This window comes from Saccopteryx leptura, chromosome 2, assembly GCF_036850995.1.
Source record: "Saccopteryx leptura isolate mSacLep1 chromosome 2, mSacLep1_pri_phased_curated, whole genome shotgun sequence".
In the NCBI taxonomy this organism is placed as follows: Eukaryota; Metazoa; Chordata; class Mammalia; order Chiroptera; family Emballonuridae; genus Saccopteryx; species Saccopteryx leptura.
The window spans coordinates 164,509,435-164,797,792 of record NC_089504.1 but is presented as its reverse complement, the minus strand read 5'-3'; the positions used below and the strand labels follow the sequence as shown (position 1 = coordinate 164,797,792).

General features: G+C 43.6%; 3 protein-coding genes and 2 pseudogenes across 6 annotated transcripts; 2 read left to right on the top strand and 3 right to left on the bottom strand.

The window, feature by feature from the left end:
* Positions 1 to 8,778: 8,778 nt before the first annotated feature.
* Positions 8,779 to 15,749, bottom strand: GJB2 (gap junction protein beta 2). 2 transcript variants are annotated; one of them, XM_066369227.1, is made up of 2 exons: positions 15,585 to 15,749; positions 8,779 to 12,304 (listed from the first exon to the last, which is right to left on the bottom strand). In XM_066369227.1, the coding sequence occupies exon 2, from the start codon at positions 12,283 to 12,285 to the stop codon at positions 11,605 to 11,607; it is 681 nt and encodes a 226-aa protein (XP_066225324.1). In that variant the 5' UTR covers positions 12,286 to 12,304; positions 15,585 to 15,749; the 3' UTR covers positions 8,779 to 11,604. The 2 variants fall into 2 exon arrangements, with proteins under 2 accessions (XP_066225324.1, XP_066225325.1); XM_066369228.1 differs by lacking the exon at positions 15,585 to 15,749 and adding an exon at positions 14,866 to 15,027.
* Positions 15,750 to 17,607: 1,858 nt separating this feature from the next.
* On the top strand, positions 17,608 to 22,943 carry LOC136393196 (large ribosomal subunit protein uL23 pseudogene; annotated as a pseudogene).
* A 5,380-nt stretch (positions 22,944 to 28,323) lies between these two features.
* Positions 28,324 to 28,753, top strand: LOC136393195 (ATP synthase F(0) complex subunit C2, mitochondrial pseudogene; annotated as a pseudogene).
* A 7,461-nt stretch (positions 28,754 to 36,214) lies between these two features.
* Positions 36,215 to 44,918, bottom strand: GJB6 (gap junction protein beta 6). 2 transcript variants are annotated; one of them, XM_066369225.1, is made up of 2 exons: positions 44,753 to 44,918; positions 36,215 to 37,707 (listed from the first exon to the last, which is right to left on the bottom strand). In XM_066369225.1, exon 2 carries the CDS (start codon positions 37,690 to 37,692, stop codon positions 36,910 to 36,912), a length of 783 nt encoding a protein of 260 aa, XP_066225322.1. In that variant the 5' UTR covers positions 37,693 to 37,707; positions 44,753 to 44,918; the 3' UTR covers positions 36,215 to 36,909. The 2 variants fall into 2 exon arrangements, with proteins under 2 accessions (XP_066225322.1, XP_066225323.1); XM_066369226.1 differs by lacking the exon at positions 44,753 to 44,918 and adding an exon at positions 44,075 to 44,216.
* Positions 44,919 to 147,431: 102,513 nt separating this feature from the next.
* On the bottom strand, positions 147,432 to 288,063 carry CRYL1 (crystallin lambda 1). 2 transcript variants are annotated; one of them, XM_066369222.1, is made up of 8 exons: positions 287,941 to 288,063; positions 281,529 to 281,636; positions 248,455 to 248,581; positions 185,481 to 185,642; positions 175,359 to 175,553; positions 156,950 to 157,055; positions 149,759 to 149,865; positions 147,432 to 147,999 (listed from the first exon to the last, which is right to left on the bottom strand). In XM_066369222.1, the coding sequence occupies exons 1-8, from the start codon at positions 288,057 to 288,059 to the stop codon at positions 147,886 to 147,888; spliced, it is 1,038 nt and encodes a 345-aa protein (XP_066225319.1). In that variant the 5' UTR covers positions 288,060 to 288,063; the 3' UTR covers positions 147,432 to 147,885. The 2 variants fall into 2 exon arrangements, with proteins under 2 accessions (XP_066225319.1, XP_066225321.1); XM_066369224.1 differs by lacking the exon at positions 175,359 to 175,553.
* Positions 288,064 to 288,358: the final 295 nt, after the last annotated feature.

Sequence of the window (288,358 nt, the reverse complement as noted above, 5' to 3'; positions counted from 1 at the left end):
AAAAACTTTTATGCCTCAAAGGACACCATTTATAGAATAAAAAGCTAACCCACACAAAGGGAGAAAAATATTTGAAAATCATATATCTGATAAAAGATTCATATCCAGAATATAGAGAACTCCTAAAACTCATCAACAACAAAATCCAATTAAAAAACAAAAATTTAAATAGCTATTTCTCCAAAAAAGAAATATACATGGCCAGTAAGCACATGAAAAAAGATGCTCAACATCACTAATCATTAGTTAAATGCAAATCAAAACTTCAATGAGATACTACCTCACACCCTTTATTTTTTTAAAAAAAAATTATTATTTTTAAAATTTTTTTTAGAGAGAGAGAAGAGAGAGAAAGGGGGAGGAACAGGAAGCATCAACTCTCATATGTGCCTTGACCAGGCAAGGCTGGAATTTCTAACTGGTGACTCCAGTGTTCCAGGTCAATGCTTTATCCACTTCGCCACCATAGATCAGGCTGCCTCACACCCTTTAGGTGTGTGAGGCACACACAACAACAACAACAACAACAACACCCCCAAAACAAACAAAAAATAAGTATTGTAGAGGGTGTGGAAAAATTGTGCACAATTTGGTTAGAATGCAAAATGGTGCAGCCACTGTGGAAAAGAGCATGGAACTTCTTTAAAAACTTGCAAATAGAATGACTTTATGATCCATCAATTCCAGTTCTGGGTACATACCCAAAAGAATTGAAAATGGAGTTTTCAAGAGATACTTGCATGCCTGTGTCCACAGCAGTATTATTCACAGTAGCTAAAATGTGGAAGCAACCCAAGTGTCCATCGACAGGTGAATGGTTAAGCAAAATGTGGTCTATACACACAATGGACTATTATTTAGCCTTAAAAAAAAGGACATTCTGACATATACTGCAAAGGTGGACTTTGCGGACATTATGCTTAGTAAAATAAGCCAGTCACAAAAGGACAAATATTGTATGATTCCATCTATATGAGGTAGTGAGGGTAGTCAAACCCATAGAGACATTTCTTTTCATGTATAATGGTGGGTGCCAGAGGCTGGGGGAGGGGTAGAGAGGAAGTTAGTGTTTAATGGAGAGGATTTTAGTTTTGCAGGGTGAGGAGAGCTCTGGGGGTAGCGCAATAAGAATGCACATAATACCGCAGAAGCAGGCACTTGATAATGGCAAATGCCACGTTCGGTGTAGTTTACCACATTTTTAAGGAAGATAATGGGACTTGTGCACAGGTCCAGGAAGAGACCATCTGGGCTTGCATGAAGGACTTCACCACGGAAGAAATAAAAGGCGAGTTTGGCGGTGTGAACTGGGACCAGATGTGCAAAACCCTGGATGACAGAACAGACTGGCAGTCCCAGGTTGGACTGTAGGTGACAAGCACAGTTAGGTGCTTTTCCCTGGCAGGAGCAGGTGACATGAGAACACAGGTTGAGTTAACCAGCACCAGGATTGCATGTGAGGCATGTCCAAAGGCCAGTGAGGTCAGGGGCTGCAGTGCAGCCATGAGGTCAGGGTGGGAGAGGCGGAAGATGGGAAGGGTGCAGGCAGGGAGGCTGGGAGGTCCCGAGGGGGTGAGGAGATCTAAGTGAGTGGCAATGGTGAAGTCGAGTGGACCTAGAGCTCTTGGCCTTTGGGGGACATCTGCATTTGAGGACAGTGCCCGTGGTGCAGTGCTGTCAGGAGAGGCTGAGGTGGCCCAGAGAAGGTGGTCACAGGGACGCAGCAGGTACATGCTTTCTCTCAGGTGCTGACAAGAGCTGCGAACCTCACAGGTGGAATGTCTCCAGCAGAGACTGAAGGATGCTCACTTCTCCCAACCCCAAAGAGATGGAAATGGTGACAGCATGTCAGCACTGTCAAGGATGAGCTAGAGAAAGGGACACACATTGCCCGGACAGTGTCCCTTACACTTAGCCAGGACTGGCTGTTTCTGTCCACTCCCCAGAGTGGGTTGTGGAGGTGGCTCTGGGGCCCTCTGAGATGCTGACCATTAAAAGCCTGAGAAACCAGGAGGGTCACCTCCCCACTCCCACTCCCCCAGCCCCTAGCGGCCACCATGCCACCTTCTGTCTCTGTGGACTTGACTCGTCCAGATGCCACCTGTCTGGGTTAGGGAATTAAACGAGCTCCTGAAAACCTCTGGTCTCAGTTCTGTCCCTTAGAAGCTCAGCTCTTGCAATGACTTGGGCAACTGATCTATTTGTTGCTTTGAGGGTTGAAGGGAAGCAGCATCTGTCTCCACAGCACTTTGGCCAGGAATACCCTGTACAACACATTCTGGGTAGAGTGGAGCCTCTGGGCTGCAGTGGAGGGAGCATGCTGTCTGTGACATCGTGTGACCCTGACCCAGGAGGGCGGGCAGAGGATGTGAGACATCTACTCTCCATGAGATCACCCGACCACACTGGATGCTCCTGAGGTGATGGTTGGGGTCAGACAGACAGAAAGATTCAGCATCTTCCAGAAATGATGGGACATGAGGTTGGATGAATAAGGCAACGAGGAAAAACCAGAGGGTGCTTCATGGCCATAGTGGGTGACAGAAAAGGGTGGCTGTGGACTGCAGCTAGAGAGCACTGGCCCTGGATCTGGGCAGGAGAGTGTGGGAAGTAAGAGTATCTTCGGCAGAAGTCTTGTGGGGGGCGGTGTGGTCCCATGAAGGGAGGAACCATGGGGAGGGCCTGGCTGGCACCGAGTTCCGAGTTCCGAGTTCCGGAAGGCCTGCTCCAGGGCGCATCACTCTCAGCTCACACTGTCACTAGCATGTCTCGCTGTTCCACTTCAGCCTAGTGAGGTTTATTCTTCCTCAGCCAGCCTCCATCCAGGCTGCGCCGGGCTGTCTTCACCTCAGCCTCCGGGGGCAGAGTGGACCACTCCTTTCTCTGTTCTGTGTGTACAGATCCAACAGACACTTGGCACTGAGAAGAAGGGAGGCCAGAGACCACTTCACTGTAGGTCTCTGCTAGGGCTCCGTGAGGGGCCCCCGCTGAGTTCCCCCTCTTAGGTTCAGAACTGAATGAGAAATAAGACGCAGGGCAGGCCGGTGGAAATCAATTGTCATCTTTATTGAGGCAGGATAAAGTAGCTTTGGATGCCTCTTTCCAAAATTGATGGGTTTGCTGCCCGCTCACTGATAGTTGGCCTCTTCTGCAGGGGTACAGCCTGCCCAGTCAAGCCCACCGCGCAGAGCAGGCCAGACCTCTCCAGAGGGGCCGGGAGGCGCTGAGCCTTATGGGCCGGCTCATCTCCCAGCCTCATGGATGAGTGAGGTCTGTCCTCCCATGGAAAGGAGTGAATGAAGGAGAGGAGAGGAGGGGAGCAACAGGGATGGAGGGATGAAGGGATGCAGGAAGGGAAGGAGGAGCACCCTGAGACCCTACTCAGTCAGGAGCACCCTCGCTGGAATTGGAGGGCAGGGCTGAGGCCCACTCGGAGTGTCTTCCGCTGCATGACAGTTGCTGTCTCACCCCTTATCTGAATGTAAGCTTTTCCCAGCAAGCACCGTTGTCTTCCTCACCTTGGTCTCAGGCAGCTCATGGAGAATTGGTACTTGTTTATGCTCAGTAGGGATGTGAGCAAGTAAAACAGAAAGGGGGAGGGAACACAGTTCCAGAACTTAGGGTTGGAGACGCCTGCATCTCACATTCTCTGACTGCTTGGGCATAGGCCCCGGGGTCCTCTGTCGCCTTCTGAGGCCACAGCAAAAACGTGGTTGACAAGAGGTTCTGGATCTCCAGAGAGTTCCTCATGGCGTCTGGCCAGGTCTGCTTTTGACCAGGTTCCATGTGGCCTGGACCCTGGTCATCTTGTCCACCCCTGCAGGTCAGGGCCTAGTGGCTGATCCACATCCATAGGGACTGGAGCATTACGCCTGCCATCTGCACGGGGCCTGGGCACATCACCTTTGCTACCCAGTCACAGCCACGCAGAGTTCAAGGCACCAAGAAATTATTCTTTCTTTAATGAGGACTCATCGCCTTCTTCATTGGTGACTGAGAACAAGGCCCCACGCCCTTTTACAAGTCCATCTTAACCAGTCTTGGCTCCAATTTGGGTTGGGAGTGACTCAGGTGAACGAAAAATGCTTGCTTAGTCATTGCCACTTCCTACAACACCCAGCATCCCCATTAATTAAGGCCTCCCGTATACTTGGTGAATCACCAGCCGGAGGTCAGAAATGAGGGCACACCCCAGGTGCCAGGGGGATTTATGGAGCAAGCTCAGTCCATCTTTGCAGAGCTGAGAACACAGGGCCCTCCCCGTCCTGCTCTGTCCCCGCGTCTGCCTCCTCCACACAGTAAGGGGGAGCGTGTGTGCCGTGGTAGAAGATCATCTTCCTTCTATTTGTCTTGGCATGAGTATTTCATATTCAAACACGTGTAGTCTTGACCTTGCAACAGGGAGTCTTTTGGAAAATACTTCCTTCTCAAACGAGCTCTAGTTAAAGTCACCAGTTCTATATAGCATTTTAAATACCGAGAATGTACTTATTTTGAATGCCAGTTGTTGAAATACTCTGGGACTTTAAAATAATTAACCAGTTACAGCTCTCCTGGGTATACAGTATATTCAAATTGAATTAAGCACTACGAGGTCTTTCAAGCCTGATATGGCCACTTGTTAGCTCTGTTACTTTGGAACATTACTCCTGTTTTAAAAGCCTTGTAGAGTGACTGGATGTACCCAAAGAAGGGACAATGGAATCTACTGAGGCCAACTCTGTGCCAACTACTCTGCTGAGTGCTGTCTCATATTGATATCTTTTAAGATTAGCCCAAATACTTACAAAGTTATGCAACGTTAGTTATTATAAGTTGTATAACCATGTGTGTGTTATGTGTGTGGGGGTGTCTGTTAATCTCTCTGAACTTAATTTCTTTATCTGTGAACCTGAAGTAATTTCAGAAAGCTCAAAGGGTTGTGTAAGACACATGAATTCTCAGAGGTGCAGATGCAGGGCAGAAATTGTGAAGACGCTTACAAAGAGTAGCTGTTAGTATTGATGTCTTCCTGAAGGGCTGTACCAGTCTGGACGGTGCTATTGTTAATGACAGAGTTAATGACAGAAGATACATGCAGCTTTTATCCAACCCACACTTTAAATACACCCTCTGGTTAGATCATACTATCAATTTTAAAAGGGCTCAGAGCCAGAACCAATGCTGTCGGAGAGCCCCCAGGGCTGCCATCCCACACTTCTGGAAGTGCAGCTCTCCTCCCATTGAAAATAGGCCTCGGTGGTTTTTCACAGGTTTTGTTGTTGTTGTTTTGGGGTTTTTTCCTTTTGTTTTTAAGACACAACATGTTTTGGGATCTTTTATCTTGAGAACCCTAATCCTTGTGAAGGAACTGAAGTACCACTGTTTTACTATTCCTTCCACCGTGAATGCTTCATGCCACCTGAAGTCCTGCTGGGGACATTCTGCACGTTCTCAGCAAACCAGAGCTCACAGCGGGGGGCGGGGGTGTCCCGCCCAGGCGAGGAGGGCTGGCATGAGGAAGAGAGGGAGAGGACACAGCAGGTTAGAGGGAACCACAGTACTCCTGAAAGGGAGCCCCCCACCCCCCCAGAGCAGTCCTGTGGGAAACTTCTTCCTGTCTCTGCTACTGGGACGAAAACCAGCCTCCTCCTGAACCTCAGGCCTCACTCAGCTGAGAAGTGCTTCCATAGACAGTACATATCGACCACCATCTTCTTGTCTTCAAATGGGCCTTGTGTGCCAGGAGGACCTGGCCTTCATCCTGGTCCCAGTGTTCCTGTCCACAGCTGGGGCCTGTCAGTTGGATGTTCTGAAATTGTACTAAGTGGGTTGAGTGTAATATACAGGGAATATCATGGTTTGGAGCTACAAACAGAACTGTGTGCCCTTTTATTTTCTTTTTCCTACCTGATATGGGTTACAGAGAGCACTTTAAATTTTTGAGATTAAATATTAAAATTTTTAATATTTTTGAGATTAGAAAAGGTCACTTCTAGCATGACACCAGATTTGAGGCTGATTGATTTTCTGGTACTTCTTCCCTAAATGACTTGACCAGATTTGAACATGACTCTTTCCATGGGGCAGAGAAAGACAGCTTTGTGCTGAGACCTGCCTGATTAGTTTAATGTTTATGGTCAACATATATAGGCTTCTGAAAGTATTCTGGCGCATCATAGGTCTAATAAAAAAGGATGGGGACACTAACAGTGTTTGATGTGTGCTTAAGTTCAGAACACTTCTTAACGTATTTGTCATCAGTCAGCATCTTTCAATATTGAAGAAAAGAGAGCTCTTTTTTTTCCACTTCAAAAAATTATGGTAAAATATATATAACATAAAATGTATCACATTAACTTATTCTAAGTGTACATTTTTATGTACATTCATGTTATTGTGCAATCACCACCATCCTTCTCCAGAACTTTTTATCTTCCCAGACTGAAACTGTAGCCATTAAACAGTAACTCTCCACCTCCTCCCTCCCCAGCCCGGCACCCACCATCTACTTTCTGTCTCTGTGAATCTGACTGCTCTGAGTGCCTCATATAAATGGAATTATACAGTATCGGTCCTTTCGTGCCTGGCTTATTTCATGAGCACAATGTCCTCAAGGTTCAACATGTTGTAGTGTGGGTCAGAATTCCCTCCCTTTTAAAGGCTGAATAATATCCCATTGTACGTATAGACCGCATTTTGTTTATCCACTCATCCATCAGTGGATACTTACGTTGTTTCCATCTTTAGCCATTGTGACTAATAATGCTGTGAATATGGGCGTGCAAATATCTGTTCACATTTGAAAAAGCAGGGGAAATAGGAAAATGTATGCTTTCCTCAGTTATTTTGATTCAAAATTGGCCTAAACCTATCATTTTGGTTTGGAAAAGTAGATATCACCATTAACAAGGAGACTGAAACATTTGAATGGGATACATTAGATGATTTCCCCTAAAAATATAAGAGAACTAAAGCCAAATAACACTGAATCTTTAAAGAGTTGCTGTGTTAATATGAGATGATGATTTAAAATACTTTTTAGAATAAGTGATCATCCCGACCCCACAGATGCATCATGACTAAGAAATCATCGGGCTGTGGCCTTTGCAGGTCTAGATGGTGAGATGCCAAAATCCAGGGGCAGAGTACTTACAGAAACCTGAAGAAAAACCGACCTGAGAACCTTGTGACAAGCCACTCACTGTCACCTTGAGCTCACAGCAGTTTGCTAATGCTGCTCATTGTACCACTTAGGAGAGGAAGTAGTGTACGTTTACGTGTGTTTTTGTTTTTCATTTTCATGGTCACCCTAACAAAGCAACAATGGCTAGAGAGCTACAGATTGGAAATACAACCTCCAGAGCAATGGAGCCAGGAGATGTGATGGAGCAGGATGTGCCTGTGCAGGTACAGGAGGGTCTTAAGGAGGCTGGTGCTGGCTGGGCCCTGCCATCCTGAGGGGGCCCCAGGTGCCTGGAAGGAGGCAGTGCCCTGCAGGGAGCCTTGCTGACAGCAGGGGGCAGCAGCGAGCAGCTCCCCTGCATTGTGGGTTTTAGTCTGGACTAGAATGAAAACTTATGAAGTAGATGCAGCAAAGAGCATTTATCCTCAAAACTTCAACTCACATCCTGTTGGTAAATGCACAGATATTAATGCAAGGAGTGCTCAAAGGCACACGTTGGTGGCATTCCATCGTCAACCTTTTTATTGGTTTTATTGACTACAGCGAAAGCAGGCTATTTCAACTGACAGATGACATAAAGTTGGAAGGAATTGCTCATGGACTGATCTGGGGCATAGAAAAGTCTAGGTGAGCCAGAGAGATGAGCCCAAATCAGCAATGAATGGGAACCAAAAAGCCCTGAATTAGGTTGGAAAATGTCACGTGATATGCATGACAAAGGGAAAAATCTGTTTTGGTAAGAAGAGAAGGGGAGGAGGAAAACTGAAAATTGGAGAAAATGTAACTGTTCACTCAAGGAGAGGATTACATCATTTATGGCTCAGTCATTCTATAGAGTTTTGTACATCTGCTACAAAGAACAAGTTGGAGCTATGTATACTGACCAGGAAAGAGAAGCTACCAGTATGAGAAGTTACCATACAAAAAAATTATATAAGAATGCAAACCAAAATGGTTCCGTGTGAGTGTGCATATGTGTGTAAGTGCCCTTGATGTCACAGAGGAGACCGGATAGACAGACACAGGGGTGTTCATGCTGATACTTGGAAACAGGGCCCTGAAATGGGACTTCCATTTTGACTTTACAAAGTTCTTTATTCACTCTTCAGTGCAAATGTGTTTATATATCAATTCTATTTTTACATAATTGCATAGGTGGTCTTTCAATGGAAAATGAGAAGAGGAGATAAGGCTGTTAGAACACTAACTCAAGCTCAGACTACATTTATTAGGACAAATGCTCTGTTGGAATTTGGATCTTTTCCCCAGCTACGTGAGGTTCTAAGTAGAAAATAGGTGTACTCGGGTCCACCATTGATTTTTTTGTGTAATTGCAGAGTGAAAGAACTGCCATCCCCTGAGCTTTTGTGCTGCTACATGGGCACTCGGCCACTGCTCTCATCCATGCGGCCAGCCTTCCCTCCCCTGTAGTATGCTTATTCCAGGCTCCATGTAAGTGTATGTTTCCAAGCTCTGGTTCATCAAGCTTGGCTTGAGTCATTTCTATCTAAAATGCCACCCATCATCTCTCTGACTTAGGATCTATAGAATGGGAAACAGATGACAATCATTTTTTACTTAGCAATGTGCTCTGTAGAGGACTTTTGCATAAATTATCTTGTCTGATTGCCATTAACCCTGGGACGTACTCAGGAAGGAAACTGAGGTCTGGGGAAGTGAGGGAGCTGCTATCTACCCGGTGCCAACCCTCTCGCACACGGCTGCTGCTCTGCTGTTGACTGTGAGGTCAGTGGCAGCAGTGACTTGGCAATGCAGGTCCAAGTCACCCTGGAGAATATGCTTGTCCTCCTGAATCACCCCTGATCCACTCACAACAATTGTGACCCACCTTTGGATAGGTGCACATGTACAGAAGATTTGTGCGAGACCACGGTTCCCAGCTTACTCTTGCCCCTTGTACAAGGCAGGATCAGCAGTCCTCAACTCGCCAGGCCCCACCCATACTGGAGGCTTCCGGAGGGCTGCCCTGCACCAGGCCTGGGCTGGACACGGCTAACCTGACATGGAGTCCTTTGGTGGGATCTTAAAAAGCAAACAACACAGCTTTTTCTTTTCAAATTTTAAAATGATTTGAAATATATCTTCAGAATGACCATTTTCAGAATTCAAGCTCTAATTTTTAGGCCCGTGGCCAGATCTCTCTTTAAGTCCTTAAAAGTGGTTTAGGAGTTGTAATTATTTGACTCACTCTTGGAAGACCTTGAGAATAATAATCCTTATGGCTTGTAAGAGTGTACAAGCCTATTTTGAAACCATGTTCTGTCAACAGGCTGTGTGCAGAGCACATTGGAAAGCAGGGACTAGTTCTTACCACTTTTCTATAACCTGGATGAAAGTTGGCTGGTTTTAATCCTTTTAAATTCACTTAAAAAGTGTGTGGTTTTTCATAAAAATACTCATAATTATTGATGTATAAAACACCTTGAAGGCCTTGGGCTGAGGACAGGGCTGGCACCGCTGTCTCAGGGAGAGCACCTGAGGGACACCCACACAGGCCATCTGACCGTCGGGTTCATTTCCCACGGAGGTGAGCACCAAGGAGCAAACAGCAGTTTCTAAGGCCAGCTTTGATTGCATACAGATACACAGAAAGAATCTTACAGCGAAGATACCTTACAGGATTTTTCTCATGCTCAGCCAACCTTCACCATGAATATCATTTTAAAGCGTCAACTTCCATGATTCTAGGAGCCACAGTGGTCACATGAACCCAGCCTGGCATCCTGCAAGCTGCAAACCCAATCTGCACCCCACACCGTGAGTGTGTTTCTCAAAAACCTGTTGGGTCAGCATGGGGCTGGGCACAAGTCATCTTTCTTTCTCCCTTCCCCGTCCAGCCTCCTGGAGACAGAAGCTCTTCTGTAACTGGGTAGAGGAATCCAAGGATGGTGAACAGATACGCTGGAAAATGACCATTTTGGTGTCATGACACTTAAAATATAAACCTCCTTATACAAAATTGGCTATAAATAACATTAAAATCTGCTAGTCTATCAAGAACTATAATTGGTTTTAAATAACTATTATATGAATTCATATTTTAATATTTTTAAATGACATTTGAGACATTACAAAATTATTTTAGTTACAAGCATGTAATTAAAGCTATTATTATTACAAAAATGTTTTTACAAAGCTATTCCTGGCAAAAGAAAAAATGTTTACCCTCATTAAGAATGTTGAGTACCACTTTTTGGAAACCATGTCAAGCATCATAATAATATTAAGGTTCAATGTGTCCTATAGAACTGCTAAATATTTATCTAAACCATAGTATCTATTTTTTTTATCTATTAATTTTACTTTCACTGAAAAAAATTGGGAGCTGAAAGCAAACAAACTTTGAAGTAGAAGAATATCATTTTTTAATCACCAGAATTTAGAGTCCAGTCTTTCCATTTGTTCTTTAAAAATAGTAGCTACCCTTCCCTCATTTTGTTTTGTACTGTGGCAACAAAATACTCTCAAGCAACGTCTTTAACTCAGTGTGCCCACCTTTTACTAGTTTTGGAAAAGGCCAAATTTGAAATGGGGAACAGGGTATTGAGCCAGCCTATAGTTGGTGGCAGTTGGTGATATATTGTCTATATTTCTCTTGTAAAACTACACCTAAAGTTGTGAAATGAGGCCATTGGCTGTCAAGCCATCACTAAGAACTAGTTTGCATCACAGGAGAGAGGTCGTAACACTTTTGTGGACCACATGGCACAATTAATACAGTGGCCCTACAAGTTATTCATAACAGAGAGCCCACATTTTAAACTCAGTTATAGTATCTGGTTACACACCATTTACATGTCACTATCTGAGCCTTTGAAACAGAAGGAATGTATTATGGTGGCCAGAATGTCTTGTAGACCAAAAGAACATATTTTCAAGTGTTCAGTTAAAAAAAAAAGTGTGGCAGAGTTTGAAGCATTGGGTAACTTTGTCCATGGTTAGAGACTAGAACTTCCAAAGCAAATAAAAAAACCAAAGTTCTCTACATTTACCTCTAACTTGGGGGTAAATGGCAAAAGGAACCCTAAGAGGAGCAACTGACCCTTCTCAGTATTCTCATTAGGACCTGGCACTTGTCTCCTGTCCTCAAAGAAATAGAAACAAATGTAGACATCCTTTCTTCAAAATGTGAAATTACCTTGCACCAAAAATCCCTACCAGCACAGGGTTTCACTGGAACTAATTTAAGTGAAAATCAATCTAGGCATAGAATGAGCCTTCGCTTTTTAGCATTAGGAGAGCGCGCGTCATTGGAGGCATTCGGAGTTTCACATGGGAGCTACAGGAGTTTCAGATGTCGCATCTGAGATAAGAATCTTGACCTCGGAAAATGCTGGTGACTCGGCCATGACAACTAAAGCACAGGTTGCCTCATACTTCTCATGCGGTCTATCATTATCTAATAGCTAGGCAATGTGTTAAACTGGTTTTTTCGACTTTCCAGAGCAATATCTGATTAGCAAATAACACAATTCAGTGACATTTAGCAGTATGCAAATCCCAGACACAGCAATCATGAACACCGTGAAGACAGTCTTTTCCGTGGGCCTGGACACAAAGCAGTCCACTGTATTGGGGCAAGGCCAGGCATTACACTTCACCAAGCGCTGCATAGAGAACCCGTCATACATGATGTAAAAGACATACATGAAGACAGCTTCGAAGACAACCCGGAAGAAGATGCTACTGGTATAGGTCCACCACAGTGACCCTTCAATGCGGACCTTCTGGCTTTTGATCTCTTCGATGTCCTTAAATTCGCTCTTTATCTCTCCCTTAATGAACTTTCTTTTCGTCTCATGCCGGTGATAGGCCACATGCATGGCCACTAGGAGAGCTGGCGTGGACACGAAGATCAGCTGAAGGGCCCAGAGCCGGATATGAGAGATGGGGAAGTAGTGGTCATAGCACACATTTTTGCACCCAGGCTGCAGGGTGTTGCAGACAAAGTCAGCCTGCTCGTCTCCCCACACTTCTTTGGCAGCTACAACCAGGATCATGATGCGGAAAATGAAGAGGACGGTGAGCCAGATTTTCCCAATGCTGGTAGAGTGTTTATTTACACCCCCCAGAATAGTATGCAAAGTGCTCCAATCCATCGTCTCTGAGCAGTTAGCACTGGAAAAGACAAAACAAACACAATAGAGGAGTGACTCATCCGGACAGAATCTGGGAGAGTTCTCTGGGTCTCAGGCAAGTAAGCACCCTTAAATCTCTGCCTGAGCAAACACCAACTCTTACCCAACCTCACCCAAAAGGTGAAAGCCAAACCAACTTAGTTTGCACAGGACTAAAAGGATAGTTCCCAAACCACCTTGAACCTGGGTGTACTATGTTCTCCAGAAAAGAGCAGATTATTCACCTGAGTAATTCACCCAATCTTTGGCATACCTGTATAATAAAAATTGGGGAGGAGGGCCACCACAAGCAAAAGTGTTCCTAACTTAAAAACATAATTAGTGCTGATTGATCCCTCTGCAGACACTCCCTGGGCATTCCTGATGCAGCATAAGGCACTCAGCACTTGATGGCAGCGGCATTCACCGGTCAAGCTGCACTTACTTGCTTGTTAGCCTCATGGTATCACTGGGACAGAGACTGCCCAGCCAACCCTGCTATAAAGGCTGACAAGCCATGTCTCTCTGCAGAGCCATTTTTCTTAAACTATTTCAATGAATTGTCATGGATATAGGATGTAGCAGTGAAATGTTTGCTTCCAATGGTAAAGTTGATGTTTGAGGCAACACAGATTAAAATTTCGCGAAGGGTCTCACTTCCATTTTCTGTATGGAAGGGAGCAGGTTGGAAACTTTCTGTCCATGGAGAAAAGTCACTGCATAAGTAGGTTTTGTGAATGTTTTGTGTAGGGACTGGTCCTCACCCTCATGTTGAACCGATGGCTGCTTTGATAAGTGTTAGAACTGGCATTTTTGATGGGGGCTATGGTTTTAATTTATAAGGGTTTCTAAAGAGCCACATTATTTAAAAAAAAAGTGACAGAAAATTTAACAGTGATTTCCCCAGTGATGCTCTACAAGGTGACAGACAATCTGGAGGTCTGTGTTGAATACTGAAGTTCAGAATTGCAGCTTGTTGGGGCAATGTATATCTTAGTGAAAAGGAACTTGAAGCCCATGGATCAAGCTGCCATGAGCCAGTGGCCTTCTCATCATCCCAGAATATGAACTGTCTTCATTCATTCATAGTTACACCTCATCCGGCTTAATCAGCTGCTCTCCTCAAAAAGATCCCACTTCCCCACAATCTTGATGAGCAATCTGTTTTCTACCTCTTGTACTCGGGCAGCAAGCCCTCTTTCTTCTCCTGCTTAATAGCATAATGCTTTCCTCCCTTTGAGCAAGTTGGGTCCTGTTTCCCCATGGACTTCCTAAGCAGGCTCATCACCAAGCCTCATCTCAGGTGGGGTACCAGGGTCTGGCAGGAGCCATTCAATGCTTCTTGGTCAGGGAAGGTCAAGGAGATGAAAAGTTGCGTAAGATTGAAATGTGCTCCAGAAACATTTAGTTTTACTTAGCTTGAAAAAGACAAACATCACTGGGAAAAACAGTGGCTCAGTCGGGTTTCAACACTGACTCTTTACACAGACTATCTGGAGGTCCTCTGAGGGGCAACCTGCTGAAGGTTCTACAGTCTGGTCCCACTGAACAGCAGAACCAAAATTCATAGTCTAACCGAACTATTTTATGGAATTAGTCCAGTTCTTCACAGGCACTTGCTAAGTGGAAACAGAGCACTTACTGAAATAAGCTCTCCATGATACAGCTGGCTAACAATGGGGGGGGGGGCTGTGAGGGCATTTATGCCTTTGTCCTGTGCCAAAGTACCCAACATGGACCCCACACTCTCCTATAAACTAGTCCAACCACCATCCGTGGAGAAAACTACACTTGGTCCTATATTGCTGTAACTGCAACCACCTGCTTGTAGATTCTTTCAGGAAAAGGAGCAAATTAAAATTTAACTGCAAGTGGGGTCGGGGTAAGAGGTCAAGATGGACTAACCCAGCAGGAAGAAAGGAGTGGGAGCTGCTGTCCTAAACGCCCCCCCCCCCCCGCCATTGTTTGGAGCTCTGGCACAGGCGGGCTCTGTTCTTTAGGGAAGGCACAGGCTCCAGAAAAGGCAAAAGCAATTCTTCATCCTTAACTTCCCAATCACTCTTTTTTTTTTTTTTCCAGGCTGACCTTGACCAGCTGCCTCCACGGAGCGCCCCACCCCTATCTCAGTCTAACTGTGCCTGACTTAGCACCTGAGTTTTGAAACAGACTCAAAGGGCAAGTAGGAAATGGCCGTCGCCAGACACCTGATAGAGTCCCAACTGTCAGAAGGCTGGGGGGGAGGCACACACTGACTAGGCTTATGTCCCCCTCTCTGCAGGAGCAGAGAAGGGTTTCTGTAACCGCACTAAGTCAAGTTTCTCAGCCACCTGTTGAGTTCCTAGCTGGAAACGCAGGCTCTCTGACTGTTCAGGAAAAAGCCCGTGTCTCAGGTTTAGACTGGGGTGTCCTGCTCCCGCTCCTCCAGGCAGGACTCCTGTTAACAAACGGAACCAGGCTTTCCTTCTAAGCAGAGCCTTCGGCCAGTCAAACACCCCTGGTGGCGGCAGGGTAGACCTTCTCCTGGGACCACTATTGACGATCATCAATCGCGCGGCGGGCTACCTGTCCCGGGCCTCCTCCTCCCGGCGCGCGGGTCCCGACCGGTCACCACTCGGGTGTCACCACGTCCGCTCCCCGCAATGGCCCGTTTCCAATTTCAGAACTCGGCGGAAGAAACTCCCTCTCCACAAGTTCTCTCCCGACCCCAGTCTGGCTCCCCAGGGTCACTGCCGCAACAGCCCAGGACACGGACGGTGCAGGGTCCTCAGGCTGTACGGGGTCCACGGGGAGGCGACCCGGCTCCCCACGGCTCGCGCCGTCCCGGGTCCTTCTCCGCGCTGGCGCCCCCGCCGCAGATCCCTCCGCTCCGCGTGCCCTCCCCGGGCCGGCTCCCCGTCTCCGCGGGGTCCCCCAGCTCCCGCCGCCCCGAGTCCCTCCCCGGGCCGGCTCCCCGCCCCCGCCGGGTCCCCCAGCTCCCGCCGCCCCGAGTCCCTCCCCGGGCCGGCTCCCCGTCTCCGCGGGGTCCCCCAGCTCCCGCCGCCCCGAGTCCCTCTCCAGGCCGGCTCCCCGTCTCCGCGGGGTCCCCCAGGTCCCGCCGCCCCGAGTCCCTCCCCGGGCCGGCTCCCCGTCTCCGCGGGGTCCCCCAGCTCCCGCCGCCCCGAGTCCCTCTCCGGGCCGGCTCCCCGCCCCCGCCGGGTCCTCCAGGTCCCGCTGTTCCGAGACACCGAGAGTCGGGCGCCGGCCTCAAGGCTGTGACCCAGGCGCGCCGCGGGCGGGCTCACCTGCGGCGGAGGGAGCGCTAGAGGCTCAGGGGGCGGCGGGGGCGCTCCGGGGCTCCCGGGCGGGGCCGGGGTGGTCGCGGGTGGTCCTGGCCGCGCCGCCGCCGCGCTCGCTGCGCTCAGGCCGCCGCCTGGCTGAGTCGGGGAAGCGGAGCGCGGGCGCTTAGATCTGCGGCACCTGTGGCTCCAGCCGCGCCTTTTAACCGCGCAGCACACCCCGCCTCCTCCCCGAGCTCCCGGGAGTCCAGGAGGGGGCGGCTCCGCGGGCGGGGCACACCGACCTCCGGGTCCCAGAGGCCCCCCGGGTCTCCGAACCCCCGCCCCCCGAGCCTCCTGAGGCCTGGAGATCCCAGGACCCCCAGTGTCCCCAGCTCCTCAGGGTCCCCGTGCCGCCCTTCCCACCGCAGCCCCTCCTCAGAGCCTACGGGGTGGGGGTGGGGGTGCAGAACGCCAGACCTCGGCTTCCCGCGTCTAAGGTGTGGGGTCAGAAGGTAGTTGTTGCTGTTACTATTATTTCTACTGGGCTGCCTTCGGTATCGCTATTGTATTTGAAGCTCGGCGAGGAGGTGGCATCACCAGCACTGGCCAAGTCTCCCCCAAAACCTCACAGCGAGCTCAACAACCACCTCCTCGAGTTCCCCATTTGATTCTGTCACTTTCAACAATATGCGGAGCGCAGGGGTCTGAGACGGGCGAGTGAAGGGAGAGCCTGGCGTCGCCAAGGACCCTGGACGAGCACGATTTGCACTCTGCGCCCCAGCAGAGCTGCTCTACCTGCGCCCTGCCCGCTTCCTTCTTCTATAGTTGAGAAATAGCAAGGAGGAGACTCGATTTTGGGGTGGGAGAAGCCCCAGATTATTTGTAAAGGAAAGAAAGAGAACGAATGAAGCCTCCGACTCTCCAGCCCCTGCATACGCCCTGCTGAAAGGGTCCGGTGCCGGGGCTTCCGGAGAAGGTGCTCGGGCAGCTGGATTCTTTTCTGAAAGCCTGACCTCGGAGTATGGGGTCCCCTGGTTCACATATGGTTGAGCATTCTGACGTCTTGAGACGCAGGTGAAAGGAAGTGGATATTCACAAAGCAAGTGGCAGGAGAACTGAAGTTGCAAGAGCAGGCCACGTTTGGGACATCGCGCCCGCCTCGGTGGTACCTGCCCCTGCACGTAGTAGCCAGAGCAGAGGCGCGGCCTGCTTGCTCTTACGTCAACCTTCACTTGGGTCCCGTTCTATGTTAAGCAAAGATGGTGATGATTCATCCTGACAGGGCCGATCTGGCCTCAGAAATGAAATTCCATTATTGCCACCATGGGTGTGAGGGTTTTGACTTTTCCTTGTAGAACTGGCCCTCATCGCCTGTGGGCCAGTTTGAGCTGGTCTTGAACTGGTGCACAGGCGCCTTGTCCCGCTGTCACCACCTTACCTTCCAGCTCTAAGTCTTAGTCTTCAAAGGCTTGTCTGTTCAGGAAGAGACAAAACCCTATAGCTGCCCAGCCCTGTTCTGCCCATCTGAGATATGCTGATTCAACTGGTTAGAGATGACAAGACTAAACTGGGTGAAGACACCCTGGTCTGGGTGCACCTGGTGATGCAATGAGACATGGCTCTGTAGGCGGTTTGGGGGCTGGCTGTGGGTCTTCCCTTTAGTTTTTGGGAACAAGGCTGCTCAGGAGTCTATTTGAGTGCTGGTGGGTTGGAGTGAAGGGAGGGGCCAGGAACCATTGTAGGAAGTTGGCTTTAGTGAAGATGGTTGCAGGTTGAAAGCTGACTCCCTTTCCCCACTGACAAATCTCACCTTATGTTTTAGTACCTTTGCCATGATGACGGTCCTGTTTGACTGCCTTTTTCTTGTTTCCCCTGACTTACTCACCTGATTTGTATAATTAGTATGTGTTGTTGGCTAATTGAATATCCTAGTCACTCTGTGTTTAGGATATACAGCTCTACAGTTCAGCACTTGGTTTTACTCTTTTGTGTTTCTGTTGTTTTTCTATGCTGGTATTTTCTTCCTAACCAAATTTGGATTCTTCTAGGGCAGAAAATCTCCTATATGCGTATGTATGTGTGTATGTGTCCTCAAGAGCAGAGGTAACAGGAGAGGTAAGATAGAAAAAGGGGCTCAAACTTGAAAATTTGAAATTATCTCCATCTAAGCTTAATGTGAAAACAACTACACAGGTCACAGCATAAGTTAATATTTTATAAATCTTGTAATTACTTTGTGAAGAGCACAATCGTATCACTGCACCGTTTTGGTTGTGAATTAGTCTTAATTTTGTCACCATTTCCACGCATCTTCATCTTTGAATGCTGGCCCCTAGAGGGGGCTCTGTCCAGCCCTGCGCTGTGCTCCTCCAGCAGTCTCAGTGCCACAACATGGGGTGCTCAGGGCTGCCTGCTGCCTGACTGGCACACCTCTGCCTCATTACCTTGTAGGCACTGAACAACTTAGAGTTTTTACTTGACTTTAGGGGGGGGGGGGGGCTCTGGTGTCTCCTGGGTAGGCAGTGAATAAAGCTGATAGAAGACTATAAATTCCCAGGGAAGGTTGAACATTTATCAAGTGACTATTGATGGTTAACTAGTGATGATCTATTATAGCCACACCTTGTCACTTAAGAGTGTCAGAAGTGCCTATGACTGATATTTTCATGTACACACATAGTAGCAAGCAGGTGTACTTGCACTGCTCTCAAAAATTAGGGGGTGTTTCAAAATGAATATGAAGTGATCAAAAGAAGTATTTTTTTTTTATTAAACAAGAACATCAGAAAAAATAACAAGACAAAGAAAGTTGTTTGATTATGCAAATGAGATGCAAAACCAACTTTTATTTCATTGGTGAAAATGCACTATACAAAAGGCTAAATGAAAAGTACCAGAGTATTTGCCTGATCCCCTAATAGTTGTGAGTAGTATAAATCCCAGGAGTCTATAGTAAGCTGAATTTTCATGCAGATATTTTAAGTGATGCAGTTGTCAGGTTATAAGGTGAAATGCTGATAGTTAAAGCTATATGGAATTTTAATTTGACAGTTGTTTTATAAATAAACCTAAAAGAAAAAAACTTGCTCTAGTGCAATAAGTCAGTGGGAGACAAATGCTATTTTTTAACATATTTTAATGGATGATTACTTTTCCAGCTGCTTAGTAAAGCAGCCCCTTGCATTCCCCCAGAAAAAGTACTCTACATGTACATAAAAAAATGTCTCAGTTACATTTCTGACTCACAAATCATATGTAAGTGAGAGCAGAAGATGTCTCTGGACAAGAAGAGACTTGTGAGAGAACAGAGGCCCTGTTCTAACACTCAGCAATTTTAGAGCAAATTAGGTCTTTTGAATCTCTCTTAGCTGTTAGTTATTAACTCTACAAGCTATTGGTCTACAACCATCTTCCCTTTTTTTTAAAAAAGATTTTATTTGTTGATTTTAGAGAGAGGAGAGAGAGAGGGGGAGAGAGAGAGAGAGAAAGGGGAGGAGCAGGAAGCATCAACTTCCACATGTGCCTTGACCCAGCAAACCCAGGGTTCCAAACTGGCGACCCCAGCATTCCAGGTCAACGCATTATCCACTGCACCATCACAGGCCAGGCTACAACCACCTTCTTGACTTTGTTGTTGAAATATTGATCATATTAATAATTGATCAAAGAAAGAAAATTAGCTCTTCTCAAAACAGTAGTGGGAAACTGAAGATAGAATGAACCTCAGGCGTCTCTGGGTAATTAATAACAACTTACACATGATTAATAACACAGGAGTGGCCCAAGTGTGATCCTTTTTAATTTTTGTGATAGTTATTACAGGAAAACAGCATTTCACTATGATTTCTCTTTGCATAATGACCAATATCCTCACTTATGGATCCTGAAAATTGTTAATGTCAAAACATTTAGGGAAAAAAAAGTTGTTACATTCACAGAGTAAAAAAAACTCTTAGATTACAGCAATGTAGTTGTTCTCTTCACTTTCAAATTAAAGACATCTCATAAAAATTCCACTTTTTGAGTTGCAACTAAAACAGTACAAGCCTTTTCGTTTTTTCGCATTCTAATTGTATATTCACACATAAGGTATTTGGGGGAAATTCAAGTTGCAGGATATGTCTCAGTTGCAAACCAAGGGTAAAAGAAGTCTATTTCCTTGGCTCTACGGCATGAGCATATGCTCTTTTATGATCATTAAATATTTCAAAAAGTATTTGTATCAAAAGCAAGTTTTAGCCAGAAACAAATGCAAAGCTGTAATTCCTTAGGCAAACTGGTAGAGAAAATTAATTTTATTGAATATAAAAATTAAATTCTGTAAGATTTGGTGGCTTGTCAAAATGAAAACTCTATATCCTTCACAAATAACAAAAGAGATTTCTACACTTTAGTTTATGTTACAACCATATTGTGTTATATGGTCATCTTGCAGAGCTTTCGGAATAGTAAATACCCATATTATGAGCTGCTTTAGTTAAAAAAAGAATTATAGGTTCGGCAAGGTTCCCTGGTGTTAGTATTTGATAGACTACAACAGTTTTCCGTGAAAGACTAGTCTAGAATATCCTGGATTTAAATTTGTCACTCTCTGGAAACCACTGATTATAAGGTCAGTTTTCCTTCTGAGGTTCCAATCAGATGGCTGTTCACTGATTTAGTAAATGTAAAGTCTTTGTTCTTAGAATTCAGAAAGGGGGTTTGTGTGTTAGCTATTCATCCAAACTTCTCCTTAAACTGTTTCAGAGCCCTTTCTACTTCGGGGGAAGGAACACATATGGGTGTGGAGAATTCTCTGATTTAATCTTACCCTTTAAAAAAATTGCTGCGGGGGAAGGGGGAGGCACTTCAGTACCCAGAGGGTACAGTAGATGGCACTGGGCAGACTTGTTTTTGTAAAATGCACATCCTCTGAAGATAGTAGGATAAAAACAAATAATCTTTTCTTCTGTTCTAGTATTGCTTATTAGTAAGCTGGGACATAAATTTCTATTCTTCTCTCCTCCCCCCCAAATTAAATGAAATTAATTAAATGTAGAATAAAATAGCAAATGTCAGAAAACATTGCTCTTAGTAAGCAATGTTTTATGAAATATTTGTTTCATGTGTGTTTTTATACTCACTTGTGCACTGAACCCAATGTTAAATGTACTTCTTTCTATAGATCTCTGTCACAGGGTAATAGACATATCATAGTGGCCTCAGGTGAAATGGTGCTGTCACTGAAGGGACAGACATCATGGCTCTAAGAGCAGCCCCTCACTCTGCTGTGCCTTTTTTGAGGCCACAGTGATCCCAGAAATTTCAAGCTCATCGGATTTATTGGTGGTTGGGCTGCTTAAGAACCCTAGTTCATGCCAGAGAGGGACCTCCTTCCATTGGTCTTCCTTTCCCCAATGCTCCTCTCTGATCTGAGAACGTTGGGTCAATGGAATGTGTGAAAAGCAATAGCAACATTTGGTTAGGTTTTTTTGCTACTTTAAAATTATTTCTTTAGCCTGACCAGGCGGTGGCGCAGTGGATAGAGCATTGGACTGGGATGCGGAGGACCCAGGTTCGAGACCCTGAGGTCGCCAGCTTGAGTGCGGGCTCATCTGTTCTGAGCAAAGCTCCCAGCTTGGACCCAAGGTCACTGGCTTGAGCAAAGGGTTACTTGGTCTGCTGTAGCCCCACGGTCAAGGCACATATGAGAAAGCAATCAATGAACAACTAAGGTGTTGCAACGAAAAACTAATGATTGATGCTTCTCATCTCTCTCCGTTCCTTTCTGTCTGTCCCTGTCTATCCCTCTCTGACTCTCTCTCTGTCTCTGTAAAAAAATATATATATATATTTCTTTAAAAAAATATGTAAATGATTTGATGTCTAGTATGCTCAAAAGTCATGAATCAGCCATTTAAATGGATTATGTATTTTAAAAAACCAGATGGGGACTTTTAAAGTCAAAAGTATGGATTGGACTATTGTGCTTTGGGAAAAAGGAGGCAGTAAACATAATGCCCTTCATTGTTTCTTTACTGCCTTTGAAATAAGTAAGTGATGGTTTTGGACTATTCTCTTTTGTGATATGGGAGCTCCTGAACATCTTGTGCAACATTAGGGGAGATGGTATTTGTCAGTCTGGGGGATGGTGGTATATTGTCTCAATCACCATCTGGTAGGAAACATTCATTTTTTCTTATATATATGACATTATATACTAGATTATTAGGTTGATAGGCTTTAGAAAGGCACAGTTCTTACAATTTACCAAAGGGCAAAACAGACAGTTGCACAAGTAACATATTTGAATGACTAATTTAGATTGTGTAACTGACCCACAAAAACACACAAACATAAATGAAGGCCTTTCTAGGTATAACCCAATGCAAAGGTCACTAGGTTAATTACTCATCCACACTATCATTATCTTGAAATATTCTAAATACTTTGTGTTTATTTTAATACATAACTGTATGAGAAAAGCATTTTTCATCCCATTCTATAGATGTGGTAACTGAGTCTTAAGAATCAAGAAATTAAAAAAATAATGAAGTGACCATTTTTACTAATTTCCTTTGTGTCTCTTCAGAATTTCTTTATATATATGAATGTGATCTGGATCTATATGTGACTCGAATCTGTAGAAACATAGTTGACTTTTCTTTCCTCTTTTGCACCAAAGGTATAACCCTGCACACATTATCCTATGCTTTGCTTTTCTCACAGAAATATCATGGGAACCTTCTTATACAAGTAAATAAGTAGCTTCCTCGTTCTTTCACACAGTTTATAGGATTCCTTTATATAATTATGTAATTTAATTTAAAATTCTTAATTGCTAGCCATTTGGGTTGTTTGTGATCTTTTGCTGTTACAATCAACACTGTGATTTCTGTGTCTACTTAAGATATACATGGGATGCAGCATGAAGATGGAGCTGAAAGCGAAGAAAGAAGTCCCAGCCCTTCCCAAAGCTGAATCCAAAGCAAAGACTTTGAAGGCAAAGAAAGCAGAGCTGAAAGGCATCCAAATCCACACAAAAAAGGAAGATACACGTATCACTCACCTTCCAACAGCCAAAGACACTGCAGCTCTGAAGGCAGCCTAAATACTCTCAGAAGAGTGCCCCCAGGAGAAACAAGCTTGACCACTATGCCATCATCAAGTTCCCCAGACTACTGTGTCAGCCATGAAGAAGATAGAAGACAACAATACACTGTGTTCATTGTGGGTGTCAAGGCCAGCAAACACCAGATCGAACAGGCTGTGAAGAAGCTCTATGACATTGACGTGGCCAAGGTCAACACCCTGATCAGGCCTGATGGAGAGAAGAAGGCATATTTTCAACTGGCTCCTGACTATAGCACTTTCAATATTGCCAACAAAATTGGGATTATCTAAACTGAGTTCAGCTAATTCTAAATATAAAATTTTGCACTAAAAAAAAGATATAGGATGCAAAACACCATTATTTACAAGGTAACAATAACAAAAAAAAACCTGCTAAAAAGAAAAATAATACTTTTCTATAGAAAGTATCAAAGAACAGTGGACAGAATAAACTTCAGTGAACTGAATTACAAAGAGCTATGGTGCTCAGAGAGCCACGGCTGCTTTCATACCTGGGGGAAGTGCCTGGGAAGGTAGAGAACCATGCCTCCTAAATGAAGAGACTTTATAGAGAGTTGAGAATGAATCAGCCAAGAGTTTAATAACGGTGTGGGTTGCCAGATGGATTGCAATTTAAAATGCCTCAAATACAAAAATAGTTTGGTTCAACAATTACTACCACCCTGCCCTCAATTTTATTGCAAAAGTGTCAGTGTAAGCAAGGTTGAAAACAGAGAATTGCATAATTTCATAGTGCTTGAATTTTGGAGTGGTGCTGAAGTTGAAGGCAAGCTAAGCCAAAACTACATGATGGCTGTGTCTCAACCTCCTCCTAGCTCAAACACTGACAAGATCAAAGAGACCAGCCAATTCACAGTGAGGATGTAGGACACTGAGGTTGAACTGACAAAGTGGAATTTCCTTATTTCTATTTAATAGCAGAGGTACACTCAAGTTTATTAACACTTGAGTCTTGCTAAAATCTGAATGATCAAATAAATCTTCATTCTAGCCACCTCTCAGAGAAAAAGATTTGCATCTACTGGGGAAAAAACAAAAACAAAAACAAGCAAAACAGCCCTGGTGAGTCTCTCAAATACAATGTACAGCATTGAGTAAAAAATTACAAGACACATGAAGATACAGGTAAACGAGACCCAGACTGAGGTTGGTTGAATAGTTAAGTGATGGAAAAAATGTATATTGTGCAAGCCCAAATCATAGGAAAGCTAAAGTGACTAGACTATAACACACAAAGTATTTTTCCAAACAAGAAGATGACCAGAATTAAAGAGACATTTCAAGTGGCAAAAGGGTCATTTCATGAAGACATCAATTCAGTATTTGTAAATTAAACAATAAATAACCTGTGGATAAAAGAAAAAAATTGTAAGAAACATTTACAATAAAGGGAGATGGAAACAGAAATATCAAAATTTGCAGGATGTACCTGAGCAGTGCTAAAAAATAAACTTTTACTCTAAGTGTATATACTATAAAATGAAGAAAGTTTTAAAATGCATTATCTATACTTCTACCTTATGAAGCTTTAAAGAAAAAAAGGACAAATGAAACTATGTGTATAAGAAGGAAATAATAAAGATAAGAAATCAATGAGCTGTAAAACAAAGAATAGAGAAAATCAAATAAGGACAAAACTTAGTTCTTTGAAAATATTAATTAAATCTATATACTCCTTATCTTCATCAGTTTGGACAGCTATAACAAAATACCATAAATGGAGTGGTTTAAACAACAGACATTTATTTTTTTCATGGTTCTGGAGGCTGCAGGTTAAGATCAGAGTCCAGGATCATGGCTGGGTTCTGGTGAGGACTCTCTTCCTGGATTACAGATCACCACCTTCTTGCTGTGTCCTCACATGTCAGAAAGAGACAGCAAGCTCCCTGGTGTCTCCTCTTTTAAGGGCACTAGCCCCATCATGAGGGTCCCACCTCCATGACCTCATCTAAACCTAATTACATCCTAGAGGCCCCATCTCCAAGTATCACATTGGAGGTTAGGGCTTCAATATATGAATTAGGAGTAGGGGCACAATCCAGTCCATAAAATTCCTAGCAAGACTAATCAAGAAAAAAGGAGCTAAAAACAAATCATAATTTTCAGGAATGAAAGAAGGGATGATAAAATGAGGGAGAGAAGTATGTAGAGGAAAGTTTTCTGAACCCTGGGTCAGAGGTCAGTATTAACCGATTACTCCAGATGTTTTATAAAACCTTCTAACAAGTAGGTAAAAAAAATTGTAGTTTTGAGTTTCTAATCACACATAAATATTAACAACTAGTAATATAGAAAACAAAAAGCAAGCGAGAAAGACGTACTTGATAACCATCTTTTTAGTACTTAGGAAAGACTTTTTGAGAATGTGTATATATATATTTTTTTTAATTTAAAGAGACTTAGAAACTGAATTGAAAAATGTGTCTAAGTAACTTAGACATCCAGCAACATATCAGTAGAACCTATTCTAGAAGTTTTCTTTTCCCATTTTCAATATAATAATTATCAACAAGATATCACTGTACTTTCAACTTTTGTACATGTTTGTACTTTCAACTTGTAATGCTATGACTTTTGAGCATCATCTTCACCCAGTGGTTATGTTACCAACAATAATAAGCCACTGCTTTTGTTCATGTCAAATCATGCTGGTTGCTTTTAGTCTTGCATTTGTTTCCCTTCTTCCCACCTTTCTTCCACCAGGTCTAGGCCCTGGGGTGTAGTGTCTGAGGGCAGAAAATGAGGAGTATCTTAGAAAATGCTGTCAAGAAGACCTGAGGCTTGGTGCCTATGCCCTCTCATTTCCCCATGACTCTAAGGCAGTGTGACAGTGCAGAGGGTCAGTGACCCCCAAATTTGAGCCTTTATTCTCTTCCTTAGAGTCTGTTTTCTATAAGATGAAGATTAGTGCACCCACCACATATAATGCCCAGCTTCTCACAAGGCTTGCAGTAGACACTTGAGAAATTAGGATCTCCAATGTAAAGAGATTCACTTTGCCAAAAAAGGAAGAAGTAAGAGTTGGAAGAAGAAACAGCTGGAGCTAGAAATCTACCTACCTTCATCCTCAGAGAGAAGATGGGACCCGGACAAGTCCTTCATTGAAATCATTGCACTCTACCCAAGGCTTGCTGTCAGTCCGGAGGTACAGACACTCTGACAGAGAGCAAATGGGGACACTGGGCCCTCACCTTGTGATGGGCTTGGCTCCTGACCTTTTGTCTGTATCAGCGAAGATAAGGGAGAACATTTTGAAAGCAAAGAGAAAGAAGATAGCCACAGAAAAACAAAGCAAAGAAGCTGGCAGAAAAAGGAGTGAGGCCTGTGGCACCAAAAGAAGCAGAAATGGATAAGCTAAGTAGGATAGACAGAAAAGAATTTATCAGAAGCGTTTAATGTGGTTTTATTTGTGAGAGGAGTGATGGTGTTAGAGAGAACTGCTTCCCCGAAGCCTGGCTGACCGACCACAGAAGTCGCCCTTTGTGGATGGCAGAGGTTAAGGGCGGGACAGAACAGGGCCACCACAGAGAGGGGAGGGTGTGACTGCCAGCCCAGCCCCTTCTCCATGTGGGACACGTTGCTGAAAGGACACACTCATGTTTTGAGTCCACAGGGGCTGAGGAGAGGTGAATCGACATACAGTGTTTATACAACTGTTTTGTCCTCCTATGGCTGGACATGATACACTTCTACAGGGGCATTTCCTGAGTGGGACTATGTCACAAAGACACCGCTCTTTTCAAGGAGGCTGCTTGAAATGCCAGGTGTCTGTTTCTGAAGACTGGCACAAGGCTAGCTGGAGGAAATGTCTGAGTGTGGGTTCCCCCAACCCCAGGCTGACTGAATTAGCCCCTTAGAATGGACCCTGGGATGAACACTCTAAATGACCTCACCAGGTGATGCTTGGGCATGCCAAGATTTGACAAGTTTGCCTGCTCCATGGGAACCTGGAATGAGGTTGGCTGTATAAAAATCAACTCAGAAGTCTGTTAGAAATACATATTCCTGGGCGCTGGGACTGGAGAGTCTGACTCAGTGAGTTTGGGAAACCATGGTCTGTAATCTATATTAACTTGGTCCTTATGATTTTGTAACTGGGTTTAGGAATATTTAGACAGATGTTTCAAGTGACACTTAAGATGGCAACCCTATTGATGTTAACTTCAGCTGAGAAGTATCCTTCTTTTGCTGAGATTACAACTGTGATGGATAGGGAGGAGGCACACTATGACAGAATTTCAAGTTCCAAGCATCTAGTAAGTAGGATAGAGCACCTCTTTGGCCTTAGTGCTGAACGCAGTGTTGGGCATCCCCTTCTATGAAGAGAATTGAGGCCATTCATCAGTCCTTTTTAGGCCTGAAGTTCAAACAGAAATACTCAATCTTTCAAGTATGCCTTTCATTTTCTGAACATTGATAGTCAGGAGAGACTGTCTCAGGTTGTATTAACACATTTTGAATAGGATACTAGTCTCTTAGTGAATAAGATATTAGTAAGGGTAACAGCATACAAAAAAATTATTACTTATAGCTTAGTACTAACTATAATTTAAAATATCACATTAATACTAAACTTCTATGTTATCAGAAAAGCTAAAAACAAATTATTTTAGTACCTGTCTAGTAAATTATACCTAGAAATAACTTAGGTGAACAAGCACCTTCGTGTTTCTAAGGTTGATTAATGATGGAATCTCTGAGGTCTGCGGTATTATCTTTAAAAAGATTTTTAACCATAGTTCCACAATTTAATTTCTCATCTTGGTGAGTTTTCCCCACAGCACTCTGACCTCTGCATGGTTTCAAGGTATTCTGTCACTTCCACATTTTTCCCTTTTAAAATGACCTCAAAAGGCCTTGGCTGGCACGCTCGGTTATTCCATCAGCATTCAGCTACGTACTGCAGTGGGTGAGAAAAACCATGGCAACAGCAGTGCTGGCAATCCAAGAAGTTGTTCACAAGGCTTCAGAAAGTGACTGTTAGGTCCCCCTCCAGATGGCAAGCCAAGGAGACTTCTTCCCGTCCTAATGGCCATGACACAAGGTGGAAGGAAAGGAAGGATTAGTATTCAAGACTAAAATCAATTGAACATGTGTTTACTAGTGCTCACTATGTGAAGGGACATGTTTCTGGAGTAAATTGAAGGAGCCTGGCTCTACTCTGGGCAGGAGCCCCTACCCTAACGGAGAAGTAAGGAGATCACTCAAGCACAAATGCTCACAGAATGACCCTAGGAAGGAGGTGAGGGGGGTGAGGTTCTGCCTGGGGTGAAGCAGGGAGAGTCTTGGGAATGAAGATTTTAAACTAGTCTAGAAGGACAGGTTGGAGGAGGTGCAGGTAAAGGGACATTCTAGACAGGAGAGAGGCTAGAAGTGGGGATGAGTGAGCAGCCCTCGGTAACCAGTGAGAAAGTTGGGAATACGTGCTAATGTCAGAGGACTTGATGTCATATTATCAGTTTATAGAAAATACAAAGGATGGAAAAACATATTAAATAACACCAGAAATATGCACTCAGCAATGTCTAGGCTGTGAGAAACTCTGTGAGACAACTGACCCAGATTCTGAGGAAAGAGAGTTGCAAAAAAATAAAAAGACACTTTTCTGCCCTGGGAGCAGCTCTCGTGCCATTGCCCCTCATCCCTGAGAATGTACACCTGTGCCAAGTTTGTCTCTACCTACCTCCTTGATCAGGGGCACCTCTCAGCTGCTGAGCTGGTCACTGTCTGCCATGGTGCTGGAACAATCGACCAGAGACACCGACGGCCGGGAGCCTCAGCAGCTTGGCAGCCCCAGGCCCCCTGACTTCCTTTATTTCAGGCCACAGCTTTCAGACCAGTGCCATTTCAAGGGAATTCGACTCAGCAGCCAATTTCACTGGGGCTGGGGCTGCCACTGTAGGGTGCCAGGCTCTGAGGCTGGAATTAGGACTGTCTTTTGGGAGCCTCATCATAGGTTATGCCAGGAACTCTTCTCTGAAGCAACAGCTCTTCTCCTACGTTATTCTGGGCTTTACCCCCTTAGAGGACATGGGCCCTTTTCCCTGATGGTGGCTTTTTTCATCCTCTTTGCCATGTGAAGGAGCTGTCTCCACCTCCCATAGTTCTTTCCCCCATGACTTGTCTGCCCTGAAGGTTCTTTTTCCTGTGCCTCCCTGGGAAGCCTGGGGAAAATGGTTGGCTCAGGCTTGACAGAGGCAAGACAAATAATACTATATATATTAATAAGAAAAACAAAATAAAGTGGAGGGAAACCAACAGATTAAAGAAATTTAAGAGACACATTGACCAATTACATTCTATGGATTTCACTGATTTATAGTCAAACTACTATTTAAAAAGAAAGAAAATTTTTTCTCCTGGGAAGATTCTTGATGTATTTTTCCCTATACTTCTGGCTAAGTACAACAAAAATCCTGGAAATTATATAAAAACAAACATAAGAAGAATGAAAGGTGGGGAGAAGAAGGCAGACCATGTAGGGAATCTCAGGTAGTGGGTTGCTTGTTCTTTTTGCCTCATAAATCCCCAATGAAGAAGGCAGTAATCCAGAACACCAATGAGTGCAGACAAAAACAAAAAAGTCCCAAACAACCCAAGAAAAGCCTTCTGTCTCTAGCCAAATGACCAGAAAAAGGGAAGCCTAGCAACTCAGAAAAGTTAGACAATAACTGCTCCATACCAGCTAAACATCATAGAAAAAATGGTGTCTCCACTCAACAACAAAGGCCAAAAAGGAAACCTAGACTTCTACCTGTGAACTCTGAGGAAGCAAAAAGAAAAGACATCTACTAAGAAAGTCTCCTGGTGGCTAATGGGGCCAAATAAGAAAAAGTTGAAGCCTAGCAGCCACTTCTGTACAGGGACCACTCACACTAAACTGCCTGCCTCTGCACTGTGTTCCTGTCACCAGAGCCTGGAATACTATTTTAACCAATAGGATTGAGCTGTGCAGCTCTGGCCAATCCGAGAGGCTCTATTCTGACCAATCAAGATTGTGTCTTATGGACCAGTCAAACTGAGACGATTTAGGGTCCTCATTTGCATGAGGCTAGACCAATCAGGAGCCGTATAAGCCAGCTCCCCACTGCTTGAGGAGTACACTCTCCTTTTTCACCAAAGAAGTCACAACAGACCATGGAGGAGCAGAGCAGAGCTGTCTGGTTTGAGAGGGGCCTGGCCTCAGGGCTGCCTGCCCTGGAGTTGTCCTATAGGCATGCTGTTTTCACAGCCATGCTGTATCACAACTGAGCTGTTTTGCACTGAATAATTCTTCACCACAACCCAAATTGGGAATTCTCGTTGGTGTTGAATTGGTGCCAATGACCGCCAATGACCATCGATTAATACTGGAGTGAGGTTATCATGAAGTGGTGTCAGAGAAGGCCAAGAGAAACCTGGGGCTTTAGTCCCACTGGGTGGTCACAAGGCCCCACACCCTTTGGTATACTGGAGACCATGTTGGCAGCCAGCACCCCACCTTCCACCTGGCACCTTTCCCTCTCCCCTGGAAGAGTGTCAGTGGGAGCATGGTAGAGAGTCACGAGTTTCACCATTGCCCATTAGTAATGAGAAAACCCCCACACAATAAGCTGTCAGTGGAGACCCCACTTGGGACACAAATTCTCACCTCTGCCAGCAATCACAAGAAGCTGTCCTCCTCTCAGGAAGCAACAGAGGCCAAGTGAAACACCTGGACTCTTACCTTCCCCTGACAGTAATGAGGTGGTGCCCACCCTTTTTCTCTCTAGAATGGTGTCAGAAAAGCCAGCTAAAACACAGGGTTTACATGAGATTCAGTGTCTCATAACATACTACCCAAAACATCTAGGTTCCAATTAGAAATCCCACATCATACAAAGGAGATTTCAAACTGCATGAAGAAAATAAAACCGGTAGATACCAAAGCCAAGATGACAAAATGTTAGAATGATCTGACATATTTTAAAGAAGTCATGAGAAAAATACTTCAATGAGCAATTACAAACATGTTTGAAACAAATGAAAAAAATAGAGAGTCTGAGCAAGAAATAAAATATATAAAGAAGGGCTCTGGCCGGTTGGCTCAGCGGTAGAACATCGGCCTGGTGTGCAGGAGTCCCGGGTTTGATTCCCGGCCAGGGCACACAGGAGAAGTGCCCATCTGCTTCTCCACCCCTCCCCCTCTCCTTCCTCTCTGTCTCCCCTCCCACAGCCAAGGCTCCATTGGAGCAAAGTTGGCCCAGGCGCTGAGGATGGCTCTATGGCCTCTGCCTCAGGCGCTAGAATGGCTCTGGTTGCAACAGAGCAACACCCCAGATGGGCAAAGCATCGCCCCCTGGTGGGCATGCCGGGTGGATCCCGGTCGGGCGCATGCGGAAGTCTGTCTGACTGCCTCCCCGTTTCCAACTTCAGAAAAATACAAAATATATATATATATGTATAAATATATAAAAATATATATATAAAGAAGAACCAAATGAGTATCTTGGAACTAAAAAATACAATAACCAAAATAAAAAGTTCAGCAGGTGGGCAAAAGATGGGTGAAAGAGAGGAAGAGAGGAGCAAATCAGTAGGCTGAAACAATAAAGACCTCTTGATAAGAACAAGAGAGAGACCATAGACTGGAAAAAAAAAAGAATAGAGCCCCAGGGACCTCTATTTCTACAACAAAAGCCCAAATATTTGTGTCATTGGAGTCCCAGACAGAGAGGATTACAAGGGCAGTTCTTTCTTAAAAAGTACTCAAAGAAATAATGGTTGAAAACTTTCCAAATTTAGCTACAGACATAAACCCACAGGTTGAAGAAGTTAAGTCCAAACAGGATAAACCTAAAGAAATCATGCCAAGACATACCATAATTAAACTTGCAAAAACAAAAGTTAAAAAGAAATCTTGAAAGCAGCCAGAGGAAAAGAGAAAAAACTTACCCTATAGGGGAAAATAATTCAAAATTATAGAGACTTTCTTATCAGAAACCATGGATGCCAGAAAAGTGGCACAATATATTTTAAAGTTAAGCTATAATTCTATTCCCAGCAAAAGCATCCTTCACAAATGAAGGGGAAATCAAAGCATTCACAGATGAAAGATTGCTGAGAAAATTGTTTGCCAAGAGACCTATCATTTAAAAATGGCTAAATGGTGTTAGAGCATCGGCCTGGCGTGCGGGGGACCCGGGTTCAATTCCTGGCCAGGGCACACAGGAGAAGCGCCCATTTGCTTCTCCACCCCCACCCCCTCCTTCCTCTCTGTCTCTCTCTTCCCCTCCCGCAGCCAAGGCTCCATTGGAGCAAAGATGGCCCGGGCACTGGGGATGGCTCCTTGGCCTCTGCCCCAGGCGCTAGAGTGGCTCTGGTCACAGCAGAGCGATGCCCCGGAGGGGCAGAGCATCGCCCCCTGGTGGGCAGAGCGTCGCCCCTGGTGGGCGTGCCAGGTGGATCCCAGTAGGGCGCATGAGGGAGTCTGTCTGACTGTCTCTCCCCGTTTCCAGCTTCAGAAAAATACAAAAAAAAATAAAAAATAAAAAAAATAAAAATAAAAATGGCTAAATGAAGTTTTCTATACAGAAAATCAGTGATTAAAAAAAGAACTTTAGAAGGAAGGAAAAACACAATAAGCAAACATATGAGTAAAGGTAGGCTTTTCTTCTTGAATTTTCAAAATTATGTTTGACAGTTGAAACAAAAATAACAGTTTGATATGGTTCTAAATTTATGCAGAAGAAATATTTAAGACAATTCTAAATAGAGAAGGGCAAAGAGATAGAAAAGAAGGTAGTTTCTATATTTCACTCAAACTGGTAAAATAACAATATTAAAAGACTATGATAAGTTTTGTATATATAATGTAATATCTAAAGAAAACACTAAAAAGTTTACAATGATACAAAAACACCAGATAAATAAAAATGGTATTCTAAAAAGAAACATTTAAGCAAACCACAGGAGGGAAGGAAAAAGAGAACAGAGATAAAAAAAAAAAAAAAAAAAAAAAAAAAAAAACAGACATAAACAGAAAACAAAAAATAAAATGGCAGGCCTAAACCTTGAACTATCAACAATTACATTAGATGTAATTACTAAAAAGCTGATTGGCAGAATGGATTATAAAACATGACCCAATTATATACTGTCTACAAGAAATTCACTTTAAATATAATGACATAGGTTATAAGTAAAAAGATGGAAATGATGTATTATGTAAACATTAATCAAAGGAAAGCAGTAATGCATATATTGATATCAGATAATGTAGACTTTGGAGTAAAGAAAATCACCAGACAGAGAAGGACATCATATAATTATTAAAAAAAAGACATAGCAATCCCAAATGTGTATGCATTAAATAACAGAACTGAAAAATATGTGCTGCAAAGCCTAATACACTGAAAGAAGAAAAAGACATATGCACAATTGTAATTGGACTCTTTAACACCTCACTCAACAATGGTTTGAACAACTAGACAGAAAATCAACAATGATATAAACAAATTTAGCCACCCTATCAACCAACAGGACCTAATTAACATTTATAGAACACTTGAGGTCCCGGCCAGTTGGTTCAGTGGTAGAGTGTCAGCCCAGTGTGTGGATGCCCCAGGTTTGATTCCCAGTTACAACAGAAGAAGCAACCATCTGCTTCTCCACCTCTTCTCCTCTCCCTTCTCTCTCTCTATCTCTCTCTTACTCTCCTGCAGCTATGGCTTGGTTGAAGCAGGTTGGCCCGGGGCACTGAGGATGGCTTCATGGCTTTGCCTCAGACACTAAAATAGCTCAGTTGCCGAGCAATGGCCCTAGATGGGCACTGCATTGCCCCATAGGGGGCTTGCTAGGTGGATCCTGGTTGGATGCATGTGAGAGTCTGTCTCTCTGCCTCCTTGCCTTTAACTTAATAAAAGAGAGAGAGAGAAAGAAAGAAAGAAAGAAAGAAAGAAAGAAAGAAAGAAAGAAAGAAAGAAAGAAAGAAAGAAAGAAAAAAGAAAGAAAGAAAGAAAGAAAGAAAGAAAGAAAGAAAGAAAGAAAGAAAGAAAGAAAGAAAGAAAGAAAGAAAGAAAGAAGAAAGAAAGGAGGGAGGGGAGGGAAAGGAAAGGAGGAGGAGGGAGGGAGGGAGGGAGGGAGAAAGAAAGAATAAACACATTTAGCAGAATAACTAAAATAAAAAATAAAGATGTCACCCAGTGCTGGCAAGGATAAGGAAAATTGCGTCCCTCAGACATGCTGGTGGGAATATATGATGGTGCTATAACTCTGGAAAACAACTTGGCAGTTTCTTAAAAAGTGAAATGTGCCCAGCAATTGGATTCCTGAATATTTATCACAGAGAAATGAACACTTGTGTCCACAGAGAAACTTGTACACTAATGCTCACTTTTTTATGTGTATAAGTATAAGCTCCAAACTGGAAACAACTTCATGTCCTTCAATGGGTGAATGGCCAAACGAACTGTGGCACATCCATACAATGGACTATTCCCTAGCACTAAAAAGAAACAAATATCGGTGCACACAATGACCTGCATTAATCTCCAGAGATTTATGCTGAGGGGGGTAAATATCCAATCCATAAGATGATAAAAGTGTTGACAGATCAGTGGTTGCCAGGAGTAGAGGAGGCATGTGCTGGGCGGAAAAAGGCAACATGAAGCTTTCTTATGATGATTGAATGTTCTGTATCTTTACTGTATCAATGTCAATATCCTGGTTGAGATCTTGTACTACAGTTTTACAAGATGTGTCCAGCCTGACCAGGCGGTGGCGCAGTGGATAGAGCATTGGACCGGGATGCAGAGGACCCAATTTGAAACCCTAAGGTCGATGGCTTGAGCAAGAGGTCACTTGCTCTGCTGTGCCTCAGTCAAGGTGCTGCAACAAAGAATTGATGACTCTCATTTCTCTCCCTGTCTGTCTGTCCCTCTCTGTTCCTCTCTCTGACTCTGTCTCTGTCACACACAAAAAAAGATGTGTCCATTGTCAGAAACTGCAAAGAGCACATGGGACCTCTGTATTGTTTCTTATATTTACATGCAAATCTATAATTATCTCAAGATAACAAATTTAATTTTTAAAAAAAGAAAAGGAACATTTATAGGACAATTGGGAAATTATGAACACTGACTGGGCTTTTTACTGGGATGGTAGCATTGTGTTTTTGCTTTTTAAAGGTTAGTCCATACTCTTAGAAAACCCATATTGAAATATTTACAGATGATTATCTGGACTTGACTTTAGATAGTCCAGACTGGAGGATGGGCAAGTGAGGTGGAAAAGTGAGCAGGTATAAACAGTTGCTTGTGGGACTGGATAACAAGTGTGTGGGGTTTCTTAACACTCACACATGTACTGTGTTGTCAAGTACAGAGATGTAGGAATTGGTGCAATACCGCCATTAAGCTGCTGACTTTAAGACAGTTGGACCTGTTTTAAATCTTGGCTCTGCTACTTAATAGCTATGCAACTTTGGGCAAATTACCTAAGCTCCCTGAGCCTCAGTGGTCTCATCTGTGAGGTGGGGATGATATCTCCCAAGGAAGAATGTCGAGGGAGGAAAGGAAAAGTCTTTGCCCAAGGGACTGGGAGAGGGAGGGAAGCCAGTGCAGGAGCCCGAACACCCTGTGCCTGCAGTGGCTCAGTTTCCATGGGGAGGGCGCTGAGAAGCAGACAGGGAGAGAGTGCTGGCAGCCAGCCTGGCCATAGGCTCAGCCCTTGAAGGGATGGTGCAGTGGGAGCTCCAGACTGAAGGTGTGTTTCAGGAGGTTAAAGAGCAGAAAGGACCAGTGGGGCTAGCATGAGGGGACCAGAAGTCCCAAGAGCACAGTGAAAAGTCCTTTATCCGTTCAGACTGGTCGGCTACCAAAGCTATTTTATCTGCCCTATTTCCCTCCTTTCTGTTCACAGGCTTCATTTGATACCCATTCGAACAGCTATTTAAAAGAGAGAACATTATAGGACAATAGGGAATTACTAGATATTTTAGTGTGATGGGATTATGTGGCTGTGTCAAGCCCTCAGGCATATTCATTACTCATTAGGTGTCCCCATACATCGTGTGTGCTAACTATGTCAGTTGCATGCACATGTGTATTATTATTACTCCAGAGTGATGGGTATGTGACTGACTCACCACACCTACACTAAAGGCATCAGTGTTCGACCTAGGGAGGAAGGTTTCCCCAACTATGGGGGTGAAGCTGTGGGTATTTTTCTCAGTTGCCATGGACCAAAGGACTCAGATAAGGAGGCAAGTTTTCTTAGAGAGCTGCTGAACACCTGAAATCTTCCCCAGCCTCCTTTCTATCAAGGTTGCACTGACCCAGCAAACACCCTCCATGTGTTAAAGCTGCAAACCCCTCTCCAAGTGCAGGACGTAGTGGGCTGCGGAACTTGTTCTCTGCTCATTCAGAGGATGTGAGGAGGCAAGAGTCTGTAGTGACAGGGCAACTCTAGCCCCGGAACCAGCAGCTACTCCAGCAAGAGTACCCCAACCCATTTGTCATATCACTGGGGATGACAGCATGGCGGCCTGAAGGGAACAAAAACCCAAAATGCATAGGCAGGCGTAAGCAGTAGGGCTTGTCTTTATTGAAGGGAGCTGTTCACAACTACTGCAAACGGGCTGGTTTTAAAAAGCTTCCCACTTCCAGACAGCACAATCTACATTCAGAAAGCTGTAAAAATATATTGTACAATGGACACTTTCCACCGGAAGAGCATCATGATAGTTCATAAACTTGTCAATAGACAATGCAGAACACTGTTTACAACAAGATACAGTAAGTGCAAAATTTAGATACTTATGGTATAATTCTAAAACTAACATCAGATGTTTTTCCAGGTAAGGAAGACCAGTCATTATAAAAATATATAAATTCAAAGTCAGGACTAAAACATTCAATCCTATAAAAATATCTTTTACTAATAAAAGTGTTAATTTCTAGATAAACATTCTTTCTCAGCAACAGTTACAATCAGTCTTAAATTCTCAGGAAATGCTGTTTCAGATGGTCCACTTAAAACCAGACCTGTGCCAGTAACTTCACGGCACAGTGGTCAACCTGTCTTAGTTTTTAGAGATACATCACATATGTGATCATGATGCATATTAATGGCATAATTACTCTATAAAACATTAACTCAAGTATTTATGTATTATGAAAGCCATTTATAAAGACAAAGTCTCTAGCCTAGAGAGAGGGTCCTTAGGAGGAGACACCAGTTTCATTAGGAGCTGGCTACATCGCACTTTGAAATTGTCTTAACTTGGAAAACCTGTGGTTGCATTTTGACCACTATCTGAAATCAGCTCATTCATTTCATTTTGCTTGCTCTCCTTTAGGGCATGATTGGGGTGGTTTTTTTGCGTCTGGGCCCTTTTGGATCTGAAGCACACTTTTAGCAGAAGGTAGCACAGCTCGGCCACATTGAGTAGCATGCAGATCACCGAGGCAGAGATCATGAAAATGGTGAACACGGTTTTCTCTGTAGGTCTGGAGATGAAGCAGTCGACGAGGTTGGGGCAAGGGTCGATGCCACACTTCAGCACCCAGGGCAGGTGGTACCCATTGTACAGAAAGTAAAACACATACATAAAGGAAGCTTCAAAGATGATTCGGAAAAAGATGCTGCTGGTGTACGTCCACCACAGGGCTCCCTCGATCCGGACCTTCTGCTTTTTAATGTCTTCCAAGTCTTTGAATTCATTTCTCTTCTCTCCTCGCCTGAATTTGCGGGCAGCTTCCTGTCGATAGTAGGCAACGTGCATCGCCACTAGCAGGGCAGGGGTAGAGACGAAGATGAGTTGCAGGGCCCACAGCCGGATGTGGGACACGGGGAAAAAGTGGTCATAGCACACGTTTTTGCATCCCGGCTGCAGAGTGTTGCAGACAAAGTCTTCCTGCTCGTCCCCCCACACTTCCTGAGCAGCCACCACAAGGATCATAACACGGAAGATGAAGATGACTGTGATCCACACCTTTCCAATGCTGGTGGAGTGTTTGTTCACGCCCCCGATGAAAGTGTGCAGGGTACCCCAATCCATTGTGTTGGTCTATTCCTAAATGGACAGAAATCAGCAAATGGAAATGAATGGAAGTTTCCTTTGAATTTATACAATAGTCATTAAATTACAGAAGCAAATTTTGCTTAGAGTGTGTTGTGATAGTTATTATAACTTCAACCCCTAATCTGCTGGTAGGAGATTTTCTGGCAAGGAATGCCCAGTCTAAAGACATTCAAAAAGTTTTGGGTTTTTTTATACAGAGACAGAGAGAGGGACAGATAGGGACAGACAGACAGGAAGGGAGAGATGAGAAGTGTCAACTCATAGTTGAGGCACCTTAGTTATTCATTGATTGCTTCTCATATGTGCTTTGATCAGGGTGCTTCAGCTGAGCCAGTGACCCCTTGCTGGAGCCAGTGACCTTGGGCTTCAAGCCAGCGACTTTTGACCTCATGCCAACGATCATGTGGTCATGTCTATGATCCCACGCTCAAGCCGATGACCCTGCACCCAAGCTGGATGAGCCCACGCTCAAGCCTGAGACCTTGGGTTTTTGAATCTGGGTCCTCAGCGTGCCAAGCTGATGTTCTATCCACTGTGCCACTGCCTGGTCAGGCAATTCAAAGGTTTTTGATCAGAGATAACTTTTGGGGGGATTTAAGATCATCTTTCTTCAATTGAATTTAGATTATATAATAGGTCGCTATTTGACATAAATGCAGGAACTCGGGTAATTCAAATTCTTTCCCCAGTTCCCATTTAATCACTGTATAAATTCATATCACATTAGTTACTCTTTGCCCAGAGATCACAGAGGGTCCACAGAAGGTTTTAGTGATTAAATGGCTTATCCAAGAAAAAAAATTATCCATTGGAATGGAATTATCTGGTTTACCCAGCTGACTAAGAAGGAAAAGTAGGAAACCAAATACTTACTGACACAGTATATTTATATTTATTTCTAGCTTGAATAACATCATTTGCCGTCATTGTGGGCTCTTAGGAAACCCAATACTGTACCTACGGAAAGATCCTCTTCCAAAAGAGAATGATAGCTTTCACAAAAAGTGCTCACTTGTTCTCCCTGTAACCAGGCTGACGATGGCCCTTCCCTCCCAACAGACACCACCATACCCAGAGCAGAGATGAAGGATCCACCACCAATGCAGAGCCTTGCTCCCTTCCCGCTCCCTGATTCAGTGTCCTGGGAGAAGGGGACTTCTTGACGTCTACAGAAACCTTTGCTACAATTCAAACAGATGCCTTCTACATTGCCACACAAGACTAAAGAATTAGTCAGCAATATCCTTTAAAAAATGATGAATAATGAACACTGAGATTCTTCTGAAAGTGAAATGCCTTCTTCTCCTCAGAAAAATCTGCCCGTGTGATTTTTCGCATCCTTTTAGGAGAGGAGGGCATCGCCAAAGTCCTGTTGTCAACCCCTCTTAGCCTTTCTTGAATGAATGTGTAACACACTGCTCAGGCTTCTTCCCAGGCTGGCCCCTCACCTGCCATGAGTTTGCTGAATCACCATGACAACATCAATAGTGTGTCTTAGTGTCAAAATGATGTTTACAGATGACTTTCATGTCATCAGCAAGTTAGCTATGTCTCCCTGGTTCATTTAATCATGACACCCTAACATTTTACTTAAGGAATATTTGTATCCCTGAGAAGGACTATCCTTATAAGCATGCCATACAACAAGCTTAAAAGGAACTCAAGGTTAGGCTAGAAGAGGAGATTAGCACACCTACTCCCTGGAAACCCACATCGCAGTGTTCCATTCATTCTCATCCCATCAAGAAAGACAACTGCAGGCTGGTGACCTGCTGGAGTCTGGCCAGGTGGCAGAACCTGGAAGCGCTCTCTCAGGAGGGGACAGGAGGGAGCTGGAGGACAGCTGTGAGGCACATGCAATGGGAGGATTGGACTCCTGTGTCGATTTGGACTAAGAATTGAATCCAAAGGTAGAATGGACAAAAAGCCAGGCTTTTTTTCCCCAATTACAGTTGATATTCAATATTATTTTATATCAGTTTCAGGTGTGCAGCATAGTGAATAGATGTTTATATGATTTAATAAGTGACCCCTGGTAAGTCTAGTACCCACCTGTCATCGTACACAGTTATTACAATATTATTGACTGTCTTCCCTACGCTGTACTTTATACCCCTGTGACTTATTTATTTTATAACTGGTAGTTTGTTACCTCTTAATCCCCTTCACCTATTTCAGTCGCCCCCTCAAACTCTCCCGCTTATAGCAACCATCAATCTGTTCTCTCTATCTCTGAATCTGTTTCTGTTTTGTTTGTTCATACGATATTTGTCTTTCTCTGACTGATCTATTTCACTTAGCATAAATATCCTCTAGGTCCACCAATGTAACGCAAATAGTAAGATTTCATTTTTATAGCTGAGTAATATTCCGGTTGTTACTGTTCTGTTCTGTAAGTCTTTCAGGGTGTGACCAGTGGGGAGGTAGAAACATGTATCTTGATGTTTCAACATATTTTACAGTGTATGTTCCCCTAGAAGGTCAGTCCTCTTTGTTTATAAGATGAGATGTTCTTTAATTAACCAGTAAACATTTCCCCCTTGAAGTTTTGTTAGTTAAGTGCCCAATCAGCAAGTATTTGACTTATCAAAGAAAAGTTCATATTTTCTCAAAACTTTTCAAGTACATAGATTTAAACTCTTCCACAGGTTAAAAAAAAAGAAAAGCAAAACTGTTTCTGTCTGAGCTATCACCTGCCTGAACACACCTGGTTTCACCTATCACCTGCTCTACTAGGAAGCAAACCAATCAAGGTAACTGAATGATGAATTTAAAGAGACTAAGGCGAAGGAGTCAGGAGGTCACAATTTCCCCACAAATATCTGGTCTCACCTCTAGAAGCAGGATCCTTGACTTTCACTCTTGGGGGCTTCTCCTTCTTAAAAAAAAGAACAATAGTGACAACAGTAGCCTTATTTCTTTTCATTTCTTTGGGTCCCCAAATCACATGCTCTAGAGATGTCCTTTCAAAGTAACAAAACTGAACAGAAAATAATCTCTTATACAACACTTATTGAGTTTGGAATCACAATGTACCTGCACCTTTAAAGTAAGGAAAAGAAATGAGATGCCCAAGTCACTAAAAAAATGAGTGATTAAAGCCAAATACATGTGTCTAGCCTTTCAGTCACTCACAGACAATTAATTGGGCTAAGACAAATCACCTGATTGGCAGTATCTTCCTGCAGGACCAACCAAGGCCCTATTACCTCTCACAGTAGAAATGACTAGAAAGGAAGAGCTGTTCTTCAGAGTCTCCATCTCTCCCCTGCCCTCCTCATGCCCCAGGAAGGGTACTCAGTGACACACACTGCTGTTTCCTACAGCGAAGCTTCCCTTTCCAGTCTTTGGTTTAGTCTCCATCCGTTGCTGAGGGGCTTCCCAAGAAGCCGGGGCAACTGTCCTGCACTTTATCCCCCCAGTGAACGCTAAGAGCAGGAGGGGAGCTCTTCTGACAAGTATCAGGAAAGGGGTAGGGCTATGGCCCCCCTCAAACTTCTTGACACAATTCTGCAGCCACAGGTAAGGCCCGGAGGCCCCTAGGACAGTCAACCTCTGCCTCTCCAGGGGCTGACAGAGGGCAGAAGCTTCAATAAGTTTGAAAAGAGGCCCTGCTTCAGGCAGGCTGCATTTGCCCCTCCTGAGCTGATACCTTAGCCCGCGAGGCCACACTGACTGGGGGGGAGGGGGCAGAGGCACACCAGGCCCGCAGCCTCTTCCCTATCACCCCATCAACACATAACCTGGACTGAGCTGTCATAAACAGTGTGGTTATAGAACATTTGAAGGCCGAGTACTCTTTGAGAACTACTTTCCAAACTATACCCACTAGGACCCTTTGCCATTGGTATCAATGAACAAAATATTTCTTTCCTTGTAGAGTTCAGGAAGAATGGCTGCAGCCACTGGGAGCAACTTTCTCAGTAAAAGGTAACGTATTAACCCTCTCTCTCTAAGCCAGGGAGGTTTGGCTGGCTCCTTTCTGGCTCTCTCTTAAGGGAAGAATGGACATGCTTAGCTTCTGTAGTCTTCAATGTATAAGAATGTGGTCCCACACAAATGTACAAAGGTAACTTGTATTTGTGGTATATTTAGCCACCCATGTCACATTCCTGGTATAAAGCTCTAGTCCTAAATATTGACCTCTAAAACCAAGTAAACCATTGATCTTACTTCTGATGATACAGTATTATGAAGATTGGTTGTTCTCCCCTTTTACAATTCAAGGAATTTAAGTCTATTAGCATTCTGCTTCAGTAATGAAGTTTCTTGATTGTGTTAAAATTTCTTGTTTAAAAATTTAATCATAACTAGTTTGCTTAATAATGGCATTTTAGTTTCACCGATGACAGGACCAAAGCTAAAGCCCCAAACACCAGTATCACCCCTCAGCACACTCCACAAGGTGCAAAGGATCTTTTTGGATAGTTCTATCCCCTTTGGATGACCCTGTCAAAGTCAGTCGGCAGAATTTTTGATAGACTAAGAATAGGACACACTCCTCACAATTCCCACATTAGTTTGGAGAGTTGAGAAGTTTGAGTTGATAAAGGCAGTGATGGTGCATTGGCATCTGACCCTCAGGCCTCCCAGCCTTGAGCTGGAGGAGAGCCAGGGCAATGCTCCCTCCTCAGGGCTCAGACTTTCTCCCTCTATACCATGTGACTGCCTAGAAGCCAATGTGGCACCTTAACGACATGAATATAAATCTCTGTGCAGCTTCTGGTTGTAGGTAAGAATGTTTCCCATTGAGGGAAAAATAGTGTATATGGCTATATTCCTTTAACTCCTTCCACGTGACTACTGCATGACCTTTGTGGGTACTTTTCTCTTCATGCCCAGAACTGTTATGAGGAAAGTCTGGATACTGCCAGTTTCCTGAAACTCTGTAGTTCCAATTCACAATAAAATAAAAATAAAATCTTTAGTGTAGTTCCTTTTCCCTACCAAAATAATAATACTAACCCTGAATCTCAAGCTCACTGCCTGATCATAAAAAAATAAAATAAAAAAGGAGTAAAAGGAATTTGAGATGAAAAACTGGATATGCTCCCATATCCCCAAATCAGTAGACACACACACACACACAACTCAAACCCTCTCCTTAATCTAAAAGAATCTGTATCTTCTGTCTTTAGAAGTCTCAGGGCAACCAAGGGACAAGCCAATATAGTTTTTTTAATTTATTGACTTAAAACTTCATCAACTGTCCTTTCAAAGTAATGGCCAGTGACAAAATGGATTTATGGTTTATATACTTCTTTAAAACATTCAATAAAAATGAAAATGTTTTTCTGTATTTGAAGTCTATATATAAAAATGAAGAGTTCATAGAAATACATTACATGTATTTCTTAATCCATTTAAACATTCAAAGAGTTAAAAAAAAATCACTTCCATTAAGCAGTCTCTGTTCATTTAAGTAAACTTGTATCCTTTCCAAACATTTAAGTCTAACTAGAGTAAAATGACCCAGGGAATGAAAAACAAAAAAGGCCACCTGAGGCCCATGCATTCTCATGGGTCAAACAAGTAAAACAGAAGCCTTCACATATGATAATGTCACCGTGGGAGGGGTCACGCCCTCAGGACCCCACAGAAATATAGGTAGAACATTTCTCCCCCACAATTTTACTCTATTTAACATTGTTATTAGTGAGCACAAACCACTCACCGCCCCTGAACTAATCAGACTGTCAAAGCTGCGTGGTGAGGAATTTTTACAAGTTAGAATTTTCCTGTCACCCTTTTGAAATTGTTTAGTCAGACCCTCTGTGGCTCTGCTCCTCCCTAATGCTTGTCTAATTCAGCAGTGAAAAAGTAAGAAAGAGAGAACAAGTTAACATTACCTGGAGCAGATTTTGTTTTAAAATAAAAGCATCAGTGAGGTAGCTGGAAGGATGAGGGTCTTCCCGGATTTGGACAACCCACCCACCCTCACCCGCCACCCACCCCCAGTAGAGTCACAGACTGGAGCGTTGATATTCTGGCTCCATAACCCCCTCTCCTCTTCTTGGCAGAGTTAAAACAAAACCACCAAAGTCTCAGTTGGATCCAAACAACGGACAAAGCTCTCTACAGGAGCAGTTTTGAGCAGCATCCTACAATTCTAAGGAAACTGCCTTGGGGCAGGACATTTTCTCCTAGAACACTAGTTAGATTCTGCCGGAACAGAGGCAAGAAAACACTTGTGTGGCACTAAGTCCACCGAAGGAAGAGCACAGCGTTGCACGGTTAAGTTCAAGCAAGCACTAACCGCACAGAGGTTCCACCCAGCGGCACGGAGGTCGCGGGCCGGCGTCCCCACAGGGGCGGCCGGTCTCCAGTCCCTCCAAAGCTGCGTTCTCGCCACACTCACCTCAGGCTCGGCCCTGCTTTCCAGGAGGGAGGCCGGCCCAGTCAAAATTAAATTAAATTAAAAAACCACGAGATGACACCTGGACTGAAGGGCCCCGTCCTCAGACAGGAAGTACCTTCTGGTGCCTCCGCCTTTTAACTGAGATGTGTCACCAACGACAATGATTGTTGTCCAGTAATTGCCCGGTAATTGTATTATTGGCACCTGCGTTTCACGAGTTCCTCGGGCGCACATCACACTGCCGGGCGTGTCCGTTCTACCTGGGATTTAGGGACTGGCCACCCATCTCCTGGCTTTCCTGTCCCCCACATCCTGAGCAGGGCTTTGTCAGTGACCCGTAAATGCGAAAATAAGCTCAAACGCAGCCAAGGAATTGGGGAAAGGGGCACCGGTCCCCACCCAGCCACTCAGACACGCGCTGTGATGCATTCGTAAACCTGTTGTGCAGGTCACGGGGGCCCATCTGGGGTAGAAGCCAAACGAACCGGCCCCGGCTCCTCCGGCACGCAGGAGACTCGGGTGATGCGGATCCCGGCTGATAAGGTCGCCCTGGGCAACCTGCGCGGACACACTCCGCGGTCCGCGCCCAGGGAGACAGGCACAGGAGGGCTACAGGCTGCCCACACCCATCCGGGCTTGTCCCTTCGGCCGCGGTCACCCGCGCAGGGCCGCGCTTACCTGCTCGGACGCGGTGGTGGCGCGGGGCCGGGCGCGGGGCTCTCGGAGCAGGGCAGCGCCCTCGCTGCGGCCGGCAGGGCCTGAGTCTGCAGCCTGCAGTCGGCCGGGCCCCCACCTGCGGCGCCTTTTAACCGCGCCCCACCCCGCCTCTGCCCTGACGCTCCCCGCGCGCGCGGAGGCCAGCGTGCGGTGGCCAGCGCCGGCCCGCCCCGGCTTGCGGGGCGGAGGACGGGCCTCCCTCAGGAGCACAGGGACAGGGTAGGGGCACGGGGATGGGGGTGTGAAGACAGGCCGCCCTGGGGGTCCAGGACGGGCCCCTCTGCTGGGCGAGCCGAGTCCACGGGAGGGACAGGGCAGGACCCTCGCCTTCCCCGGGGTCGGGGTAGAGGGGTGTAGGGCGTGTCCTCCCTTGGGAGATAGGGGCAAGGGGCCGGCCAGGCCTGGTTCCTGGGGTGGGGTGGCCTGTGACGCCCGCTGTGTGGCTGCTCATCCAGAACCAGGGTGCCCAGCAGGGCTTGGGCGAATGGGACCTCTTCCTGTGGCGACACTTACAACCCAGGACCCTTTGGGATTAGGGTAAAGGTCAGGCTGTGCGTTGTCAGGACACGCAGTCCTTGTTTTGTGGACAATGCCAGCCTCTTGTTGACCGCGGGTACATTTACAAGGCCCTCTCCTAGTGAGCAGCCTAGAGGCACAGTGATTGGTGTTCTCTATGAATTAATGACCACTTAGAGAAGTTAAAGGAGTTATTTTTATGAGTTACCTCCGTCCTTTGAAGCAGGTTCCCTGAGCGCCCTCAGCAAGGAGTGGAGACCCTGGCCCTGCCCCTTTCACAACTGGACTCTGGTGCCCAGGGTGGGCATACAGATGGTACAGGGGCTGGTGGGGTGGAAATGTGGGAAGAAGCTATTTGGGGACCCGGCTTGACAGGTTCAGACTCATCCTTCATTAGTCAAGAGACGTATGACTTGCTTCTCCCACAAAATGGGGATTAGGTATTAAAAGCGTCCCCACCTAAACTGCATGCTACTTGTTAGGTCATACATATTCTCTCAAGTAGCAGGATTAGCAGTGGTTCTTAAAATGTCTCTTTAAGGGTGTGAAAGAATAACCAAGACTTCATAAAAATCCACCTTCTGAAATGTTTTATTAGAGGAGTCAGGTCAGTTCGGAACACTTGAGGGTGACACTGGAATGGCCTTCCATGTAAAAGTGGAAAGATACAAAAAACCTGTTTTAGACTTTTCGTTAGATAGGCTGACTGCCTTAATGTGTCTTGTACCTTGAACATTTGGCCAGCCTTCAAGGTTTGGCTGGTCCTCTCCGGCCCCCTCCCAATGTGGCATCTTTCCTGTCTTCACGCTATCACTCCCCTCAAACAGACACTCCAGCCAGGCATATCTGTCTGCATAGTACGATAAGACCATTTTAAAAGCAGACTATAAGCTTGACCTGTGGTGGCTCAGTGGATAAAGTATCAACCTGGAACACTGAGGTTCCTGGTTCAAAACCCCAGACTTGCTTAGTCAAGGCACATATGGGAGTTGATACTTTTTGCTCCTTCCCCCTTCTCTCTTTCTCCTCTCTCTAAAATGAATTTTTTAAAAAATCTAAAAACAAAAAGCAGACTATATACTTCTCTGGGGATTATAAATAGTTGAAACCTTTCTTTGTGTTCCTACAACACCACACAAAGTGACTTGCACATAGTAGGTGCTACATATTGATTGGCAAAGCCCAGCCAGCAAAGCAGATCATCCTGGGAACAGCTTTTGCTCCTGAAGCAGGGCTGCTCACATTTTCATGCCTACAGTTGGTGCCATGCAACACTGTCCTGAGCAGTGACATTTGGGATGGAACTTGTTGGACCCATCCAGAAAAGAGCTTTGAACCAGGGCAGCCACAGAGAATGTGTTGCATTTGCTCAGGTGTCCAGAAAACCATCTCAGCACTGCAAAGATATCCCTTTTCTTGTTCAGTTTATTAATACTAGCCCCGTGGTGCTGCTTTTTACTTTGTCACGTGTTTCTTAAACTCAGTCCCATTAGTCAGTGTTCACTTCGCATTAGGTGGTCCGGTTGCTGCAGAAATTAAATATGGACTATGTGAAACTTACCAATGTGTTGAGATCTTCATGGTAAAACTGGAAAGTTAATTAAACATTCAATGCTAATGATATCCAAAGGCATCTGGACTGTTGAATGCATTGTTGACTTTGTGTGCCAAACATGAAAAACCTTCAGGAGGTGACTACGACCCTACTGTCCACTTACTGTATCACATAATTCCAAAAGCAAGACTTGTAGTGCTGGTTCTAGTTGGTGACCTAAAATTCTTTTGATTGATATCTTTCTCTTCATCTGAAGGATGATTTCTGAGTCCCTACTTTTAACCAGCACTGAGTGTGTGAAGTGTGGATTGCCCATTGCCATACCAGGAGGTTTGAAAGGATAATGGTAAAATTCCCTTTTGGAAATCTATAAATTCTCAGTGCCTTTACACTAAGAATGAAAAAGACCCCACCCCTTCCCCATTGGCAGGGACACATACTCACAGAGTGACTTACAGTCCAAACTGGAAACAGAGCACAGGAACTTACTCTTCCTTATAACCCACATAGTCCTAGACATGTGGAACAAGAGAGAGCTGTGCTCCCTTTAAATAAAGATGAATATTTGTCTATCTGTTCAACACAAAAGCCTATACTGAGAAGGCCTGTACTATGCTAGGCATATGAAGGAGACAATTCCTGTCTTAAGTGTTCTAGTTTGATTTTCACGTCTGTGTGCAGAAGTCATGTGAGATGCTTTGGAAGGCTAACACAACACCACACAGGTGACAAGGAGTCGAGTTTTATGGGTCTCACTTGGGAAAGCCCAGGAACTGTCATTTTTTTCAAGTACCCTGAGTGTTGCTGATATGGGCGGTCTGAGAAGCATAGTTAGAAACATGTTAGTTATGGGTAGTATTTGCCTTTTGATTTTACTTATTCATTTTTTTAGAGAGGAGAGAGAGAGAGAGACAGACAGACAGAAAGGAGGAGCAGGAAGCATCAACTCCCATATGTGCCTTGACCAGGCAAGCCCAGAGTTTTGAACCGGTGACCTCAGTGTTTCCAGGTCAACACTTTATCCACTGCGCCACCACAGGTCAGGCTGACTTTTGATTTTTTTTTTAATTTTTTTTTATTTATTTATTCATTTTAGAGAGGAGACGGAGAGACAGAGACAGAGAGAGAGAGAGAGAGAGAAGGGGGGAGGAGCTGGAAGCATCAACTCCCATATGTGCCTTGACCAGGCAAGCCCAGGGTTTTGAACCGGCGACCTCAGCATTTCCATGTCGACGCTTTATCCACTGCGCCACCACAGGTCAGGCAACCTTTTGATTTTTAATTATAGTAAAAATACATATAACATAAACTCACCTACTTAATCATTTTAAATTGCACACTGTACAGAGGTGTTTGGTATAGTCATAATGTTGTGTAGCAATTACCACTACTTTGTTCCAAAACATTTTCATCACCCCGAAAGGAACCCTGGTCCCCATTAAGTACTCACTCCCCATTTCCCAGCCCCTGGTTAACTACTAATCGGCTTTCTGCCTTTGTGGATTTGCCTATTCTGAATATTTCTATCAAAGGGGTCATACATTCATGGCCCTCTGTGTCTGGCTTCACTCGTTTATCATGAGGTGTTCAAAGTTCACCCATGTTGTAATGTGTATCCGTATGTCACTCCTTTTAATGGATGACTGGACTGTGCCATGTCATTACCACATTTTGCTTATCCAGTCAGCTGTTGGACGTTTTTAGTCCTGGTTGTGATTGGTGACATGAAACTTATTTAATAGATTGATGAATTCTGAGGCATGTGGCAGCTGGGATTAATGTGGTATGTCCACATGATGGGGGAGAGTGGCTGCCCCAGATGGAGTGGGGACTTGCATTGGGGACTAGCTGGACACAGTGGCCAGGTGGGGCCAGAGTGAGTGGTCGTCAGTCGGGAAGAGGAATTTAGACTGGCTCCTATGAAATGAGGAGAGAGAGCTCAACGCCACAGGGTGACGAGCATCTGGCAATTTTAACGAATCCACATTCATGAGAGTTATTGTGATGGGACTAACAGCCAATGTCATCTGGGATGCCATCAAAGAAGTTTGGTGTCTCAATGAAGTGTGCTTCCTCCCTCCTTTCTAAACTGACAGGTCCTACCTAGGATGAGCTGACAGCTCTCGAGCCAACCTCTTCCGCTCCCACACACTTTTCTAACTTTTAACTTTCTGAGTGTTAATTTAATATCTCTACGGGAGACACTTGCAAAGTGCAAACAGAACAAGCAGTGAGTCTCTATCAGGGGAGGAATCTACTGGAGACAGAACGACCCTCCACCAGGTACTGTCCAACCTCAATAGGGGTTGGACAGCGTGGCTTGAGCAACACCAATGACACAGTCACCTCCAGGGAGGAGAAGAGCTGAGTCAGACATTTGGTTTTGAGCCTGAATGACATAGAAGAAAATCACATTTCTCTTCCCACTGTCAAAAAATGATGTTGGTCAAGGAAGTCAACTTGGGAAAGGGTGATGCTTGAACACACTGACCATGGGGTGTTGGCAAAATTTTACAGGTGGAACACAGCTATTGACCTCTTAATCGTGGAGTCCAGTCTTGTGTCTGATCTGATTTACCCCTCACTCCTGTCTATCCACTGGTGTCCAGGTCTGGCACTTTCTTCAGTCATGCTCAGAATCCTTTCCATCCATTGTGGATTTGCTTGTCCGCAGTCCTTCCCTGGCCCCTGCTTCTCCCCAGGTGCTTCTGGAGTGTCTTTCCCTCATCTGCTCTCCCTGGTCCCAGCTTTCCCTCCTCCGTGTCTGTGTCCGCTACTCCTCCTGTTATAGTTGTATACATACTTGCTTTACCTCTCCTGCAATTATTTTCTTAATTGTTAAGACATTTCAGGACAACCTGAGCAGGCGGTGGTGCAGTGGATAGAGCGTCAGACTGGGATGCCGAGGACCCAGGTTCGAGGCCTGAGGTCGCCAGCTTGAGGACGGGCTCATCTGGCTTAAGCAAAAAGCTCACCAGCTTGGACCCAAGGTCGCTGGCTCAAGCAAGGGGTTACTCGGTCTGCTGAAGGCCCGCGGTCAAGGCACATATGAGAAAGCAATCAATGAACAACTAAGGTGTTGCAACGAGAAACTGATGATTGATGCTTCTCATCTCTCTCTGTTCTTGTCTGTCTATCCCTCTCTGTGACTCTCTGTCCCTGTAAAAAAAAAAAAATTTAAAAAGACATTTCAGGACAGAACTCACACCTTACTTACCATTGTCCCCCACCAGAGCCACCACCCAATACACAAACTGCACCCCTCCTTCTGTGTAATTGATGGAGAAAACCAGTCAACTTCAAGAGGCATCAAGCCAGCACACAGTTGCTTATTGAGAAAGTGAGGTCTCTAAGGGGGACATCTCCAGCCTGATGGCCAACCCTGCGGATTTTGGACTTGCCAGCTGTAGCAGAAAGAAAGAGAAAATGACCAACTATGATGCACTTTTCTTAAATGTTAGATAAAGTGGAAGTCTAAACACTAAGCCTTGTAGAAGGAGAAATGGGAGCCAGTAATGAGAGAGAAAAGAGGGGAAGATGAGATCAGGAGGGAGGCAGAGAGTGGTGGTGCAGCTGGCTGGGTGGGGACAGAACATCCAGAGAAGCAGAACCAGCAGAAGGTAAAGGCAGAGAGAGAGAGAGAGAGAGAGAGAGAGAGAGAGAGAGAGAGCTGTCTCATAATTGGTCGTTTTCTCTTTCTTTCTGCTGTGGCTGGCCAATCCAAAATCAGCAGGCCCTCAGGCTAGAGACCCAAGGAAGGGTTTATGTTACAGCCTAAGTCCAAAGGCCATCTGCTGGCAGGACCTCCTTCTTGAGGGACATCAGTCTTTTCTCACACGGGCCTGAACTGACCAGATGAGGTCCACCCACATTATGGAGAGTAATCTGCTTTACTGAAACTCTAGTGTTTTAACAGGTAATCACATATAAAAAATATCTTTACAACTAAACTTGCATTTGGCCAAACATCTGGGCACTAGCCCAGCCCAATTGACATAGAATTAATCATGATTGATGATTTTATTCTGTTTCCTCGCTGATGATTTCTTCCACAGTGGACAAGGTCACTTTTCCTTCAAGGGCTTCTGGGGGATCTGAGTCAGTCCACAGCCAGTGCAGTGCCCATGAGAGACATGAAAAGGTGGCCAGAACACCAAGCTCCACAGGTGAGCCAAGGACATGAAAACAAAGCAAAGGTTTCTGAAAAAAGAAAGGACTTTTTAAGGTCCTAATGTTGTGTGTGATATATAATTTAAAAAGAATCTGCCACAAAATTATTTTAAAATTATATGTGATTAGTTTCAAGTGAATTCACAAGCAATTTTAATCCCCCCACACCAATGAATGTGATACATTTATTGTAAGAAAAATAAAGATGAAAAAATAGAGACTAAGGATATTTGAGGTTATGACTTTCTTCTTCCTTTTTTTAAAAAAAATAACGAAGTCCCTATTGGAGACATTGCCATGAGTGAGCCTTCAGGAAAAGAAGAAATCACCTACTGATAAGGTGTCAAATTAACTAAAATGCATCTTTTTAGGACAGTGGAACCCTATCTTGTTTGGTTGTTGACATTTTCCTTGATCCTTCTCCAAATCATGAGTCTCATGATATGACAGTTTCAGCAGAAGTATACTAAGAACAAAAGTTTTTTGAGTTGAGGGTGTAGAGTTAGGAGTTAAGGAATTGAGCATAGAATATTAGAATGCAACTGACATGAATTGTGCTCATGAATTAAAAACAGTCAATGTATTTTAAGTTCACTTCCAACTATTTGTATTAGTTTCTAGGTTGAATGTTTCCAATCACTTATTTTCTACATTGTCTTGACAATGACCATGGTCAAGGTTCTTCCCTGCAAAAGGCCTTTCACTTGAGAGGTCTTTTAATTAAACTGTTTGCAGTGTGTTTATTCCTCACAGGTTCAGTTCATCTGGAGACAGCAGTACCGACTCTGGGGTCCCAAACGCAACTTGTGCCAAGTCTAAAAACATTTTCAGCTAGTTTTGTGTATTCTTTCAGAGACGACACCTGGCGTGCTGGGTGAAATTAGAGAAAATGGTGGGGAAAGGCCCCACCTGGGGAGAGGGCAGAAGGAGCTGGGTGTCTAGGAACTTCCTGATTCCTCTGCTTTCCTGCTTCCTTAGAAGCTCCATCAACAGGCATGACTTCTCTCTCTGTTTCCTGTACAGATCCAACCATCCTTCAAGGATGAGATTATAATAATGTTCTTTTTTTATTGAGGTATAATCGACATAAACATTATATTAGTGTCAGATGTACAACATAACAATTTGATATTTATATATTTTGTGAAATAATCACCATAGTAAATCTAGATAACATTTATCATCTCACATAGTTACAATCTTTATTCTTGTGTTGAGAACTTTCAAGATTTACATTCTTAGCAACTTTCAACTTGTTAACTATAGTCAACTTGCTGTTCACTATATCCTAGCATTTATTTATTTATTTATTTATTTATTTATTTATTTATTTATTTATTTATTGTATTTTTCTGAAGTTGGAAATGGGGAGGCAGTCAAACTCCCGCATGCGCCCGACCGGGATTCACCCGACACGCCCACCAGGGGGTAATGCTCTGCCCATCTGAGGCGTTGCTCTGTTGCAACCAGAGCCATTCCAGTGCCTGAGGCAGAGGCCATGGAGCCATCCTCAGTGCCCAGGCCAACTTTGCTCCAATGGAGCCTTGGCTGCAGGAGGGGAAGAGAGAGACAGAGAGGAAGGAGAGGGGGAGGGGTGGAGAAGCAGATGGGCGCTTCTCCTGTGTGCTCTGGCCAGGAATCGAACCCAGGACTCCTGCACACCAGGCCGATGCTCTACCACTGAGCCAACCGGCCAGGGCCTCTTATTTATTTTATTACTGGAAGCTTGTACCTTTCAACCCATTTCATCCATTTCACCCACCCTCCATAATCATAATGTTCTCTCTTTTTCTACATTTCTAAATAATTTTAATTTTTCAATTACAGTTACATATATTATTGTATTAGATTCAGGTGTATAACCCAGTGAGTAGACATTATATAACTTACTAAGTGATCATCTTGCACCCATCTGACACCATACATAGTTCTTAGAATATTACTGACTATATTCCCTATACTGTACTTTACACTCCCATGACTATTCTGTAACAACCAATTTGTACTTCTTAAGCCCTTCACCTTTTTCACCCATTCCCCCAACCTCCTCTCATTTGGCAACTATTAAAATGTTTTCTATATCTAATGAGTTTATTTCTGATCTGCTTGTTTGTTTATTTTGTTTTTTAGATTCAGTTGTTCATAGATATATATTTATTGCCATTTTATTTTTTTATTTTTTATTTTTTTGTATTTTTCTGAAGTTGGAAACAGGAAGGCAGTCAGACAGACTCCCGCATGCGCCCGACTGGGATCCACCTGGCATGCCCACCAGGGGGCAATGCTCTACCCATCTGGGGCGTTGCTCTGTTGCAACCAGAGCCATTCCAGCGCCTGAGGCAGAGGCCATGGAGCCATCCTCAGTGCCCGGGCCAACTTTGCTCCAATGGAGCCTTGGCTGCAGGAGGGGAAGAGAGAGACAGAGAGGAAGGAGAGGGGGAGGGGTGGAGAAGCAGATGGGTGCTTCTCCTGTGTGCTCTGGCTGGGAATCGAACCCGGGACTCCTGCACACCAGGCCGATGCTCTACCACTGAGCCAACCGGCCAGGGCGCCATTTTATTGTTTATATATTTTACCTTTTCTCCCTCCTCCTTTTCCTCCTCCTCCTCTTTTTCTTCTTTCTCTTCCTCTTCCCCTTCCACTTCTACTTCTTCCTATTCTTCTCCTTCTTCTTCTCCTCCTCCTTCCTTCTTCCTTCTTCCTTCTTACCTCTTCTTCCTTCCTTCTTCTCCTTCCCTTCCTTCCTTGCTTTCTTCCTTTCTGCCTGCCTTCCTTCCTTCCTTTCCTTTCCTTCTTCTTCTTCTCCTCCTCCTCCTCCTCCTCCTCCTTCTCCTTCTCTTTCTCCTTCTCCTTCTCCTTCTCCTTCTCCTTCTCCTTCTCCTTCTCCTTCTCCTTCTTAAAGAAGACCCTTTAGCATTTCATGTAATACTGGTTTGATAGTGATGAACTCCTTTAGCTTTTCCTAGTATGGGAAGCTTTTTATCTGTTCTTTGGAGTAATCTTGGTTGTAGGTCCTTGCTTTTCATCACTTTGAGTATTTCTTGCCAATCCCTTCTGGTCTGCAAAGTTTCTGTTGAGAAATCAGCTGACAGTCTTATGGGAGCTCCCTTGGAGATAACTAACTGCTTTTCTCTTGCTGCTTTTAAGATTCTCTCTGTCTTTAAAGTTTTACATTTTAATTGCGATGTGTATTGGTGTGGGCCTCTTTAGATTTATCATATTTGGGACTCTGTGCTTCCTGAACTTGCATGCCTAGTTCCTTCACCAAGTTAGGGAAGTTTTCTGTCATTATTCTTTCAAAAAGTTTTTTAATTTCTCACTTTCTTTCTTCTTCCAGAACACCCATGATACACATGTTGGTATGTTTGAAATTGTCCCAGAGGTTGCTTACATTATATTCATTGTTTTGGATTTTTTTTTCTATTCTGATTAGATGTTTTTTGCTCCCTTATATTCCAAATCACTGATTTGGTTCTCAGGTTCATCTACTCTACTGTTGATTCCCTGTAATTTATTCTTCATTTCAGTTAGTGTATTCTTTATTTCTGACGGGTCCTTTTTTATGCTCTTGAAGTTCTAAGTTCATTGAGCATCCTTTTAACTAGTGTTTTGAACTCTGCATTTAGTACATTGCTTATTTCCATTTTGTTTAGTTCTTTTTCAGAAGTTTTGTTCTGTTCTTTTATTTGTGACATATTTCACTGTCTCCTCATTTTGGCAGCCTCCCTGTGTTTGTTTCTATGTATTAGGCAGAGATAACATGTGTATCTCAGACTTGGTAGAGTGGCTTAATGTAGTAGGTGTCCTGTAGGGTCCAGTGGCAGTGGCACAGCCTCTCTGATCACCAAAGCTGGGTATTCAAAGTGCAACACTCCCCCCCCATGTGAACTATGTACACTCTCCCTTTATAGTTGAGCCTTGAATCTGTTGGCACATCAATGGGAGGGATTTATCTCCAGGATGATTAGCTGCAAGGACTGGCTACAACCACCGACCACCAACCTCTGATCAGTGTGAAGGATCAGCTATGCAGGGTCCCACCCCACAGAAGAGGACTTACTTCAGCAGGGTTCTGGTGCCCTCTGAGCTCAGCCTTTAGGTGTGTTGATTGTGGAAGTGGTTGGGTAGTGATACTTTGATGTGACCTGAAGCTGTCCACTGGGTACACTGTCTCTGGTGCCTCCTGTGATGTGCAGGTCATGGTCAATCACCACCTGTGTTCTGCCTAGGGCCACCTGGCATAAGCTACAAAACAACCTGCCGATGGCTCCTTTTTGTGCTAGGCTTGGAGGTGGCCAAGTGAGGCCAAGCTATGAACCAAGGCCAGCTGCTACTAGTGCCAGACCTGGGGCCATTTGGAAGAGGTACAGGGCTTCCTGAGGCCAGATGCTGCTTGTTTGAGAGACTTTAGGAAAACCTAAAGGCTGAGTCAAGATAGGACATTTATACAGAAAAGCCACTGGAAATAGCTTTGGTGGGCCTGCAAGTTGGGTGGAGAAGGGCCTCAGGGAATCACCAGGGCAAACCAACAGTGAGAGCCAGGTTTAAGGAGTCTCAGATAGGGCACCTGCCTGGGAGCTCTATGGGGGGTGGAGTCACCAAAAAAAACAGTGGCCTTTGTCAGCACTTCTATCTGGACAAAAGCTGTCCCCCAGCTCTCGTCCAGAAGTCAGACAACTCAGTTCCTCCCCATATTTTCCTGACACATTTCAAGCTGCTACCCCAGTGCTGGAGCTCAAAGAGAGTGAGTCTGAGTAAGTCTGTGCATGGGCCCTTCCAGAGGAGCTGCCTGGGACTCCAGCAGCCTCCATCTCCCTCAGCCTCAATCCCTACTAGTTTTTACAGCCAGAGTTATGGAGATTCTCTTCCCAGCACTGAAATCCTGAGCTGGTGAGGGCCTGGTATGGGGCTGACCTTTCGCTCCTTTGGGAGGATTGCCACCACTGAGGTTTTCCTTTCCAATTTTTATCCATCACACGTGGGTGGGTGACAAGCTCGTTTTGCATATCCGCCCCTCCTACCAGTCTTGATGTGGCTTCTTCTTTAATTTCCAGTTGTAGGACTTTTTTTCTGGACATTCAGCCAGATATAGGTGGTTCTGAATGATGGTTGTTCTGTAGTTTAGTTGTAATTTTTATGTGGTTATTGTCAATGTAAGAAATGTACAAAACTGTAAGAATTTTTTATGAGTTTATTTGAGCCAAAGAGACAACAGTTGCCCAGATGCAAAATCTCAGTGGATTGAAAAAAATGCTCCAGAAAATGGTGATTTTTACCTCATAGTTTATACATCAGAATCAAAGGGGAAGGATAAGGGGGTCAAATGAAATCCATTGGTGATAGATTAGGAAGGCAGGAGAAAGCAAAGCAGAGAAATCTTTGAGATTGGATAGAAAGTAAAATGCATAGACACATACTCCTTTTATATAGGCAGGAATAAGCTAGTCAGTAATTAACATGATAAGAACAACAAGGGGATTTGAGGGCTATGCTCTAGTGCGGTGGCTGCACCCTGAGGGATCTGAAAGATTACTCCTATCTTTCAAAAGCACATTATTCTTACATTTCAAAGGTATGATACTCTTAGATTTTAAAGGTATATTATCAGATATGTTATTGTAGATGCAAAAAGACGACAGACTCAGTTAAGGTAAACGCTGACCTTTCTTGGGGAAAAATATTGCCCTCCCTGCCATGAACTACATTTAGTTAGAAAGTTTTAATTTCAGACCATCCTGTGTGGTACTTTAGGTCTCTGAGTTTGTAAGCCCACCATGCAGGTCTCTCCCCTGAGCTTGTCAAGTCTAACGTGTGGCTCCTTCCCTGTCCACATTGTGGGAGGAGGCCTGTTGTGGACCGTTAATGGCAAAAAGCCAATATAGATTCGAGGCTTGGCAGGGGGCTAAGTTCTCCCCCCTCCATCTCCATATTTGGCTTTGATGCTGAGTGTTTGCACCCACTCCACTTGCTTCCTTGGGTTGCTGGAAGCAATATACATGCCCTTCCTCTGATTCTTTGTTTATTTCAGATGTTTGTAAATTTCACTAATGTATCCTGTTTTTGCCTTGGGAGAGTTCCTGTCTTAGCCTTTGATGTGCAACTTTGTATCAGGGTCCTTGATTTGCATAGGTCTATATAATAAAGCGAACTGGGGCTATGAGGCACTCAGATACTGCCAGGCAGTTTGAGGAGTCCTCCCGGTCCCATCGGTTTTGTTCTGACAAGTGTGTTTCCTTAATTCCGCACCGTTATTTGGAGCTGCGCTGGTCCGCGGCAAGGCCAGTTCTGCATTTACCTATACCACTGTCTTGCTAAGAAGCCAATAATAATATTCTCATCAATGATTCATGAATACCATGAGTCAGGCATTATTGCTACCTTCCAACAGTCCCGCAGGACAGAGAATATAGTCCTTATTTCCTACGAGACAGTTGTGACTTAAGAGGCCTCTCAGCTGGTCAGTCTGAAGTAAAATTCAGACTGAGTTTTGTTCAATTTCCCACAGGCTATCCTTTTGAATGCTCCCACCTGGAAGCTGACCCCTCACGTTGCCTCTGCTCTTCCTGTGCAGCTGCAGCATAACCTGTCGGCTCATTGTCAATGTTCCCAGTGATCTCTGCCATCCTGGCTGTGCTATCCCTAATGACTACTGTGGCCCCAGCTTCTACTTACTGACCAGTCCTGGACAGATTGAGTTGCCACCTTCAAGACACAAAGATGAGGCCCTGGCCGGTTGGCTCGGTGGTAGAGCATCATCCCAGCGTGTGGAAGTCCTGGGTCAGAGCACACAGGAGAAGCAACCATCTGCTTCTCCACCCATCCCCCTCCCGGTTCTCTCTCTCTCTCTCTCTCTCTCTTTTCTTCCTCCCACAGCCATGGCTCAATTGGTTTAAGCACATTGGCCCAGCTCTGAGGATGGCTCCATGAAGCCTCCACCTCAGGCACTAAAAATAGCTCAGTTGCAAGCATGGCCCAAGATGAGCAAAGCATCAGCCCCAGATAGGGGATGCCAGATGGATCCTAGTCCAGGCACATGCGGGAGTCTGCCTCTCTATCTCTCCTCTTCTCATTTGGAAAAAAGAGACACAAAGATGAAATGCAGTGACACATGAAAATCCTAACAGGACCCAGCACTTCTGCTGATGCTCACGGAAGGCCCTTTCTCCCTTTCTTTCTCTCTTCCTTTGTTTTTTTTCTTTCCCTCCTTTCTTCTCAGTTTCCTCCTGGGTAAAGTGGGATATATTTAAGCCTTTCATAGAACCACTGGGATCTGGATGAGAACATGTGCCTGAGAGACATGGCACAGTGCTTGGAATGTGGTAAGGCCTCAGTCTTTGCCCCACTCTGGTTGGATATGACATTTCTTACTCATGCATCAAAAAGAGTCAGCAGGTGACAATCCATGTTTGTGTTGCTCCTGCCCCCAGCTCTGTTCTCTCTTGTCTAACCAGGCTGTAATTTGATGATGCTGCCATGATGTGAGTGTGGGGAGACAGTGTCCAATATCAGCAGGTGAGGCTGTTTGAGGTTTGGTAGCGCCTTTGTTTCTGCTCCCTATTGTGTCAGCCAGTGCTGGGCCCCTCATGTATCTGGCTTTCTGGCTGCTTCAGCTGGTGCCCAGGCTGGAGCATGAAGACACGGCCAGGAAACTTTACAATGACCCAAGGATCACATGAGGGGATCAGCCAAGGAGAAGCTAGGAAACTTTTGGGAGAGGTCAGGAGTCTAGACCTTAACTGAGCCTCTGTCAGTTTAAAGATTTAAGTGGATTAATATTCTAGAGAACAACTCTTTCACAGTTAATCCTACCTACCTCCTCCTGTTTTGTTACTAGTTACTGCTGCTGCTTAGGACAAAGTGGTTCCACCTGAGAAACAAACCCAGCGAAGGATCAAGCAGTTTTTAGAAACAGCTCTCATGGGGAAGTCAGGTAGTAAGTTGGCCCATTCCTATTTGGGTGGGTCCTTGTTCTGTCACTTTACTTATTTTGAAGTATTATAAATTATTTAAAATGGTCCTGATCTCCTAAAGTAAATATAAAAAAAACCCTCATGAATTTAACCTAATTCTTCTTCCTTCTTTCCATCCCATTCTGAATTAGTCAAAAGTTTCTAAGGTATTTAGAAAGAAATGCTGACATTGCTTACAACAATGTATTGACAAACAGGACTAAACAAACCTGTATTGCCTAGTAGTAGGTCTTACGAAATTGACAATAATATTTCTGTAGCAATTGTTCCTATATAAATAGATGCCTCTAAAAGATTTTAAAAGTTTGTTCTCTAGCTTGATGCTTCCCCCCAAAAAAGGTTCACACTGTTGTAATTCACTTGGCAAAAATTTTTTTCATTGTAAGTTGTTAAAAAGTACAATTTTGGCCCTGGCCGGATGGCTCAGTGGTACAGCGTCGGCCTGGCGTGCAGGAGTCCCGGGTTTGATTTCCGACCAGAGCACACAGGAGAAGCGCCCATCTGCTTCTCCACCCCTCCCCCTCTCCTTCCTCTCTGTCTCTCTCTTCCCCTCCTGCAGCCAAGGCTCCATTGGAGCAAAGTTGGCCTGGGCACTGAGGATGGCTCTATGGCCTCTGCCTCAGGTGCTGGAATGGCTCTGGTTGCAACAGAGCAATTCCCCAGATGGGCAGAGCATCACCCCCTGGTGGGCATGCTGTGTGTATCCTGGTCGGGCATATGCGGGAGTCTGACTGCCTCCCCGTTTCCAACTTCAGAAAAATACAAAAAAAAAAAAAAAAAGTACAATTTTAATCAATTTGGAATATCTATCAGTTAACTAAAATATTTTGAATTTGTGCAAGGCAGAACAAATGCAGCTGTACCCCACAGTCTTGTCTTCCTGTCAGTACTGGATGACCTCGCTTTTGCCTTATATTATATTCTCTGATATTTGTTCTTCCATCTATGCCAAATACTGAGAGGCAACTGTCTCTGTGTGGGTTTGGGCAGCGTGAACCTGCCTGTGTGCCTGGACTCAGTTCCCCCTATTCTTCTAGCATCCAGGCTGCCGCCCATCTCTTCCCTCTCAAACCCAAGTGACTTGATATTAGAGCATCACAGACAAGCGTGAACTCATGTGCTGTTGCACCCGCTTTCTCTTTGTAGCACAGCTGGGAAGAATACGAGGAAGGAAATAGAAAAAGTTCAATGTTGGGTAGCCAGTTTTCCATAGCCCATGCGGTTGGTCGCCTTAATGAAAGTTGGTGGCCTCAAAGTAGGGTTGGGTCTCTTCCTCCCTAAAGACACCCCCCTCTCCTGTTTTCTCTTTCCCTTTTAACCCCATGCACAGTCTCTAGAGATGGAATGTCTCTCCTGGGTGAGTCTCCTAGGAGTCTAGAGAGGCTGGACATTTAGGTGTGGGAGGCAGATTGGAAACAGTACCTGGCCCAATAATGCTTCATAAATGTTTATTGACTGTAATACATAAAAGGTTCAATGGCATCTTAAAAGCCCTTTGGAGACTTCTGGCTTTTGGTCTAACATGTAGAGACCTTAAAAGTCATTACTCTTGTTCTGGCAATAAGAAAGAAGTTGAACAAATTAAAATCAAGAACGCTTCTTAGCCCTGCCAGAGCACTGAGGTCACAAGGCAGCCACTGCTCCAAAAGTAGGCCTAGCGGCAGACACAGAGAGTCACAGCTCACCAAGAGCAGAAGCTGCTCCTGGAGCCGGGACCGTTCCTGTTACCCATAGTAGATAGTAAATCAGCTATATCAATAATGAATTTAAATGTGAATGGTTTAAATATACTGCGGACAAAACTAGGGCCACATACTAAACCTGACAAGCTCAGGTGAGCCCTGCACAATGGCCTTACAAACTCAAAGACTTTAAGTAACCACATACCAGGGTCTGAAATGAAAACTTTCTAACTAAGAGCAGGTCAGGGTGGTTAGTAATGTCCGAGGCTGGTATCCCTGACCAAGGTCAATCTTTACCTTACCTGAGCCTGTCTGTTGTCTTTTTTGTGTGTCTATTATAATATACTTGATAGCGTATCTTTGGAATATCAAAGTAACTTTCTTTTTCTCACCCCTCAAATCACAACCAAGACACTGGAGCAGAGACCACAAACCTCATTATTGTCATTATTATCATCATTGTCATCATTGTTAATTGTTGACTGTTATCTATTCTATGTTAAAGAATTATGTGTCTATTTGTTTAACTTTTTATCCAGTCCCAGAGATTCCCCCCACCTTTGCTTTTTGCACCTCCCTAATCTATTACCAATTTCAGGTAACCCCTTCCACCTCCTCCTTTGATTCTAATGTATAAAATAAAGCACAAAACTGCCACTCTCTGGAGTGTTTTTTCAAATCTGTTCAGATTTTTGCTTCCCAGCAACTGTCGTCAGTTTGGCTCAAATAAATGCATAAAAATTATTACAGGTGGATGTATCTTATGTTGACGATACCAAATAAAAGCCAGAGACTCTCAGAATTGGCTCAAAAATAGAATGTCTACAAGCAACCCATGTTAAATATAAAGACATGGGTATTTGATTTCAATTTTTAAAGTAAAGAAGAGAAAAATATACCACACTAATACTAATCAAAAGACAGTTGAAATAGTTCTTTTAATTTCAGACAAAGTGGACTTCATAGATCTAAATGCTAAAATCCAAACTTTAAAACTTTTAGAAGATAGAATAAGAGACAATCTAGAGGTAATTTAGGTTGTTGATGACTTTTTAGATATAGCGGTAAAAACATGATTCATGAAAGAAAATATTGATACATTGGACTACATTAAAATTGAACGCAAACAAGAATGAAATAACAAGTCACAGATTGGGAGAAAATATTTGCAAAAGACACATATAATAAAAAGATTTGGGCCTGACCTGTGGTGGTGCAGTGGATAAAGCGTCGACCTGGAAATGCTGAGGTCGCCGGTTCGAAGCCCTGGGCTTGCCTGGTCAAGGCACATATGGGAGTTGATGCTTCCAGCTCCTCCCCACCTTCTCTCTCTCTCCTCTCTCTCTTTCTCTCTCTCTCTTTCTCTCTCTCTCCTCCCCTCTCCTTTCTAAAATGAATAAATAAAATAAAAAAATAAAATAAAAATTAAAAAATTGTACTGAAAATACACAAGAACTCTCAAAACTCAAAAAAGAGAAAATTCAATTTTTAAAATGAGCAAAGGATCTGAACAAGACACCTCATGAAATAAGATACAGAGATAGCAAATGAGCTTATGGAAAGATGTTTCACACTATATGTCATCAAGGAAATGAAAATTTAAATGATAATGAGATACCACTATATACCTATCAAAATGGCTAAAATCCAAAACAATGAAAAAGACCGATGCTGGCAAGGGATGTGGAGCAAGAGGAGCTCACACTCACTGCTGGTGGGAATGCAAAACAGTGCAGCCGCTTTGAAGACAGTGGGTGGTTTTTCTATGAGGCTAGTTTTCTTACAGTTTCACCATGCAACCTAGTAAATTGCCCTCCTTAGTACTGACTCAAAAGCACCGAAAACTTATGTCCACACAAAAACCTGCACACAGTTGTTTATATCAGCTTTAATCATAAGTGCCAAAATTTGGAAGCAAGCAAAATGTCCTTCAGTACAGTAATGGATGACTATATTGTGGTACATTCAGATAATGGCATATTATTTAGTGATGAAAAGAATGAGCTATCAGGCCATGAAAAGACATGGAGGAAGCTTACATGCATATGACTAAGTGAAAAAAGCCAATCTTAAGAGGTTATTTACTGTTTCACTCCAAAGTGGACATTCTGGTAAACTATGGAGACAATTAAAAGATTAGTGCTTGCCAGGAGTTTGAGGGGAGGAGGAGGAATGATTAGGCAGAGCATGGGGATTTTTAGGGCCATGAAACTACTCGATATGACATTGTAATGGTGGATACCTGCCCTTGTACATTGGTCCAAACACACAGACTGTACAACACCAAGAGTAAATCCTAATATAAACTATCGAATTTGGGTGATGATGATGTGTCAATGTAGGTTCATTGGTTACAACAAATGTTTCACACTAATGAGGGTGTTAATAAGGAAAATTGTGTGTTTAAGGGAGAAGTAGTGCATGAGAACTCTCTATACTTTCTGCAAACCTAAAACTGATCTATATAATAAAGTCTATTAATTAAGAAAAAATAGCCCTGGCCTGTTGGCTCAGTGGTAAAGCATCGGCCTAGCATATGAACATCCCAGATTCAATCCGCAATCAGGGCGGAATTGACCATCTACTTCTCTTCCCCTCCTTCTCCCCTTTCTCTCTCTCTTCCTCTCTTGCAGTCAGTAGCCTGATTGGTTCGAGCATCAGCCCCAGGCATTGAAGACAGCTTGTTGGTCTGAGCATGTCAGCCTCAGGCACTAAAAATAGCTCAGTTGATTCAAGCATCTTCCCCAGACAAGGGTTGCCAGGTGGATCCAGGTCAGGGAGCATGCAGGAGTCTGTCTCACTATCTCCCTCCTTCTCACTTAAAATACATACATGCATACAGATAAAAACCCTCTGACACTTTAGCTTTGAGTCTTGCATTAAATAACACAAGAGTTTTCTGTAACTAATAGCATTTACTTACAAACAAAACATTAAAATATTTAAACAATTTGTCCCCTTAATAAATGTGTTCTTTATTACATTACTTCCTGTAGTAATTTTCTTTTTCATGCATTTAACAAACACTTGAACTCTCACCACTTGCTGAGCCTAACCCAGGGCGGGGCCCATGTTGAATGAATGAGTGGGTGAATGAGTGGATGACCTGGCCCAGTTGGAAAACATTAAGCCAGTTGTCATTCAGCCCTTCATTCTTTTCTGCTCTACCCCGTCTCAGGCCCGTCTTTATGCCAAAAGGCAGTTCCTTTCTCCACAAACAGGGTTATTCATTGACAATTGCCACGTTGTAGCTGGTTAGAGGGTTTAAGGGCATCAGATTTTTACAGCGAATCAACAAAGAAGAGGAAGCAAGCAGACCTCGAGATCATGCATTTTAGAACTTCTCTATTGGCCGTCATACTCCATATTTGCAGGTCTGGGCAGCGGTGGAATTCAATAATTTAACAACCGTTTCTCTGCCCTAAGGACCATTTTAAGTATAAAAAAAACAACGATATACCAAAAGTTGGTTTATTATTTCATGCATTTAATACTTAAATAAGAACAGTAAGAGCCTGACCAGGCAGTGGCACAGTGGATAGAGTGTTGGACTGGGATGCGGAGGACCCAGGTTCAAGACCCCAAGGTCGCCAGCTTGAGCGCGGGCTCATCTGGTTTGAGGAAAAGCTCACTAGCTTGGACCCAAGGTCGCTGGCTCAAGCAAGGGGTTGGTTACTCAGTCTGCTGAAGGCCCATGGTCACAATGAAAAACTGCTGCTGATTGATGCTTCTCATCTCTCTCCGTCCCTATCTGTCCCTCTCTCTGACTCTCTCTCTGTCTCTGTGAAAAAAAAATTTTTTTTAAAGAACAATAAGAGAGGTACACAAAACTAGATCATAAGAATTTTAAAATATTAATGAAAATATATTAAATAATACCTGACAAAAACAATAAAACTGTTATTTAAGATATTTCCATATTGCTTCTGATTGGCATCTTCATCTGCAATGTTTTTTTACCTATGGAAGGAATGAACATTTCTACCAGTGCTTAGAATATGCTGTTCACAGATGAACGTTATAAAAGGGTAGGGAATGTAAACTTGTGATTTCCACATTGAGCAGCTGCCCGGGTGCCTACCTTAGAGAGAACCCTGATTACAAGTGCCATTTTAACAACCAGTTTGCCGAACTCAGCAAAAACATAGGTATCAGTTCTGCCAAACCAGTGCGAATAGGCTGAATTCCACCACTGGGTCTGGGTTTCTCAAAGCCTTGTTTTTTGAGGAGAAAAGAAAATTTAGGCACACTTATTTGTCTACTAAACAGTCACAACCTCATTTAAGAGACAAACTAAATGCTAAGCTGGGAGATGTGCAGACTCTCACCTGTCTTCAGCCTTTGAGTCAGTAGACTGGACCTGTCGGGGTCCAACAGTGAGACTTTGACCCAATGTCTGAGCCATTGTGTGTTCTTAGGCTTCTGTGTCAAAGCTCCATAGTTAAACTCATCTAGGCAGACAGAATTCTCTATCTCCTTCTTTTTTTTTTTTTTTTTTTTTTGACAGAGACAGAGGGAGAGAGTCTCACTGTGGGACCCCAACAGGTCCAGTCTACTGAATCAAAGGCTGAAGACAGGTGAGAGTCTGCACATCTCCCAACTTAGCATTTAGTTTGTCTTTTAAATGAGGTGTGACTGTTTAGTAGACAAATAAGTATGCCTAAATTTTCTTTTCTCCTCAAGAGGGACATATAGGGACAGACAGATAGGAAGGGAGAGAGATGAGAAACATCAATTCTTCATTGTGGCTCCTTAGATGTTCATTGATTGCTTTCTCATATGTGCCTTGACCAGGGAGCTACAGCAGAGCGAGTGACCCTTTGCTCAAGGCAACGACCTTGGGCTTTGAGCTAGCGACCTTTGGGCTCAAGCTAGTGACCATAGGGTCACATCTCTGATTCCATACTCAAGCCAGCGACCTCTCACTCAAGCTGGTGAGCATCCACTAAAGCCAGATGAGCCCGAGCTCAAACCAGCAACTTCAGGGTTTCAAACCTGGGTCCTCTGCATCCCAGTCCAATGCTCTATCCACTGCACCACCACCTGGTCAAGCAATTCTCCATCTTGACTAATGTAATGAGATTGCATTCTATTTCTCTCTCTCTCTCTCTTTTTCTTTTTTAGCAAGAGAGAGAAACCAGAAGGGAAAGAGATGAGAAGCGAGAAGCATCAACTCATAATTGTAGCACTTTAGTTGTTCATTAATTGCTTCTCATACAAGCCTTGACTGGGAGGATCCAGCCGATCCAGTGACCCCTTACTCAAGCCGGTGACCTCAGCCTCAAAGCAGCAACAATGGGGTCATGTCTATGATCCCACGCTCAAGTCAGATGAGCCTGTGCTCAAGCAGGGGACCTTGGAATTTTGAACCTGGTTCCCAGCATCCCAGGTCAATGTTCTATCCCAGGGGTCAGGAACCTTTTTGGCTGAGAGAGCCATGAATGCCATATATTTTAAAATGTAATTCCATGAGAGCCATACAACAACCCGTGTATGTTATGCATTATCCAATAAAAATTTGGTGTTGTCCCGGAGGACAGCTGTGATTGGCTCCAGCCACCCACAACCATGAACATGAGTGGTAGGAAATGAATGGATTGTAATACATGAGAATGTTTTATATTTTTAACATTATTATTTTTTTATTAAAGATTTGTCTGCGAGCCAGATGCAGCCATCAAAAGAGCCACATCTGGCTCACGAGCCATAGGTTCCCGACCCCTGTTCTATCCACTGCACCACCACATGGTCAGGCCATCTTATTTCTCTTTTTAATCATTGACAAAAATGTTGCACAGCCAAGTTGGCCAACCATGTCATCTTACTCCAGTTACTGGAAGGCTCAAAATTCATCCATGTCTTAAAGTTGACAACACAATTATGTCCTTGACCTATTTCTATCCCAGCCAATGTCAGAAGAAGCAGTTTAACATCACTCATTCCATAGCTAACATCCTTGTATTTGAGTGGCACCAAACTATAACACACTCTCTACAAGGCCATTACTAACTTGGAAGCTATCACTGCCAGTGTGAAGTGTGACCAAGGGGTAGTGACAACATTGATTCCATTTGTCCCTTGGGTGACCATTTTCCAGCACAGCTAAGAAATGGGAGGGCAGGGAGGTAAAGACTACAAAATTGTATTATTACATTTTGTTATATAGCAAAGAAAGGAGAGACAGGAGAAAGGAAAAGTGCAGTTGATGAGGAAAGACTGCAAGTTATTGGAGAATTTTCCCCACATCCACCCTTCTTTTTGAGTTCTCTGTTAACCTCCCTGTCACTGGCTCAAAACTTCTATCCCTCACAGCCTTCCCTCCCCCGGGCAGCTGCCACATCGATTCTTCTGACTGCTCTTGTATCTCTGTTCTCTACCTTTCTGATGACCTTATTCAAGCCCTCATCACCTCTTCATTGGATGAGTCCTCCATTCATTTTATTCACTCAGTAAACATTAGTTCAGTAACTACCAGTGCGGGAGGCCCTGGAGACACAAGTATGCATGACACACCTGGACCCTCCAACATGGGGCCTGCCATGGGAGCCAGCAGAGAAGGGCAGCAATGAACACGTGTCCTAAGTATTAGGAAAAGGGAGGTCTGGTGCTCTGAAAGAGGGTAAATCAGGTGAACCAGGCTGTGTGTCCAAGCAGTGCATCCAGGGACTGTGACATTGAAGTTGAGACCTAAAAAGGGAAGTTCTGAACAGTGAAGAGATTTTCCTTTTCTTTCTTTCTTTTTTTTTTTTTTTAATTAAGTGAGAGCAGGGAAGGCAGAGAGACAAACTCCCACATGTACTCAGACTGGGATCCACCAAGCAAGCTCCCTATGGGGGGCTGCTCTGCCCATCCAGGGTGTTGCTCTGCTGCTCGGCAACCAAGCTATTTTTAGTGCCTGAGGGGAGCCATCCTCAACCCCCTGGACCAACTTGCTCAAATCAATCGAATTATGACTGTGGGAGAGGGGGAGAAAGAGAGAGAGAGAAGAAAGAGGGGGAGGAGTGGAGAAGCAGCTGGTTGCTTCTCATGCGTGCCCTGACTGGGAATTGAACCCAGGACTTCCACACTGGGCTGACACTCTACTACTGAGCTAACTGGCCTGGGCTGAAGAGATATTTCTAAACAGGCCTGGCCATACCACTCCACTCCTGCCATTGGGAGTGCCTCTGCTCTTGAAAGGACAGCTCTACACCTCTTGGTGAGCTCCTTAGACTGCACACTCACTTTCCACCTTGACCTCCCACACACTCTGATTATCATTTCTGTTCCCACCACTCGCTGTGCTATGATGGTGTTTGGCAGTTTTCCATACCGGGTCTTTGTGTGTGCAGTTCCTTTCATTAGGGTTTTGCTTTCTTCATCTTGGAAATTCATTCTTATTCTTCAGGTTTCAGCTTAGAGGCTGCCTTTCTTGATTCTGTAGTAACTTTCCCCTGACCATTCTCTGTATTATTCATAGAACTACTTTGTGGCCACTGTTCTGCCATGTTATACTGATCATTTATTTGCATTCTTTTAGGGTAAAAGACCTTTGAGGATAGAAAAATCATCATTACCTCTTCTAGTACCCAGCACCAGCTCACCCAGGATAGTGCCTGTACTCAGCAGGTTTTCAGTGGATTTTTGTTATATTAAATAAACAATCACTTCCTTAACCCAATTAATGATTTTAAAAAGGATTCTTATTAAGAAATCACCTCTGTGCCCTGGCCAGTGGCTCAGTGGATAGAATGTCAGTCCAGCATATGGGCATCCTGGGTTCGCTTCCCAGTCAGGGCACACAAGAAAAACAACCATCTGCTTCTCTTCCCCTCCCCCTTCCCCCCTTCTCTCCATGTTTCCCTCCCACAGCCAGTGGCTCGATTGGTTTGAGTGTTGCCCCAGATGCTGAGGATAGCTCGGTTGGTCTGAGCATGAGCAAGTCAGCCTCAGGTGCTAAAAATAGTTTGGTACTTGAGCATAGGCCTCAGATGGGGTTACATGTATGCAGGAATCTGCCTCACTATCTCCCCTCATCTCACCTAAAAACAAACAAACAAAAAGACAGATCACCTCTGCATAATGACAACTCTATGGGTGTGATATTGCTATACGTTTTTTCCATGCAATTAAAAATTAATATCCTATCATAGCCGACACCTAAACCCATGTAATTGCGTCTGATGCAAGGAGGGACACTGAAGTGTTTCTAAACATGTGCCGAGTAAGCAAGATTAAGCCCTGCAGAAGCGTTCCAGGTGTGATTACGATGATGAGGCTGAAAAGAGAGCCCACAGAAGTGTTATGTACTCAGTAGGCAAAAAAAGACACTAAGGCAAAGAATCCGTTTTCCTGAGTCCAGGTCCCTGCAGGTGTCAGGACAGTGAGCACAACTCCTCCCTGCTGGAGAACCAGGGGGGCCATTGCTCTTGAGAACTGTCTCTGGAAGTCCCTTTCATACCCCTCAGCAATACAAGGAAGAGGCAGCCAACAACAGCTTTGAGCTGTTCATTGTTCTGCGCTCTTCGGTTTATAAAGAGCTTTCACACACATGATCTCATTTGAAAACAACCCTCAGAAGTTGATGATGTAGATGTTTTCATGTTACAGAGGAAGAAGTGATGGGTTCAGGAAGGGTTCATCCATTTCTTTATTTAACAAATATTTGTTGGACATGGCCAGGTCGACACATGAAGTAAAGCACTTGCCTGGGTGTGTATGGGGGTTTGAACTAGCCTTCCAACTCCTCACCCATTCCGTGCTCTGCTCATCAGCCCATGGGCATGACATAAATATCAGCAGAAGCAACATGTTAGAGGGGGCAAAAATAACTGAATTCTGTATATTTTAGATGTTAGAGATGACATACCCTGGGGTCTACTTTATACCTTACTTCTCCACTTAAGACTGAAAGTTGAGTTTCAGATAAAGAGGCCTCCTCTTTTTGCCTTTCGTATTCTTTGATGCTCCCAGCACATATGGAGTCTTCAGCACAGTCCCATGAAATATTCCTGAGTTGAATTTTTTAGACATCCAGGCTCAGACACCTCACTCTGAGCTACTTGAGAACTGCTTAGTTTTTTACATGTCTTTGGTCTGTGTTTACTGATCAATTGCTTTTTTTTAAATGGGTAGACCACTGGATTAATAGCTAAGAGTTGTATGTGCAATTCTGTTTGTTATAAATTGATAGTTTAATACCTTGATACAAGGCATTTCTTTATACAACACCGCAGTGTCTTCATGGAACCAAGTAAACACTGGGGCTTGCGAGGCATCAGCCCGCTCAGCGGTAGAGCCGAGTGTGTTGACAAGGCAATGGCAACCTTCCTCCCAATGGAAGTCCACAGGTCTGTCCCTCAACCTTCGCCAGCAAGAGCTAGTCTCTTGGATGATGGCTCAGGAGCAGAGACAAGCCTCACTAGCAGGTGTGGGGGCTGCCCTGACTCAGGGGCCTCCTTCCCTACAGAAGCCATTGATATAGCTTTCCAGGTCCCCACGGGGACATGTTCCATGGCCAAGGAAGTGGTTTCTCATCAGGTGTTCACACGCTCCTAGTTCTGATGCAGTTTTCGGTCAGGTGGTCTCTACCATGTGATGCTGGCCAGGAATATAGTTACATATTCCATTCTTATCTGTTTCCAGTGGAACAGGGCCCAGAAATTAGCCACACGGCACATTCTTACACAGAAGGGAAAGATGTTGTCCATGGAGACCCAGATACTATCATTTCCCTTTTGCTCAGATCTCAGGACTCTCACAAGGACGTATAAATGCATTTGAAATGTTTAAAAGAAGCATTTCAGTTAATGCTGTAATTTTGCCATTCTATTCTTGCTTAAGTTAGACTTAAGGGCGTATGGCCCATGTCTCCCACGCCCAGAGGTAAGCTGCCCTGTTTTCTTCAGAGCAATGTAAATGGAGGTGCTCGGTGACACCATGGGAGTGGTCCATTCCTGTGCCATCATCTGTGCACTTGTCTTGCAAGAGCACATACAAGCTCTGCAGAGTCTGTGACAATGCAGACTGCGCACCAGTCCGACGATGGTGCTCTGTGTCACGGAAGCACACCCACAAGGGCCCTGGCTGGAAGCCATCCTGTGAGAGGTGCTGCTGACTTGTGCTCACTCCAGTCCAGCACCCGGGCAGGATTGCAAAGCCTGAGGAGGTTCACCTGTTCAGGTTCATCTCTTAGCAATGCCTGAACGTGACTCAAGTCTCTATAGGGATCGATGGGAAGGATGAGGCTGTGTGGTTATATCATAAGTGAAGACTGTAAATTATTGTTGGGGAGAAAAGGGTGAGATAGAAGAGAAGACTTGTAACTATAATGAGGCATAAAATGAAAATGTCAAAAGGAGAGGCACAGACAAAAGATTACAGGATTTTAAGGGCCGAGTATATGAATAATGTGCTATTTTCAAGCAGGCTTAGCTACAGGTAAACTAAGAAGCAATAAGAAGTGAGGACTGCTTTAAGGCCACTCAATCATTGGGCAGGTTTGTGGACATGGAGATAGTCTAAACAGGTCCCCCTAGGGTCAAGAGGCTGATGAGGTGCCTTCTTCGTGGTACAATGATTTTACCAATGTAGTTTCTTCTTTAGCTTTTGGTGACTTCCTGGGAACAGACAAGTGACTGTATTGTGGCTGTGAACTCGTTATGACCCATTGCGTTTGTTTACTTGGTCTTATGATATGACTGTGGTTCAGGTTTTTAAGTTCTTTGAGATGGGAGCAGCCAGTTGTACTTGAGTGGCTTCTTGCATAACTATAAGTGATAACATTTGGAGATAAAGACCCCACAAGTCCCAGTTGTGCATAGAGACACCAGACCCAGTGGTTGGGGATGTGCTGCATTAAATATCACACAGTTTCTACCCCAGAAACCATCATGTTTTCACTTGGGAAGCCAAGTAGATTCAATCGTTAGATAGGTGGCAATGACCTTGTGCAATGGGAGGATTTGAAATAGTGAGTTACAGCTTCGTAGAAGAAATAAATGTAAAATAAAGCAAAACTGTGGTGTAACAAATTGGAGGTGAGGACGGTGTGTACAGTGGATGGAGGAAAGAACAGGGATGTTGAATTTATGTCTTACTGCCACCATGCGCAAGCCCTTATGAAACACCCTAGTTCTATGGGCTTACCCTTGTCTTCCAGTTCTTCACAAAGCCAAGTTATCTTTAACATCTTTCTTTCAGTTCAACTTACCAATAAGATGTGATGGCCTCTGGTTACTACTGACTATGGGAAGTTCTGCTTACACTCACTCCTTTAACTGCAGTCACACTTTCTTAGACTTGCAGACCAATTCCCCTCTCATATTCAGCCATTATTTTTGCATTTGTGTGCACATCACATGCTATCAAGATTATCTCCTCAACTTGATGTTGGGTTTCACAACAGTCCTTGACGCGGAAAGTTGTGGCCTCCATTCTACAGTCCAGGGTGACAGAAGTGCCCCACAAAGTGGTGTGCTTGAGACGCACAACTAGTTAGCACTTAGTTAGGACTTAGACTCCAGTCATCACTCAAAGAGTTCTTCATTTGGATCCATAGTCTGCCAGACCTGTGGCTCAGAGCCCCATGACATTGTATCTACATGATCATGTGCATTTTTCTAGGGAAAGTGCCTGTAGCACTGATTAGATTCTCTGTGAGACCCATGGCTTCAGAGATGAGCCATGTATAGTGGCAACCACCAGAGTTCACAGCTCTGTTTTCTCCAGGTATTGACTCCTGGAGAAGACCAACTCTTTCTGTTTTACTTCTCTGGCATTTCTGAATGTCTCTGAAATGTAGTGTCAGGTTGCAGTTATCATGTGACTAACTCTGCCAGACAACTGACTTCTGTGATGCTGGTTATAAAATGTGTCTAATCATGGTCCCCTTTTTTCCTCTGCCATCTGGAATGCAGCATGAAACCAGTGTTTCTCTGTTTGGAAAGCTGACATTTATTATACTTCTCACAATGCCCCATGCACAATGAGAACACAGCCTATCTCTGAGCTCTGTCCTTTTGAGGCTCCCCTCATTCGTAGCCATCCTCAGGTGCTCACAGAGAGCCAGCTCTGACTTGCCTGTCTGGGCAGCAAGGGCTTGAAAACTACTCTGACATTCTGCAGTGCAGGTGTAATTTCCCGAGCGTTTTGTCAGTAGATCTATGTTCTGCCAGATGGTGTCTAGGAGCTAATTACCTGAGACGAGTGGGAAAAATGAAGTGGGTGGCCAACGAGGGGAGAGATAGGTTCAAAGAAAGTCTGAGGATGAGAGAACCAAGGAGTTCACCCTTGCTAATGCCAGGCTGTAACAGAGGGTATGCAGAGCTGGGGGAAATGGCACCTGGACACAAGGACTCACCGGCTTTTGGGGGTTAACAGAGGCTTCATTCTGACCTCCAGGGCCATTCTCTCTCCTGTTCTGTCATATGTTGAGTGACAATTTCAAGAGATAATATGGATTGAAAAAAGAGAAAGAGAAAACAGTAAATATCTGAGTTTGCAGTTATAATCAGTCACATGTCTGTAGAACTTGGGGTGAGAATGGGAAAGTGAGCTAAGCCAGCAGATCTAAGTCATCCCGGGTGCCCCTGGGAGGTCAGGGTTAGCGCCCTTCCTTTCCCTCTTCCCATCTTCCATTTGCTAATTAACATAAAGCCAAAGGAGCGCTTAGACATGCCAGAGGTGACTGTCCTCTTCAGAGCTGCCCAAGGAAGTGACAGAGTCTGGTCAATGATGGAAATTGTTTCACAACTTAGCTTTTCCACTTATCATCTACATTGTCAGTTGCTGTGTAACAAACTGCTCTAAAAAACTGAGTGATTTAAGAAACCAGTGATTTATTATGTCTCATGACTCTGTGGGTTGGCGGGCTCAGTGGGCTGGCCCCAGCCCATCCCATGCGGGGGTCTTTAGTGCAGCTTCCTCCCATAGGAACCGGGCTGGGGCCAGGATGTCTAGGGTGGCCTCCATCCCTCATCAGTCTCTCTGAACTTGGCAGTGTAGCCTGAGAGTCTTTTGTACCAGCTGACCTCCAGGTGAGGACTGGGGCTGCCCCAGAGTCAGCTCTGCCACATGCCCAGGGAGTCACAGGGCAGGCCATGGTCAAGCAATGGAGACACAGCCTTAAGCTTCAGTTGATCACTGTTACTTACATTCAGAGCACATGCTAGTGACATCTAGAGCTCGTCAAGCACATGAATACAACTATCTAAGCTGGTCCGGAGGGCAATTATACCTTCAACCCTGAGAGGACCACATCTCCTAGCAAGAAAGAGACTTGTCCTGCATCTTATGGTCAGTGAGAAGAGGAGCTGGATTTGTCCCCTGACCTCTGGGCTTTCCATCACGCACACGCTCTAGGACAAAGCCTCACCCAGCAGGAGGGGATTGGACTTTTGGAAATTTCAGAAAGTCGCCCTGCATGAGGGTTGATAAAAAGGAGAGTGCTGATCTGGGTAAACACTTCTGGTCCAGTAGGAGAGCAGCCTTGTCACTTTCTTGCCTGGCTCATAAATGACTCCTGAGGATAGATGGGACGTGATTGTGGTCCCACATAGGATGAGTCCCTGGGCCAGCCACAGGACACCCTGGTGAGTGCAGTGTGCCTGGAGGTCTGTGTGGTGGCTCTCTGGGGTTGAAGCCCTGAGCCAGACTGGCCCACCACAAAAATGTCTACATCTGGGTTGGTACACGGTTGCCATTGTGCTGCTTTGTAGTTATTTTGCTTTTCGAATGAAACCTCAGGAAAATCTAGGAAAGAGGAAAGCTTTGGAATGAAAATCTTTTATCTTGTTAATTTTCTCCTTAAACAAGAGTCTCCAGGTTTCTTCATTTGCCTCCTGCCTCTGGGTGCCTGGCTCCCCTAATCACCCACCCTACCACCGCCACGTGGAGGCCAATGGTTTCCTTCTATGACCCATTATTAACAATGCCCATTGTTACTGCTGGCCCGAGATTGCTGCTATTTCATCTGTGTTGTACCCAGTGTTCCCTCCTTAATGCACATGGTTTACCATCATTCTGGTGACAACAATGCTTTCATGGGCTGATGTTAGATTTGCACTTTTTTTTTTTTTTTTTTTTTTTTGTATTTTTCTGAAGCTGGAAACGGGGAGAGACAGTCAGACAGACTTCCGCATGCGCCCGACCGGGATCCACCCGGCACGCCCACCAGGGGCACGCTCTGCCCACCAGGGGGCGATGCTCTGCCCCTCCGGGGCGTCGCTCTGTCGCGACCAGAGCCACTCTAGCGCCTGGGGCAGAGGCCAAGGAGCCATCCCCAGCACCCGGGCCATCCTTGCCCCAATGGAGCCTCGGCTGCGGGAGGGGAAGAGAGAGACAGAAAGGAAGGAGGGGGTGGGGGTGGAGAAGCAAATGGGCGCTTCCCCTATGTGCCCTGGCCAGGAATCGAACCCGGGTCCCCCGCACGCCAGGCCGACGCTCTACCGCTGAGCCAACCGGCCAGGGCCTGCACTTTTTTTTTTAAGTGAGAGGAGGGGAGATAGAGAGACAGACTCCCACATGAATCCACCCAGCCAGGATCCACCCAGCAACCCCCATCTAGGGCCGTGCTCAAATCAACTGAGCTATTTTTAGCACCTGAGGCTGACGCTCAGACTAACCAAGCCACTGGCTGTGAGAGGAGAAGAGAAAGAGAAGGAGGAAAGGGAGAAGGAGAGAAGCAAATGGTTGCTTCTCTTGTGTGCCCTGACTTGGAATCAAACCTGGGATGTCCATACACCAGGCCAATGTCCTAACACTGAGCCAACCAACCAGGGCCACCTTGCACTCTCTTAAGCTCAGTTATTTGTAAAACAGTTTCTCACAACATTCTGTGTATTTTTCCCAGCATGTAAGTTATATGATTATACAGCCTTTTGTGTGTGACCTACTATGATGACTTTTTAAAATAAGTGCGCAGACCATTCATTGACTCTCTAAACAAAGATTAATCAGGTCTCTCCTGTGTCTTAAGCACTGGGTTATAATGGTGACAAGATAGACACAGTCCTAGGGAGCTTAGTATTTTATATTCTGAAATGATGAGGAGCCATTGCCTGAGATCTTGTGGTTTCTCAGAGTTTTATGACAAGCATGAAAGTGTGGTTGACAGCTGCTGTTTGCTTTGCTTTAAGCAGGAATTCCACAGCCAGGAATGTCACAGTTTTAGACAATTGAATGCTACCAATTGCTGGGAATGCGGGGGGCGGGGGGGGGAGGGTAATGGAGGGCAGGCAGATTTGAGAGTCAGTGGTTTCCGTGGACTTCATCATGACTCCACTTCAATCTAGACAGTCTCTCTTCTAATTGCACAACAGATGGATGGCAGGATGATGGATGACAGGTGATTAGACAGGGAAGGGACAATCGGCACAAGGGATTGAAGTCTATGCTTCATCTTGGGAAGAGCCACCCTGGGAGCTGTTGGCCAATCTCCTGGCCATACCTCCCTCCTGAAAGTCTTAGTGGGTCATTCCAGCAGGAAGCTATCTCTCCCAGCTCCTGCAGAACATTGCATTACTCCTACGGCACTTATCCCAACCTGCCCATTCCATAGTTAGTTTTGTACTTTACCTGTCCTAAATTTGGTTATAAGTTCCTTGAGGATGAGAATTTTTCCTTCCACACATCTCTCCATTCCCTGCCTATAACCATGACTGACTGTCATTTGGGTTTCATTTGACCCAGGATGCATCTGTCCTTGGGAAATGTATTATAGAATTGTCTCATACAACCAATCTTTCCCATCACGAGGTCCTCTAGGGACATTTATAATATCCACATGCTTTTGGGTGAGATTCAAAGTCTGAAATCTCATTCAATTCTGCAGAAATTTGAAATGGGATTCTAAATCTGTAAATAAGGAAGATGAATACTGCAATTCTAGAGAAGCTGATTATCTCAATTTTACAAATAAAACTTAGCTAAAAACCTTCTGGATGCCCCAAAGCCGTGTGTTTTCTAAGGGCAAGTGAAGGGAAAAGTCAGCCAGTGGCTGGGCTCCGTTCAGACAGCTTACTCACGTATTTCGGGCCACAGACCTTTCCTTCCTCTTACGTTTTCCTAAATTCTTCTCTATCATTAAAATCCCATTTAGAGCTAAATTTCCAGTCTTCACAGGCCTAGAATTTCAATCCATTGTCTCTAGGGTCCAGGAATGTTGTAAGATGCCATGAGCAGTAACGATCCCTCTTGAGGAGATTGTCACAGGAGACACCTGTGACACCTTGACCATGTCTGTCTCATTTAAGATCAGACTTGCTGTCTATACTGGTAAAATTACACTCCATGACTTAAATTTGTAAAAATACAGGATTTAATCGCATTTTACACAATTTAACTAAATATCATACTAATGAAAATATTAACTACTTAAAAATATTTTTATCAAAATAACAAATGGACACAGTTTAAACGTTCAAGAAAAACAAAGGCGGCCCTGGCCAGTTGGCTCAGTGGTAGAGCGTCGGCCTGGCGTGCAGAAGTCCCGGGTTCGATTCCCGGCCAGGGCACACAGGAGAGGCGTCCATCTGCTTCTCCACCCCTCCCCCTCTCCTTCCTCTCTGTTTCTCTCTTCCCCTCCCACAACGAGGCTCCATTGGAGCAAAGATGGCCTGGGCGCTGGGGATGGCTCCTTGGCCTCTGCCCCAGGCGCTGGAGTGGCTCTGGTCACAACAGAACGGCCCCCCGAGGGGCAGAGCATCGCCCCCTGGTGGGCGTGCTGGGTGGATCCCGGTCGGGCGTATGCGGGAGTCTGTCTGTCTCTCCCCGTTTCCAGCTTCAGAAAAATACAAAAAAAAAAAAGAGAGAGAAAGAGAGAGAGAAACAAAGGCTTTTGAGGAACTGTTTCAGCCCTCTGCCCAACCCCCTTACTTATCCTATATTTTGCCCTAGAGGCAACCAATGTCTTTAATTTCTTATAGCTCTTCTGATAATTGCCTCTATCTTTCTGAACAATGTACTTATTGTGCTCTTTACTAATCGACGATTTTAGACCTGTTGACACTTTCCTTAATTTGAAGTTTTACTTCTTATCTGATCTGCACCACTCCCACCCAACACACCTTTCTCCTTCCATCCTTGTAATGTAACAATGGCTCAGATTTGGGTTAAATAAACATTCGTTATTTACGTTATTTTAACTATGTACATAATCACTTCTGAACTAAGTTGCACTCTGGTATTGATGTTTCCTTTCTCTCCCAACCTTCCCCCACCCATGGGGTAAACAGTGACTGAGTTTTCCATTTGCTTAGTTTTGTATGTCTCTATTGTTCAATTTTTTTCCTACTCTTCCAACAGAGCTGTCACATGCCCAGGAATAATTTTTTTTAATTCTCCGACCTAGTTCTGAACACCATCGGTTCCGTTGGTTTCTTGGCATCTCCTTCCTTCCCACTGCTCCAGTCTGGATGGGATCCGGGAGGGTGGCCGCCAGTTGCCACTCCGGGACACCCTTTGCCTCGTTCCTGGTCAGAGCTGCTGCATTCAGGGTTCCACGTCTTCTCTTTTTCGGTTTATACTCTGGTACATCTTCTAGTAGGTTCCTAAGAAAGGGTAGGTAAGTGGTAGGTAAATTTTTGTGTCCTCTGTAAAAAAAAAAATCTTTATATTACCCCAAAGTTGACGTGTCTGCTGTCCACCACCACCTTCTCCTTTTCTTCTCCATTTTCTTTGTTCTTATGAGTTTATACTTTTTTTCTTCACTGTCATTTAATTGGCAATTAAGATCTAAGACAGTGTACAGCCCTGTGATCTACTTGGAAATATGTATAGATAGCACTTATTTCAAGGGGATACTCTGTTGGTTTTGACTGGATAGCCATATAAACTTTTTAAAGAGATGAGTGATAATCTATAAGTTTTTAGTGTATATTGTTTCTTCCCATGTATGAAACCATTTTTTCCTACAAATTGTGTGTGTGTGTGTGTGTGTTGGGGAATATAAAGGAGAGCAGAATGTTTTATCATGGTTTTGCTTGAGCAACTTTGGGACAAATTAAATGTCTTAAACTCTGAAAAAAAAGAGGTAAGAATGGAGATAAATACAAATGTTTAGGCTCAATTAACCAGAAGCCGCAGTGTAGGCATATGTGTGTTATGAACTGAGTGTCTCGGTCCCACAGTGTTTATCAAGTAACTGTGCAGGTGCAGTGGGAGTGTAGAGCAAGCCCACCCAGGAAGACGGGCAGGCCATGGCAACTCTGGGAGGTGACGAAACGAGAATCAGAGAAGCTAAGTAACTTCACAGAATGGAAGAGCTGAGAATCAAACCTGTGGATCCAAAACTGTTTTCTTTCCACCTTACCATGCAATAAACAAAATCCAAGAGACAAGGGCACACATCCACAGAGCTAGAAAGTGCCACAGCTGGCTGATGACTAGGATGGGCTTTAGGGGAGAGGCACAGAATTGGCAAGGTGACAAAGATAAATTTTACTCCCCCGAGTAAGATGGGGCTGACAACAGCTTCTTCAAAGTGCCATTTAAGTGGTAGAGCGTCGGCCTGGTGTGCAGAAGTCTCGGGTTCGATTCCCGGCCAGGGCACACAGGAGAAGTGCCCATCTGCTTCTCCACCCCTCCCCCTCTCCTTCCTCTCTGTCTCTCTCTTCCCCTCCTGCAGCCAAGGCTCCATTGGAGCAAAGATGGCCCGGGCGCTGGGGATGGCTCCTTGGCCTCTGCCCCAGGCGCTAGAATGGCTCTGGTCGCAACAGAGCGATGCCCTGGAGGGGCAGAGCATCGCCCCCCTGGTGGGCAGAGCATCGCCCCCTGGTGGGCGTGCTGGGTGGATCCCGGTCGGGCACATGCGGGAGTCTGTCTGACTGTCTCTCCCCGTTTCCAGCTTCAGAAAAATACAAAAAAAAAAAAAAAGTGCCATTTAGAGGATTAAATAGTATATCTAAAATATACATTTTGTTATCTTGAAAGCACTTGATAAATAGAAAGTATTCCTATTAGCCTAGAAGGGCCCACTGTGCTCATAAAAGACCTGCATTGCTAATCTGAGGAACTTGTCCTATTTTTACAGGCAAAGGAGGAACAGAAAATAATTCTTACTGAGTAGTAGCAGTCCAACAGACAAAACACACTTCTGACTGAGGTCTAACTTTGTGGTGTGTGGAGGGGGGCAGGGGCAGCTGGGAAGCATGGTGACATTGAGCACTGTCCACGGAGCAGTGTTTGTTCTCGGGGTGTGAGAGCGGAGTCCAGTGGAAAATTTTGAGCTGCAGTTAGACACCATGTACATGGAAACTGAAGATGTTCCTTTAAAAGAAAAATCACAGTGCTTTTAAAACTCAAATAACAGCGCAAACCATTATCTGCTTTTCTCTCTTGCCAGCTCTAGAGTTTTCTTGGGCTGTTATCAGGGCAAGTGTCAGAACAATGCCTACCCCTGTTTTGTTTTTAACCTGAATTACAAATGACCCACCAGCTGATGTAGGCCAGGCAAGGAAGCTCCTCCTGAATGCTGGACTTTTGCAAAAAAGTAGAGGTTTGTTGGTAATAGTTCTTTCTCTCTCTCTTTCTTTTTTATATTTTCTCTTCTTTTTCCCAATGAAGGTACTTTTTATATTCAGTTTTTGAGGACTACTTATGATTATTTAAGAACCTGACTGCTGTGTAGAGTAGTACTGATGTTTTCTGTTGCCAACTGTTATTTATTATTCTTTAAAAAAATCAAACAAGCAAAAGCTATTGCTCCAAAACAAACTCTAAAACCAAAACAAAACACAAACAAATCCAGAGCTTTCTTATAGATCTTTCTGAGAAGCAAGGTGCTTTTGGGGGCCACTAAATTGTATTACAAACTTCATATTTCAATGTATAGTAAATATAGGCTTTATCTGATTATTTTGTTGTTGATGCTATGTTTCTCCTCCTGAGAAAAGGGTTCAAATTAAAACAAACTTTTTACGAGCCTCCTTTTATCTAGTATAGTTTCCAGGGGTCTGATAGGGTATGTCTGACATGCTGTGTCCCCAGCACACTCACTGTATATAGTTCATCTACTCACCTCTTTGCTTTGAGAATACTTGGCCCTTGACCTATTGTCCTGCTTACTGGTGACTGCAATCCCCTCTTTCCCACTACACAGTAAGCTGTTCAGGGCCAGGTTTGTGTGGTCTACAGCTTTGTAGTTCAGTGCTAACCAAGGATTGATGCCAGGCAGGAGCCCAGAGTCCATTAAACATAAGCATGTGTGGTCACAGAGTGTCCAGTGAAAAACATGTATCACCAGGCAGTGGCGCAGTGGATGGAGCATCGGACTGGGATGCGAAGGACCCAGGTTCGAGACCCTGAGGTCCCCAGTTTGAGTGCAGACTCATCTGGTTTGAGCAAAGCTCACCAGCTTGGACCCAAGGTCTCTGGCTCGAGCAAGGGGTTACTCGGTCTGCTGAAGGCCCACGGTCAAGGCACATATGAGAAAGCAATCAATGAGCAACTAGGGTGTCACAACGAAAAACTAATAAGTGATGCTTCTCATCTCTCTGTTCCTGTCTGTCTGTCCCTATCTATCCCTCTCTCTGACTCTCTCTCTCTGTCTCTGTAAAAAAATAAATAAATAAAAATTTAAATAAAAAAGAAAAACATATATCAGTGTCCATAGCAGCTCTGGAAAGAAGAGTCAAGAAGTGACCTGCACATGAGCCCAGGGGCTCCGGCCCAGCCCCCTCCCCCCCCCCCCCGCCCCGCCCCAGGCTCCTTTGTTAAACAACAGAGAGATGGCAGCTGGTGAGGAGTGTGAGTCCTGCTTAACTCTCCCTCATTAGATCATCATTTCCTGAAGGGCAGGGTCTGTTCTTAATCATCCTGTTGTCCCTGCATCTAGGGTGGATCAGTAGGTGGCAGAGGGAAGGGAAGAGGCAGGGAGTGAGCAGGGGTCTGGGTGCTCGCTGCAGGGCCTTAGCCTGGGGGTTTCTGACCTGAGCTCCCACTGGCCCTGAGCGGGTCTTGGCTGACAGTAACTGCTCTTGGGAAGGAGTCAGGGGGAGGTGCACACTAACCTAAAAGCCCAAGTTCTAGTCTCAGGGGCTATTTCAAAGTGAAAGATGGCAAAAACATTTTTGTTTTACTTTGTTGAAAAGCAAGTCGTTCCTTTTCCCAACTTTTATATCTTAATGCTAAAGAAACGTAGTATAAAACAACTTTTTAAAAATCTATTTCAATGTGTTCCCTTGTTTCCTGAAAGAGGGTCAAAAAGGGTGCAAGAACACTCATGTGATCCGTTCATGAATGCATCTTGGGCCCTTTCAAAAGAAGGTTTTATTTGGGAAGTAAGAAATTATTTAGAACTGATGGCTCTAATATGATTAGATTTAAATTTTCCTTCAGATATTACAATTGGGTGGAATTTTACTTGCTCTCTCCTGCTAATTCGCCACAGGCAGCATTCAGAAAAGGTAGGGCCTCATGCACAGTGTGTGTAGATGTGCACACACACCTTCAAAGTGCAAAGTCAGGATAAGAGTTTTCCCTGCAATGCTACGGATTTTTTTTTTTTTTTTTTTTTGAGAGAGAAAGACAGAAACACTGAGCTGCCAGAGCACAGAATGTGGCCAAAACATCAGGAATAGACAATCAGGAGTCTTAGCAAGGATGGTATACCCCTTTCCAGATGTCTAACCTTAGACTATCGGGGCACAATCAGTCCATGGGGATTATCTCTGAACCTCTCTGCACTGTTACCAGTCTCCACTTCACAGGTAGGGGACAACAGAATAACAGTAGCTACCACTCACTTACTTACAGGGGAATGCTCGCCCTGTGTGCACACCAGCCTTGTCAGGCATCATATTATACAGTCCCCCTGGTGAGACACACACCTGTGGACTCACCTGTGTGGAGCATTCTCATGGCTTACTGATCAAAACTCCACAGTGCTTCTTCAGGAGGGTGTGTGATTCCATTTTGTTTTTGATACATACAGCCCTGTCTTACAATTTAATGTTGATCTCTTTTTCTGTTTTACGCTTTTCCACATTCCTCGAGTAACTGTCGCACTCTGGAAAGCTTTGAATCAGCACCATTTCCAGAGAATAACGTGGGATTGCCTCTCATTTAGGCAGAAACTGGGAAGTCATCAGACTCTGTCCCTCACTTGAGCGCGGGCTTCGGATCCATCCCGGAGAGGAGACCAGCCTTTATGAGCTGCAGCAAGAAACATTTTTCCTTGGCCAGGCAAAAGTTCTTTTTATTTTCTAGATTTGGTCTTCCTAGTTCATAACCATTTGCCACATGTGGCTATTAAAGTTTAAGTTTTAATCAATTAAAATGAAATAAAATGCAAAATCCAGTTCTTCAGTCACAGTAACCACAGTGCAAGTGCCCACCACCCACCCACATGTGACCAGCGCCTACCATCTTAAACAGCAAAGAGCATTTCCCAGAAAGTTTGACTGGGCAGAACTGTCCAGATATTTAGACTATCAAGCGCCAACTTCCAGAGTTTGAAAAGACAGCTGTTCTGAAAAGTGAGGGTGGCCTTGAGAATCTAGAAACCAAAGGAGAATCGTCCTTCAGCGACTTTATATGAATCTGGGCCACTGGAATGCGTCTTCTCACCGCCAGTTCCATTTCTTTTCATTTCTGGGAGTAAACAGTGTTCAACTCATTAACTACGGATGCAGAGCAGGCTCCCAGCAGCTGCCTCCAGCCTCTCTCAGGTGCTCTGCCTGGGTGGCGAGTTGCAACCCTGGGAGGTCTCCAGCAAGCCCAGACAGGAAAGGCAGGGCGTTTTTGTGGACCAGACTAACAGGCTCTTTAACCTAGACACATTCACAATCGCATTCTAGATGGTCTCATCTCCATAAGGTTATAAAAAGTCGGAGGAGTCTGCAATTCAGAATGACTGTAGGCAGGACAGAAACACAGCCCCTAGAGCCAGACTAACTGTACACAGATGCCCTGGCAGGAGCCACCAGGCTGGTGTTTGTGTGATGGTTGCTGGAAATTTCCCAGGGAAGTTTCAGTTGTATGTTTGAAGCACCAACACTCCCAACTACCATTCTGGTTTCTCTGAAAGTTTGGGAAACATGACTGGGCTTTGAGTAGCTGAACTCAGTTGAAAATCTTTCAAAGGTAGTGGCACGCCTTTGAGACGTCAGGAACTGTGGAAGAAGCTGCCTCACAGGGACACTGTCACGAACTCATGTAACAGGTACTAGTGACATAGCTACCAGTCTCTATTATTCACATTTATGTAGACTGATTAATTTATAGCACTTTATACAAGTCAATTCCTATAAACGTGAATGAGTGGAAAGTCGTGTAGAAAGAGAAGATATCAAATAACTGTAGCGCAAAGCAAATTTTATTATTTGCTATAACTGGAGAAAAGGGATCTAGTTTTCCAGTCATTTTTTATATTTTATTTAATATATAGTATGTTATTAATTTAGCCCCAGAACACAGAAGAATAACCAAGTTTGGATGCTGAGAAGACTTGACTTTAACATGAGAGGGGGCGCAGGCTGCCAACCTTACTAGCCCCCCAGTGAAGTCTATGCCCAGGCACCCCATATTCTTTGAAGGGCTCAGAGATATGAGTTGCAAGTGGGAGCTCCAACAGATGGTGGAGAGGCCCTTCCTCAAATCCCCAAGGTGTTACTATGTGAAGAAAGCCATGTTTGTGGAGGAGAGATTGCAGCATTCCATACTCTTTGTATTCTAGGATCTACTCTGCTAATCTGTCTCCTCACTGGTTTAGTGACAAACAGAACTTCAAAGTAAGCAATGCATACAGAGGGGCAGAGACACAGGGAAACAATTCAGCACATTGTCTCAGCTGGATGGTATGAATGATGGCGGAAGCGGGCAGATAGTGGCGCCTTCATGAGGAAGGCACTGACTCTCTCATTGTGACCCCAGTGCCCTGACTTAGAATCCTTGGATTATTTGTACAATATTTGCTCCAGCCTAAAACCAGAGTGGAAAAAATGATGTGGAGTGCCTTACTGTTAGGCAGCTAAAGGTATAGACTATTCTGGATGGCTGCACTGAAAATCACAGTGAGAGTTTCCTCCCCTAACGAGCTTCTGGGAAACCTCTGGGCTTGTTGGCAAATTCCTTCTGTACCTGGGGCAGCAGCTTCCAGGAGACAGCCAGAGTCAGTGGGTCCTATTCTCCTGTGAACTTCGGGAAGCGAAGGTGTGACTTTACATCAGAATTGGCTTAGGTCTCTGTGCCTAAGACTGCAGGCACAGTGTCACCGTCTTATAATTCTGATTTTAGCCTTGACCATTGATTGACTCCTTGAATTACAAATGACTTTTCCCAGCCTTCTTTGCTGCTGGGTGTGATAACTGGCTTCTGGACAAAAAGACAAAACGAATGTGTTGCTTCCTGAAAAGCTTTTAAAGAAGGCAGATTCAGTTGGCAGGTAGGTATACCTTTTTGCTTTTGCTTTTTTCCTTTATGCTGCTGCTGCTTGAAATGTGGATGTGATGACTGGTGCACAGCAGTCATTTTAGATCATAAGGTAATCTTGAGGATAGAAGCCATGTACTAGGATGGTAGGAGAGAAAAATAGATGGAGCCTGGGTCACTGATGACTGACTGCAGAACCACAAAAGAATTGGGGATTACCTTTCTCTAAACTTTTTTTAAGTGAGAGGAGGGGAGAAATGAGACAACCCACCTATCCTCAGTGGCTGGGGCCACGCTCGGACGAATCAAGCCCCTGGCTGCAGGAGGGGAAGCAAGAGAAAAGAGAGAGGGGAGAAGAAGACGAGAAGCAGACGGTTGCTTCTCATGTGTGCCCTGACTGGAAATCGAACTCACGACATCTGCACGCCAGGCTGATGCTCAATTCACTGAGCCAACAGGCCAAGGTCATATACTATTTTTTATAACAGAGGAAATTTTTGCTCTTTTAAAAACTCAGAAAAGTCTTGTGCACTGTTGGCAAGAATGTAAAATGATACAGCCACTATGGAAAAGAGTTCTTCAAAAATTAAAAACAGAACAACCACATGACCCAGCAATTCTACTTCTGGGTATATATTCAAAAGAATTTAAAGCAAGATTTCTAAAAGATATTTGCACACCCATTTTTATAATAAAAAAGAGGTGGAAGCAACTCAAATGTTTATTGATAGATGAAGGGAAAATCAAAATAGAGTGGAATAGCACTGGCCAGATAGCTCGGTTGGTTAGAGCTCTGTCCCAAAGCACAGAGGTTGCCAGTTCAATGCCCAGGCAGGACACAGGCAGAAACAGACTGCTGTTGCTCTCTCTTTCTCTCTCTAGAGTCAAGAAATTCAAAGAGAAAATAAAAATTTTTAAAGACTCCTTTGTATTCAAGGAAAAAAATACAATGAAATATTATTTGGTCTTAAAAAGGAAACATTTTATGACACATGATACAACATGGATGAACCTGGAGAACATTATACTAAGTGAAATAAGCCACTAAATTTCACTAAATGGTGAAAATCATAGTAACAGAAATTAGAATGGTGGTTGACAGGGGCTGCAGGGTGGAGAGGAATAGGCTGGTGTTTGATGAGTATAGAGTTTCAGTTTTGCAAGATGAAAAAGTTCTGGAGATTGGTTGCAAAACAATGTGAATGTTCTCAACACTATTATACCATATGCTTTAAAATGATTTAGATGCTAATGTGTTGTGTTTTTTTAAAACCACAATTAAAAAAAAAAAAAGAAAAATTCTTCAGTGAGATTAAGGGATTAAGTACCCTTTGGTCTTAACCTCAGGTCTTTAAGTATCAAAGTTATTATCTTTATATGTTAGTTAATGTAAAGCAGAAAGTCAGGGCTGGACGGCTAGCACACTTACAGAGACACAGACACACACAAGTGGACAAAGTGAAAGAGGGAGGGAAGGAGAGAGAGGGAGAGGAGAAGGGAGGCATCAGCTTGCAGCCTTTGGCACTTGAACCCCTTTAGTTTATACAGGAAAACTAAGTAACTGGCAAGTTCCTGCCAACCTTGTGGCACAAGCTTGTGGCAGGTTTGAGACTCCCACTCAGCGGCCTGATCTTGCTCAGTGGGTCTTCAGGAGCCGTGGCGCTGAGAGTGTCACATGAAGCCTGTAGTCACAGCTTCACCTCTGTACGTCCCGAGTCTTTGCTAGTTTTGTTGAGCTCAGACTAGTTGCGTTAACTTCCTTGCCTTCAATTCCCTAAAGAGGAAATAATAGTTCTTAGGGAAATAATAGTTCTCAACTCCATAAGGTGTTTTGAAGAGTAACCAAAACAATACTCCAAATGCAGTTTCTGAACCTGAGTAAGCATTTAATAAATGTCCATTACTAGTATCACTATTATTATCAGTTATTATTTTAAATGTGTCATTTCAAGGTCCTATTGTGTAAGGCATTATAAATTGCTTCACTTATGTTCCCTCATTTAATCCTTAATGACAAAAAGGTTAAATCTCTTTTTCACATATGAGAAAATTGAGGTTAATAACTTATCCAGCGAGCACAGTTAACAAGTAGATGGCTCTCTACCACCCTGTGGTGAGATCTTGGATTTTGGGTTTTTTGTTGAGCCCTTCCTCTTCTTATAGGAAGCACACACACCCTTGGGCATGCGCTGACCTTCACCCGATCCCTGCTGGTGTCCTCCTGGTTTTGTTTCTGTGCATATCAGGACACCCTGGATTATAGTTCTTTATTCTTGCTTTCTTTTTAACATTATAGGATGAGTATATTTTTATATTGTGCAATGTTTTTTTTTTTGTTTTTTTTTTTTTCATTTTTCTGAAGCTGGAAACAGGGAGAAACAGTCAGACTGACTCCCGCATGCGCCCGACCGGGATCCACCTGGCACGCCCACCAGGGGCGACGCTCTGCCCACCAGGGGGCGATGCTCTGCCCATCCTGGGAGTCACCATGTTGCGACCAGAGCCACTCTAGCGCCTGAGGCAGAGGCCACAGAGCCATCCCCAGCGCCCGGGCCATCTTTGCTCCAATGGAGCCTTGGCTGCGGGAGGGGAAGAGAGAGACAGAGAGGAAAGCGCGGCGGAGGGGTGGAGAAGCAAATGGGCGTTTCTCCTGTGTGCCCTGGCCGGGAATCGAACCTGGGTCCTCCGCACGCTAGGCCGACGCTCTACTGCTGAGCCAACCGGCCAGGGCTGCAATGTTTTTTAAGTATAATTTCAGTGACTGAATGGTATTCAATTTTGTAACTATAACATGATTTGTTTAACCATTTCCAATTTTAGGCAAACTGAATGCTCTCATTATCTTACTATTACACGAAACTAGAGTGATTTTCCTGAGACAGACATATTTGTGCACATCTCTAATTAGTTCTCAAATCTGAACGCAGATTTTTGCCAAGTCAGTACACGACCTCTGTCATAGAACTGTTCTGCCCAGGCTTGAAAGGGAAGCCCACTGACTGTGCTCATGGTGATGCTGCCCGAGGCTCAGTCTGGGCTGTTCTTACTGTGCTGTCTCTCTCTGCACTCACCCCTTCCATCTCTGTGGCTTGTCTCTGTCTCTACAACTTAATAAACTGACAATAAAATATTTTGGGATTCCTCTGACATGCTCCCGAAGGAAACATTTTGTCTCCTTTAAACATCTTTGTCGTGATGGTTTCCATTGGAAGACTATTTTTTAACTACAGCAGTGGTTCTCAAACTTTTTGAAGTCGGGCTGAATTTAAAATTCTACAGATAATTGTAGGCACACTATATACAAATTTCTGAGAAATATGTTATAATAATTAAGTCAAATATTAAAGAAAAATATATAAAGTCCAAGCGTGCTTTTATGGTAATTAAACAAAATAAATATGACAAAATTAAATTTATTCTGACATTAAAAACAATTTTATGTTACATTTTTTAGTTATGCTTTTTAGAATTCGTAAAAAAGAGGGGTTAAAAAATAAAGAAACAACAAAAAAGTTATCTTTTTATATATACAATACATTCTTAGTAAGATTTAGTAAATTTGGCACATCCATCCCAGCACGAATGTGTTAAGTTTTTTCATTCCTGTGTTTATGAGAAACATGAGCCTGATGTGTCCTAGTGATTTTTTCAATGTTTGGGCATATATTTGAAAGACAAACTCTCATTTCCTCATCAATACACTGAAGAATTCCTCTCTTTTTACTCTTAATTCTGTTGAGTGCAGAAAACCCCCACCATACAGATCATCTTTTATTTATTTATTTTTTGTACTTTTCCAAAGCTAGAAACAGGGAGGCAGTCAGACAGACGACAGACTCCCGCATGCGCCCCGACCGGGATCCACCCGGCATGCCCACCAGGGGGCGATGCTCTGCCCATCTTGGGGCATTGCTCTGCCACAATCAGAGCCATTCTAGCGCCTGAGGCAGAGGCCACAGAGCCATCTTCAGCGCCCGGGCCATCTTTGCTCCAGTGGAGCCTTGGCTACGGGAGGGGACGAGAGAGACAGAGAGGAAGGAAAGGGGGAGGGGTGGAGAAGCAGATGGGCACTTCTCCTGTGTGCCCTGGCCGGGAATCGTACCTGGGACTCCTGCACACCAGGCCGACACTCTACCACTGAGCCAACCAGCGAGGGCCACCATACATATCATCTTAACTTTACACCAAACAAAGGATAGAAGAAACTTGCCTCCAGTCTTTCCGGGGAACATAGGGGGGTAGTGTAAACAATCCAGCACCACAGCTTAACAGCCTTTTGCAACCTAATCAGGCAAGGGAGGTGAGGAGTGGGCAGACTGTCAGCTTACAGCCAATTACCCACACCTCTGTCCCCCAAAAATCTAAACTCCAAAAACCCTGTTGGTTTTTTGGTCCCCAACAGGCACATATTTTTCTGGAATACCATAGGGCGCACCTGAAAATCTTCTAGGACGCACCAGTGCGCACTGGTTCACCCTTTGAGAACCACTGAACTATAGTATCAGCCCGGCTTCCTTGTTTTGGCTTTCGAAACTTTCTCTTCCTTCCCATTACTGGCTGTCCCTGCTTCTGCCTCAGTTACATTTGTTTTTCAGATGTTTGGTGGCAGCTGTGACTCGATGACTTTTTTGCATCTCTGACTGCTGCTTTGGATAAGTTTTAATATCTGAATGATCTTATTCGTTTCACTTTTTTTTTCTTGTTGAGAGTTTAACATTTTTAAAGTTGGGCTTAAATTTTAGTTTAAAATTTTAGTTTTGGCAAATATTTCTGTAGAGGAAATAATGCAAGTGAATTATATTTTAAAAATTAAACAACCCTTTACACAAGTTAACTGAAAAATAAATTTCCTCTATAATCTTAATTATAACCAAACTGAACTGGTATGTACTCCTCCAGAATTTTGCTCTAAGCATATGTAAATCTATTATTTTATTTCTTTTTTTTAAACCACTGGACTACATGATACATACTATATTTCCTATAACTTACAAGCTTATTGCTGTTTTCCTGTTGCTGCATGGAGACATGCCTCATTTTTTTATAGGTGCATAATTTGTTATTTCATGGATATACTATACATTTTTTAGGAAAAAGCTCATATTAATATGCATTTAAGTTGCTCTAATTTTTTTCATTATAAATGATGTATCTATAATTATTCAAACACACACATATACATCTTTCTGCCGCTTTGCCAAGATTTCCATTTCCGAAGAATAAGTGTTTACTACTTGACAAATATTTCAAATTGTTCTTCTGAGTAAAAGCACTAATTTCTTACCTCCTCAGACTCTCCTCTAAGTTGATCACTAGTAGATCTTTTCCTCAGACCGTCTCTTAACCTGATGATTAACTTTTTTTTAATCCAAGTTAATGTGCTAAATAAAAAACAACATTCTGTTTTAATTTGTATTTGTGGAATTTCAATGAGATCAATCTCTCCTGAATGTTTAATCCGACCACTTGTATTCTGGACAGAGGGTCTGGCATGGTGTTGGTGTGACAGATGTTTTCTTTCATTCTGTGGTTGGTGTTTTCACCGTCTTCATGGTGTCTTTTGATGAGCCAGTGTCTTCATTTAGATCTTAAATTAAGTAAATGACTTACATTGAGTAATTTAAGAGTTGAGGAAGTAATTAATTATTAAGATAATCTAATTTATTAGTTTTTTTTTTCCTTATGGCTAATACTTTCGGTGTCCTTTTGCCTTTCACATTTAAAACTGCAGTTAAACTGGACTGATTTTGTTTATAGTGTGAAGTAAAGGTCAGAGTTTATTTTTTTCCTACAAATGGCTAATTGATTACCATCTATCAAAAAAAAAATCCTCTCCTCACTGCTTTGTTTGCACTGCTGCCTTGGTCATGAGCCGAGAAGTCGAGAAGTCAAATGTCACTGCTCTCCTATTGGCTATCTTCTGTTCTGTTGGGCAAATTACCCACCCTGTGCCAATGCCACTCTGGCAGAGCAAGTCCTCCCAGGTTTTACTTCTTTACCCCTTGTGTTTCCATATTAATTTTAGAATTAGCTTTTCAATTTCCAGAGAAATATTTTGGGATTGCATGGTGTTACTTGGAGGAGAGTTGACATTTTTGTAATACTGACCCTTTCGATCAAGAACACGGTGCATCCCTCCATTTATTTAGAACTTTTCTTCACTCTCTGTGACATTCGACAGTGTTTGTGGAAGGACTTGCACATCTGTTTTTAGAGCTAGTTCCAGGAGCAGTCAAGTCTAATTGTCAGTGGGTTGTGTCACTTGCAAATTTGCCTACTTGCTGATACGGTGTTTTCATGGCCATTTGTGGTCATGTGAGGAGTGGTAAAAAAAAAATGAGTTACCCACATTGCAAACTGAGGTCAAACAAGGTGCTGTGCTGCCTGTTTGTTTTAACTCTGTAAATAAGTGTCTTTTTTAACGTCTATTTAGTGTCACATGTCCCACATTTTGGGGGGAAGGGGAAAATGCTGCCAAAGCAGAGTACTGAGTGTTATCTGGTGTTCTTAAGTACAAGGCTGTGATGTGGAGAAAATCTGTTGGATGAGCTTTGTTCAGGCACGAGTCACAAAGCTGTTAGCTGTGAGTTCAATGTTAATTAAGCCACAATATATATTAATTAGGTGTTGTTAAACAAAAACACACATAAAACAGGTTATGTACTGATTCGTTGATGAAAGTGTGACTAAGAGACTCAAAGAAACCTAGGGCTTTATTCCCCAGAAGCAACAGTTTCGTATTTATTAATTCAGTGTTTGCAGGGACTTGATAGAACAGAACTGCTGCAGAAAATGAGAATCAACAGATATTTTTAATACTGTTTAAAATGTTAGCTTTTGAAAATTTCAGTTTAAAATATTTACTGGTATCAAGAAATCCAATTAATTTTTTATAACTGTTCTATCGTTTATTAAAAATATCCATCTAGGTCCTGGCCAGTTGGCTCAGTGAATAGAGCGTCAGCCCAGCCTATCAATGTCCCAGGTACAATTACCGGTCAGGGCACACAAAAGAAGTGACCATCTGCTTCTCTTCCCCTCCTTCTCCCTCATCTTTCCCTCTTCCCCTCTTGTAGCCAGTGGCTCAATCGGTTCAAGTGTTGGCTCCAGGCACTGAGGATAGCTCAGTTGGTCCAAGCGTCAGCCTCAAATGCTGAGGATAGCTTGGTTGATTCAAGCATCAGCCCTAGACAAGTATTGCCAGATGGATCCTGGTCAGGACACATGCAGGAGTCTGCTTCCCTATTTCCTCTCCTCTCACTTAAAAGAAAATTATATTAGAGACTGCATTTGAAAGGTACTGATAACTAATTTTATAACAATTCCAGAAAATTTAAAGCATTTATAGTTATTCTTTTAAAAATCTATATTTTATAATTATTTTACAAAATTATATAAGTTTTAGAAAGATAAATATGTAACCAGTCTTATTCTTAAATGGGAGTCAAACTATCTAATACATCATTATTGTGAGATCAGTTAAAAAGGAATATAGCCTGACCAGGAGGTTGAGCAGTGGATAGAGTGTCGGACTGGGATGTGGAAGGACCCAGGTTCGAGACCCCGAGGTCACCAGCTTGAGTGCAGACTCATCTGGTTTGAGCAAAGCTCACCACCTTGGACCCAAGGTCGCTGGCTCAAGCAAGGGGTTACTCGGTTTGCTGAAGGCCCACGGTCAAGGTACATATGAGAAAGCAATCAATGAACAACTAAGCTGTTGCAACGCGCAATGGAAAAACTAATGATTGATGCTTCTCATCTCTCTCCATTCCTGTCTGTCTGTCCCTGTCTATCCCTCTCTCTGACTCACTCTCTGTCTCTGTAAAAAATAAATAAATAAATAAATAAATAAATAAATAAGGAATATAAATACTAAAATGTGGCAATATTTTGTACACTAGTGATATAATGAACAGTTTAGAAAACTGACAAGTAACTATAGCAAAAAAAAAAAAAAAAAAGAAAGAAAACACAAAATACACTAATGAAAACTTTTATTTTTCCCCCAATGCACTGAAGGTTGAACTTGGAACAATTAGTTATGATTTTTGAGACACAGTTATATATTTTTGATCATACAGTAAGTTTGATCTTTGGGGGTAAGAGGCTATGAATTTTAACACAGTAATAGATTTGTGTAACCACCACCACAGGCAGGATACAGAGAGCTGTAACACCCCAAGTAAACTTCCTGTGCTATACCTTGCAGTTGCCCTGGTCCTAAACTGTAGGCAATCATCTATCTGTTCTCCATGCCTATAATTTTATTTTTTTCAGAATAACATATAAATGTAAGAGAAAAAAGTCCAAAGTTTTTCAGTCTGGACTTTGCTCCATGTTTCTGGTAAATCATTTTATTTTTATCTTAATCTTATTTTCCCTTCAAAACTCAGTCAACTGTCCTTTCTCTGAAAAGTGTCCCCTGACCTCTGCTTACTACCATCAGGTTAATTTAGATATGCTTTCTCTGAGCTCCTGTAACATCCTTCTAGCAATTTTAATCTCCATTATACACTTGGGGGCAGAGATTATGCATTATTCAAATTTGTTTTCCAATTGCCTATCGTGTCCATACATATGTATATATAATTAGTAATTAGTAAATATTAAATGAATAGGTGAATAATTAAAAGAGATGCTAAACAGGATAACAGTGAAGCTCCTAACCTTGGGTATCTAGGCGGTAGAGTTAAGGAAAAAATAAAAGTAACGGCACATAGAAATGTCGAAATACAAGAATCTGAGAAGGTTTCTTTAAAAAAAAAACCATAAACAGAAAGGTGTGCCCTGATTCCATTTTTTATTAGCTATTATAACTCCACACACATATTCAGGTAATCCAGTACAAATATTTTAATAAATATTGTCATACTTGATGACCAGTTATGACAGGAACCAATGGTCATTGGGTGAAGAGAGGATGAATTTCCCAGGCCATTGGTTTCAAATTCTTTCACCTTAATGGTTCTAAAGAAATACTTCCAAAGTCAATAGCACTGGGTAATGGGCTCCAGACCCCTGACTTCAGTTTAAATTAGAATTCTGCTTCCATTTCAGCATGAAGAAAGAATTCTACAGCTTAAAAAATTAAAGTGGGAGCATCACTGCCTTAGATCAAGTAGCCAATGCAGACCATGTCCATCCTTGATGTACCAACTTCCTCAGAATTTATTACCTCTAGGGTATTCCGCAATCAGATCTTTGGCATTTGATCCTTTTTGTGGTTAGAACCCATTTACTCCTGTTCTGCTTTCTTGAATTTCTGCCATGTTCTATAAACTACCATTAGTTTTGGTAGTTCTCTGGAGGTCTGTCACAGGAATATGGTCTTCGGCCAACTTCTAAAACTCATTCACTAATCAACAGGCACTTAACATTCAGAGTTCTTTGTAATGAAAATCCTTCTCAGTGAGTAATTGTGTTAGCAGTCAATAGTCCTTTCATTTATACTGTTCATTTTTACTTATTTATAGTGTTCATGGGATAGCATAAAATTATGAGGCTTATAAAAAACAGAAACAGTACCACTTGGATTCCACAGTCAAGTTTAACTCATTTTAATTTAAATGCATTTATGATCAACTCATAGTGTTTTTAACCCATAGTGTCTAATTCTGAATGGGAAGAGAGGCTGGTGATTACCTTCCAAGGAGGGTAACAAGGGACTGGGGGAATTGGGAGGAGTAAAGAAACAGAACTCCTAACGAGGAGGAAGAGCAGCTCAGTGGGTGCACCATGTGGGAGAGGTATAAGTCAAGTAAGTTCTTGTAAGGAGAGGCCAGCAGGAAGATTCAGTGGTAGAACTGGTTTAAGAGATGACAAAATCCAAGATGTGACACTGCTGGTGGGTGGCTGATGAGTGAGGTGAAGGTCAATGGAGTTAAGGAGGTCAGCTTGTGAGGCAACTACCAATAACATAAATAGAAGATAGAAAATCATTACAGATCCTACGAACACAACTTATCAAGATCTGTGGGATACCCTGAAAGTGGTGCTTAGAGGAAAGTTTATAGCTTTGAATACATGTTACAAAAGAAGAAAGATCTAAAATTAATCACCTAAGCTTCCTCCTCAGGAAACAAGAAAAAAAAAAACAACAACTAAATCCAAAGTAGGCAGAAGAAAAGAAATAAGAGTTAGAGAAGAAATCAGTGAATTTGAAAATAAAAAAGCTTAAGAGAAAATAAACAAAACCAAAAGCTGGTTCTTTGAAAAGATAAATAAAATCAATTAGCCTCTAACCAACTTAACTAAGAAAAGAGGAGAAGATATAAAAATAATTAATAATGAAAATGAAATAATAATTAGATATGAAAGAGGAAACATCACTTAAAATCATAATATAATCAGAAATGAAAGAGACGTCATTAAAAATCTGAAGGACATCAAAAGGATAATCAAGGAACACTATGAACAACTGTATGCCCACAAATTTGTTAAACTAGATAAAATGGACCAATTCTTTGAAGGACACAATCTGCCAGAACTCACAAGAAGAAACAGATAATCTAAATAGGCTTATGTCTATTTTAAAAGTTGAACTGATATTTAATAAAGCACCAGGAGGCCTAAGAGGGATCACTAATGAATTTCACCAAACATTAAAGGTAGAAAGAATACAAACTCCCTACTATCTCTTCCTTGAGACAGAAGCAAAGGGCATACTTCTTAACTCATTCCATGAGGCCAGCATTACCTTAATAACAAAACCAAATAAACACTAAAAGAAAAAACTACAGACCAATATTTTTCATGAATATAGATGCAAACATCTTCAACAATATTAGCAAATCAAGTCCAATAATGTATAAAAAGAATGGTACACCACAACCAAGATGGATTTATCCTAGGTTTTCAAGACTGGTTCAACATTTGAAATCAGTTCGTGTAATGTCATCACATTAATTGGCTAAAAAGAAAAACTACATGATTATATCAATAGATGCAGAAAAAGCATTTTGCCAAAAATCCCACACTCATTCACAATAAAAAAAATCCTCAGCAAGCTAAAAATGGAAAACTTTCTCAATTTGATAAAAACCATCTACAGGCCCTGACCGGTTGGCTCAGTGGTAGAGCGTTGGCCTGGCGTGCAGGAGTCCTGGGTTCGATTCCCGGCCAGGGCACACAGGAGAAGCGCCTATCTGCTTCTCCACCCCTCCATCTCTCCTTCCTCTCTGTCTTTCTCTTCCCCTCCCGCAGCCAGGGCTCCATTGGAGCAAAGATGGCCCGGGCACTGAGGATGGCTCTGTGGCCTCTGCCTCAGGTGCTAGAATGGCTCTGGATGCAACAGAGCCATGCCCCAGAGGGGCAGAGCATCGCCCCCTGGTGGGCATGCCAGGTGGATCCCGGTCGGGCGCATGCAGGAATCTCTCGTCTGTCTGACTGCCTCCCCATTTCCAGCTTCGGAAAAATGCAAAAAAAAAAATCTACAAAAAACTTAACCAATATCATACTTACTGGTGAAAAACTTGAAACTTTCCCACTATCTTCAGAAACAAAGAAGAATGTCCCCTCACACCACTGCTTTTAACCACCATATGAAAGTCCTAACTAATGCAATAATACAAGAAAAATAAATAAGTGATGAACAAACAGGGAAAGGAGAAATAAAACTGTCTTTGTTTGCAGATGACATGGTCATACATGTAGAAAATTTGGGCAAAAAATTCCTGAAATATAGCAAGATTGCAGGACACAAAGTTAAATTTTGCAAGATATAAAAGAACCTCTTTCTTATATACCAGAAATGAACAAGTGAAATTTAAAATTAAAACATACTACATATATTAGCACCAAAAAATGATATATTTAGGTATTAATCTAACAAAATATGTACAAAATCTATATTTGGAAAACTACAAAATATTGATGAAAGACATCAAAGAAGAACTAAATAAATGAAGAGAGGTTCTATGTTTACAAATAGAAGACTCAATATTGTCAAGAGATCAGTCCTACTTAACACTATCAATGCAACCCCAATAAAAATTATAGCAAGTTACATTGTGAACATCAACAAACTGGTCCTAAAGTTTATATGGGGAGACAAAAGAACTAAAATAGTCAACATGGTGTTTAAGGGAAAGAACAAAGTCAGAAGACTGATGCTATATGATCCTGAGACTTACTACAAAGTTATAAAAATCATGAGTGTGAGATTTTCAAAAATATAGACAAATGGATCAGTGGACAGAATAAAGGGCCCAGAAATAGACCAACGTAAATATAGTCAACTGATCTTTGACAACTGAACAAGACAACACAATGTAGAAATGAATGCCATTTCAACAAATGGCATTAGAACAACTGGACATTCACATGCAAAAAAAAAAAAAAATGAATCTAGACACAGACTTTACACCCTTCACAAAAATTAACTCAAAATGGACCACAGACCTAAATGTATAATGCAAAACTATATAACTCATAGAAGATGACCTAGGAGAAAAATCTAGATGATCTAGGATTTGGTGATGTCTTTTTAGATGCAACACCAAAGGTATAATCCATGAAAGAAAGAAATAATATGCTGGATTTTATTAAAATTAAAAATTCTGCTCTGTGAAAGACATGGGCATGAGAATACAAAGAGACGCCAGAGATTGGGAAAAAAAATTTGCAAAAGGTAACACCTGACTAAAGGACTGCTATTCAAATTATACAAAAACTCTTAAAATTTAATAGTAAGAGAGGGCAATTCAAGGTGGCAATGTGAAAACTTCTGGAACTCAACTTCTCCTACATCACAACAAATACGTAAGACACCACAAATACTACATTTGAAACAATTCCCTGCAAGAACCTGAGAACCAGCTGAAAAGCAGCTCAATGGTGAAGAACAAAAAGGCCTGTTGAGATGGGTAAGAGAGGCAGAGACATGGTCTTGCTGAAAACCTCTCCCTCAGCATGGCAAGCCATCACTGGGAGGGACCTCAGAGACAAAGGAAAAAGTCTAAAAACAGAGCTTCTCCCTGAGAAGCAGGGGCTTTGTATCGCTCATCAGTCAAAGACCTTACCAGACACCTCACTGTTGAAGATCTACAGATGCAAATAAGCAAATGAAAGATGTTTTTTATCATGTCATTCAGGAAATGCAAATCAAAACCACAATGAGATACCACTACATACTATTAGAGTGGCCGACATCTAAGACAGAGACATCACCAAATGCTGGGAAGGATGTGGAGCAACAGACACTCTCACTCATTGCTGGTGGCAATGCAAAATGGTGCGGCCACTTTGAGAGAGAGTGTACAGTTTCTTTCAAAACTAAACATAGTCTTACCATTGGAACCAGCAATTGTGCTCCTCAGAATTTACTCAAAGGAGGTGAAAACTTATATCTATGCTAAAACCTGCACATAGACATTCATAGCACTTTTATTCATATTTGCCCAACCTAAAAGCAACCAATAGGTCCTTCAGTAGGTGAATGGGTAATTAACTGGTGCACATCCGGACAATGGAATATTATTCAGCAGCAAAAAGAAATGAGCTATAAAGCAATAAAAACACTCAGAGGAACCTTTTTTTTTTTTTTTAAGAATTTATTGACTTATTTTACAGAGGAGAGAGGGGGGGAAGAATGAGAAGTATCAACTCATATTTGCTCCACTGTAGTTGTTCATTGATTGCTTGTCATATGCACCTTGACCGGGCAAGCCCGGGGTTTTGAACCATGACCTCATTGTTCCAGGTTGACACTCTATCCACTGTGCCACCACAGGCTAGGCCCAGAGGAACCTTACATGCATACTGCTGAGTTAAGGAAGCCAATCTGAAAAGGCTACTTACTGTATGATTCCAACCATATCACATTCAGAAGAAAATAAAATTATGGAAACCATACAAAGATCAGTAGTCGTCAGGGGTTGGAGTGGAGAAGGATGACTAGGTGGAGTGCAGGGGAATTCGGGGCAGTGAAGCTACATTGAATGATATTGTAATAGTGGATACCTGTCACTATACATTTGTCTAAACCCATACCCTGTACACCACCAAGGGTGAACCCTAATGTAAACTATGGACTCTGGGTGATAGTGATGTGTCCATATAGGCTCATCAGTTGTAACAAATTTACCACTCGAGTGGGGTATGTTAATAATTGGGGGGACTCTTATGTGTAGAGGCAGGAGGTATATGAGAAATACCTGTATCTTCTGCTTAATTTTGCTGTGAACCGAAAACTGCTCTAAAAAATAGTGAAGTATATTAAACAAAATTTTGTAAACCCCAGAATAAGAGGGCTAGCACAAGCCAGGCATCCCTCGTCGGCCACAGCCCGGGGCTGCGAAGTGCTGCTGGCAGTGGGGGTTGGGAGAGGTGCATGTCTCTCCGGTGAGATCTCTGCTCCTGCTTCTGCCCCAGGTCGGCTGGGGAACGCATCCAACATGCATGAAATGACGCCACATTCTGACGGGTAGCCATCTGAAATGACGCAGAAATCCAGGAAGTCGGATGGCTTTTCAAAGATAGCCCAAAATGGAAAAGGAAGGGTTGAGCAGGACAACATGATCTAGCCAAAGGAAGTTCACTGAAGTTTTCCCCAGGGTGAAAATAAAACAATGTGGTTCACAAATGTCCTTTGTTATCAAACGCCCAAAGGCATCTGAAAATAATTTCTCTACTAAGTTCTCCTGCTAAAAATATATCTTTTTCTAAAGCATAATTGTCTTTATAAGTTTGAGTGGACACTCCAGGGCGGGGATGGGGGGGTGACAGAAAGAAAGAGGAAAGAATAAAAAATGTTAGATTTAATATCAAGGATTAAACCTGAAAACAAAAGCCACCAACAAGGTTGGAGGGGAGACTAGGAACAAGGAGCAGAAGAAAACCATACAAGAGAAAGACAAGGTAAAATACATTTTCTTCACTTCAATTACCATTTTAAAATAGTGTTAAGGTCAGTGCCACTCCCACGTAAGCTTGGGCATGTATCCAGGCTCTGGTCTCAAGAGCTTTCCCCTTACCAGAATGAGGTTCCCACACCAGCTGCAGCAGCGCTCCCGGGCATGATATCAGGAGTCTTCATTCTAACCAGCACTCTGGTTTTAGGCAAAGATGAGAACCACTGGTGTGAACGCTTTTGCTTTTCATTTACACTAAAAGGTTGCAGGCTTGACTCTACAGAAGTGACGTGAGGCAGTGACATCGCCAGTCCCCACTGGAAGTACCAACTACCCACCATGAACCGTACCTGTTATGCTGTTCTTCTCGCAGCTGTCTTGTATCTGCTCGGTGACGCCTGGTTGCTGATCTGCTCTAACTGCAACAACTTGAGGGACCGAAGCCCTGCTGTGCTCTCGACCTGACCTTGGGCCCCAAGCATCTCCAGCCTCAGCTTAGACCATGCCCTGTCCCCTGCCAGGCCTCTCCTACTCCCAGAAAGGCTGCCTTGAGAAAGTCATTTTGAAACCAACCTGAGGTCCAGGAAGATTTTGAACAAAAAGGCATTATCCTTCCTTAGTGGCCAGTCCTGGGATGTTCTCACAATCTTTTAACAGCATGACTAAGGATTTAGTTCAGTCCCCTCCTTTTGGAATGAGTCCTCTAGTCACCACCTCAGGGCTGGAGCCAGGACTGCCCAGTGGGATGCAGGCCCCGAGGAGCACAGCCCATTTCTGAGTGTTCTTACCTAGACGAAGCCAAGGTTGCGCCTTGTGTCTTACTCATCCTTCTGCCCTGCACCCGAGCTCCTCTTTAAGGGGAAACTTTCCTTCGTGTGTACTGCCACTTTTCCGGGACCTGTTGTACAGTCATCCTGAAATTATATTTATCCATCTTTTTTTTAAAGAAAGGAGGGTTAATTACAAATGTGGGGTGAAAAGGATCAACCTTGCTAGAAATAAGTGTTGCCTGAGTTGTATGCTCTGATTACTACTGCATATGGAGCCTCCCCCAACCCTCTTTTAAAGATAATCACACAGGCCTTGGCCAGATGGCTCAGAGGTAGAGCATCGGCCTGGCATGTGGAAGTCCTGGGTTCGATTCCTGGTCAGGGCACACAGGAGAAGTGACCATCTGCTTCTCCATCCCTCCCTCTCCCCCTTCTCTATTTCTCTCTTCCCCTCCTGAAGCTATGGCTCAAATGTTTAGAGCCCAGGCACTGAGGATGGCTCCAAGGCCTCGCCTCAGGCACTAAAATAGCTCAGTTGCCAAGCTACAAAGCAGTGGCCCCAGATAGGTAGAGCATCCCCCCATAGGGGGCTTGCCAGGTGGATCCTAATTGAGGCACATGCTGGATTCTGTCTCTCTGCCTCCCCGCCTCTCACTTAATAAAAAATAAAAGTAAGATAAAACATAATCACATAGTAACAGAAATGCCTAATGTAAGGAATGGAGACACCGCACGGGACACATCCCATCTGCCTAAACCCTTGCAAGCTGCAGTAGCCCGCCCCAGACCATCCTGTCCGGACCTCCGTCTCTCGGCAGAAGTTAAGTATCATCCAGGTGCCTCTTGACTCCTGCAGATTTCATTTTTGTGAATATCATTAAAAACTCATATATCCAACCCATGTGTGGAGCCCTCTATGCACCAGCTGATTACTGAATATGACTTTCAAGACTGAGCAAGGCCAACCCAGGCCTGGGGATGCAGACAGGGAAATGGATCAACAGTATGGGCTGGGAACTAGGAATGAGAGCTATCGGGTCCTTGGGTTCAGGCTGGGGGGCATTTCATAGTCTTTAGGATTCAGGAGAGAATTGCCATAGAAAGTGATTTCTAAGCTGTACTCTGAAGGCTTAGTCAGATTCTAACCATGCTGACCCTTTCCCTAAATGGGAAGTTACTGAGCTTGGCATTCCTTCCTTCCTTTACATCTGAGATATAAGGCTTTTCTCAATAAAAAAATTAATGAACACATGGAAAAACCATTGAGAGAAACCTCGTACACTGAAATCACCTGGATTAATAAGAACTATTTGAGCCTGACCAGGCGGTGGCGCAGTGTATAGAGCGTCAGACTAGGATGCTGAGGACCCAGGTTCAAGACCCTGAGGTCGCCAGCTTGAGCATGGGCTCATCTGGTTTGAGCAAAGCTCGCCAGCTTGGACCCGAGGTTGCTGGCTTGAGCAAGGGGTCACTTGGTCTGCTGAAGGCCCATGGTCAAAGCACGTATGAGAAAGCAATCAATGAACAACTAAGGTGTCACAACAAAAAACTGATGATTGATGCTTCTCATCTCTCTCCATTCTTGTCTGTCTGTCCCTATCTGTCCCTCTCTCTGACTCTCTCTCTGTCTCTGAGCAGTCAGAAGGTTTAACCTCCTGGGATGCTGTTTGTCCCCCAAACAGTAGAACAGTTTCCTTCTTGATGCTGTCTTTATCCTCATTGTCATAGTGGTGTTTATAGTAATGAAGTTGCTGTAATGTTTTGTTTTGCCTTTTTTTTTTTTTTGAAAAAAATAAAATAACCCTTGCAAGACATCAGATTTCCTGTTGGTGGCATTCTGTCTCTAGGGAACATTTTGTGCCCTAGAAGCAGGAATCCCATTAAGTAAAGTGTGTTGAAACCACATGCGAGGATCATTATTTATGAAGGAGATATAAGCTGCAATTTCAGAGCTGAGTTTGTGTTTATTTAAAAAAAAAACACACAAAATTAAGAGGCCACAGACTCCCAGTCCTTCTGAAGCAGTTACTCCATGATTCATAGTTTGAATCTGATATGAAACAAAAAATGCTAAAACAAAGGAACAAACAAAAAAACCACCACTACTATCCCAGAGCATTCTAGGAAACAACATCATTATCTCTCTTCCCTCTCCCTATTCTATAATGAAAATTATGTAAATGTTCATCTAGTAATAGTGATGACTGTAATCACAATTTTTCCTTTCTCAGCATTGTTTTAAGAAAAAGTGAATGGCATTGTTATGATAGTCCACTGACAGCTTCCTGAGCAGAAAAACTGAACGCTTAGGCCTCACATTGTGCAAATGACCACAAAATACCAAAAACCATGAAAATATTGAATTTCCAGTAATACACTGGAAATTAGTAGAACTATGCTGTGACATGAGTTCTGTCACCTGTGCCCCGAGAGAAGTACAGGAAAATATGGTTGGGTATCTTCTCACCCAATTCAGTAGTTCATCAGTATTTTATTTCATCCACATTATTTCATCAATAGTTTAAAAACATTTATGAGGCAAAAATGCATGCCTATCTTTTCACCATCCTTTTTTTTTTAATTAAGTGAGAGCAGGGGAGGCAGAGAGACAGACTCTCACATTTGCCTCAATCAGGACCCACCCAACAACGCCCTATTAGGGTGATGCTCTGCCCATCGGGGGCATTGCTCAATAACCGAACTATTTTTAGCACCTGAGGTGAAACCATTCTCAGCATCTGGGGCCAACTTGCTTGAACCAATTGAACCATAGCTGTGGGAGGTGAAGAGAGAGAAAGAGAGAGAGAAGGGGGAGAGGAAGGGGTGGAGAAGCAGATAGTTGCTTCTCTTGTGTGCCCTGACCTGGAATTAAACTGGGGACATCCACATACCAAGCCAATGCTCTACTACCAAACCAACTGGCCAGGGCTTCTCCATCCATTTTTCAAAGTCTTGTTCTCTAGAACTGACAGGAGTGGAGAGCTCACCATGTGCTGGGAATACTGGCAGCCCCACTCTGGCCCATTGTTGGGGATAGTGTCCACACTGGGGACAAGTTCAACAAGGGCACTGACTCCCGAAGGGTCCGTGATAGTAGTGGTGGTCCCTGCTGCTACCTTGCCACATTTAACATGATGACCTGCCCTGCAGAGCTAGCCAGACATTGAGTCTGTCAATCAACTGGGTGTGTGTTTTCCATTCCTCTTCTGGTCTTTCCCTGGGCAGTGTGCTGCATGACTATCTACAGGACGTGATCTACCAAGTTCGTAAAGAGGCTGTGGTTCACAAGTCTAAGGGCTTTGATGGAGAGCCATGCAGCTGAAATTTACATGTGTAATTAAGTGGCTCGTGTGTGCGTGCGTATGCACACGTGCCTTTTACAGGAAAACAGCTAAGCATGACATGGCAGAGAAGTAGAGCTGACCACAGCCAACACAAGGCTTGTACACACAGCAGAGAAGCTGCTCACCGAAAATATCCTTTGTCCTAACCTCTGCACCCAGAAAGCCTGCCAAGAGCCACCCCAATATTCCCAAGGTGTTGAGAGCTGCCCAAAGAACTAGCTACCCCTGTGCATCTAGGACACTGCAGGTGAAGAGGTTTCCGATCTCAACCCTGCTGCCCCGGAGAAGCCCCTAGGGAATGTGTCCTACAGAGGGCCAGGTTCCCACTCCACAGCCACCGCTTTCTAGCTGGATGACCTTGAGTTGGTTACTTCCTATCTCTAAGCCGGGTGTCTCACCTTTCGCTGGTGGTAATTATAACTACCTTGCCTACCTCTCCAGGTTGTTGTGAAAGAGTGGTTTGAAAGGTAAGTCATAATACCAGTGGGAGTTTTTATTATCATTATTATTATTATTACTAATCCTAATAACAACCTTGCCAGGCAGGCAGGGCATAAAAGTCACTTTATAAAGGAGAAGAGAGGCTCAGCAATCTGAAAGTGATTCGCCTGGTGTCACAAGCTGCCTGAGGGAGGAACACACCTAGAACTCAGGTGTCCTGGTGCCTGGTTGGATGCTCTTCTCCCTCACTATAACCAGGGCAGGGACTACTGCTGAATCTCAACTGACACTTTGTTTTTAATTTAAATGTAACCAAGAGATAGGATGATTAGATCTTTTTTTGTTAATCTCCTAAACATTAAGACGTGGAGTAACATGTTCAGTTTCCTCCCAGGAAAGTTTTTCCATGGAAACTATATGGAGAGATTCTTGCTGCACGACACATAGGGAAAGAGCGCAGGTAACAGAAAAACCAAGATGACTGGCGGGGGGTAGTAACAACTGGTTATCTTATGGACTTTGTAAGCTTCTTTGTGAGAGATACTTCAAGTCTCTGGGACAAGCAATGCCAGACATAATCTACCTATATCTCTGAATTTTTAAAAAATATTTTGTTCATCAACTTGAGAGAGAGAGAGAGAGAGAGAGAGAGAGGCATGTCGTGGGGGTGGGTAAGAGCAGGAAGCTGCTCTGGTATTGCTGACCCAGCATCCCAGGTCAGCGCCTCACCCACTGCACCACTGCGGTCGGGCTAGCTATCTGAATTTTGATTCAGCCTATGTAGAGTGAAAAAAAGTTCTGTAGTTTATGAAATTCATCTCTGGCTGGATCAAAAGGGATCAGTCATTTATCTGGGCATAATGCCTGCTATGTAGTAAATTCTCTGCAACTACTTGTTGAATAAATGAACTATTCAATAGAGCTGGGTCTCATTGGCCTTAAAGGAATAAAAAGTATATGGGTGTGGAGCTGGAAGTCCAAGGCCTGGGTCCATTGCTGGCTCTGCCACTTAGCAGCAGTGATGTCCTGGTGTCATCCTGGCCTTATCAGTTAGTGTCTCTAGGCTCTGGCTCTCCTTCTATAAGCGGTACAGGCTAGACAAGGTCCAGATGGCAAAAAAGGTTTTCATCCAAATGACACTTGCAATCCATGGGTGGATGCCGGTGGAGGTGCTGGTTAGGATTCTGAGGCAGTAATCAGGCCCAAGGGAAGAGAGTCCAGCTGGAACAATGGGAAGTGTGGACACAGACATCTGCCATCACTGGACTGAGTCATCTCCAGGACCTCGTAGTTTTATGAATCTACAACCAACAAGGGTGGTGCCTAGATTTGGCAGACACTGTTCTTTAGAATGAGCTCAGGTAGTTCTCTGTCCTTTCTGCATTTTATGTTAAAGCCTTCTTTTCCTAAGGTTCTGGGATGCAAGAAATAATGAATTAGGGAATTACATTGGGACGTAACGAGGTTCACAGTTAAGAGAGCTCTCTTCAAGTTCTCTGCGCGCCTCTAGAAGGGAAGGCAGTGCACACTCAAGACACTGTTATCTCTCCTGAATTATAAGAGGGGATTTGAGGCAAACAAGGTAGAATCATCTGCCTTGAGTCGCCTGTACTTTTCAGCTGTGTATTTAGGCCGCGTCCTCCCTCACTCCCTGCAGACCCTCGCCTTGGCCGCGGGCATGGGCTCGTTGCTGCCCCACAAAAGGCAGTGCTTGTCCCTCTCAGCCCCTTGGCTCTCACCCGACACACATGCGTTTCTGCTCAGGAGCTTTCGTGGGTCAAACCCACAGCCTCCTGACTCTCTCTGCTAACTGTTCCTTTATGCCACATCCTAGAGCACCACCTGCTAAGGATGCTGATAGGTATCTTTAGCTGGTCTCCATGTCAAACTGATGCTATGTCCCGCAAGGGGTTTGTCCCTTGGAGCAGAACCACACTCCGGAAGGTGCAGGCCCTAAGGTAGCGCCCTGGAAGCCTCAGCATCACTTGGTAGAAAAACCACAGGTCTGCAGTGGGAACTGGATTTTAGTCACAGCTTGATTCTTTCTTAGCTGCACAGCTAGATTTACTCCTGAGTAACTGGGAAGAGTGAGGACCACTGCGAGGAAGAAAGGACAGAACTATCTGAAGTGCCTGCCACGGACACCTGTGTAGCATGGGGAGCCAATGGGTGCTTGTTTCTTCTTCCGTTAAAAAAAAAAGAAAATCATGTCACACAATAATTTCAAAATGTCACCCATTAAAATGTCCCAAAATTATGAACACTTGGAGCTTTCACAATTGTGTGATTGTGTGTGTGTTGTTGTTGTTGTTGTTTAGTGGTTTGATCCATAATTATCATACACAGAACCTTCCAGAGCTTGGAGCCGGCCAAGAAAGTAGTTGGGAGGGCAGATGATAAACTGGCAAAGAGAAAACCATTTAAACTAAATCACCCTAAATACAAACCAGTATGCTAAACAGGAGGTGAAGCGTGCATGACAGAAGTGCTGCTGCAAACCCCTTTAACTGCTCAACTACTCCACTGAGATGTCATCAGAGGAAACCAGGGCATTTTGTAACCGGGAACGGGAAGACAGGAAGAGGTGGGGCCGCCACCTGAGCCGGCAAAGCGATGCTTCTGAAGAGTCAGCTGCTTTTCTGGCATGAGCCTGTCTATCCTGCCACAGAGACCAGTTGTCCCAAGAGGCACATCCCAGAGAGTGTGAAGGGTGAGCAGGTGCCCCAGACCCTGCCCGAGCTCCCGGTGCTCTGATTCTGGGGCTGCGGCTGAGCCCTGTGAGCACGGACGGAGAAGCTGCTGCCCTAGCTCACGGCCACTCATCTCTCCCTAGTGTTTCGTCATCAGTAGAGGGGGGCTTGGACGAGGTGGAGGTAAAGACGCTCTGCATGGAGCTTCTGTGGGAACCCACCAACCCCCACCGGCTGAGAGACCAAGCTCAGAGCAGCAGGTGTCCTGGACTCTTAGCACCTTCTGAAGACAAAGCAATGGGGGCTCAGAACCCCCAGTTCTGATTCTATGTGCTTTGCACCAAGAGGGCTCTCGGTAAAAGCTGACCTTGTGACAAGAAGTCATGGAGCTCAAATACAGGCATCTCTGTATAAGAAAGGCAGGCACTGCCCCTGCTGCGTGGCAGGAATCAGTGTTCTCTGGAAAGTGGTGTGACACGTGCTGCCAGAGGCACAACAGCCACATGCCCTTGACTCTGTGATTCCATGTCCACACCTGCCTCAACTCCATGATTCCATGTCCTGAGTCTAGCACAAGAAGTGACAGGACTTATGATCAAGACTCCACAGAAAGAGCTCAGCAAAGTTGTACTGTTTTCCAGTGTATATCAGTGTGTCACCAGGTGCAGGTTCCTCACTACTCACCTGGCCATGTGACTTACGGGCTCCGCCTCAGAGGCATGACCATGGGGAGCAGAGGCGGATTAAAGTCAGTTGAAGCCCTGGGCACAGAAGCAAATATTGGGCCCTTTAAAAAAAAAGAGAGAGCGCTGGCCGGTTGGCTAACTGGTAGAGCATTGGCCCAGTGTATGGAAGTCCCAAGTTTGATTTCTGGTCAGGGCACATAGGAGAAGCACCCATATGCCTCTCCACCCCTTCCCCTCTCCTTCCTCTCTGTCTCTGTCTTCCTTTCCCACAGCCAAGGCTCCATTGGAGCAAAGTTGGCCCAGGCACTGAGGATGGCTCCATGGCCTCTGCCTCAGGTGCTAGAATGGCTCTGGTTGCAATGGAGCAACAACCCAGATGGGAAGAGCATCGCCCCCTAGTGGGCATGCCGGGTGGATCCCGGTCAGGCACATGCAGGAGTCTCTCTGCCTCCCCACTTCTCACTTCAGAAAAATACAAAAAAAAAAAAAGAGAGAGAGAAAGAGAAAGAGATAGGGAAAATAAAAATACCTGTTAACCATATTTTTTGATAAATAAAAAATATTATGTACTATTAATGTTAAAATTGCACATATGAAACCAAACTTGGTGTCATTAGAAAAAAGTGGAGGAGACAAGATGGTGATGGAGTAGGCAGACGTACCAACTTCCACCTCCCAGAACCAAAGTGGATTACAAACTAATTTTAAGAACCATCATCTGGAAATATCAACTTTGGACTAAACTAAGAGGACTCTTCAACCAAAGAACACTGAAGAAGCCACACTGAGACTGGTAAAAAAAAAGCAAAAACTCAGAGAGGGCTGCCCAGCTCCCCAGAGCAAACGGCAGCCAGGAGAGACTCATGTGGTGGGAAGTGAGTTTAGCAGAGAGAGGAGGGTCCTAAGTCCCAGGAACAAAGCCCCAGCCTGCAGCCCCAGAGCCTGGAAGAGGCATATGGACAGTATTTATCTGGAAACAAGACAGGATACTGTTTGTGAGAAAGAGACTGATTTCTCAGACCCAGGATTCTTCTTAAAGGGACCGCGTAGAAAACCTCTCTCACAGCCACTCACCCGGAGCTCCGGGGGATGGGGAGAGAGGAGAGGACCAGAGTAACAGGAAGAGAGTGTAATCTAGGAGGCACAGGGGAGAAACATTTTGAGAGACAGCCACTATAACCTCTGGGATTAGTCACTCCCCAAATCTGAAGTGAATATTTCCCCTGGAAATAGCAATGCCAGCAAAGGGAAGCAGGATACCAGCCAAACAAGCTCTCCTTGGCACTCAGAGCAGAGTGGCTTAGAAGGAGGGAGCTTTCAGGACTACAGTAGTGAGTGTTAGGGTCTGAGCTGCAGCACCCCCACCCACACGGCTGAGGGCTCGTTGGAGGGCAGGTGGCGGCAGAACGTGGAAGCGGAAACACGGTTCTGTCGGCAGGGGCAGAAGCCGGCTGGCCACCACTGAGGCCCAGGTGTGGGCTCAGTCTTGCCCGGCTGGGGAGAGGGGATGTGCAAAAGTGGTCAAGCCCAGCTTTTGGCCACCTGCAATCCAGCCTGTGGGGGAAGGGCAGGAGCCCTGGAAGGGGTGGAGACCCGCTCTAAAGCAAGGGCTCAGGAGCACAGCCTTGCCCTGCCCACGGAACCGAGGCTTGTGGCCTGACTTGGGAACCGGCTCCTCCCGCAGGGGTGGAGCCAAAAGCCCAGAACAGGCAGAGTCCCGCTACTGAGCATGGGCACGCAGTCCCTTCCGGCCTGTGGAGCCAAGGATTGCAGCTGTCCCATGAGTGGGCCCCTCCTGCAAGGGTGGGGCGAAATCCCGGAATCAGGCGGAGACCTGCAGCTGAGCAAAGGTGCTCACCCCTGCCCTCAGTGCCAAGCATAATGCCACCTGCAGGGGTGGGGTGAAGACCAAGGCCACCGAGGCTTGTACACCCAAGCATGTGATCACAGCCACTCCCATGCAGGAGAGGCAGAAACCACAGCAACAGCCCCAGTGGGCAGGCACTGGCAACAGCCATACCCAAACGCCCTAGACAGCAACAGCAGAGGGGGTGGCGGGCCTGTAGACAGACTACACCTAGGGAAAACAGAGGACACACCCAGTGGACTCCAGTAGCCAAAACCTGCTTTTACACAGACAAAATGAGAAAGCAGAGAAATGCAACACAAATGAATCAAGAGAAATCCCCAGAAAAAGACCTGAATAAGTCAGATATAACCAAATTGCCAGATGCAGAGTATAAAATAATGATTGTTAGGATGCTCAAAGATATTAGAACAACAATAGATGGTCATTATGAACACCTAAATAAAGAGATTGCAAATATAAAAAAGGATATTGAAATAATAAAAAAGAATCAGTCAGAAATGACAAATACAATATTAGAAATGAAGAACACAATGGAAGGAAGGAATTAAAAGCAGGATGGATGAAGCTGAGAATCGAATCAGCAAGATAGAGGACAAGATAAATAAAGGCACCGAAGCAGAGCAGAAAAAAGGAAAGAGACTCAAAAAGTCTGAGGAAACTCTAAGAAAGCTCTGTGACAACATGAAGAGAAATAACATCTGCATCATAGGGGTTCCTGAAGAAGAAGAGAAAGAACAAGGGATAGAGACTTTGTTCAAACATATCATAGCTGAACACTTCCCTCAATTAAGGCAGGAAAACATCTCACAAGTTCAAGAAGCACAGAGAATTCCATTAAAGAGAAACCCAAAGAAATCTACACCAAGACACATCATAATTAAAATACCAAAGCTAAATGATAAAGAGAAAATATTAAAAGCTGCTAGAGAAAAAGACTATCACCTACAAAGGAGCCCCCATAAGGATGACTTTTGACTTCTCAACAGAAACACTTGAGGCCAGAGGGCAAGAAATATTCAAAGTAATGCAGAACAAGAGCCTACAACCAAGACTACTTTATCCAGCAAGGCTATCATTTAAAATTGAAGGAGAAATAAAAAGCTTTCCAGACAAAAAAGCCCTCAAGGAATTCACTACAACCAAACCAATGCTGTAAGAAATGCTAAGGGGTCTGTTGTAAACAGATTAAAGGAGAAAAAGAATATAGCAAAAGAGAAATACAGTTTTTTGGGTTGTTTTTTTTTTTTTGTATTTTTCTGAAGCTAGAAACGGGGAGGCAGTCAGACAGACTCCCGCATGCGCCCGACCAGGATCCACCCGGCACGCCCACCAGGGGGTGATGCTCTGCCCATCCGGGGCATCGCTCTGTTGCGACCAGAGCCACTCTAGTGCCTGGGGCAGAGGCCAAGGAGCCATCCCCAGTGCCCGGGCCATCTTTTGCTCCAATGGAGCCTCGGCTGCGGGAGGGGAAGAGAGAGACAGAGAGGAAGGAGAGGGGGAGGGGTGGAGAAGCAGATGGGCACCTCTCCTGTGTGCCCTGGCCAGGAATCGAACCCGGGACTTCCGCACGCCAGGCCAACGCTCTACCACTGAGCCAACCGGCCAGGGCGAGAAATACAGTTTTAAAGAATAAAATGGCAATAAACAATTACATATCAATAATAACCTTAAATGTAAATGGATTAAATGATCTGATCAAAAGACATAGGGTAGTTGTGTGGATAAGCAAACAGGACCTATACATATGCTGTCTACAAGAGACACACCTTAAAACAAAAGATGCACATAGACTGAAGATAAAAGGATAAAAAATATTTCAAGCAAAAGGAAATGAAAAAAAAAGCTGGGGTAGCAATACTTATATCAGACAAAATGGGCTTTAAAACAAAGACTATAGTAAGAGATAAAGAAGGTCACTACATAATGATAAAGGGAGCAATCCAACAGGAAGAATTTATAACCGTTATAAATATCTACGCACCTAATATAGGAACACCTAAATATATAAAGCAGACTTTGATGGATTTAAAAAGCAAGATAAATAGCAATACTATAATAGTAGGGGATTTCAATACCCCACTAACATCACTAGATACAGCCTCAAGAAAAAAAATTAACAAAGAAACAGCAGACTTAAAGGACATACTAGATCAACTTGATTTTTTAGATATCTTAAGAACCTTTCACCCTAAAGCAGCAGAATATACATTCTTTTCAAGTGCTCATGGTACATTATCTAGGATAGACCACATGTTAGGGCACAAAAGCAGTCTCAACAAATTTAAGAAGATTGAAATCATATCTAGCACTTTCTCTGATCAAAATGGCATGAAACTAGAAATCAACCACAACAGAAAAACTGAAAAATACTCAAACACTTGAAAACTAAATGGCATGTTATTAAATAATGAATGAGTTAACAATGAGATCAAAGAAGAAATTTTAAAATTCTTAGAAACGAACAATAACTAGTATACATCAACTCAAAATTTATGGGACACAGCAAAAGCAGTCCTGAGAGGGAAGTTCATAGCATTACAGGCATACCTCACGAAGTTAGAGAAAGCTTAAATAAACAACTTGACCCTGCATCTAAAAGAACTAGAAAAAGAACAGCAAGTAAAGCCCAGAGCTAGTAGAAGGAAGGAAATAATAAAGATCAGAGCAGATATAAATGACATAGAGGCTAAAGAAACAATACAGAGGATGAACAAAACCAGGAGCAGGTTCTTTGAAATTGTATACAAGATTGATGAACCTTTAACCAGACTCACCAAGAAAAAAAGAGAGAGGACTCAAATAAATAAAATTAGAAATGAGAGTGGAGAAATAACAACTGACACAACAGAAGTACAAAATATTGTAAGAAAATACTATGAAGAACTGTATGCCAAAAAACTAGACAACCTAGCTGAAATGGACAAATTCCTTGAAACATATAATCTTCCAAAAATTAATCTGGAAAAATCAGAAAACCTAAACAGACTGATTACAATAAATGAGATTGAAACACTTACCAAAAACTCCCAAAAAAGAAAAGTCCTGGGCCTGATGGCTTCACAAGTGAATTCTACCAAATATTCAAAAAAGAACTAACTCCTATCCTTCTCAAGCTATTTCAAAAAATTTAAGAGGAAGGAAGACTTCCAAGCTCCTTTTATGAGGCAAGCATAATTCTGATTCCAAAACCAGGCAAAGACAACACAAAGAAAGAAAATTATAGGCCAATATCCCTGATGAATTTAGATGTTAAAATCCTCAACAAAATATTAGCAAACCAGATCCAGCAATATATGAAAAAAATCATACACCATGATCAAGTGGGATTTATTCTTGGGAGTCAAGGCTGGTACAATATTCGCAAGTCAATCAATGTGATTCATCACATAAACAAAAGGAAGGAGAAAAACCACATTATAATTTCAATAGATGCAGAAAAAGCATTTGATAAAATCCAGCACCCATTCATGATCAAAACTCTCAGCAAAGTAGGAATACAGGGAACATACCTCAACATGATAAAGGCCATCTTTGAAAAACCCACAGCCAACATCATACTCAATGTGAAAAATTAAAAGCAATCCCCTTAAGATCAGTAACAAGGCAGGGGTACCCCCTTTCACCACTCTTATTCAACATAGTTCTGAAAGTCCTAGCCACAGCAATCAGACAAGAAGAAATAAAAGGCATCGAAATTGGAAAAGAAGAAGTAAAACTATCATTATTTGCAGATGATATAATATTGTATATAGAAAACCCTAAACTAAAGTCTCAGTCAAAAAACTACTACTGAATTCATTGCTGATCAGTCAAAAAACTACTACTGAATTCATTGCTGATCAATGAATTCTGCAAGGTGGCATGATATAAAATTAATACTCAGAAATCAGAGGCATTTTTATACACTAACAATGAACTGTCAGAAAGAGAAATTAAGGGAGCAATCCCCTTTACAATTGCAACCAAAAAAAAAATAAAGTACCTAGAAATAAATTTAACCAGGGAGATTAAAGACTTGTACTCGAAAAATTATAAAACATTGATAAAAGAAATCAGGGAAGATACAAACAAGTGGAAGCATATACCGTGCTCATGGTTAGGAAGAATAAACATCATTAAAATGTCTATATTACCCAAAGCAATTTATAAATTCAATGCAATACTAATTAAAATACCAATGACTTACTTCAAAGATATAGAACACATATTCCAAAACTTTATATGGAACCAAAAGAGAACACAAATAGCCTCAGCAATCTTGAAAAGGAATAATAAAGTGGGAGGTATCACACTTCTGGATATCCAGTTATACTTGAGTATAACTTGAGTTATAAACAATACTTTGAGTACAAGGCCATTGTACTCAAAACAGTCTGCTACTGGCATAAGAACAGGCACATAGATCAATGGAACAGAACGGAGAACCCAGAAATAAACCCACACTTTTATGGACAACTGATATTTGACAAAGGAGGTAAGAGCATACAGTGGAGTAAAGACAGCCTCTTTAATAAATGGTGTTGGGAAAATTGTACAGATACCTACAAAAAAAATGAAACTAGACCACCAACTTACACCATTCACAAAAATAAACTCAAAATGGATAAAAGACTTAAATGGAAGCCGTGAAACCATAAGCATCTTAGAAGAAAACATAGGCAGTAAGCTCTCTGACATCTCTCGCAGCAATATATTTGCCGATTTATCTCCACGGGCAAGTGAAATAAACGACAGGATAAACAAATGGGACTATATCAAACTAGAAAGCTTTTGCACAGCTAAAGACTATAAGAACAGAATAAAAAGACAAATTACATAATGGGAGAATATATTTGACAATACGTCTGATAAGGGGTTAATAACCAAAATTTATAAAGAACTTGTAAAACTCAATACCAGGAAGACAAACAATCCAATCAAAAAATGGGCAAATAAATGAATAGACACTTCTCCAAAGAGGACATACAGATGACCAATAGGCATATGAAAAAATGCTCAACATCACTAATCATTAGAGAAATGCAAATTAAGACCACAATGAGATATCACCTCATGCCAGTCAGAATGGCGCTCATCAACAAAACAACACAGATTAAGTGCTGGAGAGGATGTGGAGAAAAGGGAACCCTCCTGCACTGCTGGTGGGAATGCAGACTGGTGCAGCCACTGTGGAAAACAGTATGAAGATTCCTCAGGAAATTAAAAATCGAACTGCCTTTTGACCCAGCTATCCCACTTTTAGGAATATACCCCAAGAACACCATAGCACTGTTTCAAAAGAAGAAATGAACCCCCATGTTTATGGCAGCATTGTTCACAATAGCGAAGATCTGGAAACAGCCCAAGTGTCCTCCGTCAGTGGACGAGTGGATTAAAAAGCTTTGGTACATATATATATATACTATGGAATACTACTCAGCCATAAGAAATTATGACATCGAATCCTTTACAACAACATGGATGGACCTTGATAACATTATACTGAGCAAAATAAGTAAATCAGAAAAAACTAAGAACTATATGATTCCATACATAGGTGGGACATAAAAGTGAGACTCAGACATGGACAAGAGTGTGGGGGTTATGTGGGGGGAGAGGGAGAGGGTTGAGGGAGGGAAGGGGCACAAAGAAAACCAGTTAGAAAGTGACAGAAGACAATTGGACTTTGGTTGATGGGAATGCATCATAATCAAATGTCAAAATAACCTAGAGATGTTTTCTCTGAACATATGTACCCTGATTTATCAATGTCACCCCATTAAAATTAATTAAAAAATAAAATAAAAGTACGTAGAGGGAAAAAAAAAGAAAAAAAGTGTAATGTTGGCTCACTGTGAAGTGTAGCAGGACAGAAGCATCTAAGTCATGCCAGGGAGCAGGAAGAGGTCAGTGGTGCCCAGGGAGTATGGACCACAGAAGCAACAGCCTATACTATCCAAAGGCAATGGGAGGAGAGAGCAGAAAGGACACCTGGCAGCTCCGTGAAGTTAGTCCAGGAATTGCTCAGGTGTCTGAGGATGCCTCCCACCACCCCACACCCCCACTAACCCAACAAGTGTAGATGTGACAACTGATGCCATTGGGCAAGCATCGAGACAGAAGCCCTTTGTCAGATGACATGTCCCATGTCTAAGGATGCTTTTCCAGAGACCCAAACAAGTCCTTGGAGGAAGCAGCTTAGGAGAGAAAAAAAGAAAACAGTGTTTACTAAGCTCAGTACCTGGCACATGGAACAGACCTGAAAGTGCCATGTCCTGGGCCAGCCTAGGAGCAGGGACACTGTGAATAGGGACCAGGGGCCCTAAACAGCCCAGGGAGTCACCGAGGGCGAGGTGAGCCTCTGGCAGAGAGGATTGAGCCCTTCCCCACAACTGCGCTTGCCTTCCATGTTCTCTCTCCTCCTGGATCCTTTCCTTTTATTTTTAAATCAATATGGTTAAAGATAATATAGCATATATAATATCATACTGTTGTGCAACCCACCCTCCATCTCCAGAACTTTTTCATGAGCTTCTTTTACTTTTATTTATTATTATTTTGTTATTAATTGATTTTAGGGAGAGAAGAAAAGAGAGAATGGAGGAGAGAGAGAGAAACATCTATTTGTTGTTCCACTCATTCATGCACTCATTGGTTGATTTTTATATGTGCCTTGATTGGGGATCAAATTTGCAACCTTGGGGTAGCGGGACGATGTTCTAACCAACTGAGCTACCCAGCCAGGGCTCATCAGCTTCTTTTAAAATGATCTTTCTGTTTTTTTCTTCCTCTTTGCTAGGCACTCAACTAATCATAATGGTGTTTGTTTAAAATTGTATTATTGAATGTACTGAAAAAAATTCTTCACAATCCTTTATTTCAAAATCTTTCAAAAACACCCCACCAGTGGATTCATTTTAAGTAACTTTTCACTTGCAACTCGTCCTCAGTTGACTTTTATTTTCTCACCTAAGAGAGGAACCAGCCTGTCACCAACTTAAATTCAGCATTGAAGGATGAACATGTACCCACTAGACCCTATGTGCTCAAAAAAGAGACTAAGATAACACAACTGCCATGTAGACCACACAGAACTTCCTTGACAAGACACAGATTCCCGGCATGTTGAATGGGTGGATGGGAGGGCCACATCTAGAAGACACATTTCACTCCCTCTTGTGCACCGATGTCCACTGGCTGCGAGAGCCCGCTGCTCACCACAGACGGATTTGCTGTATGTACCGAGAATTGTCTCCTAGATATCAAGTCAGTTATACCAACACTATTAGTCTCTAATCCTGCAATTTTCAACTTTTTCATCTCATGGCACACATGACTAATTACTAAATTTTTGCAGCACATCAAAAGTTTATCATATTTTTTTGGTGATCTGACAAATTTAAAAAAAGTATAATTTTGATTCCTTCACACTGGACAGCTATTGTTGTGTTGGTTGCTGTATTTTTTTTTATTTGATAATCTAAGGGAAAAATGGCCAGTATCCCTGACTAAACAGTCAGGTGTTGCATGTTGTCAAGTTTCCTGTGGAGCACCAGAGTGTTGTGGCTCACTGGCTGAAAATTGCTGGTCTAATCCATGACAACTGAATTACTATATATCCCAAATTTTGTTTCTAAATTTCCTACTCTGGTCTGCTGATCTAACCCCACATGACCACCATCTGTTTTATTATTACAGTTTGATAATATGTCTGAAATATTATTCTTCACTTAGAACTTTGGCTTGAATATTTTTACATTTACTTGTACAAATGGAATTTCAACCTAGAATCACATTACAAAAGCATTGCATTGAGATTTTGATTGGGATCGTATTAAAAATGTATAGGTTAATTTGGAGTGTTTATATTTTGCAACATTAAGGTGTTTTTTTCATCTAGAAACATGAATGTGGCTCTCCACTTAGCCAAATCTTCTTAAAGTTGATCAACACAGACATGACTTTTATAATCTAAAAAGAAGATTGACAATTAAAAAATAATTTTAATAAAATATTAAATGTCCATAGTACTTTGCAAATCATATCACTCAGTCTCTGAATGATCACAAATCTATCATGAAAGGGGCTGGTTCATGCTCACACATGTCACGTGGTGCCCACCCATGCACCTGCCAATCCCAGTTCCTTGCCTTGGAATGCTGACCTCACCCCCAGCACTCTTGCTTGTCCTGTGTTGTCCACCCTGTGGTTTCCTGTCCCTGGGTCATCACTTGGGTGCTTCTCTCAATTCCGAGTGCCCACTTCAGGACACCTGTTCAGTTCTCTCTGTCCACCAGGTTTCCACCATAGCATGCACCCTGGATCCCAGCTATGTTTCAGGTGTTCTGCTGAAACCATTGTGGGGAGGTCCACTGAGGGGTGCCAGTGCTTATCCCGGTCCCAAAGCCTTCATAAGTGTCTATTGTCTGTCTGTCTGGGCAGAGACTCTAGACCCAGTGCTTTCATTCTGTTTCCCCCACCTTCTCTACCAGCAAAAACTCTGTGTGGCTCAGGTTTATGGGTCAGCAAACAGTTAATTTCCACCGGCCTGTATTGTCCTTGGCAGGGCATAGAAGAGTCAGCAGTCCTGGGTGGAGAGATGGAATGAACGTATGTGGAGGCCCAGGGACAGTGGTCTCTAGAGCAGCTGTGTATTTCAAAACAGCCTGGGCTCAAACACCCGTGCTCTGCTTTCTTCCAGAACCACTCCCTTTGCAAAACTCTGCTTAAAACAAAAAGAGCATTGAATAGGCTGGCCCTGCCCTCTTCTCAGCAAGTGCTCAGCAAGGGCCCTTTATCTCTGATGGGATAGGCCCAGGCTTCAGGGAGAGAGATGCTACTGTGAGCCCATCCAAATATTAGCTATGGACACTTTCCTACTTTGAAAATATGAGACACTGCGCATTCAGAACCTTGCCTTCCAGAGAACACAATCACATCTGTTTTCCTTCTTCCAATGGATGGGGGTTTGACACTGGCCATCATTTTATCTTAACATTGCCCAGGGTTTGCAAAGTCAGGGCTTATGCCTTCTGATCTTTGGGCAATATCTGCTGTCCACTTATCTTCTCTGCCTGGGCCCCAACAGCAAAAGATAAACCAGAGACACAAGAGAACGTCCTGAGGGTCCACAGGGATCCCTGAAAAACTGAAGAACTTCATCAAGTCTGTGGGGAAACTGGCCCTAAACTGCTGTTAAACAAGTGTTACCTCCTGTACCTAGTACTAAGATGGTTCTAAGATCCAGCTATAATCTGTAACCAAAATCAATATTGTTCATGTCACTATCTGATCATCAAGGAAGGTCAATGTACTGTATTAGAAAAGTGTTGAACAATGGGGCAACACTGAGTCATAGCTTTTCAAAGAACCAAATCCAGTGGGAACTATACTATGATCTGTCAGGTTGGGTGGGGATTTTTCCACAGTAGGTTTTAAAGCCAAATTGAGGAGAAGGTCAAGAAAAGTTAGGCTCCTATTCAGTTCAGTGTGTAGTCTAAATTGAATTTTATTCCTTTTGATTGGCATTGCGATGGCACGAGATCACAGGGAGGAGCAGGCACTGTCGCCACTAGCCACCAGTCATGAACCAGGTCTCAACCAAGGTGAGTTTGGGGGCTTTCCCCCAGGTGGAACACTGAGTTAAGTCTAAAGTAGAAACAACCCAAATGACCATCAATTGATGAATGGACAAATAAAATATGGCTTCTCCATATACTATCTTATTTGGCCATAAAAAGGTATGAAGTTCTAATCCATGCTACCACATGGGTGACACTTAGAAATATAAATGCTAAGTGACAGAAGTCAGGCATCAAAGGTCAAGCAGTGTATGATTCCATTTGTATGAAATGTCCAGAATAAGCAAGTCCACAGAGACAGGAAGCAGACAGGGGAGCTGGGGCAGGGAAAGAGAGAATGAGAGTGGCCGCTAATGGCAGTGGGGGGTTTTTACAGAGTGATAAAAAAGTTCTAAAATATACTGTGGTGACAATTGTTCAAATCTGTGACTAAACTAAGAACCACTGATTTTTTTTTTCTCCTCCTCCTCCTCTTCCTTTTCCTCCTCCTTCTTCTTCTTCTTTTGTTAGCAAGAGAAAGAGAGAAATCCACAGGAACAGACAGACAAGAAGGGAGATGAGAAACATCAACTCATAGTTGTGGCACCTTAGCTGTTCACTGATTGCTTTCTCATTTGTGCCTTAATGAGGTGGGGGGACTCTAATTGAGCCGGTGACCCCTTGCTTAAGCCAGTGACCTTGGGCTTCAAGCCAGTGACCTTTGGGCTCAAGCCAGTGACCATAGGGTCATGTCTATGATCCCATGCTTAAACCGGCAACCCCACACTCAAGCCAGCGACCTTAGGATTTCAAAACAGGGTCCTCAGCTCAATCCACTGTGCCACTACCTGGTCAGGCCTGAATTTTACACTTTAAATGGGTGAATTGTATGGTTTGTAAACTATATCTCATTAAAGATGGTTTTTTAATTTTAAAAACTTGCAGTTTTTGTTCTATATACAGACCCATTTAAAACCCCACTTAATGTAATCAAGTGATATGTTTTAAAGGAAACTTTTTGTTTTTAGTTTGTGAAAAGTAAATTATCTTACCATTATGTCTCAGACTAACCCATTGTTAGACATGGTCAAGGGTGTGGGGGTCCCGGAAAGTCACACCACTGTATTCCTTTCCCTGAGGGCCAGCTGGCACAGGAAAGAATGAACAATGGCCATTACACCCAGCAGAGGGGTGCCCTGACCTTGGTTCTTTCTTTTTTTTTTTTTTTTTTTTTTGTATTTTTCTGAAGCTGGAAACGGGAAGAGACAGTCAGACAGACTCCCCCATGCGCCTGACTGGGATCCACCTGGCACACCCACCAGGGGTGAAGCTCTGCCCACCAGGGGGCGATGCTCTGCCCCTCCGGGGCGTTGCTCTGCCACGACCAGAGCCACTCTAGCGCCTGGGGCAGAGGCCAAGGAGCCATCCCCAGCGCCTGGGCCATCTTTTTTGCTCCAATGGAGCCTTGGCTGCGGGAGGGGAAGAGAGAGACAGAGAGGAAGGAGGGGGGGTGGAGAAGCAAATGGGCGCTTCTCCTATGTGCCCTGGCCAGGAATCGAACCTGGGTCCCCCGCACGCCAGGCCGACGCTCTACCGCTGAGCCAATCGGCCAGGGCCTGACCTTGGTTCTTTCATGTCCAATCCACTCCCATCTGGGCTAACCAGTTAGTAGCTGACACCTGGGCCATAACAGGCTCTCAAGTGCCTATGGCTTATACTCCCCAGGAAAACCAAAGTACCCAACACAGCAGCTCTCCTCTAAGACCCAGGATTCTGGTGGAAGAAAAGAACATGTTAATGTCATGCTGAGAGTCACTGAGGGTCACTAATAGTACCCCTTTACAAATGACCATTTCAGCCTGACCAAGCCATAGAACAGTGAATAAAGCATCGGCCTGGGACACTGAAGACCCAGGTTTGAAACCCTTAGGTCACTAGCTTCAGTGTGAGCTCCTCCAGCTTGAGTGCAGGGTCACTGACTTAAGCGTGGGATCATAGACATGACCCCATGGTCGCTGGCTTGAGCCCAAGGTCATTGGCTTGAGCTAGGAGTCACCGGCTCAGCTAGAGTCCCCCGGTCAAGGCACATATGAGAAAGCAACCAATGAACAACTAAGGTGCCTATTGGTCAAATAAGTTTATAAATATGATGTATATGTTTGCTCGCTTTGGGTGTGGGGGACAGGCTGTAAGCTGGCAAAGTCATTATAGCCTAAGGCTTAGTTTTATGACTAAGCCTTTCCCTCCCTTCTAATACTAAGGTCTTCTTAAAACTAAGCTTTTCCCCACACCCTTGACTGTTGCATGATGTGGGATGATGCACTCTTATGAGGAATCCTATTTATGCCTCAGATAAGTGGCTTTGTATCATAGACTTCCTTATTTGTATATTGGCTTAAAGGCTTTAATTTTCTACACTATAAAATGCGGCAGACCAGGGGCTCTCGCTCTCTCGGTTCCCGCTATCAGCATTGCAGAGGCCTCCCTGACCCCTGCCTTCTATGGAAAAGCAGGTTTTCTGCTTTTCCCTTGGCTTCTCTTGTGGCTTGCCTGTCTTGGTGAAACACCAATAAACAGAATGGCCCAGCATCCTCTGACCCCACCATATCTTTACCATCTGCCCGAATTCAATGAGAACCTGCATGTGAATGGCCACGATGGTTGCCCCTGGCCATACAGTGCCACAACTATGAGTTGATGCTTCTCATCCCTCTCCCTTCCAGTGTGTCTGTCCCTGTCTGTCTGTCTCTCTCTCACTAAAAAACAAAAACAAAACGACCATTTCAGACTTTCATACCTGACCTTTCCACACACTACCAAGGCCTCTGTCACTACCCTTCTTCTCAGACACTGACTGGACCCATTTCCCCACCTGCAACCTGCTGATCATCCTGCATCTGCCCCTGCTCTCATTCCTCCTGCCATGGTGGGGGCTATATCTTGATTCTGGGCAGAGAATCGGCCTCTCTCATGTGCTCAAGGACCTTGCACCTGCAATAAACACACCCTTGCTCTTCTGCATTGCCTTTGTCTCTCCTGGGCCTTTCCTAATAAGCTCCAGTAAGTTGTCCGGCCTTTATGTTTAAACTTCCCTTAATTCCAACCCTTTATGCTGCTACCTTATCTCTGTGTGCTAATCACAGAGAGTCTCAAAAGAACTGTCTGTAACCACTGCCCACACTTCCTCCCCTCGCACACTCTTGACATACCCAGGCAGGACTTCTCTGTCCTCACTCTGTTTGGCCTCTTTGTAGCACTTGGCATACTTCACAGCTCCCTTTTTCTTTTCTTTTTTTCTTTTTTTTTTTTTAATTTTTCTGAAGCTGGAAACGGGGAGAGACAGTCAGACAGACTCCCGCATGCGTCCGACCGGGATCCACCCGGCATGCCCACCAGGGGGCGATGCTCTGCCCTTCCAGGGTGTCGCTCTGTTGCGACCAGAGCCACTCTAGCACCTGGGGCAGAGGCCAAGGAGCCATCCCCAGCGCCCGGGCCATCCTCGCTCCAATGGAGCCTCACTGCGGGAGGGGAAGAGAGAGACAGAGAGGAAGGAGAGGGGGAGGGGTGGAGAAGCAGATGGGCGCCTCCCCTGTGTGCCCTGGCCGGGAAACGAACCCGGGACCCCTGCACGCCAGGCCGATGCTCTACCACTGAGCCAACCGGCCAGGGCCACAGCTCTTGACACACTCTTTCCTCTTTGTTTCTGTGACATCACACCCCCTGGGTTTTCCTTTCTCCCTACTTACCACTCCTTCTTGACCTCTTCTGCTTTCTTCCCTTTCTCTGTCTGACCAATAAATGCTGGCATGTCCCTGGGTTTGTCCTGGGCCCTCCTAGGATGTCACGGTTTATACTCTCATGATTGGTCTGGGTGGGGCTGGCAGGTATGTAGAATTTCTTGGTAATCTAAGGACTTACATTTTAATACTCACATGAGGAAAGGCTTAGAGGCAATAAGCCCAAGTAAGATAGGATGTTAAATTATATGTGGACAAACATGAGAGTGTTCAAAGGGCAGTATCCTCAATGAAAAGGTTGAGTAGAAAAATACAGGAAGGAAGATGACAAAAAAAAAAGCTCTCTTGGTCTAGGGATCTGAAAGATCTCAAAATAAGTGCATTTTAAATGATAAAGAATAGAAATAAAGGATCTGAAACTAAAATAAACAACCTTCACCCATCAATAGTGAATAAAAGGGTAGACAAATTTGAAAAAGATTCAAACAGAATTTCTAGACATTAAAACCATTGTCATTAAAATGAAAACCCCAAACCTGGCCAGTGGTTCAGTGGTAGAGTGTCGGCCTGGCATGTGGAAGTCCTGGGTTCGATTCCTGGTCAGGGCTCACAGGAGAAGTGACCATCTGCTTTTATTCTCCTCACTCTACCCCCCTCTCTCTGTTCCCCTCCTGCAGCCAGTGGCTCGATTGGTTTGCACATTGGCCCAGACGGGGGTCATCGGGTGGATTCTGGTCAGGGTACATGCAGGAATCTGTCTCACTATCTCCCCTCCTCTCACCTAAAAAAAATAAAAAATAAAAATGCCTGTAATGAAGTAACTAATGAATTAGCTGAGGATGAAGAGATAATTACTGAACTGGAAGAGAAACCAAAGGAAATTCCTCAGAAAGTATTGTTTAATGGCTACTGGGCTTCTGTGTCAGAGGAGGATGCTGTGGAACTGGGTGGATGGTGTAATGGTTGTGCAGCAGTGAGTGGGCACGGTGCCACCAAACCCGATACTTTACAGTTAAAATGGTAACTTTAAGTTTGTACATTTTACCACAATTTTAAAATTACCAAACAAAAGTAAAGATTATCATTAAAAGCATAAAATAAAATAATACATGATTTTTCAAACCAGTAAAGGGAAATAAAGGGGGGGGATTAACCCTAACTTATACAAAAGAGAGAAAAGGGGGAGGACAAAGAAGAGACACAGTAAAAAACAGTTCAAAATAAGAGGGTACAAATAAACCCAAATGTGTCAACAATAGTAATCAATATGAACAGACCGGCCTCACCCATGAAGCAACAGAAAGTCTAAATCTACATACTCCATGCAATCCGACCACTTTCATATTTATGTCTCTAGCTAACACTGTGTACTGACTTCTACAGCCAAGTTACAACCTCACATTGCCTTCTGGAAGAATAATAAGCATATCTCAAACTTAACAAAGTCGTCATTTCTTCCTCAAATAGGCCCCCCAATTTTCCTCCTGGGTCTTCCTTATCTTAGTAAATGCCTTCACCTGGATCCACTTGGTCGCTCAGGCTGAACACCAGCGTCATCCTTGGTTTTTCACCATTCTTCTTCACTGAGTCCATCAGTCAGTCAGTCTGCTCAGGTTACCTCCCACACACCTGGTTAATGTTTCTTTCCCCCTCCATTGCTACCGCCAGAGACCAAGCCCTCCATAATTTCTCTAAGTGATCCCTCTGCCGATCTCCCGATGTCTTTCTTACCCACCTACAAACTATTCTCTCTGTAGAAAACAGAGGGGTTTTTAATTATGAAATATTTATATTATCAATATTATATATATATTTTATTTATGAAGTACAATAATAAAATGACACTTGTCAACCTACTACCCAACTGAAGAATCAGCAGACCATTATTGCAAGACTTAATTCTGAATGTTACCAACCCGTCCTTTAAAATCTCTAACAGCTTCCCACTACACTTGAGACACAATCCTGACTCCTCATTTCCCAAATTCTTTTCGGACTCTCCTCCTCCTGCCTGACCATGTCCCAGTCACACTGCCCTTCCAAGCCGGTTCCGTCCTGAGTATATTCTGATTTCTCTAATGAATGTAGCCAGATTGTAAAATTCTAGAACATTTTGTGTGCTTTCTTGTAGTTGTGATTAAGCATACGTCATCTTTCTACTCCCACACTTGCCTAAACTATAGACACTTTTAGATTATGAAAATATCTCACATTGCCCATCACTTTAATAATTTTCTCCAGTGGCCTCTTTCATAAATTCACTTCGGTATTGAGCACCAATCAAATACACACTGGGCTACATGCTAGGAATAATACCACCATGCTGGTTCTCAAACTTTACTGTGTATAATGCTGACTTGTGATGTCCAGTTAAAAATGCAAATTTCTAAGATCTGGTCCCAATTTGGCAAGTTTTAGGTAGGGCCTAGGACTTTCACTTTTTAATACACACTATATCCAATGCAGGAATCTGCCAACTGCGCTCAAACGCTGGTATTTGTACGTTAACGGGAAACATAGCTCCTTGTCCTAGAGTGTGTACAAGAGCCCTCACTACCCAGCAAAACTCTCACAGAGAGGCTGGCTTTGCCTAAACAAATAGTAGGTGGCAGGTTCTTTTCTCCACATCTTTGTTTACACAAAGATTCCACTCTAAGTAGCTAATTGTTTCTAAAAATATTAAATGGCTACATCTTGCTAGAGAGTATATGTATATATATATTTTTTGTTTGTTTGTTTGTTTGTTTTGAGAGAGAGAGAGGAAGGGAGAGGGACAAGGGAGAGAGGAAGAGAAGCACCAACTTGTTCCACTTAGTTGTGCAGCCATTGATTGCTTCTCATACTTCCCTGCCCGGGCGTCAACTGGTGCCCTCAGGATCAAGGCAGTGCCCTTGGGATGGAGCAGGCAACCTTGGTGCTCCAGGATGACACTCTATCCACTGAGCCACTGGCCAGGGCTGGAGAGAATATTTTTAGAATTAGTTTTCTTTTCTTCTTTTATTTTTCTTAAAATGTTTATATTATTGATTTTAGAGAGAAGAAGGGAGAGACTAGAAGAGAAACAGAAACATTGATCTGTTCCTGTATGTGCCCCTACAGGGATTGAACTGGCAGCCTCTGTGCTTCAGGACGATGCTAACCAACTGAGCTATCCAGCCAGGGTGAGAATATTTTTAATTAATAGACTTTGTCAGAACAATTTTAGGTTTACTGAAAAATTGAGCAAAAAATGCAGAAATGATCCACCCCTCCTCCACACTTCCCCTTACACTTGCATTAGGACACTGACTTTGTTATAATTGATGAACCAGTATTGATACTTGGTTATTCACTGAGTCCACAGTTTAAATTAAGATCACTGTTGGTGTTGTGCATTCTGAGGGTTTTGACAAATGTATAATGGCAGGTACCTACCATTACATGGACATTTTGGTTGTTTCTATTCTTTTTGTTTATTATGAATAACACTGCAATGAATATCTGTCTACAAGTTTTTGTATGTTTTCAGTTCTCTTAGGTGTGCCGAGGAGTAGAATTGCAGGTCAACTTTTTAAATGAGCAGAGCATTGCTATGAATATGTCATCCTCTTGTCTCACGTATAGTTATAGTCACATATTCTGGAAATGTGTCCTGATCTCTTCCACGCTCTGAATACAGCAACAGACTGTGCGCTGACTAGGGACATATTGATGGTGAGACAAAGTTCCTTCCTTTTTTATCTCCCATTCTATGTTCCCCTTGATCTACACCCCTTCCCCATCCTTGCCTTGGTTCAGGCCCATAGTGTCCCAGGAATCTTCTCACTAGTCACCTGTCCATCATTTTACTTCCCTGAAGTCCATCCAGTCATCAGAGTGACCTATCTATAAAGGCAGCCAATGTGGCCCTGTCACTCCTTTGCTTTAAATGCCTCATGGAATTGGTCACCTCTAGAGTAAAGCCAGCACACTGAGGCCCACACAGGCCAACAATGATGTGACCAGACCTCCGAGCTTGAACCCCACGGCACAGAGCTGCCTGAACTTCTTACACATTCTCGCTGTTCCAAGCTCAGTGGAGTCCTTCCCATTTCATGCCCACCAAACATCCAGTACCCACCATGGGCCATGTGCTGCGATTCCAGTCAACAGGACAGTGTACCCATCCCTCTCCACTGCTTTCTTCTTGAGATCATTTTCCTCCCAGTGGCTCCTAGTTATCCATCCACTCTCACTCCCCTTCTGGAGCCTTCCATGAACCCTTAACTCATTTGCTCTCTTTCACAGGGCCATTGCAGGAGAGCAGGAGATAGTGTCAAACCCCACTCAGCTTCACTAAACTGAGACTTCAGCAGGTCACATAATCTTTGAGCAGCAACTTCCTTAACTGCAGATGCACGAGGGTGCTGGACAGGAGGAGGTGATACAGTGAGGCGAGACATGGTGCATCTCAGCAACCTTCACTTTTTCTTTTTTAATTTAGAAAATTAAATTTAAGGGGGTGATATTGATCAAGAAGAGTACATAGGTTTTAGGTAAACATTTCTATAACATTGAATTGTTGATTGTGCTGTGTGCCCATCACCCAAAGTCAAATCACTCTCAATCACCACATATTTGTCCCTCTTTACTTCCCTCCCCAACTACTCCTCCATATCCCCCTCCCCCTGGTAACCACTTCACTTTTATCTATGTTCACGAGTCTCAGTTTCATATCCTACCTATGTGTGAAATTATACAGTTCCTAGCTTTTTATGATTTACTTATTTCACTCAATATAATGTTATCAAGGTCCATCCATGTTGTTGTAAATGATACTATGTCATCATTTTTCATGGCTGAGTAGTATTCCATAGTATGATATATATGTAACACATCTTCTTTATCTAACATCTATTGAAGGGCTTTTTGGTTGTTTCCATGTCTTGGCCACTGTGAACAATGCTGCAATGAACATGGGGCTGCATGTGTCTTTATGTACCAGTGTTTTTGAGTTTTGGGGGTATATACCCAGTAGACGGATTGCTGGGTCATAAGGTAGTTCTTCTACTCTTGGTTTTTTGAGGAACCACCATACTTTCTTCCATAATGGTTGTACTACTTTACATTCCTACCAACAGTGGATGAGGGTTCCTTTTTCTCCACAACTTCTACACTTGTTATTACTGATCTTGTTGTTAATAGCCAATCTAACAGGTGTGAAGCAGTATCTCAGTGTAGTTTTGGTTTGCATTTCTCTAATAGCTAGTAACGATGAGCATTTATATATATATATATATATTGGCCATTTGTATGTCTTGAGAAAAGTGTCTGTTCAGATCCTCTCCCCATTTTTCAATTGGGTCGCTTACTTGTTTGTTACTGAGCTTTGTGAGTTCTTTATATATTTTGGATATTAACCCCTTGTCAGAGCTATTATTTGAAAATATCATCTCCCATTTGGTTGGCTGTCTTTTTGTTTTGTTGTAGATTTCTTTTGTTATGCAGAAGCTTTTTAGTTTGATACATTAATCTTGTCTTTACTTCCCCTGCCTTTGGGGTCAAATTCATATATTGTTTTCTGTGGCCAAGGTCCATAAGTTTAGTATCTATGTTTTCTTCTATGTACTTTATTGTTTCAGATCTTATATTTAGGTCTTTGATTCATTTTGATGAATTTTTGTGCAGGTGGACAAACTATAGTCATGTTTCAGTTTTTGCATGTAGTTTTCCAATTTTCCCAGCACCATTTATTAAACAGGCTTTCTTATTTCCATTGCGTGTTTTTGGCTCCTTTATTGAAGATTATTGGTCCACATATATGTCAATTTATTTCTGGGTTTCTTGATTCTGTTCCATTGGTCTGTATGTCTGTTTTCCTGCCAATACCATGCTGTTTTGATTATTGTAGCCCTGTAGTATAATTTAAAGTCAGGTAGTGTGATACCTCCAGCTTCATTCTTTTTCCTCAGGATTGCTTTGGCCACTTGGGGTTTTTTATGGTTCCATACACAACTGGTAATTTTTTGTTCTATTTTTTTAAAAAATGATATTGGAATTTTAATGGGGATTATATTAAATTTATATATTGCTTTGGGTAATATAGCCATTTTAACTATATTGATTCTTCCAATACATGAACATGGAATATTTTTCCATTTTATTGCATCTTTTTCAATTTCTTTCAATAATGCTTTGTAGTTTTCAGTATATAGGTCCTTCACATCCTTTGTTAAATTTAATTCTAGGTATTTTGTTGTTGTTATTGCAATTGTAAAGGGAATTGATGTTTTTAGTTCATTTTCTAAAGTTTCATTCTTGGTGTGTAGGGAAGCAATAGACTTTTTTTTTTTTTGTATTTTTCTGAAGCTGGAAACGGGGAGGCAGTCAGACAGACTCCCGCATGCACCCGACCGGGATCCACCCAGCACGCCCACCAGGGGGCAATGCTCTGCCCATCTGGGGGCATCACTCTGTTGCAACCAGAGCCATTCTAGCACCTGAGGCAGAGGCCACAGAGCCATCCTCAGCGTCCAGGCCAACTTTGCTCCAATGGAGCCTTGGCTGCAGGAGGAGAAGAGAGAGACAGAGAGGAAGGAGAGGGGGAGGGGTGGAGAAGCAGATGGGCGCTTCTCCTGTGTGCCCTGGCCAGGAATCAAACCCGGGACTCCTGCACGCCAGGCCGATGCTCTACTTCTGAGCCAACCAGCCAGGGCTTGGAAGCAATAGACTTTTATATATTGATTTTGTATCCTGTGGCTTCAATATATTGGTCTATTGTTTCTAATAGTTTTTTGGTGGAGTCTTTGGGGTTTTCTATATACAGGATCATGTCATCTGCAAAAAGTGATACCTTTATTTCTTCTTTCTCGATACGGATGTCTTTTTTTTTTTCTCTTGCCTGATCGCTCTGGTTAAAACTTCCAGACTTATGTAGAATAAGAGTGGAGATAGTGGGCAGTATTGTCTTATTCCTGATTTTAGGGGAAAAACCTTCATTTTTTTCACCATTTAGTATGATATTAGCTGATGGTTTGTCATATATGGCCTTTATTATGTTGAGGGCCTTTCCTTCTATACCCATTTTCTTGAGTGTTTTCCAGAAAAAGTGATGTTGTACCTTATCAAATGCTTTTTCTGTATCTATTGGTAAGATCATATAATTTTTGTTCTTTGTTTTGTTGTTGGGGTGTATTATGTTGATCAATTTCCGTATGTTGAACTATCCTTGTGCTCCTGGAATGATTCCCACTTCATCATAATGTATTATTTTTTTAATGTATTACTGTATTCAATTTGCTAGTATTTTGTTTATGATTTTTGCATCTGTATTCATTAGAGATATTGGTCTATAGTTGTTGTTTTTTTCTGTGTTTTCCTTGCCAGGTTTTGGTATGAGGGTTATGTTGGCCTCACAAAATGTGTTAGGGAGTATTGCTTCTTCTATTTTTTGGAAGGCTATGAAAAGGATAGGTACCAAATCTTCTTGGAATATTTGGTAGAATTCACTAGTTTAAGCCATCTGGTCCTGGACTTTTATTTTTGTGGAGGTTTCTGATAGTTGTTTCTATTTCCTCCCTACTTAAGGGTCTGTTTAGGTTTTCCACTTCATCATGACTCAGTCTAGGAAGATTGTATAGTTCTAGGAATTTACCCATTTAGTCTAGATTGTTGAATTTGGTGGCACATATTCTTTCATAGTATTCTAGTATAATCCTTCATGTATCTATGATGCCTGTGGTAATTTCTCCTCTTTCATTTCTGATTTTGTTTATATGAGTCCTTTCTCTTTTTTCCTTAGTGAATCTAGCCAGGGGTTTGTCCATTTTATTGATCTTTTTAAAGAACCAGTTCTTTGTTGAATTAATTTTTTCCATAGTTTTTTTGTTCTTTATTTCATTTAGTTCTGCTCTAATTTTTAATATTTCCTTTCTTCTGCTGAATTTGGGTTGTCTTTGTTCTTCTTTCTCTAGTTCTTTAAGATACGATGTTAGGTTGTTTAGTTATTATTTTTTTATTGAAGATTTATCTACGAGCCAGATGCAGCCATCAAAAGAGCCACATCTGGATCACAAGCCATAGGTTCTCAACCCCTGAACTAGAGGGAAAAAGTTATTTCGCTGGTTCTACACAAGTTTCTGGTTGCACAGCAAAAAGTCTGTCAACCAGGGCCACTGTGGTTCTGGCCATGCATCGTGATGCCCCAGCTCCATCATGACCTCAGCTAGAAGCAATCATAATGAAACCACTTCTATTTTCCAGGGGATCAGAGTGCCCGGTGCCCGACTCTGTGTCCTTCGCTGTGGAAGACACACGCTGCCGCTCAGAAAGGTATGGCAAGGGCTCAGCTGCGGACAGCAAATCCACTACTGCCTCATCCTAGCAGGAGGAGATGTGTTGAGTACCCGGCAGCTTACAGTATTGGGCAAGGGTTGAAGAAACTCAGAATTGACTCCTAAGACCACAGCTCAGAACCAGGCCATGATAAACAACTGCCTCTGCTCAAATCTGGAAGTCCCAGCCCTGAACTCCGAACTCCAGACAGGTCACGTCACCAGGATTCTAGCAGCTGTTGGTGGCCAAGGGCCCAGCTCTCCCCCTTCTCCCAGCTACGGGCTGGCCCAGGGCTGTATGCAAGTAGCAGAGAGAAGCCCATGCCCACTGGGCTCCAGAGCCACTTGAGGGTGTCAGATCAACCAAAGATTCTGAACTGCAACAAGGCTAGAAGTGAAGATCTTGTGCTCAGTTTCTTCTATGCAAGGATGGTGAAAGAATGCTCAATGCCAGGCCACATCTCCACACAGGTTCCTGTGAGCTAGGAGAGGATAGGAACACTAAGACCTAGCCCCAGACTTCAGAAGCCAGGATGTCCTGTTGCCATGACTTCCTCCCAAGCCGTTGGTCTGGCAGGCAGCCTTCTCTCTTTCTGTCACAAAATATGCATAACAGGCCATCTGTGTTCTGCTGCTGCCACACATCAGCACAAGATTCTTCCCACTCCTTTGTTATTTTGGCCCACCAGTTTTCAGCATACAGCTGAAGTCTTCAGTGAAGACTCTCTGACAACTCTGCACTCTGTCCCCAGGCACTATGCCCTCTGGTCTCCTTCAAACCACTCAGCATGTGTTCCCTCAGTAGTGAGGTCACTGAGGGCCCTCCGGTCACAGTGTCAAGTCCCGTGGAAGGAACTTAGATTTCTAAGAACTAAGCCCTAAAAACAGAAACATCACTTGATTCCTATCTTCAGAAAGTCTGTTCCTACATTGTACAAGGGGACAGTCCTGTGGCCCTGCTCCTCTTTGTGGGGTTGGACTCAAGATGGAAAGAGCTAACATACAGGAAAGGCACTGTGGTCTTTCCTGTGACAGCCACTGCTGGGATCGGCTTAGTCCTAATCACACTGCCAAAGAGCCCAAGAACTTGACAAGGAGCTTGGCCTGGAATCACTTTTCAGGCTCCTGGACCCGATGGATACAAGACAGTCGGCCTGTCTCAGTGAACAGCTGAAGTGGCACATGAAGAAAGGAGATGGTGATGAGACAGTTGATGTGTGGTCTGGGCTTCACTGCAGATGTTAATAACTGTGGGCCCCAATACAAACCCTTCTCCAAAACAGAGTTGGGCAAGAGAGCCCATCCTCAAGACTTAGACGCTCGGTTCTCCTTTTTTTCCTTACCAGGGAGGTCCCACCAGCAGCCGCATAGGTGGGAATGGGCCTGGTGCTCACAAGAGCACAGGGCCCAATGGGCTCTAGTCCTTTCATTTGATGTCCCAACCTAGCCATGTAGACGGTTCAGCCACACATGAGAGGGCAGACAGTGGATTCAAACAGGAGAGCAGGGAAGACATTCTCCTCCCCACCAAGAAAAGGAAAAGAAGACAAACCAGTTTTTGATGAGTTCTGTGCACCTATCCCCAACATAAACCCAGTTAACTCAGCATCCCTTAAACCTGCTCCATGTTCTGAACAGAAAATGTTTTCCTCAGAAGCATGGATATGGGGGGTGCTTAGGAGAAGGGTGACTGAAATGTGCAGAAGAGCTCACAGACCCAGGAAGAGCGTGTCTGACACGGCGGCTGCAGTGAGGGATCCCGGCCCGTGGTCTGGGTTCTCGGTGTGGGTTCTAGGTGTGGGTTCTACATGCCAAATACAGACCCGGGTCCGTGAGACCTTTCTCCCCTCTCCTTGCTGATTTGTATTTATTGGGACAGAATTGTGATTCATTATAAATTTGAACTTGAACAGCCAACTTTAAAAATTTTTATTTCGATTTCTTCTTCATTCCTGCGTTTTCTAGGCAAATCCTCAACTGTGGTAAATATTACCACTATTTCTAGGACCCACATGTGATTAATTGTAGTGAAACGTTATGGAATGCCACATTAATGGCTTTGAATATTGAGATATAATGGGCAGGCAGTGACCAGAAACTGGCGTCAACGATTTTTGGATGGTCATTCCAAAACGTTACTCTGCTCAGGAGGTGACGCTGTTTTAAAAGAAGCCATAAGGGAGGTTGGTGACCCACTCAGTTTCAGGAGTTTGGATATAACAGGGGTGCTCAAGTACAGAAGGGCTTGGCGGTTTGTTTAAAAAAAAGTGTTTCAGCCCTGGCCGGTTGGCTCAGTGGTAGAGTGTCGGCCTGGCGTGCAGAAGTCCCGGGTTCGATTCCCGGCCAGGGCACACAGGAGAAGCGCCCATCTGCTTCTCAACCCCTTCCCCTCTCCTTCCTCTCTGTCTCTCTCTTCCCCTCCCGCAGCGAGGCTCCATTGGAGCAAAGATGGCCCTGGCGCTGGGGATGGCTCCTTGGCCTCTGCCCCAGGCGCTAGAGTGGCTCTGGTCGCAAAAGAGCGATGCCCTGGAGGGGCAGAGCATCACCCCTTGGTGGGCAGAGAGTCGCCCCCTGGTGGGCGTGCCGGGTGGATCCCGGTCAGGCACATGCGGGAGTCTGTCTGACTATCTCTCCCTGTTTCCAGCTTCAGAAAAATATAAAAAAAATAAAAAATTTAAAAAAGTGTTTCATACCAAAAATGCAGGCCTGTGAATGAAGATGGGACTTCGGGACACACCATGCCCAACACGGTGTTGATGGAGTCCTGGGCAGCTATGCGGCAGTCTCAGCCCTCTCTGCTAGCCCAGGAGTTTTGTACAAAAGAAAAAGTTGATGGTTTCCCACTGGAATGCCTTTTCACCTGTCATCCAGGTCATTTTCTCCTTGCCTCCCCAGGTGAGCCCTCCCACCACCAGGAGTTTGTACACATTTTAGGGTTAGCACTTCCACACGGTTAGGGATAAGACTAAAGCCCTTCAGCCACCTTCGCATGAACGGACTTACTTCCCTGACCTGCACATAATGAAACAGATATAAAAACCAGACTTTGCATTGTGTTATAGAGTTCTCTGTGTTGAAACTTTTGCCTTGATTTGCACTATATTTTCTATTTGAAACAATGCTTTGAAAATATCTATAAGTGCATGTTATCAGTACACCATAAACATACATATTTTTAAATAGAAAGAACTAAAGACATCAAAATTACAAGTAAACTATCAAACAACCAACATTCAGAACCATCTGAAATCAAGCTGAACAGAGCCGTACAAGTAAGGATATAAAGAAACGAAACCACACTGACTGGTAGGAAGGGCAGAGAGGCAGAACGGACTGGTTCCACACTGTAAAGCCAGTAGCCACGGCCACCATCACAGCCGCCTGGCCCGTGCAGGTTTGCATTTGATTCGGACAGATGGTAATGAAATAACGGAGCCAAGAGTTGGTGGGCCATCATCATTATCCTTGCACCCAGCGGGCAAGAAATACACATAGTGGGAAAACACTTCCCTTTCCATTCAGGGCTCCCAAAGCCACTGACTTATCCGAGTTTCCTAGAATCAAAGTTTTCTACCTCACCAGCCTTATTCACCTCTGTTCCCCATCTCCTTCTCTCTGACTCTCTCTGCACAAACTCTGCATAAACTAGCTTCTCCTTCAGCACTCCGCCATCTTGGCTGCTTCTCCTCTCCTCCACGTGGCCTTTCTCTGCTCTCCTCTCTAATGCTAATCTCAGGAACTGAGAGAGAGCAAGCTCCCAGGTCTGCCCCACTTTATAGTATAGAAATCAAAACCTTTAATCCAATATACAAACAAGAAAGTCTCTGATACAAAGTCACTTATCTGAGGCATAAATGAAATTCTTCATGAGAGTGCATCACCCCACATCATGCAACAGTCAAGGGTGTGGGGAAAAGCTTAGCTTTGAAAATATCTTAGTCTTAAAAGGGTGGGAAAGTCTTAGTCTTAAAACTAAGCCTTAGGCTATAGAGACCCTGCCTGCTTACAGTCTGTCCCCCACACCCAATGCAAACTATTTATATAAGTGAGCAAACATATATTTAATACATCATATTTGCAAACTTATTTGACCAACACACATCCACACATGGTGATATAAAACTGGGAGGGATATCTCGGCTACAGAGGTTCCCCTCAAGAGTGAGGGGTCCCAGTCCCACACCAGGCCCCCCACCCCAGGATTCCAGTGCCAGGAAGAGAATCCCCACAACTTCTGGCTGTGAAAACCAGTGGGGATTGAGGCTGAGTAAGACAGAGGGTGCTTGAGTCTCAAGGAGTTCCTCATAAAGAGCCTATGCATGGGCTTACTTAGACTCACACCCTCTGAGCTCCAGCATTGGGGCAGTAGCTTGAAAGGCACCAGGGACATATGGGGAGGAAGTAAATTGTCCTCAGAGCAAGAGCTGAGGGACAGCTTTCTTCCAGACAACAGTGCTGTCAGAGGCCGTTGTTCCTTTCTGAGATTTTGACCCAGAGCTGGCAGGCGCCATATCTGAGTTTCCATTAACCTGTCTCACACTGTTTGCTCTGCACGAGTGCTTCCCTAAAGCCCCATCCCACCCATCTTGTGGGCCCACCCAAGCCATTCCCAGTAGCTTCTCCATACAACAGGCCTCTTTCAACTCATGCTTCAGACTTTCCTAAAATCTCTCAAACAAGTAGCATCTGGCTTAGCGAGCCCCAGGCCTAGCACTAGTGGTAGCTAGCCTTGGTTCACAGCTTGGCTTCTCCAAGGTACCTCCAAGCCCAATACAAGTAGCATCCACCTTCAGACTGCTTTGCAGCTTGTGCCAGGTGGCCTCAGGCTGGAAACAGGTGGTGGCTGACCTTGCTCCTCCAGGGAGGCCCCAGAGCCAGAGCACCAAGTAAATAGCTTCAGACTACACTGGATTACAACCCTATCATCTTCTTGAGTGGCACAGTCAAGGAGTAAACTTAGTGAGCACCAAAGCCCCACTGAAGCAAGTCCTGCTTTATAGGGTCAACTCCTGTATAGCAGCTCCTCTGCTTTAGTCACAGCCAGTCCTCACAGCTGATTGGCCTGGAAGTCAGTCCCTCCCAGTGATGCCAACAGCAATCAAGGCTCAATTGCAGTTGGACAGTGTGCACATCCCACACAGGGGTGCACCTGGAGAGCCCAGCTCAGGTGACTGGGAGACTGTGCCACTGAACCCTGGAGGACACCTACAACACAAGGCCACTCCACCCAGTCTGGGAGGCACAGATGCTCAACTTAATGCATAAACACAAACATAGGGAAGCCACCAAAATGCAGAGACAAAGAAACAGGTCCCAAATGAAAAAACAGGGGGAAATTCCAGAAAAAGAACTAAATGAATGGAGGCAAGCAAACTACCAGATACAAGGTTCAAAACACTGGTTATGAGGATGCTCAAGGAACTTAGTGAGAACTTCAACAGCATGAAAAAGGACGTAGAAACCATAAGAACAAACCATAAAAAAGAAATGAAGGGTACACTAACAGAAATGAAGATTAGCTCATAGGGACTCAACAGTAGAATAGCTGATGCCAAGAATCAAATCAGCAATTTAAAATATAAGAAAGCAAAAAACACCCAATCAGAATAACAAAAACAAAAAGAAACCTAAAACTATGAGGATAGTGTAAGGAGCCTCTGGGAAAACTTCAAGCATACCAACATTTGCATCATGGGGGTGCTGGAAGGACAAGAGAGAGAGCAAGAAATTGAAAATCTGTTTTTAAAAATAATGACAGAAAACTTTCCTAACTTGATGAAGGAAATAAATATACAAGTCCAGGAAGCGCAGAGTCCCAAACAAGATGAACCTAAAGAGGTCCACAGCAAGCCACGCCATATTAAAATGCCAAAAGTTAAAGACAAAGAAAGAATCTTAAAAGCAACAAGAGTAAAGCAGTTAGTTACCTACAAGGGAGCTCTCATAAGACTGTCAGCTGATTTTTCAAGAGAAATACTTCAGGCCAGAAAGGGAGTGGCAAGAAACACTCAAGTGAAGAAAAGCGAAGAACTATGACCAAGATTACTCTAACCAGCAAAGCTATCATTGAGAATAGAAGGACAGATAAGGATCTTTGTAGACAAGAAAAAGCTAAAGGAGTTCATCATCACCAAACCAATGTCTTTTTGTTTGTTTGTTTGTTTTGTTTTGTTTTGTTTTAATTCAGTGAGAGGAAGAGAGGCAGAGACAGACTCCTGCATGCGCCCCGACGGGATTCACTCGGCAAGCCCACTAGGGGGCGATGCTCTGCCCATCTGGGGCATTGCTCCATTGTTCAGCAACCGAGCTCTTCTTAGTGCCTAAGGCGGAGGCCATGGAGCCATCCTCAGCGCCTGAGGCCAACTTGCTCCAATCAAGCTATAGCTGCAGGAGGGGAAGAGAGAGAGAGAGAAGCAAGAGAGGGAGGGTTTATGAAGCAGATGGTGTTTCTCCTGTGTGCCCTGACTGAGAGTCAAACACAGGACATACAAACACCAGGCTGATGCTCTACCACTGAGCCAACCAGTCAAGGCCAAGAAATATTAAAGGGTCTTCTTTAAAAAGAAACAAAGATAAAAATATTAACAATAAAATGGTAATAAATACATATCTATGATACAGAGAACATTTTGAGAATGTCAGATGGAAAGGGATTTGGGGGATGGATTAAAATGGTGAAGGGATTAAGAAGTACAAATTTGTTGTTACAGAACAAAAAGTACAGCATAGGGAATATAGTCAGTAATATTCTAATAACTATGAATGGTGCCAAATGGGCATGAGATTTATTATTATGATCCCTTAGTAAGTTACATAATGTCTAATCACTGGTATGCACACCTGAAACTAATATTGTATGTCAACGGTTAACTGGAAAAATTGTTAAATGATTTTAAAAAAATAAAGAACTAAAAATATCAAACAATTCTTTTGATTATGTCCCAGTCAAATCAGACACAAGCACATTCTACCATCTGTTCACCTGTCTTTTTCTATCCTCTTACCATTAGTAGTCCATCCAGAAAGGGTGTGACATTTTTTTCACCTCTTCTTATTACTTCACCAACCCTCACAAACCACCCTAAAGATAAATATGGCTAGGAATTACAGAAAGGCAATTACGTAAAAGTAACTTGGAAAGGAAATTCTTAGGTGGCTTAAGAGACAACTGACTGGCTGTGACTCAGCATCAGTTGCAGGAGGACCAGCTTGTTTCCAGGACAGACGTGCTTGTGCACTGTGGACAGGGACATCCCCTTCCTTTGTCTTCCAGCCACCGCCATCCTATCAGGAAGCCCATCCAGTAAATGGACCACAGTCATTTTATTGGACAGGTATGAGGATCAATAAATGTAATGTCATCGACAAGGAAGACGTAATAAAAATCAAATTTCCAAGTCTAGATGGCCAAGTGGAAATAAAAACAACCCCATTATTTATTTCCCAGTGAAACTTTACCTTCATCTACCACGGGTCTCAAACTCGTGGCCCACAATTTTGTACTGATTTTTTTTTTCAACTGCAGTGAGAAAAGTGTTGTGTAACAGTTGCCTTTTGTAGACCTAGTGCAGCCCGCCGAACGGTTGTGATCTTGCTCTGCGGCCCACATGCTGAGTTGAGTTTGAGACCCCTGATCTAGGCAGTAAAGTACTTATTGGAGGTCTTTGGCAATATGTAACAAGATTTGTGAAAGTTTCTATTGACTACCAAATTCCTCTTCTAATAATTTATTCTAAATAAACAATTACAGATTTACTTAAATGTATGTACAAAACATTCTATGCAGAGTAATTTGAAATGGTAAAAATATTAACAACAGTCTAACTATCCTACAATAGGGAAAATTCTAAAATAAATTATGGCAATATGGAGTACTATTCACTTGAAACTAAACTTTTCAGTCTGCTCCCCTAAGCTCGTCCTCCCCAGTGTGCCACGGTAAAGCACAGTGTCTACATTGCACGTCTGAAGGCAGACTGGCTACATTGAAATCCTGGTTCTGGAACATTCTGTGGGACTACAGAACACTTATGATCTAAGCCTCAGTATTCTTGTGTGTAAATGATAAGCCTACCACAGAATATATTAAAATAACTAATGAGAAGTGCTGACAGGGCTTGATAAATATTTCAAATGTTAACTTGGTACACATGTCAGTAATAATAATATTGGTCACACATAGAAGTCACCTAGGGTCCATTCAAAAGCATGATGCTTGGGCTTCACACCCAGAAGTTCAGATGTAACTTGTCTGGAATGTGGCCTCAATGTTCAGAATTTTTAGAGTTTCTCAGGTGGTTAGTCATAAGAAAATAGCTCCTCTTGGACTAAACATCCTGCTAATAACAGTTACAAACTCTGGTCAGAATGTAAACACCAACAGTTTGAAGGCACCAAGAGCCCATCACAGGAGGCAGAACCTCTTCCCAGAGGGAGGAAAGGCTCACCAGTGAGCCCACATTCAGTCAGCTTGCCCCTTGAAGAGACCCTCCAGCTGCCTAAAAGCAAAGCAAAACACAGTCTTGTAGAAAATGGCCGAAGAGATGGAAGTTGCGGTTGGAGCCACCATGGCAGCAGGAAATTGATGAGAAGTGTCCCAGAAGGCAGGACAAATTGTGGGGGAACCAGGATATCAGTGACAAATTTGCCTCAGATGCTTGCTAAACTACTAAACTGAGCATGTTCATGAGGAGATACCCAGGCACTCAGCAGAGAGTTGCTACTTGGGTTCAAAGAGTAACATGTAAGCAGGTACCAAGTGCTCAGCGTTCTGAGCTCAGTTCCCACTTAGTTAGATAGGGCTCAGTAAAGCTGTGAAAACTAGAAGGAACCACTCCTTAGGAGAACGAACCACACCCCAAGACTAAAGGCTATGTTCTAGGACAATGACAAAGCCAAAAACCAAGCTTTCATAGGATCAAAGTGATCCACCAGTTTTTCAATGCCTTCTAGAATAAAAGTCAACACATTTCAGAAGAAGGTGATATAATTCAGTCTCTAAAACATACTACTCACAATTCCCAAAGCAGTAATTTTTTAAAAAGACACTATACCGGCCCTGGCCGGTTGGCTTAGCAGTGGAGCGTCGGCCTGGCGTGCAGGGGACCCGGATTCGATTCCCGGCCAGGGCACACAGGAGAAGCGCCCATTTGCTTCTCCACCCCCACCCTCCTTCCTCTCTGTCTCTCTCTTCCCCTCCCGCAGCCAAGGCTCCATTGGGGCAAAGATGGCCCGGGCGCTGGGGATGGCTCCTTGGCCTCTGCCCCAGGCGCTAGAGTGGCTCTGGTCGCGGCAGAGCGACGCCCCAGAGGGGCAGAGCATTGCCCCCTGGTGGGCAGAGCGTCGCCCCTGGTGGGCGTGCTGGGTGGATCCCGGTCGGGCGCATGCGGGAGTCTGTCTGACTGTCTCTCCCCATTTCCAGCTTCAGAAAAATACAAAAAAAAAAAAAAAAAGACACTATACAATGGAAAAAAAACCCCCAGAAAATGTAGCCCATGATTAAGGTTATGAAGTAGATAGCTTACATGTCAAATTTAGCAGATGAGTAATTTAAAACACCTATTGTTAGTATGTTTAGGGATTTACAAGAAAGATGAAAGAAGGGGCAAAGAGGTAGGGAACCTCGCATGCCTGACCAGGTGTTGGCACAGTGGATAGAGCATTGGCCTAGGATGCAGAGGACCCAGGACCAAAACCCCAAGGTCGCTGGCTTGAGCACAGGCTCACCAGCATGAACACAGGCTCACCAGTTTGAGCGTAGGGTCACTGGCTTGAGCATGAGATCAGAGATATGACCCTATGATCACTGCTTGAGCCCAAAGGTCACTGGCTTAAAGTTCAAGGTTGCAGGTTTGAGCCCAAGGTTGTTGGCTTCAGCAAGTAGTCATTGGCTCAGCTGTAGCCCCTGGTCAAGGCACATATGAGAGAGCAATTAATGAACAACTAAGGTGGCGCAACAAAGAATTGATGTTTCTCAGTGGTCTCCAACCCCTGGGCTGCAGACTGGTACTGGTCCATGGGCCACCTTAGTACTGGTCTGCAGAGAAAGAATAAATAACTTACATTATTTCCGTTTTATTTATATTTAAGTCTGAACAATGTTTTATTTTTAAAAATGACCAGATTCCCTCTGTTACATCCGTCTAAGACTCACTCTTGACACTTGTCTTAGTCACATGATGCATTTATCCGTCCCACTCTAAAGGCCAGTCCGTGAAAATATTTTCTGACATTAAACCGGTCCGTGGCTCAAAAAAGGTTGGGGACCACTGATGTTTCTCATCTCTCTCCCTTTCTGTCTGCCTGTTCTTGTCTGACCCATTCTCTCTCTCTCTCTTAAAAATAAGTAAGTAAATAAATAAATAAATAAAGTAGGGAACCTCAACAGGGAAACAAATTTTAAAAAGAAAACAAGTAGATATTCTAGATTTTAAAAATACAGTGCTGAAATTAAAATTTCACCATATAGCCTTCACTGAAGACGTTGTACTCAGCTGAAGAAAGTATCATGAACTTGAAAATAAGTCACAAGAAATTATTCACTTTCTGAAGCACAAAGACAGAAAGATTCCTATAGGAGAATAGCAAATGTCTATTCAACTCAAATGCAATTGGAGCCCAGGAGAGGATAGAGAAATGGGGCAAATATTTAATGAGGCGATGGCCATTTTATTTCCAAAATTGATATAAGACAACCCACAGATTCCCCAAAGCTCAGCAAACTCCAAGGATAATTGATGATAAAGGACATACCAGAGTCAGACTCTTGACAAAAATATATAAATAAATAAATAAAGGGATAATTTTTTATTTTTTTATTTTTTTATTTTTCTGAAGCTGGAAACGGGGAGAGACAGTCAGACAGACTCCCGCATGTGCCTGACTGGGATCCACCCGGCACGCCCACCAGGGGGCGATGCTCTGCCCCTCCAGGGCGTCGCTCTGTTGCGACCAGAGCCACTCCAGTGCCTGGGGCAGAGGCCAAGGAGCCATCCCCAGCGCCCGGGCCATCTTTGCTCCAATGGAGCCTCGCTGCAGGAGGGGAAGAGAGAGAGAGAGTAATGAGAGGGGGAGGGGTGGAGAAGCAGATGGGCACTTCTCCTGTGTGCCCTGGCCGGGAATCGAACCCGGGACTTCTGCACGCCAGGCCAATGCTCTACCACTGTGCCAACCGGCCAGGGCCTAAAGGGATAATTTTTGAAAAAATATACTAACCAGAAAGAAAGACACATTACATTCAAGGGAATGACAAAAATAGTGGTAGCCAATATCTCAACAGAAGGAATAGAAGTTACAAGACAACTGAAAAATATTGTGAGTGTGCTGGGGTAGGTGGGGGGGTGGGGAGAAGTGGCAACCTAGAAATCTATGCAGGGCAAAAAATCTTCTTTTAAAATATAAGCAAGGCCCTGGGGGGGGGTGGCTCAGTGGATAAAAGCATCGACCCAGCGCACCAAGGTCATGTGTTCCATCCCTGGTCAGGGCACAAACAAGAAGCAGTAAACAAACACACGGCTAAATGGGACAACTAAGTGAAACAACAGATTGATGCTTCAGCCCTATCACTCACTGTATTCAATGGAAATGACATGTATGTCTGTGTGCAGTTACAATGGAATAATTTTTCCATCTCACCATGCAGGCATGAGCAGTGAGAGAACTGGACAAATCGTAAAACAAGCCCTGCCTACTAGATAACTGAGAAGAATCATTTGGATAGAGGCCTTTATTTTAGTCCAGCTGATAACTTCACCCCAAGCCCATAATTTAAACCATCACCTTAGATGACTCAGTCTCCACTTGGATGACTCAGGTTAGGTTGATCATCTGTCAGGTTTCTGTCCAAGTATCTTATGTGGAATGTGAAGTAGTAGCTGAAAAACCTACATACAGTATGTCCTTGTGGGAGAAGGGGTCCAGCCTATGCTGTCCTGGAACGTAGCTGGCCTGCTCCCATCCCAGTGTGCTCTGCGGCACTTCTGCCACCCTCCCCTGTGACATCGTTCTGTGACTTCTGCAGGAACAATGTGCAACCCGCTCTTTTGGAACTGGCGGCACCTCCAGTCCTGCAGGAGCAGCAGGCGGCTAAGCTGAAGCACACGGAAAGGGGGACCTGGAGTTCTGTGTGCACAGACGTGGGCCAGGGCTTTGTGTGTATGTGACACAAGAGATAGAGACACATCAGTTTGAAGTTCTGAGAAAAGGACTCGGAAACATAGCAGCACAATATGCGACTGGGCTGGTCCTTCTCACAGCCCAGCAATGTCACATAGCCCCTCATACAATGGAACGAGCAAGCATTTCATCTCTGGGGTATTTTTCCCCAAACCGAATCCCAATGTAGCTAAGAAAACACCAGACCATCCTACACTGGTGACATTCTACAGGCTCCCTGGGCCGGGACTCCTACACCTCTCAGGGTCATGAAAAGCAAAGCAAGACTGAGAAGCTGTCACAGAGCAGAGAGGCAGAGACTTGGCAATGAAATGCAGTGTGCGCTGTCTTGGATGGGATCCTGGGACAGAAGAGGACACTGATGGAGAACTGGTACATGAGCTTACATAGTTGCTAAACTCATCAAAGCAAGTCACCCCAGGGTGACAACCTGAATAGCAGAGAGGCCTTGGGCAAGCTGCAGCTGCAGCTGATCATTTGTCTTCCAATTCATTTCAAAGGCTGGATTGTTTGGGGTCTGCGGGAGCTGAGGCTCACATACCTGGCACTTCCTTTAGGTCCCTGTTGGACCCATTCCTCACTGTCTCCATTAATTTCCATAACTGTCTTCCTGCTGCTGGGCCCAGAGCCTCAAATATGCTCTCTGCTGTTTTCACTTGAAAAGTCCAATTTTTTCAGCCCTTCGGTGGGAATCGAAACACTGGCTCTGTGGCATTCTTTCAGCCCATTGCGTTGGGTGGCTCAGCCTCATTACACATTGTGATGGTTACAAGCAAAACCAAGAAGCACTTCGGTGGGTGTATGCCAACAGACCTGATGCCCACGCAGGAATACCTGACAGCGAAAGTGGGGAAACAGAACTGAAAACATATAAATGGATGTGACCCCAAACTGTTCCCACTGTATTCCCCACCCACAGCACCACAAGGGTTATCAGGATGTGCTGGGTTTGCTCCTTCTAGAACCAGAGTTCTGTCTGTGTGATACCGGTCAACTCCCCACATCCCACAGCAAGGCCGTCTGCATATCAGTGACCTCAAACCTGGGTCCAGGGACTGTGGGCAGGCACTGAGCACAAAGCAGATATTTGGAGAAGACGAGGAAGAAGAGAAGACGAGGGGGTGTATGTTGAAGGGAAAGGAGCGGAAAGGAGCAGGAGGCAGACGCTATAGGGAAAAGCAAGGACTGTGGCCCAGAGAAACAGCCTGTCAACAGGTCACAGAGAAAGGAACTGAGTCATCAGAGTTTAAGAAGAATCAACATCTTAATCAGAGGAACAAGGAACCTTTCAGGGCTGACACCTCCTTCCTGTCTTGACACACATTACCTTTTCTGGGAAGTTTAATATCTGGGCTATTTAAATCTCCTGGCCCTCCTCCTAATGTCCTTATCTTGTAGCATAGCACAGGATCTGCACAGCTGCTGGAGCTTACAGAGGCTCTGATGTCACCTTTCTCAGGTCACCCGATGATGCTTTCCGCACTCCCTTATCAGCACCCACGTGGACCACAGCTGCTCTGCCTCCAACTCAGTCCTTTCTGTCGTCAGAAGGAGCATCTGAAATCCTGACGACTGCGCCCTTCGTGACGTAGACAGTTTAGGCTCCCGTGGCTTTATGTAAGGTCCATTTGATGCGGCCCCCAGTCTCTTCGCTGTCTGGGCCTGGCCCCAGCCCCGGCCTCCCTTTTTTGGGCCACTGGGAAATACACCCCTTTTGCAAGGTGCCCAGCCCTCTCTCCTGCTCTGCTCCCTTGGCCAAGACTTACGACTCAAGGCCCAGCTCAGAGGTCGCCTGCTTCTAGGACCTTCCAGGGCAACACAGGGCCCTGGTAGTCATGATCTCCTGTGTATACAACCCTCTGGAGCACTGTCCCATTTCATTCTAACATCTTGTTGTCTTCCAGTAAACTTCTGAAAGGCAATGACTTTCTGAGAGGCGCCTGGTACATAACAGTGCACATTGGTGCATAAATGAATGTGTAGGGGCTGGGAAGGGATTGAGAAGTACAAGCTCCCACTTATAAAAGTAGCCACGGGGATAGAAAACACAGCACAAGGAATATAGCCAGTAAGCTTGCAATAACCATGTATGGTGTCAGGTGGGTACTAGACTTAAGGAGATTTCTCTAATGTATACCTGGAACTAATATATCATAATATTGTATATCCACTGTAACTGAATATAAACTAATTTTTTAAACTAATAGAACTAAATTAAATACAAAGGTCCTTGGGTTATAACAGTCTCAACATATGACGTTTCAAGTTTATTATGCTCACTCCCATAAACACTTAGTACAGGTAGAATCATCTCCAGCGTCTCCTGCATGATCCTTAGACCAGTGGCCCCCAACTCCCAGGCCGTGGACCGGTACCAGTCCGTGGGCCATTTGGTACCGGTCTACAGAGAAAGAATAAATAACTTACATTATTTCTGTTTTATTTATATTTAAGTCTGAACGATGTTTTATTTTTAAAAAATGACCAGATTTGCCCTGGCCGGTTGGCTCAGCGGTAGAGCGTCGGCCTAGCGTGAGGAGGACTCGGGTTCAATTCCTGGCCAGGGCACATAGGAGAAGCGCCCATTTGCTTCTCCACCCCTCCACCGCGCTTTCCTCTCTGTCTCTCTCTTCTCCTCCCGCAGCCAAGGCTCCATTGGAGCAAAGATGGCCCGGGCGCTGGGGATGGCTCTGTGGCCTCTGCCCCAGGCGCTCAAGTGGCTCTGGTCGCAACATGGCGACGCCCAGGATGGGCAGAGCATCGCCCCCTGGTGGGCAGAGCGTCGCCCCATGGTGGGCGTGCCGGGTGGATCCCGGTCAGGCGCATGCGGGAGTCTGTCTGTCTCTCCCTGTTTCCAGCTACAGAAAAATGAAAAAAAAAAAAAAGACCAGATTCCCTGTTATATCCGTCTAAGACTCACTCTTGACACTTGTCTTGGTCACGTGATACATTTATCCGTCCCACCCTAAAGGCTGGTCCGTGAAAATATTTTCTTACACTAAACCAGTCCGTGGCCCAAAAAAGGTTGGGGACCACTGCCTTAGACAATCCTGATTCACCTGACCCAGTACCTCTAGCATCTTCTGCAGGTTCTCCTGCCTCTCCAGCTTCCTCCTCCTAATAGGTCACTCTCTCCCACCTTGCAACGCCCTTTCCAGTATGCAAGCCGACCACAGGAATAAAGGTAAGAAAAATTTTTTTCTGTTACTACTATTTATGTCTTCTTTTTTCTTTATTTTGGCTTAGTTGTAGTTTTATGTTCTGGATTATGATTTTACAACTGTGTTAGGATAGGTGAGTGACTTAGGCTGGGTGTGTTTCGACTTACACCAAAATTTGGGTTACATCACTGTTGTGGGAATGGGACTGTGTTATAATCCGAGGAACCCCTGTAAGCAAATAAACATGTAATGAGGAAGTGAGGTGCACACTTTGCTGGAAAACCCCACTTCCCATCAGGGGTACTGCTTCCAGTGCCACCACAGCCTGGGCTCCAAGGAAGGTATCATCGACTGGGGGAAGCTGGAAAGCTGGTCACTGAAATGGAGAGACTGGAGCATCACTTGGGCTGGAGGCTGGGCAGTCAGGGCATCCCACAGAGGCATCCAGTGATCAAAGTTACTGTGACGTGCAGGCCCTGTGGGTGTGTGCTACTTTCCCAACTATCTGGAAAGCCAGTGCTAGGAACAGACTCCATGTCAAAGGAGATGACAAGGTGTTGGGTGAAATTAAACGGGCATCTTTACTGCAGAACTTGGAGCCCCAAATATCCTACAGACACGAGTGCTCGAGGGCAGATTGTCCAGGGAGTTTCCCAACACGGCTGACCACAGAGCTGCAGGGCACTGTGGAACATGCTTTGGGAAACACTGGTCCAAACGGGTGGATTTTTACTGAAGGAAAGATGGAGCCAGAATGAAGCATACGCTTCTTACTTATTCATCATGATCGCTCTAAAGCACATTGTCAGGATTGAACACTGTATTTCTAAAAAAATAAGAAAAAGGATGACTGCACGGAATCAAAAGCTTTTATTCAGAATAAACATTGGCTAAATGAAAGGAGTTAGTTGCCTCAAAAGTGCAGGGCCACAGAGTACTCAGGAAGGGGTTAGAAATAATTATGAAAATAATTTTTACCGATGACAATGACTTGAAACTACAATCGTTGGCTATACGATGTAGGACACATAATCACACTTAAAAATAAGAAGTGAACATCTCGGGATGACCTGCTTCCCCAGGTGGCAGGAAATCAGCAGCCCTCAGAACCCCAGTGCCGCTCTGACGCCCACATCTCGGGCGCATCAGAAGGGACTGGACCTCTGCTCACCAGGGACCAAGCTCAGGACTGTGTGCTAAGGCACCTCTGTGGTTCCCACTGTTTCGAGCAATAGGATTAAGTCCTTATCATTCCAACAGCTAGGACTTCCAGGGAGGGGAGTCACGGCATTACAGAAGCTTCACTGGGACGGCATCTGACTCTTCAGTGCGGCAAGTCTAATGAGGCACTCATCCCTCCACTTCCTTCTGGCGGCCAAGTGCTCAGGGTCGTCTGGGACTTTCTCACACATGGTCTGGGGACAGGGAAAGAAGGGAAAAGACAAGGAAAAAGTAAACAAATGGGACTACATCAATAAAAAGATTTTGCACAGCAAGGGAAACCATCAACAAAACATAAAGACAACCCACTGAATGGGAGGACATGTTCACCAGTGATACATCTGAAAGGGGTTAGTATCCAGCATTTATAAAGAATTCATACAATTTAATGCCAAAAAATAATCCAATTAAAAAACAGGCAAAGAACCAAGAGGATAGAGGTGGCCATTAGACACATGAAAAGATGCTCAGCGACACGAATCATCAGAGATGCAAATTAAAACCACAATGAGACACTGCCTCACACCTGTCAGGATGGCTCTTACCAATAGATCAACAAATGTTGACAAGGGAAAAGGGAACCCTCAGCCTGACTGGTGGTGGTGCAGGGGATAAAGCATCAACTTGGGACCCTGAGGTCCCAGGTTCAAAACCCTGAGGTCACTAGCTTGAACATGGGCTCATCCAGCTGGAGCACTGGGTCAGCAACATAATCCCAAGGTCCCTGACTTGAGCAAAGGGTCCCTGGCTCAGCTTGAGTCACCCCTCCCCCAGTCAAGGCACATATGAGAAGCAATCAAAAAATAACTAAAGTGACACACTACAAATTGATGCTTTTCATCTGTCTCCCTTCCTCTCCCATTTTCTTCTTCTGGCTCTCTCACACACAAAAAAAACTAAAAACAAAAAAGAGAAAGCAAAGGGAACCCTCGTGCATTGCTGGTGGGAATGCAGATTGGTGAAGCCATGGTGGAAAACAGTATGGAGGTTCCTCAAAATATTAAAAATGAATCTGCCTTACGACCCTGCTATTCCACTTCTGGGTATTTATCTAAAGAAATTTAAAACACTAATTACAAAAGACATCCTATGTTCACTGCAGCATTATTTACAATATTCAACCTAAGTGATCAATAGACGAATAAAGAAAAGATGGTACATTCACACAATGGAACATTACTCAAGCATACAAAGAATGAAATCCTACCATTTGTAACATTATGGATGGAGCTATGCTAAGTGAAATAAGTCAGACAGAGAAAGACAAATACCATTCGATCTTACATGCAGAATCTAAGAAATAAAATTAATCAACAAAACAGAAACAAACTCATAGGGACAGAGAATAGACTGATGACTGCCAGAGGGAGTGGGACTTGGGGGACTGGGCTAAAGATATTAAGGGATAAGAAGTACAAATTGACAGTTACAAAATATGTAGTTATGAGGCTGTAAAGTACAGCACAGGCGATATATTCAATGATACCATAATGACTATGTATAGTATCGGGTGCGTTCCAGACTTATGGGGGATCATTTGCAAATTATGTAATTGTCTAACCACTATGCTGTACACCTGAAATGAATATAAAACAATACTAAATAGCAACTGTAAGTGAAATTTTAAAAAAAGTTTTTAAGAACAAAGATGCATGAAAAGGAGGTAATTTGCCAGGAGTATAATTGTTGGTCCTACTTTGCTTTCAAAGACAAAGGAGTAGAGTAAACCCACAGTGCACATGAGCTTTCTGAATCCAGAGCCTCCAGCTCCTCAGAGACAAGTCACAGCGTGCACAAGGTTCACCAGAGGACCATGACAGAACTGGGGATGGCAGTCAGGGAGGAGGGACTGTCAAAACCAAAGGTAAGGAAAAATTCCGGCTGGACAGAACACGTCCCTGCGCACAGGGCTCCCACTCAGCCCACCTGGCTCTCCACGGTTGGTCCACGTACCTGGTGAACCTTTTCAACTGTGGCCCTGGAAAAGTCTGGAATGGGTCCGAAGGTCTTGAGGACACGTTTTATGCTTTCGCCGTATCTGTCACAGTAGCTTAACATACCTGAAACCATATAAACGCAAGAATCCACACAATCAGCCAGAACACTAGAGAACTCCCAACTAAGACATCGATTCAGAGGTTTTGCCCTGGGTCAGAGCAGCTGACCTTTCTTCCTGTGAGTGAAGAAAAGGCAGAGCTGGCGGTGCACCTGCTTATTGGCACTGGGGACTGAGGGTCCTCACCATGAGTCAGTCACTTGTCAAGCTTCCTTTCAGATCTCAGAATCCTGGAAAGGGGGCACCCTGGGCCGGCCCTTCTACCTCCCCAGTGTGCCTCCCAGGATACCCAACTCTGCCTGCCTTCCAACACTAATTTATTGATAATCCCAAAAGTCCTATGTTCACCAAAAATGTTACCTTAACAATCTATCTTATGAGGTTACTTGTGGAAATGACTTCAATGCATTTTCTAAAAACCACAGATTTCACACCTTTTTCCTGACTTCTAGTTCCACTTGTGTGTGTGTGTGTGTGGGGGGGGGGGGGGTCTACAAAGCAACAGATTATTTAATGCAGGCTCCGAGTGTGGCCAGAGGATGACAGCCCTGTGCCCGGGCTGCACGGCTCTCCAACTGCTTCTGTGGGTTCCAGGCCCTGGGAACCCAACCACTTTCTCAGATGCTGAGACAGGCCCTAGGATTTTGATGGAGAAACCCACAGAAAAGAGGCTTGTCTACAAGGGGAGGGGAAGAAGCATAGTGACTTAGAAGCAGTTGTGGGGTGTGTGTGGCTGAAGCTAAGCTCTTCAGTTAGACATACACAGAGAGCAAAGCGGGGCCCAACAGCCTCGCCTTCAGCAAGGGGAGCAGGCCTGCTGACCGTCTGTTCCTGGCATTCCTCCCCTCCCGCTGCCTGGGAGGCCGGGGCGCTGGGCCAGTGCAGGTGTGTGCGGAGGACAAGTCCAATCTAAGGCTAACTCCGGGTGTGTAGCGAAGAGGCGTCTCTAAGTCCTGAGCCCACTGGGGACATAGCTGAGCTGCACGCTGGGCTGCCCTGGGCTTAATTCCAAAGTCTTTCACAACCAGAAAGACTCAGGGGTTAGTCAGTCAGGCTAAAAGCACAGGAACAAACAAAGTGCAGATTTGCAAAGATCCCCAAACTTGACTCTCATCCACCTCAGAAAAAATTGTTTTAAATTAATTTTAAATAAAAATCATCAATCACCACAAGATATTCGTTTTTTAAAAAGAATTTTTAAGTTGGTTTTTAGAGATAGGAAGAGAAGGAGAAATATCACCTCCCTGTTGTTCTACCCTTCTGCACAGTCCCCAGTTGATTCTTGTACACATGAGCTATGACCAGGGATGGAACCTGCAACCTTGGTGTAGCGGGATGACACTCTGCCCAACTGAACTACCCAGCCAGGGCCACAAGATACTCCTTAAAAAAAAAAGGACAGCCTGACCAGGCGGTGGCGCAGTGGATAGAGCATCGGACTGGGATGCGGAGGACCTGGGTTCGAGACCCTGAGGTCGCCAGCTTGAGTGCGGGATCATCTGGTTTGAGGAAAAGCTCACCAGCTTGGACCCAGGGTCGCTGGCTCCAGCAAGGGGTTACTCGGTCTGCTGAAGGCCCACAGTCAAGGCACATATGAGAAAGCAATCAATGAACAACTAAGGTGTTGCAATGCGCAATGAAAAACTAATGATTGATGCTTCTCATTTCTCTCCGTTCCTGTCTGTCTGTCCCTGTCTATCCCTCTCTCTGACTCATTCTCTGTCTCTGTAAAATAAATAAATGTTTTAAAAAAAAAAGGACAAACTTCTTTGGGGTTTCGTTTTGGCAGGCCCACACTGTTGTGAAAGTCTGAATTCATAGAATTTCAGTTTTATTTGATTCAAATAGCTTTCCTTCTCTTTCAGTGTACTGAAATTATACCCAACTTGCTCTTAGAAGAGAAACTGTTTTGAAGGGCAAAAATTTCAAATATATCAACTTTTCTGATTTTCACATCTACAATTAAGTGGTGGACACTCTCTTTTCAAAATAATGGGTTTCACTGAACATAAGAACAGCCCGTCAGGGCTCCAGGAGACTGCCCGGCAGCGCAGGCGCTGCCAGCCACCTCGGAGGGCACGGAAAGCAGCCGGCACTTCACTTCCTTTGGAAATTAAGTGTTTTCTTAACTTTATCTATGTGTTTATACTTATTCAAACTGAGACACAGAATCAAATATGTTGGAAAGATATTAAATGAGAAGACAGCGGGAGGGTTGGCTGGAGCTGGGTGTTCGCCCGGCGCAGGGAGCAGCAGCCCACGGCACCTCCTGGGAGCCAGTCCCTTCTTCGTCTTCCCTCAGCAGCAGACAGCCACGGATGCGACTCAGAGATGGTGTTTCACCTGCAGATCGCTTCACGTTTTCTGAACAAGCAAGCGCCTTTCAATGTCCGTGTGAAGTCATTTGACTCTCCCAGAGGCTTTTGAGAACTCTTTTTTTCCCTGCCTTTGATCAAGTTTGTGGTTTTAAAAGGTCATTTGTTTCTTTAAGATATAATAAAATACAGTAAAATTCCTTATATAATTCATAATTTCCTCCCAACTTTTCCAGGAAACCAATTAAAATTTTAGTCTTACAAATATAAAAACCTTTTGCCACAGGCTCATCCCTGAGTCTGTGGTGACAGGAAGGAGCCAACAGCCATCATGTGCAGACTCCACAACTCACGGGCAGAGCCTGATGCTCAAAAGGACAAGTTCATGGTGAGTTGGTGTCACAGTTATTTACAGTGTCCCTGCAAATTTATTACCTTACGGTTACTTGCAGTATCTCCCCTTCCATTAGAGCAGTATTAGAAGAGGACTGAATGGGAATGTTCTAGAACACCAATTTTAGTGGAAATGAGAAGGAAAAGCCACTCTACCTTGTGTCCCACAACTGCCCTTTTCTGTGTCACTACAACCTGAGCCTCCCATGTTTCCTTCTGTACTTCCATGCCCTCTGCATCTAACCACCCTCAGAATGTTGCTTCTTAGAAGACTTTGAACCCCCTTTCTTCAGAGATGCTTATACGGGATAAGGGAGAGTGGGAGAAAGAACTGATTATCTTGATGCTTTCTGACTTGTTATTCTTTGGCTATGAGCCCCAAAGGTGAGACAATGCCTTGAGCCTTCAGTACAACCCTAGGTGATGGAGCGGCAGAAAGCTGTCCCATCTGTCTGTGTGGCCACCATCACTGAGGAGGCACCTGCAGGGACATGCCCTGGGTGTTGTTTCTTGAGAGAGCCCAACTGCTACCCACACCAGAGAAGTCTCATTTTCACACAGCCTAGGAGCCCACACTCACCACACTCACATGAGTTCACCTACCTAGACAGAACTTAATAGGGAAGATGAAAAAGGCTCCAAAGCACAGGGACAATATCTGATTCCCATCTCCCACTCAAGTGAGACCTCGCCAGAGGCTGGAGAGGCCAGCAGACAGAAATGGTAGGGACCAGCTCACCTATTGACCGCAAATCACAGCTCCCCTCAAATAAACCAGACCCACCAAGCAGGAATCTCAATTTAAATGATCAAGCAAAAAAAGAAAAAAAAGGCATCTACACATGGGAAATTTTGAGATGCAAGATGGTGAATATTCACTTCAACTGGAGGTGATATCCAAGGGCTGCCAGGTTCCAAGAAATAGTCATTTCCTAGGTAGAGCAGAACTCGGGAGGCGCCCAAAATGCTGCCAGGTACATGAGCAACCAGGTCTCTTTGCTGACCTGCTACTCTAAAAGCTTAACCAGGAAACAAGCCAAAGTCTTGAGATTTCATATTCCACAGCAAAAATGTACTAATCTGTATGTGTTCTGTATTTTCTCTCTCATGTACTTGTGAATCTTTTGGGGAAGAGTTTTTTTAAAAAAACTGGAAGAGTAAGGAATGAAAAAAAACTAAATATAGCATTTTTCATGGACTTTATACGTCAGCCACCCAGCCAAGTGTCTCCATCTGGTCTAATTCTCATGCCTGTGAGATCGTTACTGGTGCTGCACCATTTTATAGATGGGGAGACTGAGGTGCACTAAACTAATCTGCACAGGACTATTCAGTTTACAGGCCAGGTATGGACCCAGGATGACTGGCTCCACGGACAAGATCCCTCCCCTTCTGAGAGCCTGTCCTTCGTGGGTGTTACTTTTAAAAAGCAGCCAACAGGCTAAGAAAACATGCTGGCCTCCTGTTTTTCAAGTGCTACTTTATTAGATTAAAAAAATATATGTTGTTAAATATGTTTACCCCTTCTAGATAAACTACAGCTTTTAAGACTAATAACTAAGCCTTAACCTGAGATGCTGGTTTTATGAAAACAATATCAGAAAAAAAGAACCCACCCAACTCTAATCTTGATATATCCTGGGTGACATTGTGAGGAACCATGACCATTTCCACTGGTTCCAAGTCCAATCTTATAACTGTCTAACCCTGGTCCCTGGAATGCTCTGAAGTTGAAAACTACATCCGTCCACCATTATCACATTAAGTCAATTAGGTTTTCTTATCAAATCTGCTTTGTGTGAAAAATTGTCATGGGCCTCCTTCCTATCTGCCACACTGATTCCCGAGTTTCTGGTTTCATCAGCTTCGGTTTCTGCCTGTTTGGGAGTCAAAGCAGTTCTCAGTCTCTCCCTATCAGTTTCTCCTGATACCTGAATTATCTTAGTTTTCTCAAGAAAAAAAAAGAAGAAAAAGAAAACATGGTGGTTATCTAGTAATGTCTACATACCTATCAAATGCTGCAACATGTTCATCAGTTTTAATGTTCTGGTTAAAAAAAAGTTTTTTAATTATCCAAGACTTTATTTTAATGACACCTCAAAAGTATGGTTTCACTTTTATAAAGCCTGTGTCTTTACACTGTCCTCCTGCATTCCACTGTTAACCCTTCCACACATGTGACAGGTGGGCACCAGGTGAGCGTCCCCTCTCCCCTCGGCTCCCAGCTGGGTGTTGAAGAAGCTCCAAGTTACATACTGAATCATGTAGCGCAACATGAGACCAGCCCACTGAAGGCCCAGGTGTGGACCTGCTGTGTGCAAGAACCCATCTGGTAAAACTGCCTGGAATTATCCATTGTATTTCATTAGTTACCATGGTGAAAATTGATTGAAGTATTACCAAAACCCTGTGGAATTATAAAACCTGAAGCAGACTCCCAGCGGTCAACTACTCCAACTTCCAACTTCACTCCAGGATTCCTGTCGACATCGAAACATCTGCACAGGTAAGGACCAGCCTCCCAAGCCCAGCTCACCCCCCTGCCAGAGAATGGCCTCTCTTCCCACACCAGTTCCAGTCACTAGAAAAGGTCTCCCTGCCGTGTCCTGACCCCAAACCTGTCTGCCTGCCATTTCCAGTCTTGGGTTCCACGGCCACAGAAGTTGTGAGCAGATAGACAAACATGCACAAGCACATACACACCACACTGGCCACTCAGGGTCAGCTTCTGTCTTGGTATTTTTGTTAAATATAGAACATGGAGCTGAATATAATACTCCTTTTCTCTTTCTGCACATGTTTTACAAGTTAGTAATATAATTATTGAAAATAACATACAAGCCTGACCTGTGGTGGCGCAGTGGATAAAGCATCGATCTGGAATGCTGAGGTCGCCAGTTCAAAACCCTGGACTTGCCTGGTCAAGGTACATATGAGGAGCAACCATAAGATGATGCTTCCTGCTCCTCTCCCCCAATCTCTCTTTCCCTTTCCCCTCTCTAAAAGCAATAAATAAAATCTTTTAAAAAATAACATACAATAATTATAGATATTTATAACAACACAGAAAAGTAAAGAAGTAGTAAAAGTTACTTATGATTTCAATACCAAGAGACAGCCACTATAATACTAATTAGGTGACATTTCCCCAAATATTTATACATGGCATTTTAGATTCATTGTTTTTAAATTTATCGATTGGTTTTAGAGAGAAGGGTGAGAGAGACAGACAGAAACAATGGCCTGTGCCTGTATGTGCCCTGACTGGGGATCGAACTGGCAACCTCTGTGCTTCAGGACGATACTCTAGCCCAGGGGTCCCCAACTACGGCCCGCGGGCCGCATGTGGCCCCGAGGCCATTTATCTGGCCCCTGCCGCACTTCCGGAAGAGGCACCTCTTTCATTGGTGGTCAGTGAGAGGAGCACATTGACCATCTCATTAGCCAAAAGCAGACCCATAGTTCCCATTGAAATACTGGTCAGTTTGTTGATTTAAATTTACTTGTTCTTTAAATATTGTATTTGTTCCCACTTTGTTTTTTTACTTTAAAATAAGATATGTGCAGTGTGCATAGGGATTTGTTCCTAGTTTTTTTTTATAGTCCGGCCCTCCAATGGTCTGAGGGACAGTGAACTGGCCCCCTTTGTAAAAAGATTGGGGACCCCTGCTCTAGCCAACCACACCATCCAGCCAGGGCTGATTCATTGTTTCAGTTTGGTGTAGGTTTTATTGCCTTTTTTTCCCCCCAAATAATGTCTTCTTTTTAAATGGCTTAAAATCTGGTGGACAGTTTCAGTCTTGGAAGCTCCTCGGCCATCTCAAGTGACCTTGCTTTCTTTTACAGTCACCAGATCATGAGCTCATACCCACCTCCCCCACGCCCTTTAAAGCAGCTTCCAGGAGAACTGATGGCCCGGTCCCGCTGACCAAGGCTCCCAGTCCCTTCTCCTGTAGAAGCCCCTCCCTCGTGGCACCCCAGTTCTAGAAAGAAGACTACAGCTCAGCAATCGTACTTACAAGCTGCCCACACTTAGGCGGAAGGTCAGAGGTTCATGGGCTTTTCCCCTGCCTCTGAGTAATCCCGTCATCTTTCTCGGGAAAAGACAACAATCAGGCTGGATGATATGCGCTCAAGTCTCCTTACCATCACCCACCTCTCCATTCCGTCCTCACTGAGTAATGCTCCACAACGAGCCCTGAGGTCCATGGACCTACATCCCGGGACATAGCCACCCATCCCGCTCCTACTGTGAATGGCCAGGGCTGGCCACCATCTCCTGCTTGCACATGATACTGCTTCCCTTGTGAGAAGAGACAACCGGTGACTGGGAACCCCAAGGAAACACTGCAGCGTGCAGAATTCCTGTCTGAGTCCCACCTTCTGCATTGAGATGCATGGTCTCCAGGGGCCCGATGAAGGCATACCGCAGGCCCAGGCCGTGGGACATGACGAGGTCCAGGTCACTCGGAGACACTACTCCTTCCTAAATGGAAAAGAGGGGTGGCACAGGATAAACCTTCTGGAAAGAACGTTTTCTCACCGTCACTTTCATCCTATCTGGGGCGGGATCCCAAAATACTCCCTAAGCACTATAATAATGTTGTCACTGAATTTTGCATAATGGAACTATAATATATGAATGAATCCTGCAGAGAGAATATTTTGTGACATATCAGATACCAATTCACTTTTTCCATAGCTGTAATCAGCCTTCTCCTGGACGGTGCCCACTCCACCCACAACCCATGTCTCACTTGCAGCTGTGGCAAAGGGGGGAGGGTGAAGGGAAAGGGAAGAAATAATGGGGCGCTGGAGGGAAAGGGTGGGGAGGGTCTTCCACATATCTGCGCAGACTTGGGGCCGTACTGCGGGAGCCGACAAAAGACAGGTTGCTCCCAGGCTGTGCCACCTGCAAACCTAGCCTTGTTTAGCTTTTAATGAGTTTGTAAAGAATGATATTCTTTGATAAAATACAGCTGAGAAGTGGGTGTTTGCAAAAGCGGGACCCCAGAATCTCCTACAAATGCAAACTGCGAAGCAAAGAGGCGCATTGTTGGGCTTTTAGGTTGTGTGTCAAATTGACCATTGGGGTGACCTGGTCTGTGCCTCAGAGCCTTCTGGAAGGAGCAGGAATGTATCATCCTGCCCTTCACTGAGAGCTTAGTCTCTGTCAGAGGATACTTTCACCGTGGCCACATCAGCATCAGGAAGACACATGGGGTGGGGGTTGGGGGCACATGACTGAAATCTCCAGCTCGTATCTCCTGGGTGGTTCCTCTCACAGATAGAGAGCTGCGGGCACAGCCATAGCTCCTGCCTGGCAGCCAGGCCAAACCGCCTCTGTAAGAGGCCACGCCCATGGTGGCCCTCGCCAGGCAGTTGGTTGTTGCCAGTGGGGTCCAGTCCGGGGGGAGGGGGAAGCACTCAGCTGTGGAAACCTCAGCTCTGCCCCTGCCCCCAGGGTACACCCACTCGCTGTGTCCACTCAGCTGCCAGAACAGGCTCAGACACGTGGCCCACCCTGCATGGACTACTCTGGGTCACAGAGCAGCTCTTTACCTCTCCATATAGGACTGCCTGCTGTCTTGTTGGAGAGGATGTTGGGGGGAGCAGAGGGGAGGGGGAGAGAAATTCATCAGATTCACCAGGGTCCTGTGGCCAACAGGGAGGGGCCCTGTGCCCCCCAGATGGCCCTGGGGGGGGGGTCTAGGCCAGGCATTCCATGCTGAGGAATGTCCCTCCTCCTCTGGGCCAAGTGACTTCTCTAGTCCCCAACTTCAAAGCCACTTGAGAGGCAGAAAAGGGATTTGTACCCTCAACATCCACGACCTGGAGCTCAGCTGCTGAAGAAGAAACGGCTGCTATCTCAGGTCTTTGTGGGTGTCAGACCTCCCTGCAGGATGCTGGGGTGCTGAAGGACCAAGAAGACAGAACCACCCACAAGGGAGGTGCAGTTTAGGAGTGACTATCTGCTTTGTTTGAGAGCACATTACCCATCTAGTTTTCTTCATGTGAGACATAAACAATGTGCACAGAATATGGGCATGCAGTTCAGAGAACTACACAGCAACCCTCAACCAGCGCGTGCCCGTCCTGCTGACTGTGTCCTTCCCAGACACTGACTTCTGTAACTACCACCTAAGATCTGCCATCTATGCTACATTCCTAAACAAGAGTGTGCTTTTCACCTCTTTTCACCTTCTCTGGGACTTCTGCTTCTTCAGACAAACCCAATCCTTCAGGCCATGCTATGTGCATTCTGCCTGCTGTCACTGAAGCAGGACACACAGACCGGACTCACCCATCCTGCTGTGCACAAGCCCCTGGGTTGCTTTCAGGCTGCACGTGCTGCAAACGGCTGCCAAGGGCATCCCTGCTCCCGGCTCCCGGGGTGCGTGTCTGAGGCAGCACTGCCACCCCCAAGCGAACAACTCGAGCTGTATGAGACAAGGCCTCCGGCAGGGCGCACACAGCCCAGTCACTCCATATCCTCACTGACACTCAGTGCCCTTATGCTTGCAAGGTTTGGCCAATTGGGTTGGCTACTGTGGGTCCTCACTGGCTTTCCTGTTAGTTCTAAATCACTCTACCGTGAGTTCTTCTGGACTGCTCATGACAGTGAGTTCATTTATTCGGTGTACTCGAATGCTGACAAATTTCTGATAGTAGAGTTGTAAGGAGGGAGGGCAGCAGAGGGAGGATATGACAGATGCTCACAGCAGTACCTAAAATTGAACCCACTGTTGAACCACAGGGCACCCGCCTCACCCTCCATTCCAAGCTCTTGGACAGAAAGGGTGGCTTCTGGTTCCCTCCCCAGGCTGCTGCAGGCACCTGCGTGGCACCTGCACCGAGGGCTCTGGCACGCTGTGAGAGGTGGCCAGGCAGGGCCCTGCCCACTTGCCCTCATCCCTGGCTTCCAGGTCAACATTCCGCAGCCTTAAGTTTGAATGACAGCATTCAGGCTGTGAGGGATGTAAGGGGGAAGCTGTCTCGCATGTGTGGTTTAATACTTTCAGAGCTGACTTCAAAAGGATTTTTAAATACCCAGAAAGGAAGCCACTTAAGGGCAGTTAGTTCTTGATGTGTAAGGATCCTGTGAGCTAGCAGTGACCTGAACACAGAAAACCTCAGAGGGACTCTCCAGGCCACAATCTCGCCAGGCAGAGGAGGAGGCACACCTTCCCCCAAACCCCAAAGGTTCTCCGCTCCCTCCTGGCTCGCCATGAAAGGGCTCTCTGCTTCTATCAGTTACTAGTCATGAGCTGAACAAGTTAGAAATGGGCAGACATTTTAGTGTCTTCTCTTCCTAATTCTTTCTGCTGCATTTGCATGATTGAAGTAGATTTCTCTAAGCTTGAGGGTTTTGTTTGTTTTTATCAAGTTTAGTGCGAGAGGAATGGAGAGAGAGAGAGGAATGGAGAGAGAGAGAGGGATGGAGAGAGAGAGAAATGGAGAGAGAGAGAGGAATGGAGAGAGAGAGAGAAATAGAGAGAGAGAGAAGAATGGAGAAAGAGGAATGGAGAGAGAGAGAGAGAGATGGAGAGAGAGAGAGAGGAACATCAATATGCTCCAGTACGTGCCCTGATCAGGGATCAAAGTGGCAACCTCTGCACTTTAAGACGATGCTCTAACCCAGTGGTTTTCAAACATTTTAAAGTCGGGGCGCATTTAAAATCCTACAAATAATTGTAGGCGCACTATATACAAATTTCTGAGAAATAGGTTATAATAATTAAGTCAAATATTAAAGAAAAATATAAAGTTCAAGCGTGCTTTTATGGTAATTAAACAAAATAAATATACAAAATTAAATTTATTCTTACATGAAAAAACATCTTTATGTTACACTTTTTGAGTTATGCTTTTTAGAATTCGTAAAAAAGGGGGGTTAAAAAATAAAGACACAACAAAAAAGTTATCTTTTTATATATATAGATACATTCTTAGTAAGATTTAGTAAATTCGGCAGGTCCCGGCGTGAATGTGTTAAGTTTTTTCATTCTTGTGTTTATAAGAAACCTGAGCCTGATGTGTCCTAGCGGTTTCTTCAATGTTTGGGCATATATTTGAAAGGCAAACTCTCATTTCCTCATCAATACATTGAAGAATTCCTCTCTTTTTACTCTTAATTGTGCTGAGTGCAGAAAACCCCCACCATACATATCATCTTAACTTGACAGCAAACAAAGGATAGAAGAAACTTGCCTCCAGTCTTTCCAGGGAACATGGGTGTAAACAATCCAGCACCACAGCTTAACAGCCTTTTGCAACCTAATCAGGCAAGGGAGGTGAGGAGTGGGCAGACTGTCAGCTTACAGCCAATTCCCCACACCTCTGTCCCCCCGAAATCTAAACTCCAAAAACCCTGTTGGTTTTTTGGTCCCCAACAGGCACATATTTCTCTGGAATACCATAGGGCGCACCTGGAAATCTTCTAGGGCGCACACTTTGAGAACCACTGCTCTAACCAAAAAAGCCATCTGGCCAGGGCTAAGCTTGAGTCTTCACACAGAAATTAAATCCAGAGGAAAGAAACGAAGTGATTCGCCTGAGATGCTCAGTCACTGGGATTTCACTTCACTGAGGCACACGGTTTATCCCTGCTGCACTCGGCACTGAATGAAAGGTTCATGGTTAGGATGTTTTGAAGCTCAAATTGCTTAACTTTGCCGTTGAACTTCCTTCCTCTAAGGGGAGCCAGAATTTGCCACCCCAACATATACCTTTTGGGATATTGATTATTTTAAGCTGGTTGTTTTTAAGAAATAAAAGACTCAGAAAAAAGCTTTGATCATCCTTCATCTACCAAAAGGAATTCAAGTCGGAAACCTGCTTCAGGAAGGGAAGCTTACTGAGCACATGTGACAGGGAGGACTGCCCCTGTGTCCCACTGTTTCTGGGTGGTCCAGCAAGAATCCGTTGACTTGACCTCATCTACCCGTGAACTGCCAGCTTTCCCGACCATGCCTCTCACTCCTTGGCCCAGAACTGCAGATGCCCAGCATGGCCTCAGGTATATTCTTGTAGAACCCATGTATGTGCACTCATAAAAACTTTGGTCGTTTTCCTCTGTTAATCTGTCTTAAGTTACTTGGATCATTAGGTCAGCCAGAAGAACTTAGGAAGGTGGGAGGAAAATTACTTTTCCACTCCCATACCACCCAGAGCCTTAGTGACATATGTGACCTGTGCTAATATTGTCAGGATTAATTACAATAAACGATTACAATGGTATGTGTAATGCTGTTGGCCAACGCCAGGCAGGTTCACTGGATTCGGACAGATGATAGGGGAACTGTGGAGCCAGAAAGAGGTGGACAGTTCCCATTTATTGGATTCTCCCAAGAGCGGATGAGCAAATGGGGGAAAACCGCTTCTCGCGGCAGCAGGCAAACGAACAGCAAAATGGCCCCTCGCAGTGGTGGGCAGGCGATCGCACCAAGGGAAAGTACCCGTAGCCTTACACAGGCTACACATGCATGGCTCTGCCACGTGCTCACGCACTAATCATGCAAGTGCAAGCAAGCAAGCCTAACACAGCTGTTCTCCCTACAGTATAAAAGGCAGAAACAAGGGCTTGAGTTGAGCCCACAGATCTGATAAATGATTCTGGCAGTAGTGCTTTTCACACTGAATGAGGGATGAAATCCTTCCCCACTCTAGAGTATCGGGTTCAACCGTCATTTGTCAATATAGCTACCAGGAGTTCCTCCATGTCGTGGTAAAATTCTCACGTCACACACACAAAGAAAAGCCCCATGTGGTTAAAAGATCCCTAAAACTCATACAGAGTGACGGACACTAAGATCACTATTACATCACATCTTAAACAATTGCCAGGCATTGAGAGCCCTGTCCAAGTGGTGAGGAATCCCCTTTATTGAAAAACTTCTAGCTGCTACTCCCTTCCGTTAAAATCTATGTCTTACCACAATCAACCAACAAAAACTCATGGCTCCAGGGCACCTGCTTCTCACCTAGCATAATTGGGGTGAGGGCATGGGGGGGTGGAGGTGACACAAGACTCCCATCCACGAGTAAGGAGCAAATTCAAGATAGTTAATGAAGTATTCAATCACTGTCATACAAACTTTAGGTACAGATAATCAAGGTCTGGGGGTGTATCAGTCAGGTTCCTACAAGAGACACAGAACCAATAGATTACATATAGAGAAAGATTTATTTCAAGAAATTAGTTTCTGCAACTAACTGCAGGCACTGGCAAGCCTGAGATCTGGGGCGGGGAGCTGATGGTAGACACCTCATTCTCCTCTTCAGTCCTTTCAGTTGATGGGATAAAGCTTGCTCAGGCCCTGGCAGGGCACACAGGAGAAGCGCCCATCTGCTTCTCCACCCCTCCCCCTCTCCTTCCTCTCTGTCTCTCTCTTCCCCTCCTGCAGCCAAGGCTCCATTGGAGCAGAGTTGGCCCAGGCACTGAGGATGGCTCCGTGGCCTCTGCCTCAGGCGCTAGAATGGCTCTGGTCACAACAGAGCAACGCCTCAGATGGGCAGAGCATCGCCCCCTGGTGGGCATGCCAAGTGGATCCCGGTTGCGCGCATGCAGGAGTCTGTCTGACTGCCTCCCCGTTTCCAAATTCAGAAAAAAATAAATAAATAAAAGCTTGCTCAGGTTACTGTGAATAACCTTTCATTAAAGTGAACAGATTATAGATGCTAATCGCACCACAAAATACCTTCACAGCAACATCTAGCCTGTGTCTGACTGGGTGTCCCGCCAATCATCAGAGGGGATAGAGCAGAAGTTTAAAGCATGGTCCTCACCTTCAGGTGTCTTGGGGTGAGCACTTTGTGGGGTGAGGAGAGGAGGAGAGAAGACACATCTAATGATTAACAGTAGGCAGAGAGACACAGAGAAAGGCCATGGCAGGGCAGTGTCGCAGAGTTCAATGGTGCAGTATTAAATGCATGAATCTTCTATATTTTCTCTGCTGATGACCAGCTACACAGAATTCTCTCTCCTCTTTCATCATCCAATTCTCATATTAAATTTCCTTACTCAGTCCACCCATTCTCCACATGCCCTCATTTTCATCTTGTTTTATTTCTTCATGCCATCTTTCCTTGTCTGGTTTTCTTACTTACCAACCCCTAGCTTTTGTCTCCTACTTTGTTTCACTTGACTTTTTCCCACACGTGGTCCTGAATTTTCAAAGTTTTTCTTGTGCAAATGTCCATCACCACCAGCAACACAGACTTACTGCCTAGGAACATGGACTACCAAGGTCATGTCAAAGTCCTTCCACCCCTCCCCAACCAGAGCAGTTCAGGAGTCCATCTATTGTCTTAACTGGAGAATGGGAGCCAGGAAAAGCTGTGTCTTCGGGTAAATTTTCCCATGAGAAAACTCCAGAAGAAGCTGAGCATGCAAAGGAGCATGCTGAGGCCTGGCCATGGCAGAAAACTTGGAGCTACCTTAAAACTAGATAAAAAAAAAATCAACTGAATGAAATATCACGAAGCCATTAAAAATGAAAGCCTGAGAAAAGTATTCTTTTTTTTTTTTTTTTCATTTTTATGAAGCTGGAAACAGGGAGAGACAGTCAGACAGACTCCCGCATGCACCCGACTGGGATCCACCGGGCACGCCCACCAGGGGCAACGCTCTGCCCACCAGGGGACGATGCTCTGCCCATCCTGGGCGTCGCCATGTTGCGACCAGAGCCACTCTAGCGCCTGGGGCAGAGGCCACAGAGCCATGCCCAGCGCCCGGGCCATCTTTGCTCCAATGGAGCCTTGGCTGCAGGAGGGGAAGAGAGAGACAGAGAGGAAAGCGCGGCGGAGGGGTGGAGAAGCAAATAGGCGCTTCTCCTGTGTGCCCTGGCCGGGAATCGAACCCGGGTCCTCCGCACGCTAGGCCGACGCTCTACCGCTGAGCCAACCGGCCAGGGCCGAGAAAAGTATTCTTAATAGAAACTAGACAGGAACACAGAGAAATAAAAGCCATTTGACTGAGGGTAGGGGAAACACAGGCAGTATTTTCCCTTCTGAATATTCTTTAAAATAAAGCTCTCACATAGAAACAAATCAAAAAAGGAAAGGAAAAAAGAGGAAGACTTTGTCCGAAGGCCAGGGGTGCTCTCTGCAAGCCCGGTGGCCACACAGGGTGGGTGCTGTGCTGTGCTGGCAACAAGGCTTTAACGGAGAAAACCGGTATTACAGTCTGAAAGAATGAAAGACGTTTTGACCTTAAAAACAAACACAGCAAAAGAAATCCATCCTTTTGTGCAGATGTGAGGACGTGTACACTGCTCAGCAAGGGCGAGGATCCCTCCATTGGGGGGTGTTCTGGGAATAAAGTTTCTTACAAAGAGGTTTGAACCAAAGAGCATAAGCCCCACTCAAAACCAGAAGCACAGCCCCCCCCCCACCCCCCGTCTGCCTCTCCTTCAGAATTCCAGTGGGGTTTCTTGCCTCCTAGTCCCAGGCCACAAGCCATGGGAAGCAAGGAAGGCCAGGCAACAGGCCATACAGTGGGCTGTGACCTGCAGCACCCTCCCCTGCCTTTCTCTAGAGAGCGCCCTGCCCTCAATCTATCCTCAACTTCAGAAGCCCCCCACCTCCTTCCTGTTAACTTTTCAACCCACGCTGGAGGAGCTAAAATCCATCATCAAACTCACTGATGGATTATCTGCTGGTGGTAATTACTCCTCAGGTGTCAGCATAATAACATTTCCATTCACTTATTTATTTTTTTAGAATTACAATACTAACATTGAAGCTCTTACTTTAAACACTACTAAAGCAACCCCAGGCAGGCCAAGCAGGGATTTTTTTTAAATTAAGTATGTGGTTGATGTTTTCATTATGCTTCTCTGTTAACAGGGCTAGAGGCGTCTCTAAATCAATCAACATGATCTCTCCTTTCAACAGGGCTTTGTCACTTGGCCAACTTGGCAGAAAGCTGGCTAATGCAGAAAGTTACCTTTTCTAAGGTAATAAATCCAATTACAGAAATGGTCTACTTCTTAATGACACTAGCTGCCAGGGGTTCTACTTCGCTGGTGACTCCCAGCCAGCAGGCCACACGTCCAGAGAAGAGAGCGAGTTCCTGCAGTGCTCACATGCTCACCGCTGCTCTGGAGGGGCCTCTGCAGCTGCGCGTGCCCCTTTAGCCATCAGCCCCCTGGGGGAGTCCTATGCCACACTCGCCTCTTCCCACGCATAGTCTCACACCCCAAGTCCCATCTAGACTGAGTCCTCCCAGCCAGACAGCTGACTCATTGCCAATGAATGGCCTCGACTTAACCGACTCTCACCCAGTGGTCAGTGCTGCATCACAGGTGGACTCTGATACAGTTCTGGGAGTTTTTAAAATGTGAGACCCTCTCCTGACCAGGCAGTGGTGCAGTGAATCAAGTGTCAGCGTGGGACACAGAGGACTTAGGTTCAAAATCCTGAGGTTGCTGGCTTGAGCGCAGGCTCACCAGCTTGAGCGCGGGGTCACCACTTGAGTGTGGGATCATAGACATGACCCCATGGTCACTGGCTTGAGCCCAAAGGTCACTGACTTGAAGCTCAAGGTCACTGGCTTGAGCAAGGGGTCATTGGCTGAGCTGGAGCCTCCCAGTCAAAGCACATATGAGAAAGCAATCAATGAATAACTGAGGTGCTGAAATGAAGAACTGGTCCTTCTTATCTCTCTCTCTTCTTGTCTGTTTCCATCTGGGTGCCGAAATGAAGAACTGGTGCTTCTCATCTCTCTCTCTTCTTGTCTGTCTGTTCCCATCTGTCCCTCTCCCCACTAGTAAAAAGTACAAACAAAAAAAAAAAATATGAGACCACCGCCATGCATTCAGTGTTCCCTTGTAGATGAAAAGCATTATCCTCTCTCTGAACAAAAGCCCACTGACAGAAAGCTCTCTGAATTTAAAGCCAACGTGGAAGCACACCCCAGTCTATCTGGTGAAGGGGGTGACACGTCTGCTCCAAAGGCCCTAGGGTTCCCATGGGTGTCCTAGCTGAGCTGCAGCACAGGCAAGGGAGGGGGCAGAGCTAAGGAAAAGAACAGTCACGATGGGTCCACGGTAGGCTCACATGGTAGAGCTGGAGGGTTAGAGTCAGAGAAATCCTTAATGTCCTGGTGATGAACTTGCTGCCACAGAGAAGCCACCCCAGGCTCTGAAAGTCAAGAAGGATAGAGGCCAGGTAAAGACAGGGCCGATGCAGCCAGTGGTAGAGCAAGACGGGAAGGTCTGTGTGCTCTGTGTGCTGGACCTCAGACTCATCCACACCATTATGTGGGTGTATTTCCAGGAGGCAGAATAGATAATGCAGAAATGGCAGGGAAACATCTTAGAATTTCTGACCTAGTCAGAACCAAAAATAAAGCCATAGTGACCTAGGGCAAACGCAGATGGGGACGGGAAGATTGATTCCCTGTCCACGACCTGAACCTGAGCAGAACAGAAAAGAAGGAACCACACAAAAACAAAAATAAGCTCAAATGAATAAAATAAAAACAATAAAATTAAAATAAAAAGGGACCAAAACCAAAAAAAAAGGAAGCACAGAGCCCAGGGCAGGCAAGGGCACAGCAGGACCACAGTTTGGACCCACAGCGAGAACTGCTATGGGAGCAGAAGTGAGAGGGAACTACCTGCCTCCCTGCAGAGCCCTATGTGAAGCAGGGAGAGCTGCCCAGGCGGACCCCTAAAGGGAGGCCCAGGCCAGGGGTGCCACAGGGGAGCAGAGGTGGCTCCATCCTAGCTGTGCTGCTCAGGGCCCAGGAAGGGAAGGCACTCGGAGACCCCAGAGGTCAGCGGGCAAGGCTGCTGCAGGCTAGTTCTTTTTAACCACAGGAGATTCACTCTGACTTTATCCATTATTTCTTTTAAAAAATTAAAACCCTAAACTCTTTGAGTTTAAATTTTAAAATCCATGACATGTAGAAACTCCCACAGCTAGCTGAGGAAGTGGTGCCTAGGGCAGGAGCCCGCCTCAATCTTGGCTCCTTGAACTCCCCCATTACGTCCTGGCCTGTCGTCTGCGTGACTCTTCTTGCCAAGTGTGCAGATGTTGCCGCTGTCTGTACGATGATATTTCACTCAAGCCTCGGCATTTCCCCTGCTGGACACGTTCCAAAGAAGAACTGCTCACACAGCCCCACCTTCCAGCTGCCCGTAAGCAACGTGCTTTATCCTGCTGAACTCTGAAGCCACAGGACAACTGTTGCCTCCTCGGTCCTAAAATCTGTGCACAAGTGGCTGAGCTGCTCTGGTTTTTACTCATCCCCACAGCTCCACTGTGAACATTTTTCATCTGAGAGCAGAAGTCCCAGTCACCAGCAGGGAATGTACTCACTCGCTCATGCGGCCCCGGCTCAGGTGATATTTAAGGGAAAATGCCATTGGTGAGATGACAGGGCCTCCCCACACTGTCAGAAAAGGCTGGGCCATGGGCAGCATATTGGTGGAGATGTGTGAGAGCAACACCCTCGGGATCAATGAGAACTAGAGAATGGGACCCAGCTGATACCAGCTTATCAAAGGGCAAAAGCACCAAAGTCACACCTCTCCGCGTGGCCTCCGCGCACGTGAGGGGGATGGGAGAGGTTTTCATAGCAGTAAACTTGCAATTTTGGGTCATCCTTCCACCTAAAATATGTTTGCCCCATCAATCCACCCCCTTGTGTCACCTCCCACTCCTTATAGGAGCTCACTGTACATTCTAACTTAAGGACAGCAATTCCTAACGTTCAGGTTGCTCACTCCGGGGGCGACAACAGCAGACACGAGCACACCCAACCCCAGCCCTGCAGCAGGAGGACACATGCCTCCCTGGTACAAGGAGACTGCCTGCCTCGCTTCGGAGCCTTGGAGGGAACTGTTTCAGTTCCCACAGGCCTATGACTAATCACAGGAACCTGACCACAATTTGCATCCCTGTTCCGGAATCAAAAGGCTACACAAGGGTGGCTGGTGCAGAGTGTACCCAGCACGACAGGAGACGCAGTCTGGGGCACAGGGAGGCCAGCTCTGGTGTGGACCAGCAGCTCACATACTGTGGGCAGTGACAGCCTTGTATTTATTTGTTCAGATGTGTTTGTTTCACTCAAAAGTGAATTAAGCCTGACCAGGCAGTAGTGCAGTGGATAGAGCGTTGGACTGGGATGCGGAGGACCCAGGTTTGAGACCCTGAGGTCGCCAGCTTGAGCGCGGGCTCATCTGGTTTGAGCAAAGCTCACCAGCTTGGACCCAAGGTCGCTGGCTTGAGCAAGGGTTTACTCAGTCTGCTGAAGGCCCACAGTCAAGACACATATGAGAAAGCAATCAATGAACAACTAAGGTGTCGCAACAAAAAACTAATGATTGGTCCTTCTCATCTCTCTCTGTTCCTGTCTGCCTGTCCCTATCTATCCCTCTCTCTGACTCTCTCTCTCTCTGTCTCTGTAAAAAAAATTTTTAAAAAGTGAATTAAATATTTTTTAAATTGATGTTCACATCTTTTTGGAATAACCAGAGGTATTCAGTATCAGAAAACTAGGACTGAAAATCATTGCTCCAAAGTGACATGTGAGAGCCTTTCTGTGAAGCAGGAAGAAGCTGGTTAGAGATGCAGGTTTATCTATTGTGAGCCCGAGTCAGAGGTAAAGAGGGTCAGAAACAAGAGACATATGAGACAGAAAAACATGGAAGGAGAAAAGACAAATAGAAGACAGTAGTAGAATATACGGTATCCCACTGAAATTAAGATTGAGACTCCATCAGTTCAAAGTCAAATTAGTATTTAATGTTCCATTAAGGAAGAAAAATGCTGCCAGTAAAACTAAGATGTTGAAATGATGTAATAAATAAATAAATAAATAAAAGTTTATCTTAGAACAGATGAAATATAATACACTGAGACTTTGAGGCCAAGGTCTCCCCGGGCAGTGGGCCAGGACTCCTCTGACTTGAATGTGCACAGTGAACTCCTGTGGCGCTGGTTCACATGCAGACTCCAATTCTGCAGACCCAGGTAAGGCCTGAGACGCTGCATTTCCAACAAGCTCCCAGGCCCATGCTGCCATCCCTCCAGCAGCCCTGGGCCTCAAGGGTATCGCCAGGATATGAGCATTTCAGGCAGGTCAGCGCTAACTCATGGGTGACACCTATTGCACATAAAAAAGAATCCTGTTTTTAAGGCCTCAGAAAACACTGTCATGGTCATTTTCATGATAATGCATAAACTTACTAAACTGTACAATAATCCAGGCATTCCCTGGCCCTTAACATATCTATAATCCCATACAATCCTCCTCATCTCCTAGATCCACTGTTACCTTCACTAACAAATGCAGGCTCAGAAGCACAGTGGTGGCACAGGGCTGAGCCCCTGCTTGTCTGTGGAACAGCAATCAGACTATTTAAATTCCCAGGCTAGTGTTTTCATTTGGAAAGGCAAAAAATAGCACAGTTTTAAGACTGGATGATTGAGAAAATATCTGAAAATCCTGAGAAAGTACTCTGTCAACTCTGAAATACTGTACAGGCTGAAGTCAGATAATTAAAGGATTCCAGGTGATTCCTGGCATTGAGTCCTGATTCCTAGTCATTCTCATGAATTACACTGAACAGGAACACCAACTACCTTTAGCACCAAGAGCCTCACTGGTTAAAATCACTACGTGATCTTTGGGATCCAGTTTATTAACTGAAAAAATTTTCATAACACTTGGCATTTGTGTTTGAAAATAAAGCTCAAAGACAAAGTTCTGGAATCTCCGAGTCCCAGCTGGTCCCACAGGCGATTCCTCCCCAGCAAAAAACCAAGAACTGAGTTTCTGCAGCTCAGGCCTGGGGACAGCGATGCAGCTGGGTAATCCCACTGCTCAGTCAGGTGAGTAAGACCTGAGCTCAGCACTCCCCACACAGCGTCACCAGCACATCCTGCAGGTGGAGAACCTGCTTGTGGCCCTGTGACTCATGTCCACTCACCTCCACTTGCCTATTCTCTCTGGAGAAAGGACTTACAGGCAGTACAAGCTCAACTATGTGTGGGTGAGTTTAACTACAACAAAACTTTCCGGACTGTGCTCATTAGCTTAAGAATATCAGCATAAAGCCACGTTCCTGACCAAAAAGGATACTGTCACCCAGTGACCCAATCTTGGGCTGCTAAACTGTAGCCAGACTTGACCACCTGGCATCTCCAAGCCTACAAGGGCAGCTTTCTCCTGATTTTGAAGCCAAACTGGAAGGGGAAAAAAATGAAGTGAGCATCTGTGAGACCAGAGCAGAACCCAGTTTCCATGTCCATCAGACTTCTGGGTGCCATCTTGCTCCTGGACAGTCCCTGCCCTTGCAGAGCTGTGTGGGGACAGACAAGTTCACAGGTGATAACAAAACACTGTGTCATGCACAGTTTAGGATACAATAAAGACAAGGTGCTTCTTATTCCTGGCATGTTCTCACTCTGACCTAGAATGAGACATCAGCCCGGCTCCTCTCTCAAGCCCTCTAGAGTTAGTAAGTTAGTAAACTTGAAAACAGGAAAATCACTGAGAAAGTCAATGAAACAAAAAGCTGCCTCTTCAAAAAAAAAATCAACAAAATTGATAAACCTCTAGCAAGAATGACAAAGATAAGGAGAGAGCTGACACAATCAGCCACATCAGATATGAAGTCAGGGCCAACACTACAGATCCTGTAGCCACTAAAAGGTTAATAAGAGAGTTCCACCAACAACTTCAGGCTACTAAGGTTCAACAACTCAGAAGAAATGAACAAATTTCTCAAAAACCACAAATCACCAATACTCAACCAAGATGAAAGAGACAACTTGAATGGTTCTAGAACCATTAAAGAAGTAGAACTGGTCATTAAAAACCTCCTGAGAAAGAACTCTCCATGCCCAGGTGGTTTTACTGAAGAATTCTACCAACCAAAGAAGAAATAACAAAAACTTTTACAATCTCTTCCAGAAAATAGAAGAGGACCAAAAACCTCCCAACTCATTTTATATATCATCTTTTTTTTTTTAATTTATTTATTTATTTTTTTTCATTCTTCCGAAGCTGGAAACGGGGAGGCAGTCAAGACAGACTCCCGCATGCGCCCAACCGGGATCCACCCGGCATGCCCACCAGGGGGCGATCCTCTGCCCCTCTGGGGCGTCGCTCTGTTGCGTCCAGAGCCATTCCAGCGCCTGAGGCAGAGGCCACAGAGCCATCCCTAGCGCCCGGGCCATCCTTGCTCCAATGGAGCCTTGGCTGCGGGAGGGGAAGAGAGAGACAGAGAGGAAGGAGAGGGGGAGGGGTGGAGAAGCAAATGGGCGCCTCTCCTGTGTGCCCTGGCCGGGAATCGAACCCGGGACTCCTGCACACCAGGCCGACGCTCTACCGCTGAGCCAACCAGCCAGGGCCACATTATCATATTAATACCCATGTAATATTGCCTTGATGTAAAAATAAAACAAAACAGTAAAAAAGCAAGAAAGAAAACTACAGACCAGTATGTCTTCTGAACTTAGATGCAAAAATATCCTCAACATAAGCAAATCAAATGTAGCAATGTCTAAAAAGAATGATGCACCACAACCAAGTGGAATTTATTGCAGACATGCAAGACTGTTCAACATGGGAATGTCCAAGTATCCTCCATAGCAACAGGGTCAGCAATGGACCATGCAGCCTCCTCTGCCTCTCTGACACCCGTGTCAGGACACCGCCAGAGCTAGGTGGGAGTGTAGGCCTCACTCTGGCCAGGCCCCCCGCCTGGCCCCTACTGGATCATACCCCAGCATGGGGGCATGGCCCCTAGAACTCCACGGTCATATTGGATTTGTGCAGAACTCTTTACACAGCCAATAGAGAACAGCATTCCTTGACTCACTGCTGAATTAGCACCTGAAAAGTCAGGACAGAAGCACACAGGTCCTGTCCACATGAGAGACCTCTCAGAGGTCTGGAATCAAGTCTCCTTGTATTTTTCCCAACCAAGCTGGATAGCGCACCAGTCCTGGTTGGAGTCAAAGAGAAGAGGTACTGCCCAATTTCAACATGCTTTGTGAATCCAGAAAGTAATGAACCAGGAACACCCATGTGTGTCCTTGAGCAGGGCAACTCCTGCTCATCTTGGCTCGCTCTGCTCAACACAACAGACTGAGCCTCAGAGGCTTTCATCCACAAACAAACACCACCCAGAAATAGCACATCATGGAAAGAGAAACTTTGCAAGGCTTTTTGAATCTTTTTAACCTAAAATATATAGAAACCTTCAGTTTTTACTATAAAACTTACGTGATTCAGCTCCTTTTTACATTTAAGCTGCCCTTAAATGTTTTGAGATTAACTTGGAACAATCTAAATATAATCAAGTTTAACTGGCTCTGAAATTGTGAGTCAAACGGGTGTCATCTGAGCTCAGCCCTGGTGGGCTCAGTGCATGCATACAGATGTGCACAGATGTGCGGCTCTGAGGAGTCACGTTGCCCTTCCTGACTCTAAGTAACTAAGGTGGAGATAGACCCCAAAAGAAATTCATGCAAGAAAGTCAAGTATCCTTAAACCAGCCCCCCTAATAAGCAGAAATATTGATCCAATAATCCCAGGGGGAATGAGCCAGGGGGAATCTCTACTGGGGCTCAGGGTCCAGAAGAGGCTGTATACTCAATAAGAGGTATCATACACAGGTGGAATAAGGCCCGCGACTTCTCTACCCTGGGAAGAGGTGCATGTCAAGTGTGCTAGTGGCTCTTCTATTTTTGGGAGGCCAACGGAGCAGCTGCCCCTGGGCAGTGACGGTAAAAGCAGGTGCAATACAGGCGCTCTACCCTCCTCCACAGTCCCTCCCGTGAGCCTCACCCCCACAAAGAGACACTTCACTGTCACTGCAAGTCTTCCCAGCAGAACTCGGGGATGTTCCACAGCTCTTTCCATTCCACCCTCCCTTCTACCTGGACAGAAAGACCTGCAGTTTCTAGATCTGCCTTCATTCTCACTGTCTGTAGATCAACTTTAATTTTTTTTTCAAGTGAATTATCTCCTAGACTTCCACCAAAGGCAATTCTTTGAGTTCTCTTCACACTTTCTTAATCTCAAAATGAGCCTCTTTTCATTCTGTCACATTCACACTGTACCCTGCTGGTCTGAGCAAGTCCTGTGGGTGCTGCAGGTGTGTAACTCCCACAGCAGGCAGTGCGGAGACGCACACAGGACTTGCTTTCTTAGAAGGGAGCCACACTCTATCCACCATTAGCCTCTAGAGACAGGACACTCAAAAAAAGGGTGGGCAAAAGGGGGCGATTAAGAACTGACAAAGTAGCCAAATTCCATAACTGCTCCACCCTCCCACCTCTCCAGCCAGTGAGGGGGACAGCAGAACCCACCATAGCTCTTCCCAGCTTGGAGCTTCCAAACTGTGGCCAGTTCCACTTTTGAGGTGGAAACAGAGAGACGCTTTCATGCGTGACTCCTACCCCAGTTCCGTTACCCAGACTCTCCAAGTTTTCCCTTGAGTTGCCTTATATCTTTCAGATTGGAGCAAGCAAGATTCATCTTAGGGCTTTTCTTTCTGTCTTAAGAGCACTTAGATACCTTACAAATAAAAGCAAAAATTACCTTAAAACCTCCCACAATGTTTTACTGTGATATTGAACTTTTCTTGTACCTAGTATAGTGCTCCTTTACTCCAGACAAATGGAAATATTTTCAATAGATCTCTGATGGGGAGCATTTAGTTCAGTGTTTCTTTCAAATATCCTATCACCAACTGATGTTCAAAGACATTCTACAATTGCTAAATTAAAACTGCAAACTTGACAGTGGGAACTGCAGGTATAAGAGCATTAAGTGGATTTAAACCACAAGGACACAGAGTTACAGTTGCCGTGTAGCAAAGGCACTGAGCAGTGAGGTCAGATGAGGAATGTCACAGAGTTGTGACCAAATGCCAAACAGGGAAGAAGCTCACATCTTGCACTAGGGAGCTATGGGGGTGGCTTCCTATCCCTGTCCCGGCCTAGGACCTGCAGGCCTGCACAGGACTCAGGAACTATGGGCCTACTGCAGATGGCAACCATCAACCACCTGAGTCCAAGCCTAGCCCTGCATCCCAGGGGCACCATGTTCCCATACAAATGTGGCTAGGAGTGTATGCAGTGAGGTCACTTCTCAGGTCAAACATGAAGATATCAATAATGCCTTGTTTCTGGTAAGAGAAGCCTGTTCCTAACAAGTATAAGGATTATAATTGCTTTTTCAAGCTCTTAAAATAAATTGGATTCCTAGAGGACACATGTGTACTTCACTTCAAATATAATTTTTTTTTCCTCCTGAAAAATCATAACACTGGGAGTGAGGAGTCTGAGTCTGGGAAATGACACGTGTCACCTGGAGACAACTATGTGGCAGTGATACGCAGGGGCAGGAAACAGTCTTACATCGCATCGGACGTCAGAGGATTCCATGTAACAGAGCTTCTGTGAAACAGTGAATGCTGCACTGCCGGCTGATTTTCGTTGCCTTTTCACTGCACTCGAGACACCAACTGGCCGTTAGTCTCCAGAAACAGTGGCCCGAGTGCTGACTTCCCACAGCCTCGCCTGGAAGCTGTTTCACTCTGCTCCCACTCTGACTTGGAAATCATTCCTGCTTCCGCCCTCCATCTCCACTTCCGCTCTCCATCCCCACTTCTGCCCTCCCTCTGCCCCCACTTCCACCTTCCTCGAAACCCTCTTCCGCCCGCCATCCCCACTTCCGCCCTCCGCCCATTCCGCTTCCGCCCCACTGCACCCCTACCACTGCCCCACTGCCCCACTGCCCCACTGCCCCAAGCCTGCATACCTGCACCAGCCTCCAGGCCTCGCCAATGACCGCATACTGCAGGCGATTCAGGACAAAGCCGTCAACCTCCCTCAGGACCCTGACTGGGGACTGTCCGATCTTCTGCATCAGGGTGTGAGTCCTGTCCACTGTCGCAGGGGCTGTTTCCGGGTGCGGGACCAGCTCCACCAGAGGGACATGATATGGGGGATTCACCTTATGAGACACAGTAGAGACGGTCAGCAGACAGCTGGGAAGTTTGGGAATCATTCTGCAGACCCTGTACACCTATGTGGGGTGGTCAGATGGGCAGAGCCCTCCCTGTAAAGGCCCCTTGGATTCAGAACCCCATGACAGCAAACTGGAGAAACAGAGTAATTCACAAAGGAGAGAGAAAAAGAAACTCCAGCACCAGGTTGCATGGCTTTGTTTAAAGAATCATGTCCAATATAGGAGTTAAAATTTGGAGGTTCTGATCACCATCTTTTACATTACAGCCATTCCTAAACCCCTGACCTCTATGGGATTTCACTATTACCAATCCCGACCACACTGCTGAACCACATCTTCCCAGGACAGTCATTGCGGGGCCTGCAATTCTACTGTGTCTGTTAGGAACTGACAGCATCTTCCCAAAATTTGGCATTACTTTAACTTTCCCATGTTCAGTCTTAAACATTGGCCACCCCAGTCAAAACTCAGCTATCTGTGTGAATCACACCGCCCCAGAACCCCTCAGCAGCTTTGATCTGAGTTCAAGGTCTATGACAGGAGAGTCTGTTTTTGGGAGCAGGCCCTGATGAAAATGTGTCCAGCCCAGTACTGAAACATTTGGCTCTGGTTTTGTTGGTTGACTTCGAGGAACCATTCTTGAAGATTCCCAGAGAAAATTATCGGATGTCCACAAAGCTGCTTGACACAACCCGACTAACCTCATGCAATGCAGTCAACTGTTTCCCAAGCACTGCCTGTAGGTTGTTTTTCCTTTATATGTGGGTGAAAACTGGTAGAAGTGCATGTTACCAAATAACAAGAAGCTTTCATTTTAAAATGATTCCCAGAAGGGCTTGTCAGCTCCCAGGGCATTAGCACCACCAAGATGCTGAGATCTCACATAGAGTACACCTCCCACTCCAGGCCCACATTTATAATTGTGCACTGGACACTTTCCTTTGGACATCCCACAGCCTGGCATAAATTAAACTCCCGTCTCTCCACCCCAACATGTGTTACCTTTCCTCATTCCTCTTCCTGGTAAAAACACCCAGCTTAGTACTGTGAGAAGCATACTTGGTCCCTGCCTCTCACTCACCTCACCCACTTCCTTCAGTGACAAAGATCCTCTCAATTATATTCATATCTTTCAAAAAATTCATTTCCTCTGCTATACCCTTGGCTCAGGCCATCATTTCCAACTCCAATACTCTCCTCTCCTCACTGGCCTCCCTGCCACTGCCAGGTGACCCTCTGCAAAGTGGAGCTGTCAAACCCATAGACTGAAAGGACAGAGAGGAGAGTGATGACTGCCAAGGGCTTTGGGAAGGAAATGCAGCACTGTTCAATGGAGACAAAGTGTCAGTTTTGCAAGATGAAAAGAGTTCTCCACATGGATGGTGTGATGGTTCACATCAGTTTGAATGCTTAATTTCACTGCACTGAACACTTAGAATGGTTAAGATGGTAAATGATATGTTATGTGTATTTTATCACAATGAAATGCTTTTTAAAAATTAAAAGCAGGACCCTGATCATACCACGCATAGCTCAGCAATCTCCAGAACCCATTATAAAACTCACAGCTACATGGTCAGGCCCTTTGCTGTGTCCCCAGGCTCCAGCCGACAGGCTGCTGGGAAAGGACTTCCAGGTGCCTGAGGGCTTGGATGGGCTCATTCTTGCCCATCCAAGGTGTCACAGCACCTCCTCCTATGACAAGGGAACTGATCCTTCTTCCAAGCTTAGAGAAGGGTCCTGACAATCATGACAGGTACTCATTAAATTTAAGGTGGTACAAATTAAGAGAGTAAAGGACAGGAGAGGAAACCACTGAATAATTCTACTAAACAGGAAAGAATGAATGGCCACTTCCTGAAATGTTCTTCCCTTCCCGACAGGCACACTGGACGGGCCTTCTGCTATTGGTCTATGAAGAAGATAGAGGAATAGGCCCTCAACAAATGAGGAAAAAAAGTAAAAAAGGAGTGATTGCTTTAAAGGTTAAGCACACTGGTGCCTGGGCTGAGCCCCGCTGGAGGCACAAGAGGCAACTGTGACCCAAGGCTCGCTGAGATCTCAGGTTGAGCTGGGTGGGGCCAGGGCCCTTCTCCATTCACCTTGTGAAAAGCCTTGTCTGAATCTGGAACGGAGCTGGAGGCATGTGATGGGGTGATAGCAGAGCCAGACACAGAGACCTGTTTATTCTCTCTGCAGCCGATGAGAGAAGCTAACCTCACAGAGGCGAGGCAGGCTGTCCCATCTCCAGAAAATCCACTCACATCCCACGGTTAGGGCACTGCTGTCTAGGTGAACACCTCCTCATATAACATGGGTACAAAACGAAGAGATTCTTGTTTGCAGCTAGTTCAGAGGGTCTCATCTCTCAGGATTTGATAAATTACATAGTGAAATCCCTTCATCAGTGACAAACCCCCACCTTCTAAACTTGCCTTCCACAGAGAGAAAAAAGAAAAGCAGCCCCTGGAACCAGTAAGCTGGCAATCTACAGGACACATGGACATATGTGTCTCCATAGACAACAAGCCCAGAAACAGACCACTCTGATGACCACCGCACGGATAACCACCACATGAGGGCAAGCGGGCTCAGGGGAGGGAAGATACATGCATGGCACCGAGTGTTAGATGGGGGCACCCTAGGCCCCTGTTTAGGCTGGCAAGACTACATCCCAGCAGCGGTCCAGCTCCAGCCTGACTGGTAAGCAGGTTAGAGCTGTGCATTTGGGAGCTGCTCCCAACAGGGTCAAAATCCCTGTGGGCCAATGTGTGTCCTTCCAAGGCAGCCCCATCTATGAAGCACTGTAAGAGGCAAGGTGCACCGAAAGCACTGGATGCACTAATGAGGCCCCATTATGGTTCCATGGGACCATCATATCCCCAACTGAAATGAGGAAGGAAAAAGAGGAACCTTTATAGAGAGTGGCTGAAACTATCAGAGGAAGTGGGCTTTCTTATTAAGACTGCTGACATAGATTCTAAGCACCAAGAGAGACTGCACCAAACTCGCCCTTCAGGCAGTCATCTGCAAACACTGCCCCACTGCCAGATGGCTGTCCCCAAGTCCTCCACACCTCTGCAGGGAAACAGGCAGAAAGGGAAAGGCAGCATGAAAACATCAAATAGGGAGAATGCTGGGATGCGGACAATGGCAGCATTATCACCCCTCTAGCTGCATGGGTTACTCTTCTCCCTCTAAATCCCATTTCAACTACCTGGGTGCTGAGTGAGCATTACCACCCACCAGTGTGGAGACGCCCATTGGAAAGGTGCCCTAGAGAACATGGGTGATGTCGAAATGCACTGGCAGGTGGCCCTTCTGTGCAAGGGTGGAGACAGCAATCTTTCAGGGCATGAACAGGCTTCCTCTTCCTTTATCCTGTTCCCTGTCTGGGCAGAGGATCCTTGTGCCAGGCACTGAGCTGAGGGCAGCAGCTAACGCTCTGAGCCACTCCTGTCTGGCCATAAGTGCCAAATAGAGAACACAGCAGCTCCTCAAAGGTCACCAGTGGCTCTGGGTTCTGTAGGTACTACTACCAGCCCACCTCAGATCGAATTGTCCAAGATGCCTTTTCTCCTCTCCAGAGGTCAGCGGACTGGTCAAAAAGCAAGTTACACCAGCACAGAAGAAACAAGGATGAAATTCCAAACATGGTCAACCTTAGTAATTTGATTTGCTTCAGATAATAGTTTTTTTTAACTTTTTTTTTTCTTTACAGAGAGAGAGAGAGTCAGAGAGAGGGATAGACAGGGACAGACAGACAGGAACAGAGAGATAAGAAGCATCAATCATTAGTTTTTCGTTGCACATTGCAACACCTTAGTTATTCATTGATTGCTTTCTCATATGTGCCTTGACCGCGGGCCTTCAGCTGATGGAGTAACCCCTTGCTCGAGCCAGCGACCTTGGGCTCAAGCTGGTGAGCTTTTGCTCAAACCAGATGAGCCCGCGCTCAAGCTGGTGACCTCGGGGTCTCGAACCTGGGTCTTCCGCATTCCAGTCCGACGCTCTATCCACGGCACCACCACCTGGTCAGGCCAGATAATAGTTTTTATTTAAAATAATTTATAAAAGGAATAAGAGGTTAATTTTTACAATGAGGTCTAAACTGACTTTGACTATGATGTCTGTCTTTGATTAAATAAGTAAAACTGAGCAATATTGAGATGGTATGGGGGAAAGAAATGTCATTATTACTCAATAGTCACTGACAGAGCAACTGGTAGGAGGCACTGTGCTATTGAGACAAAAGAAAGAGAGTAAGGCATGGGCTCACCCACTGGTTTAAAATTGAACAGATGTGCCCTACCCTGCTAGTTCAGTTCGTTAGAGCATTTTCCCAATAGGCCAAGGTTGCAGGTTCGATTCACAGTCACAGCACAAACAAAAAGCAATCAATGGATGCATGGATAACTAGGACAAGAAATCTGTTTCTCTCCTTTCCTCTCCCTAAAATAAATAAATAATTTTTAAATGGAACAGATGTGGTAAGTTTTTCTTAAAATATTTTTTTATTTAAGTATAGTTGGGATACAGTCTCACTATCAAATATATTAGTTTCATGAGTACAATATAGTGATTCAACATTTTTATCCCTTACAATGTAATCACCCCAATAATTTTAGTAATCATATGTCATCATGTAAACTTATCAAAATATTATACCTATGATCCTCTCCAACTTTTTTGTTTTTGTTTTGGGAGAGAGGCAGAGAGACGGACAGACAGGAAGGGAGAGAGATGAGAAGCATCAATTCTTCATTGCAACACTTCAGTTGTTCATTGTTTTCTCATGTGTCTTGATGGGGGGCTATCACAGACTGAGTGACCCCTATTCAAGCTAGTAAGCTTGGACTCAAGCCAGTGACCTTGGGCTTCACACCAGCAACCTTTGAGCTCAAGCCAGAGACCATGGGGTTATGTCTATGATCCCGTGCTCGAGCCTGCGACCCCACGCTTAAGATGGGGAACCCACGCTCAAGCCAGATGAGCCTTTGCTCAAGCTGGCAACCTTGGGTTTTAAACCTGGGTCCTTTGCATCCCAGGCCTGACGCTCTATCCACTGTGCCACTGCCTGGTCAGGCCCTTCAACTTTTCCATTCCCTCCTCCGGCAACCATCCCTTTGGTCTCTGTTTCTATGAGTCTGTTTCTGATTTGTTTGTTCATTTGTTTTGGAGTCATGTGGGATTTGTCTTTTTAAGTCAGACATATTTCACTTAGCATCATACACTCTAAGTCAGGGGTCCCCAAACTATGGCCCGCGGGTCGCATGCGGCCCCCTGAGGCCATTTATCCGGCCCCCGCCGCACTTCTGGAAGAAGCACCTCTTTCATTGGTGGTCAGTGAGAGGAGCACATTGACCATCTCATTAGCCAAAAGCAAACCCATAGTTCCCATTGAAATACTGGTCAGTTTGTTGATTTAAATTTACTTGTTCTTTATTTTAAATATTGTATTTGTTCCCATTTTGTTTTTTTTACTTTAAAATAAGATATGTGCAGTGTGCACAGGGATTTGTTCATAGTTTTTTTTATAGTCCGGCCCTCCAACGGTCTGTGGGACAGTGAACTGGCCCCCTGTGTAAAAAGTTTGGGGACCCCTGCTCTAAGTCCATCCATGATGCTGCAAAAGACTAGATTTTTTTTTTATTCTTAAGTTTTTGAAAAACCGTATTTTCTTTCATAATGGCTGTACCAGTTTACATTCTCACCAGCAGTGAATGAGGGATCCTTTTTCTCCACAGCCTCTTCAACACTTGTTATTGCCTATCTTGTTGATAATAGCCAATCTAACAGGTGTGAGGTGGTATCTCATTGTAGTTTTGATTTGTATTTCTCTAATAGCTAATGAAGATGAGCAGCTTTTGTTGGCCTGTTGGCCATATGTATGTCCTTTTGGGAGAAGTGTCTGTTCAGGTCCTCTCCCCGTTTTTTAATTGGATTGTTTGATTGTTGCTGAGCTTTGTGAGTTCTTTATATAGTTTGGATATTAACATCTTATTGGAGCTGTTGTTTGCAAATATTTCCCATTTGGTTGGCTGCCTTTTTGTTTTGTTGTCAGTTTCTTTTGCTGTGCAGAAGCTTTTTAGTTTTATACAGTCCCATTCATTTATTTTTGCCTTTATTTTCCCTGCCTTTAGGGTTAAAGTCATAAAATGTTCCCTAGAGCCAAGGTCCATTAGTTTAGTATCTGTTTTCTCCTATGTAACTTATTGCTTCAGATCTTATACTAAGGTTTTTGATCCGTTTTCAATTATTTTTTTGTGCAGGGGGACAAACTGTAGTCAAATTTCTTTCTTTTGCATTTGGCTTTCCAATTTTCCCAGCACCATTTATTGAAGAGGCTTTCTTTTCTCCCTGGTGTGTTTTTGGCTCCTTTATTGAAGATGATTTGTCCATATATATGTAGTTTTATTTCTGGGCTCTCAATTCTGTTCTATTGGTCTATATGTCCGTTTTTCTGTCAATACCATGCTGTTTTGATTATTTTGTCTCTGTAGGATAATCTGAAGTCAGGTGGTGTGATATGTCTGGTTTCATTCTTTGTTGTTTGGGGTTTTTTTGTGACAGAGACAGAGAGGGACAGAGAGAGGAACAGATAGGGACAGACGGGAAGGGAGATAAGAAGGATCAATTCTTCATTGCAGCTCCTTAGTTGTTCAGTGATTGCTTTCTCCTATGTGCCTTGACCGGAGGCTACAGCAGAACGAGTGACCCCTTGCTCAAGCCAACAACCTTGGGCTCAAGCCAGTGAACTTGGGTTCAAGCCAGCGACCTTTGGGCTCAAGCCAGCGACCATGGGGTCATGTCTATGATCCTACACTCAAGATAGCGACCCTGCACTGAAGCTGGGGAACCCATGCTCAAGCCAGATAAGCCTATGCTCAAGCTGGCTACCTTGGGGTTTTGAACCTGGGTCCTCTGCATCCCAGTCCAACACTCTATCTGCTGCACCACCACCTGGTCAGGCTGGTTTCATTCTTTTTCCTCAGGATTGCCTTGGTTATTCAGTGTTATTTATGGTTCCACACACACCTGGTGATTTTTTGTTCTATTTCTTAAAAATAACGTGATTTTTAAGGATATTACATTAAATTCGTATATTGCTTTAGGTAATATGGCTATTTTAACTATGTTGATTCTGCTGACCCAGTGATCCCTCCACTGGGAATCTACCCAAAAAACTTGAAAACATTGGTACATAAAGACACTTGCACCCTCACATTCATTGCAGCATTATTCACAGTGGCCAAGACATGGAAACAACCAAAGTGTCCCTTGATAGAGGATTGGATAAAGAAAATGTGGTACATATATACAATAGAATACCACTCAGCCATAAGAAATGATAATATATTGCCATTACAACAACATGGATGAACCTTGAGAATATTATGCTGAGTGAAGTGAGGAAATCAGAAAAAGCTAAGAATTATATGATTTCACACATAGGTGGGATATAAAACTGAGACTTATGGACATAGATAAAAGTGAAGTGGTTACTAGGGGACGGGGTTGTAGGAAGGGGAGGAAAGAGGGAAGTAAAGAGGAACAAATATAAGGTGACAGAAAACAATTTGACTTTGGGTGATGGACACACAATACAATCAACAGTTCAAATGCTATAGAAATATATATATCTAAAATCTATGTACTCTTATTGATCAATGTCACCCCAATAAATTTAATTCCCTGAATAAAATTTTTAAAAAGATTTCTTTTTTACGGCTGAGTAATATTTCATTGTATACAGATGCACCTCAACTTTTTTATCCACTCGTGTACTGATGTCTATTAGGTTGCTTCCATATTTTGGCTACTGTAAGTAATGCTGCAATAAATATAAAAGTGTATATACTCTTTCAAATTAGTCTTTTGGATTTCTTTGGGTAAATACCCAAAAGGGGAATTGCTGGGTCATGTTAGATCTAGTTTTAATTTTCTGAAGAAACACCATACTGTTTTCCACAGTGGCTGCACCAGTCTGCATTCCCACCTGCAGTGCAGGAGGGTTCCCTTTTCTCCACACCCTCACAAGTACTTGTTGTTTGTTGATTTATTGATGAAAGTCATTCTAACAGGTCTGAAGTGATATGTCATTTTGATTTGTAGTTCCCTGATGATTAGTGACACTGAGCAAGTCTTGTCGAAGAACTTAGCAGGTATGTTCTAAATAATTTGATTTAGTGGTTGTTTTTCTAAACTGCCTCAGAAATGAAAACATGGGTTAAACACTGCAAGTTCTCCAGCAAGAGCCTTACACTTCAATGAAGCCATCAAGTAACAATCGAGTAAGAACTTTACAGTTTCTAAGGGTTTTTATGGACACTGAAATGTCACAGAGCAAAGGCGTGATATGCTTCATGGGCTGTGGTATTTAGGTGCTTCAGTTAAGGTCCTCTTGGTGCTATACACCTGTATTTGAATGGTAACTGAATGTGACTGGTTTTATTCTATGTTCTATGTGTTTAAGTCTCCTTATTTCATAATCATTCTTCATACATCCCACTATACTTCAGTACAAGGACATCTAGACACCTGAACCACACAGTCCTGTGACTGATGGTCCGAGCTGTCCGTCCTCACAGCATATAAAATCTAGCCAATATCTGTGACTTGCTCTTTTCCTTCACCTCCTTGCACCAACCTAGGACCTCACAACTCTAAACTATTCTTGCTCAGAAAGAATGTTGCTGCTCTCAATTCCAGCAGCCCCCAGCCTCACTTGGGGTCAACCACACATAGATGGCAGTCCCAAGTGCTGGGAAGCGCTGCCCCGTCTCTGAGTCATGCCCACCCACCCTCCAAAGGCAGCACCTCCACTGCCCTGCCGTGCTGCTCTGTGCTGGGCCAGTCCCAGTTCTGCAGAGTAATTCTGTTTCTCCAGGACCCAACTCTTCCCGAGCCTTCCTGCTCCCCACCCCCACCCCCCCGTGATTCCCCAGGTATATATGCTCTTCCATGCCCACAGGTCCCCTCACGATTCTATACACCCCATGCTTGTTCTTGGCCTAGGGTCTTTCTTACATTCTTTCCCAGTCTCAAACATTCTTCTCTCTCATCAGCCCAACCAGATTCTATCTGGTCTGCCCTGTCTCTTGGTGTAGCCTCTCCCAAGCCTTAACCTCCAATGGCCTTTTGGTATTTAGGGTATGGCCGAAATCCTTTACTGTCATACTTCTGATGACTGGAACCAAGCTAGCTTTTCTGTCCTAACAGATCACCCTGGTTCTCCCAGGTCAAGCTGAGCTCACAGCTGGGACTCAAATGTCCACCAAGTGATCCCTGAGTCCCCTCTCTGACTTCTCACACTAATACATTAATCTCAAGATGTACTGAATGCTTGCATGCCAACTTTAAACTCATTGTCCAATACGCATCATAATGCAGACCTAGTGAATAAGTTTACCAGTAACTACAATGAACAGGTAGACAAGACCAACAAGAAGGAGGGGTTCCTAATGAATCAAAATCTCAGGAGTGAGACTCAATCTGCATTTTAGCAAAACTCATCCTACAAAGTAAAGTACAAGTGACCAGATCTATAATATCCTACGCTGCGTACACATTATTTTAACATAGATTTTTCTTTGGTAGGGGAATTATTAGTTTAGTATTGTTTGTCTTTGGCTTGACAGTGAGTTACTTGAGGGCAAATGTCTGTAAGGTTTGCCAGTTCTGTCCATTATGCATTAGGTACAATGGTACAATCCAGAAAATTTTTGTATAAAATTCTTTATCCAACTCTCTAAATATACTAAAAACCATTAAGTTGTACAATTTGAATTTTATGGTATGTGAATTATATCTCAATATATCAGTTAAAAAATATGAATGGATTAAACAAATGTATTGCTCCCCCCCAAACCAAAATGAGATGCTATCAATCTCCAGGTGTGACATACTCACAGGATGGGCCACAATGCACTGCTTCACATGTGCCAACCCAGCAAACAGCTTGGAAGGCAGGAGGGTCGAGGTGGAGCTGCTAAGGACAACGTCATCACCGATGAGCCCATCTAGCTGAGCAAACACCTTCCTCTTCAGTCCCAGGTCTTCTGGAACACATTCCTGAGGAGGACACAGGCAGTCACGACTCATGATCACTGCACTCAGGCCCTGGGCACAGCATATCAGGTTCTTTCATTCCAAAACTGAGCCAATTAGAAAACCACAAGCAACCTTTTAAGAAAAACAAAAAAGCTTCTCAAAAATATGATAAATCTTGATATGTCTGGAAACTGGGTGATGCCTACAAGAGAACTGTATGTATTCTCCAGTTCTGTGATCTAGCGATTTCACGTCTAGGTATTAATCCAAAGAAATACAAAACACTGATTCAAAAAGACATATGCATCAAACCCCTATGTTTGTAACAACATTATTTATGATAGTTAAGATATGGAAGCAATCTAGGTGTCCATATAGATGACAAAGGCAACGTAGTACATATATACCTTGGAACATTATACAACAATGAAAAATAATGAAATCTTGCTACTTGCAACAACATGGATGGACATATAGGGTATTAAGCTAAGTGAAAGGAGTCAGTCAGAGAAAGACAAATACATATGATTGCACTTATAAGTGGAATCTAATGACCAAAACAAATAAGCAAAACAGAAACACACTCACAGATATAGAGAATAAACAGAGGGGGCAAGGGGTTTGGGTTCTGGGTGAAAAAGATGAAGGTAATCAGAAGTACAAATTGATAGTTATAGAACAGTCATGGGGATGTAAAGTACAGCATAGGAAATACAGTCAATAATATTGGAATAACTATGTATAGTGCCAGGTGGGTACTAGACTATTGGGGGATCACTTCCTAAGTTATATAAATGTCTAATCACTGGGCTGTACACCTGAAACTAACATAATATTGTATGTCAACTGTAATTATAAAATAAATTTTAAAAATGAAAATTCTCATAATAAAAACATCTTTCAACTATATGGGGAAGAGGAGTCTACAAACAGGACACACTCAGCACCTCAGACAAAGTGCTATGGACATCAGGAGTGGCATCACCACATTCTCCCGTCTGTTATCTTTATGAAATGAGCAAATGTGTTGGCTCCATAATTCCCCACTGGCTTATTGAACACCCATAGCTAACTGGAAATCCTTTGGAAAAATAACTTTGTTTTTAAAAAGCTAAAATTACTTGAATAAGAATTGGGGAGGAGGATAGAGATGCCTATTTGGATTAAATATTGCAGATAACAACCATACTGAAATCCTCATCACGTACAAAGCTGGGCTGGGAGATGACACTGTCAAACACCCAGTGCCAGCCGCCAGTGAGGCCTGTCCCTGGGAATGGGCTGGCTGTGAAGGATCCCTGCTTTGGACTCACGCAGAATGGGAGGATGCTCGCTGCTCCCATCCTACAAGTATGAGAGGCATCCTTCTCTGTCTGCCACCAAGAGCTCCGGGAAATCACACCAGGGGCCACTCTAGCCAAGGTGGTCCCCCTCACTGGCAGTCAACAGGCCCTATGGGGGAACATCATTATTCTCAAGATCTATCCCCTAGTGAATTTAGGATCGTAGTTCTCAGATGTAGTCCACAACCATCAGCATCAGAATCAGCATGGTGCTCGTTAAAATGCACATTCTCAGCCCTGGCAGGTTGGCCCAGCGATAGAGCATCAGCCTGACATGTGGAAGTCCCAGGTTCAATTACCAGTCAGGGCACACAAGAGAAGCACTCATCTGCTTCTCCACCCTTCCTCTTCTCCTTTCTATCTCTCTCTTCCCCTCCCGCAGCCAAGACTCCTTTGGAGCAGAGTTGGCCCAGGTGCTAAGGATGGCTCCATGGCCTCCCCCTCAGGTGCTAGAACGGCTCTGGTTGCAATGGAGCAATGCCTCAGATGGGCAGAGCATCACCCCCTGGTGGGCATGCCGGGTGGATCCCCGTTGGGCACATCCGGGAGTCTGTCTGAAGGCCTCCCTGTTTCTAACTTCAGAAAAATACCAAAAAAAAAGTTTTTTAATGCACATTCTCAGGCCCTCTCAGACCTACTGAATCAGAGTCTATGGGGGTGGGACCTAAGCATCTGAATTTTTATCAAACATTCTGATAATTTTTTGTTCCCTAATAAGGTTTAAGAGCTACCATTCTGGCCCTGGCCAGCTGGCTTAGTAGATAGAGCATTGGCCCGGCATATGGATGCCCTGGGTTCAATTCCTGGTTAGGACACACAGGAGAAGTGACCATCTGCTTCTCTCCCCCTTCCTCTCCCCCTTCTCTCCCTCTTCCGCTCCTGCAGCCAGTGGCTCGATTAGTTCAAGCGAGGGCCCAGGGTGCTGAAGATAGCTTGGCACTGAGGATAGCTCATTGATCTAAGTGTCAGCCTCAGGAAATAATATGAGCTCAGTTGATTCAAGCATCAGCTCCAGGCAGGGGTTGCCCAGTGGATCCCAGTTGGGGTGCATGTGGGAGTCTGTCTATTTCCCCTCCTCTCATTTAACAAAAAATACAAGCCACCATTCTGAGGTGTGGGTCCAAAGTGTGGTGTGCTACCCGATATATCCTCAGGGCTCTGTCCCCTCCCCTCCCCCATGAAGGGTATGCCCTGATTAGTGTGTTAGCACTGCAGTATTAGAAATAGCATGAACACCAGCAGATAACCAGATGAGTGGAAAAGTGGAAGTGCAATACTGAAGTACCACTAGGAACTGTATGAAAACCTCCCTCAAAAATAAAGAAAATATTTTCAGGCCTGATTTAATAATATCTAATAGTTAATAATAATAGCTGATGTTTTGAAATCAGCTGTGTAAATATTATGACATGAATTCCATTTCTATATCATCTACAAGATTTTAAAATTTAACTCAAAGGGCAGGGTATTAATATTGTATTTGTTTATTCTTTTTAAAAATACAATCAAACCATGTGAAATTTTATGAAGAACAAAAGGTCATACCATCAGCACATCTGAAAGATGGAGAAAATGGAGTCATTTAAGAACTGTAAAGCCCATTGTGTTAAATCCCCTTATCAAACAGGGAAAAAGGCTACAGTAGCAGGCTGGTTGTATTGAGTAATTCCTGGATCAGTTAAGTCTGCAAGTTCGGTTAAGTTTAAATGAAGCCTTGTAGTAAAGCCAGAGACTAAGAATGATGCAGATACTGTGTAAGCTAATAAAAGGGCCCTTGTGAATGGCCCTATTGTGAGCCTGCCATGCAGCTTCTCCTCTGAAACTCTATGCCTTTCTTCAGATCGTCTGATTATCAAAGAGTCAAGAAAACTTGAACCCAAGGAAACCCAAACCTGCATTTTTAACGGCACATCGGCTTGAAGTTTTGTGGTAGTTGTTGTTGTTGTTTTTAATAGTAACCCAATTGTGATCAATTTGCTGAGCCAGGGTTATGGTGCCTCCCTTGTCTGTGTCAAGCCTGGAGTTCATTTCCGCTCTTCATTGGGGAGCTGACCCCCCTGGTCTGAGAGAGGAGTCTGACCCACCGTTAATCAGGGCCTTCATCACTTGCGGTGGATTACAAAGCTAAGAAAGGCTACCTGCTTTCTCTCTGTCCTCAGGGGACTGGGAGGAAAGGTGGGGAGAGTACAAGAATGAGCAGGCTAACAGCCTAACAGCAGAGCAGCCTGCTCTCTCTAAACCGCAGCAATGTGACTGGGTGAGCACACCCCACCCACCCCCATGCATGCTCAACTCTAGTGTCTTTCAGGAGCCTTTCTAGAGAAAGCCACCAAATGTAAAATGCTAGCAAAAGCTCCATCTCCACAGAAGGTAACTGGCTAGACTTTGCTTAATTAAACTCTGACAATACTTTCAAAGCAATGACTAGTGTTTTTCTTTGGTTTGTTTTGAGGTGGGAGGGAGATGACACCCTCATGTAAAACCATCCTGGTGGCATGCTCCAATTTTGACAAACAAAACAAAACTTTGGGGATGAGGAAAACACAGTGTAACTTTCCAAGCATCATAACTATTGCTGGTACATCAAAAGGAGGTCACCTGTGTCAGGCAGCCTCGGATGGTTAAGCAATGGCATTCAGTTTAAACACTCCTTTTTCCCTTCCCTTCTTGAAAAGTAGAAACTGAATGATAGTATGATAGGTATAACTTTAATTCTCTCTTACTTACATTTTTTTTTTTGTATTTTTCTGAAGTGAGAAGCAGGGAGGCAGAGAGACAGACTCCTGCATGCACCTGACCAGGATCCACCTGTCATGCCCACCAGGGGGTGATGCTCTGCCCATCTGGGGCGACGCTCTGTTGCAATTGGAGCCATTCTAGCGCCTGAGGCAGAGGCCACAGAGCCATCCTCAGTGCCCAGGGCCAACTTTGCTCCAATGGAGCCTTGGCTGCGGGAGGAGAAGAGAGAGACAGAGAGGAAGGAGAGGGGGAGGGGTGGAGAAGCAGATGGGCGCTTCTCCTGTGTGCCCTGGCCAGGAATCGAACCCGGGACTCTTGCACGCCAGGCCGACGCTCTACCACTGAGTCAATCAGCCACGGCCTCTAACTTACTTACATTTTAAAAAGTAAATCACTTATAAATGTCCCCATTTTACTGTTAGTAAAGCTTCCCTGTGACAGCATTCAACTCATTAGGGCTGCCTCAGAAAAGCCAAGTGGCCTCAACCAGTCAGCCCGGGGTCACTCCCGCAAAGGACCTGCTGGGTAAGATGAATGTCTGAGCTTCACTCACTTGCTGTGTAGCAACATGCATTTTCCAAAACAAATATTGTCACTGGGGAAAATTAAATTTCATTGATTTAAAAAAAGAAAAAATCAACTCAGGCATTTTAGATAGATGTCCTGTTGCTAGAAGACCTACATTTACTAATGTACAATGTCTGAGAATAATCTTCAATGTGCTTTCCAGAAAGAAAAACTAAGTTAGAAGACTTGAGCACCAAAGGCAGTTTACATGCAAAAAACTTCTGTCTAGCCAATTTTAGGAAGAAGGACAGGGAAAGAAAGATGAGCTCAAAATCCCTCTCGAATCTCAGCAGAGGGAAATTCTTTCTGAAGCTGAAGACGTAAGTGCCCTACATGGTAACTCTGTCCATTAGCACTAATCAAACCTCTGGCTTCCCTCTGTCCCTCTGTTTCTCACTATTTCTTCCCAGTGCTCAATCTTAAAAAATCAGGTTAATAGTCTGTGATGACTATACTTCTCAAGAAGTAAACATAAAACTATCAAAAAAAAAAGGGCAAACCTTGCTCTAGAAAAAACAGTATGTGTTAAGGAAAAAGAAAGGGAAACAGTTCAATATCACAGGCAATAAATTGCTCTATGCCCTGACCAGAGGCTGATCTTTTTCCTTAAAAATTAAAATAAAGTTTTTTAAAATGCACATTATGACCCTTAAACAGATTTTATAACAAAATAGAACAAATTATACCCAATCAAGAGAGAATTTGCCAAAGTAAAAATCAGTGTAGACCAAATTTAGGGACATTAATTCCTGGGGTTTAGGTATTAAGATTAGCAGGATTGCCCTGGCCGGTTGGCTCAGCGGTAGAGCGTCGGCCTAGCGTGTGGAGGACCCGGGTTCGATTTCCGGCCAGGGCACACAGGAGAAGCGCCCATTTGCTTCTCCACCCCTCTGCCGCACTTTCCTCTCTGTCTCTCTCTTCCCCTCCCGCAGCCAAGGCTCCGGGAGCAAAGATGGCCCGGGCGCTGGGGATGGCTCTGTGGCCTCTGCCTCAGGCGCTAGAGTGGCTCTGGTCACAACATGGCGACGCCCAGGATGGGCAGAGCATCGCCCCCTGGTGGGCAGAGCGTCGCCCCTGGTGGGCGTGCCGGGTGGATCCCGGTGGGGCGCATGCGGGAGTCTGTCTGACTGTCTCTCCCTGTTTCCAGCTTCAAAAAAATGAAAAAAAAAAAAAAAAGATTAGCAGGATTAGCCCTGGCCGGTTGGCTCAGTGGTAGGGCGTCGGCCTGGCGTGCAGAGGTCCCGGGTTCAATTCCCGGCCAGGGCACACAGGAGAAGTGCCCATCTGCTTCTCCACCCCTCCCCCTCTCCTTCCTCTCTGTCTCTCTCTTCCCCTTCTGCAGCCGAGGCTCCATTGGAGCAAAGATGACCCGGGCGCTGGGGATGGCTCCTTGGCCTCTGCCCCAGGCACTAGAGTGGCTCTGGTTGCAACAGAGCGACGCCCCGGAGGGGCAGAGCATCGCCCCCTGGTGGGCGTGCCGGGTGGATCCCGGTCAGGCACATGCGGGAGTCTGTCTGACTGTCTCTCCCCGTTTCCAGCTTCAGAAAAATACAAAAAAAAAAAAAAAAAAAAGATTAGCAGGATTACTGTGGTTTGCATTAAACAGCAGTCCTTTCTTGGGATGACCACATACGTCAACAGCTGTCCTAGTGAGGTTTCTATTCCATTCTCATTCCAATGATTTTTATTTGCACCTTTTATGAAATCATTAGTTTAGAATTGGGTTATAATGCTTGATGTGAAAAAGAATTATACAATTAAAATATTGCAGTTAAGCCTGCAAGTAGCATATAATTTTATGGCATTTCTAAATAATATTTCTCATGAAGAAAAAGTGAGATTTTTAAATACAAAGTTTTTACTTAAAGTACTGGAAATAGTATGAAACAAAATTTAATTAAGGCATCAAAATAAATTTTTAAGAAGAAAAATGTAAAATAGATAACAATGTGAAGGAACATCACATCACATTATATCAATCACTAAAAGCACTTATTATCAGTGAGGAATATTGTTAAATTCCAGCTGACCCTTCAGACACTGAGAGAACCCCTCAAGTTATTTTTTAAATAATTGGCTTTATATTGAACACATGTGATGCATTTACATCTGTGACCTCTAATTATAATATAGCAATTCTCAAAGCAGCAGAGAACTGAGGGAGAAAGTCTGTTAGTGAGGTTGAGGGGGGAAAAACATGGAAACTAAAATACATTCCTCTTGAGAATAATTTAACTTAATATTTTTAGCCAAAACACTTTGTTATTGCTATGAGTAAAAACAACAATTTGCATTCAATATATTTTGTTGCATGAGAACCAGTTTTAAGAAAATGTTCTAATTTTTGAAAATTCAGATTTGTTTCATAGTATAACACTAGTTTTGCTTACAACCATATACGTATATGTTTGACTATAAAATAACTTTATAGTATTTTGAAGAGGAATAGCATCATCTAGGCCAGGCAGACCGCATGTAGCCCCCTGAGGCCATTTATCCACCACCCCCCCCACACTCCTGGAAGGGGCACCTCTTTCATTGGTGGTCAGTGAGAGGAGCACTGTATGTGGCGGCCCTCCAACGGTCTGAGGGATAGTGAACTGGCCCCCTGTGTAAAAAGTTTGGGGACCTCTGAATTCTAGGCACTAGCTACCTGTATCTTGACTCCATCTGTCCACAGAGAAACCAAAAACTGAAGCCACTTATTCCTACAGTTGTGTAAGTGCAACATAACTTTAAAAAATTTGTGTTAAATATTCTAAAAGGCAGTTTTCCTCATCTTAAGGTGATATACTCTTTCTATTTGCTGGAATAAGATATTTGCTATAAATAAAAATACTTTTAAGAAAATAGGGCTTACAAACTTTGGGTAAGAATTTTACAACTTTTTTAGAAGAAATTAGGCTATCTTTATTATTTTAAAAATACAAATAATTATTTTTAAATACATTTGTTTTATTTAGCTTTGACAACCAGACCCCTTATGTTTGCCTCTTCCTGATTCCTTATTTATTTATTTATTTATATTTTTCTGAAGCTGGAAATGGGGAGGCAGTCAGACAGACTCCCGCATGCGCCTGACCGGGATCTACCCAGCACGCCCACCAGGGGGCAATGCTCTGCCCATCCTCAGCGCCGGGCCAACTTTGCTCCAATGGAGCTTTGGCTGCAGGAGGGGAAGAGAGAGAGAGGAAGGAGAGGAGGAAGGGTGGAGAAGCAGATGGGTGCTTCTTCTGTGTGCCCTGGTTATAAATCTTCTTAAAGAGTTAATTTTGATATTGATTCTCTGTACCTGACCTATTTCTATTTTATTGACTTCTGTTATCTTTATTATATTTTTAAATTTTCTTTATATTCTGTCCTATTTCTGATTTCTTAAATTGGATGCTTGGCTTATTAATATTTTGGGCCTTTTCTTAAAAAAATTAAAAAGTAAATTTTTTCAAGAACAGTTTTAGTTATACTCCACTTTTTAAAAAATTCTTTTTAGATTTTTAAAAATTTATTTATTTTTATTGATAGAGGGGAGGGGGAGAGAGAGAGAGAGAGAGAGAGAGAGAGAGAGAGAGAGAGAGAAGAGGGAGGAGCAGGAAGCATCAATTCCCATATGTGCCTTGACCAAACAAGCCCAGGGTTTCAAATCAACAACCTCAGTGTTCCAGGTCGACGCTTGACCCACTGCGCCCCCACAGGTCGGGCCCCACCTGTTTTGATATGCAGTATTTTATTACTGCTCAGATCTAAGTATATTTTGATTTTCATAAGAATTTTATTTTGTCCTGTGAATTATTTAGAAGTTTATTTTCAATTTTCTAAGCCTGTAGGGTGACTTTTTGTTTGTAATTTTTGTCTTAATTGCATTGTAGTTAGAGGAAATGGCTCTTATGATATGAATCCTTTGGAATTATGAATGCTGCACTATAATTTAGTACACAGGCATCTTTTTGTAAGTGTTCCATTTGTGCTTGAAAAGAATGTGTGTTTTTCAGCCTTTGGGTGCAAGGCTCTCCATATTCGTTCAGTACGTCAAGCTTATTGTGTTTCTTCCCTGTTCTAACGGAAAACAAATTTTTTTATTAATAATTGAGAGAGAGGCTACACAGTGCTAGGTTTGTCTGATTCTCTTTTATGATGTCAATTTTTTTCTCATTAAACATTATTTAATGGGTCTCAAAATTCTGTGACAGATTTTTGGTCAAGTTGTTTCCATGGAAAAGTACTGATTTTATAAACTAACAACTTAAAAACTGCCATACACGCAAAACCAAATGGCCCACAAAACAAACATCCTCCATTCCTTCTGAAGGGTTATGATGCACTGTAATCGGTAACTCATCTTTTACTATTAAACTTAAGTGACCAACTGAGACAAACAGTTCTGAGATTGCTCTTCCAGGACTGATTAAGACTGGGTAGCGGGCATGGGGGACAATATTCATGTAGCCGTCTGAGGTTTCTGGGCAGACTTGGTGACTTTGTCAGCTCCAGCTGCCTTCTTGTCCATGGCTCTGATGACACCCACAGCAACTGTCTGTCTCATGTCATGAACAGCACAGCGGCCCAGGGGAGGATAGTCAGAGAAGCTCTCAGCACACATGGACTTGCCAGGAACCATATCCACAATGGCAGCATCACCAGATTTTAAACATTTTGGGCCATCTTTCAGCTTTTTCCCAGAAGGATGATCCGTCTCCCTCAACTCAGTGAATCTGCCAGCCCTGTGAGCTGTGTGACAGTCCAGCACAGGTGCACAGCCAGCACTGATGTGGTCTGAGTGGGTCAGGATAGTCACCTGAGCTGTGAAGCCAGTTGCTTGCATTGGTGGATCATCTTTGCTGTCACCAGCCACACTCCTATGATGAATATCTTTGACAAGTACATTCTTAACTTTGAAGCCCACACTGTCCCTAGAAAGAGCTTCACTCAAAGCTTCAGGTGCATTTCAACACACTTGACTTCAGTTGTAAAGTTGACCAGAGCAAAGGTGACCACCGTGCCGGGTTTGAGCATACCAGTCTTTACTTGGCTCACAGGGACAGTACCAATGCCACCAATTGTGTAGACATCCTGGAGGGGCAGACGCAGAGGCTTGTCAGTTGGATGAGTTGGTGGCAGGATGCAGTCCTGAGCTTCAAGCAGCACGGCTGGAATTCAGGCTCATGAATATGAATTCACAAGTCAGTTTACCTTTCTCTCTGCTCCATGTCCTTCCCAGTGGGAAACCCTGATCAAGACAAGCTGCCCTCTCTTTTGCCTCAGCAGATAGGATATTTTTGTTAAATTTAATCCACCAGTTCACTGAGAATACAGCCTTTGAGGATCACAGGACAAAGGTCACTTTTAAATAAACACAAGACAAAACAATAAACAAATACTTCTATACTTTTATATTTGCCATCTTTCTAAATTTATGTATTTATTTTTTCTGAATGGGAGGTAAAATATCAGAACTGCTGTTAGCCGTTTCTGAGCATTTCTTTACCAGTTTCACCTGGCCTGGCAATGCAGGCGGTTGACGTCGTGATGCTACCACACCTCAGCTTGACTTGGATACCTCCTAGGAAACTTCATGCTTGTGAGGTAGGGAGGCCTCATTTAAGGATCTCAGGCTGACAGAACATGCCCTTTTGTACAGTGTCTGGTGAGGAGCACACTGCTTGGTTGCCTTCTGAAAGTTTGGTAGAATAATAAGGGGCAAGCATAGTGCTTCCGATAATTTATGTATGACCCTATGAGTGCATACTCATATTGCCACAGGCCAGAGTAGCCTTGGAAATTGAGGGCTAGGTTATGGCCAAGTGTTGGTATTAAGCACTATTGACACAGAAAAGATCACATAAGGACTGTTACATAAAAGGAACTCAATCCCATTTTTAAAGAAGAAATACATTTAAAATAAAATTAAATGACTTTGTTATTATAGACAGAATTATAAAAAAGTGTGGTTCTCCTCCGTGACATAGATAGAGAGATTGAGATAAAAAGGAATCAGGGCCCTGGCCGGTTGGCACAGTGGGTAGAGCATCGGCCTGGCGTGTGGAAGTCCCGGGTTCGATTCCCAGCCAGGGCACACAGGAGAAGCGCCCATTTGCTTCTCTACCCCTCCCCCTTTCCTTCCTCTTTGTCTCTCTCTTCCCCTCCCGCAGCCGAGGCTCTATTGGAGCAGAGTTGGCCCGGGTGCTGAGGATGGCTCCGTGGCCTCTGCCTCAGGCGCTAGAGTGGCTCTGGATGCAATGCAGCAATGCCCCAGATGGGCAGAGCATCGCCCCCTAGTGGGCATGCCGGGTGGATCCTGGTCAGGCGCATTGTGGGAGCCTGTCTGACTGCCTCCCCGCTTCTAACTTCAGAATAAATACAAAAAAAAAAAAAAAAAAAGACTTATAACACTGGCAAGCCTCTGAGGAGGCGTCTTCTGCTCAGTCACTAACAACTGGAGCTCCTCGGAGCTCAGTCCAGGGTGCGCTTCTCTTCCCAACAGCACAAAACCTACCACTATTAACAACCCATGGCAGTTGCGGGAAGAAAACTGAAATAAAAACCTTTATCCCTGAGGAAAAAGCAACACAACATATGCTCCCCCCCCTGCCCCGGAAAGCTAGGGACACTGAGAAAGCCACATTCCCAAACCATTACAGGAGAGTGCCTGCCTAAGACTAGTCTTAATCAGAGCCACAAGAAAAGCCAGCACCGCTGCTCACCACCACCAGGCTAACACATAGTAAGTAATAAGTAACAGAAGAAAACTTCTGGGAGAGGGACAGAAAGAAAATATGGAAAGAGGTGCTCTCTGAGGTTAGTGCAAAGGGAAGACAAAAAAGCTGAGGGTAGAGCACCTATTCAAGGGAAAACACTCTGTGGCCAACCAGTCTTCACCTTCAACACAAGGCATTGCCAGAGGAATCTGAAACCTGTCCTGCACCCAGCAGTAACCACAGCAATTCATAAACCTTAAATCTTGCCTACCTCTAACTACATTAAGTCAAATACCCACAGTAAAAGCCTAGCAGCAGGAAAGGCATGCCAAAGCCCAGGCATAAAAACTGTTTACTTCCACATCTACTATCTTACTCAAGACACATGGCTTTCAAAAGCAAGAAATTATGAGGCATCCAAAAAAGCACACACCCAAGGGTCTAAGCAGTTATCAGAACCAGACTCAGATGTGATTCATGTGGTAGCATGACCTGACAGTGAATTTAACTTAACTATGATCAATATGTCACAGACACTAATGAAAAAATGGACAACATGCAAAATCACAAGGGTAATTTCAGCAGAGAAATGAAAAATATAAGAAAGTATTAAAGAGAACACTAGCCTGACCAGGTGGTGGCAGAGTGGACAGAGTATCAACTTAGGATGTTGAAGACCCAGGTTCAATCAAAACCCCGAGGTCGCCGGCTTGAGCACCGGCTCACCAGCTTGAGCATGGGGTTGCTGGCTTGAGTGTGAGATCAGATCATAGACATAACACCATGGTACCTGCCTTGAACCAAAGGTTGCTGCTTTGAGCAAGGGGTCACTGGCTCAGCTGGAGCCCCCTGATCAAGGCACATATGAGAAATCAGTCAATAAATGACTAAGGTGCTGCAACTATGAGTTGATGCTTCTCATCTCTCTCCCTTCCTGTCTGTCTTTGTGCCTCTCTCGCTAAAAAGAGAGAGAGAATACTAAAAATTAAAAACAAAGTAACAGATGAAGAATGCCTTTGATGCTCATCAGTAGTCTCAAAACAGCTGAGGAAAGAATCAATGAACTTAAAAAGTACTTAGTGGGAATCATCCTAAACAAAGAATTTAAAAAAAGAAAAAAGACCAAGAAGAACATACAGAGCACCCAAGACTTACAGGAAAAATAGCAAATGGCCTAACATATATCAATGGCATATTAGAAACAGAAGAGACATATTATGGGGCATAAGAAAAATTTAAAGAAATAATGGCTGAGAATATTCCAAAACTATTGAAAGTCAACCAAGAAGCTGAGAGAATACAATCCAGCATAAATTTTCTTCTTCCCTCCAATCTACACACATTAAGGTATATTATATTCAAATTGCTGGGACTGCTGAAGACAGAGGAATATTAAAGGCAACCAAAAGAAAAATGTCACATAATGCATAAAAGAACAAAGGTAAGAATTACAAAAGACTTTCTGGGAGAGATAATGCAAGATAGAAGATAATGGAGTAATTGAAAGAAATTTTGAAGTTTGTAAACAGAAGAAAAATAATACCAGATAGAAAATTGGCAATACACAAAAAATGAAGAACACTGGAAATGAAATAAGTGAAGAGGCCATGGCCGGTTGGCTCAGTGGTGGAGCGTCGGCCTGGTGTGCAGGAGTCCCGGGTTCGATTCCCGGCCAGGGCACACAGGAGAAGTGCCCATCTGCTTCTCCACCCCTCCTCTCCTTCCTCTCTGTCTCTCTCTTCCCCTCCCGCAGCGGGGCTCCATTGGAGCAAGGGATGGCCCGGGCGCTGGGGATGGCTCCTTGGCCTCTGCCCCAGGCACTAGAGTGGCTCTGGTCTCAGCAGGGCGGCGCCCCGGAGGGGCGGAGTGTCACCCCCTGGTGGGCTGAGCGTCACTCCCTGGTGGGCGTGCCGGGTGGATCCCGGTCGGGCGCATGTGGGAGTCTGTCTGACTGCCTCTCCCCGTTTCCAGCTTCAGAAAAAAAAAAAAAAAAAAAAAAGAAATAAGTGAAGATATAATGTGTTTTTTGTTTTCAATTGGCTGAATATTGAAAGCAAAAATTATAGCAATGCATTGTATTGATTACATTAATTGATCTTCAAACATTGAACAAGCCTTGCATATCTGAGATAAATCCCATTAGGTCATGATGCATTATAGTTTCTACACCTTTTTGGATTTAATTTGCTAATATTATGTTGAGGATTTTGCATGTATGTTCATGAGAGATATTGGTCTGTAGTTTTCTTGTAATGTCTTTGTCTGGATTTGGTATTAGGGTAGTGCTAACCTCACAGAATGAGTTTAAAGTATTCCCTCTACTTCTGTCCTCTGAGACTGTAGAGAATTGGTACAATTTCTTCCCTGACTGGTTGGTAGAATTTACCAATGAAACCATCTGGTCCCAATGATTTCTTGTTAAGGTTATTAACTATCAATTTAAGCTCTTTAATAAATATAGGCTTATTCACATCATCTATTTCTTCTTGTGTGAATTTTGGCATATTTTGTCTTCCCAGACTTATCTCTTTCATCTAAGTTATCAAGTTCGTGGGTACAGAGTTGTCCATAGTTTTCCTTCATTATCCTTTTAGTGTCCATAGGATCTGTAGTGATGTCCTTCTTTGATTTCTATTTGTAGGGAGGGGAAATTATACATTTTTAATTTCTCATTTTATTTATTGATTGATTGATTGATTTTATTTATTGAAAGAAGAAGAGGGGGAGAGAGAGAAAGAGAAACACTGATTTGCTATTCCACTTATTTATGCATTCCTTGCTTCATTCTTGTATGTACCCTGACTGAGGATCAAACCCACAACCTTGGCATGTCAGGAAGATGATCTATCCAACTGAGCTACCCAGCCAGGGTGAGCCTTCTTTCATTTCTGACATTATTTTGTGTGCTCTCTTCTTTCCTTAGTTAGCCTGCTAGAGGCTTATCAATTTTTATTGATCTTTTTGAAGAACCAGCTTTTGGATTCACTGATTTTCTTTATGAAATTCAATTTCATTGTGCTCTAATGTTTATTATTTCTTTTCTTCTGCTTACCTTGGATTTAACTTGCTCTTCTTTTTCTAGTTACTAAAGTAGAAACTTAGTGGTTTTAGATCTTTCTTCTTTTTTAACATATACATTCAGGCTATAAATTTCCCTCTAAGCACTGCCTTCACTGCATCCAACCAATTTTAATAAGTTGTGTCTTCGTTTACATTTAATTTAAAATACTTCTAAATTTCTCCTGAGATTTCTTCTTGGGTCCATGTGTTTCTTACAATGTTCATTCTCCATTTATGTGGGGACTTCCCAGTTAGCTTTCTGTTACTGATATCTAGTTTAGTTTCACTGTGGTCTGATAGCAGACAATGCATAATTTCTATTCTTAAAAAAGACAAATTTTTAAAAATTTCTCTTTAAAAATTAGATAACGTGTTTTATGGCCCAGAATGTGATCTACCTTGATAAATATTCTATATGAGCTTGAGAAAATGTGTATTCTGCTGTTGCTGAATGAAGAATTCTACAGATGTCAACTATATTCAGATGATTCATGGCATTGTTATGTTCAATATGTCCTTACTGATTTTCTGGCTGCTGGATATGCTCATTTCAGATAGAGGGGTGTTGAAGTCTCCAACTATGAGAGTAGGTTCATCCACTTCTCCTTGTGGTTCTATAAAGTTTTGCCCCATATAGCTTGACTCTGTTGTCAGGTGCACACATATTACAAATTGTTATATCTTCTTGGATAATGGACCCCTTTATCATTATGTAATGCCTTTCTTTATCCCTGAGAACATTCCCTGCTATGAAGCCTGCTCTGTCTGCAATTAATATAGCTTTCCTATTTTCGTCTGATTAGTATTAGCATGGTGTATTTTTCTAGCTCCACCTACTTTTCATCTACATGTCTTTATTTATAGTGGGTTTCTTATAGGCAACATACTGTAGTCTTTTTTAAAGATATACTCTGACAATCTGTCTTTTAATTGGTGCATTTAGACCATTAATATTCAAAGTGAGGATTGATATAATTTGAATTAATAGCTAACATATTAATTAGAATTTTCTATTTGTTGCCCTTGTTCCTTGTTCCTATTTTTGTCTTCCCTTCTTTTTCTGCCATTTGTGATTTCTTTTTCTTGTCAGTGAGAGGAAGGAAGATAGTGAGACAGACTCTAGCATGTGCCCCCACTGGGATCCAACTGGCAAACACTGTTTGGGGCTGATGCTCAAATCAACCCAGCTATTTTTAGTACCTGAGGCTGATGTTGAGACCAACCAAGCTATCCTCCATTCCTGGGCCAATGCTTGAACCAATTGAGCCACTGGCTGAAGGAGGGGAAGAGGCAAAGAAAGGGGAGAGGGTGGAAGAGAGAAGCAGATGGTCACTTCTCCTGTGTGCCCTGACCAGGAATCGTCCATATGCCAGGTCAATGCTCTATCCACTGAGCAAACTGGTCAGGAACATCTTTTGTGATTTTAATTGAGTATTTTATGACTATTTTCTCTTCTTTTTTAGCATATCAGTTATACTTTCTAAACTTTTTCAGTAGTTGCCCTAGGTTTAGAATATAAATTTAAAATTAATTGAAATCTACTTTCAAATAATAGATATCAATTCATGGGTATTATGAGTACCTATAATAACAAAATAATTTTAATTCCTTCTTCCTGTATTTTGCATCAATGCAGACATTCATTTCACTTATATATAAGCATACGCATCCAATATACATGACATATATACTGCTCACAAAAATTAGGGGATATTTCAAAGTGAATATGAAGCTATAAAATATCCTCTAGTTTTTGTGAGCAGCGTACATAAGCATATGTAATCAAATACATTGTTGCTATTATTTTGAACTGTCATTTATCATTTAAGAATAAGAAAAATAAATTTTTATTTACCTTTACTTATTCCTTTTTCTCTTTATGTTCTTTCTTATTTTCTTTATGTAGATCTAAGCTTCTGACCTGTACTATTTTGCCTCTCTTTAAATAGTATCTTTTAACATTTCTTACACAGCAGGTGTACTGGCAACAAGTTCCCTCAATTTTTGTTTGTCTAATAAAGTCTTTATTTCTCTTTCATTTTTGAGGGATACTTTTGCATGGTCAAAAATCCTAGGATGGTAGATTTTTAATTTTTTTTTTTTTTACATATTTCACTCCACTCTTCTTGTTTCCATGGTTTCTGAGTAGAAGTCAGATGTAATACTTTTCTTTGCTTCTCTATAGGCAAGTTTATTTCATCCACTCTGGCTTTTTTCAGGATTGTTTCTTTATCTTTGATTTTCTGTAAATGATATGCTTAGGTGTAGGGCTGAGTTTGGTTTTTTGTTTAGTTTTTGTCATTTGTCCTGCTTGGTGTCCTCTGAGCTTCCTCACTCCGTGATTTGGTGTCTGATATTAATTTGGAAATATTCTCAGTCATTATCTCTCCAACTATTTCTTCTGCTCCTTTCTCACTTTTTGGCCTTCTGTTGTTCCCATTATATGTATATTACACCTTTTGTAGTTTTCCCATACTCCTTCGGTATTTTGTTCTGTTTTCTTCTTCTTTTCAGTATTTGTTCCCTTTGCTTTTTGGTTTTCAAAGATTGTACTGATATATCCTCTAGATCAGCGAGTCTTTCCTCAGCTGAATCCAGTCTACTAAAATATTTGTAAACCATATTTCTGACAAAGAACTTCTATCCAGAACTCTCGATGCTAAACAGTAAGAAAATGAACAATTCGCCTGACCTGTGGTGGCGCAGTGGATAAAGCATCGACCTGGAAATGCTGAGGTCGCTGGTTCGAAACTCCGGGCTTGCCTGGTCAAGGCACATATGGGAGTTGATGCTTCCAGCTCCTCCCCCTTTCTCTCTCTCCCCTCTAAAAATTAATAAATAAAATTAAAAACAAAAACAAAAACAAAAAAGAAAATGAACAATTCAAGTCTGTTTTGTTTTTGTTTTTGCATTTTTCTAAAGTGAGAAGCAGGGAGGCAGAGAAACAGACATCCACATGTGCCCGACCGGGACCCACCCAGCAAGCCCACTAGGGGGCGATTCTCTGCCCATCTGGGGCATTGCTCCATTGCAACCAGAGCCATTATAGCACCTGCAATGGAGGCCATGGAGCCATCCACAGCACCTGGGCCAACTTTGCTCCAATGGAGCCATGGCTGTGGGAGGGGAAGAGAGAGATAGAGAGAAAGGAGAGGGGAAAGAGTGGAGATGCAGATGGGTGCTTCTCCTTTGCACCCTGGCCAGGAATCAAACCCAGGACATCTACACGCTGGGCCGAAGCTCTATCACTAAGCCAACCAGCCCGGACTACAACTCAAGTCTGTTTTTAAAAAAACAGGCTAAAAATCTAAATAGATACTTTACCAAAAAAGATATGGAAGATAGACAAGCATGGGAAAAGTTCCTTAACATTGTCAATGATTAAACAAATGCAAGTTAAAATCACAATGGTACACCACAGCACTCTGATTAGAATGGAAAAGAAAAAAGGTAACACCAGCATCTGACAAGGAGGCAGAACAACAAGAACTCTCTGACTGGGCTGGTGGGACTACAAAATGGCACAGTCATGGCAATTTCTTAGAAAGTTAAACATAAAGGCACAATCTCACTCCTTAGCTAATAGAAGTAAAAATGTACATGCATTAAAAAAAAAAAACACACATATGGGGTATTCCAAGATGGCAGTGGAGTAAGCAGATGCACAGACTGCCAGTTCACACCACCAAACTAGATTACAAATTAATTTAGGAACAATCACCATGAAAAACCAACTAAAAGAACAGGTCTCAGAAACAAAGGAGCAAAGAAGAATCCACACCAATCCTAGTAGGGAGTGCAGGGGCACAATGGGGACTCCTTTGCTCCCAGGAGCAACAGGAGACAGGCTGAGAGTCCAGAAGGGCTCTCATTACAAGAACAGACACCCTGAGACACAGGAGCCCTTAGTCTCAGAACTGGAGACTCAGCCTAGTAATTCAGACACTGGAGGAGACAGACAGAAAGCATTGAGTGGGGAAAAGAGTCAAAGTTCTGTATGTGGGAAGCAGCAGGGGAGCCTTAAAGGGACAGAGCAGAAAATATCGCTCACAGCCACTTGCCAAGGGCTCGGAGGGTAAGGAGGGCTGAGAGAACTGGCTTGTCCTCCATGAGGAAAGTGGGGAAAGCGAGACAGACGGTGCTGGGGAGAGGACTGCTTGGGCTGACCTGAGAAGCTGACTTATTCTTCAGTGCAAGGCAGTCATAGCTGGGGGAGGGGTTGATCCCTCCACACAGCACAAGCCTAAAGTGGTTTGGGGTGTTCCACCTCCAAAAAGCTCTCCAGCTCCAATCAGCTCCACAGCCGAAATAAAAAAGGGGCAGGGGCAATAACTCAGTTCTCCAGAGAGATCTGAGATACATGTCCCCCTACTGATAATGAGAACACACCACAACCCGGAGAGCAGCTGGGAGAACAAGCTTTCAGATTCTCAGAGGTCACACCTACCAGGTTCCTGGATACAATAAGCCCCATGCTGAGATCAGTAAACAAGATCCCTGTTGAGTTAAATAAACTGAAACAGACAAATCAAGACTTTAACATAGCTCTACTAGTTAAAGAGACCACAACTCAAACAAGCCTGCAAACCACACACAGAAACAATGGGAAGACAGCGGAACTTAAGTCATATGAATCAACAAGAAAAATACCCAGAAAAAGAATGGATGAAATGAAAGTAATCAAATTACCAAATGCAGAGTATAAAATAATGATTGTTAGAATGTTTAAGGATCTCAAAGCTACAATGGATGGACTTAATGAACACCTAAATAAAGAAATTGTAAGCATCAAAAGGACATGGAAATGATAAAAAAGAAACAAACAGAAATGACAAACACAATACTAGAAATGAAGACTACACTAGAAGGAATTAAAAACAAGCTGGATGAAGCAGAGGATCAAATCAGCGACTTAGAGGACAAGATAAGTGAAAGTACAAAAGCAGAACAGCAAAAAAAAAAAAAAGAGGAACAAAAAGTCTGAGGAAACTCTTAAGAGAGCTCTGTGACAACATGAAGAGAAATAATATCTGCATAATAGGGGTTCTGGAAGGAGAAGAGAAAGAACAAGAGACAGAGAACCTGATTGAAGAAATTATAGCTGAAAACATCCCTAAATTGATGCAGGAAAGAGTCACACAGGTTCAAGAAGCTGAGAGAACCCCATTAAAAAAGAACCCAAAGAGACCCACATAAAGACCCATGATAATCAAAATGCCAAAGCTAAGAGATAAAGAAAGAATACTAAAAGCTGCAAGAGAAAAACAGTCAATCACCTACAAAGAAACCCCCATAAGGATGACATCCAACTTCTCAACAGAAATACTTGAGGCCAGAAAGGAATGGCAAGAAATACTCAAAGTCATGCAGAACAAGAACCTACAACTAAAACATCTTTATCCAGCAAGGCTATAGTTTAAGATTGAAGTAGAAATAATAATCTTCCCAGACAAAAAATAAAACAAAACTCAAGAAATTCATCACAACCAAACCAATGCTGCAAAAAATGTTAAGGGGCCTGCTGTAGACAGAACAAAGCGGGAAAAAATCTAGTAAAAGAGAATTGTAGATTTAAATTTAAAAATTGCAATAAATAACTACATATTAATAATAAACTTAAATGTAAATAGTTTAAATGATCCAATCAAAAGACATGGGGTAGCTATGTGGATAAGAAAACAGGACCCATACATATGCTGTCTACAAGAGACACACCCCAAAACAAAACATACACATAGACTAAAAGTAAAAGGATGGATAAAAATATTTCATGCAAATGCAAATGAAAAAAAAAAGCTGGGGTAGCAATATTTATATCTGACAAAATAGACTTTAAAACAAAGACTACAGTAAAGGATAAAGAAGGTCACTACATAATGATAAAGGGAGCAATCCAACAGGAAGAGATAACCATTATAAATATCTACGCACCTAATATAGGAGCGACTAAATATATAAAACAGACTTTGATGGACATAAAGAGTGAGATCAACAGCAATACTATAATAGTAGGAGATTTCAACACCCCACTAACATCACTGGATAGATCCTCAAGAAAGAAAATTAACAAAAAAGCAGCAGAATTAAGGGACACACTAAATCAACTGGATTTAATACATATCTTCAGAACCTTTCACCCTAAAGCAGAATATACATTCTTTTCAAGTGCTCATGGTACGTTCTCTAGGATAGACCACATATTAGGACATAAAATGAGTCTCAACAAACTTAAGAAATTGAAATCATATCAAGCATCTTCTCTGACCACAATGGCATAAAACTAGAAATCAACTACAAGAGAAAAACTAAAAAATCACTCAAACACTTGGAAACTAAACAGCATGTTATTAAATAATGAATGGGTCAACAATGAGATCAAAGAAGAAATAAAAAATTTCCTTAAAACAAATAAAAATGAGCATACAACACCTTAAAATCTATGGGACACAACAAAAGCAGTCCTGAGAGGGAAGTTCATAGCATTATAAGCATACCTTAAGAAGCTAGAAGAAGCTCAAAAAACTTAACCCTGGAACTAAAAGAACTAGAAAAAGAACAGCAAGGAAAGCCCAGAGGAAGTAGAAAGAAGGAAATAATAAAGATCAGAGCAGAAATAAATGACATAAAGACTAAAAAAACAATACAGAGAACCAATGATACCAAAAGCTGGTTCTTTAAAAGGGTAAACAAGATTGATGAACCTTTAACCAGACTCACCACAAAAAAAAGAGAGGACTCAAATAAATAAAATTAGAAATGATAGTGGAGAAGTAACAACAGACACAGAAGAAACACAAAGTATTGTAAGAAAATACAATGTAGAACTGTATGCCAAAAAATTAAGACAACCTAGGTGAAATGGACAAATTACTTGAAACATATAATCTTTCAAAAATTAATCTGGAAGAATCAGAAAACCTAAACAGACCTATTGATTACAACAAATGAGATCAAAATAGTTATCAAAAAACTCCCAACAAACAAAAGCCCTGGGCCAGATGGCTTCACAGGCGAATTCTACCAAAGATTCAAAGAAGAACTCCTATCCTTCTCAAGCTATTTCAAAAAATTCAAGAGAGAAAACTTACAAGCTCCTTTTATGAAGTGAGCATAATTCTGATTCCAAAACTGGGCAAAGACAATACCAAGAAAGAAAACTATAGGCCAATATCCCTGCTGAATTTGGATGCTAAAATTCTCAACAAAATATTAGCAAACTGGATCCAGCAATACATGAAAAAAATCATACAACATGATTAAGTGGCATTTATTCTGGGGAAGCAAAGCTGGTACAATATTTGCAAATCAACGTGATTCATCACATAAACAAAAGGAAAGAGAAAAACCATATGATAATATCAATACATGCAGAAAAAGCATTTGATCAAATCCAGCATCCACTTATGATCAAAACTCTCAGCAAAGTGAAAATCAGGGAACATACCTTAACATGATAAAGGCCATCTATGACAGACCCACAGCCAACATCAGACTCAATGGGAAAAAATTAAAAGCAATCCCCTTGAGATCAGGAACAAGGCAGGAGTGCCTCCTTTCATCATTCTATTCAACATAGTTCTGGAAGTCCTAGCCACAGCAATCAGACAAGAAGAAGAAATAAAAAGCATCCAAATTGGAAAAGAAGAAGTAAAACTATCATTATTTGCTGATGATATGATCCTGTACATAGAAAGCCCTAAAGTTGCAGTCAAAAAACTACTGGACCTGATAAATGAATTCAGTAAGGTGGCAGGGTATAAAATTAATACACAGAAATCAGAGGCATTTATTTTTTATTTTTTATTTATTCACTTTAGAGAGGAGAGGGAGAGACAGAGACAGAGAGAGAGAGAGAGAGAGGAGAGAAAGAGAGAGAGAGAAGGGGGGAGGAGCTGGAAGCATCAACTCCCATATGCGCCTTGACCAGGCAAGCCCAGGGTTTCGAACTGGCGACCTCAACATTTCCAGGCCGACGCTTTATCCACTGCACCACCACAGGTCAGGCCAGAGGCATTTTTATACACCAACAATGATCCATCTGATAGAGAAATTAAGAAAACCATCCCCCTCACTCTTGCAACAACAACAAAAAATAAAATACCTAGGAGTAAATTTAACCAAGGAGGTTAAAGACTTGTATTCAGAAAATTATTAAACATTGATAAAAGAAATCAAGGAAGACACAAACTAGTGGAAGCATATACCATGTTCATGGTTAGAAAGAATAACATCATTAAAATGTCCATATTACCCAAAGGAATCTATAAATTCAATGAAATTCCTATTAAAATACTAATGACATACTTCAGAAATATAGAACAAATATTACAAAAATTCATAAGGAACCAAAAAGGAACATGAATAGCCTCAGCAATCTTGAAAAAGAAGAATAAAGTGGGAGGTATCACACTTTCTGATATCAAGTTATACTACAAGGCCATTGTACTCAAAACAGCTTGGTACTGGCATATAAGAACAGGCATATAGATCAATGGAACAGAACAGAGAACCCAGAAATAAACCCACACCTTTACGGACAATTGATATTTGACAAAGGAGGTAAGAGCATACAATGGAGTAAAGACAGTCTCTTTAACAAATGGTGTTGGGAAAATTGGACAGCTACCTGCAAAAAAAATGAAACTAGCCCACCAACTTACACCATTCACAAAAATAAACTCAAAATGGATAAAAGCCTTAAATGTAAGTTGTGAAACCATAAGCATCCTAGAGGAAAACATAGGCAATAAGCTCTCCAACATCACTCGCAGGAATATATTTGTTGATTTATCTCCACGGGCAAGGGAAATAAAGGAGAGGATAAACAAATGGGACTATATCAAACTAAAAAGCTTCTGTACAGCTAAAGACAATATGAACAAAATAAAAAGGCAAACCCCACAATGGGAGAACATATATGACAATACATCTGATAAGGCAGTGGTCCCCAACCTCCGGGCCACGGACCGGTACCGCTCCGTGGGCCATTTGGTCCACAGAGAAAGAATAAATAACTTGCATTATTTCCATTTTATTTATATTTAAGTCTGAACGTTGTTTAATTTTAAAAAATGACCAGATTACCTGTTACATCCATCTAAGACTCACTCTTGACGCTTGTCTTGGTCACGTAATACATTTATCCGTCCCACTCTAAAGGCCGGTCTGTGAAAATATTTTCTGACATTAAACCAGTCTGTGGCCCAAAAAAAGTTGGGGACCACTGTGATAAGAGGTTAATAACCAAAATTTATAAAGAACTTCTAAAACGCAACACCAGGAAGACAAACAATCCAATCAAAAAATGGGCAAAAGAAATGAATAGACACTTCTCCAAAGAGGACATACAGATGGCCAATAGACAGATGAAAAAATGCTCAACATCACTAATCATTAGAGAAATGCAAATTAAAACCATAATGAGATATCACCTCACACCAGTTAGAATGGCGCTCATTAGCAAAACAACACATAATAAGCGCTGGCGAGGATGTGGAGAAAAGGGAACCCTCCTGCATTGCTGGTGGGAATGCAGACTGGTGCAGCCACTGTGGAAACCAGTATGGAGATTCCTCAAAAAATTTAAAGTGGAACTGCCTTTTAACCCAGCCATCCCACTTTCGGGAATATATCCCTAGAACACCACATCAATTATTCAAAAGGAGAAATGCACCCCCATGTTTATGGCAGCATTGTTCACAATAGCGAAGACCTGGAAACAGCCCAAGTGTCCGCCACCAATGGACGAGTGGATTAAAAAGCTTTGGTACATATCCACATTGGAATACTATGGGGCCATGAAAAAAAATGAAATCTTACCTTTTGCGACAACATGGATGGACCTGGAAACTATTATGTTGAGTGAAATAAGCCAGGCAGAGAAACAAAAATATCATATGACCTCACTCATTTGAGGAATCCAAGGAACAATATGAACTGAGGAACAGAATAGAGAGACAGAGGCAGGATCAAAGGGACCAGAGGGAAAGGGGATGACAGGCTGATAGGATGTGATGAGAGCAGAAAAGCAAATCCTGGAGAAAATGGGGGAGGGCACTGTGGGAAGGGGGGCAAGGGGATGTGGTGTGGAACACAGGGAGGGGGGATGTATTCGGGGGGACACTAGAATCTATGTAAACCCAATAAATTAAAATAAATTAAAAAATTAAAAAAAAAAACAAGTATGGCCTGACCTATGGTGGCGCAGTAGATAAAACATCAACCTGGAATGCTGAGGTCGCTGGTTTGAAACCCTGGGTTTTCCTGGTCAAGGCACATATGGGAGTTGAGGCTTCCTACTCTTCCCTCGTTCTCTCATCTTTCTCTCCCTCCCTCTCTCTTTCCCTCCTTTCTAAAATGAATAAAGTCTTAAAAATATTTTTAAATGTTAAAAATAAAACATGTATGTCAGTGCTTACAGCATCTTTATTAAAAGTCACCCAAATACAGAAATAACTTTGCCACCTCTTCACTGCAAAACTGTATGTGTGACAATTAATTACTCCTCATCAATGAAACGAAACAAGCTGCTGATCACACAAGAACATTAATGAAACTTAAACACCTTTTGTTAAAGGAAAGAAGCCAACCCATACATTATATTATGCAACTTTTAAAAAATCAAGTGAACTTCAGGCTGTGGCAAATGAAGCACGCAACCACACCAAGGCAAGTGGGTAAGGAAGGAGCTGCAAAATGGAGAACTCAGCAACACCGGACACTATCTTTTTCATCTCTGCAGATCTCAGAGGCAAAAATAATAAGCAGCTGGTCTTTTGTCATTAGAGTTCAATACGTAAATTATCTACTGAAGGGTAACCTAAGTACAGGAAAACGGGCACACACAAGTGTGCAGCCATATGAGTTTTCACAAAGTGAACATACTGTGTCATCAATATACAAATACTTTGCAGCCCCCTCCCTCATTGCAAGGTGCCTGTCCAAGGACAGTCACTGCCTTGACTTCCATAGCCAGCTATGTTTTTTCATTTCTCTGATTTATAATAAGCCTTATCATCTTTGAATTATAAAGTTAAATTTGTCTTGATGGTTTGTTTGCCTCTTTGTGAATTACCTGTTTCTCTCCTTTTCCTGTTTACTATTGAGTTCTTTGTCTTTTCTCAGAGTTTTATTACTTTCCATATCATTCAGACATTGCAAATAATCTTTCCTGGTCTGCTGCTTATCTTTTCATTTTGTTCACAGTGTCTCTTATCCTACACAGATTTAATTTTTATAAATTCAGCATTTATTCCTCTAAGTCCATGGGTTTTATATCTCACTTGGTAAAGCCCTATCTCAATGTCATAGGACCTATACTATCTTCTAGAACATTTCAGCATTTTAAAAATGTTGACATGGTCCATCTCTTATCTGTTTTTGTGTTTACTTTTATATATAGTAAATAGTAAATCTTGATCATCTTTGTTAAAAAGATGGTGGTTCCATATGCTAATCTCTCTTTAGATATCAGGCTTGCGCACTAGGACAAACGCTGGCATGACAACATCACGCTGACCTTGTCTTAATTTCAAATAGCTCATAACCAAGTAGAGAAATACCCAAATGAAAAAACTACCATAATGCAGCATAATCCATTCCATGATGAGATCATGTAAATGGCTCCGCAGTGGGATAGAACCTGACAGGCTCTGCTGGGAGCAGGTGAGGAGAGGAAAGAAAGGAGTCACTTACAGAGATCCCTTAAAAAGCCTTCACATCTGTTGTATAACCAGAACAGGACTTTGTGTGTCTGTGGGGCTTCAGAGAGCTGTTTCATGAGGGAAAAGGCGATAGAGATGAGGCAGGAGATAAGCAGGGAACACATCACAGGGAGCTCAGGGGCCACATCAGGGGGCTCTGCTTCTAGCTCCTCAACAGAGAGAAATGAATGAGGGTTTGAAATGGGTCAGTAATCGCCATTTAGAAAGAATCTAAAGCAATGACAAAAGAGAAAAAGAAAAGAGAATAATTCCACGACTATTCCAAAAAGTGGTGTCACTTATTGGACATGGGGGATCTGGAAGTGGGCAGTCAGAAAAAAGGTGGGTCCCAAGCTTCTGGCTTGCACAAACCGGCAAACGGTGGTGCCAGTGGGAGTCTTCCGAGAACCATGACACAGAAGACTAACTCTGAGTGGATGGATTTTAAGACACCCACTTAGCACGCATATGGTAATACCAAAGCCAGATCTGCTATATGAGAACAGAGCAACAGAATAAGCCATAACAGGTTTAAGCACGGCCTAGCATGGGCTCCAGAACCCAGCCAGGCCTGTTAACAAAGAGAGTGCTATTTGCATTGACTTGCTAACATGAGAATTCTCTCAGCAGCCTGCACTGCCTGGGTACCTTTACATACCAACATGAACTATTGAGCAGTCCACATTTAAAATAAGAACTAAGTAGCTTCTTTTTACTCTCATACACATTTTCAAAGAGAGACCCCAAGTTTCACCCCCTGGCCTTGTATGGGCCTGGAAGCCAGGGCCCTCATTTCAAGGGAAAGCCAGGTGGAGCCTCAAGTTTGGCAGTTCACCTCATTCTGGGCAAAATAGAGAAAGAGCCCACTGAGTTTCTTCCTTCCTACAGCAGCTGGTAAATGATGTCATTTCTCTTTTTTTAACTTTTAAAATGTTTTTTCTTTTTACTTATTGACTTCAGAGAAAGTAACATCAATTTATTGTTCGACTTAATTATGCATTTATTGGTTGATTCTTTTCTTTTTCTGAAGCTGGAAACAGGGAGGCAGTCAGACAGACTCACGCATGCACCCTACCAGGATTCGCCCGGCACGCCCACCAGAGAGAGATGCTCTGCCCATCTGGGGCGTAGCTCTGTTGCGACCAGAGCCACTCTAGCGCCTGAGGCAGAGGCCATGGAACCATCCCCAGCACCCGGGCCATCTTTGCTCCAATGGAGCCTTGGCTGCGGGAGGGGAAGAGAGAGACAGAGAGGAAGGAGAAGGGGAGGGGTGGAGAAGCAGATGGGCACTTCTCCTGTGTGCCCTGGCTGGGAATCGAACCCGGGACTTCTGCACTCCAGGCCGACACTCTACCACTGAGCCAACTGATCAGGGCTATTGGTTGATTCTTGTATGTGCCCAGACCAGATCAAACCTGCAACCTTGGCGTATCAGTATGATGCTCAAGCTAGCCAATACTTACATGAAATGTGCATTCACACAGCCTTCATATCCAGAAATACAACAAAAGGCAGCTTAATTGACCTTAAATGTGAAAAAGGATAAGTACTCATCACAAGAAAAATAATTTTGTAACTATGCATGGTGATGGATGTTAACCAGATCTTTTGTGGTGATCATTTCACAGTGTATACAAATATCAAATCATTATGTTGTACAACTAAAACTAACATTGTTTATAATGTTGTATGTCCATTATACCTCAATCAAAAATACTGTCATTTACTTTTTCACTATAATTGAGGCCCTGAGAAACAGAAACAGATGAGAGCATGCTATGTGAGTCAATTCCTGTTTTCCTCTCCCAAAATCGGAAAAGAAATACCTGAAAAATTTTTTTAAAAGCATCAGTAAAACCGTTGTCATAAGAAACTCTAAAAGTAGGTCATTATCCTTCTAACATTCACTGAGCATTTCAAACAATACCTGATAATATGCAAAGCACTTTCTATATCTTTTTATTTAATTCTCAGAATAATCATATATTTCTATTATCCATGTTTTATAAATGAGAAATCTGTTCCACACAGGTGAAATAACTTGCTGAAGCTCATGTAGGAAGAAACAAGAGTGGGGACATACACTCAAGTCTGTCTATCTCCTAAGCTACACGCTCAGCACCCTATCAATGACGCCGCCACAGTGGTGACCCACATACCTCAAATCTACCAGAGAATCCCACATGTGAAGCCTTTAAAAAAATAGTATAGTGCGGAGGACCTGGGTTTGATTCCCGGCCAGGGCACACAGGAGAAGCACCCATTTGCTTCTCTACCCCTCCGCCGTGCTTTCCTCTCTGTCTCTCTCTTCCCCTCCCAAAGCCAAGGCTCCATTGGAGCAAAGATGGCCTGGGCGCTGGGGATGGCTCTGTGGCCTCTGCCTCAGGCACTGGAGTGGCTCTGGTCGCAACATGGCGACGCCCAGGATGGGCAGAGCATCGCCCCCTGGTGGGCAGAGCGTCGCCCCATGGTGGGCGTGCCGGGTGGATCCCAGTCGGGCGCATGCGGGAGTCTGTCTGACTGTCTCTCCCTGTTTCCAGCTTCAGAAAAATGAAAATAAAATTTAAAAAAAATAGTATATTTTTATTATTACAAAAGTAGTATGTGTTCATTGTTGAAAATTCAGAAAACAGGGCCGAGGAAAAAGACAAACCTCATTCAAATTTCACCTCCAAGAGAATCATTACTGACACCTGTGTTTTTCCCGTGTTTTCTCTGACAGATCACATCACTCAACAAACTGGTTTACAACCTGCTACTTGGAGAGCTCACTCCAACTAAAGTTTATTCAAAACACATTGTATTCAATGTAGGCATGAAGGAAATGTAAGGAAACGCCTCCCTCCTTCGTGTATGTTGTTCAGGAAGAATGACTATTACAAGATCTCAATGGCACATGTGACCATCCCCTTTCTGAGCTATGCGTTAAATTTATTTCAAATTCCCACTTTACCTTGTAAAGGCAAAAGCCACCCACATGCTTGCCAAATGGAGAGCCTTTCCCATCCTGTTCTTAAACAAGGCAGGTGACACCTGTGAAGATGTGCTCCCTCTCTGTATTCCAGATCACTTAGCTCAGAGAAGGGACCTTCCAGGGTGACTTTACCACACTCTTTCTAAAATGAGAGTTATGACTCAAATGGAAAGTTGCCTTTGCATTTTCATCAATACCTATCAAGGTTCATCAATACCTATCCAGCTAAAAGGGAAAATGTGTCCTTGAGTCTCTGAGCACACTTTTCATATCTGCAAGGACTCTGCACATACAGGCTCTGCACGAGTTAAGTGTGTACCCTCCTCACCCCGGAGGGAAACGTGCAGCCAGGCAGAGTGAGGAGGCTGCACATTCACTCAGCTTCATACTGTCAGCAGCAGGAATGACAAAGAGAACAGAGCAGAACACTTCTTTTTATATGTGTGTAACCTTAGGCCAAGAATTTTAAAATCTAAACAAAACAGACTAGCCTGACCAGGCGGTGGCGCAGTGGATAGAGCATTGGACTGGGACGCAGAGGACCCAGGTTCGAAACTCTGAGCTTGCCAGCTTGAGCACAGGTTCATCTGGTTTGAGCAAGGCTCACCAGCTTGAGCCCAAGGTCACTGGCTTGAGCAAGGGGTCACTCGGTCTGCTGTAGCCCCCTGGTCAAGGCACATATGAGAAATCAATCAATGAACACTAAGGTGCCACAACGAAGAACTGATGCTTCTCATCTTTCTCCCCTCCTGTCTGTCTGTCCCTATCTATCCCTCTCTCTGTCTGTCACAAAAAACAAAAACAAAAAAACCCAGACTAATAATGGAAAAGAAACCAAGTTCAGCCTATACAAAAGCACTCACCATTAAAAAAGAACTAACAACCCAATAGAAAAATGGGCCAAGGACATGAACAGGCAATTAACAGCAGAGGAAACCCAAGCAACCAACAGCATGTTTAAAAAAGTTGCGTGTTTTAGTGTTAACTATGGAAATGCAAATTAAAACCATGACTTGTCATTTCACACTCAACCAACTGGCAAAAACTAAACTGTGTGATAATACTAAGTGTTGAAGAGGATGAAGGTCAGCAGTTCGAATCCCTAGGCTTGCCTGGTCAAGGCACATACAGGAAGCAACTCCTAGGAGTTGAAGCTTCCCACTTCTCCCCCTTTCTCTCTCTCTCTCTCTCTCTCTCTCTCTCTCTCTCCCTTTTCTCTAAACATCAATAAATTTTTAAAAATCTAAAATAAATAAAAACATTTTTTAAAATTAAAATATATATATAACTTCAAGAACAAATAAGTTTCCATATCATATCAGTATTTCAGAGCAGAGAAAGAAAAACAGAAAACTTCTCTCAGCCTTGACTGGGTAGCTCCATTGGTTAGAGAATTGGCCCAAGACACTGAGGTTGTGGGTTCGATCACTGGTCAGGACACATATGGGAAACAACCAATGAATGCACAACTAAGTGGGACAACAAATGAATGTTATTCTTTCTTGTTCTCTCCATCTCCCTCCCTCTCCCTTCCTCTCTAAAATCAATACATGAAAAAAAATTAAAATAAAAAAAAGAAAAACAGAAAACTTCTGGACAGGTCTACAAAGCACCCCGACTGACACAAAGCTGGCAAAAATGTCACCAGAGAGCCTGCTCACACTGTGAAAACAGAGGCCCTCGCTTCTCAACCTGCTTCTGGAGAACTACGTCCAATAGTGTAGTGTGGGGTTTTTTTCATCTTTTTCTGTGCTTAAATATAACACAGACACGTCACATATGCATGTGTGTGCTGTTACTCCATCCCTCAAAACAGTAATGGAACAGATGGACAGACATAAAGACAGAGATAGAGACGCACTTATGAAGACATCTTTCTTGGTCAGTACAGGTGGCCTACCTCCTCCTTAAATGCTGCATTATATGCCATTACATAAATAACCTATGATTTTCTATGCTACTTTTGGGAGACATTTAGATTGTGTACCCCTGTGTAGATGGGGACTATTTTTATAGGACCAAACCCTAGGGATAAGATTATAGTATGTGCCATTTAAAACAAATGGGGTGCTGTGGGTTGAACTGTGCCCGCCCAAAAGATTATGTTGAAGTCCTTATCTCTGATCTCTAGACTGTCACCTTATTTGGAAATAGGGCCTTTGCAGATATAACCAAGGTAAGATGAGTGTCGACCCCATATCTAACCACTAGTATTCTTATAATTGAAAGGAAAGGGAGCTCGGGACAGAGACACAGAGGAGACAGACAGGAGAAGGCCATGTGGTGGTAAAGGCAAAGAGTGCAGTGGTGCAGTCACAGGGTGGTGGCCACCACCAGAAGATGGGGGATGTAGCATAATGGCCTTCAGAGGGAGCATGACCCTGACAATGCCTTGATGTCAGACTTCTAGCCTTCAAAACTGTGAGAAGATAAATCTATTGTTTTAAGTCACCACATTTGTGGTGATTTGTTATGAGAGCGCTAGAAAATTATTGCTAACCCACTAAATCCACCCAGTAAGCATATGCTTACCGGGCTACTTTATCATCCTTTGATTTTTCCAGTTTGATGAGGAAAGAAACATTGTTACTGCTGCAAATGTTCCCCCAGTCTGTCCAGTGCTTTCCGGTTTTGTCCATTTATTGGCCTTACAGAAGAAGTGTTTTAATCTAACGTTGATTTGTCTCTTTGGCTTTAGAGTCTACTTCAGGCTTAGAAAAGCCTTTATTATTGCCAAGAATATAAAAACATTCCTTCGGGACTAAACATCCCCCACATAGCTGCCTTCACAGCAGCCTGAAAGAAAACCACCTCACCTTTTTCCAAGCAACTTTATTGTGTTTTCTGGGCAGGAATTTCCTTGATAGGAATCCCTTAATCAATTTTAAAAAAATAAAATGTTTATGCACATTCAGTTTGCTCTTACTTCTGGAAAAGACACTCTGAAAACACGACAGCCCATGCAGAGGGGCAGAGAAATCTGAGCAGCCGTTCTTTGTGCACATTTTAGGGCTGGACAAACCCACGGCTCAAGGGAGTTCCGACTTTTAAATCCCCCGACTGTTCACTAAGCATATCCAGAAGTGATCTAAAGGCCAGATCAACAAAAAACTAAACTGGGAGTCACAGCAACCCGTAACTACTCCCCACGCTCCACTGCCCGGCTGCATAATTCTGCGCAAGCTTGACCTCCACGCTCCTCCGAAATTGGAGAAACATGCGTGGAGCTATTCAAGCAGTGAACCAAAATACAGCGATGTCAAAGGTTTTCTAGGGTTAGACATAGACAAAAAATCTCCAGAACCCCTCAGGAGCAGTGTGAAAGTTAGGCTCGGTTTGCTCCCTCATGAAAGGAATGGTCTTAATCCAGGAAAAAAGCGTCACTGTTGGATCTGACAGTAGTGAGACAAGATGCCTTCCTCCAGGCAGGGCTCTGAAGCCTCTAGATGCCTAGTCTGCACACGGGCTGAGGGGGATGGGAAGGATTCATAAACAAGACCTAAAAAGCATAAGATATTAAGGGAGAGAATGGTAAATTTGACTGCATTGAAATAAAAAAACAACAACATGTAAGTGCATCACAAAAAGACCTCATAAACAAAGCAAGACAGGCTGAAAACTGTGATTAAATATTAAAACAGAGGTTCCAAGATGGCCACAGAATAAGCAGACAGTCCAACTCCCACTTCCCAGAACCAAGTTGGATTACAACTTAAATCTGAGAACACTCATCGTGAAAGACAAACTTTGGACTAAACTAGGAGGATTCTACAGCCAAGAACCACCAAAGAACCCACACTGAGACTGGTAGGAAAGGCGGAGACGAGGAAAAAGCTGCCCCACCCGGGAGGAACTTTCATGATGGGGAGGGCTGTCCAGCGAGTTGTAGGTCCTTATCCCCAAAACCGGAATCCCAGCCTAGAGCCCTGGAGCCTGGAAGGGGTTTACAGACTGCATTTGGCTGAGAAAAAAGCCTAGACATGGTTTGAGAGAAAGAGGCAGGACTCTCAGACCCAGGTTCCGTATTAAAGGAACTGCACAGAAAGCCTCACTCACAGCCACTTTCCCGAAGCTCCAGGAGGACACCATAAACCCTGGGCTGAGTGATTCCCCAAAACTAAAGTGAACCAGCATCACCAGCAAAGAAAAGAAAGTGCCCGGTCCATGGGAGGCTCCCGACCCTAGCTAGAACAAAAGTGCTTAGAGCCAGGTGCCATGTTAGGGACACAAATACAGAGTGCAGAGGTCTAAGCTACACCACCCGCCGCACTGCTGAGTGCTCGCCCGGGGCAGGCAGCCCAGAGGAAGCAGGGCACAGCTGCGGAGGTTCGAGCAAGAACATGCAACCCAGCTCCTGGGAACCGCCGCTGCTGCTGGAGAAGCCCGGGCTCACACACAGCCATGCTGGCTCAGTGGCCCACCCTTGGCGGGGGTGAAGGCCCAAGAGTCAGTGGAGGGGAAACGCACGGACACGGGGGAGCCCGCCAGCGAGGGTGGAAGTCGCCTGGCTGCCTCAGGGATCCTGCTTGAGGGGCGGGAGCGCCCTCAGCGGCAGCAAAGGCTAGGGCGACCTCGGGGGTGATCCAAGAGGGCGCGCCACCACCCAGGCGACCACTGAGATCTGAGTCAACCGAGGCAGCCCCAGAAGCGGTCCAAACAGGCGCAGTGGATTGAGCAAGCCAGACCAGGGCCGTGGCGGTTGCGGAGGCGATATGGAGCCAGCAACACCTGAGTCCAAAAGCCCCAGGCAGCAACAGCAGCGGTGGCCTGGTAGACAGACCACACAATGGGAGTACAGGGGCCATACCCACTGGAACCCTGAGACTACACCCTACTGAGTGCTGAAAAAGAACAGAAAAACAAAATAAAATAAAATAAGTAAATAAAATATCCCGATAGAATGACACCTGAGGCTAAGGAGTAAGCCACATCCAATACTGAACCTAATCACTGAATTACATTACTGAGCTCAAAAAGTAGCCAGCAATAAGAGGCAACAGAAAGCAGATTTTAGGGTAACTTGAACTTTTAAAGTAACCTCTCACAGGCCAAGATAGATAAAAGCAAGCCTAGGAGTGCAGCTGATATTTACAACGGCACCTGGACCCAGCATAGGCAGCCACAAGATCTGGATCACCTGTAGCTCCCAAAGGGTGGATAAGAACCAGTCACAGGCAGTGACTCCCACCAATCTGCACCAGGCCCTGGCCAGGGAAGTCCAGGGCAACAAAGACACAATGGGAAGATAGAGAAGTGCAATATAAATGAATCAACAAGAGAAACCCCCAGAAAATGAACGAAGTAAGATGGAAATAAGCAAACTACCAGACGCAGAGTTTAAAATAATGATTATTAGAATGCTGAAATATTTTAGAACAACAATGGATGGTCACAGTGAGCACATAAATAAAGAGATAACAAGCATCAAAAAGAACATTGAAATAATAAAGAAAAACCACTCAGAAATACAATATCAAAAATGAAGACTACACTAAAAGCAATTAAAAGCAGGCTGGATGAAGCAGAGGATCGAATCAGCGATTTAGAGGACAAGATAAACAAAAACATAGAAGCGGAGCAGCAAAAAGAAAACAGAATCAAAAAATCTGAGGAAACTGTAAGAGAGCTCTGTGACAACCTAAAGAGAAACAACATCCGTGTCATAAGAGTTCCTGAAGAAGAAGAGAAAGAACAAGGGATAGAGACCTTGTTCAATCAGATCATAGCTGAATACTTCCCTAAATTGATGCAAGAAAAAGTCATACAACTTCAAGAAGCACAGAGAATTCCATTAAAGAAAAACCCAAAGAAATCTACACCAAGACACATCATAATTAAAATACCAAAGCTAAGAGATAAAGAGAAAATATTAAAACCTGCTAGAGAAAAAAAAGGCCATCTCCTACAAAGGAGCCCCCATAAGGATGATATCCAACTTCTCAACAGAAACACTTGAGGCCAGAAGGGAATGGCAAGAAATATTCAAAGTAATGCAGAACAAGAGCCTACAACCAAGACTACTTTATCCAGCAAGGCAATCGTTAAAACTGAGGAGAACTAAAAAGCTTCCCAGACAAAAAAAAAAACCTCAAGGAATTCACTACAACCAAACCAATGCTGCAAGAAATGCTAAGGGAACTGTTGTAAACAGATCAAAGGGGAAAAAGAATATAGCAAAAGAGGAAGATAGCTTTACAGAATAAAATGGCAATAAACAACCCTAAATGTAAATGGATTAAATGATCCAATCAAAAGACATAGGGAAGCTGCGTGAATAAGAAAACAGGACCCATACATATGCTGTCTACAAGAGACACACCTCAAAACAAAACATACACAAAAACTGAAAGTAAAAGAATGAAAAAAAATATTTCATGCAAATCGAAATGAAAAAAAAAGCTGGGGTAGCAATACTTATATCAGACAAAATGGATGTTAAAACAAAGTCTATAGTAAGATATGAAGAAGGTCACTACATAATGATAAAGGGAGCAATCCAACAGGAAGAGATAACCATTATAAATATCTATGTACCTAATATAGGAGCACCTAAATATATAAAGCAGACTTTGAGGGAATATAAAGGGCGAGATCAACAGCAATACTATAATAGTAGGGAATTTCAATATCCCACTAACATCACTAGATAGATCCTCAAGAAAGAAAATTAACAAAGAAACTGCAGACTTAAAGGACACACTAGATCAACTGGACTTAATAGATATCTTCAGAACCTTACTCCCTAAAGCAGCAGAATATATATTCTTTTCAACTATTCATGGTACATTCTCTAGGCTAGACCACCTGTTAGGGCACAAAAGCGGTCTCAACAAATTTAAGAAGATTGAAATCATATCACACAGTTTCACTGATCACAACGGCATGAAACTAGAAATCAACCTCAACAGAAAAACTGAAAAATACTCAAACATATGGAAATTAAATTATCATGTTATTAAATAACAAATGGGTTATTTAATAACAATAAGATCAAAACAGAAATAAAAAAATTCCTAGAAACGAATGCTAATAAGCATACGACTCAAAATTTATGGGACACAGCAAAAGCAGTCCTGAGAGGAAAGTTCATAGCACTACAGGCATACCTTAAGAAGCTAGAAAAAGCTCAATAAACAACCTAACCCTACATCTAAAATAACTAGAAAAAGAACAGCAAGTAAAGCCCAGAGCTAGTAGAAGAAAGGAAATAATAAAGATCAGAGCAGAAATAAATGACATAGAAGCTAAAGAGACAATACAGAGGATCAATGAAACCAAAAGCTGGTTCTTTGAAAGGGTAAACAAGATCAATGAACCTTTAACCTAAACTCATCAAGAAAAAAAGAGAGAACTCAAATAAATAAAATTAGAAATGAGAGTGGAGAAATAACAACTGACACTACAGAAATACAAAATATTGTAAGAAAATACTATGAAGAACTGTATGCCAAAAAATTAAACAACCTAGGTGAAATGAACAAATTCCTTAAAAAATATAATCTTCCAAAAAACAATCTGGAAGAATCAAAACCTAAACAGACCAATTACAACATATGAGATCAAATAAGTTATCAAAAACCTCCCAACAAACAAAAGCCCTGGGCCAGATGGCTTCACTGGTGAATTCTACCAAATATTCAAAGAAGAACTAACTCCTATCCTTCTCAAGCTATTTCAAAAAATTCAAGAGGAATGAAGATTTCCAAGCTCCTTTTATGAGGCGAGCATAATTCTGATTCCAAAACCAGGCAAAGACAACACAAAGAAAGAAAATTATAGGCCAATATCCCTGATGAATATAGATGCTAAAATCCTCAACAAAATATTAGCAAACCGGATTCAGCAATACATGAAAAAAATCATACACCATGATCAAGTGGGATTTATTCTGGGGAAGCAAGGCTGGTACAAAATTCACAAATCAATCAATGTGATTCATCACATAAACAAAAGGAAGGAGAAAAACCACATGATAATATCAATACATGCAGAAAAAGCATTTGATCAAATCCAGCACTCATTCATGATCAAAACTCTCAGCAAAGTGGGAATACAGGGAACATACCTCAGCATGATAAAGGCTATCTATGACAAACCCACAGCCAACATCATACTCAATGGGAAAAAATTAAAAGCAATCCCCTTAAGACCAGGAACAAGGCAGGGGTGCCCCCTTTCACCACTCTTATTCAACATAGTCCTGGAAGTCCCAGCCACAGCAATCAGACAAGAAGAAGAAATAAAAGGCATCTAAATTGGAAAAGAAGAAGTAAAACTATCATTATTTGCAGATGATATGATACTGTATATAGAAAGCCCTAAAGTTGCAGTAAAAAAACTACTGGACCTGATAAATGAATTCAGCAGGGTATAAAATTAATACACAAAAATCAGAGGCATTTTTTATACACCAACAATGAACTGTCAGAAAGAGAAATAAAGGAAACAATCAACTCACTACTGCAACCAAAAAAAAATAAAGTACCTAGGAGTAAATTTAACCAAGGAGGTTAAAGACTTGTACTCGGAAAACTATAAAACATTGATAAAAGAAATCAAGGAAGGCCCTGGCCGGTTGGCTCAGCGGTAGAGCATCGGCCTGGCGTGCGGGGGACCCGGGTTCGATTCCCAGCCAGGGTACATAGGAGAAGCGCCCATTTGCTTCTCCACCCCCCCCCCTCCTTCCTCTCTGTCTCTCTCTTCCCCTCCCGCAGCCAAGGCTCCATTGGAGCAAAGATGGCCCGGGCACTGGGGATGGCTCCTTGACCTCTGCCCCAGGCGCTAGAGTGTCTGTGGTCTCAGCAGAGCGACACCCCGGAGGGGAAGAGCATCGCCCCCTGGTGGGCAGAGCGTCGTCCCTGGTGGGCGTGCCGGGTGTATCCCGGTCGGGCGCATGCGGGAGTCTGTCTGGAAACATATACTGTGTTCATGGTTAGGAAGAATAAACATCATTAAAATGTCTATATTACACAAAGCAATTTATAAATTCAATGCAATACCAATTAAAATACCAATGATATACTTCAAAGATATAGAACACATATTCCAAACATTTATATGGAACCATAAAAGAACACAAATAGCCTCAGCAATCTTGAAAAAGAAGAATAAAGTGGGAGGTATCACACTTTCTGATATCAAGTTATACTACAAGACCATTGTACTCAAAACAGCCTGGTACTGGCATAAGAACAGACATATAGATCAATGGAACAGAACAGAGAACCCAGAAATAAACCCACACCTTTATGGACAATTGATATTTGACAAAGGAGGTAAGAGCTTACAATGGAGTTAAAACAGTCTCTTTAACAAATGGTGTTGGGAAAATTAGATAGCTACCTGAAAAAAAATGAAACTAGACCACCAACTTACATCATTCACAAAAATAAACTCAAAATGGACAAAAGACTTAAATGTAAGTTGTGAAACCATAAGCATCTTAGAAGAAAACATAGGCAGTAAGCTCACAATAATATACTGTATTTGCTGATTTAGCTCCACAAGCAAGTGAAATAAAAGACAGGATAAACAAATGGGACTATATCAAACTAAAAAGCTTTTGCACAGCTAAAGACAATTTGAACAGAATAAAAAGACAAACCACACAATGGAAAAACATATTCAACAATACATCTGATAAGGAGTTAATAACCAAAATGTATAAAGAACTTGTAAAACTCAACACCAGGAAGATAATCCAATCAAAAATGGGCAAAAGAAATGAATAGACACTTCTTCAAAGCAGACATACAGATGGCCAATAGACAGATGAAAAAATGTTCATCATAACTAATCATTAGAGAAATGCAAATTAAAACCACAATGAAATATTACCTCACACCAGTCAGAATGACGCTTATTAACAAAACAATATATGATCAGTGCTGGCGAGGATGTGAAGAAAGGGAACCCTCCTGCACTGCTGGTGGGAATGCAGACTGGTGCAGCCACTGTGGAAAACAGTATGAAGATTCCCAAAAAATTTAAAATGGAACTGCCTTTTGAACCAGCCATCCCATTTATAGGAATATATCCCAAGAACATCATATCACTGACTCAAAAAAAGAAAAGTACCCCCATGTTTATGGCAGCATTGTTCACAATAGCGAAGATCTGGAAACAGCCCAAGTGTCCGTCAGTGGACGAGTGGATTAAAAAACTGTAGTACATAAATATAATGGAATACTATGGGGCCATGAAAAAAAAGGAAATATTACCTTTTGCAACAACATGGATGGACCTGGAAACTATTATGTTAAGTGAAATAAGCCAGGAAGAGAAAGAAAAATATCATATGACCTCACTCATTTGAGCAATCCAAAAAACAATGTGAACTGAGGAATAGAATTAAACCTAAAGGGAAGTGGGGAGGGGCTGTTGGGAGGAGGTTAAGGGGGATGTTGAGGGGAATACAGGGGAGGGGAGATGCATTTGGGGAGACACTAGAATCTATGTAAACGCAATAAATAAATATATATATATATATATATATATATATATTAAAAGAAAGGATTTGTTTCCTAAAATTTTTAAATAATTGTGCAAATAAGTAAACCATTAAAGGGTTTTGTTTAAATGGGAAAAGTGTACAACAAACACTTTATACAAAAATGAGGAAGAGAAAGGGTAGATGAAGGAAAAGAAGTTCAAATATCCAACCTCTCAAATAGGGAAGAAGAAATTAAAGCACTGCACACAAATCAGACTGGTAAACAGTTAAATATCTCTCAGACATTTCTGATGAAAAATTAGTTTACAGTCATGCCCTGTGTAACAATGTTTCATCAACAACAGACTGGATATACATCAGTGATCCCGTAAGAGTATAAGGGAGCTGAAAAATTCCTCTCATGTAGAGCAGCAATTTTCACCTTTTTCTTTTTCTTTTCTTTTAATGTTTATTTTATTGATTTTAGAAAAGAAGGGAGAGAGCAATAGACAGGAACATTGATCTATTCCTGTACATGCCCTGACCGGGGATTGAACCAGCAAACTCTGTGCTTTGAGATGATGTTCTAACCATCCGAGCTATCCAGCCAGGGCCGATTTTCAATCTTTTACATTACATGGCACACATAAACTAATTAGTAAAATTTTGCAACACACCAAACTATATATTTTTTGCCAATCTGACAAAAAAAAATAGGTATAATTTTGATTCATTCACACCATATGGCTATTAATGTGTTGGCTGTTGTCACTTTTTAATTTGACCATCTAAGGGAAAAGAGATCAGTGCCCGAGTAAACACTCAGGTATTTCCTGTTTTAAAAATTCTCACATCACACTGTTTGAAAATCGCTGACCTGGAGACATGACAGCTTTCATAACATCGTAAAGCAACACATTACTCAAGTTTGTGGTGATGCTGGTGTAAAGAATCTGTGCTGCCCGTCCCATAAAAGTGCTGTGTATCATATTTCACTGAACCTTTTCTAGGTTTAAATGTTTAGATACAGCAGGACCTGTGGTGGCGCAATGGATAAAGCATCGACCTGGAACGCTGAGGTTGCCGGTTCAAAACCCTGGGCTTGCCCAGTGAAGGCACATACGGGAGCTGATGCTTCCTGCTCGTCCCCCTGCACTTTCCTCTCTCTCTCTCCTCACTAAAATAAATAAATAAATAAATAATTTGAAATAAAAAGATTTTAAATATGTTTAGATACACAAATACTTACCATTGTGTTACAATCACCTACAGTATTCAGTACAGTAACATGCTGTACAGGCTTGTAGCCCAGGAGCAACAGCAACAGGCTGTACCATACAGCCTATGTGTGTGGTGGCCATAAAATCTATGTTTGTGTAAGTGTACTCTGTGATGTTCACACAAAGATGAAACAGCCTAACCAAGCATTTCTCAGAACTATCCTCATCATTATGCAGTACATGACTATACTTTGGCAAACTATGTGTGTGTGTATACTTGATGTTGCACCTGCTATACAAAAGACTTACGCTTAATTACATACCTTAATTATGCATAAGAATATAAGAATAAAGGTATAAAAATATTCACTCTAGCATTCTTTTTTGTGTGTGTGACGGGGGGGGGGGGGGAGGAAAGAGTTGAGAAGCATCAATTCTTCGATGTGGCACCTTAGTTGTTTATTGTTTTCTCACATGTGCCTTGACTGGAGGTCTACAGCAGAGCAAGTGACCCCTTGCTCAAGCCAGCGACCATGGAGTCATGTCTATGATCCCACACTCAAGCCAGTGATCCCACACTCAAGCTGGTAAGCCCGCGCTCAAGACGGATGAGCCTGCCTTCAAGCCGGTGAACTCAGGGTTTTGAACCTGAGTCCTCTGTATCCCAGTACAATGCTCTATCCACTGCACTATTGCCTGGTCAGGCTCTAGCATTCTTTATAAATCAACATGGTTTACGATGTTTACACACCCACCAGTAGGGGAATGTATACACAAGTTGTGGAATAATTATTATTAACCACGGGCAATGAAGAAGAATAAACTATAGTTACATATATCAAAATGGGTCAACTTCAAAAACATAAATGTAAAAAAAATACAACTCTTATAGTATAACATTAAAGTTCAAAACCACACAGTAAAAAACAGATAGTACCATACTACATACCTGTATAGCTGACGTATACATGTAGTAAAAGACACACTTAGAAAGTATAAGTCACAAACTTCATATCCTGATACCTTGTGGGCACAGGATAGTTATCCAGGGAGATTTATTTGCAGTTGTTTCCATCAACGGTGTGAGTATGCATGGGTCTTCATTACACTATTCTGGCTATCTTTTTGCATGACTACAGCATTTAAGTAAATATGCTAAAAGGTCCACATAAAAAATATCTGGAAAGATAAAACACCCAATACCTTAACAGGGCTGTTTTATTCTGCATTTTCCTACCATAAAATATGCAACATTTGAATTTAAAAAGGAATTAAAGATGACTAGAATTCTCCAGTTTTGTAATCAGTAAACACTCTGGTTCAGGTACCCTCTCCAAACACACTTGTGTTGCAACTGTGTGCCTTCCACAATCTCCAGCATAAACCAGTGACCACTGGTCACAATTACTCCACTGACCATCAACTGGACAGCTGAGAAGCTGGCTTATCAGGCTTCTTTTTTAGAGGCACAAATACTGTCTTCTACCTTTACCTTCCTTTCTAGTCTGTAGCACTATAAGTGAGAGCACTCTAATCCTGGTGTCTAGAAACATTAATATAAGAAAATGAGAGAGTGCCAATTATAAACTTTGCTTTCACAAACAGCATCCCTGCTGTAATTCCACTCGTGCCAGAGCTTTCTCAAGAAGTGCTCAGCATCTGCAATATATAAGACACTAACTTCCTTTCTGAAGCTGCTTTGGGTCTTACTCCTGAAATAAACTGTGGGAGTCGAGGTGGGTTGTGTGTGAAGTTGTCCAGTGAAAGAGAAGTTTAAATTTAGACGCTTTCTTTTCAATTCCTTAATTCCTATAATTGGAATTTGGGCCCAGCAATCCTTTATGAATACAAATTTACTGAGAGGCTCCACATATGACTCTGCAGACAAGGAGCAGTTAGTTACCCACACCTAAACCCACAGCAAGAGGCAGCATTTCAGGAATTCAAGTCCGGATCAGCAGATAGGCATCTTATTTACCAGTCAGGTCACCTTCGGCTATGAGTAAACTAAAATAACTCAAGATGCCTAAACAATAAAGAAACAGATGTGATCACATCACAGAAAGCCCCCCAAAAAAACACAGAACTCAGTTAGCACATGGCTCAGACACTTCCTTCGCTAGATATCTTTTAGCTATACATTCTTTCTTGTATCTGTTTCAGCCTCAAGCAGGAGGCGGAATGACTGTGGTAGCAAAGGATGACAATGTTTAACTTCTTCCTGTGGCTTTCTTAGGAGAAAGAGCCCACAGTCCCAAGGCACTTCTCAGTCTCAGCTGAGCCACTCCTCAGTCTCGCACCATCGCCTGCAGGAGAGCCATGCGGTGGCCATCTGGGCTGTGGCCAGCTGGGCCTGCTGCCTGAGTCCCTTGCTGGCAAGGTGGTGGGGCTCCCCTGGTTGATTAGACAGTTAAGACCACTCCTACGTCTGAAACCACTACTTTATGCCAAATGCTATCTCATAACCAAGGTGGTCTGGACTTGGGGATGATAATCATACATGCGTTACACACCATAGAAGTTTTAGTCTATATTCAATCTTTTACACCTAATGTTTCCTCAAGAAGGCTACCAACAGCCTTATACCTGGAGTTTGGGTATAAAGCTAAATATCTGTCTTCCCTATATAACAGGGCTTCTCCTCTCTCAAATACCTTAAGAACATTCAGCATTCCCAAGGCAGCAGCACACGTCTCCCCAGTGTCATAATGGCAGGGCGAGAGGAGAGAGCAGCTTCAGGAAAGACACAGGGCCCCTTCTAGCCTTTGGAAAACCCAACCACACCCACCACACCACAGCTCAGCCCTGGCAGTAAGTTGAGCAGCGTCTGGAGCACCATCCCGTTCCAAGAGAGCGGCAATGCCCCCCACCAGCACATGGGCAGCCACTGTGAGTTGAGACCTAGCCAAGGTCACTGACAGCCTGAGGCATGCAACCCAGGGTGGGATGCACTGGCCTCCAGGGCGTTCAGTACAAAACAGTGACTCCATCAAGCCTGCAATTCTTTCTCTGAGGCGCCCAGTGAGGAAAGAGAGTGAGCTCTAAGATGGGGCTGGGCTCTATACGATGCTCCCAATTCCCAGTCAGTACTGGACAGGGATCTTGGGTTGCCTGGGGGAAAGGAGTACCCTGTGTCATTTGGAACTTGGATGGGGTTGGGCAGAGGGTAGAGGGGTTGGGCAGAGGGAAGTGGGTGAAGAGTAGAAGAAAGCCGTGTTCTCAGCATATGGGACCCCTCTTTGACTCACTTCTGGGCTTCTTCTGGCCAGCAGAATTAGGACTTTCAGGAACAAGATCTAGGTCTGGAGGGGAGGAGCAGGGGAGCAAAGTCAAAGGCCTCCCCTACTTATTTAGGTAACAAGGGAAGAAAGCAAGGTAGTGTAAAACTCAGATTTCAGTGTGACTTTTGTTTTCCAACTTTTAATTGAGATACAAATACAAGAAATAATTGCCTTTCCTCTCCATTTTAAGGAGAACTGTGCAAGAACCATGACATATAACAATAACCTCTTGGTCTCTGTATTAAGGAGACACAAGGAAGTGATGGGAATCCAGGCAGAGTCACACTGTTGCCAGACCAGTTCTCTGTGGCCGGATAATCCAATTCTATAAAGCTACTAGAAATCTACACTTTATGTGCAAATGTTTAAAACATCAGTGAGTCATTCAAACAACAACCAAAAAAAATTTAGCCCTGGTTGGGTAGCTCAGCTGATTAGAGCATCATCTGGATACGCCAAGGTCATGGGTTTGATCCCCAGTAAGGTCACAACAAAAGAATCAACCAATGAACGCATAAATAAGTGAAATAACATATCAATGTTTCTCTCTCACTCTCTCCTTTCCTTTTGCTCTAAAGTCAATAAATAAAAATTTTTAATATATTTTTAAACTGTATGTGGCAAGATTCAGGCCTTCGGTCACAGCATGAGGCCTCTGAACTGGCCTTAACCTTTTGAGCAGTACAAACGTTCATGTACATCCTCGTGCCTCCTGACCATCCAGAGTACGACCGATTTATTTTTATTTTTTTATTTTTTTGTATTTTTCCGAAACTGGAAATGGGGAGGCAGTCAGACAGACTCCCGCATGCGCCCAACCGGGATCCACCCGGCACGCCCACCAGGGGGCGACGCTCTGCCCACCAGGAGGCGACGCTCTGCCCCTCGGGGGCATCTCTCTGTTGAGACCAGAGCCACTCTAGTGCCTGGGGCAGAGGCCAAGGAGCCATCCCCAGCGCCGGGCCATCTTTGCTCCAATGGAGCCTTGCTGCGGGAGGGGAAGAGAGAGACAGAGAGGAAGGAGAGGGGGAGGGGTGGAGAAGCAGATGGGCGCTTCTCCTGTGTGCCCTGGCCGGGAATCGAACCCGGGACCCCTTGCACGCCAGGCCGACGCTCTACCACTGAGCCAACTGACCAGGGACCGATTTATTTTTAAAATGTGTACAGCAACATTAAAAAAAAAGGCAAACATATGTCCTTGTTTTCATAAATTGGTAATCAAACATGATTTTAAGTTAATAAAACTAGAACTGGAACTAATTTCATTTTTTGATTTTTTTTTTTCTTTTCTGAAGTTGGAAACGGGAAGGCAGTCAGACAGACTCCCGCATGCACCCGACCGGGATCCACCTGGCATGCCCACCGGGGGCAGTGCTCCGCCCATCTGGGGCGTTGCTCTGTTGCAGCCATTCTAGGGCCTGAGGCAGAGGCCATAGAGCCATCCTCAGCACCTGGGTAAACTTTTTTGCTCCAATGGAACCTCGGCTGCAAGAAGGGAAGAGAGAGACAGAGAGGAAGGAGAGGGGGAGGGGTGGAGAAGCAGATGGGCGCCTCTCCTGTGTGCCCTGGCCAGGAATCAAACCCGGGACTCCTGCACGCCAGGCCGACGCTCTACCACTGAACCAACCGGCCAGGGCCTAATTTCATTTTTTGAAAAATAAACCTCACTCCCAGGGGTCAGTGGGTAATGAAAAAAATTCATCACTCAAAGGGTTAAGCCAGAATAGCCCTGTTGCCTCCCAGGACCAGGCCTGGGAGCACGAGGTGGGTGACCACACAGGACGTGGACCAAGCCCAAGTCCAAGGTCTGCACCCCAGGTCTCTAGTACAGAAATACAAACATAACGCAGATAAAAACCCTTGAGTAAGGAGGGGAAGCATAAAATTATACATAAAATTCAAAAAGGATCAGAAGACAACAGTAAAGACAAAAAACGGGTCATTTGTGAAGGTAGCAGGACTCAAGATAAGTCATTTTTCATTTCTCATTTTTATCACTACTTATATAGTAAAACAATGACTCTCACTTATTCTAACACCTCAGGAAAGTACCAAAAACATATCAAGTTAACCGGATATAAGTAACAGGGTAATTTAGTTGCCTATTCCCACAATGCTTTTAGTAATCTCTAAAGAAGGGGACTCCCTATTTATAATTAGGGAGATGGCAGGCATTTAATAATTATATCTGGGTACAATCAGAGAAGCATGGAATATATATGGTCCTGAATTCTACAAAGCACAGCAGTTAAACCTCAACTGTAGCTACCGAAAATTGCTCCATTGAAATGCATGTAACAGTGGGAGTTTTAAGGTAGTGACAATGTATTTTCCATATTTTCCTACACTTTCAGCCATAATGGCAGCTTTAAAGTTTCACTAGTTACCTGGGAGCACAGCTCCAGTCCCACACTGGTTTCGACAGCAAGTAGCCTCATGGGGCGACCAGTCCTGCCCCTCCCCAATTGCTCAGGAAATGGCATGGAAATTTCCCTCTAATTTCTGAGTCAGGAAGAGGGGGTCACGTTCCAAAAGTGATGAATTAATAAAGCTAAAAATATGAAAAGTTTTGTGTTGCAATCAAAACACTTACCAAAAGCTAGCCATGTCCATATTTGACAATATGCCCAATTCCTGCATAAAACTCCATCCATATAAGTGACTGTCATTAGTAATATTTTCCCACAGCCAAACCAACTTTCAAGGGTCTGCTAGAGGAAAGAATGAGGTGCCCCTGTCCCACATGCCCGAGGTGCTGCTGGCTGCTCAGATGGGCCCACAGGAAGCACAGAGGCGCCACCCTCCCTCCCAGGCCCCTCACAGCCAGCCCCAGCCCCAAAAGAGTTTCTAGAGAAATCCCCTCCTGCCTTTCCCCCTCATCCTGCAGGTCCCTGCCCAGGCTTGCCCTGACCGCCTTTACTCAGTGAAGGGAAGGGGTGGCTTGGCAACCTTGATCCTCTCAATCTGGGGGTTTTCTTAGCTACTAAAGGATCAGATATAGGGCCACCTTGCCTTGGGGCCAAGCCAGATTAGAACTCCAGTTCTGTCTTCTCCAGCTTCTCACAGCCTGAACTCTTGGGCAATGAGACAGGTATTAAAGCTCGCTGTCCTTTCTGGCCCATAATAAAAGAGGCTGAAGGTAGCTAAGTTCTCTCATTGCTCCTGCTTCCAAGATAGCAAAGGAGAAAGTTCTGTCTAGCCCACAGGATGGCCTGTGTTGGGCTATGGGAATGAGGACAGGCAGAGACCCAGACAAGGGGAAGGCAGAGGCAGAGATGAATGGCCTGGGTGCCAGGAAAAGGCTCTCCTCACCTGCCAGACCCCCTGCGCTCCAGTGGCCCCCCTTTCCCTGGAAGGGATTTAGAGCATGAAGGTGATAAAGGACCTGAATCAAGTGCTATCTCTACCACTGACTACCTGCGGATAGCTGAGCACGGTCATTACCATCTCATCTGTAGACACACTACCCGCTCAGTCGGCAAATGTTTATACCAAGTTCAAGCTGTGTGCCAGGCACTGTTTAGGTGCTGGGGCACAGCAGTAAACAACGAATGACAAATACCCCTGAGACAGGGAGGTTACAATGATGGGGGAGAAGGGAGGGATAGAGGTAAGAATAAATAATGGATAATGGTACCCACCGCTCCAGGTCATGGTGAATATGAATGGGACCATTGGATAAAGCACATGGCACTTCCATTAGCAGTGGGTCATTGGCCAAGCAGAAAGAAAAGCTGTGCTGGCCTTGAGGGTTCCTGGGTATTCCAGGACTTGCTTGACAAAAGAGCAGCAGAGTCATGGGGAAATACCCAGGACCCTTGTAGGGGGAAGAGTCCCACCCACCTCCTACCAACTTACACAGCACAACAGGTAGTCAGCTGTTCATTGAAGCTCGTAAACAAAGCAATAAAACGTAAAGAGCCCCAGGCCAAGTCCATGTAAGGTATGGACAAATAGCAGGAATAGAGCCTGTGAAGGGAAAGCATGTGTAACTTTCTCAGTAAGTGTGAAATGTGTAGGGCTTCCTCCCGGAAGCCTCCTCATCCAGGAGGAGTCACCTGTCCCGGGCACACTCTGCAAATGCTAAAGCAGGCAAGCAGAGGGCGTGCACACTGTCCCTCTCACCCGCAGTTACTACATGTATCATTAGTCAGAGGGAACAGGCAGTAGCTGCCTTCCCAGCCAAAAGAACAGGAACAGCCACTCAAGGGTCCAGGACGCATTCCTTCACATAAAGGGCAATCCAATGCTGGCTAGTGACCAGAGCTTCTGAGTGACAGGAAGCTCTCCCCAGGCAACAGGGACTGACACAGCACAACCCAACTCCTAAAAGGTGAAAGTTACTAGCTTGAAAGAAGCCTTTTGATTCCCCACCCCCACCCCCAGTTGTTCAAACAGAAATACTGGGCAACTTGTCTCTGAATATTGACTTTCAAATGAAAATAAACATAATCATGGCAGTTCAGAGTCAGCAGATATGAACCCCAGGGTGCTTGGGCCACTGGGCAAGCAGCAGGAGGGCCGAGAACTCCAGGACAAACAAACAGGCGTAGAATACTTTCCACAGCACTCACTCCTGAATGCCGGGGTTCCTGGACTTTTACCCAGGTATTCCTTGTTTTTATTAATATTAGGTTCCCTGACAGATTCCCTCACATGCCTTCTAATGTACTTACTACAAAAGGAGCTCTATACAATGCATTCTGCATCATATGTGGTTTCTAATGCTCTTGATAAATAAAGACCACCCACCACCAAAACAAAAAAATGACAACAGTCTGGGGAAAATAACTAGAGCTTAGTATTTTAATTGCTAGAATATTTACTATTTTTCAAGCATTAGATATGCATGCCATGGCTACTTTCAAATGGACTTGCCATGTTCTTAACTGAATAACATCAAAAAATTATTTTTAGTTGGTATTTTATATTCCATTTAGTGGACTTTATACAGTAAAAATGTTTATATTAGATATTTGCTTATTTTGACTTTGGGCATTAACAGCCTACAACTTCTATAGCAAAGGGGCAATTAAGTTTCTATCTATGAAAAGATAGGTTTAGGTTTGGACAGATAGACAGGTTTCTATTTCTACTTATATTTCATATACATAATCGATATTATGTCAATCTTCCAGTGTTTATTATAATATCATCTCATCTTTCCAAAGTGTCCTTTTAAACTGAGTTTTGAGCTTCTATTTTTTTTAAGATTAAGATAAAATAGTCACTCATTCAGTTTTATAGTAATTTTAGAAATCAAATTAAGAATGTCAATGTTGGGACAATGACATATGTATTTGTTGTTACATATTTGGCTAATGAAGTATGTCTTCATTTATCAATTTAATAAACATTTTAAAGTCCTGGCTGGTTTGCTCAGTAGATAAAGCGTCAGCCCAGTGTGTAGATGTCCCAGGCTCGATTCCAGGTCAGGTCAACACATGAGAAGCAACCATCTGCTTCTCTTCCTCTCCTTCTCCCCCTCCTGCAGTCAGTGGCTCGAATGGTTTGAGCATCAGCCCCAGATGCTGAGGATAGCTCAGTTGACCTGAGCATTGGCCCCAAGATGGGGTTGCCGGGTAGATCCCAGGAGGTGCACATGTGGGAGTCTGTCTCTCTATCTCCCCTCCTCTCACTTAAAAAAATAGAGAAATGAAGAAATTTCCAGAAACAAAAGATGAAGGACTTCATCAGCACTAGACCTGCATTATAAGAATGGCTAAAGGGAGTCCTCCAAATTGAAATGCTAGACAGCAACATGAATAAATACAAATATGTATCGCTTCCTGGTAAAAGTAAATACTAAAATTCAGAAACCTGTAATGCTATCACTGGGGGTGCCTATATCTTATCTAATTATGGTGTACAATTTGAAAGATGAAAGCATAAAAAATAATTACAACCAAAAGCTATGCTCAAATAAACAAAATACAAAGATATGTAATTTGGGACATTGATAACATAAAGTGGGTTGTAAAGGTGTAGAGTTGCTCTATACAATTGAAATAAGTTGTTACAGTTTAAAATAGACAGCTATATTTTATGTATTACCAGGGTAACCACAAAGAAAATGCATACAAAGAAGATGAATATAAGAAAATAAGAAATCAAAGTATGTTACTACAAAAAAATCAATGAAAAACAAACAAAAATAGCAAAAGAGAAAAGAAACCAACAAGATACACAGAAAACAATAAATTGGCACACAGCTAAAGCAGTGGAAATGTATTGTATTAAATGCTTATGTTAGAAAATATAGGTCTCAAACTCATTATCTAAGGTTGTATCTTAAGAAACGAAAAAGAGAAGTATAAATTAAATCCAGTGTAAGCAGAAAGAATTAAATAATGCTAATAACAGATATCAGTAAAATATAAAAGAAAAATAACTGAAGAGAAAAATACATGAAACCAAAAGCTGGTTCTTTGAAAATGTTAGTGAAATTCATAAACCACTAGCCAAACTATTTAAAGAAAAAAGAGAAAACATATAAATTATCAATATTAGGAGTAAAGAAGACTCACCAATAAAAATTCCAGATAGTAAAAGGACAATAAAGGATTGTTATAAATAGCTTTACTCTCATAAATTTAAAACTATGACATGAACCTGCCTGGTGACAAATAACACGGACAAATTCCTTGAGACACAAACTTCCAAAGTTCACTCAGGTAGAAATTAGTCCTATATCTATTAAAAAAACTGAATTCACTGTTTAAAAACTTTCAACTAGGGAAACTGAGCCTAGCTATGGTGAATTCTATAAAACATTGGGAGAAAAACAACCCATAAAAATCACTCCTGTACTAATTTTTCCAGAAGGTATAAGCAGTGGGAACATTTCCTAACACATTTTATAAAGCCAGTATTACTCTAAAATGCAAACCAGGTGAAATAACAACAAGAAAATAAAACTTCATACGAAAGCCTTCATAAACATAAATGTGAGGATCCACAATGAATATTAGTAAATTAAATCCAGAAAAATATAAAAAGGATAATATATCATAAAGAAGTAAGGTTTATTATGGGCATGCAAGGTTGGTTCAACATTCTAAAATAAACCAATAAAATTCCTAACACACAGATTACAGAAGAAAAACCATATAAATAGATGCAGAAAAACCATTTGACAAAATTCAAAATTCAATATCCATTCAGCCCTGGCTGGTTGGCTCAGTGGTAGAGCGTCGGCCCGGCATGTGGAAGTCCCGGGTCCAATTCCCGGTCAGGGCACAGAGGAGAAGCGCCCATTTGCTTCTCCACCCTTCCCCCTCTCCTTTCTCTCTATCTCTCTCTTCCCCTCCCACAGCCAAGGCTCCACTGGAGTAAAGTTGGCCTGGGTGCTGAGGATGGCTCTGTGGCCTCCACCTCAGGCACTGAGGATGGCTCCGGTAGCCGTAAAGCAACACCCCAGATGGGTGGGGCTTGCTGGGTGGATCCCAGTCGGGCACATGTGGGAGTCTGTCTGTCTGCCTCTCCGTTTCTCACTTCAGAAAAATAAAAAAAAATAAAAAATTCAATACCCATTCATGATACCAACTTTCAACAAGCTAAGAATTAAAGGGAATTTCCTCAACCTGATAAAAGATATTTAAGAAACCTAACTTCATAATTAGTAATAAAAGATGGAATGCTTTCCTCCCATAATCAGAAACAAAACAAAAATGTCCACTCTTATCATGCCTACCCAGTATGGTAAGTTAACAAAAAGAAGTAAAATCAATTAGAAAGAAAAAAAATTCTATTCACAAATATAACTGTCTACACAGAAAATCCTGAAGAATCTACAAAGCAGCTACTATAATTAATGTGTGAGTTAATCAAGGTCAGAGAATAATACACAAAAATTAACTATATTACTACATACTAGCAATGAATAATTGGAAGCTGAAATTTTTTGTAAGTACCATGTACAACAGCACCAAAATCATGAAATATTTATGTATAAATTTAACAACAAATGTGCAAGACCTATATGCTAAACACTACAAAATACACACGAGAGAGATACCCTGTGCTCATGGATTGGAAAATTCAATGTTGTCAAGAAGTCAATTCTCCTCCAAGAATTTACGTTTACAGAATTCTATAATCTCAGCACAAATTTTTTTAGAACTTGACAAGCTAATTCTAAAATATAAAGCTAAGTGACCGAGACTAGTCAAAATAATTTGAAAAAAAACAAATTTGGAGAATTCTCACTATCTAATGAAGTGTCACAGACCCAAAGATTAGTGAAATAGAACAGAGTCCAGAAATAACCCCTCATATATATAGTCAATTGATTTTTGACCAAAGTTCAAAGGCAATTCAATGGAGAAATGACAGTTCTTTCCAAAAATGACATAAAAATAATTGAATGACCTTATATCCTATATTAAAAGCAACTCAAAATTGATTATAGATATAATATATAAAACAATAAAACCCCTAGAAGAAAATATAGAAGAAAATCTTTTGTTTTTAACCTTGGATTACACAAAGATCCCAAAGATAAAACAGAAAAAGCTTAATTCATTTTTAAAAATTAGAATTGGACTCCATCAGAGTTGAAAACTGCTGTTTTTCAAAAGTCACTATTAAGAAAACAAAAATATTAGAAGAAAATGTTTGCAAAACACATATTTGATTCAAGACTTTTGTCCAAAATATATACATAAGGAAATCTTAGAATTCAGTAAGACACTGGTCAGTTAGTTTAGTCAGTTATGAGCATTGTCCCAAAATGACAAGGTTGAGGGTTCAATATCCAGTCAGAGCATACACGGGAAGTAACCAATAAATGCACTACTGAGTGGAACAACAAATGAATGTTTTCCCTTATCCCTTCCCTCTCTCTCCTTTCCTCTGTCTTTCTGTAACAATAAATAAAAAGAAATTAAGCCATGGCCTGATAGCTCAGTCATTTGAGCATCGTCCTGGAGCGCAGAAGTTGCCATTGGATTCCCCAGTCAGGGCACATAAAGGAACAGCTTAAGGCCCTGGCTGATTGGCTCAGTGGTAGAGCATCGGCCCAGCGTGTGGAAGTCTCGGGTTTGGTTCCCACCCAGAGCACACAGGAGAAGTGCCCATCTGCTTCTCCACCCCTCCCCCTTCTCCTCTCTGTCTCTCTCTTCCCCTCCTGCAGTCAAGGCTCCCCTGGAGCAAAGTTTGCCCAGGCGCTGAGGATGGCTCCGTGGCTTCCACCTCAGGTGCTAGAATGGCTCTGGTTGCAACAGAGCACCGCCCCAATGGGCAGATAATTGCCCCCTGGTGGGCATGCCGGGTGGATCCCGGTCGGGCACATGTGGGAGTCTGTCTCTCTGCCTTCCTGCTTCTCACCTAAGGAAGAAAAAGGAACAGTTTGATGTTCCTGTCTCTCTCAAAATAATAATTATAATAATTTAAAAATTCAATAATAAGAAACAGAACCATCCAATTTTTAAATAAGCATATGGTTTGAATAGACATTACACCAAAGAAGATTGTATGAATGAAAAATAAACATAGGAAAATATACCCAATGTCATTAGTCATTAGTGAAACACAAACAAAAACCAAAATAAGATGTCACTAACATACATGAAAATGAGGGAAAACCTACCCTAATAATACCCAGATGCACAGCAACTAACACTCTTTCATACAGCGCATATGAGAATGCAAATGGTAGACCCATCTTGGAAAACAGTGCCCTAATTTCTTACAAAGATACACATATACTTATCATATGCCTAGCAATTCCACTCCAAGGCATTTACCCAAAAGAAAAAAAAATGTTAAAACGTGTACACAAATGTTTACATCAGCTTTATTCATAATTGCCTAAAAAATGGGAACAAACCAAAAGTTCTTCAACTAGTGAATGGATAGATAAACTGTGGACTACTACTCATCCATAAAAGGAAACAAATTATAGATAACCACAATATATATAAACCTGAAATTCATTCACTCTGTGAAAGAATTCAAATTCAAAGACTGCACATGGTATTATTACATTTTATATAAAGTATGAAAAAGGAAAAATTCTGGGGACAAAAAGCAGACTGGAGGTAGCCAAGGCCTGGGGAAGTGGGGAGAACATTAGCTGCAAAGGGCACTGAGGGCACACAGTGCATGATGGGAAAGTTGCAAAGCCTGACAGAGATGTGGAACCAGGATTGCATGCATTAGTCAAAACACGCAGAACTGAACACTAACACTGGTGAATTTTATTGTATGTAAATTACACCTCAGCAAATCTCTGACTTTATAATTTAAAAAAAACATAGAACAGAAAAAATGAAATTCTCAAGTTTCAATGTATACACTCCTATATATTCAGGGCTGGTATCCCACACGCTTTTTGCTACTTGAACATCCTTCACCTCCTCCTGCACCCTCATCCTACCAAAAGAAGGGTTACTCTGAGCCTAAGGGAACCAAGACAAAGGTCCATTAGGCTCCCATCCTTTGTGGAAACATGTAAATTTTAAAATCGTGTTAATAATTATGAACATCACTTCCTATAATTACTGGCAAGGTCTGATAATCCTTATTAGCATTTTCTAAATTTATTTATTTATTTTTTGTATTTTTCTGAAGTTAGAAGAGGGGAGGCAGTCAGACAGACTCGGGTATGCCCACCAGGGGGCAATGCTCTGCCCATCTAGGGTGGTGCTCCGTTGCAGCAGGAGCCATTCTAGTGCATGAGGCGGAGGCCATGGAGCCATCCTCAGTGCCCGGGCCAACCCTGCTCCAATGGAGCCTCAGCTGCGGGAGGGGAAGAGAGAGACAGAGAGGAAGGAGAGGGAGAAGGGTGGAGAATCAGATGGACATTTCTCCTGTGTGCCCTGATCAGGAATCGAACCTGCGATTTCCACACGCCGGGCCAACGCTCTACTGCTGAGCCAACTGGCCAGGACCTAGCATTTTCTAAATTTTAATGGTAAAGTACTGATGCAAATTTTTATCAATCTGCATGATATAATTTTTCCTTCTAGATTTCAGCTGTTGTCCTGATTTTGTGTTAGGAAATTCCACTTAAACTTCTTAATTCTATAAGCCATTCCCATGGCTCCTACCAGTTACCAAAGTCTCAAGTCTTAAATGCCGGAAATTAGATAAGGCCTCTGTACCACAACTAATGAGTCTTCATGCTTTTTAAGGGTCAATGCTTTAAACAGGCTTTTCAGAATAAACTTACTTTTCCAGAGTAGTAGATTTTCTTACTGGGTGAGATTTGATCTCAAAATTACACTAAGTTCTAGCAATTCCAGTTTCATTCTCCCACACTCCCCCACTTGAACAGAGTATTAGGAAACTGACCCATGTTCCTGCCCACTGGAGTTTGGGCAAAGGACAAACCCACTGTGGAGATTCACACTCACGTTTCTGGGACTCTCACCTTTGGGAACACAGTAGTATCTACAACTGGATTATTTGTCATTGAAGAACAGTGGCAGTGATGTGGTTTTGTTTGCTTGTTGACTCACAAGCTCTGCCTCTTGCTTTTGAATAATTCCCTAAAGTAATGACAATTTTTATTTTTATAAGAAAAATGTTGACCCTGGACAGTTGGCTCGGTGGTAGAGTGTCAGCTGGCATGTGGATGTCCTGGGTTCAATTCCCCATCCGAGCACACAGGAGAAATGACCATCTGCTTCTCCCCCTCGCCCCCTTCTCTCTCTCTCTCTCTCTCTCCCTTCTCCTCCCACAGCCATGGCTCAATTGGTTTAAGTGCGTCAGCCCTAGGCACTAAGGATGACTCGGTGGAGCCTCCGCCTCAGGTGCTAAAAATAGCTCGCTTATGAGCATGGCCCCAGATGGACAGAGCATCAGCCTCAGATGGGGGTTCCCAGGTGGATCCCAGTCAGGAACATGCAGGAGTCTGTCTCTCTAGCTCCCCTCCTCTCACTTGGAAAATAAATAAATAAATAAGTGTCCCCAAAAAGCCTAGACTCATTTTCTACAATGAGAATTTTTCCTTTTTATAAATCATAAAGAAGAATTCGAAGAGTTGATAAGAGGGTACACAGCTAGTAAGAAGTCTCTGGGTGCTAAGATGAGGAAGCGTACAAGGCCTGGTGAGGAGGAGATACCTGACAGGTGACAGTGGACTTTTAGACCTTCAGCTTTAATGTCATTCTTAGGTTAAGAATCAAATGATAAACATAACAACAGCTTTTAGTCCAAAAATTATGCTTCTATCTGACAGAGTCCTGGGCAAGTCATGCTGTAAGAAATAGTCTAAGTTTTTAATAAAAACTTTGATACAAAAATTCTACATCAATATATAATGTCAAATATATTAGAGAGAGAAAATAAACAGGAGAAATGGGAAGAAGTACAAACACAAAGAAATATTAAAATGTTTTTGGAATAATGGACCTAAGTGGTACTTTTCTTTTCAATATATTTTTAACATTCCTGAATTGTTAGAAACCTAATGCAAATTAACAAACACATGGTGTAACATTAAGGAGGCTTTAATTTGGAGCTTTTATCTGCTTCTTTGGCAAAATTAAAATGCACTAGTTTTTATATGCAACTAATGCACATGAGGCAACATTAACGTATTAGTTACAAAATTTGGAAAATCAAATTTGCTACATCTCATATAAAGAAATGTGTGAACATGCCCAAGAAAATCAGTCAAGGCAACAGACAAAAATGAAATCTCTATTTTTTTTCCCTTACCCATTTTTCCTCTAAAGGCCAAGGTGGGCTCCAACTCTACCTTCATTAACACTTTCCAATCCTCCTGTTCTGAACTGTTTCCTCCCGTTATTCTTTGTGGTACTAAAGATACAAACCATTTCTTTTTCCTTTAAAAAGATAAAAATAGCCTGACCAGGCAGTGGTGCAATGGATAGAGCATCAACCTAGGATGCTGAGGACCCAGGTTCGAAACCCCAAGGTCTCCAGCTTGAGCACAGGGTCACCAGCTTGAGCGTGGGATCACAGACATGACCGTATGGTCACTGGCTTGAGCCCAAGGTCACTGGCTTGAGCAAGGGGCCACTGGCTCAACTGGAGCCCCCTTACCCCGTCAAGGCACGTATGAGAAAGCAATCAATGAACAAATAAGGTGCCACAACTATGAGGCACCTTATTATCATCTCCCTGCATTCATGTCTGTCTCTCTCTCTAAAAAATAAAAACATAAAAATATAATTTCAAAAAAAATGTTAAACCATTTGTGAAGAACACAATCTCTTATAGGAATTAAACCCAGCAAGTTTACATCATCCTTCTCTAGTGTCCTCTCCCCACACTGCCTGACTCAAGAGTTGTGCACGTGTGTGACAACAGATGTTGTTCAACAAGTCAACATCGTGTAAATACATCCATTTAATCCACGAAATAAAGACTGGCCTTACAGAGCAGCTTTTATTACCTACTATACACATGGGACAACATATACTATATTACATCATTTGTTTATTACCAAAATTGTACACAAATGACATAAAATCATTTATTTCAAAAATTAAGCATTTTCTATGTGCCAAATACTGTGCACTTTACATGCATTATATGTTAGAATAGTTGTAAGGCCAGTAGCCACGGCAACTATCACAGCCGCCTGGCCCGTGCAGGTTCAAATTTGATTCAGACAGACGGTAATGAAACAACGGAGCCAAGAACTGGTGGGTCATTACCTTTAATCCTAGTTCTTACCCAGCAGGCAAGAAATACACATAGTGGGAAAACACTTCCCTTTCCATTCAGGGCTCCCAAAGCCACTGACTTATCCGAGTATCCCTAGAATCAAAGGTTTCTAACTCACCAGCCTTATTCACCTCTGCTCCCCATCTCCTTCCTCTGTACAAACTGGCTTCTCCTTCAGCACTCTGCTATCTTGGCTGCTTCTCCTCTACAATGCTAATAGCAGGAACCGAGAGAGAGAGAGAGAGAGAGAGCCCTCAGTCTGCCCCATTTTATAGTGTAGAAATCAAAACCTTTAAGCCAATATACAAATAAGGAATTCTTTCCCATCCAAGTACTAACCAGGCCCGACCCTGCTTAGCTTCCGAGATCAGACAAGATCGGGCGCGTTCAGGGTGGTATGGCCATAGACAGGAATTCTTTCATACAAAGTCACTTACCTGAGGCATAAATAGGATTCCTCATAAGAGTGCACCAGCCCACATCATGCAACAGTCAAGGGTGTGGGGAAAAGCTTAGTTTAAAAGGGCAGGAAAGGCTCAGTCTTAAAACTAAGCCTTAGCTATAATGACTTTGCTGCTTACAGCCTGTCTCCCACACCCAATGCAAACTATAAGTGAGCAACCATATATATCATATTTACAAACTTATTTGATCGACATTAGTTTCCAAAAATAATCCTTAAAAGAAGGGCTAGCTTTATATTCAAGACATTTTGAAGTTATATTGTGGAAGGTTCTGTTTTTTAAAAAATAATATACTGTTTGGGGAAGAAGCATTAACCTGAATTAATTCAATCATGCTAGTGCAGAAACCATCTGACAGAATCTATTTTTTTAAATGGGACCTGGAGACAGAGAAATATAACATCAGCACAGTAATGATTCCTCGGCATGCATGACTTTACCATTGCTAGAGCTGCAAAATTTGTAAGTAAGCTTTATAAAGATCTCTTTACTAAAAAAGTAACACAGCAAGTTGTTACATTATGATCACAAAAGCAATAGCATAGCTGCAGGGAGAAAAAAACACTTACAGGTCTGAGACTCCGCAGTTGAAGCTGAAGATAAAGCTTCCACTACCATCATCCTATATGGATTTTTAAAACCTCTGCACAGCAAATGTCAGTCAAATAAGTTTGTAAATATGATATTGATATATATGTTTGCTCGCTTATAGTTTGCATTGGGTGTGGGAGACAGGCTGTAAGCCGGCAAAGTCATTATAGCCTAAGGCAGGGGTCCCCAAACTTTTTACACAGGGGGCCAGTTCACTGTCCCTCAGACCGTTGGAGGGCCGCGACATACAGTGCTCCTCTCACTGACCACCAATGAAAGAGGTGCCCCTTCTGGAAGTGTGGTAGGGGCTGGTTAAATGACCTCAGGAGGCTGCATGCAGCCCGCGGGCCGTAGTTTGGGGATGCCTGGCCTAAGGCTTAGTTTTAAGACTAAGCCTTTCCCACCCCTTTAATACTAAGATCTTTTCAAAACTAAGCTTTTCCCCACACCCTTGACTGTTGCATGATGTGGGGTGGTGCACTCTTATGAGGAATCCCATTTATGCCTCAGATAAGTGACTCTGTATCAAGGACTTCCTTATTTGTATATTGGATTAAAGGTTTTGATTTCTACACTATAAAATGGGGCAGACAGGGGGATATCTCTCTCTCTCTCTTGGTTCCTGCTATTAGCATTGCAGAGGAGAGGCAGTCAAGATGGCAGAGTACTGAAGGCGAAGCCAGTTTGTGCTGAGTTTGTGCAGAGAAGGAGATGGAAAACTGTATGGCCAGTAGCCATGGCCATCATCACAGCCGCCTGGCCCATGCAGGTTCACATTTGATTTGGACAGACGGTAATGAAACAACAGAGTCAAGAACTGGTGGGCCATTACCTTTTAATCCTAGCTTGCACCCGGTGAGCAAGAAATACACACAGTGGGAAAACACTTCCCTTTCCATTCAGGGCTCCCAAAGCCACTGACTTATCTGAAGTTCCTAGAATCAAAGGTTTCTACCTCACCAGCCTTATTCACCTCTGTTCCCCATCTCCTTCTCTCTGCACAAACTCTGCACAAAATGGCTTCTCCTTCAGCACTCTGCCATCTTGGCTGCTTCTCCTCTCCTCCACGTGGCCTTTCTCTGCTCTCTCCTCTAATGCTAATCTCAGGAAATGAGTGAGCAAGCTCCCGGTCTGCCCCACTTTATAGTGTAGAAATCAAAACCTTTAATCCAATATACAAACAAGGAGGTCTCTGATACAAAGTCACTTATCTGAGGCATAATGGGATTCCTCCTGAGAGTGCACCACCCCACATCATGCAATCAGTCAAGGGTGTGGGGAAAAGCTTAATTTTGAAACTAAGCCTTAGGCTATAACAACCTGGCCTGCTTACAGCCTGTCCCCCACACCCAATGCAAACTATAAGCGAGCAAACATATATATCATATTTACAAAGTTATTTGACCAACAGGAACAGAGGTGAATAAGGCTGGCGAAGTAGAAGCCTTTAATTCTAGGAATACTTGGATAAGTCAGTGGCTTTGGGAGCCCTGAATGGAAAGGGAAGTGTTTTCCCACTGTGTGTATTCCTTGCCCACCGGGTGCAAGCTAGGATTAAAGGTAATGGCCCACCAGTTCTTAGCTCTGTTGTTTCATTGCCGTCTGTCTGAATCAAATGCGAACCTGCACAAGCCAGGTGGCTGTGATGGTGGCCGTGGCTACTGGCCTTACAGCAAACATCTCAGAGGAAAGAAAGATGTGCTCTGGATGACTTTGCTTAGCAAAGACACTCAAAAGATGCTGTGATATAGAGAAACACTGGAAATAGAGTGCTTGTCCTGTTAAGAGCTTAAACAAAAGTGTTTGTGTAAAATACGAAATTAGAAATATTACTGTAAAGAAAACAGCTGTGTTAGGCTTGCTTGCTTGCACTTTGTACGATTAGTGCATAAGCATGTGGCAAAACATCACATGTGTATATAGGTTATAGAAGGCTACGGTGCTTTCCCTCCCGGGGGATCACTTGCCTGCCATTTCGAGGGGTTGTTTTCCTGATTGCTCTCCTGCCACCATGAGGGAGTTTTCTGATCACTTGCCTGCAGCTGCAAGAAGTGGTTTTCCCCTGCCTGTTTGCTCGTGAGCTGTTATAAGACTCTAATAAATGGGAATGGCCCAAGACTTTCTGGCTCTGCAGTTAGTTCCTCTACCGTCTGCCCGAATCCAATGTGAACCTGCCTGGTCTTGGCCACCAGTATTACAATTTCCATACTGGGTTCACAATTTCAAATCACATTATATGGATAATTATAACATTTCATTTCCATCATATAAATATTACATATCAAATGGACCCCAAAAAGGATTGTTTTAATCTTCTCATTGGAAAAACAGAGCCTTGCCTTCCATTAGGATTCCCTTGACGTGAGCACAGACAGTTCCTCCGCAGCCCCCAGTGCATGGGGTATGATTACCATTTCCAGGTGAGGAAATATGCCTAGGCATGAAGAAACCTGTCAGTCGCCCCATTGAGAGTCTGTGTTCACCACCGCCTCCATGCAGGAGGTGCCCACTTGACTGTGTCCCAGGAGGTCTCCTGGACATAAGTCGTGTCTCTCCTCCAGCAGCATGGGCACCAGAAGCAGATACCTTCTTAGATGCTGAGCACATGTGGAGAGCCTCCCATGCTGAGGCCAGGCTGGAAAGCTCCCGGGCTTTGCAGAACTAAGCCCTCTCACAGCCCCTACCCCACCACCTCAGGGCTGATGCAGGTGGCAGGTGAAAGCTAAATAAAGAAGCCTCTGGGGCCTGACCTGTGGTGGCGCAGTGGATAAAGCGTCGACCTGGAAATGCTGAGGTCGCCGGTTCGAAACCTGGGCTTGCCTGGTCAAGGCACATATGAGAGTTGATGCTTCCAGCTCCTCCCCCCTGTCTCTCTCTCCTCTCTCTCTCTCTCTCTCTCTCCCTCTCTAAAATGAATAAATAAAATAAAAATTAAAAAAAAAAAAAGTTAAAAGAAGCCTCTGGCCTGACCAGGCAGTGGTGCAGTGGATAGAGCATCGGACCGGGATGCAGAAGGACCCAGGTTCAAGACCCCAAGGTCGCCAGCTTGAGCGCGAGCTCATCTGGCTTGAGCAAAAAAAAGCTCACCAGCTTGGACCCAAGGTTGCTGGCTCCAGCAAGGGGTTACTCGGTTTGCTGAAGGCCCACAGTCAAGACACATATGAGAAAGCAATCAATGAACAACTAAGGTGTCGCAACGAAAAACTGATGATTGATGCTTCTCATCTCTCTCCGTTCCTGTCTGTCTGTCTCTATCTATCCCTCTCTCTGACTCTCTCTCTGTCCCTTTAAAAATAAAATAAAAAAATAAAAAAAACAAAAACATTATTCATTAAAAAGAAAAGCCTCTGATCCCTCTGACGTTTCCTCAATCACACAGAGTTGAAATACTAGCAAAGATAAGAAAAAGTAGACCCCTGCTCATGTTCTAACTTATACACATTTGTTAAATGAACTGGAGAAATGTCAGAGCTGCTAAGTTAGGGCCTGGAGTCCCTGTACTTGACTGAATCTCAAGGCAGTAGCTTACTAGAAAACACATGTGCTCAATCTTTTGAGTTTGTTGCCAAATTCTCAGCTATGTTGTACATCTAAAACTAATGCAAAATAATATTAAATGTAAACTGTAATTGGAAAACTTTTTTAATTTTTTAAAGACTTTATTCACAAGAAGAGAGAGACAGAGAGAGAAAGGGGGAGAGAAGTGGGGGAAGCATCAATCTGCAGTAGCTGCTTCCCACATGTGCCTTGACCACGCAAAGCCCAGGGCCTTGAACCGGCAACCTAAGCATTCCAGGTCCACGCTCTATCCCTACACCACCACAGGTCAGGTGAAAAAACTTTAAAAAATATTTCTTTTTGAAGAACACAATCTTTCATTCAACAGGAAGATAAAACAAAAGTGTTAGCTGTCCAGAAAATCTATTTTTACTCAAAATCCTAACACTTCTTATCATAGTAATTTAAAGAGAGCCCATACAGGAGATATTTTGAGGATACTTTCCCATCACATAAATCATAACTCTGACCATCGGGATACAAGAGGTTCACTCTTTTAACTGCGTTTTATCTTCTCCATCTCTTCCAAGGAGGTCAAAACTCTCTTCCAGCACTAGTCCTTAACTCACCTGAATGTGCATGGCGCCCTCTACTGCTTCCTGAAGATTTGAGCAGCCGGTGATGCGTGACAGCTGCTGCTCTGTGCTCAGAGAGCCTTTCAGAGAGCCTGACTGCTCCAGCAGCTTCATGCCGTTTCTAGAAGAAGGAAAGTGTGGTCACTGTGAGTACTCAAAAGCAAATTATAAAACAAACAAGAAAAGGTCAACATCCCTGAACCAGCAGAAATATACCAATCAAAACCACAAGGATAGATAGGCCACTTCACACCCATTAGGATGGCGACTATCAAAAGAACAGAAAATAAGCCAAGTGTTAGTGAGGATGTGGAGAAACCGGAACGCTGAGCACTACTAGTAAGAATGAAAATGTGTGACAGTTTGGTGATTACTCAAAAAGTTAAAATACAGGCCCTGGCCTGTTGGCTCAGTGGTAAGTGTCTACCCAGTGTGGAAGTCCCAGGTTTGATTCCAGTCAGGGCACACAAGAGAGGTGACCATCTGCTTCTCCACCCTTCCCTCTCCCCCTTCTTTCTTTCTCTCTCTCTCTCTCTCTCTCTCTCTCTCTCTCTCTCTCTCTGTCCCCCTCATGCAGCCATGGCTCAATTGATTCAAGCATGCCCGCCCTCAGTACTGAGGATGACTTGTGGAGCCTCCACCTCAGGTGCTAAAAATAGCTTGCTTACGACCATGGCCCAAGATGGGCAGAACATCGGCCCTAGACAGGTTGCCGAGTGGATCCCAGTTGGGGATCTCCCACTGTATCTCCCCTCCTCTCACTTAAATTAATTAATTAACTAATATAACTACCACATGATCCAGAAATTCTACTTCTGGGTCCATAACCAAAAAAATCAAAAGCAGGGACTCAGATATTTGTACACTCATGTTCATAGCAGCATTGTTCACAGTAGGAAAAAAATACAAACAATCCAAATGTCCATAGACAGAGGAATGGATAAATAAAGTGTAGCCCATCCATACAATGGAATATTATTCAACCTTAAAAAAGGACATCCTGCCACATGCTACAACATGGATAAATTTTAAGGACATTATGCTAAGTGAAATAAGCCAATCACGTAAGGATGGATAGTGTATGATTCTACTCATGAGAGGCCCCTAGAGGAGTAATATTTTTAAAGACAGGAAGAAGGGTGGTTGGCGGGACTGGGGAAAGGAATGTGTAATGAATGGGTCGGGTTTCAGTTTTGCAAGATGAAAAGAGCCATAGAGATGGACAGTTGTACAATAATGTAAAAGTTATTTAATATCACTGAACTGTACACACTTGAAAATTAATGATGATAGTAAGTTTTATAAATTTTACAATTTAAAAACTTTAAAATTTTTTTTCGAAAAGGATGAAACCAGGCTGATGGGAGGTAAAACTGGAAAGGAGGAGTTCTTCATTTTCACCCGTAGCCCATCCCTAGGGAGAAGGGCTGAGAAAGGACCTTTTCTTTTTTTTTTTTTTTCATTTTTCTGAAGCTGGAAACAGGGAGAGACAGTCAGACAGACTCCCGCATGCGCCCGACCGGGATCCACCCGGCACGCCCACCAGAGGCGAAGCTCTGCCCACCAGGGGGCGATGCTCTGCCCATCCTGGGCGTCGCCATATTGCGACCAGAGCCACTCTAGCGCCTGGGGCAGAGGCCAAGGAGCCATCCCCAGCACCCGGGCCATCTTTGCTCCAATGGAGCCTTGGCTGCGGGAGGGGAAGAGAGAGACAGAGGGGAAAGCGCGGCGGAGGGGTGGAGAAGCAAATGGGCGCTTCTCCTGTGTGCCCTGGCCGGGAATCGAACCCGGGTCCTCGCACGCTAGGCCGACGCTCTACCGCTGAGCCAACCGGCCAGGGCGAAAGGACCTTTTCTAATGAGGACCAACCAGCTTCCTACCATGTGACTACGTGGTCATACAGGGCCCCATGTTCAGAGGGCCCAATACTGAAAGTCATGCCTGCTGTCACCCTCCTAATTCTTAATGAACACTGAGACAATGGCTCTACATGTGATTTGCACTTGGCCTCACAAGTTATGCAGTCAGTCCTGCTGAAAATTCACAACAGATTAAACCAACAGGGCAGAGTGTGTGCATGTGTGCGCGCACATACACATACACACACACAAAGGTGCCAAAGGAGCAACATCCATGCTTCCCAAAAAATTCTGTGCATTTTTTTGCCAGTGAGTCAAACAATTTTTACATGATTCCATGATATGGTTTTCATCTTGAAGCTGTCAAAGTCCTTCAGCCCAAGAACACATTTTTCAGTTGTGGCTTCTGAGCCAGTTTATCAAGAAGCTTATATTAGCTGTACAGAGTACTGTATAGTATCTTAGTGTAAGATTCAAAATAAGTTTTGAATAAGATTTGTAAATTTGATAACTAAAATGAAGAAAGAAGTGATTTGAGTGCCAGCAGATAGATATTTTATATATCATCAAGGGAAATGTAGCAAAAAGTGTCACAAGAAAAGGTTACCTTACTAAGATCAAAAGGGAAAGCAAAGGTTTTTAAGTCCTAGGATTTCTGGGATCACATACCAGCAACCCCCGCCAAACACAGCTGCAGTTTTTATGCATGTGACCAGTGAGAAGAGCGCCATCTCATTCAAAGATCATTTCTCTTTTCAATTTCACAACACGTTTTTGATCCATCTTTCAAAAATGTTTACGATTATACAACCCTATAAATATACCAAAAACCATTTAATTGCACACCTTGAACAAGTTGATTGCATGGTATATAAATGATACCTCAACAAAGCTGTTGTATTTGTCTCCCATTGCTCCTGTAACAAATTACCAGACTTGGTGGCTCAAAAAACACACCATCTTACTGTTTGGAGGTCAGAAATGTAAGGTGGACTAATGGACGCTCTGAGGGTGGGTCCATCCCTGCCTTTCAAACAGCCTACAAACCACCTGCTTTCATTGGTTTCACGACCCTCTTCCACCTTCATTCCAACCTCCATGTCTACCATCAGACCTCCTTCTTTGAGTCTCCTGCCTTCCTCTTTGCCCCATATGGACCTTTGTGATCCAACTGAGACACCTAGATAATCTCCTCATTTTATGTTCTTAACTTTATTACATCTGCAAAGCCTCTTTTGCCACATTCACAGGTTCTAGAATTAGGACCTGGACATCTTTGGGGAGCCATTATTCTATCAGTCATACCTGTTCTTTTAAAAGGGTAGAACAAATAAAATAGGGAATGTATCTAAATTTCCTGTACACTGACTGTCCAAATTTATGCTTACAGAACAGAGAGGATCTGCCTATTGTGACTGGCTCTGTGCTTGGCAGGCATTATTCCACCAGTACGGAATTCTGCTGGCTACCAAGAAGTCTGCTGTCAATCTATCATTCCTTTGTAGGGAGTCCGTCTTTCTCTGGTTGCTTTTCACGTTCCTCATGTTCCCTGGTGTTTTATAGTTTCACAATGACTCATCCAGGGATAGATACCCTTTGTATTTATGCTGCTTGGGACACTTGGTTCTTCCAAAATGGGGATTCACGTCTGTAGCTGACATGAACTCTCAACTAGTGTATCTTCATAAATTGCTTCTTTCCCTAGTCTAAATCTTTCAGACATCTAGTGAACTACTTCTACACATTTTCCATCACTTCAACTCCTGAATTACTCCTGAATTACATACTGAATGGTATCTTCAGATCCAACTTCAATTCAATTCGCTGTGCTCATTAATACCTGGTCTCTCATGTTTTGTGATTTTGGGTTGTGTGCTGAACTTTGAATCTGTGGAAATTTAGTCTTGGGTTTAAGGTATACTGCTCTGGAGACAATACACATTTTGCTTCTAAACAGGCATTTGGAGACACTAATAACCGAGGAACCAATCTGAATTTCTTGGCTTGGAATTTTTTTTTTTTTTGTATTTTTCTGAAGTTGGAAACGGGGAGGCAGTCAGACAGACTCCTGCATGCGCCCGACCGGGATCTACCCGGCATGCCCACCAGGGGGCGATGCTCCGCCCATCTGGGCCATTGGTTTGTTGCATCCAGAGCCATTCTAGCGCCTGAGGCAGAGACCACAGAGCCATCCTCAGCGCCCAGGCCAATTTTGCTCCAATGGAGCCTTGGCTGCGGGAGGGGAAGAGAGAGACAGAGAGGAAGGAGAGGGGGAGGGGTGGAGAAGCAGATGGGCGCTTCTCCTGTGTGCCCTGGCCGGGAATCGAACCCGGGACTCCTGTACACCAGGCCGACGCTCTACCACTGAGCCAACCAGCCAGGGTGGCTTAGAATTTTTAAGACCACACAAGTAGTATGAATTTAGACTTCAAAACTCTAAGAGGGCTCATTTATGATGATAAACTCTCAGAGAAACTTTCTCTCCCTTCTACCCACAGTCAAGGTCAAGACAGATGAGCCTGCACATATTAGGGTGAGTTATACAGTATTCTCCCTAGCTCTCCTTTCACCAAGAATGAATACTAGCTTCATTCAAGATCTCCAATTTTACCCCCATCATCTACAGCAGGGGTCCCCAAACTACGGCCCGGCCCACAGGCCGCATGCAGCCCCGAGGCCATTTATCCAGCCCTGCCGCACTTCCGGAAGGGGCACCTCTTTCATTGGTGGTCAGTGAGAGGACGCAAAGCGCGGTGTCGCTCACGTATAGTACTACTTCCGGTGGCGCAGGACATACGCTTCATGGCTCCAGAAGCGCGTCATATCACTTGTTACAGCTAGCAGTGACAAATATGGAACCGGACATTGACTATCTCATTAGCCAAAAGCAGGCCCATAGTTCCCATTGAAATACTGGTCAGTTTGTTGATTTAAATTTACTTGTTCTTTATTTTAAATATTGTATTTGTTCCCGTTTTGTTTTTTTACTTTAAAATAAGATATGTGCAGTGTGCATAGGGATTTGTTCATAGTATTTTTTATAGTCCGGCCCTCCAACGGTCTGAGGGACAGTGAACTGGCCCCCTGTGTAAAAAGTTTGGGGACCCCTGATCTACAGGCTTAAGGTTTGCTGGTACAACCAAAGGTCTAGATTAGCAAGATAGGCCAATACTCTTAGGGCAGTTATAGTTTTCACACATCCCTTGGGATCTGGGCTCTCAGATTGGTCTCTGAAAATTTATGTTACTTTCTTGCCAATTCAGCTATGCATTATAAAATAACCTATTAACTATATACATCTATTCCATATTCTTAATTATTGCAAGCTTGAAAGGGTTATCAGGATACTTTCTCTGCCATATTGCCAGAAACTAAGCTCTAGACTGTTTCTTTAAAGTCTAATATTCCCGGATATTTATCTTTGGGGAGGTTTTTGATAGTTGTTTCAATTTCCTCTTTATCAGTTTGTGTTTTCCAATTCTTCATGACTCCATATTAATAGAAAGTTATACATTTCTTCTAGGTTATTGAATTTGATGGTATATATAGTCTTTCATAGTATTCAGTATGATTCTTTGTATATCTGTGATGTCTACAGTAACTAACTTCTCTTTCATTTCGGATTTTGTTTATGAGTCTCTTGTCTTTTTTCTTTAGTGAGTCTAGGCAGGGGTTTGTTGATTTTATTCATCTTTTCAAAAGACTAGCTGTTTGTTTTATTAATATTTTATATAGTGTTTTTGTTCTCTATTTTATTCAATTCTGCTCTAATTTTTACTATTTCCTTTCTTCTGCTCTGGGTTGCCTTTGTTCTTCTTTTTCTAGTTTTTAAGGTGTGATGTTAGGTTGTTCAACTGGTATCTCTCTTATTTTTTAATATAAGCCTGTAATGGTATTAACTTCCCTCTTATTACTGCTTTTGCTGCATCCCAGAAGTGTTGATATGTCGTACTGTCATTCTCATTTGTTTGTATATATCTTTTAATCTCTGCTTTTTTTCTTCTTTGATCTAGTCATTTTTAGAAGTATGTTGTTTACTTTTCACATTCTTGTAGGTTTCTTTACTTTTTTGCAGTTGATGTCTAATTTCAGAGTATTATGGCCAGAGAATATGCTTGATATAATTTCAATCTTCTTGAATTTGTTGAAGCTATTTTTATGGCCCAATATATGGTCTGTCCTTGAGAATGTTCCATGTGTACTGGAGAAGAATGTATAATCTGATGTTCTCGGATGAAAGGCTCTGTAAATGTCAGTTATGTCCATTTGGTCTAATGTGTCATTTAAGGTCAGTATTTCTTTATTGATTTTTCTGTCTGAATGATCTATCTAGATCTGTCAATGGAGTATTAAGGTCCCCAAGCTATAATAGTGTTTTGTCAGTTTCTACCTTTAGTTCTGTTAGTTGCTTTATATATTTTGGTGGTCCCTGATTGGGTGTACATATGTTAAGAAGTGTTACATGTCTTCTTGATGTAGGACCCTATTTATCATTATAAAACGTCCATCTTTGTCTCTTGTTTCCTCTGTTATCTTGAAGTCTATTTTGTCAAATATAAGTATGGTTACACCTGCTTTTCTGTGGTTTTTATTCGCTTGGAGAATCATTTTTCACCCTTTTACTTCAAGTCTAACTTTGTCTTTAAATCTTAGATGTGTCTGCTGAAGGCAGCATATAGTTGGGTTTTGTTATTTGATCCAGTCTGCCACTCTGTGTCTCTTTATTGGTGAGTTCAGTCCATTTTCATATAGGGTAATTATTTATGCTTGAGGATTTCCTATACTTCTGTGCCTCCATTGGTTCTTTTCCTTTGTGTTTGTCTGTTGTTTCTGCTTGATGGTATTCCATATGGACAAGAGATATATGAAAAGCTGTTCAACTTTACTAGTTATTAGGGAAATGCAAATCAAAACTACAATGATATAGTACCTCACACCTGTCAGAATAGCTATTATCAACAAGACAATTAATAACAAGTGTTGGAGAGGCTGCGGAGAAAAGGGTACCCCCATTCACTGCTGGTGGAAATGTAGACTGGTACAGCCACTGTGGAAGGCAGTCTCGCAGTTCCTCAAAAAATTAAGAATAGAGTTACCATATGACCCAGCAATCCCTCTACTGTGTGCCTACCTGAAAAACTCAAAAACATTTATTCAAAAAGATATGCCCTCCTATATTCATTGCAACATTATTTACAGTGGCCAAGACATGGAGACAACCAAAATATCCTTTGATAGAGGGCTGGATAAAAAAGATGTGGTACATACATACTATGGAATACTACTTAGCTATAAGTTAAGATGAAATACTGCCATTTGCAACAACATGAATAAATCTTGAGAATATTATGCTAAATGAAGTTAGTCAATCAAAAGCTACAAACTTTATGATTTCACTTATATATGAAATATAAAACTAAAACAGACACAGACAACAGTGTGGTGGTTTCCAGAGAAAAGGTGGTGGAGGAGGTAGGAGGAATACAGGGGGCCAAATATATAGTGATAGAAAATAGTTTGACTTTGGATAGCGAGCATACAGTGCAATGTATATAGATCACATATGTACACTTGAAACCTATATGATCTTATTAATCAATGTCACCTCAGTAAATTTAATAAAAAAGAATTTTTAATAATCCTAGATATCTGGTATATTTTATATTTTATGAGAAAATGGAAATATTCACTGTCTTCATTTTTGTAATGATGATGTTATTCAATGTAAATACAAGTTCTACTATACAAAAATAATTTATAATAAAATTATTAAGTGATTTCACTATGGATCTTGTTCACATGTACAAATAAAAAAAATATTACTGATGTGAGGATTATTACTACTAAGGTCCCGCTTTTGTTTCCCAGTTCTGCCCATTTGGAAAAAAAAAGATAAATAAATAATACCTGAATCCAATAAATTTAGCCTTAAAAACTACAGATATTTAAATGAAATGCATCAAATCATAAAGGTGGTTCTTTTTTTATTTAGTCTAGCTTACTCATTTTGGTGACACAGATATCACAGCACAAACGGATCACAGACTTGCCCACGAACATCCAGCTGCGAAGCAGCATGGGATGGGCCATTCTCGGAACCTTTCTCTTGAACACATTAAGAGGAATCACTTCCTCTTCCTGACTCTTCCTGTGAAGCTTGGATGACTCTCATTTATAAAAAAGAATCCTGCCTGACCAGGCGGTGGCACAGTGGATACAGCATCAGCCTTGGATGCAGAGGACCCAGTTTCAAACCCCAAGGTCACCAGCTTGAGTGTGGGTTCATCTGGCTTGAGCATGGGCTCACCAACATGCGCTCAGAGTTGCTGGCTTGAGCGTGGGATCATAGACATGATCCATGGTCGCTGGCTTAAGCCTAAAGATCACTTGGCTTAAAGCCCACGATCACTGGCTTGAATCCAAGATCACTGGCTTGAGCAAGGGGTCACTGGCTCTGCTGTAGCCCCCCCATCAAGGCATATATGAGAAAGCAATTAATGAACAACTAAGATGCCACAACAAAGAATTGATGCTTCTCGTCTCTCTCTCCTCCTGTCTGTCTGTTTCTGTCTGTCCCTCACTCTGTCTCTCTCTCTCTTACTAAAAAATAAAAATAAAATTAAAATGGAAAGAAAAAAGAAAATCCTGTCTAGTGGAATTTATTTATAGGACTACTTGGTACAATTTACTGCCTTAAAATCTGGAGATTCAAGGTACTCAATACACTGAAGAGAAAGAGAAGAATTCGTGTGCACTTCTCCCTCACAAATATTCCTGACACCTGAGTCCCAACCTGCTGAGCTTAAACTTAAGACTGCAGGGCTTGTGTGTTCCCTTCTGGGAGCCCCAGTGTACCTAGCAAACCTGCCATCTTCTTTCAGGCTTTCCTTACCAACAGGCTGGGTCCCATGTGAGCCAATACTGTGACTTCCCAGACTGGACCAAGATGGGAGGCTGAACTGAAGGCAACTGTGCACAGAGGACCTGCAGTCCAGCTCCTAAGGGCAGCTTGGCTCCAGAGGACATCCCTGTGAGAGACTGTGCTAACAATGGCATGTGGCCACCCAATCAGCTCATCTGTCTTGGAAGTTTGAAATAAAGACTTAGAAAGCAGACTGGTCAAGGGCAGGACAAGCAAGACCTGGACAGCCAGTAGCAGAACCACAACAATGGTGGACGTTAGAAACGCAGGCCCTGAGACAAGAACCTGCAATAACCCTTCCCTTCTAGAGCTGCTGCTAGTTACCAGAGCTACTGTCTGACCATCAGAGGCTCAGGTATCCCCTAAACAATGTGTTATTTCTGTGACAGCAAAGGCTTCCTGTTTTCCTCACAGTCTCATAAATGATCCTCCTCAACAGATGTAATCTGAATACTTTCATCCTTGACAACCTGAAAGGACCTAGCACCTACTTCGCTTAGAGATTTAGTGGGCCTATAAACTGAAGGAAATGACAACAAATCTAAACTGCTCAGTTTTGGCCCTGGCCAGTTAGCTCAGTTGGTTAGAGCTTCATCCCAAAACATCAAGATTGCAGGTTTGATCCTCAGTCAGTGGACATATGGGAAGCAATCAATGGACATACAACTAAGTGAAACAATAAATGAATGCTTCTATCTACCTACCTACCTATCTATGTATCCATCCATCTCTCTCTCTTCCTCCCCCTATCTCTCTAAAATCAAGCAATAAAAAACAAATTAAAAAGAAAAAAACTGTCCAGCCCTAGCTGGTTGGCTCAGCAGTAGAGTGTCAGCCCAGTGTGTAGAAGTCCCAGGTTTGATTCCAGCCAGGGCACACAGGAGAAGCACCCATCCGCTTCTCCATCCTTCTCCCTCTCCTTTCTCTCTATCTCTCTCTTCCCCTCCCGCAGCCAAGGCTCCATTGGAGCAAAGTTGGCCCGGGCGCTGAGGAGGGCTCCATGGCCTCCACCTCAGGTGCTAGAATGGCTCCAGTTGCAACAGAGCAACACCCCAGATGGGCAGAGCATCGCCCCCTGGTGGGCATGCCGGGTGGCAGGCACATGCGGGGAGTCTGTCTGACTGCCTCCTCACTTCTAACTTCGAAAAAATACAAAAAAAAAAGGACTGCCCAGCTTTGAACTATATGATTTATATAAATTAGACCTGCAGCAACAACTAAGCCTAGGAATTAACAGCATTGATAAAAGTTAACTACCCATATATTTATTGCCCATAAATATAACCAGAATACAAGTGCTCATACCTGTGAACTGTTTGTAGCCACCAAAAAGAAAAACAAACAAAATGAAACACTTCAATTGATAAGTATTTGTTATCACAGGGAAACAAGAAAGAAATTTAACAGGGCACCTTGTTCCTTTACTAGGACTATTTTCTTTTCAAAACTTATTTTAAGAGCCCTGGCCGGTTGGCTCAGCGGTAGAGCGTCGGCCTGGTGTGTGGGGGACCCGGGTTCGATTCCCAGCCAGGGCACATAGGAGAAGCGCCCATTTGCTTCTCCACCCCCACCCCTCCTTCCTCTCTGTCTCTCTCTTCCCCTCCCACAGCCAAGGCTCCATTGGAGCAAGGATGGCCCCGGGCGCTGGGGATGGCTCCTTGGCCTCTGTCCCAGGCGCTAGAGTGGCTCTGGTCGCGGCAGAGCGACGCCCCGGAGGGGCAGAGCATCGCCCCCTGGTGGGCAGAGCGTTGCCCCTGGTGGGCGTGCCAGGTGGATCCCAGTCGGGCGCATGCGGGAGTCTGTCTGACTGTCTCTCCCCGTTTCCAGCTTCAGAAAAATACAAAAAAAAAAAAAAAAAAAAAAAAAAAAAAAACTTATTTTAAGAAATAAAAAAATGGAAAAAGAGTAATAAACATCCCCATATTTCTACCATCAAGAATTAACAACAACCAATCCTGACCTATTTGCTTCTGGTCATCTGTTAAACTTAAAAAAAAAAAAATTAAAGTTCCTCTAGCCTCCAATCTCACAAAACTGTTTTCTGCTGAACTCAGAGGTTTTAAATGCCAAAGCCCAATGACATAATGATTAACCATTTTGCCCTGAGTAGCCCAGGTGCTCAATTCATCTTCACCTTTAACTTCAGCAGACCAAAGCAAACGTTTGGACTTTCTCCCAAATGTCCTGAGTCAGTTGAGATCAAATCAAAGGGAGGACAAGGAAGCCTCTTGTTCCTTCAATGACCTACTGCTTTCATATCTTCTCTGGGACATCGCTATGCATCAGGGAAGAAGGAAGCCATGGGACAGAAAGCCAGCCGTGTAACAGCCACAGCCAGTGGCCTCATACAGATGACATGCAAATGAAGACTCTACCTAAGGTATGATGGCCTCAAGGCCCTTTTCCCCTGGCAGGACACAGGCAGAGGGGACAGATGTGCTACACATTAAACTACAAGATCGCTGCACACCAAGACCTGCTGTGCAGTATCTTGAGGGGAACCTGGATTACAGGCTGAGAGGAGCTTTCAGACACTCACATCCAAACCCCTCGCCTCCCCTTCAAGCTCCACAAAGCGACATGCCACAAACATAGCTGCTTGGCAACATTTTGTCCCAGTTATGACTAGTTCCAATATTTTTCATGGAGTATTATGGGAGGACTTCTGCCTCAGGCTTTACAGAAGATGTAAATAAAAACCTAGAAAAATGATATGACTCCCAACAGCTTTTGCACCTTCACACAGGACACACTGTTAACAGTGAAGAACCTTCCAGTTCCAAGTGCATTGGGGAGTGGCTGTTGTACACCAGAGCTACCTCTAGAGGTCAGCCTAGCACCAGGACTCAAACTAGTATTTGGCATCCTTCAGCAAAAGTAAACTTTTACTTAAAATTAGAGAAAAGGAAATGTTAATGTGATCAGGTGGGATATAGGTGATTTTTTTAATATTTCTATTTTTGAAGTTTTATTGAAAAGCAGCATTCCTTAAGTTAAAAAGATAAAGCCAACGGAGAAAGTGGAAACTTTGCGCACAACTGGCAGGGTTGTAAAATGATGCGCTGCTGTGAAAAATGGTATGGTGCTTCCTCAAAATATTAGAAATGGAATTACCATATCATCAAGCAACCCCACTTGGGGGTGTATGTCCAAAAATAATGAAAGCAGGGCCTATGAAGAGATATTTATACATCCATGTTCATTTGAGTGTTGTTCACAGTCGCCAAGCAATCTAAATGTCCATCAGTGAATGAATGGATAAACATATTGTGGTAAAATCACACAATGTAGTATTATTCAGCCTTAGAAAGGAAATCCTGACACCTGCTACAACATGAATGAACTAGGACATTATGCTGAAAGAAATAAGGCAGTCACCAAAAGACACATACTGTATGGTATCATTGATCGGAGGCCCCTAGGAGTCAAATTCATAGAGACAGAAAGCAGAACGGAGGTTGCTGGGGCTAGGGGAGGCATACAAGGAGTTTGTGTTTAATGGGTATGAAGTTTTATTTTGGGAAGATGAAAAGTTCTGGAAATGATGGTGGTAATGGCTATACAACAATGTGACTGTACTTAATATCACTGAACTGTACACTTAAAATGGTAAGGAAGGTAATTTTTATGTAATCTGGTTTTTTTACCACAACTAAAAATTAAAAAGATAAAGACAATATGTCTTCTTTATTAAAGGAGAGATTGCTTTAACTGGCATTAAATTTTGTTTAAATTTGAATCTTCTAGAAGGTAAAAGAGGGTCAAGTCAAGCAAGAACAAAACTCCATATGAACAACAGTTCAGAAATAAGTTAATTTAAGGACCAGCTTATAGATTTTGCAAAAAAAAATCTTGTTAGCTGGAGTTGTTCCAATTGACTCATGTACCAATCTAGGCTCTGGACTTCCAAAAGCACATGGTGAACAAAACACATTATTTATCTCTGCTCCCTCCAGAAATCTCAATAAAACCAAACTGAAAGAATCATCCTAACTAGACTTATTGTGATCACTTTACAATATATACAAATATCAAATCACTGTATTATATACCTGAAAATAATATGTTATAGGTTAATTATACCTCAACAAAAAATTTTAAATTAAAATATAGGGCCAGGCCCTGGCCGGTTGGCTCAGTGGTAGAGCATCGGCCTGGCGTGCAGAAGTCCCGGGTTCGATTCCTGGCCAGGGCACATAGAAGAAGTGCCCATCTGCTTCTCCACCCCTCCCCCTCTCCTTCCTCTCTGTCTCTCTCTTCCCCTCCCTCAGCCGAGGCTCCATTGGAGCAAAGATGGCCCGGGTGCTGGGGATGGCTCCTTGGCCTCTGCCCCAGGCGCTAGAGTGGCTATGGTCGCAAGAGTGACGCCCCGGATGGGCACAGCATCGTCCCCTGGTGGGCATGCCGGGTGGATCCCGGTCGGGCGCATGCGGGAGTCTGTCTGACTGCCTCCCCGTTTCTAGCTTCAGAAAAATACAAAAAATAAAATAAATAAAAATAAAATAAAATATAGGGCCAGAGGTGAAGGATATCAAGATATACAACAAACAGAAGATCAAATTTTTTGGAATATGGGGAATGGTGCAAAAGTGGTAAGGTGAATGACCAGGGGAGTGGACAAAGCTGATACTCATGTCTGGGGAAAGGAACACATCTATCAGAAGGAAGACAGAGTCTCCTAAAAGACCTGGCAAAGTCAAGGTCTGCAGATACCACATGTTACAAAGCACCAGGGAGAAGCTCCCTCCCTGCTCCTGTGGAAACTCAACTAGACCACACTAGACACAGGAAGAGGGCAGGTGTGACACACTGCACAATCAGGGAGCTGAGATCAAGTATAAATAATGAATGGTGAGAGCCCCCCCCCCATAAGCATGCACTCTCCCCACCACACACTCTCCTTAGATGAGCAACAAGGCTGGGTGGGGAGTCAGCAGGTTCTCTTATGAGGCACTGTGTATCAAGGAGAAGAGACCCACAGGTACTAACACCTGGAGATCTCAGAGAGAAAGCTGGACCTGCCATCTCCCCGGAAAAGGTGCCCGGGGGGCTAGGAGCCCACTCCCCACACACAAATCCCGTAGTTTGTCAGTGCCTCTTTCTTAAGCACAACACACCATTACCCATCACTAGTCAGCCTCTAACGTTAGAGACAGGGGCCGACACAAAAACCAAATTCAGTTGGTACTATGAGGAAATCACAGCAATGCAAGGAATGAGTAAAAACACTGTAATATCCTCAGAAAGATGGTGGAAGATATTATATCCAAAACTCAGTAAGAAGACAGAGTCAGAAAGAAACATGAAGAGAAAGAAAACTGCAAATGAGATACATGGTAGTTCAAATGGAAATTTCAGTGCAAAGGCTTGGGGGGGGTCAGTCGGTGGAAATCCCTGGGAAAAAGAACAAAATGACAGAGATGGCCCATTGGAAAGAAGAGAAAAAATTAAAGAACTTGTATACGTGGTCCAACATCTGACTAGTGGAGTTCTAGAAAGAGTTCTGCTGGGGAAGGAAAGTTAGTAACTGAAATGAAGCCATCATTTGAACTGTCTGATGACAGACAGGTGACAGCATGATCTGTGAACACACAGATAAGTGAGAGCGAATGACCCAGCTGAACCCTTGGCCCAGGAGAGAACAGAAAAAAAAGATGGTGGGGTGAGGAGGATTGTAAAGAAATAATACGGCCCTGGCCAGTTGGCTCAGTGGTAGAGCATTGGCCTGTGGATGTCCCGGGTTCAATTCCCAGTCAGGGCACAGGAAAAGAGACCATCTGCTTCTCCACCACCACCCCTTCTCTTTCTCTCTCTCTCTTCTCCTGCAACCATGGTTCGATTAATTCAAGTTAGTTGGCCCCCTGCATGGAAGATGGTTCCTGTTGCCAAGCAACAGCCCCAGATGAGCAGAGCATATCCGCATAAGGGGTTTGCCAGGTGGATCCCAGTTGGGGCGCATGTGGGAGTCTGTCTTTCTATCTTCCTTCCTCCCATTTAATAATAATTAATAATAATAATAATACAAAAATATATCCCAAAGAGAAGGGTACGTTTCCAGATCAAATGTGAAGTGTGTCTGCAGGGTGACGCTGGATAGGAGTGTGGGTCTGAGTTATTAACTTGGTAGAAGTTGTCTGCATGTATTTCTTTGTATTTCTTTAATGAGTTTTTTTTTACTATAACAACCTAGACCCTTAGCTACTTAAGAGCAGCAGCACTCATGTGCTAGCTATAATCTGGTGACCTCTTTTCTTCCAGTCCCAGGCAGAGGGGTGCTCTGCACTGTACTTACTTCCTACTTCAACAAGAGACCAATTAGAAAACAGCAGGCCAGGATCTCTTCTGATGGCGTGACCACGTGTGTCACCAGCCTGTTTGGTGGTGATGTAACCATGTTTCTAGTCCCAGACAGGGCTCTATCACTGACACAGAGGCCCAGCCAGATTCTCTGAGTGTCCCAGGGCCCAGCACACATTCTCACCACACATGCACAGATTAAGTTCATGCTCCACAAAATCCCAAATGAAGTCCCTGAAGCGTGAAAGCTCAGGAACAATGTCCAAAAGTACAGCCTACCTCCTGCATGAAGTATCAAGTGAACATTTTTCTCACATTCATTCATTTTTATCATTTTTTAACCCTTTGAGTAATATGAACGTTCACGTATGTCCTCGTGCCTCCTGACCATCAAGACTATAATTGTACAAAAAGTTTTATTTTAAAAATGTGTAAGCAACATTTAAAAAAGGCAAATGTACATTCTTCTTGTTTCCATAAATTGGTTATCAAACAAACATGATTTTAAGCTAATAAAACTGTAAATGGAACTAATTTCATTTTTTGAAAATAAACTCACTCCCGGGGGTCAGGGAGCATGAACAAAACTCACTATTCAAAGGGCTAATGTTTTTGAAGTAGAAGGAAAGGGGAAAAGAACATCAAAAATATATTTTTTTTAAAAGCCCAGATTTTGTGTAACAGTACAATGTTTTTATTATTTTTTTTAATTAATTTATTTTTTACAGAGACAGAGAGTGAGTCAGAGAGAGAGATAGACAGGGACAGACAGACAGAAACAGAGAGAGATGAGAAGCATCAATCATTAGTTTTTCATTGCGTGTTGCAACACCTTAGTTGTTCATTGATTGCTTTCTCATATGTGCCTTGACCGCGGGCCTTCAGCAGACCGAGTAACCCCTTGCTGGAGCTAGCGACCTTGGGTTCAAGCTGGTGGGCTTTTGCTCAAACCAGATGATCCCGCACTCAAGCTGGCGACCTCAGGGTCTCGAACCTGGGTCTTCTGCATCCCAGTCCGACGCTCTATCCACTGCGTCACCGCCTGGTCAGACCAGTACAATGTTTTTAAAATCATAACTGTCTCCAGCTTTCCAGAGGCTATTCACATAATTCCTAGCCCAGTCCCTGATTTATCTGAATATGAAAACCAATCAGGGAAGTACAGGGTGGGGCAAAAGTAGGTTTACAATTGTTCATAGGAAAAATACAATAAGTAATAATACAAGAATAAACTCTGGGCCCTGGCCTGGTGGCTCAGTGGATAGAGTTTTGTCTCAGAGTTCCGAGATCACACATTTGATCCCTGGTCAGGGCATCTATGAGAAGTAACCAATGAGTACACAACTAAATGGAACAACTAAGTGGAATGAGATGATGATTCTTTCTCTCTGTCTCCCTTCCTGTCTTTCTCTCAAATCAATGGAAAAAAATTTAAACAAAAAAAGAATAAACTGTTTCAAGTACTCATACCTGTAAACCTACTTTTGCCAAACCCTATATATAAATTTAAATATGCCATAGAAAGAAAGAAAACTCCCTCCATCTGTCCCTCAGGACAGCTGAGGCTCTGCCCAGGTAGTCACTGTCCCCACTTTCCCCTCTCCTCTCTGGGCTCTCAGAAGTTCTCGGCGCTTCAGGCTAGTGATATCTTTGGGATTTGGGGGGTGCAGAGATACTCAGTGAGTAGAGGGCCTGCTTGGGCCTCACATCTGTCAACTTCAGCAACATTTTCACTAGAGAATCAAGCATTGGCCCAGTTAATAGAAGCATTTTTTTTTTTTTTTTTTTTTTTTTTTTTTAGAGAGGAGAGAGAGAGAGAGAGAGAGAGAAGGGGGGAGGAGCAGGAAGCATCAACTCCCATATGTGCCTTGACCAGGCAAGCCCAGGGTTTTGAACCGGCGACCTCAGCGTTTCCAGGTTGACACTTTATCCACTGCGCCACCACAGGTCAGGCTAGAAGCGTATTTTGATTTGCTATCCATCATTGTAAGAAACCCCACAAGGAGCCAATCCACATGATTGTTGAGTATACACCCCCTCACACTGAGTGAGCTTCACAGCCTGCCTTCACCATTAACATGCATGTGGCTATAGGCACAAGCACATGGGATCATGGTATAAGCGTGTATCCTCAAAATGTTCAACAGTCACTCTTCAACCTGCCATCTGGAGATAGTCAAAGCATTCTGATGTCCTCCAGTTTTTTTAAATGTACCATTGGTGTACATAACTTTCACAAATCAGATAAAGTAAAGCTATTTCTTTTGGGGAAGGAACATTAGCAACTGAAATGAAGCCATCCTTTGAACCGTCCTGATGACAGCCAAGTGACAGTATGATCTGTGAACACAGATAAGTGAGGGTGAACGACCCAGCTGAATCCTTGGCCCATAAGGGCAAACATTTAGCAAGAGGACTGTTGATGACTTCTGAACTTTTCAGTCCAGTTGGTTCAGTCAACCCACTTTCCTGTACCCTACCTTCTAGGAGCGTTGCTATTAACCCACTAAACAGCTTCCTGCCCAGCAACAGAACGTAGTTACCATTTAGGTGAGTCTCATTGTTCTTCAATAAAACAGGAAAAATGTCCATGAATACATTTTTCTTATATTTATGCCTACATTGCATTTATTTTTTGGTAATTATAGCAAATTTTTCATTGTTTTCTAACCATATATGGTCAATGTATAGAAACAATTTTTTTCCACCTGACATGTATTTCTCCAGCCTTGGAATTTTACCAAGAAAGTCTATGTTCAAATTTCACCTTTTTAAATTTCACCTAATAGTAAAGTATTCACTATGAACTTGGCTAGAACAGCTCAACTTCTCCTGGGATTTCCTATTAACTCATACATCACTATTTCCTGGCAGAAGGGAGGAAGACAGTAAATAGTTTAGATTTTGTGGGCCATATGGTCTCTGTTGCAACTACTCCTTGTGGAATGAAAGCAGCCACAGATGATATGTAAACAGTGGGCATGGCCATGTTCCAATAAAACGTTCTTTGTGGCAGGACAAGCATTGGAACTGACAGTTCTGCCTCACTTCCTACATAAGTGGAATTCCCAGGGTGGCAGGACAGCTGTAGTAAGACAGCGCCGGAACCCCCAGAACCTAGAATCAGACAATCTACCCACAGGAACCGACCAAGGCCAGTGTATCACCTCTCTGCCATCTACTGTCACAGTCTTGGGGGTTAAGGATTTTGGCAGGGCTCAGCTCGGCTCACTGGGGCTCATTGGCATGGCCACAGTAAGGTGACGGGTTGGCTGGGGGCTGTTGGTCTAAGATGTCTTCACTCGTCTAACAGTTGGTGCCAGCCAACGTTGGCTGACAGCTGGGCCACCTGTCTCTAGCAGGCAAGGCTGGCCTGACCAACGGGACAGAGGATGGAGGATGGAGGATGGGTTCCAACAACAATGGACCGCTGGCCAGTGCAGTTCCCCGGCCGAGCCCAGAGTCAGGGAGTGGGAGCAGCAAAGTTACATGGCAAATGGGGGTACAGACAAGGATTGGGGCAATGTGTGCTCATTTTATGATATATTATCCTCAGTTACTCAGGTCAGACATATGTAGAAAAACTTAAAGTCAACTTAAAACTAGAACGGAGCAATCCAGGAGAACCCAGGTCAAAGCTGAGACCAGGACGCTTCAGCAAGTGTACAGGGGTCAGGGCAGCAAAGTAAAAGCGAGCCCTGAGGCCCAGGTACCAGGAACACCAAGTTCAGGGCCAAGCAGTTCAGTAACTCAGGAGATCAAGTCCAGGACAGCCATCTCATCTCAGAGGTCACTTCTGGTGGTTTATTAAATCCTTATCTATTTAGAAAGCAAGGTCATTTTCAGGTGGACTGAGGACATCTTCAGCTTGCTGGTAGAGAGGTGGCAGTGAAGACACTGGGAAGAGGAGGTTTCCCTAAAGAAGGAGATTTCAGATTGAGACAAAGCAGCTTGTTCGCTGCCCCAGACTGGGTTGATCACTAAGACATCAATGTGGCCCACACCAGGAAGTCCTGGTCCCTCAAGGGCAAGATTATCTCCATCATTATATGGAAGTGAGATAGATCCATATCATACAAAGTAAAATTGGGCCCTGATCAATGGGTCCAAATGACAACTCTTACTTGATATTTTTCTTCTTAAAATACATTCATCTTCTCAAATTCTTGAGCTCTGGTCTGTGCCCAGCACTGGGCATATAATGCAGAACAAAAACCAAGTAGTGAAGCACCTGCCAATGTGGTTTTCCAAGGTCAAGCTACTTCCCTATTCTGAGATTTAAATGGGTTAAGTCTTAAGTTACTCATTATGCTAACCCTGGTAGGAAAATATTGGTCTTGGACGACAGCTTCTTTATTTTATTTTTTAAACTCACTAAGTTCTCTGGGCATGGTATAAGTTTTGATAATAATTTCTTAAGCCTTCTAATGTTGTAATATTGAAAAAAGCCAACCTCGTCCAGTTGAAGTTCATTTTACAAGTTCAGAATCAAGATGTACCATTTCTACTCATTTAAGACCAATATTTAATAGTTTTCACACACACTATTTCCATGTAGAAATAATGAATTTCAACATTTTATTTCCTACTACAGATTATTCAGGAGAATCTAAATATGGGAAGTGAATCCAACTACAATGGCAGAACTGATGGCAGAAAAAAGACGATGAAAAACATGGCCAGAAGAGCAAGCCATGAGACTAGAAAAGTTTCCAATGGCTCAATTAAGACAATTACTGAACTGGTGCCCGTGATGTTCCAGGCTCCGTGGACAAGAATCATGCACGTTGCTATTTCTGTGCCTACATGGCTCTAACAAGATCATGGAACACATGAAGAGGTACTGAGAATCCTGAAGCTCACAGCCTAGTGTAATGGACGAAGACCACCAAACAGAGCATCATGAAAGGACACCCATTGGGCACAAACTATTCCAACCCATCAGTCAATTCAACCCAATCAGGAAGATATACTGTTTATACTTCTTAACAAAAGGTCCCCTTGACATGAACTTACATTGTTAGCCTGCAAGTTGACACAGTTCATTCACTGTAAGAAGGAGCATTAATTAATTCCTTCCTGGATGAAAAACTTCTGAAACTCACAACTCACCTTATTGACCAAAATAATTACAAAAGTAATATATGAACTCAGTTCTGTTAACCTGGTCTCTCTGTACAGGAAAGGCACATTTAAAAGTCTTAAGAGGGGAAAGCAGATGCCTTTACATAAGTCACTAAACCAAAAATTTAGTACTACCTAGGCAGGCAACATGACACTCCTCAGCCTTATTTTCTGAAGCTCTTTGCACACAGTAACTCCAGAAGAAAGAGAAAGTCACGAGATTCCCTACTTTCAGCCAAAGAAGAACCACCATTCTGCATGTTCACGCTAACTCAGCTTAACTGTGAGCTGTAAAGATTCAGCCTGTTACTGAGGAAAGAGCAGCGTATACTTTTTATTCTTAGACACGTAAGAATTCAGTATATTTGCTTTTTCTTTATTAGCACATTTGCAGCTAATAATAATAAATTATTTTGAAATTTTTGGTTCAAAAGTCTTACAAACTGATATCTAAAATGTCAGTCTAATCAGGTACCAGTAACATTAAGAAATAATAGCTTTTCATCAAGCAAAGTAGAATAACAAGAAAATCTATAATATGGCCTTATGGAAAAGAAATTTTAAAACCCTACCTACAACTTCCCCTTATACTCCCTGATGCCTAAAAAGACTTTAAAAGTGGCCAAATATAAGTAAATAAATAAGTATAAATAAAATAACCTTTAATGATACACTTAAAAGGAAGTTCTAAAACACAAATACCCCAAGATATAGAACCAAAAAGAACTTTTCATTTGGGTATGTTCGTTTTCTCTTGCTTATGACTGAGATAAAACTGGCTTTATGATATAAAAGATGAAATGCTAATAGAGTTGAAAAGTATGGAGTAAAGGTTGGCAAGCTCTATAAAGCCCACTGGCCAAACCAGCTGCCACCCCTATTATATGTCCTATGACATAAAGAGAGTCTATATATGTTGAAATGGTTTTTTTAAAAAAAATCAAAAGAATACTACTTTGTGACATGTGAAAATTACATGAACTCCAAAGTTCAAAGTTAATCCATTATATTCTACTGGAATACAGCCATGTCTACTTGTCTACATATTGCCTACAATTGCTTTCCCTCTACAAGGTGTTAGTACAGAGACTATATGACCTAAAAGGCTAAAAATATTTACTGTCTGGCCTTTTAGGAAAAGTCTGCCAACCCCTGCTTTGTAGCCCAGGCTGGGCTAGCCTAAAGCATGGCTTAATTAGAGGTAGGGGTCTCCTCTTCCCCAGGCAGCTCTCTCCTCCAACAGCAGGCCAGTTATTAAGCTAATATCTCTCAGCTCCAAACCCACCACCATAAACAGTAGCACCAGAAAACCAATTAAAAGTCCAGGCCTGCAGTAAAGTCAGTAGTATCACTGCCTAAGTATATGAGGGCCAGTATTACTATCAACTATTATTTTCAAAATTGGATTTGCTGTGTCTCCCTTATACAAACCACTTAATGTGGGAATAAAAGAAAATTTTAAACAAACAGATGTATAAAAATTTTACTTATTTAGAAATGCTATAAATTCCTTTAAGTTCTCTACAACTGATAAGGAAACTCTTTAGTTAAAATTTTTGGCTTTTGTTGTAGTTAACAAACTTAGTGTTTAACACTTGAAGTTTTAGTTTTAATGGATGGGCTTAGGGAGTAATGCATGTAAATAGTTTTTGTTCCAGGCAGTTAAGCATTAGTTCAGAGGACTGCAGTCAGCAAGCAGTTAACCATTTGTTTTCAGGAGGACCACACTGATCAAAGTGTTGTCAGAAATGCCTGGAACAGGCCCTGACTTCAGAAGGCCTAGGAACAGCCTGACCAGGCGGTGGCGCAGTGGATAGAGCGTCGGACTGGGATGCGGAAGGACCCAGGTTCGAGACCCCAAGGCCGCCAGCTTGAGCGCGGGCTCATCTGGCTTGAGCAAAAAAAAAGCTCACCAGCTTGGACCCAAGGTCGCTGGCTCCAGCAAGGAGTTACTCGGTCTGCTGAAGGCCCTCGGTCAAGGCACATATGAGAAAGCAATCAATGAACAACTAAGGTGTCACAAGGAAAAACTGATGATTGATGCTTCTCATCTCTCTCCGTTCCTGTCTGTCCCTATCTATCCCTCTCTCTGACTCTCTCTCTGTCCCTGTAAAAAAAAAAAAAAAAAAAAAAAAAAAAGGCCTAGGAACAAAAAACCTTTTTCCCAGTTTCAAAAGTTTCAAATCCCTTACCCACCCCTTACTTCTCCTTATAGAAAGTCCGGCTTGAGATGAGATGTTAAGACAGTTTTTAGGGTACAAACTCACTGTCTTCTCTGATCGCTGGTCCTCTGAATAAAGCTCCCATAAAGATTCAATCACTATCTCTGTGTATTTGCTCTTATGACAGACAGCACAAACGCCGCCTTCTGGTTTCACAACTGTATTCTTCTTAATGGTTTTTTCATTATCAATAAATTACTTCCTATTGCTCCCTACATCACCTAAATGAAATCAAATATTGTTATTTGTGTTACCATGTTTCATGCCTCAATACCTTTTAAAAATACTCTGACTGAACCTCTTAGTTCTTTTTTTATGATCAATGTTCTCTCAAGAGGTATGCATCATTGTCCTTCAAACAATGCTGAGGTTAGGGCCAGGACACACAACCCCCATCGAAAATTTACATTTAACTTTTAATTCCAGGACCCCCACAGAGAACAAAATCTGCACATGTCCAAGCCCCCTGAATAACATAGCACAGATCAGTGCATGCAGTCAGTCCTGAACATCCTCAGACTCCCAACCACAGACTGAAATCAATGCATGTATTTACTGAAAAAACCTATATATCAGTGGACCCATACAGTTTAAACCCATGTTGTTCAAGGGTCAACGGTACTTTCTTCTGCATTACACTAGAACAGTGATGGTCAACCTGGTCCCTACCGCCCACTAGTGGGCGTTCCAGCTTTCATGGTGGGCGGTAGCGGAGCAACCAAAGTATAAATAAAAAGATAGATTTAACTATAGTAAGTGATAGATATGTGAATTCCAAACTGCCCTCTTGATGTTCCACTTATCTGTCAGACCTCACCCTTACTGGACTAATGACCCTGAGACAGAGGAATTCCAAAAAAGCTGAGAAGCCGCCCCAAGGAGGGGCTCCGGACATACCAGGACTATTGATTCAACACTCACATGCTCGAAGCCCCCCAAGGAGAAGCATTCCGGACATATCAGGACTTTTGCCTCAGTATCCCCTCAGGCTCTCCCAAACACTACATAACTCGCCCCTAGTCTATAACTGGTGCTCTTCATCCCCGGGAAAAGTGCCCGGCAGGGTTCCTTTCTTCCTTTCAATAAAGCCTGTGACTCTGGTCTTTCGGACTCCCATGGATTCCAACAGTAAGTTGTTTTATAAAGATTTATTCTGCCAAACTTAGCGAAAATCCGACATAAAGTACTTGGTAAGTAATTAGTATTATATGCTTTAACTTGCTGTAACTCTGCTTTATAAATTTTATAAAGTAAAGTTACTTCCCTAGTTTATAAATCACCATTACTGTGGAACCGGTGGGCGGTTAGAAAATTTTACTACTGCCTGACCTGTGGTGGCGCAGTGGATAAAGCGTCGACCTGGAAATGCTGAGGTCTCCGGTTCGAAACCTTGGGCTTGCCTGGTCAAGGCGCATATGGGAGTTGATGCTTCTAGCTCCTCCCCCTTCTCTCTCTGTCTCTCCTCTCTCTCTCTCTCTCTCTCTCTCTCTCTCTGTCTTTCCCTCTCCTCTCTAAAATGAATAAATAAATAAAAAATCTCTATTTAAAAAAAAAAAGAAAAAGAAAATTTTACTACTAACAGAGATACAAAAGTGGGTAGTAGGTATAAAAAGGTTAACTACCCCTGTACTAGAACATAAGACTTCTGAGCTGTTTTTATTGGGGTTCAAATTTTATTTTAAGACTTTTGGCCCTGGCCAGTTAGCTCAGCAGTAGAACGTCAGCCCGTGCGGAAATCCCAGGTTCAATTCCCGGTCAGGGTACAAAGGAGAAGGACCATCTGCTTCTCCATCACTACCCCCACAACCATGGCTCGAATGGTTCGGGCAAAGTTGGCCCTGGGCGCTGAGGATAGCCACATGGCCTCGCCTCAAGTGCTGAAAATGGCTGGGTTCTGAGAAACGGAGCAGTGGCCCCAGACAGGCAGAGCATTGCCTGGTAGGGAGCTTGCCAGATGGAGATGGATCCCAGCGGGGTGCATGAGAGAGTCTGTCTCTGCCTCCCTACCTCTCTCACTTAACAATTAAAAAGAAAAAGAGACTTTTAAACATTTGCACTTCCAAAACTATGATGAACCAGAACCTCTGAAGGGCTTCTGTTTACAAAATCATAGAATCCTGTACAACAACCATTTTTATGTATCAGGGATTCACAATTACAGCAACTAAGGATAAATGTCAAGGCTCGCCTTGCCCTTTATCCAAAAAAAGAAAAGTAGAAAAAGAACTCAAAGAAGATATATATATATACATAAATGGCAAATAAGCATGTGAAAAGGTTCCACATTATAGGTCATTCGGAAAATTCAAATTACAATGAGATATTACTACACACTTATCACAACAACCAAAATTCAGAACACTGATACCACCACATGCTGGGGAGGATGTGGAACAACAGACACTCATCCATTGCTGGTGGGAATGCAAAATAGTACAGTTTGATGGTTTCTTACAAAATTAAACATACTATTACCATGTAGTCCAGCAGTCATGCTCCTAAGTATTCACCCAAAAGATATAAAATTTCTGTCCACATCAAAACCTGCACCATATGTTTATGGAAGCTTTATTTATAACTGCCAAACTTGGAAGCAATCAAGATGCCTTTTAGTAGATGAGTTGGTAAAAAAAACTGGTATATCCAGACAGTGGAATATTAGTCACCTATAAGAAATGAGGCCCTGGCCGGTTGGCTCAGTTGTAGAGTGTCGGCCTGGCGTGCAGGATCCGGGTTCAATTCCCAGCCAGGGCACACAGGTGAAGCGCCCATCTGCTTCTCCACCCCTCCCCCCCTCCTTCCTCTCTGTCTCTCTCTTCCCCTCCCACAGCCAAGGCAGAGCATCGCCCCCTGGTGGGCATGCTGGGTGGATCCCGGTTGGGCGCATGCGGGAGTCTGTCTGACTGCCTCCCCATTTCCAACTTCAGAAAAATACAAAAAAAAAAAAAAAAAAAAAAGGAAATGTGCTATCAGCCTGGAAAAGGAAAGGGAGACAAAACCTCAGAAACATTGATACGTGAAGACACATGTAGCCCCATGTTCATTGCAGCACTGTTCACAGTGGCCAAGACATGGAAACAACCAAAAAGCCCTTCAATAGAAGACTGGATAAAGAAGATGTGGCACATATACACTATGGAATACTACTCAGCCATAAGAAATGATGACATCAGATCATTTACAGCAAAATGGTGGGATCTTGATAACATTATAAGGAGTGAAATAAGTAAATCAGAAAAAAACAAGAACTACATGATTCCATACATTGGTGGAACATAAAAATGAGACTAAGAGACATGGACAAGAGTGTGGTGGTTACCAGGGGTGGGGGGAGGGAGGACAGGGGGAGAGTTAGGGGGAGGGGGAGGGGCACAGAGAACTAGATAGAGGGTGGCGAAGGACAATCTGACTTTGGGCGAGGGGTATGCAACATAATTTAATGACAAAATAACCTAGACATGTTTTCTTTGAATATATGTACCCTGATTTATTAATGTCATCCCATTACCATTAATAAAAATTTATTTGAAAAAAAAAAAAAAAAAAAGAAAAGGAAAGGGAGAGAAGCTGGAAACTGAGTTCCATCGCCAATGGTCAATGATTTAATCAACCATGCCTATGAAATACAGCCTCCATAAAAAAACAAAAAGAGGCCCTGGCCAGTTGGCTCAGTGGTAGAGCGTTGGCCTGGCGTGCAGGAGTCCCAGGTTCGATTCCCGGCCAGGGCACACAGGAGAAGCGCCCATCTGCTTCTCCACCCCTCCCCCTCTCCTTCCTCTTTGTCTCTCTCTTCCCCTCCCGCAGCCAAGGCTCTATTGGAGCAGGGTTGGCCCAGGCGCTGAGGATGGCTCTGAGGCCTCTGCCTCAGGCACTAGAATGGCTCTGGTCACGGCAGAGCAACACCCCAGATGGGCAGAGCATCGCCCCCTGGTGGGCATGCCAGGTGGATCCTGGTCGGGTGCATGCGGGAGTCTGACTGCCTCCCCGTTTACAACTTCAGAAAAATACAAAAAAAAAAAAAAAAGACAAGCTCAAAGAGCTTCCTGGTTGGTGAACACAGAGAGATTTGGGAAGAACAACACTCCCAGAGAACATGGAAACTCAACACCCCTTCCCACAAACCTTGCTCTATGCATCTCTCCATCTTGCTGTTCCTCAGTTACATCTTTTTATAATAAACAGGTTAATATAGTAAGTATGCTGGTTTCCCAAGTTCTGTAAACTGCTCTATCAAATTAACTGAACCTAAGTAGTGGTGGTGAGAACCTCTGATGTATGGCCAGTTGGTCAGAAGACCAGGTGACAACCTGGCATCTGAAGTGCAGGATGGTCTTGTGGGACCTGTGAAATCTGATGTTATCTCCATGTAGACTGACTGTAGGACACCCAGCTGGTGTCAGAGAAAAGCTGATGGTGAAGAGGTAAAAACCAACATGTCAGAATCTCAACTATTTAACATGGGAATCAAAAACTTTCTCTGTTGCCCGACCAGGCGATGGCACAGGGGATAGAACAACAAGCTGTAATGCCAAGGACCCAGGTTCGAAACCCTGAGGTCACCGGCTTGAGCACGGGCTCATCCAGCTTGAGTGCAGGCCCACCAGCTTGAGTGCGGGGTCGCTGGCTTAAGCATAGGATCACTCACTCTGCTGTAGCCCCCAGGTGAAGGCACATATGAGAAAGCAGTCAATGAACAACTAAGGAGCCGCAACGAAGAATTGATGCTTCTCATCTCTCCCTTCCTGTCTATCTGTCCCTATCTGTCCCTCTCTCTGTGTCACAATAAAAAACAAAAAAACAAAAAAAACTTTCTCTGTAAAGGGCCACATATTGATATTTTAGGCTTTGTGGGCAATTTAAGGTCTTTGTGACATACTCTTTTTTATTTTATAAAAACCTTAAAAATACAAAACCAATCTTAGCTCATGGGATACACCAAAAAGGCTGTATGGCCAGCTGGTGGTGTATACCAACCCCTGATGTGACACATGTGACACACAATACAATTGAGTAATTCTATTTGGATCCACTTCTCACTCCTCCCTCTCCCTGTAGGATATGAGTCCTCAAGACCAGAGTTCATAGTCCACTATGATCTATGTTTGTTACTGAACACCCAGGGCCAAGATAAGCATAGAGGAGGTGCTCAGTCAGTGGTTTTTTAATGAATGAAATCAGGAATAAACCAATCAGGAAAATAACTGTTTTATTTAAACTCCCCTCCCCCAATGATTTCTATAGGGGGCCACTGATGTTCCACCCAGAACTCTAAATCCCTTAAACTAGTAGTGGGTGCCAACCACCCAGTTTTTGAATTCTTTGTTGCTAAAGGCTCACACCTGTCCTCTCTCTTGGAGTAGACCACACCCAGACTAGAGATCAGGAAGTAGCTGGGAGTTCTCACCAACCAAGGGAAGAGGGCCCCCAGGCAATGACTGATAGAGGATTATGAGAGCAAAACTCTCCTGCCTTCAGAGGTGACAGACTTTGCAGAATACTTCATGCTCCAGAACTCCCCTGGAATTTTGATGAGCCTGGGACTTCTGAACTGATGCCCTCAGCTGGCTTCTTTGTGTTTCTTATCCTGTCCTCTCCTTCCCACACTGGCTCCTCCTGGGAGTACTTCCTTAATCAACCACTAGCCCAGGAACCCTCACCTCAGGACCTGATTCTGAGGGTCCTGACCTAAGACAACCTCAGGTATTGATAAAACAATGTATATTTAGATGCTCAAAGATTTGAAAAGTGAAACCACAAAGAATGAGCAAACAATAAGAAACTATTAAAAATGAACAGGTATATTTGGAAAAGAAGCAAAGAGAACTTTTAAAATGAAAATTTAATTACTAAAATAAACTCAGTGGATGGTTTAAACAGAAGATTAGACACAGCTAAAAACAGAATTAGTGAACTGAGAGAAAGATCTAAAAAGTGTATCCAGAATGTATCCCAAAGAGATAGGGAGAAAAAATATATATAAGAGAGGGTAAAATACTGTAGACAGGTGTTGTGGGATTGTGCATCTGAAAACTATAATTTTGTTAACCAGTCTCACCCCAATAAGTTTAATAAGAAGAAAAAAAATAAAGCCAGGATAAGATGAAGAGAGAGAGAGAAAGAGAGGTTAAAATATGAATGATTGGTTCAATATACATATAGTCATAATAATCCTAGAAGAAAAAACAGGGCCAGCAATCTCACTCTTCAGGATGTACCCTGCAGACACTCGCGTGCGCATACACTGGGGACATAAGCCACAAACTGAAAACAGCTCTAATGTTCATCAAAAGGATAAAAGAGAAATAAATTATAGCAGAGTCACACCGTGGAATATTATAAGGCAAGGAAAACAGATGTACTACAGCTATAAGCAATAACATGGATAATCTCAGAATTTTTTTTTTTTTTTTTTGTATTTTTCTGAAGCTGGAAACGGGGAGAGACAGTCAGACAGACTCCCTCATGCGCCCGACCGGGATCCACCCGGCACGCCTACCAGGGGCAAAGCTCTGCCCACCAGGGGGCAATGCTCTGCCCTTCGGGGGGGCAGGGCGCTCTGTTGCGACCAGAGCCACTCTAGCGCCTGGAGCAGAGGCCAAGAAGCCATCCCCAGCGCCTGGGCCATCTTTGCTCCAATGGAGCCTCGGCTGCGGGAGGGGAAGAGAGAGACAGAGAGGAAGGAGAGGGGGAGGGGTGGAGAAGCAGATGGCCGCTTCTCCTGTGTGCCCTGGCCGGAAATCGAATCCCGGACTTCTGCACGCCAGGCCGACGCTCTACCACTGAGCCAACCGGCCAGGGCCTCAGAAATATTTTTTTAACTTTTTTTTATTGATTTTAGAGAGAAAAAGGGTGTTGGTCAAATAAGTTTGAAAATATGATATATAAGTTTGCTCACTTATAGTTTGCATTGGGTGTGGGGGACAGGCTGTAAGAAGGCAGGGTCGTTATACCCTAAGGCTTAGTTTTAAGACTAAGCCATTCCCACCCTAAGTGACTTTGTATCAGAGACTTTCTTGTTTGTATATTTGATTAAAGGTTTTCATTTCTACACTATAAAATGGGGCAGACTGGGAGCTTGCTCTCTCTTGGTTCCTGAGATTAGCATTAGAGGAGAGAGCAGAGAAAGGAGAGCAAAGAAAGGCCACATGGAGGAGAGGAGAAGCTGCCAAGGTGGCAGAGTGCTGAAGGAGAAGTCAGTTTGTGCAGAGAGAAGGAGATGGGGAACAGAGGTGAATAAGGCTGGTGAGGTACAAACCTTTGATTCTAGGAAACTCAGTAAGTCAGTGGCTTTGGGAGCCCTGAATGGAAAGGGAAGTGTTTTCCCACTGTGTGTATTTCTTGCCTGCCGGGTGCAAGCTAGGATTAAAGCTAATGGCCCACCAGTTCTTGGCTCTGTTGTTTCATTACCATCTGTCCGAAACAAATGCGAACCTGCATGGGCCAGGCAGCTGCGATGGTGGCCGTGCCTACTGGCTTTACAAAGGGGGAGGAGGAGAAAGAGTGGAGGAAAGAGAGAGAAACATTGATTTGTTGTTCCATTCATTTATGTACTCATTGGTTGATTCTTGCATGTGCCCTGAGGACTGAACCCACAACTTTAGTGTATCAGGAGGATACTCTAACCTACTGAGCTACCTGGCAAGGGCTTCAAAAATATTTTTATATAGCACAAAAATGAGCAAAACTAAACCATATATTGCTTGGGGATTGTTGGTCAAAGAAGTTTTTAAATATGATATATGTTTGCTCACTTATAGTTTGCATTGGGCATGGGGGACAGGCTGTAAGCAGGCAGGGTGGTTAAAGCCTAAGGCTTAGTTTTAAAACTAAGCTTTTCCCACACCCTTAACTGATTGCATGATGTGAGATGGTGCACTCTCCTGAGGAATCCCATTATGCCTCAGATAAGTGACTTTGTATCAGACTTCCTCGTTTGTACACTGGATTAAAGGTTTTGATTTCTACACTATAAAGTGGGGCAGACCGGGAGCTTGCTTGCTCGGTTCCTGAGATTAGCATTAGGGAGGAGAACAGAGAAAGGCCATGTGGAGGAGAGGAGAAGCAGCCAAGATGGTGGAGTGCTGAGTGAGAAGCCAGTTGAGCAAGGAAAAGGAAGGAGATGGGGAACAGAGGTAAATAAGTCTGGTGAGCTAGAAACCTTTGATTCTAGGAAACTCAGATAAGTCAGTAGCTTTGTGAGCACTGAATGAGTGGGTTTTGGAGCCCAGTGTATGTTTTTACTTGCCCACTGGGTGCAAGCTAGGATTAAAACTAATGGCCCACCAGTTCTTGGCTCCATTGTTTCATTACTGTCTGTTCGAATCAAACGCGAACCTGCATGAGCCAGGCAGCTGTGATGGTGGCCGTGGCTACTGGCTTTTCAGAGAGATATATATATATGATAATACTACGTTTTAGGCAAAGTAATGGTAAATACAAAATAAAAGATATTTGTTGTTTCTGGTGGGAAGGCAAACGGTCAAAAACAACAGTTACACACAGGGTATTCATAAAGTTCTAGATCCCAAGTTAGATAGTATGTTTATGAATATCCCTTGTATTATATTCTTCATAAACTTGCATAAGTGGTCTATCTGGTTGCATACCGTATGTCTCCATGTATAGGACGCACCATTTTTCAAAAAATTTGGGGTCTAAAAACTGGGTGCATCTTATAGTGGTTATAGGGGGTTTTTTACTTGCATTTCCTGCTTTTTCACACGGATGAGGAGTTGTATGCATTTTATGATGAATAAAACTTGAGTTCAATAACTTTATGTAATACATTTTTTTTTCAAATTTCAGGCCTCAATATTAAGGTACGTCTTATACATGGGAGCATCTTATATATGGGGAAATATGGTATATCAGGTATATTAAAAGTAGTATTTGCAGGATCTCTAGAAAGCAAATAGTACAGATGGATGTTGACAAGCTCAGGCCCATCCTTAACATGTATACAGACCAGGGCTAGAATCTTGTGTCTTACCGGGTCTGTGAGCAGGTTACTTACTGACCATTCATAGACTCAACTTTTTCATAAAATAATGGCAATTAAAATCTACCTCAGAGGGTTCACTTTGAGAATCTACCATATTAATGGTAGATTATTAGACTATAAGCTCCATGGTGGAAACCGCTTTATCTGTCTTATTCCTCTAGCAAATGCCTGGAATGTAGTAGGTATTTATATGTCAATTCCTCTTCCTTCCATAAAGCACGAATAAAGCATTGTGAGGAGGTTAGCTTTATAGCAGTCATTTTATTTTTTGGTTTGTGTTTGTTTTGTTTCATAGGTTAATATATATTTTATCTTGACATTGGCTACATGACACTATATGTAAGACACAACTTGATTTCTCTGGGTTCCAGGTTCTTAATCTGCTACACAACAGAACTAGACTCAGGTATAAAATTTCTTGATCTATAGCCTGACAACATACCCTGTATTTTATTCTTTTCAAAAATTAAATGGCCCTGGCCGGTTGGCTCAGTGGTAGAGCGTTGGCCTGGCGTGCAAAAGTCCCGGGTTCGATTCCCGGCCAGGGCACACAGGAGAAGCACCCATCTGCTTCTCCACCCCTCCCCCTCTCCTTCCTCTCTGTCTCTCTCTTCCCCTCCCGCAGCCTAGGCTCCATTGGAGCAAAGATGGCCCGGGTGCTGGGGATGGCTCCTTGGCCTCTGCCCCAGGTGCTAGAGTGGCTCTGGTCGCAGCAGAGCAACGCCCCGGAGGGGCAGAGCATTGCCCCCTGGTGGGCAGAGCGTCGCCCCCTGGTGGGCGTGCCGGGTGGATCTCAGTCGGGGGCATGCAGGAGTCTGTCTGTCTCTCCCCGTTTCTAGCTTCAGAAAAATAAAAAATAAAAATAAAAATAAAAGAAATTAAATGATAAAGCGTATTTCTGTGACACAAAAATGCAAATTCAAGTTACACATTCACGGAGAGCCCTCAAAGAAGGATGATAACCACTTGCATAAAACGAGATCTGAGACAGTATCCAGACACTCTCAGGTGGGTGGGATCCAGCACCTTACCTTCTAGCACACGGCATTAGCTTGGCTCTTCTATGTCTGACCTCCCCACTCTTGTCCTTTAACCTGTCTCCTGTTCTTCTGTCCCCCTGCTATACCCCTAAAATGTACCCCTCACCATCTGGTAAACTTATCTACTCCCATACCTTTAACTATGACAGTTCTCACAGTGAACCTGGGTCCAACTGTCGTTAAAGCAATAGATCAAAATAAACCTCAGGACCTCTGTTCCTAAGATGTCATGCCCATGAAGCTGTCGTTCCCACATGCTGAGAGCCAGCTCTCCCTTCCAGAGAGAAGGCGGGACACCCAGGCCCGCAGCCTGGTGGGACATAGCTGCTTACAAACTAATTCAGGCTAGAAGCTCAAGATCCACGTTCAGTCCCCCACTCCTGTGAACACATCTTTACAACCCAAAGGGTGCCTTTCTCACAATCGGAGCCCTTTCTTCATCCATGTCTCAGCTGCTGTAGCCTTGGCCAGCTCAATGGCACTGCAGTAGCGGTGAAGTGAAGGGCAAAGTGACAGGTGTTGATGGCCTTGACAGCGTATTAAGACCCAGACCCACTGAGAGCAAAAGAATCCGTGCTCCCCCAGAGCTGCCAGCTGACTTACCTGATGTTGTCCAGGGCGTCTGTTATCTGCTGTTGCTCAATATCGTACAGTTTCACCCTGAAGCCTCCACTGGCAAACAGCATAGCCCAGTTCTGCCCAATGAGGCCACTAAAGGGAGAGAACACCAAGGGAGGCTGCCAGTTAACTCAGTAATTGAACAGTTGTTCACTCCTAACTCAGAATAAGTTTTTTAAAAGTATACAGCATCCTACCCTAGCTTTAAAATCTTTACTATCGGCCTGACCTGTGGTGGTGCAGTGGATAAAGCGTCGACCTGGAAATGCTGAGGTCGCCGGTTCGAAACCCTAGGCTTGCCTGGTCAAGGCACATATGGGAGTTGATGCTTCCAGCTCCTCCCCCCTTCTTTCTCTCTGTCTCTCCCTCTCCTCTCTAAAGTGAATAAATAAAAAATAAAAAATAAAATAAAATCTTTACTATCTTAAAATTACACATCTTGATAGCTATATTGAATTTAAATAGTATCTGTTTCCACATAAGAGCTCCTGAATCCTTGACTCCAGTCCAACATTAATACTGAGCATGGAGCAGCACCTGACAGGCAGCTCCTGTGCACTCATGCACTGAAACAAGTGACAGTAAGGAGGTGGCCGGTGTCGTGGACAGGACAGACCCCACAGTAACCTCCATCTGACCACTCCCTTAGGCAAGACACTTATCCTGAAGAACAGGTGGTATCTCCCCTGTCTCTTCAAATAAGCAAGGGCTCTCACCACCAGCACTGGAACACGTATTAGGTGCCAGGCAACGTTAAAGATGTTATGTGCCTCATCTTGCTTAATCTTTACAATCATCCTACAAGGTCAGTGTTACTGTTATTTCCATTTCATACAAAAGAAAACTGAGGCTCAGGCAGGTTAAGACAATACAGGCTAGAAGCACCAGAGCTGAGGTGAACTCCAGCAGTCCGACTCTTGAGCCCTTACCACTACATTCTGTCCACTGTTTCAAACTTATTGGAAATAGAGACAGAGGAAGGTGTTTAATGATATTACAGATTACATCCAACAAATTACAGAATGTGGAAAATTTTACAAGAAATAACCCACGTTCTTCAACAAGTAAACTGCCAGGATCTGGACGGACCATTTCTCAGGGTTATATTTGCAGACCAATGTTGAGAGAAAAGGAAATATATCCTTTGAGGACAAAGAGCAAGCTTGCTCTACCTCTTACTATAAAAACAGTGGCTTCCACAAGTTCAATGTCCCTATCCTGAAACATACTCACTGCATCTGCAGGTACTCACCTGGCCCCCCACTTCATCCTCATGGGACTCAGGGAGAAAGGGGACCAGTGCAAGTATAATGTTCATGCCGACTACTCTGCTGTAATTAATCAAGTCCTTCAACTCTGGCCCTGCTTTCACGTCCTCTGCCAGCATTCACGAAACAGTAACCAGGACTGGCCAGGGAGCTCAGTTGGTTAGAGCTTTATCCCAATACCCTAAGGCTGTAGGTTCAAATCCAGTCAGAGAACATACGAGAATCAACCCATGAATGCCTAAATAAGTGAAACAAGAAAATTGACGTTTCTCTCCCTCTTGCTTCCTTTCTCTCTCACTTCCTTTCTTTCTTTCTTTAAAAGAAAAAATCAATTATAAAAAGAAGCAGTAATCAGCTAACTTACTAGCTTGCTGGTAGCTGAATATTAGGGCAAGTTTGTTTCAGTTCTGCTGTTATTTCACTCCAGTAACTACATGAGCCACTTGGGGGAAGGGAGGCTAGATAGCAGTCACAGGGTGGGTTCCAAGAGGCATTCTCCCTACACCTCTCCCCCCATTTCCTCCTTTTCCAGCTAATCTGTAATTCAGGTACCAAGCACAGGAAGGGCCTCACACCAGAGACAGTTACAATCCACACCGCTTTTGGAGCCCAAGTGAATGAAGAAATAGCTTAACATATCTCCTATTGAAAAAATCCTGCTAATGCCACAGCAGTGCTATCTGTGCTTCTAAACTCTCACACGTTGCTCACTTGAGCAGGGGTTCCCAAACTTTTTACACAGGGGGCCAGTTCACTGTCCCTCAGACCGTTGGAGGGCCGGACTACAAAAAAAACTATGAACAAATCCCTATGCACACTGCACATATCTTATTTTAAAGTAAAAAAACAAAACGGGAACAAATACAATATTTAAAATAAAAAGTAAATTTAAATCAAGAAACTGACCAGTATTTCAATGGGAACTATGGGCCTGCTTTTGGCTAATGAGATGGTCAATGTGCTCCTTTCACTGACCACCAATGAAAGAGGTGCCCCTTCCGGAAGTGCAGCGGGGGCCGGATAAATGGCCTCAGGGGGCCGCATGTGGCCTGCGGGCCCTAGTTTGGGGACCCCTGCACTTGAGCTAAGCCTTTCATAAACACAAGGGATCACTGAGAGGGGCTACTGCCTTCTTATAAGACATCTTACGTGAAGCTATTTAGTGAAAAAATAGATTGAAAACAACTGAAATGACTTCTACTCAACTTCTGGAGAAGGGAGCGGGATCCTACAGTAGATTTTAGTCCATATTCTTCTGCAATACTGAATTTTTTTTTTCTTCTTCTTTTTTTTTTTTTTTTTTGTATTTTTCTGAAGCTGGGAACGGGGAGAGACAGTTAGACAGACTCCCGCATGCGCCCAACTGGGATCCACCTGGCACGCCCACCAGGGGCGATGCTCTGCCCCTCCGGGGGGTCGCTCTGTTGCGACCAGAGCCACTCTAGCGCCTGAGGCAGAGGCCAAGGAGCCATCCCCAGCGCCCAGGCCATCTTTGCTCCAATGGAGCCTCGGCTGCGGGAGGGGAAGAGAGAGACAGAGAGGAAGGAGAGGGGGAGGGGTGGAGAAGCAAATGGGCGCTTCTCCTGTGTGCCCTGGCCGGGAATTGAACCTGGGACTTCTGCACGCCAGGCCGACGCTCTACCACTGAGCCAACTGGCCAGGGCCTGAAATCTTTTACAATTAAATTGTATGTATCATGCACCTATAAATTTTTTTATAAAACGCTCTGTGCTCTAGACCTGCATTGTCCAATATGGTAGACTTGAACCACATGTAGAACTTTAAATGAATTAAAATTAAGTAAATTTTAAAACAGTTTATTTCCCAGGAAGAACACATTTAGTGTTACAGCTGACTCAAGTAACTGGAACACCCTACAGTTTGCTCTGTCTGTGTGTGTGTGTGTGTGTCTATCTATATCTATCTATCTATCTATATATATATACACACATATATACATATATTTACACAGTATATATCTGTGCATTTTAATGCAAAAATTAGCAAGAAAATATCTAGAGCAGCATTTTGAAAAAAAAATTACACCTCAGAAAGTTTCTTACAAAAAAATGTACATAGTCACCTTAAAGTAAAACTTTTGAATAGAAAAAAATGGAGGCTAGTTTGAGGGTGCACCACTTGATATAAAACAACATCTTAGCAAGCCCTTCATACTGCATATCATTGTTGTTTTTTTTAAATACAATCTCCATTCTAAACACTCAAACATCTGCCTGCTAGGACCAGGTACAATGGATACACAACCAGTGAGGATACAGTTTCTACTCTAAGGGGAAAAGTCCCAGAAACAGAACCTTTTCTGGAGAAGATGGCCCCTGAGCTCCGCCAAGGAGCGTACCCCATGAAAAGGAGGACCAGGAATATGACAAGGTTGGCCTTCTCCCTCAAAACAGATTCCAATTTTAAACTAAGCTCAAGGCCTAAAATGTGGGTGAACACAATGCCACATCAGTTGCTGACCTTAAACCAGGGGTCCTCAAACTTTTTACACAGGGGGCCAGTTCACTGTCCCTCAGACCGTTAGAGGGCCGGACTATAAAAAAAACTATGAACAAATCCCTATGCACACTGCACATATCTTATTTTAAAGTAAAAAAACAAAATGGGAACAAATACAATATTTAAAATAAAGAACAAGTAAATTTAAATCAACAAACTGACCAGTATTTCAATGGGAACTATGGGCCTGCTTTTGGCTAATGAGATGGTCAATGTCCGGTTCCATATTTGTCACTGCTAGCCGTAACAAGTGATATGACGCGCTTCTGGAGCCGTGAAGCGTACGTCCTGCGTCACCGGAAGTAGTAGTGTACGTGAGCAAGTAGTAGTGTATGTGAGCGACGCCGCACTTTGCAGCGCTGCCACATACAGTGCTCCAGGAGCACAGAATGCAGATGCAATCAAAGAGGTGCCCCTTCCGGAAGTGGAAGTGCGGAGGGGGCTGGATAAATGGCCTCAGGGGGCCGTAGTTTGGGGACCCCTGCAAACAAACAGCCAGATATTTCTCCAGCAAAAATGGGTTTATGAACAACCAACAACTGCAATTCTGGACATGTAGTCTGATAGTGAGGCATGTGCAAGTCCACAGGACAGAGGAGAGGAACACTGTCTTATAGAGGAAAGGGCAAGTTCCGAGGGACTGTTGCAAACAGAGTACTGGTGGAAACTAGAAGTTGAAGTATTGTGGCTTTTCAACAGCTGAGCTGTAACAGTCTGTCATTGGTTGAGTGGTTGCCGGGTAGGAAAAGATCCTCCTCTTTACTGTTGGAGTAGCCGAGTCCAGTAACTTCCCGTTGGAGATGGAAAGTAGCCTGTTCCAGTTTGTGGTCTTTGGCCTTGAAAGATGGGTCATGAGAGCTCCCCTACAGACTCTCCTGATTCCAATGTACATAAGGTTTCCATTTAAGAAACTTCACAGTTATCCTGAAACAGTGTTATATACAGGAATAAGTTCCTCTGTAGGTGTGGAAGGCCAGTAGAAATGAAGGCCTGAAGACTCCACCCAAATGCAAATTTGTCTTCAGGATACCCATGTCTATTCCCATTTTTTTTTAAAGTTGTCATTACCAAAGTTTCCCTCTATGTTCCCACAGCCCGAGACTCCTCTCTTAATTCTTCAAAAGCACACTCTTGGTTTCTCAAGGGCACCATTCTGAAGGCACTCGCCTTGGGGTTCACAGAAAAGCTAGGTGGCCCTGAGGAAAGTGGTCTTTATGAAAATCAGTGGAAAAGAATTAAATTGAGACTATATTTCTAGCAATTAGTTTTAAGAGGGAGTCTGGTATTAATGGAAAAACAACCCAATAGGTTCCTGATACTGAAATATGTATTTTTCGGTCTGTTGGATTCCAAGAATGAAATTCAAACAAGTTTTAGGGAATCTAACTGGATGTGTTTTGGAGTCACCTATGGGCCCAGGAGAGAAAAAGAAAGGGGAAGAGAGGGGAGTGAAGCGAAAAAAGGATGAAGGGCAGGAAAGCAGCACTATCCCAGAGTGGAACTGGGTGCCTGCTGTGGTGCTGAGGGCATGGGGTTGACAAAACCCTCTTTCCTGTGCTAAGTCTTTGGTCATTACATTTTGCCACCCCCACCTAATTCCTTGTCGCCCCCCCTCAAGGGATCAGAAATAAACTGACTTGCCAATCCCAGCTGCTACCCAAGACTAGGTGCAGACAGAGCACCACTCCAAGGTGGGCCATACATTGGGAGACATACAACAAACAGTCCAGCTCTGGAAAAATGCAAGGCAAGCAGAGTCACCATACCTGGCACAAAGTGCATTTTCACACATGCATATACATATTTTATATTGCTTTACTAGGTAGCCACACACACTCACATGCCTGGAAAGGACAAGTTAATGTCACTGCTCTGTGGCAAAAGAAAGCTGACTAAAGACATCCTGACTCCTCCCTTCAATGGACCGTAAAACCGGTGGAAAAAAGGGGGGGGGGGAGTGTGCCAGCTAGGCTAACACCTTAGTGGCATAAAAAAGACACAAAGCCGCCCCCCAAAAGGTGTTTCTAACTATCAATAGCAGCTATCAACATGTGGATAGAGTGCTTAAGGCTTACCCATGGTAAGGTACACATAAATCCCCCCCCCCCATTTTTTTGTTACAAAAATAGCAGGAAATGTAAAAAAAGAAATGAAAGCACCAATCAAAACAATTCAGATGGAATTTAGTCTGTGAGACGGACACAACTTAGCAAACTGGGCTCCAGCGTTACCCTCTGGAAAGTGCACATTCCCCCAAGAATTGGGGATGTCAGGTAATGCTCGCCAAACACCTGTTCCCCCTCAGCGACACCGTGGGGGCCAGGACGCGCTCCCACGCCCTGCAGGCATCGGACCCTCCCTGCTGGGCTCGTCCCAACTCGGTCCCTTACTGGCTGTGAACTTGGGCACCTAAATTGTTTAACCTCGGTCTTCCCTTTCATCAACGGGTACGGGTAACTACACAGCTCCGCAGACAGACTTCATGTTGTCCACGCGGAACGACTGACACTTCCACCTGGGCTCGCTGGCAGGCGGCATCCCCCAGCGAGTCCTCCACCGCCGGTGTCCTCCACCGCACCCCCCGTGTGGACGCCGCGGACGACGCTTACCTGCCAACGACGAGCACCAGGCCGGCCGCCGGGGTCGCCATGCTGGCCGAGTGAATGGGCGGAACCACGACCCTAGTCCTGGCTTGCGTCCGGTCGCGGCGCTGCGCGGGGCGGGCCATGACCCGCACCCATTGGCTGCACTCGGATTCGAGCGCCCAGGTTGGCTCTTGATTGGCTTGGGCAGGGCAGAAGGCGGGCGCGGCCACGGACCGAGCCTCCACCTCCCGGGAGCCCACCCGGTGCGCTGGGCTGTGGGCGGAGCTAACCTCGTGAAACCCTTTAGATTAGAAAAAGTGCACTGACCAGACCCTCTGTGTTCGGGAACCCATTGTTTATTTATTTATTTATTTATTTATTTAAATTATTTCTGAAGCTGGAAACGGGGAGAGACAGTCAGACTCCCGCATGCGCCCGACCG

Bases quoted from the DNA above. Each gene is read 5' to 3' on its own strand.
- GJB6 (XM_066369225.1), bottom strand. From the start codon at position 37,692: ATGGATTGGGGTACCCTGCACACTTTCATCGGGGGCGTGAACAAACAC.
- GJB2 (XM_066369227.1), bottom strand. From the start codon at position 12,285: ATGGATTGGAGCACTTTGCATACTATTCTGGGGGGTGTAAATAAACAC.
- CRYL1 (XM_066369222.1), bottom strand. From the start codon at position 288,059: ATGGCCCGCCCCGCGCAGCGCCGCGACCGGACGCAAGCCAGGACTAGG. The intron at 175,554-185,480 runs GTGAGTATGTCA...GTGTCTCATAAG, and splicing joins AGTGCATTGTGGCCCATCCT to GTGAATCCCCCATATCATGT. The intron at 149,866-156,949 runs GTGGGACTCAGA...ATATGGTTTCAG, and splicing joins CATGCATCTCAATGCAGAAG to GTATGTTAAGCTACTGTGAC.